This window comes from Gopherus evgoodei, chromosome 18 (genome assembly GCF_007399415.2).
Source record: "Gopherus evgoodei ecotype Sinaloan lineage chromosome 18, rGopEvg1_v1.p, whole genome shotgun sequence".
Taxonomy (NCBI): Eukaryota; Metazoa; Chordata; order Testudines; family Testudinidae; genus Gopherus; species Gopherus evgoodei.
Genome location: NC_044339.1, coordinates 2,783,497 through 3,053,457, shown reverse-complemented (window position 1 = coordinate 3,053,457; position 269,961 = coordinate 2,783,497). Strand labels below are relative to the sequence as shown.

The window sequence follows — 269,961 nt, the reverse complement described above, 5'->3', positions numbered from 1 at the left end:
GGAATGAAACGAAATAAGTCAGGGATGGAAAAGGATACATTGAGGGAGCGGGGTGGACGTCTCACACGCCAGGTGGTATTTGGTATTTAGCCAGAGCTGATAGTGGTTGCTTCCCCTGGGTTCCTCTCCATTGGCCTGGTCTGGTCAGGACATGGCTCAGAATTATGGCAATGAAGGTCCAGGACCCCAGAAAATGGCAGGAATGACAGTCACGACGGTGATACGCCTTCCTTCCCCATCTCTCATCTTTTAGTCAATTAGTGTTTGCGTCCGTCCACCCAGGTCTCGTCTTTTAAGAACAACAGAAGGGGTAGCTTGGCAGAGTAACCCAGCCCTTCATTATTTTGGCCACCAATTAGGTCTAATTTCTGACACATGAATTTTGCTTCACTAATTTCCACTGATTAGGATTAGGGAAGAAGCTTCCTTAACTGTCCACTTTTGGGGTTCTTCCACGTTCGCCTGAAGCAGCAGATGCAGGACACTGGACAGTTATTATAAAAACTGGTGTGCACAACGCCAGCTTCAGTAAGTCTGGCACACTAGGAACCACGTGAACTCTGAAGAAAATAAGACTTTAGCTTTGGCTATTGGTTGTTAATTGCGCTACCATAGTTGAAAGGGGAAAAGTGTTCTACCAGGAGTTAAAAAAGGGAAAATTGCTAACTGTAAGTCGCTCCTTAAGAATTAGGGGTTATAGTGCTTGATATTTATGAGTTCGGTTTTTTGTGTTGTATTTGGTTTTTATACATTTGTGAAAAATTCTTAAGAAGAAATAATCAACAGACATATTTAGAGAAATATAGGGAACGCTGTCTTTTGTACAAGAACCCACACCCTTTAAACAAATACTACAGATGGTGTGGGTGATGTGTGTAGTAAGTTCAGCTTTGGAGGCTAGGCTGGCGCGATATACAATCCTGTACAAGCCTACTCCCACTAAAAGGGATTCGGCAGGAATCTGGCTTTTGTAGGCTGCATGCAGGGATTTATACTACCGCTTTGCAACCTGCCAGGAGGAGACTACCTCCCTGCGTGAAAAGTTCACTCATATGGAAAAAGAGGCAGAAAGATGGAAAGTGATAGCTAGGGGGTGCAAAGCCAGATAGACCCTCTCAGGGAGGTAATCAGGGAGGGAAACCAAAATAAAAAGTTAGAGGAACAGGTTGGGGAAAGGAAAAAAATAGAAAAAGAAAATCAAGTATTGCACGGCATGGTAAAAAGTTTAACCATCGAAAAAAGCAAATCTCTCTCCCTGCTTATCCAGCACCGCAAACCGCCAGATAGCAGCAATGACGGCAGGAGAGAGGGATTTTGAGCCCCAAAATAATATCCCTGACTGGGAAGATGCCCTGTGGGAATCTAGTGACATGTGGGAAAGAGAGCTACGGAGCAGCAATCCTGAGCTCCATGGACCGGCTGAAGCCATTAACAGACACAACTGCAGGGACAACCACAGCTACTACAACCATCCCCGTATCAGCAGCAGCTCTCCAAGTGTTGGCAAAAATGCTTGGACTCGTTAACCAGGAAAATTTCACAAAATGGACTCTGTTTGTGCTACAAAACAAGACAAATCCACACAAAAGGGCAAGCAGAGAAGATTTAATAGTCTCTGAACTTAAACGCCTCATGACAGCCTGTGCGGCCTCAGAATTACAGTGAATCATTGCTCGAGTGATAAGAGAAAGCAGGGAGAACACTACTTTCCTACCCCTATTTGTAAGCCTAGGGAAACAAATTGGTAGCCAACATCTAATTATACAGGCAGCCATCCCGATGGAGACTAATGCAAGTCATGGCAGGCATCACCCGCCCTGAAAATGGCCAAGGAAGACCTGCAAATAACCTCGACACTGTGACGTACAACACAACGTGCCCTGAGGGACTGTGCTGCCACTCTTTCTTAGTATGCCAATAAGCTCAGCGTCTGGGAGCCTAACCAGCCAGCGAGCATGACTGAGGTCCGAGATCTGATGAAACAGGTCACCACTCATTCCGGCCCCGCTCTCCAAATTAAAAAGGAAAGAGCTCTCTTCGTGGCCTCACTTGATCAAATAACTTACTCAAATGAGAGCTGCAGTATGGGACTAGGGGCTCCCGAGGTCGCTACCGCGGATGGGGGAATCAAAAGCCGCAGGGACATTCTTCATGGTCATGCCTCCGCCCTGCTATAAAAAATTATGCCTTCCTATCACGTGGCGGTGAGAGACAGAATTCCTATGACTCCCAGATCCGTCAATTGGCTTGGCTGGCGATTATGCGACAAGGAGGGGATTGGGAGCCCTGGGATGGAGCCCCAAGCAGAGATTTAGTCCAAGAACCCCTACAAGCACAAGACAGAGAATCGGGGGCGTTTAACTAGCATAGTCGCAAGTGCCAGCCCCCGAGCAATCAGAACTGGTGGGGGCTGCTGGACATGAGCACGCCACATAATACAGGAGCGCAGCAATGGGGGCTCATTAATAAAATGTCTTGGGACTCTGAAGGGAGACGTACATTGATCCAACAGAAGAATCACGCTACTGCGCTAGCTTTAATTGATACTGGAGCCGCTGTCTTTGATTAAAACCACTGCACAGGCAGGGGAGAAAGTGAGACGAGTCACTTTGAAATATTTTCAAGAAAAGTCAAGTATAGGTTGGGAATGGGCACAGGTCCCATTTTCAATACAACCTTTTAAAACAAAAGGGAACTTAATTCTGACCCGTGACATGACTGACGAAATTATTTTAGGAGCAGATTGGCTGTAACAAAACAACATAGTAATCGACTTACCTGGGTGAATATTATGGCAATTAGAAATCCCCTCTGACTGCTCTGACCAGGGAAAGCGGGATATCATTGTAACCAAAGGGGGTGTACAGTTGTTGCTGCTCTCACTACAGAGCAAGCCGAGGAGTGGAGCTCAAAATTCCCCACAGGCTGGACACAAAGCAAAACAGACTTTGGAAAGATTAATGCCTGTGTTAAAATTGTAGGTGAATTGGTACCCCCGCCTCAAAAACACTATCCCTACCCAAAGGAAGCAGAAGCCCAATTGATACAGAGTACACAGAACTTGGAAGAGGGACTTATTAGAAAAACTAACTCGCCTGTTAACTCTCCTATGTGGCCAGTTTTAAAAGCAGACAGGAAGTCCTGGCGGTCAACTAGAGACTATAGAAGGATTAAGAAAGGATCTGTACCCATGGCCCCAATTGTATCAGACATGACACAGGTTATACAGAAAGTACAAGCCACCTCCAAATCCTTCTCAGTGATCGCTTTGCCTAACTGCTTTTTTGCCATACCCTCTACTCCCAGACTCTCAGGATAGGTTTGCATTCACCATAAAACACCAACTATTTATGTTTTGCTGACTACCAGAGGGTTTTCAAGATTCCCCCACTATATGTTGGATCGTCTAAGCCAGAAGAAAAGACTGTTTGTCTTCTCCTAGGGCAATGATAGTCTGCTTTTGGGGGAAACCAGGGAACAAGTTCAGAAACTTATTGAAAATGTTTTGGCATTCATCCAAGAAACAGGGTTTAAGGTAAATTTAGAGACAGCACAACTGGTGCAACCGCAGGTCACTTACTTAGGTATAGTGGTCGGGAAGGAGGGGAGGCAAGTCGAACAGCGCGAGCATTACTGGATATGTCCGCCCCTACGAGTGTGCACTCTTTAGGAGTTCTGCTGGGTGGGTTCAATTTCCTATGGTCACATATCTATAAATATACAGAGATCACACTTCCATTATGGAAGTTATTAAAGAAAAAGATGCAATGGGAACTGGGACCAGAGCAAGAGTCCGACTTAAACACCTTAAAGCAAAAGGCTGTCAGAGACCCGGCTTTTCGCTTTCCTGATATATCAAACCCCGTCGTTATCAGACTAGCTGCAAATGAGGTTGCATTAGCAGCTACTCTCTTGCAAAACAACGAGGAAGGCAAACTAGTGCCAGTAGCATCTTATTCTAAAAAAGTTCAAGGTGCTGAGTTGAATTTTGATTCTTGTGAGCGTGACTATTTAGCAGCCATTTGGCCAATCCAGTCCTTTGAACCTCACGCGCACAGCACCTATAAACAATTCAAAGTACTCATACTCCCCTCAAATATAGCTTATCTTGCAAACTGCTCGGGAGCAAGGGCTCCAATACACGCATGGCTCAATGCACGCTCATTCTGGTCAGTAGAGGGGTCGTTACCGAAACAGTATCTAAACCTGATTTATTGACTCATGCTTTAATTGAAAAAGGGACTGAGCATGACTGTCCCAAGGTTACTTTAGAACAAAGAATTGCACTGGTGGAGGCACCCCTCCTTAAGGGATTTAGACACAGGAGAGCAGGAGAAGCATATCTGGTTTACTGATGGCAGCTCGGTAGCAATGAAAGGGAAACTGTATTACATATGCTGCCATAAGCCTAGAGGAGGAAGTGCATTCAAGTGTCATTGGCTCATGGGTCAGCACAACATGCGGCGCTCCAGGCTATATATCAAGTTTTAAAGTTATATGCACCCTCTTCCAGACCAATCTATATCTATGCAGACAGTGATTTTTTGCCTGAAAGGCATACAGTATTGGCTGTTTGACTGGCAACGAAATAATTAGGAGCAAGCAGATGGGAAGGCGATAGCATACCTAGACGAATGGAGATAGATCCATGCTTGGCTGACAAGGAACCCAATAGTTAAAAATTCAGCATGGTAAAGCTCACAGCAGAGCGCTAAGTATTGAAGCCATGTGGAACAGCAGAGGGGATGCTATTGCCCAGCAGCATAACATAGCAGTTGTTACTGGGAGACAGAAACGCTCTAGCTAGCTCATTTCTGATACTCTGCTTCCATCTCACGATGAGAATAATAATTGCAGCCTAACTCCGTGGCACATCAGTTCATGTATCGGGGGACCTTATGAAGACTGAAGCAGGTAGCAGACTGGGTAGGTGTGGAGGATGATGTAAAAACATGAGTGCAAAATTGTGTGCGCTGTGCAAAGGACAAAGCTCGTCCCCCGCACTGGCAACCAACGATGCACTACATGAACAATCAGACCATATGAATGAAAAAATGCAAAAACAAAGAATCCATGAACCCACTTTATGGGAAGTTGGAGATTGGGTAATGAGAATCACACCTTAGCACCTAAATGGGTCCATAGTTGACCATCTCAGCCCTCTAGTATACAGCACTGAAAAAGATGGCAAACTTAAATTGGTACATATATCCCAGATAAAAGTGTTTTCTTAATAGCATGTGCTTCATCCCTATTAGGTATCACTGTCATTGAATCCCATATAAAGAATCTGGAGAGCTTCAGCTGATGCCTCCAACCGGAACACTGGTATCATAAACTAATCAACAATTTGATTTCCCTCTCACAACGTGCACAAGCATTTACAGAACACTGGTGGAAGCTGACTGAAGGACATAACAAAAATGTTACTATTTTGAGGATTCCTAGAACGATTATTCACCTTGGGACCATCCAGTGTGCATTGGGAGATCCAGTGGTTTTTTACCACTGGAAACCAGATCCAAATTGTACTAATATCTAACCATACATTATATGGACCCTTTGAACTACTTACACGACATGTCTGGGTAAATATCACGCCTTATCACCATGTTTGTATATTTGAGGTTAGCTCACCTACTCAGCCTATAATAGATTACAATCATCATTGTCACCCTGTCCTTACTGGATAGCATACATTCCCACCTTTTAAACCAGGACCCCTAGAGTCTTGGACAATAACAGTATGGGTGAATGAAACCAAATTAGTAGGAAGTACAACAGTACTATTTTTAAATGGTCCACAACCCATAAAAGTACCCTGTCCTCCTTTGCTTAAGATGTAACCTCCCGTAGAGGCAGAAGTGATGAGGGATAACAGATACTTTGTTAGGAGGTATAGGAACAGGGACCTGAATTCTAAATTCGGTAGATCTAGAAGCACTGAAAAATAAGGCCATTATGGCAGAAACATTGCATCATACTATTTTACAAGGGCAAGAGCTTGTTGGTACAAACTGGGGTAGCCACAATGAACTTGCAATGGCATACTTGGGAACATATTAATCAGGCATTCTGGGCTCAATATGCCACTTGAGGAACATAACGAACAAAACACCTTTAGCTTTGTGGTGTTCTGAACAACAAATATTAGCTATTATGCTGACAGAAAGGGAAATGGACTGGGTACGAGCTAAAGATATGACAGTCTTAACTTTGCTGATAAAATATGAAAATAACCTTTTCCTTCCTTATATTTCTGGATTGTACAAGGGCCTGGAATCAAATGTATACACCTCATCCTTCATGAGGCACATCACTATACAAGTAATACGGGACCAACCCCACAAATATAAAGTTACTCTGTGGCCCTTCATAGCCCTCCCAGTTCTCCAGGGCAGACATTCTTGGGCTCCTCCATTGGTGGGAACATATTTGAACAAACAAGGGGAAATCATAAGACCATTGCTTGTGTACCAGGTGGACTGCACAACAATGGGTATTTCCTACCTTACCAACATTACAAGAGCTCTGCTCCTTACAACATAAAAGTTTGGCAAGTTGTTACTGGGATGAACGAGATAGTACCACAAAAGTGTGTTTTGATAGAAAAAGTTGTGTATGTGCCATTGGATTAGAGAAGTTTGCATGGCAAAACAAATATAGCTCAGAAACACCAGTAGAACAATGTATGTGTAATATAACTATGTTAAAAACTCCCACTCTAACCTATTACTTACCAACTCATGAGGATAAAAGAACTAACACACTGGATACCAGTAATAGTCTAGACTTTAACTTCTCTTGGGCGGGGGTCAATTGGACAAGTCTGTACAAACTAATGCAGGAAAATAAACAAATCCAGCTGACTGAAACTACACGGACCCAGGTTCAGATACGCAGTTTGGCATCAGGGATCCGAAATATTAAGAGTATCTGCACAAGCAGAACAAATCATGACACACCATTGGTCTGATATTTTTAAGGGATGGTCCCCCTCTTGGTCTTCAACTTTAAAAATTATGTTACATCAAATTGTTGTTTTCTTTATTCTGATAAGGTTACTGTTACTTGTAATGTGTGGCATGTGCTGCTGGATGAAAAGGCGATATTTTAAGCTAAAACTACAAGCTCACATTGTTTCCCAATATATATCCTTAAAACAATTACATAAAGTGTGACCCATTCAATACCCCTGGATTGAAGGGACAAAAGGGGGACAATGTAGAACTAATGTGAATGAAATTGTTTTAATTGTTCACTTAATCATTGTAACTCCTGTTCACTATGTCATTAACTCCATTTTGCCTACATTGCAACTGCTATTCACTATTGTAATTCAACCCCATTTTAAAATGCCTACTCCATTTTGTGGAAGGCTTGTTGCTGTAGCCTTCATTTTTGCAAGCCCTGCTGTAATCTTATTAGTTTAGTTTAGATGTGTGAATGAAGTATGTATGGGAGATAGAATCAACCTCCAGTGTCAGCCTGGCCTGATGAAATAACGTTCAAATACCAACGGCAGAAGATGCAGACAACAGCCCTAAACAAATTAAGGGCTGTTCTACACTAGGGTGGGGTCTCAATCTAAGATACGCAACTTCAGCTACGTGAATAGTGTAGCTGAAGTTGAAGTATCTTAGATCGATTTACCTCAGGTCCTCACAGTGTGGGATCAATGTCCATGGCTCACCTTGTCAACTCTGCTACTGCCGCTCACTCTGGTGGAGTTCCGGAGTTGATGGGAGCACATTCGGGGATTGATATATTACATCTAGATGAGACGCAATATATCGAGCCCCGAAAAATCGATAGCTACCTGCCAATACAGCGGGTAGTCTGGACGTACCCTATGGAACATCCACCCTAAAAAGAAAAGGACACAAGAATAACAAAAGGCAGATCAAAGCCAGGTTCAAGGCTGAAAGTCACGTCTGCAATTGACACCCGTTCAATCACCAAACCCAGAGGCAGTGTGACAGAGAAAGACCTATAGACTTTGAATCCAAACTAAAAGCCTATAAAAAAGATGGGTGAGATGAGAGACTTTGGGTAACGTTCTGCTATCAACATCAAGGGGCATCAGTGCGCGCCTGACAGAGACCCAGCTACTCCTTGTGCCCAGCTTTCCTGGCCAGTTAGCTGCCATGAGCTATGATCCCAAGCTGGGAACTCAAGCCACAAACTAAACCTACAATCAGGACTGGTAACTATCCGGCAGCTGCAGAACATTGTGTGCGTGTATGTGTATAAGTATTAAGGTATTTGCTAGTAGTTATAGACCAAATTGTGTTACCATAATAAATGTGGCATCTTTGTCTTGCCCCCTAAAATTATCCTGTGTAGTTTTGGCTGTACTCCTTTCAAGTATGTTCTTCCGTCCCGGCCTAACCACTGAGCAGCTACACCATGAGGTGGAGAGCCTCTAGGTTGGGGTGGAGGAGGCAGGCTAGTCCTGGGAGAGCAGGTCCAGGTGGGACGGTAATGGCCACAGCGGGGCGACCACCAAGCTTGTGAGGATTCTGTACCAATGCTGCCTGGGCCATGCCCAGGCAATCAGGAGGATCCAGATCCTGTCTGTCTTTATCTTTTCCAGGACCTTGCCGATCAGCAGGAATGGGGGGAAGGCATACAGAAACTGGCCTGACCAGGATAGGATGAAGGCATTAGAGATAGCACCCAATCCCAGTCCCCCCCTGAGCAGAACCGGGGGCAGCAACGGTTCTGTTGAGTCGTGAACAGGTCCACTTGGGGAGTATCCCACTCTTGGAAAAGTCTGTGCATCACCTCTGGGTGAAGAGACCACTCGTGTTCAGGGGAAGTACCTGCTCAAGCGATCCGCCCTCGAGTTCCGGGCACCCAGTAGGCCTGTAGGCAAATGTCATGGGCTATACAGAAGTCCCACAGCTTGAGGGCTTCCAGGCAGATGGTAGAGGATCAGGCCCTGCCTTGCCTGTTGATGTAAAACATGGGGGCTGTGTTGTCTGTGAGAACGCTGACCACCCTGCCCTCCAGGTGCGAGTGGAAGGCCACGCACGCCAGCCAGACCACCCTCAGCCTCTTGATGTTTATGTGGAGGACCAGGTCCTGTGCCAACCACAGACCTTGGATCTGAATGTCTCCCACATGGGCTCCCTACCCCAGGTCCGATGTGTTGGACACCAGTTCCATCGACAGGGACCTGCCTCTGAATGGGACTCCGTGGAACAAGGTCCCTGGGGAGGACCACCATCACAGGGAGGTGCTCACCGGTTCGGGCACAGTGAGGACCTTGTCCATCCTGTCTCTGGCCTGGGAAAACACCGAGGCTAACCCAAGCTGGAGGGCCTCATCCTGAGTCTGGCGTGGTGAACCACATATGTGCATGCCGACATGCGAGTCAAGAGCTGGAGCCATGCTCTGGCTGTTGTCACCGAAAACTTTGTGACTGTGTCAATGAGCCCTTTCATGGTCTCAAACCTGTCCGGCAGGAGGGAGGGTCTGGTCGACAAGGTGTCCAGGACTGCCCCAATAAACTCTGTGCACTGCACCGGAACTAATATGGACTTGGTGTTTACCAACAGGCCCAGAATGGTGCATGTGCCCAGGAGGAACAATACATGATCCCACATCTGCGACTGGGAGCTGCCCTTGACCAGATAGGGGAAGATCTGGAGCCCACGGTGTCTGCAGTAGACCGCCACCACAGACATATGCTTTGTAAATACTCTGGGGGAAGTGGACAGGCCAAATGGAAGGACCGTAAATTGGTAGTGTTCCTGTCCAATCATGAAACGGAGGAAGCGCCTGTGCCCCTCAAATATATGGATATGAAAGTATGTGTCCTGCAGATCGAGGGCAGCGTACCAGTCCCTGGGATCCAGGGAGGGAATGATGGAGGCCAGGGAGACCATGCGGAACCTGAGCTTCACCCTGTACTGGTTCAGGCCTCGCAGGTCCAGGATGGGCCTAAGCCCTGCTTTGGCCTTCAGGATAAGGAAATAGCAGAAGTAGCACCCCTGGCCTTTGAACGCCGCTGGCACCACTTCCACTGCTCTTAGGCCAAGGAGCCGCCCCATTTCCTGCTTGAGCAGGGCCTCATGAGAGGGGTCCCCCAGGAGGGATGGGGGCGGAGGGTGGTTGGGCGGGATAGAGGTAAATTGGAGGGGATAGCCCTGGGAGATAGCCCTGAGGACCCATCGGGCCAAGGGCAGCTGCAACCGGTCTGGGAGAAAAGTACACAACCTACTGGAGAAGAGCAGCTTTATTGTGGGTGGATCCCTGATGTCAACTGGTAGGTTGCCCCGCTCCGCACCCGGCATCCTGTCAAAACTGCCATTTCCCTGCCTGCTTGCCCTTGGAGGACCCAGGCTGGGGGGCAGAATGAGACTGCCTCTGCAGCTGTTTCTTATAGTCCCTTGACTTTTTATAAGGGGGGGCGTCATATTTAGAGAGGGTGGCCTGGGTGGGAACCTGCTGCAGCTTAAACTTAGGTCTAGCCAGAGCTGGAATACAGAGGCCAAGAGTCTTAAGCGTAGTGCGGGAATCTTTCAGGCCATGCAGTTTGATGTCCATCTGTTCTGCAAACAGAGCCTTGCTGTCAAATGGGAGGTCCTGCAAGGAGGTCTGCACCTCACTTGACAGCCCAGATAGGAGGAGCCACGACGGCCTTCTCATGGACACCGTGGAGGCCATGAACCATGTGGCTGTGTCTACCGCATCCGATGCTTCCTGCAGGGTTGCCTTGGCAACTGCTGTGCCCTCCTCCACCAGGGCTTTGAGTGCCTTCCTGTTGTGCTCCTGGAGGGAGTCCTCGCACTTGGGCAGAGAGCCCCACAGATTGAACTCACACCAGCCCAGGAGAGCCTGATGGTTCACCACCTGTAACTGGAAGCTCGAGGATCTTTATTTTTCAGAGCAGGGGCTGGTTGGCCCTGCCGCTCCCTGTGGTTGACCAACCCACTACCAGGGAGTTAGGGACAGGGTGGGTGTATAAGTATTCATGTCCCTCAGCAGGCACAAAATATTTGCGTTCCACTCTCTTAGAGATGCGGGGGCAATGAGGCCAGGGTTTGCCACAAGGCATATGAAATTTTTGCCATCCCTTCGTGGAGTAGCCAGGCCACCCTGCCTGGTACTGAGGCAGACAGGACATTACACAGGGAGTCCAAGGGCTTCTCCACCTCCTCTGCCTGAAGGCTGAGGTTTGACACCATCCTTTTCAATAGTTCCTGGTGGGCTTTAGCATCCTCCTGCAGGACGGAGGGAAGAGGGGCTGTAATTGCCTCATCTGGGGAGGGTGAGGAGGCAGATGTGGTACTTTGCATGTCTACTGGCACCGGAAGATCCACCACCTGGCTGCTCTCCCAGGCACGGTGCTGAAGGAATCTCACCGATTCCTTCCTTGGAGGCCGGGAGAGGGAGGCTGATGGCCGTTCCAAGGCTCCAGCCACTGAGTGAGCCCCCACCGGGAGCTGCACCGGGGGCCACGGTGCCCACTGGTAGCACTGTGCCAGCCACGGGACCTGTTGCCACTGCACCTGCTGTGGCACCGGCGATGCAGGCTGTTCAGCCTGGCCGGCCTGACTCTTCGACGGAAGGGAGGTCGGGCTGATGTGTGACCTGCTGCTGTCCCTGGATTGGGAGGATGGTGGTGGCGGGAGCAGTGCAGACCATGAGAATGTAATCCCGATGTGGAGGAATGATGCTATCAGCTCCGGCGGGTGGATCTGCACCAGTGATTGACACCTGGGGATGTGGTAGCGGTGCCGTGGCAGGGTCCTGGAGCGGGATGACGAATGGGAACAGCGTCAACGTTCGCGTAGAGACAGGCTACGATAGCCCTCTGAGATGAGGACCTTCAGCGATGTCTGCCTTGGTCCCGTTGGTGTCCGCTCCTTGAGGAGCCTGGAGTCTCTGTCGGTCGGAACCCAGCCAGATAACCTAGTGGGAGTCGATGGCGACCTGCATGAACTACGCATGCAACAGTCGCTGAGAGGCAAATGGCCTCAGATACATTCCCTTGACCATGACTGGTACTGAGATGGGGGTGACTGCGGAGATCCCAGCAGTAGCTTGCCTCTGGACTACAGGGCCAACATTGGTGGTGCTCCTGGTACCAGCATGGACATAACATCCCAGGCTGCTTGCAAGGCCTCTGGCATGGAGGGCATCCGGACATCCAGGGAAGCCTGCTCCAAATGGGCCAGGCTATTTGGCTTGACCTGAGTTGGAGGCCTAGAGGCTGATGGGGACCGAGGACTGCCCAACATGGGTCTAGCCTCTCCCCCAGTCTTGCTCCAGTGCCATGGCAGAGAAGGCCTCTTCTTAGCCTTCTTGGTGTGCCCTGTGGACAGGGAGTGGCGCCGACTGGTAGAAGGCACCAGGAGATCACCACACACCAACACCGCAGTACCTGGTGCCAACTCGGAGCAGTGCGCTGGAGTCAGGTTCAACGCTGACTCCATCAGGATGGCACGGAGCCTAATGTCTGTCTCTCTCTTGGTCTGAAGCTTGAACGACTTGTAAATCTTGCAGCGATTGCTGAGATGGGTTTCACCCAAACAGCATAAACAGTCCGCGTGCGGATCACTCACTTGCATCTGTCGCCTACAAGTGTCGCACAACTTAAAAACCGGGGCACAGCACATGCCCCGGCTCAGACACACTAAACTAAAACTAATCAAACTACTAACTACAGGTACCATACGCTGAACGAACTAGAGTTCTGGGGAAGAGCTGCAGCAAAACTGGAGCAGAGCAGTTCCGAAGCATCTTCACTGGCGGCAAGAAGAAACTGCGTGTGGGGGGGCATGCAGAGCCCGTTATACTGCGCCATGAAGGCGCCACTCCAGGGGTCGCTAGGGGTGCTCCCCTAGGGATACTGCTAGGGGAAAAACTTCCGACACTGGGTGCACATGGCGAGCACCCACACCTATTGTGGGATACACATGAGCAAAGACTTGAAGAAGAACTTCAGTTTTTCATAAATTTGTTGAGGTTCCGCAGGTCCAAAATTGGCCTTAGCTCACCTTTGGATTTCAGGATTAGGAAATATCGGGAATGAAACCCCTTGCCCTAGAAATCGAGGGACGTCCTCTACCCATTCCAGGTTTTAGGAGCATTTGCACATTCTATATGAGAAGTTGCTCATGAGAAGGATCCCTGAAGAGGGATGTAGAAGGGGACGGGAGGGAGGGAGGAAGGCAACAGAATTGGAGAGAGTATCTCAATTCTACCATGTATAAGACCCATTGTTCCAAAGTGATCCAGGCCCAGCCATGGTAGAAATGGGATAAGATGATTCACAGAATGGGGGAAAGGATCTGGAATTTTGCCTGATGCATTGCCTCCGGGCACACCTTCAAAAGTTTAGCTTGTGCCTTGTCGAGCCCTGGCCTTAGCTGCAAGTGGGTTGTGAAGACTTTTGTCTATTACTTCTGCCCTGCATCCTGTTGTAATGCTGTCTGGGATGAGCAGGCTAGAAGTGTGGTGGAGGCTGAGGTTTAAAATGATTCCTCTGGGGGGCTGGTTTTTGGAGCCCCCGAGATTTCAGTGCTGCTCATGAGTCCTTGAGACTAGGGAGCGTAGAGTTTGTTTGTTCCGAGAACAAACCGGAGCCGTCAAATAGCAAGTCTTGAATTGTTGTTGGAGCTCATGCAGGAGGCCCAAAACCTGCAGCCATGAGCTCCTTCACATGGCTATAGCAGTTGACACTGTGCAGTTCAAAGTCCACCGAGTCCAGTGCAGCTTGCAAGGAGGTCCTTGCGATAACCCCTCTCTTCAAGGATGGCTCCAAAGTAGGACCAAAAATTAGCTGGGAACAACTCCTTGAACTTGGACAAAGTGTGCTAAGAGTTAAAATTATAGCGGCTGAGGACCACTTGTTGGTTGGCAATCTGAAACTGGAGCCCTCCCGTGCTTCCTTAGATTTGGGTGTTGATCCCTGCTGCCTTTGCCTCTCTTTTTCATTTGCTGCCGCCACAAGTATGCTTCGTTGAGGGTGGGTAAATAGATATTCATACCCCTTTGGGGGTACAAAGTACTTCCTTTTCACTCCTTTGGCCATGGGGGGAAGAGAGGCCAGAGTTTTCCATAGTGTCTTGGTGGCATTTTGGATGGTCTTAATCACAGGTAAGGCCACCCTTGAAGGACCCTCGGGAATCGGACATCTCCTCTGCCTGGAGGCCCAAATTTTGTGCCACTTTTTTGAGCCTGGTGGGCTCTGTTGTCTATAGCCAGCAATGTGGCAGACAAGCCCACTACTGCCTCATCTCAGGCAGAGGATGATGCTCTTGGCAGCACCGGATCCTTATGACTCTCCAACTCGCAGGGATCCTCCCACACTGAAACTGTCATTGCTATGAGGTCCCTGGCCACCTCAAATGTGTTCGGGGTGGACAGAAGATCCAGCTCCTCCATCTGGCTCTCCTGTGAGGCTGGAATCAATCGTGCCATTTTTGCCAGAGCAGAGCTGAGTGTCCCGGCATGGGACGCATTCCGTGAGCACTTTCATGTGCCACTGCTCTAACTGTGGGCAAACACTCACTCTCGGCTCTCTTCTGCTTTTTATGCAGAGCCGGTGAGTGCGAGCAGTGCTAGGTAGCCGCAGAGCTTGTCTTTAGTGCCAGAGAGCAGTGGGTCTTTAGACCCTGAGTCCTTTATCGGTGTCACAACCTCCCTCAATGAGGCTGGTGCACTCTGCACTGAAGTGCTGGGCTTCAGGCCCAACATGGGCCGTGCTGGTTGAGGACGGAGAGTTGACTCCATGAGGAAAAGTTTTAACCTAAAGTCCCTCTCCTTCTTGGTTCTTGGGTAGAAGCCTCTACAGATTTTGCACTTGTCAGACTGGTGGGCTTCTCCCAAGCACTTTAAGCAGGAGTCGTGAGGGTCTCCCCTGGGCATGGGCTTCTGGCAGGACCCGCACACTTTGAAACCTTGCGACCGAGGTATCAAGGCGCAACTCCATGGGACTCCACAGACGACCCAACAGGTACTGCGAGGGGAAAAACTTTCTGACAACTGTGCGTGTGGCGTGCACACACCTACTTGGAATTGACATGAGTAAGCACTCGAAGAAGTAAAGTTCTTCCTCATCCTACTGGGTCTTATGGCTTCAAGACTAAGGATGAGACCTCACCAGCACTGGATGGCAAAAAAACCTCAGCTCTGCAGTAGACAACACGAACCTAATTTTTACCATTCTAGAGGCAATCCAAAGAACTCTCCAGTGGTGGCTAGACCGGGATCATGTACTGACAGGAGTCATGTTCAACCTTATCTTGCTTTCCACAATAATTACAGCAGATGCCTCAAAAACAGGCTGAGGTGCACAGCTCAGCAACTTTTCAACAAGAGGCTTCTGGAATCACCAGGAATGTCACCTTCATATCCATGTTCTAAAGTTAAGAGCAATTCATTTGGCACTCAGATCATTCCTCCCCCAGGTGCAAGGATCTGTGGTGCAAGGCAATATGACAGTGAAGTTCTATGTAAACAAACAGGGAAGAGCCTGGTCTTCACAACTATGCAAGGAGGCAATAAAGCTTTGGATTTGGTGTATACTTCACAAGATTTATCCAGTGGCTCTGTATGTCAGGGTCTCTCAACGAGTTAGCAGACCAACTGAGTAGAAGCAGCAAAGAATCCTGTGGCACCTTATAGACTAACAGACATTTTGGAGCATGAGCTTTCGTGGGTGAATACCCACTTCCTCAGATGCATGTAGTGGAAATTTCCAAGGGCAGGTATATATATGCTAGCAAGCAAGCTAGAGATAACGAGGTCAGTTCAATCAGGGAGGATGAGGCCCTGTTCTAGCAGTTGAGGTGTGAAAACCAAGAGAGGAGAAACTGGTTCTGTAGTTGGCAAACCATTCACAGTCTTTGTTCAATCCTGAGCTGATGGTGTCAAATTTGCAGATGAACTGAAGCTCAGCAGTTTCTCTTTGAAGTCTGGTCCTGAAGTTTTTTTGCTGCAGGATGGCCACCTTAAGGTCTGCTATAGTGTGGCCAGGGAGGTTGAAGTGCTCTCCTACAGGTTTTTGTATATTGCCATTCCTAATGTCTGATTTGTGTCCATTTATCCTTTTCCGTAGAGACTGTCCAGTTTGGCCGATGTACATAGCAGAGGGGCATTGCTGGCATATGATGGCGTATATTACATTGGTGGATGTGCAGGTGAATGAACCAGTGATGGTGTCGCTGGTGTAGATATGTGGGCAGAGTTGGCATCGAGGTTTGTTGCATGGATTGGTTCCTGAGCTAGAGTTATTATGGTGCGGTGTGCAGTTACTGGTAGAGTAGAGTAGAGACTTTTCCCAGATGCACAAAGGGTCCTTGAAAGATTGTGATTTGGGTAATTTTTGCACTTTGCCGTACTCCAAATATAGACCTATTTGCCACAAGATTTAACACCAAGTCCCATTATTTTTGTTGAAGAGCAGAAGAGATGCTTACTCTGTAACAGATCCATTCCTCCTTAGTTGGGGTACAGATCTAATGTATGATTTGAAGGCTGTGAAGATAATTAGACAGAACTCAGACGGTATGATACTTATCCCTGCATGGCTGAGACAGGAATGGTACAGAGAGGTGCTCCTTCTTTCCAAAGGAAACAACAGTAGATTACCTGTCAAAGCAGCAAGAGAAAGTATACATTCAGACCCACGTTTGTTGAATCTGACAGCATGGACAATCGAGTATGACAGAACTGGAAGAATCATTCTCCATTGATGTACAACAGGTACTTATAGAATCATAGAAGTGTAGGACTGGAAGAGACCTCGAGGTCTTCTAGTCCAGTCCCCTGCACTCAAGGCAGGACTACGTATTATCTAGACGGGTGGGCAAACTATGGCCTGCCAGCTGTTTTAATCCAACCCTCAAGCTCCTGCTGGGGAGCAGGGCTTGCTCTGCTCCAGTGTTGAAGATGGGAGCATGGTCGGGGGCCACTCTACACGGCTCCTGGAAGCAGCAGTATGGCCTCCCTATGGCTCCTATGCATAGAGACAGCCAAGGGACTCCGCTCTGCACGCTGACCCTGCCCTAAGCACCACACTCGCAGCTACTATTGGCTGGGAATCACAGCCTATGGGAGCTGCAGGGGCGGTGCCTGCGGATGGGGCAGCGTGCAGAGTTGCCTGGCCACACTTCCACATGGGAGCCGGACAAGGAACATGCCGCTGCTTCCAAGAGCTGCTTGAGGTAAGCACCGCCCAGATCCTACATCCCTGAGCCTCTCCCTGTGCCTCAATTTCCTGCCCCTTATCCTCCTTGAACCCAGCCCAGAGCAGCCTCCTGCACCTCAAACCTCATATCTTCACCCCAGAGCCTGCACCCCCAGCTGGATCCTCCCCACACCCTGACCCAGCCTGGAGCCCCCGCCCACACCCTGGACTTATTTCTGAGCTGACCCCACCCACACCCCCAACCAGACGCCTCACCCCCTCCCACATCCCAATCCCAATTTTGTGAGCATTCATGGCCCGCCATACAATTTCTATTCCCAGATGTGGCCATCGGGCCAAAAAGTTTGCACACCCCAATCTAGACCATCCCTGAGAGGTGGTCTAACCTGCCCTTAAAAATCTCCAGTGATGGGGATTCCATAACAACCCTAGGCAATTAATTCCAGTGTTTAATTACCCTGACAGTTAGGAAGTTTTTCCCTAATGTCCAACCTGAACTGCCCTTGCTGCAATTTAAGCCCATTGCTTCATTGCCTAGCCTCAGGTGTTCAAAAGAACAATTTTTCTCCCTCTTCCTTATAACAAGTTTTCAAGTACATAAAAGGTTATCATGCCCCCCTCTGTCTTCTTGTCTCCAGACTGAACAACCCCTCTCCCCCCACCCCCCAATCTTCCCTCATAGGTCACGGTTTCTAGACCTTTAATCATTTTTGTTGCTCTTCTCTGGACTGTCTCCAATTTGTCCACATCTTACCTGAAATATAGTGCCCAGAACTGGACACAGTACTCTAGTTGAGGCCCAATCAGTGTGGAGTAGAGCAGAAGAATAATTTCTTGGGTCTTGCTTACAACATTCCTGCTAATACATCCCAGAATGTTTGCTTTTTTATTTTTTTTGGCGTTACACTGTTGACTCTCATTTAGCTTGTGATCCACTGACCCCCCAGGACCCTCTCCACAGCACTCCTTCCTAGGCAATCATTTTCCATTTTGCATGTGTGCAACTATTTGTTTCTTCCTAAGTGGAGTTATTTTGCATTTGTCCTCACTGAATTTCATCCATTTACTTCATACCATTTTTAGTTTGAACAAATCATTTTGACTTTTAATCCTATCCTCCAAAGCAGTGGAAACTCCTCCCAGCTTAGTATCATCTAATCATTGATGAGGATATTGAACAGAACCAGATTCAGGACCAATCCCTCTGGCACCCCACTTGATATGCCCTTCCAGCTTGTGAACCACTGATAAAATGAAGTTAAGCTGACTCATCTGTAAATTATTCTTTTTTATAGATGACCAATGTGGCCATGTTCACACTAGCACTTACGTGGGCATAACTTTTGTCGCTCAGGAGTGTTAAAAAACAAACCAACCCCAGACCACCAAATTCTGGCAGCATAAGCACTTGGGTGCACAGAGCTATGTCAACAGTAGAGACTCTCCCACTGACAGTTACCATCGCTCATTGAGCTGGTTTTATTATGTCGACAGAAAATCTCTCTCCCGTTGGCATAATAATGCGGCTATATGAATGCTCTTACAGCAGGACACCTGTATTGGTACAGCTTTGCCGCTGTATGCTTGTAAATGTAGAAATATATTTGCCCTTTTCCAGACCTCTGCATGCTCTCCCATCTTCCAGGGCTTTTTGAAGATAATCACTGATGACTCATCTCTCTTCAATCAGCTCCTTAAGTATTCTAGGATGTATTTCATCAGGCATGGTGACTTGAAGACATCTAATTTGTCTAAGGCCTGGTTTACACTGCACAGTTTTGTTGACAAGGGTCAGATTTCAGCAACAAAAGAGTGGAGGTGTAAACACTGCAATGCTCTTTCTGCTGACAAAATGCTTCTGCTTTGCCAACAAAATAAAATGAACTCAAGAAGAGACAGATTTTAGCGGCCAAGTTATATAGACAATGCCAGTGTAGACACCACGTGTGTGTCACTAGAAATGCCCTCCAGGAGGTGTCCCACAATGCTAATCTGGACTGCTCTGGTCAGCAGTTCAAACTCCACTGCCCTGCACTCAGGTACTGTACACAAGCTTCTGCCCATCCCCTTTATAGGCCTAGAAATGTTTAAAATTCCACTTCCTGTTTGCTCGGGGTGGACAGCTCATCACCCATCTTCCCAGCTGACCATGGCAGCTCCACACAGCAAATGCTCTCCTGCTTCAAGCAGATGTTGGATGTGCTGGTACTGTGGGGGAGAGGCTGTGCAGCCCCAGCTCTGCTCTTGCAGTAGAAACTTCAATACCAATAGTCAGATTTCTCATGGCTTGCTGGAGAAGGGTTACGAACAGGATACGCAACAGTGCCATGCGAAGATGAAGCAGCTGAGGCAAACTGTCGCTTTTGTGCTGTGCTGGAGACCTGCTGCTTCTATAAGGAGCAAGACGCTATCCTTGGCGGTGACCTCACCTCCACCCCCAAGAGCCCTGTGGATACTTCAGTGGGGTTGGAGGCAGCGGACAGTAGACTCAACTCTGACAAAGTTGTGGATGATGTGGAGTTGGAGGACAATGTGGTGCACACGTCAGGGTCATCCAGAGACACGGTGAGTCAGGACCTCTCTTCTACTCCAGAGGGGACAAGCCAGTCCCAACAATCCATCTCTGGCACACGTGGTGCAGGAGAGGAGCGTCTTGGTAAGTGATCGTTTTGAGTTGATGCTGCTTGGTTATATTAGGTAGAGCTGGCCTTTGCTCTGTATATTCTAGAAGTGGGTGGAGGGATAGAAATGTACAAGACTAGCTGTGTTTGAGTGTGCTCCACATTCCCCTGTTCAGCTACGCAGTGTAATGCACACTGAGATTTAACGGGAATCCTCCAGACAGATTTCTAGGAAACTTTCCTGGAGGTACTCCCGAATCCTCTACCGAAGGTTCCTTGGCAGAACTGCTTTGTTCCTTACCCCATTGTAGGAAGCTTTCCTGCACGAATTTGGCAATTGCTTGTGCAGGGACAAAAGCAGTACACAGATGAGCAGCATAGGGCCTGGGTCTGAAGCTGCACATACGCGAATGCATTCTTGCATCCTTGCTTACCCTCAGCAGTGAGAAACTAGCTTTGATAACCCCTGCCTGTGAAAAATGGTGGCAGAATTTACAACATTGTCCCAATTTGCCTGCACTGATCCCCTTAAAAAGCCACATAGACCCTTTGCCTAACCCAAACCCACAAGCTGGGCCCAACTCACCATGTTTAGGGTGTTCGCTGAGATGTGTGCTTGCCAAGAGACAGTGAGAAAGTGATTCATACGTAAAGGTGTATTTTACTGTAATGATTCAGGGCAGTGCATGAATTAACAATCATGCGTCTGCGTATTGTTTCTTGTACTTCTACATGTGGCTTTCAGGGGAACCTCCTAAAAGACAGAGTGCCTCCACTAGGTAAGGAAGCAACACGCGGACCAAGGACATGTTCTGACAGGTGCTCCAACCTTCAGAAGCTGAAAAAAGAAAATGCAGGGAGTGAAGACACCCTGAAAGAATAATTTAAAAATAAAAAGGCAGGACAGAAAGGAGAGCAAGGAGCACATTGTAAAGGGCCAGGAGTGGATGATAAAACTGATGCAGGAGCAAACAGAGATGAAGTCTCTAATCATGCTCCAGGAAGAGCACATGCTTGCTCACCCCACCGTGCCGCCAATACAGAATTGATTCCAATGCCCTCCCCACACTCCTTCCACATCTTCCTTGCAATTTCTCAAAATCTTGGTACCCCATTCACTCCACCCATTCAGACCCCTTCCAAAATGATAGCTGTGTCCAGCTATGAGAGCCTACGCTGCCCTGCACTCTCATCTCCCTCCCCACCACGACTTGTTTGCGTTGTTAATTGGTATTTAGTTAAAAACTCCCTAAAAGACAACCAACCAATCTGTCTCCTACACATGGTGATTGCTGCTTGCAGCAATACATAGTGGCAGTTTGATCATTCGCTGACTACTAACCCAGGTCAGGAATCACTTCATTTTCATGTAAGGCAGAAAATTAACAAAGCATAGCAGAGTGCTGTATAGAAAGATATTATTGGTTCTTATCAAAATGTTGCCTCAAAACCTCCCTGATTTGAATAGGCCACTATTGTGCCCCTGTAATAGCCCTGGTACCTGGCTGCTCAAATTCAGCAGCCAGGCAATCGCCTCCGCACTCCACCATGGAGGAAACTTTTCACCCTTAGCCTCTCAAATATTATGGAACATTCAGCAGTCTGCTATGACCACGGGTATGTTTCCCTCATTTATGTCTAACCTGCCAAAAAGGCAGTGCCAAAACACTTTTAATCTGCCAAATGCACATTTCATAGTCATTCTGCACCTGCTCAGTCTATTGTTGAAGCACTTCTTGCTGCTGTCCAGGTTTCCTGTGTAGGGCTTATTGACCCATGGGAGTAAGGGATACGATGGGTCTCCCCAGATCATGACGGGCATTTTAACATCCCTCACTAGAATCTTCTGCTCTGAAAATAAAATCCCTGCTTGAAGCTTTCTGTACAGGTCAGTGTTCTTAAAGATGTGTGCTGCATGCATCTTCCCAGACCACTCGACGCTGATATGAGTGAAATGTCCACTGTGATCCACAAGCACCTGCAATACCAAAGTATCATCCTTTTCTATTGATGTGCTCTGTCACAAGATGGTCCAGGGCCAAAATTGGAACATGCCTGCCATCTATCACCCCTCCGCAGTTAGGGAAGCTCATTGCCACAAAGCCAACCACTATTTCACACACATTGCCAAGAGTCAGTCCTTTGTGGTATGATGAGATAAATGTCCCTGAACACTTGCATTAATGCAGCCCCAACAGTCGACTTCGACTCTAAACTGATTTGTGACTGATCGACAGCAGTCTGGAGTTGCCAGCTTTCACACAGTGGTGGTCACTTGCTTCTTCACCGAGAGGGCATCTCTCATTTTGATGTCCTTGCACCACAGTGCTGGGGCAAGCTCCGCACACAGTTCCTGGAAGGTGATTTTCCACATCCAAAAATTCTGCAGCCACTGCTCTTCATCCCAGATTTGCATAATGATACAATCCCATCACTCAGTGGTTGCTTCCCCGAGCCCAAAAGCGAGGGTCCACCATGTTCTGCTACTTTGTGAACACCAAAAGTAAACTGGTGTTTCTTTCCATGGCACGCAGCAGGTAAGGCAACTCATTCCTGTTCAGATTTGGAACTCAAGATATACTGCCTGACCATCCACGATGTGTTCATAAAAGTAACTACAACAGTAGAGAGCAGTACAGCATCCATCCTTTCAGACAGAGATGCTTGGCACACAGTAAACAGAGGCCACTGAAAAATGCTGTGAAATGCAGTTGAAAGCCCATAGAATGCTGAGACAGTAAGAACTGCATCCTGGGACACTGAACCCTCCCCCTCGATGCACTGCGATACACTCTGCCTTCCCACAACTCCTAGCTTCAGAAGGTGGCAAGTAGCACAGTGATATAGCTACCAACAGTACACTGCTTTCCTGTCCATGCTAGAGCACCTAGACACATACTGGCAACAGGAGCGTAGTGTGAACATGCACAATCCATGTAATTATACTATTTTTTTATTGTTGACTCAATTTGCATCAACAAAACTCTTCAGTGTAGAGGAAGCCCAAGTAATTTTTAATTTGTTCTTTCCCTATTTTAGCCTCTGATTCTACCATTTTCACTGGCATTAAATTAGATGTCCAAATTGCTACTAAACTTTTTGGTGAAAAACAAAATGGACACATTGTGCGTAGTAGGCTATAGGATACAATCATCAGGGCCCCATGTACTTCATGCTATAATGAACCCAAGTCCAGAAACTTAAATTCTGAAACAATGTAAATTGTTATATTCTGGAATACAATTCTGGTTTTGCCTAAAGCAGCTTCCCTCCTATCCCTTTTATGTTGCTGCTATCAACACTAGCTCTATTTCCTCCTCTCTATACACCACTCACTGAAACTGCTTACCAAGCCGTATCTTTTGGAATGAGGGCAGAGCCTGGGCCTCAACTGCAGCTCCACAAACTTAAAAGTGTTTTCTAGTTAACTCAGCTCAAGCCCCACACCCACCATTGTGCCTGCCAGAGAAGCAGGAAGCTTTAGCAGTTCCTTGCCCATCAGTATTTTGCTGCTGCAACTTTCTCAGTGCAGAAACATATGCTGGTAACCCAGTTAACTTCACTTATGGGAAAGCTGGAGAAAAGAGATGGGGTAGGGCAGATAGAAGGGAGAACAGTCACGTGTTTGGCTTCAGAATGCTTAAGTACATGGACTTTGGATATAAAGATGTGCTCATTGGGCAAGAGTTGAGGGAGCTTTTGAATAGACTGACTAGCACAAGCGCTCAAGATGAATTTTGATAAAGACCTTCAAGTAATCCAAAATGACAGTGGATGAATACAACACTAATACCAAGTAAGTCCAAAATCCTCTTATAAGTATTTTAAAAGAAGCAGTTATATTGCTTTATACTAACATTTAAAGTGCAGTCTGTAACCTTTCAGTAAAAGGAAAAGCAGAGCTGAAACAGAAACACACAAGGCAATTCTTTAAGACCTTTATTAACAGATGCTTGCAGTTTGACTTGAAAAAATCAGGTGTACATTTCATACAAATTAAAAATGAGGTTCTTAAAAATCTCAACTTGACCAGATATGAAACAATTTAAAAACCTTTAAAGGTGTGTTGAGAAAAAACAGGCCTTTAAAAAACATTTTTGTCGTTCCCAAAAGGAGACTTCTTTAGGTAAAAATAATAAAAATCCCATGCTGCATAGATAATGCAGATAGTCTAGTTATCTGGTCAACAGCAAAAAGCAAGCACTTAAGGTCTTCAGTTCCAATTCTTTTGTTCATTTCTTATTGCTGGAATTTCATATTCTTCTCTTTATTTCATATTCTTTTCTTCTTTGATGACTAAACTGGAAAGGGAAAAAGATTGTCAAAGATGTGCATTGCAGGCTTAAGTGTTCCTGGTGGTAAATCATTCGCAAAATTAATTCAAAACAGATTCCCAGAACACTTAAGGTGCACAAATTGTAGGACTAGAAGGGACCTCGAGAAGTCATCTAAGTCCAGTCCCCTGCACTCATGGCAGAACTGAGCATTATCTAGACCATCCCTGACAGGTGTCTAACCGGCTCTTAAAAATCTCCAATGATGGAGATTCCACAAGCTCCCTAGGCAATTTATTCCAGTGCTTAATCACCCTGACAGTAAGGAAGTTTTTCCTAATGTCCAACCTAAACCTCCCTTGCTGCAATTTAAGCCCATTACTTCTTGTCCTATCCTCAGTGGTTAAGAACAATTTTTCTCCCTCCTCCTTGTAATAACCTTTTATGTTCTTAAACTGTTATGTCCTTAAGTCTTCTCTTTTCCAGACTAAAACTCAATTTTTTTTTTCAATCTTCCCTCATAGGTCATGTTTTCTATACCTTTAATCATTTTTGTTGCTCTTCTCTAGACTTTCTCCAATTTGTCCGTATCTTTCCTGAAACATGGCGCCCAGAACTGGACACAATACTGCATTTGAGGCCTAATCAACGCGGAGTAGAGCGGAAGACTTACTTCTCATGTCTTGCTTACAAACACTCCTAATACTGTTCGCTTTTTTGCAACAGTGTTACACTGTTGACTCATTTAGCTTGTGGTCCACTATGACCCGAAGATCCCTTTTCACAGAACTCCTTCCTAGGCAGTCATTTCCCATTTTATGAGTGCAACTGATTGTTCCTTTTGAAATGGAGTACTTTGCATTTATCCTCATTGAATTTCATCCTATTTACTTCAGACCATTTCTCTCGTTTGTCCAGATAATTTTGAATAATAATCCTGTCCTCCAAAGCACTTGCAACCCCACACAGCTTGGTACCATCTGCAAACTTTATAAGTGTACTCTCTAAGTCATTATCTAAATCACCGATGAAGATATTGAACAGAACCGGACCCAGAACTGATCCCTGCAGAACCCCACTCATTATACCCTTCCAGCATGACTGTGAACCACTGATACTCTGTGAACGGTTTTCCAACCCGTTATGCACCCACTTTATAGTAGCTCCACCTAGGTTGCATTTCCCTAGTTTGTTTATGAGAAGATCATGCGAGACGGTATTAAAATCTTGACCAAAGTCAAGTCATACCATGTCTACCACTTCCCCCCCATCCACAAAACTTATTACCCTGTCAAACAAAGCTATCAGGTTGGTTTGACACAATTTGTTCTTGACAAATCCATGCTGTTACTTATCACCTTATTATCTTCTAGATGTTTAGAAATTGATAGCTTAATTATTTGCTCCATTATCTTTCCAGGCATAGCAGCTAAGCTGACTGGTCTGTAATTTCCTGGGTTGTCCTTATTTCCCTTTTTATAGATAGGCACTATATTTGTCCTTTTCCAGTCTTCTGGAATCTCTCCTGTCTTCCATGACTTTTCAAAGATAATTGCTAATGGCTCAGCTATTGCTTCAGTCAGCTCCTTGAGTATTCTACGATGCATTTCATCAGGCCTGGTGACTTTAAAAATTACTTAGACAAGTTAAATATTTTCAACTTGTTTTTTCCCTATTTTTGCCTCTGATCCTACCTCATTTTCACTGGCATTCGCTATGTTAGACATCCAATCACCACCAACCTTCTTGGTGAAAACCAAGTCAAAGAAGTCATTAAGCACCTCTATCATTTCCACATTGTGTTCTTCAATGGGTTTTAGGAGGCGGGGCCTGACAATAACAGGCCTACCCTGGCCTTTTCTCTTGCTTCTAATGTATTTGCAGAATGTTTTCTTGTTATCCTTTATGTCTCTAGCTAGTTTGATCTTGTTTTGTGCCTTGGCCTCTCTTATTTTGTCCCTACATACTTCTGGTATTAGTTTATATCCATACTTTGTAATTTGACCTAGTTTCCCCTTTTTGTAGGACTCTTATTTTTAGATCATAGAAGAGCTTTAGTTAAACCCTGGTGGTCTTTTGCCATATTTCCCATCTTTCCTACGCAGTGTTAGCTCAGAAATTTTCCCCATTATTGTGACTCAAACCTGGAGTTCAGTTGACTATGTGCCACCATTTTACTTGCTGCGTACCTATTACAGTTATCAAAACAGCTTATTTTTTTTGTGAGGAAGCCACTTATCTATTGGGTCGTATGCTGCATTTGACCTCAAGCTATGTGTCAGTGCACTTTTCCTACCCATCCTCTGTTTCCAGAGACTTTCAGTACAATGTTATTTGAGAAGGATTGTATCAACATTGATTTTACTGCAGTGTTCTGTTTTAAATTCATCGCTTGCTGCAGCTCTCACATAGATTAGATGAAAGACTAAAGTTTTGTCTGTTGTGCGAGTCTGAGGCTTCTGGCCCCTGGTGGTTTTGGCTTTTGCTGTCCAGAAAACATTTAAATACTGCATCTTCTTTCCCCTTTAAGGCAGGAGCGAGGAATTTTTCTGGCAGAGAAGCATGAAATAAAGAACCTGATTCCACTACCTCTTCAAGTGTCGTCTAAGCACCCAAAGATCTCCCAGTATACAAGAAATAGATGAGCACTACTGTCCATGTTAAGGAGAAACTAAAGTTTTCATCTGACTTAAGCGATGTGTTAAGATTAACACCTTCCGAGATGAATGACAGGCATTCACATCTATCAGCTACTAGCAAGCTCTTTGCTAGGTGTCCAATCAAATAAACTGGACCTGTATGACATGCAAATTCAACAGAATCTAAACTTTCATTTAAAGAGTCTCTAGCCCTCATGGTTAGGAGTACAACCTTGAAAGCATGAACTGAACAACAAACTTCCAGTCTTGCCTTTCTGAATCACAGCGCTTTAAACAGTAACTCAGGTGCAAACTCCTGCATTCCCTAATAATCCCTTTGGTGTGTTAATATTAAAGACTAATGACAACACTAGTGTCTACATCAGTGGTCCCCACACTGTGGGGCCTGTCTCCCTAGGGGGACACGGGAACATTCGGGGGGGGTGCAGTGAGGCCCAGGCCACCCTCTGGGAGGAAGGGAGCACCACCCAGCCCTGCTCCACCCCCAGCTCCGCCCCAGCCCCCAGCCCCAGCTCCTGAGGGAGCACGGGCAAATTATATTAGGGGATAATGCAGGGGTGTCTACCTTAACTATTTCACAGAATGGTGAGTGGTAGTCCACAGGGTGGAAACTAAAGGTTGGTGCAGTGGAGGAAGCAGATGAAAAAGAACAGAGGACATACAAAGACAAGGAACAAAGACACAAACACAGAAAAGCAGGTTTGGGGAGTGAGGAAAACAAAGAAAGGGCAGGAATAGTGATGGTCCTAGAAATGAGCCTATTCCCATCATAGCTAAAAGATAAGTTACTAAATAAAGGCCATATTCCAATCTTCATTTTTACAAAAACTTTGCCATGGTCAATAAAACATTCCTCTGATAAAACAAAGGCCAAAACTGAATGCAATATTACAAGGGCAGCCACACCAAGTACTACTTGTTGCCTCCCAGCTTTCTGATGTGGTGTCTGCACATGCAGTCAAACACGACACTGGCTTTTTATTGGCATACCATATTGCAGACTCATGCCTAATTGGCTGCTCATCATTGCTAGCATCCTGGGTTATTCCTCAGTCCTAGCTGATTTCAGCAACTCCTCAATCTAGTATTATCTAGAAGTTTTAATGTACTGCTATTCTCCCCTCCAGATGACTGATTCTAACACATCTGCAATAACTCCACTAGAACATCTCCCTCAAGTCACTACATTGTGTTTATTGTGACCTTGTGGGAAACGTTTCAACCTGTCTTCAGACCATCTTGAAAGTGACCCAAGCCAGTTTGAGTTAATTTTTCAGCTAACGAAAATACAATATCAGCCCACTGTTCCGTTCATCTACTACTTACATAATTCTACCAAAAGTCAAACAAGAATAGGGTTCATCTTTTAAAGAATTAGCAAACAATGCTGCTTTTACTTGTAGATGTTTGGTTATTTCAATATTTGTTCCATATAGCTGTAAGGTGTGACTAAGATCTCATTCACAGTACAATTATCACCACTCCACATGATTGCTATTTACAGCACATATGAGAGCTAAATATCTGCCACCAGGCTAATGCACAGAACATATCCAAGACTAGCCTTGTACAGGACATGGCTAACGTCCCATCTAGAAATCAGAACCCTGCTGCAGCTAAGTCCCCCAACTAGTTTATAGCTGTACTGGTGAAAGAACTTGAACCTGCAAGCTGTTACAAGTCATGTTACCTAACATGTGCATTCACACCAAATCCAAATTGTAAGAAATGGATACTATAACAGTTAAAAACCTGAAGTAGGTTAGAAGTCAAAGAAAGCTTTTGAAGGAACTAACTCTATTATAGTATAATATCCTCAAAAGAGAAGGAGAATACCAACCCGGATGATGGTAGAGATGGTAAGCCGGCATTTACTCAGCCCCGCCCTGCTCAGCCTCGGGAGCAGACGTGTTCTCAGCTGGTGGTTCGGCTGCCTTCGTCTCTTTGCCATCTTGTGGTTTAGGGTTCTCTGGGCGTCTGCGTCGGTAGTTGAAGTTACGACGGTACCGACGTTGAGGTGGCTGCTGACCTTGGGTCTCATCCCCTTGGTTCTCTTTATCTTCTTCATTTCCTTCCTCCCTAGGCTGTCTTTGACGAGGAGGACCCCTGAAAATCAAGCTATGCTTTAAGGATGCAGCATCTGACCACTGTGTTCCAGCACATTCACAAAATTTCATAACATAACAAGTGGAGCTGCAGCATACCTGCGAAATCGTGGTCTGTATCCCCGATACATATTCTGTCTGACTTGTCTGCCTTGTTCTCCTGCACCCTGGTTGTCAGCACCCTGAAATAATGTACATCAAGAAGACTCAGCCAGCTACAAGAGCAAACCAAATCAGTGCTTCTCAACCAGGGGTCATGGGCCCCATGGGGGGGGGTGGGTTATGAGCAGGTTTCGGGGGGGTCCTCCAAGTATGGGCAGACATTAGACTCATTGGGCCCCAATGCAGAAAGCCAAAGCCCCACTGCACGGGGCTGAAGCCTTGGGCCCTGAGCCTTGCCATGTGGGGCTGAAGCCAAAGCCCGAGCAACTTAGCTTTGTGGGGGGCCCAGGCAATTGCCCTGCTTGCTACCCCCTAATGCCAGCCCTGGCTTTCGTATGCAGAAACCAAGCTGTTGTGGCACAGATGGGCCATGGAGTTTTTACAACAGGTTGGGGAGGGCCTCAGAAAAAACAAAAAGAGGTTGAGAACTCCTGAACTAAATGACTTAAACCAATTAGCCATAGTGGCAGTCTGGAACACTGAATCTTTGTTGGGCAAGAGCAAAGTATCTGGCAAGCACCAAAGAGGTCCCGGGGCACAAACTGATGCATTTTATGTGGAGTCTAGTTTAGGTGATTACCTTTAAATAATTAAAAAACTATGTGAAAAAATTACTGACTCACATTCATACTTCAATTATAGCATTTTTGAATTGACAGTCTGCTGGTAAACAAGATTTCTGCTCTTTAACTCACTTGTATTGCTAAACCTTACACACAGGAAACAAACCCAACATCCTACACACAGGCAGCTGAAACTCCACACCCCCTTCCATTATAAGTAAGATAGTACAGTATCAAACGTTATACAAAAATTACCTCCACTATCTCTCCCTGCACAGGAGGGTTGGAATATTGTGGTCGACGCCCATAAGGTCTACGCATATAGTAAGGTGGGTACCGCCGCCTGCGGTAGGGACGCCGCTGTTGGGCTTGTCCTTCTGGTATGCTATCTGATCCCTCGTTCTTTTCCCCACTCTCACTGTTCTGGTAATTTTGCTGGTAATTGCGTGGAGGACCCCTACGTCGTGGATACCGTCTGTAATGGTTACGGTCTGCTGCGTATTTACTGCCTTGTACTGGAACTCCACCAGGACCTGTAACATTAGCTGCCTCTGCACCCTAAAAACAGTGTGACAGTGATCATAAGTAGTGATCATAAGAGAAAAAAAGTTGTTAGTCAGTTATGGCGTGAGAATGTAAGTAAATCAGGATTAACTGAGCACAGATGTATTGTAAAGTGTGAAAAAAAAGTAACCTCCTTGGACGTGTCCCATTACCCATCTACTCAGAGCCACCAAACATCAGCCCAAATTGCAAATCAATTTTTCTGTGAGTTTTAACATTAGAGAATATGCTCACCTTTTCACCTTCCACCACATCAAACTCCACAGTCTCTCCATCACCTACACTGCGAAGGTACTTCCTGGGGTTATTCTTCTTTATGGCAGTCTAGTAACACAACATTCCAGAATTAGCTTTAGAGGCACAGCATGCAGAGATTGCAAAGATGTGTGAAGAGATTTCCTAGATTTTGAATGTACACGATCATTCAGTTTTCCTTGGGAGAATGTGCTTCCTTGAACTAGAAATTCAGCAACATCAGCTTGTAAACTAACTTAGTTTCAACAGAAATATGCTAGATTTCATAGGGGAAAACGTTTAACAAAAAGTGCTAGCCCAAGACTGCTTACAGTAACATGTAATTTCAACTTCAGTGGCAACATTCGAATACATCTTAAAATAATGCTACAAGTATTTAAATTACTTGGAGGCAGACCTACCAGATAAGTGTCAAAAGCCACCGATACTAGCCTATGACAGTTCCCATAAGTCTGACAATATAACAGAGCATGCAGCATTAGTATAGCAAATAGCCTGCTCATGTCCAGTACTGTCAAAACAAGGAGCATGCTTGTCAGCAAGCTTTAGTCCACTTAACTGCCATGCCTTGAAGAATTTAAAAAAATGAGATAAGGCAATCAAACTGATAAATCAAATCACTGTCAGGAATATTTTAAAAAAGACTCAATGATCTATACAAAAGAAAAAACTTTACCCCAGAATTTTTGTATTCAGGATTCCATCACACTATTATTCCCCACAAAACTAAGACTACTTAAAAAAGCACATCCAGACCAGCGGCCTTTTTTCCAAGAAGTACTAAACACATGAAACTCCCATTGAAGTCACTGAAACTATGACAACTCATCACTTTTAAAGTCAGGTCACTTATCTGGGTATCTGTGTAGCAATTTAAGTGCCCTTCAGTTTGAAAATAGTTATTGGATTATAAATTCTAAAACCTTTAGAAACCTCTAAAACAGCTGAGAATTTGCAAGAGACACTGACATTTCCACAGCAGTATTTATACTACTACATAGTCTAGATACTGATGTCTAAAACTAAACAGCATAAGCTAATGTAAAATCACATGGCAAGTTCTACACGCAATGGTACAATTACAGTTGAGGAAATCTTAATTGCCTGATCTCATTTCAGTTCAATCTTGAACACAGCCTGAAGCTGAGGCACTGCTTCCCTCAAGTCAGTTGTAGCCCCAACATTGCAAGGCTGTTTAAAAAGCTTAGTTTACACCCTGATCAAAAAAGTGTTCAATCCTGTATTTCTGAGTATATTTTAAAATTAAGATTAGGCTGTCTAAACTAGAGAAACAATCCTACAGCTTTTAACAGACTATGCAACTACATACTGAAAAGTCCCATGTTTTCTGGAGTCAACAGAAGAGATTTTTTAATAAATCCTGTAAATACTCAGTACACACTAATCCCTCACAAAACTACATTTTGTTTACCAAACACTTTTTGAGCTCAGAAGCACCACACAAGCATGAGAACTTCACAAAAGTGAAATAGTGCTGACAGCTTCCCAGCATTTTCATGCCTCAGAGGGAATGAAATCCACTCTAACAAAACGTTTGCAAATTTTCTGTCTACAGATCTAGTGTTCTGTTTTAAGATGGCACCAGGAAAACCTGCTCCCCTAGTTGCTCTGCATAACTGATGTCTGAAAAGAACCCAAATTGGTAACAGGACGGGAGAGAGTTTGTATCTTCCTCAAATGCCTATCAAATTAGAGATTTGCTTTATAAAGTCACAGATTTTATATTTATTTCAGATTGGATCTAAATTGATTACTATTTACCATGTACTCACTGCCTATATTAAAAGAACGCCATCAAATTACATATTTTTAAAAAACACCTAATAACTAGCTCTCATATAGTGTTTCATCAGTATCTCACTTCACAATCTTAGAAGTAATTATAGAGACTGAAACTTAGTTAAAATTTATTTTCCAATTAATTTACTCATTTTCTAGCCAAGCTTTACTATTTTCTTGATGATCAGTCACATTTCACACTTTTTGGAAGATTTCAGGACACTCAGACTCATAGGTCAGAAGGGACCAATCTGATCATCTAGTCTGACCTCCTGCACAAGGCAGGCCACAGAACCCCACCATTACTGACCAAAACTTACTAGTTAACCTAAAAAAATATAAATGTCCTTTTATGTAACAATATATTTTCTGAAATTACTTAAAAACAGAAAGGGTATTCTGCTCCCTTTAAATATTTACAAGAGTCAGTATAGTTAGTTTATTCCTGGGTAACTGGCCACACAAAATAGTAAATTAGTTTTGTAAGTTGCACAAAGTTAACTGAAATGTTGTAACTTTTCAGTTGTAGTACTTATAGTTGTTTTAACTTCCCTAAGTTCAAGATTTTTAGCCAGAAGTATGATTTTCAGATTGCCATGGGTCCTTTAATACAATTTGAATTTTAAATAACGTATGCGTTTAAATCAGGAAATATAAAATAGTACAGCTGAATCTTCACGATTCTGTCCTCTTGCGCATGTAGAACATGGGAGTTACCATAATGCATCAGACCACCTGCCCTTTTTTTTTTTTTACAGGTTGTACTGACTGCCCAGTACCATATTCAGAGGAAGGTGTAAAACTCCCATACTTGTTCATTAGGGAACGGCCTGCTCTTTGGGTCATTAGTTAATACTTAAACAGGTGTGAATTGCTTTATGCTTTGAGGGATTAAAGTTCATCTCAAAGATTTTAGTCAAATATAAGTGCAGGCACTCATTCAAGCAATCTTTAAACTCCACTAAGCTTTCACGAACACCTTAAATAAGATAGCTGAATTTCATGGGGTGTTTTATTCCTATTGCACCCATTATTTACTTCTTCCCATGCTGTGAATTTTCCATGTATTCTTATAGTTTCTAACCAATGACAGAATTTTACTTCTCCCCCCATGAAGGACAGTCAAACATTTACACCTCTACCCTGATATAATGCTGTCCTCGGCAGCCAAAAAATCTTACTGCATTATAGGTGAAGCCATGTTATATTGAACTTGCTTTGATCCGCCTAAGTGCACAGCCCCCACCCCGAGCACTGCTTTATCATGTTATAGCCGAATTTAGGTTATATCAGGTCGCATTATATCAGAGAAGAGGTGTATTTGGATTTCTAATTTTTTTTTTTTTGGGCTAGTTCTCCTTTATCCTTTTGCAATGGAGATTATTTGGCAACCTTAACTACATCTCTACCTTGATATAAGGCAGTCACGGGGAGCCAAAAATCCCTACTGCGTTATAGGTGAAACGCAGTTATATTGAGGTAGCATTGGCAGGGCTGCAGAGGTAATTTAAAGAGCCCGGGACTCCGGCTGCAGGGAGCCCCAGGCCCTTTAAATCACCGGCCGAGCCCTGCTGCAGCAGCGGCAGGGCTCCAACAGTGATTTAAAGGGCCCTGGGCTCCCCGCAGCAGCCAGAGCCCCGGATCCTTTAAAGCGCTGCCGGAGCCCCGCTGCTACCGCACTACTTGCAAACCTGTGTTATACTGGGTTGCATTATAGCAGGGTAGAGGTGTATATGAATGTACTACTTGGTACCCACATAATGAAATTCCATGGTGTTAAGGCAGATGACCATGGAGAATTAAGATTTCTTCAGTGAACACAGCATCTAATATGCTCCCTCTCCCTTTGGTTAAGGTTCAACTAGTACTGTTCACCAAGTCAGCATAACAAGCTTTAGTTCTAAAAAGAGGTATCGGCTCTCCCACCTGCAGAAAAGTAACTCACCTGGTGAACAAATACATCTTCCTTGGTGTCATTCCTGCAACACACAATAAAATTCAGATTCAGAAAGGGTGTGTAAACAAAACCAGTACATTTTCTAGACTCACTAAAGTTTGGCTAGAGGCCAAATGCTAACTTTGAGGTACTGACAAGGACAACAATGGCTATCAGCATAGTAACTCCTCACTGAACATTGTACCAATTAATGTTATGTCGCTGATCTATTAGAGAACATGTTCGTTTAGAGTTGCACCATGCTCCCTTATAACGCTGTTTGGCAGCCACCAGCTTTGTCCACTGACTGCAGGAAGAGCAGCCCACTGGAGCTAGCTGGTGGGGGCTGCGAACCAGGGTGAGTCGGCAGCCCCTCCCTCATCAGCTATCAATTGCCAGGCAATTCAGGTGTGCCTCCTCCCAATGCGGTGTGCTGCTCCTGCCCTCTGCCTTGCAGCTGCTCCCAGGAGCCTCCTGCTTGCTGTGCAGGGGAGAAGAGTGGAGCTGATGTCCCCTCTCCCTCTCCTGTACTCCATCTCCACAGATCAGTGGGGAATGCAACAGGGCTCAGGATGCAGGGAGCTTGCTGGCAGCAACTGCTGTCTCAACTTGGTGATCTACTTAAAAAGGCAGCGTACTAAGAGTGGAGCCAGCGTACTTAAAGGTATGTGTGTGTCTCTCTGACACACAGTCTCTCTCTCTCACAGTGTGACTCCATGCATATGAAGAAGTGGGTTTTTTTACCCATGAAAGCTTATGCTCAAATAAATCTGTTAGTCTTTAAGGTGCCACTGGACTCCTCGTTGTTTTGGTGGATACTGACTAACAGAGTTACCCCTCTGATACATGGTGTGCGTGTGTGTCTCACACACATGCACCCCTGGCATTTTGGAAAGTGGAGAGACTGGTGCGCTCCAGTAGGATAGTGTGGGTTCATCATCACATTCAGTTCCCGCAGGGAACTGTTTGCAGCCACTGCCATGTGTCTATTGTGTCTCCTCCCTCCATTTCTGCTGCCTTGTAGAATGTGAGGCTACACTAACGTGTTAAACCAAGGCATTCCCACTCCACTTCCCCCCGCTCAGTGAGTGCAGGGTCAGGCTTGAGCCCTGCTGTAGTCCCCAGGATGGAGCTACATGGAGTGGGGATGGGGCTAGGGTGAAGCAGAGGTGGAGGCTTTGGGGAAGAGGTGGGGCAGGAGCAGTTTTCCTGGCCAGCTCAGCCTGCCGGGGGATCGGGCTGGCCACTGGAGCAGCACACAGCTGTGTAGGGCACCACGAAATTTGGGGCAATTTGGTGTCCTAAATTTCTTAACAGATACTATTTCTCTCCCCACTCCCACTCAGGTCCAAAGGAGATATGGGGAGGAGAACTGGAGGGAATTTTAGCATGGTAATGGTTAAAATCAATTTCTGGTAGAGCCCCAGTGTCTAGATACTTTCCAAGCAAAAATCACAGTGCTTTCCCTAGCAAGCTCACAATCCTCAGAAAAAGAGTAGTTACTGTTTTTTAAATAAAATAGAATGTATCTGCTATTCCCAATTACTCACAATTTTCACTGCCAGCTAGTTCTCTCACAAGTTATGTCAATGGTGGGTCTTTCAGGGGAACCTGAATGTAGAGGCTAGTGGCCTTGTGGATAAAATCAGTGAAAACATTCAGTACACAAGGGTTGCACGAAGACAGCATAATCCATTTGTATGGCAGCAAATGGATAGACAAGGTAGCATCAATGTAGGAAAGGCACACTACCTATTCAATTTTATTTAGTTTTGCATTTGCCACCCCGCTCCCCCTTTATTTCATGAGTCTCTATGGACAGTGAATGATAGCACTAATCAAAGCTCTTCCCTAGACATAAGTGTGCTTCCCGTCAGATGAAGCATGTCAAATTTGCAGTTAAGTGGGAAGGAGTTCCAAACACTACTCAAAGGAATCTAAAGAGGTCAGAAATATGGGAAGATACTAAAAGATTTGATCTGGACAACCAAGTGAATATACCTGCAAAAACCCAAACCAATATTGAGTAGGAAGGAGTCACTTCAGATGCTGTAATGAAAGTTAGAGCTGAACATACACAGCAATACAGCAGCAAATAAAGTCAGTTCAATGTCCATTCTGCAATCAAGATAGACAGTCACTACAAGGAGGGAGTAGTTTTAATACAACTCACATGACTTCATCTAGAACTGAAAACTGAAATGTGATGGAAGGAATGATAGCCAGGTGTACATCATCACTAATGTATCACCATTATTGTGCAATTGCATTGTCTAATACATAGTATGCCATGTCAGATATCAACAGGAAAAAATTATGATTTGGTCATTTTGATAATTCTGTTTATATGCATGTATCATCTTTGAAGCTGAAGTTATGAATACTGGCTATGTGTTTCTATCAAACGTATCATAGAATATTAGGGTTGGAAGGGACCTCAGGAGATCACCTAGTCCAACCCCAAAATGGCACCCTCAAGGATTGAACTCACAACCCTGGGTTTAGCAGGCCAATGCTCAAACCACTGAGCTATCCTTCCCACCCGTTCCTAGGTTACACCCCCATCCCAGCCAATAAATTTACATCAGGGCTAGTCCATTATGTGTTGCTAGCCCTTTCATTTCCAATGACTGTCCACTGAAATTAAGCAAACCATGTAAGGACATGTGACTTAAGACTCCATCTTTTACCAGTAACTTTTCATGCTCATGTGACTCTGGACTTTATATTGGGCTAGCAACTTTCCATACACCTGGGCTAGGCTATAAACTGCAAGCTGTAACATCACTGCTGTCTCTTCATTTCCTGCTTCACATATCTGGACTGGATTTCTAACAAGGAAGCTTAAAACAGGGAACTGAATGATCCCTAATCTGTTGGGGTGAAGCCATTCTTTTTATAAGCTAGCAGGTCTACCTCACTGCTATCACAGGCACCAGCTTCTAGGGTGACCAGATATCCCGATTTTATAGGGCCAGTCCCGATTTTTGGGTCTTTTTTATTTAGGCTTCTATTACCCCCATCCCGATTTTTCACATTTACTGTCTGGTCACCCTACTGGCAGCCCCAGGGGGTGTTCAACCCCTGTTCTTCCCCAGGCCCACCACCACCTCATCTCTTCCCACCCTGAGCACACCCCATTCCCGCTTCTCCCCCTCCCTCCCAGTGCCTCCAGCACACTACTGAACAGCTGATTGCAATGGGCAGGAGGCATGGGGGTAGCTGGCTGCTGGTGCACGCTCAGCCCCCACTAATTTTTTTCTGTAGGTGCTCCAGCCCTGGAGTCTGCGCCTATGACTGCAACGATCCTGACCTGAGGTGAGCAATCTCAGCTGTGACCCCTTAAGCACTGTAATATGAAATAATCAGTATTTTTAGAGCATCTAATAAAGTTTAGTGACCACTCCTGTTCATAATTTACATCACACTGATCTCCAATATCATACTGACATGTGTGGGCACAGAACCACTTTCATTATATGGCAACTGTGAGAAAAACACACTCTGTGGACAAATATGAGAGTTTCATGCTGCTATTCCTTGGGAGTGCTGTGATCTTCAGGGGTTAGTGGAGCAGGAAAACAGAAACTGAGAACATCTAAGAAGAGCACTGCATTGTAAACCTCTTTACTGTCTCGGTAGGCAGAGAAACTGAAAGTAACAACACACCACAGCCTTCAGGAACCATTAGACAGGAGAAGAGCACAAGCATTTTCACCTTACCAACAGTTAGTGATGCTTCAAGTTAATAAGATACCTATTGGCCAAAAGATATGAAAGATGAAACCTTCGAGCAAGGTCCCAGGACAAGATCCTTCCAGATATCCCAGAACCTCATCTCTTCCCAGTTGCTGGGATGACAGGCTTCTCAAAGCATTGCTCCAGGATCAGGGTGCTGAATCATCATATTTACCTGCCAAAATCATTCATGCCTACTTCTGGCAAGATTAACACCCTCAGCTGGCTTTGAAATATCTAACAGCTGCCTATTTGGCTTGAGATGATCTAGAACTCCCCCAGTCACCTTAAAGGAAAGCTGCAGTGAACTGAAAGTTAACTGACTTAGGGTCAAATAGGACCACAATCATCATTTAAAACAAATTCTTAAAATTCAAAGTGCAGTATGCTACTCTAGATTGGCACTCCTCAGACCATCTAATACAATATCTTGTCAGTGGCTAGTACCAAATGCTTCACAGGAAGCCACAAGAAATTAGGTAGCTGAGAGTTACGAATATGATATCCCCTTTGGGAAAATGTCTTCCTACCTCACTGCTTTGAGGTTGCTCACCCTGAAGGATAAGATTTATATCCTTTATAAAAGTTCCTTTTGCAAATCCTAATGTAATTCAAAATGTGCTCATTATCCACGTAAACATTAATACTTTAACTCCTAAAATAATTGCCTCACGTGGTATTATCTGGCAATGAGATCATAGAATCTCAGGGTTGGAAGGGACCTCAGGAGGTCATCTAGTCCAACCCCCTGCCCAGAGCAAGACCAATCCCCAGAAAGATTTTTGCCCCAGATCCCTAAAAGGCCCCCTCAAGGATTGAACTCACAACCCTGGGTTTAGCAAGCCAAAGCTCAAGCCACTGAGCTATCCCTCCCCCCAAAATGAGTAAATGAGTATTTTCTTTTACAAATTTTAAACTTATTTTTTGGTATAATCTGAAGTCACTTTGTGTTTTAAGTGAAATTCTCTTTAATGAATGTAGTTGTAAATGCTTTTTCCTACAAGTAGAATGTATAACCCACTGTTTCCATGCACATGCAAGAGTTGCTAGCATTTACAATTTAAAAAGCTAATCACTGGTCTGGTGTTTAAGATTCAGCCATAGAATTAAAAGGCTGTACGTAAGAAGTGTGTTTTACTTAAACTACAGGAATGTCCAGACATTTAAATGATACACGTGCAAAACCAATTAAAGATAATCTAGTAGACCTTTTACATAATCCAGCCAATTTTATGAACGAACACATCAAAGCCTACACTTGCACCCTCCTGGATAAACAAGGAATTCAAAGTAGTTTGCTTTGTCAACACTAGTTCCTACATAAGTGCAAGAACAATTGGGAGTGTTGGGAGGAAAAGTGAAACAATAACCTGTTGGGATGTCAAGAAGTGGATTGGTGCAGAAGTGTGCGCTCTGGTTCACTAAGAAGAGTAAACAAACATCTTATTTATACAATAAAACTAACTTGTCTATTATAGTTGCTTATTGCATTATTTCACATTACCCTATTTGGGTGTGGTGGTGGTGCTGGGGTGTGTGTGTGTGTGTGGGGGGGGGGTCAGGTATTCTGAGACTCCCAGATAATGTAGGTAATATGGAGGCAAGGAGAATAACTCTAAGGGCTTTTTGCAAGCTCTCTTTGCAAAACACCCACTGACTTCAATGAGAGTCCTACATGCAGAAGGCTTCCAGAATTGAGCTGTAAAGGAACTCTGCATCTTATTAAAATGCAACTAGCATTTAAGTACCTCTGCTGAGTCACATCGAGAGATTCCATCTCACGTATTAACAAACATAGCTCTTATTAAAATATTCCAAGATGCAAGAAATACTTGAAATTAGTCTATTTTAAAAAACATGGAAGTAGCTCATTTTCTGAGAACACTTTAGAAAACATAATTGATCTTTTTAAAATTCATTCAGAAAACTCCTTATGCAAATTTTTAATCTAATGAGGTATTTTTACAAGGGACTTCTTAGTTAGTCTCCCTTGCTAGCTGACAACACAGAGCAAACAGTGAAAATGGAGTTTACATGAAGTGCTGTCAAATGCACAAAGTTAAGAAATTCCAAGATAGAGAAAAAAATTCCAGCTTCTTGCAATGTTAGCTATCTTAGATGTTCCCTGCAACAGGTTTTAAACAGATATTTAATTTAAAAATTATCTAACTTTGCACAGAACGGCAAACTGAATGAGTTTAAAAAATAAAATTGACCAGACCATTTTACTCAGTGTGCTCTTTGTAGTCCAGTTAGCACTGATAAAAATGAAACTAAGCTCAGTATAAATTACTATGCTTACAGTCAAATAACTTTTGAAAATACCAATGCAAATATCAATATCTAATGCCAGATTGTTACTAAAGTTTATCACTTTTGTACACTTAAACATAGCTTAGAATCAAAGTAGTATTAACACATGACACGAACCAGCACTGTTTCACATTTAAACCTCATCTCAAAGGATCAAAGACAAGAATCACTACATTATGAAAATCAACTACCTCCAACACTGAATAAATATCCTTATTAAATAAAACCAGTTTATTGAAAACACTGCAATAGAATAAAAGTGGAATACAGAATACAGGGGACATCTGGATTAACAATCTACCACTTCTGTGAAAAGCTCCATGGAACAGTGAACAGGTCATACTTCAACCATACATGTTATTCCCTACAGCAACTGTTGAAAATGTTATTGAAACTACCACATTTGGGTCCACTGTTTGCCTGGAAATATCCAGAATGTCAGCCAAGACAACACTTGCAGACAAGTGTCTGGCAAAATGCCAAAAGATGAAGCTATGATGACAGCCCATAGTTTTAGTCCTGCTGTTCTGGGGGAAGCAGGAAGGGACACAGGGAGTTATTACGATTGGATTTCTTATGTGGTTCGGGGTAAAACAAAAGACAATGATTTGAAAGAATAAACCTCATGTGAATAGTGTTGGGTGGAAAAATGCCATGACTACAATGTACTTCAATAGTCAAATGTCTCCCCTGAGGAAATTCTGCAGCAGCCACCAAACCCACCAACCCAATCTTCAGTCCATTCCCCAGGCTAGTCATCTCAGCACTAAGCCACTTGAGACACTTCTTAAAGACTCATCTGAGAGCCAGGGAGAGATGTGTCAGATGAGGACTGGTCAGCAAGCTGAATGACAGATGCAGGGAGTCTGTCTAAAGTATTCCCCCAATCCCCACCCAGCTCTCGGAACACCATCCCGCCCTGCACCCCCGGGCAGCACGCGCATGGCACCTCCCGCCTCACCTGTTGATGAAACCGTAGCCGTTTCTTACGTTGAACCATTTTACTGTTCCCAAAACCTTCGTTGCTGGAAGAAAAAAAAAACCAACGTGAGTGACATGACGCATCACCCCCACCTCCGTGCAGCCGAGCCAGGCTCCCCCCGCGCCCGGGATGGGCTCAGCGCCCCCGCCACGCCAGTGGGTCAAGCGGTCAGACCTTTCGCCCAGCGCCCCCCAGCCTCACGGAGCGCTGCGCGCCGGGGTCCCGCGAGGGCACGTGGCTACGCGGGTCTCACACAAAGGCCCCGCGCGGCGGACATTTTGAGTCTCTCCGCGCCAGCCCCGCCCCCATCCACCGCCGCACGCGGGGCCCAACGGCCATTGCGCGCGCGCCAGAAAGGGGTCTCGCACCACCCTGCGGGGGAGGAGGGATGACGCCCACAGCCCCCTCCCCATCCCCCCTCACCGATGACCTTCTTGTCCCCGCCGGCGGGGGGCGCCGCCGAGGCCAGGCCGCTGCCGCCGTTGCCGGTGCCGCCGTTAGGTTTGGACTCGGCGGGGGCGGTGGGGGCCGCCGCGGGGAGAGGGGCGGCGGGCGGCTGGGTCTCGGCCTCGCTGCTCATGGCGGCGGCTGTTCGGTGCGGACGGTGGTGGTGACTGGCTGTTGCGCCGCCTCCCGCGGTGTGATGGTGACTGGGGCCGGCCGGGGGGGGGGGCTGCTCCCTGCTCCGGGCTCGCTAGGCTCCGCTCTCCGCTCCCGATACCGATCGAACTGACCACAATGGCGGCCCGCACCGGCTAGCCACCCCGTACGCACCGCCCACTACCGTATTCACTGGCTGCGGAGCTTGCCCGTCACGCAACGTGCAAACCCATTGGCTTCTAAAAATCCGCCCACCCGGTCCCTGATACATCCGTTGGTGACGGCGCCTGCCCCTCATAGTACGCGCTCAATTATTGGGTGCTTCTCTCCCTCACACAGAGCTCGCTAACATCTATTGGGCGCACAGACGGCCTCTCATGTAACGCGCACAGCCATTGGCTGTACTAATCCCCGCGGCCGGGCCTTTCTTCGGCCAGTTTCATTGCTCCTTCCTTTCGGAGCGTGATTGGTGCAGCCTCCCTGCTGATCCCGCCTCCTGGGGAACGCGCGGGGCCGCTCCTCTGCTTAACGTAGCTGGGTTGGTGCGCGCGGCGGGGAGCCTGGGTGCTGGGGCACGTGGCCCGGGTTGAACCCGCGCGGTTACCCCAGGGCTGTGCGGGGAGGGGCAGGCCCGGCTTGCTGCTAGCTGGGAAAACACTGGGTCCGCGTGAGGGCGGCGGGGGAGGCCCGAGCCCCCACCCAGACCCCCGCTGCAGGCAGGACTGGCTTGAAGGCGAATCCCCGGCATCGGGCCCGGGGTCTAAGAGCTCCCCGCGCCTTAGGAGTCTTCCATTTTATTTTATATTTTACCCGCCCGGCGGCGGGGGGAGGCTCTGGGGCTGCGGCGGCAGGGGGCCTTCGGTGTCGCAGAAGCAGTTCTGGGTCAGGGCGTGTCTACACTGTCACCTTACAGCGCTGCCACTTTCTTCCTTGGGTGTGACCCCCGCCCCCAGTGCTGGAAAGTGGCAGTGTAGACAGTGCACCAGCACTGGGAGCTACTCCCCTCAGGGCGGGTTTTTTACAGCCCACTGCCGCCACAGTGTTTTAACCTTGGAAGTGAAGACTTGCCCTCAGGCTGAGAGGACTCCCCAGGGGCCTGAGCGCTTCCTCCAGGCCTGGATGGGAGGTGGTTTCTGTAGCTAGGTCTAATGTGGCTTAGAAGGGTTGTCAGGCCATGGTAGAGAGGCTGGCTGATATCAGTGGAATCAGACCTTGGGCTTGGCTACACTGGCACTTTACAGCACTGCAACTTTCTCACTCGGGGTATGAAAACGCCCCCCCCCCCCCCGCCGGAGCGCAGCAAGGTATAGCGCTGCAAAGCGCCAGTGTAAACAGTGCCCCAGGGCTGGGAGCCTGGCTCCCACCGCTATAAGCTAATCCCCACGGGGAGACGGAGTACGTGCAGCGCTGGGAGAGTTCGACCACACTCACACTTCAGAGCGCTCCCGCGGCAGTGCTGTGCAGCTCTAAGTGTAGCCATACCCCTAGACTGTGAGCATCAGGACTAGGTTGACTTCAGTGCTTTTGTAGCATGTGTCCAACTGCTGTGTGCTTAGGAGATGGAAGTTGTTTTGGACCTCGCTTTTCCATTTGGCAAATAAATCATCCAGTCATTCTTGTGTGACCTGCTCCCTGGTACTCCAATACATGATGTTAGCCTGTGAGCCCTTGCCCTCTACCTGAGTGGTCTGAAGGTTTCTGCTTCTGAAATATTACACACAGGGAGCAGCTTTGATCTGTACCGTTAATTTCCCCACTGTTGTGTATTTATTACCAAGGGGCAGGATCTGCTGCCTCCAACTCCTTGGTGGAGGAACCTTTATTCTAGCTTGGTTCTTAGACAATCAGTTGGCAGTTGCTTCGTAGAACTGAGAACCAGTGTGTTTCTGACAGTTCACAGAGACACCTAATGCTGACCCTTTTTTCCTGTGAGAGGGAAATGCTGTCACAGGACCATCTTCTCCGTTATGAGTTCTGGCCTTTGTTTACACCATCAAGAGCCGTCTTATGTTGTGACTACACTTTCACCCACACCTGGGGTGCTGGGTTTTTTCGGTTACCTCATTTGAGACCCCACTAAGTCCAGGGGTTGTCTTGTGAACTAACTCCTTGCATTAGCCAGAGAAAGCTTTTTCAAAGGAAAGCCGTCCGTGAAGCAGTTCCCTTGTCCTTATTCAAGCATGCATTCGGGCAGAATTCCTCATAGTATCAGAGCCTGATTCCCTGGGCACATTTTAAAGCAGTGGATATTGATTGGGGTTCACTGCTTGGTGCCCTGCCGCTGGCATGCTTCAGTTGTGCCTGTGTTCTAATCTCTGTGTCCCATCATTGGAATTAGTTGACCCTGGAGTGTTTTATTTATTTATTTTATTTTGTCCCCTTCCCTCTTTCTACGGGGTAGCCATTGTCATTCCTGTGGGAGAACCCATCAAAGGTCAGATAAACCAACTCCTTTAACCACCATTAAACACAGACACACCCTGCTGCACCCTGAAATCCAATAGCCCAGTGGTCAGAGCACTCCCCTAGGATGAGACACTCTGCCTGATTTGGAACAGGGACTTGAACCCATCTCCCACTGCAAGGGGGGTCCCAAACCACCAGGCTATGAGGAATTCTGGGGTGGGGCTCTCTCAATCTCTCTAGTTGGAACTATTCCACCGGTCTATGCAGCACCAGATCCTGGGCTCAGACAGGCCTATCAGGTTAGACCCCTGCTAGGGAGATAGGTGGGGGAAGACCTAGTGTTAGGATATAGATATTCAGGCCTATACTTCAAGAATTTAGGTGTATTCTTATCACTTAGCTGGTTATAGAGGTCTAAAAGAATCAAAATCACTGTCTCTGTAATGGCCTTCTCTTACTGTGACAGGCTAAGGCCTTCAGCTAAGATGTAGTTAGGTAGCCATAAGCTGGGAAGTGTATGGTCACATCCTCACATTCCAAACTAGTCACATTGAAATAAGGTGCTATTGGGCTATTAGGAATACAATCCTGTCCTGATATTCCTATCACCTCCAGAGAAAGAGAAGAGCCTAGAAAATGTAAAAGGAAACTTAGTTTGATCGCATCCTGTCTGGCCAGAACCCACTTATCAATAGATACAGCTGGAAAACCCTTATGTCTGTATAGATGGAGTTGTGAAATCCTCACTTCTATATTGTTTTGTTTGTTTATTTGCATGGTCTCTGTTGGGTTCTGTAATTGTTTCTGTCTGCTGTATAATTAATTTTGTTGGGTGTAAACCAATAAAGGTGGTGGAATATAATTAGTTAAATAACCATTTTACAATATGTTAGGATTGGTTAGTTAAATTTCAGTAAAATAATTGGTTAAGGAATAGCTAAGCAAAACTCAGGTTTTACTATGTAGTCTACAGTCAATCAGGAAGTAAGGGGGGGAATTGGGATCATGTTTTGCTAAAGGGGGAATGGGAACAGGGGATGGGAACAGGAACAGGGACACAGGCGAGGCTCTGTGGTGTCAGAGCTGGGAAGGGGGACACTAAGGAAGGAAACTGAAATCATGCTTGCTGGAAGTTCCCCCCAATAAACATTGAATTGTTTGTGCCTTTGGATTTCGGGTATTGTTGCTCTCTGTTCATGCGAGAAGGACCAGGGAAGTGGGAGGGTGAAGGAATAAGCCCCCTAACACCTAGTTTGAGAATCCCACTGGGGCTAAGGCAAGAGCTGCAGAGCAGCTTATTAGGCATTTGGCAGCGTAAAGGCTTAGGCAGTTCTGTGCATGCCCGTCAGTGGAACCCCAGGGACTTTTAGGGTTGTCATAAACAGATAGCTAAGGGTTAATGTCTCTTTCACCTGAAGCACCTGACCAGAGGACCAATCAGGAAACCGGATTTTTTCAACTTTGGGTGGAGGGAAGTTTGTATCTGAGTCTTTGTTTTCTGGCTGCCTGCTTTCTCTGAGCTTTGGAGAAGTAGTTCTGTTTTCTAATCTTCTGTTTCTAAGTGTAAGGACAAAGAGATCAGATAGTAAGTTATATGGTTTCTTTTCTTTGGTATTTGCATGAATATAAGTGCTGGAGTGCTTTGATTTGTATTCTTTTTGAATAAGGCTGTTTATTCAATATTCTTTTAAGCAATCGACCCTGTGTTGTGTCACCTTAATACAGAGAGACCATTTGTATGTATTTTTTCTTTCTTTTTATATAAAGCTTTCTTTTAAGACCTGTTGGAGTTTTTCTTTACTTCAGGGAAATTGAGTCTGTACTCACCAGGGAATTGGTGGGAGGAAGAAATCAGGGGAAATCTGTGTGCGTTGGATTTGCTAGCCTGATTTTGCATTCCCTCTGGGTGAATAGGAAAGTACTTTTTGTTTCCAGGACTGGGAACAGAGAGGGGGAGTCACTCTGTTTGGATTCACAGAGCTTGTGTCTGTGTATCTCTCCAGGAGCACCTGGAGGGGGGAAGGGAAAAAGGATTATTTCCCTTTGTTGTGAGACTCAAGGGATTTGGGTCTTGGGGTCCCCAGGGAAGGTTTTTCAGGGGGACCAGAGTGCCCCAAAACACTCTAATTTTTTGGGTGGTGGCAGCAAGTACCAGGTCCAAGCTGGTAACTAAGCTTGGAGGTTTTTATGCTAACCCCCATAATTTGGACGCTAAGGTCCAAATCTGGGACTAAGGTTATGATAAGGGTCCTACAGGTTTAGCCAACAGCTGAACAGTGCTCTTGAGAAGGTCATTGGGTTAGATGGTCATTGGCAACTAGATGTTGGATTTAGGTGCCTAAAGAGGTAGTTGGGTGTCTACATCCTTTGTGGATCTAGCCCTAACTACCTGATTCATTTTTGAAAATTGAATTTAGACTTCTAAATAACTTAAGCATTTTTGAAAGTTTTACCCTACGTGACATGGATTTTCAATAGTGCTTTTGAAAATCCCATTATTCTGGTTATACTTGGGAGAGATTCTCAAACCACACCAACTATGAGGGATTTTCAGCATACTTATGGCACTGGCCTGTACAATTACAGCAAGTCTCTGTCTCTGAGATATCAATAGACACGTCTGTGATCATGTGCAAGTCAGGAGTCATTTGACAAGTGCAGAAAAAGGTCATTGTGGCACTCTGTACCTCAAATCAGCACTCTGGAACCCCCATATTCACCACTGTCATTTATTTATGATTTGTTTTGTACAAAGTATGCCTTGTGAGGTATAATTTTAAAAGTCTTGATCTGTTCACCATCAATATCCTATTGGATTTTATGTGATATTGTTGTGTGTGGAGTTACAAAGTTTTGCTATATGTGTGCTACTGAAATATGTTCTGAGGTTGAGAACACCCACAACCAGCCTTTCAGGTACAACAGTGGAGTAGCCAGATATGCTGATGGCCCATTAAAGAGAAGCCACTATCCCAGGAATTGTATACAATGAAGACGTCTCAGAAAGAGCACGGAGACAATGGAGAATGCTTAACCAAGGGGGGAAACTACACTTACTACTTATAATCATAAAAATCTATCTCTGTAGTTAATAAATCTGTTTTATATTTGACCTAAAACAGTGTGTTTTGGTGGAAGTGCTTGGGAAATCTCTGCTCAGTTACAAAGGCTAGTGTGTGTCCTGTCCATATCGAGGGGGGACAGACTTGGTAATGAACTTACACTGGTCAGGCTTCTGACTAGGGCAAGATGGTACAGTTCTGGGGTACAAGGCTGAGAAACTGGGGGGAATTGGCTAGGGCATCTCTATTGTTGGTTCATGAGTTCAGGGCTGGAGCACCCATGGGGAAAAAATGGTGGGTGCTGACCCCCTGCCAGCGCCGCCTCCTCCTCCCACCCACCACAAACAGCTGGTTCATGGTGTGCTGGGAGAGGAGCCAGGATGCAGCACTCTTAAGAGAGGGAGTGGAACTGGGTGTGAAGAGGCGGGGTGGGGTAGAGCAGGGGCAGGAAGAACCAGGGTGTGGTTGGGGGAAAGGGTTGAGCACCCCAGCACTTTGAAAAGTTGGCACCTCTGCTTTGGTCTCACCCACTAAGGTTGTTCTTATGTGGGACAGAGGGCTCAGCGATCCCACAGTTCAGGTTGCACCCCAGGAACCCCATAACAGTCATCTTGGGACAGTTGATCCAGGAGAATGTTGTGTAACCAGTTCAGTCTAAGATGTGAGAATTCCCTTCTTCTTCAAGAGAAATTGTCTTGGGTCCAAGATGATAGTGTGTTACTGGCTCTGCCTGACTAGCACAGACTTGGCCCTTTCAATTTGTTGCGGTACAGGGAATATTTAATTGAACACTAATTTCCCATCAGTTGATACTCCCTCCTTGCATAGAGGATTTTAAAACCCAGGATTGTACTTGGTTATCTTCCTTGAGATCTGATGGGGGAGCATTTTTTACCAACGAGCTATGACCAAAAGCACCTCTGTATTCACACCCTACATGGCTATTGTAATAATCTTTGTGCAAAATATGCCTTGTGAGGTATCATTTGAAAACTAATAACTCACTGGTCAATAGTTTCATAGTGAAATGTGTGTAGCAACATTATATGTAATACTATGAAATCCCCCAGTGTGGTGATGTTAGCATACGTCCAAAACTCTGCCTATGCAAAAGTTGTTAAAACAGGCCTATCCTAAAACAAAGGAGTGTGTGTTTACCTCAGTTTACATGTAAGTAAGTAATAAACCAGGTCCTCAGACAGCAGGGGGAGGAGATGGCAGGAGAGACAGCAAATTTGCATTTCAGTAAACACAGGTGGGGAAGAAAAGACACAGGGAGCCTTCCCTTCACCACCAGACTCCATGTCAACTTCTTTACTGCTTGAGTAAACCTAACTTTGAATGGTAACCCCCCCAAGGTTCACTGGACTATAAAAGAAGGGGCAGAACCCTGAGTTTTCTCTTTCACTTAAGAAGACGACAACAGCAGCCCCTTGCGGTCTCTGGGAGAGATCCTGACCAAGGAAAGGGTCAGTCACCATCTTCCAGGAACACTGGGGGTGAGAAAGGTCATCTGAAACAGAGCCTTGAACCAGAACTTGCTCGATAAAGTTTTAGACTTTTAGACGCATTTTCACTTTTTTCTGCTTGTAACCATTTTTAACTTTCTCGGCTATGTGATTTCACTTAAAATCCAATCTTCTTTTGTCAATAAACTTGTTTTATTTTTAATCTAAACCAATCCAGAGCCATGTTTGAACTGGACTGTTTGCTAACTCTAGTTAAACTAGCCAACTTGAATAGTGACTCCTTACAGGGGCAACAGATCTTAATATCTGAACTGTCCAGGAGAGAGCTGGGCTGTGCAGAACACACATTTTTGGGAAAACTTGGTACTGGGAGTGTGTTGGGGTCTCCCTACCACTAGTACCCAAGGCTGCTTGGCTAGTGTTGCTGACAGGCTGCTGGGGTCAGAGATACCGGACCAAGGCTGCAGCTATAGAAAGACACTCAGGGTCTGACCTGCATGCGTTTTGGCTGGTTGTGAGTGGCCAGGTTGGGAGCGGCCAGGTTGGGAGCTACAACAGCAAAGCTTCGTGAGGCACCCAAGTTTGTGAGGTGGATGGTGACAGACCCCGTCGCTGGTCTGGATTGCACCCCAGAATCTGACACCAGCATCCAGTTTTGCCTTCTGTTCTGTACTGGTCATCAACTGTTTTATCCTGTGGTGGCACAGAGAGATTTCAGGCAACACCATTTTCACTGCAGAGACTCAAGTGCAATATGTATCGTATTGAGAAAAATAGGTCAGTGAATTCAAGCCTTCTCTTCCACTGGCAGCTGTTCTTCCTGTGAACTTTCCAATCCTTATTACTGCTGAATTTTGTGGGATGTTCCACATTTTTGCTGATTCAGGCTTCTTGTCACCCTGGACCACAGAGGTAGGCAATGTTCTACAGATGAGAGAGAGAGAGCACTACCAAATAAATGGATAAAGAGGATGACCTGGATAATTACAGGTTTGGCAGCTGACAGTGATGTCAGGCAAAATAATAGAATGACTGATATAAACTCCATTAATTAAAGGAGGGCAATATAATTAATGCTAATCAACATGGGTTTATGGAAAAGAGATTCTGGCACATGAACTTGATAGCTTTTTATGACAGATGACAGGTTTGGTTGATAAAAGTCATACTATTGATGTAATATATATAGTCTTCTCTAAGGCATTTGACTTGGTATGGCACAACATTTTGATTAAGAAACTGGAAAGATACAGAATCAACGTAGTACATGTTTAAAACAACTGGTTAATTGAAAAATACCTGCTAGCCATTTACAGTCTATGTTCTCAGCTTACATAAATCAGGCTCAAACTGGATTCATTAAGGATAGACAAATGGCAGACAATATTCAGACAGTACTTAAAATCATCCCCAGCCCTACATTTCTAGGGCTCTATAATGCCAGATTTAAAAAAAAAATTTAAAAAATCAGTTTTTCGTTATCGCTAGATGCAGTGAAAGCCTTTGAGGGGAACTTTCTGTTTCATGTCCTGTCCCATACAGACTCTGGCCTCCAGTTCATTAAATAGATCTCTGCTCTTTACATTAGTCCAAAAGCTGCTGTGCCAGTTAATGAGGTGAACTCTCCCCTTTTGAATTACACAGAGGGAGCAGACAGGGATATCCATTGTTTCCTTTACTTTTTCACTGACCATGGAGCCTTTTGCACAGAGGATAAGGAACAATGGATTTGTAACAGGAACAGAACTTTCAGGAACAAAATCAGAAAATGGCATTGTATGTACATGATGCAATATTTTCTTATCTAAACCAAATATTTCCCTAAAATTAGTTTCCAAAATAATCTAGGATTTTGGGAAAGCATCTGGGTTTAAAGTAAATTATGTCAACTCTGAAATGCTAATTATAAAATTTCCAGACACTGAAAAGTCACTCCCCCAAGAAACATTTGGGTACAAATGGGCAACAAATTCTATAAGATACTTGGGAATTCAAATTTCAACCTAGAGGAGCACTATGATTTAAATGTCAAACCTCTACTTCAGCTAATGAAAAAAGATCTGAGGGGCTGGGGGAAGTATGCCATTTTTTGGTTGGAAAGAGTAGCCACAGTCAAACTGAATATTCTGCCAAGATATCTTTCTAGTTTCAAAATCTTTGATTGTTCCAGATAAAACACTAGCAGGAATACAGAGGATGTAATTAGACTTTATATAGAATAAGAAGAGAGTGAGAATAGATCATTTATACAGACCCATTACACAGGGTGGAATGGCTGTTCCAAATAATTTATGATACTATTAAGACAGTTCAAAGCAGTAGTGGATTGGGGGTGCTCTAACCCTACCAACACTGTTTTTTTATTGAATAAAAAAATTGCAGTAGTGTAAACATCGCTAGTTACCATGGATTAATTAAAAAAAAATCATCCCCTCCAGAAATTTACACACAGAGAATCTCAGGGTTGGAAGGGACCTCAGGAGGTATCTAGTCCAATTCCCTGCTCAAAGCAGGACTAATCCCCAACTATTATTTTTTTTGCCCCAGATCCCTAAATGTCCCCCCACAGGATTGGGCTCACAACCCTGGGGTTAGCAGGCCAATGCTCAAACCACTGAGCTATGCCTCCCCCGACTCTTTAGTGAAGGCTACTCTATGGGCTTGGGATAGCACTAGAGATAAGCTAAACTCTTCTTCCTCCCCAATGACACCTATTGCAAATAATGCAGAACTTTATCCAAATTGCAAACTGGAGAGCTTCAAAGACTGGGAGAACCAAGGAATACACACAGTTGACCAGCTATTCAGTAAAGAAACTTATTTAAGGATCAAAATTAATGTTAACTGGACCACTTTCCCCTGGTACCAGTATTTTCAAGTCGGGCATTGTGTTTCTCAACTTTCTAGACAACCTGTTTTATACAGAAAGCTAATTTTAATAGAAGCAATAGCATCCAGTCAATTAGGAAGCAAAAAAATTATAACAGCAATTGTTGCAGACAGCTTTCCTAACAAATAAGTGTCCCTGTATGACACATCGGGAAAAGGATACGGATAGCCAATTTACCACGAGGTATGTGATTTGATGTGGAAAGAGGACCAGCAACCTCAGTGTCAGGCACAATAAAATACAATTTCCTTAAGATGCTGTTTCAATGATACCTCATGCCAGCCAGATTGGGGGAAGGGGGGGGAAGGAGATGGAATGGGGATAAATGTTGAAGAAATTGTGGTGAAAGACGAGTTATGCTTATATGGTGGCCATGTCTGGTCATTTGAGGGTATTGGGATGCAAGCTGTAACCAAATATCACAAATTGCTGAATATTTATTACCAACTGATCCCTTGGTAATCCTCCTGGGGCTTCCTCATGGAAAGGGTCACACAAAGGGAAATTTATTACTCTCTCTTCTGCTAATAGCTCTCGGCTGTTAGCTTCTCACTGGAAAAAGAATAGCCCAACCATAGAGAACTTATTTAAAAAAAAAGGAAATTGTGGTTATGGAAAAATTAACACACAAATTGCCTAGCAAAATAAACAGAGATAATTAGATATTTGGTTACCTTTTATTCAGTACTCAAAGTACATTCACCTGTCAAAAAAAAAAAAAAAAGCACATCTATCCAAGAATCCAGCCTGAAATAGTTTAACTGAACAACACTGCACAGACATTTAACAAAATGCTTTATTTACACTGGAACATTTTTTTTAAAGTTGTACATCCTGAATATCAGAAACTTCTGTAGACATGCCAGCAGCACAGATATGGCCTGCAGGAAAAGACTGGGGCAGCCACAGTGATGGGTAACGAGGGACCAGTGACTACCTGGAAGTGGGAGGAGAAAGATCAGTAATAGTAACAGCCATGTCAGAGTTCACATAATCCTCTGACTAACTGATCCCCAAGAAGAACAGCTGAAGGGATGGAAAAGAAACAGCTAAGAAATTTGGCACTCGTGCTCCGGGTTACATTGCTGTGCAGTGGGACTCAGCTGAGCCACAGTGCCTGTAGCTGTATCTCAGCTAGTCCCTATCAGGGACATGGGAATGCCACAATCCTGGGGCCATGGAATCTGCAGCAGAATCTCAGCTTTCATTTACAAATTTTGCTCCCAGCCACCACAGCTGCAAAAGCAGCTTTGAAAACTGTGAGCAGAGTGTAAACGCCTGCCCAAGTCTGTAAGCAACTTAACGCCCACCTCTGAGTGAAGCGTGCTCCACACATCAGCCCAGTGGATGAGCTGAAACCTCAAGATGGCAATTTCAACATCAACATTATTAATGATTTCACGGTTCATCATCTTAGCACAACTACTCAGCTAACAGAAACTGCGAACTGGGCAGAGGAAGCAGCACAGAATTATATTACTTACCTACCACAGAGGCTTCATTTATTGAGGGCCTGCCCCTGTAAAGCACTGAATGCCTTCTCTAAGGGGCTGAGGGCACTCAGCACCTTCCAGGATTGGGTCCTAAATGTCTGCAAAGCACTGTGGATCTAAACCCTTCCTTGTGTTGTCTCTATGCAGGTATTTTGGGAATGATTTGGGCTTAGCTTGTTTTCAGAAAGCAGTTCCATTCATCTTGTAGATGATATGAGTGGAGAGGAATAGTATGCAGTGCCTCCATGCCACTAGCTGCTTGTTAAAATCTGAAAGTCGGTGGCTAAAAGACTAACAAAAAAAAAAGATGTTTGGCGAATTAATTTTCAAGTCAAGTTGCAGATTGACATGCTGCAATCTGCACACACATGTTGAAACGCTTTTTGTCTGGGATGAAGTAGCTGGATGAGTGAGGAAGACAGCACTATACTTTAATACAAGGTCTCTAGTGCTATGACCTTAAGTACCAACGACTATGTGAGCAAGCCAAGGTGGCCAGGAGCATAGTAAGTGCTAGAAACACCTGACCATGGATCAGGAGAATGGTACCTTCTGTAGTCAGAAGAGAGGATGTACCGTGTGTCAGCAACCTGACTTTCAGGAGCTGACAAGACCCCTCCCCATCCTGACAGCAAGTGCTTCAACTTCACAACACATAAGGCCCCAGGAGGGACAATGCCAAAGCTGCCTTGAATTAGGAAATACAGAATCCTCTATTCTTCCAGCAGTTACTTTCTTGGGCTTTTAGGTTTACTTGCATCTCGCACAGAATATGAAACTCTTCTCTCTTTGCAAGCTGGCAGAACCGCAAATTGTGAATGTCAAGGCAGTGACAGATGGGTTTCAATCACAATCACCTCTTATCAGATAGTTTCTCAGCCAAACTGATGAAGGCTGACAGACCTACCGAGATTTCTGCGTTCATTGCTCTACATTTCACCACACTGTGAGATGACCACTGGCAGTTTGGGTTTGTTATTTGGACCAGTAGGTACATTCTAGGGGGACAAAAAATCCACACGGTTACAAGGTATAAATACACAGCAAGTTAGTGGGAGTCACAAGCTATTTTGAGGCTGGAAAAGAGACTCGTGCTAACTGAGCCTCACGAATATGGAGGAACTGCACTTGGACTATGTCTGACTCATGACTGCTGCTCTTTCATTTGCTCTTCTCTCCTGCAGCAATGTCCTTGGACCGTTTCCTAGAGCCAGCTAACTGCCTCTTTACTGCAGAGATGTGAGACATGGGAGACTCCGACCTCACAAATGGGGAACAAAGTGAGGCAGCAAAGATACATGTAGCTTCCAGTGAGATGCAATATGGATCATGTCACTTGAGATTTCTTTGGCTTTAGGTCTTTGATACTGTAATTAGTGTCATTTTAAAGAGAAAAGCAACCCCACATTTGTACAGAAGGGGGAGCTATTCAGTAAGGGTTCCAAAGGTGCATCCTCAGAAATCACACATCATTCTGGACGTGGGCTAATGCTCTTTGTGTGTGTCACTTAATTCCTTTCTACTATGCCCATCATGGGCATCCTACAAAAGAGGCACACAGTTATCCTCCTTTTGTTTATTACAGTACTTCTGGTGGTGGATTAGCATTCACACACTATTCTTGGCTCAGCTCTGGGATCCACTCTTTGCACTCAAGCACCCAGTCAGAAAGCAGAATGCCAGGGGTGTCCTGTCTGTTCAGCCATCCACCACAGATGTACACTGACACTTTACAAGAGTATATTAACAGGCCCTGTGTGTTTATTAGCCACACACCATTTAAATATGGAATTCACTGATCAACAGATGTGTGTATCTGCAGCACATGGAAACCATTTGGAAACCTTGTTTAATATTGATTATTAGAAGGCGTTGATTAGATTTCAGCTGAAGAACTTTGGGAATTTATCATCCCCTTCACATTACCATGCAGTATCACAGAACCAATCTCCCTTACACTCCTGTTCTCAACTTGTAAATCAAACAGGTTTCCAGAAACGACTATGCGCCACAACCAAACCCATCTGGACAAGCTTCCCCAGTCACTGACTGGCTACTCCAACTGCACAGCACAGAACTCCCTGTGTCTTGCTAAGTAAATCTACAGGACGGACTCCCTCACTGCAGAGGGCACAACCCCTGCAAGAAGCTCCCTGGCACTACTGTTACATCACTATCCTGCACATGGACAGGGAGGTAACATGAAGCCCGGATTACTGCCACATGTGATTATCTAGCATGCACATTCCTGAACAGGACGGGGAACTAAACTTACCTCAATTTTTCTCATGACAAGGAGCCCATCAACGATTTTACCTGTAAGGGAAAAGAATATTTACTAGTAGCAGTTCTATACTGAACTTATTCACCTTTTCTGTAGTCCCAGATTGTGAAGTACAGATGATACTTTAATTTCTCATACCCCTGAGATTTCTTTGCTTTGGACTTGGCTACCTCTCCATGCACCATTCTTTGCCCCAGTGACGTGTCTCACCCATTTATAACTATTGGACACCAGTGGCAGCAGGAAGCAGAGTGACCCAGCCTCAGCCTGCTCCGCTCCCCCAGCTCCCTGCCCTGTTGCTTGGGGGAGGGGGCTTGAAGGGAGGGGTCAGGCCCACCCCCACACTCACAGCAGTGGCGGCTGGGAGCTGGCAGAACGGGCTGGGGCCAGGTCGCTCTACTTCTCGTCGCTGCTGCTGGTGAGTGTGGGCCCGACCCTTTCTGCCGGCTCCAGTACCCCCGCTAATCCCGTGGGCCGCGTCGCTCAGGGGAGGGGTGGAATGGACGTGGGGTGAGGGCAGAGCAGGAGTGGGAAGAGGTGGGGCTTGGAGGAAGGGGTTGAATGGGGGCAAGGCGGAGGCAGAGCAGGGGGTTTCGAGGCAGATTTCCATAGAAGCTCTGACTCCACTTGCATAAGGTTAATGGGAAACGACAACAAAAACCATGTGGTTGCACCAGAAGGGGTAAATGAGCAGGATATCACACTGTGCTGCAGCTACTCACCAAACACAACGTGCTTCCCATCCAGCCAGTCACATTTGGAACACGTGATGAAGAACTGACACCCGTTTGTACTTGGACCACTGTTTGCCTGATTGAAAATGCAAAAACAAAACACACACAAAAATTAGGGAATAGAACATCTCAAGCCAGAGATGCCTGAAATGAGAGTGAGCTGTCACTCCTGGACTAGATTCTAAAGTTTATATTAGCGCCACAATATGTGGAGCAAAGAAAAAAGCAAGAAATACCAAGTGCTATGATGGGGACTGACTGTGGCCTCACAGCCCTTGCTGAGCAATAACAGATCATCTGAATCTGACCTGCGGATAGTTCTCTGAAAACATCCACACAATGTGCAGTGGCAGTCAAAAAAGCCAACAGAACGTTGGGCATCACTAAGAAAGGAATAGATAATAACAGGCCTGCCCAGACACGTTGCTGCCATGCTCCCCCACGGAGCCCACAGCCCTCCTCCCCCAGCACCTGCCTTCCAGATTTGAACACCTCAAAATTCAGGAGTGCTCAAGCTCAGTTTGGGCAGCTGTTACTTCATTTCTCCCAAATCAAATATACTGATCCACTGTAACTTGCTGTAGAAAAAGTAGGATAAAATTGAGCAAGAAATGCTTATTAGGACTGGAATTGCTATTTTCAACAGACATTGCCTTGTTTGTTTAAAAGGAAGACAGTGATATTGCATTGGCAAATTCCCCAAAGAAACAAAGAGTGGAACAAAAGAATAATAAAAGCACCTCAACTTTTCCTCATTTATGGAGGACAGTCTTATAATATGCATCCAGATATCCTCCAATCACACAAGCTGAAAATTGTTCCACTTTACTGCAGCTCTGTAACCATACGGGAATCAATCCTGTCTGTGTTTTGTGCACGTCCAAAATTCCTGCTGAATGACCCGCTCTGGGAGCGAGTTACCAGTGACCCAGGGCTGGGGTGGCAGGAGGTGTGTGTGGGGGAGCCCAGGGCTGGGGCAAAGCAGGGTGGGTGGAGGGCACTGGTGGGGAGGAAAGGGGGAAGCCCAGCGCTGAAGCGGCGGGGGGGGGGGTGGGGGAGAGCCCAGGACTGGGGCAGCAGGGGGGTACAGCGGGGAGCCCAGGGCTGGGACTAGGGGCAGCCAAATTTCTTTTTGCTTGGGGCAGCAAAAAACCTAGAGCCGGCCCAGCCGCTGGAGCCCCGGGCACTTTAATTTGACCATGAGGGCTCCCAGCCATCTCTTCAGCTGGGAGCCCCTGGTTGATTTAAAATAAAGTAACACCTCCCCACCCCCAACCTTCCTTTTTGGCCCACAACTGTTTTGGTGGGGTGGCGCTGGAGAAGGAGAGTTTGTTTCCGCAGGGCTGGGCGGCCCTGGGGTGGGGTGTTTCTGCGGGGCCGGGGGGTTTCGGCCCTCAGCTGTTTTCTTTGGAGTAATGTGACCCTCGCCGCTTATGAGTTGTGCAGGCCTGATAATAAGATAGAAAATATATTGCCTCTGTATAAATCCAGAATACACCCACAGCTTGAATACTGCATGCAGATGTGGTCGCCCCATCTTAAAAAAAGATATATTAGACTTGGAAAAGGTTCAGAAAAGGGCAACAAAAATGATTAGGGGTATGGAACGGCTGCTGTATGAGGAGAGATTAACAAGACTGGGACTTTTCAGCTTGGAAAAGAGACGACTAAGGGGGGATATGATAAAGGTCTATAAAATCATGACTGGTGTGGAGAAAGTAAATAAGGAAGTGTTATTTGAAATTACACAGGCAGCAGGTTTAAAACAAACAAAAGAAAGTATTTTTTCACATAACACACAGTCAACCTGTGGCATTCCTTGCCAGAGGATGTAGTGAAGGCCAAGCTATAACAGGGTTTAAAAAAGAACTAGATAAATTCATGGAGGATAGGTTCATCAATGGCTATTAGCCAGGATGGACAGGAATGGTGTCCTGAGCCTGTTTGACAGAAGCTAGGAATGGGTGACAGGGAATGGATCACTTGATTATTCCCTGTTCTGTTCATTCCTTCTGGGGCACCTGGCATTTGCCACTGTCAGAAGACAGGCGACTGGGCTAGATGGACCTTTGGTCTGACCCAGTATGGCCATTCTTTTGTTATTAGTGAGTGTGTGCAGCCAGCTGAATCACAGAGATTCTTCTGTGGCTCTATAAGAGCTTTGGAGCCAGCATAATACTGAGTTGAGATCCATAACATCACACTGTGTTCTTGGGGGAAGGTTATGTTCTTTGTATTGATGACACTTACTGCATCATAGAAATTGTGTCAGGTGAAGCTGAAAATTTAGGGATCTGTGTAAGGGACAGTTATGGCTTTCTGCAGTTGGGAAGGGCATTTAGGATTATCAGATAAACAGGTTAGCTGGATGCCTCTGCTAAAATAATCAGCAGTGAAACAGTTAATGATGAAATTTATGTAGCCCTCTACAGGTTTGGAGTTAACAGGGCTCTGCAAGGTGTGGTGCAGTTCACACTTCTCAAAGCTGTCATTTCAGGCTGTCTCAGGAAGATATCACTGCATCAATTATACTTCGTTCATGTTCTCGAGGTTCTCTTTGCAGCCAGGCAGTGGCCCAGAAACAGGTTACTTAAATTAACACTGAGAAAGGAGAATTCTGCAACAAATTCTCCAGCTTCAGAATCACAGACTATCTGGGGTTCTGCCCAGTCATGTTCCAGCACAACTGTCCATTATAGCTAGTTGGTGACAACATACTTCACTAGATAGAAATAGCTAGTTGGTGACAACATACTTCACTAGATAGATCATTTGTCTGGACCAGCATGGCATTTTGTATGTTCCAACCTACATACCTCATGATGGTGGCTGTTTATATGAAATGAAGCCTGGAGCATATATTATACAAGATTCAAACACTATTTCTATAGCTATTCAATTCCCTGACTCAAGATTAGTTGGGGTGATGTTTAATAACGATTAGTGGGTAGAGAAGAAAGACTTACTGGAGTATGTGTAAGACCAAATAATTCTACAAGCAGAGGAAATTAAACCTACCTCAACAATTCTAATAGATAAGGGAAAATTATTGACTGGACTGCTACCTTGAGTCATGTTCATTAGCACCTTATACCATTAATGGTTCCACTGAAGTCAATGGGAGCTACTTACAGAGTAAAATACTGCTCAACATGACTAAGAGTAGCAGAATCTGGCCCTAAATGAGCATTTTTCAGACATTCTGTGCAAGGTAGGAGACTTCTGTGAGCCAGGAAATAAGCTAAGAATGTCTCCACAAAGGAGCATAGAGCCATTTTAGTCCTACTATTTTGTCTTCTTATACTTACCATAGACAACAGCCCAGGAGCAGAATGTCTGAGTTTGAAGTTTTCATCTGCAAAGGGGCCCCGGTATATACTAGCTACTCCAGTACCATCTCCCTGTATAAAGAGGAAGGCAGGTGTTCAATCCCACCTCAATAAAAGTGAATTCTGTAGCATATATTTAAAATTCCCAAACAAATCACTTTGTTAAATCACAGTTTCAGTTCAGAACATATTTCCATGTGAAAACCAGTGTTAACAAGAATGTTAGAATAGAAAACATCTGAACATTTTAGAGTAAGGAAACCAGGAGCCAATGTTCTAAAAGTAACTATGATTCAGCCCCTGCTACCTCGCCCGCCTTCCTCATACTAGCCAGATACTTGCTCCCACTGCCACATGAAACTACGGGAGAGCAACGACAGACGGTATCAAGCGGGAGGTGGAGTCCAGGTTTGAGAGCCAGGAGACAAGAGGTTATGGATGATAGTGAGTGGATCATTTTAGGGCTTGTCTACACTTACATTTTATAGCGCTCTAATTTGCTGGCTCAGGGGTGTGAAAAAATCACTCCTCTGGGCACAGCAAGTCAGAGCGCTTTAAAGCGCTAGTGTAAATAGGCTCCCAGAGCTCAGAGCTAATTCCCTCATGGAGGTGGATTACCAGGAGTGCTGGGAGAACTCTATCCCAGAGCTCATGCGCGACCACACTTGCACTTCAAAGTGCTGCCACAGGAGAATTCCCCCGAAAGCAATTTTAAGTTTCCAGTGTAGCCATGCCCTTAGACGCAGCAGACATTCTGGAGGAAACAGAAGGGAGGAGAGATGGGAAGGTGTGTGGGAAGTTTAAAAGGGTCACAGGTGACAAATGAGGCAGAGGTGGAGATGATGAAGGGTAAGCATGGTGGAAAGCAGGGGTTGGAGGAAGGCTCAGGGTTGAGGGCTAGCCTCAGCTGTTTTAAGAACAAAGAAGTGATCCCCTCTGCTAGCTTTTCCAATGGATGTCTGTCCGTGAGGCCTCAGATGAGGTGCTTATAGGAAGCAGAGATTATAATTTTGCTGAAGTTCCAGCCATACTGAGGTAGCTTTTATTCGCCCTAACTGCAAGCATTCAGGCCTCAAAACAATTTATAAATTATACCAGAACAGTATGTTCCTTCTGCAGAAAAGAGGATGGAAAACATTGGTGTTATGTGGAAAGAACTCTCCCAGGGTCAGAGGCACCTCCAGCAGGACACGGAAACCCCTCTTTGCAGAGGACGGTCATTGCGGCAGAAGAGCCTGGCACCTCTCACCCAAGGAAAGGGAATTTTTGCATGTCAGAAATACATGATGATTTAGCTAATGCTGTTCCAGTTGCTGCAGAGAAAACATTTTGCCCAGTTCCCAGACACGTTTCCTAGCACATTCCAATTTATTCCAGTGCAGAGAGTAGGAAAACACCAGTGAAGCTTCTCAAGTAATATCTTCTCATAAGAGAAATAGTGAATAGAAAGCAGATGAATATATACCCAGAAAAGAGAGCAACACACCACATCCTTTAAGAAAGGAAAAGAACACAAAGTACCTACGTTTACAAAGTCACCTCCCTGTATCATGAAATCCTTAATGACCCTAAAGTAATAAAAAAAAAAAAGTTACTTTTTTCTGAAAAACAGAGATATTCCCCACAACAGTGAAAATGCATCAGGATTTGCAAACACATACATTCTGTAATCAACCAATATAGAATTCCCACTGTTCAAGCTAAAACAAATTGCGGCCTTTGGCTATTAGATCTGGTGATGTACTCAAAGGGAACTGAACCCTGATCAAGAGAGGCAGAGAAAGGAGTAGGTACTGCCTGTATATTGGGTCAAAGGCACCTAGAAGGCTGTGGTTTCTCTCTGTGAGTACAACAGAAGGGCCAGCAAGAACTACAGCAGACAGTCACCCAAATGATACGTGCAAGACAGAGGTTACAGAAGGAAAACAAAATGCAGAGCTACTATTTTTTGATATGTACAGCATGCCTCTTCATTTCAAGAAGTCCTTTAAAAGAGGGCTCCAGAATGCCTGTAGTTCACCAAGCTGTTTTAAGCATTAGAAGGAAAAGTATTTACCTGTGGAAAGTGCTGCCTTTGTAACCTATTGGAACACCATCTTTCCTACAAGAAGAAGAAAGGGCATTGGCAGTTCCTGCATGTCACAACACGAAAACCCCCAGAAGTCTTTAGTCCCAAGAGCTCCAAGCTGAGGAGATCAACCCCTATGTGCTGCCCTGACATGCTTCTGTCATAAACAGATAGCTAAGGGTTAATGTCTCTTCCACCTGAAGCACCTGACCAGAGGACCAATCAGGAAACCGGATTTTTTCAACTCTGGGTGGAGGGAAGTTTGTGTCTGAGTCTTTGTTTTCTGGCTGCCTGCTTTCTCTGAGCTTTGGAGAAGTAGTTTCTACTTTCTAGTCTTCTGTTTCTAAATGTAAGGACAAAGAGATCAGATAGTAAGTTATATGGTTTCTTTTCTTTGGTATTTGCATGAATATAAGTGCTGGAGTGCTCTGATTTGTATTCTTTTTGAATAAGGCTGTTTATTCAATATTCTTTTAAGCAATCGACCTTGTGTTGTGTCACCTTAATACAGAGAGACCATTTGTATGTATTTTTTCTTTCTTTTTATATAAAGCTTTCTTTTAAGACCTGTTGGAGTTTTTCTTTACTTCAGGGAAATTGAGTCTGTACTCACCAGGGAATTGGTGGGAGGAAGAAATCAGGGGAAATCTGTGTGCGTTGGATTTGCTAGCCTGATTTTGCATTCCCTCTGGGGAATAGGAAAGTGCTTTTGTTTCCAGGACTGGAAACGGAGAGGGGGAGTCACTCTGTTTGGATTCACAGAGCTTGTGTCTGTGTATCTCTCCAGGAGCACCTGGAGGGGGGAAGGGAAAAAGGATTATTTCCCTTTGTTGTGAGACTCAAGGGATTTGGGTCTTGGGGTCCCCAGGGAAGGTTTTTCAGGGGGACCAGAGTGCCCCAAAACACTCTAATTTTTTGGGTGGTGGCAGCAAGTACCAGGTCCAAGCTGGTAGCTAAGCTTGGAGGTTTTCATGCTAACCCCCATATTTTGGATGCTAAGGTCCAAATCTGGGACTAAGGTTATGACAGCTTCCCTCTTACACTGCTTGGGAGGGCAGCTTGTTTGGCAATATTGCAGTTTATAGCCAACTGAGTCTGACAAACAGCAAAAATATTTTTGATGTCAACAGAGTTTTTTCCAAGAGTCTTCATTTTGCGTTCATGTAGGTAACAAGACCATCATTGGCAGGAGGTTAAGAACAAGTACATCTATTTCCTACTGTCTGTCCATAACTCCCCCTGCTTGTGTAAACTTACTGCTTAGGAGGAAGCAGAAACTGATCCTACATACCTGAATTCACCTGTACAAAATTGCCTGAGAAGAAAAAACAACAAACACAGCAGTGAGTGAGTCACATTGAAAAGTTATTTGAAAATCAAAGACACAAATTATTACCCACTGAATATTTCACAGAAGAGGAATAGCAGAAATGTCCATTGTCAGAAGGAATAAATGACACTGTCTCTAGAAGCAGGTGCCATCAAGAGCTGTTAGTAACTTTCAGCTCCCCAGGTTTGTTTCTGCAGCTGGGAGAGGGATAGGATCAGATGGATACTGGGGTTTGTAAGAGGCAGAAATGGAACAGGGCAGCACTTTGTGGAGGTCTGTGATGGATGAGGATACACTTGCTCATCTTGAGGGACTGGGCTGTCTGGTTTGCAGGACACCCTTCAGCCAGAGGTAAGCAAGCAGGGGGCCAAGTCAGTAAGTCGCCATCTCTCTCGTGTGCTGAGGTGCTATGGGAGGAAGGGGCACACATGAACAGAGTGGGCTGCTGGGTTTCTGAGACATGCACACAGCTCCTAAGCAGGAATGGTTGACTCACTGCTCTTTTCTGAGCATGTGGGAGTAGCTGCTTGCGTCAGGCACTCCTTCCTTAGGAACTAGTAAAAGTCTAGCCAGTCTGAATGTACAGCTGAGTTTTGTTCACTTTGCGGACTGAATCTCAAGGAGATTAGCATAAAATCTGGTGGTGACGGGCAGATACAACAGTAAGGCCAGCACATCTGCTAGGCTATTTCCAATATGGAGACTTGATGTGGGGGATAAGAATCTTAAGCCTACCCATTACCTCTAGGGGACCAGCTAAAAGTAAAAGTTCAGAGGAAATTATGAATGTCTGAGGAGAAGAATTTAGACAAACTTATGACTATTCCCACCCTCCCCAGAATGTTACTCAATGAAAGCAGGTGGTGGACAGGAGAAAACAGATGCTCAGAGTAGGATTTCCTAGAGGTGAAAAAAAAATGGCCAGGGGTAACATTGGTCTGGCTTCTAGCAGCCCAGCAAACAGGTACTTTTAGTCCAGACTGTGCACCCTGCGCTCCAGATTCTAAGACTTAGTTTAATTTAAACCTCTAGTCTTGAATAATATAATAATAATATAAAGACATCTTAAAACATAACTGGACTGTAACTGATGCAGCGATGTCTGGCTGGGTCTACAGAGAGCCTGAAACTAAGCTTTGAGAAATGTGAACTACCCCTCTCATCTGAATGGGATATTGGCTCTGAAATCTAATGAGGACAGTTTAATTATCAACCCCGTTAACAATTTCCTTGCTGATGAAAGCATATGTTAAAGACGGCTGATCGTGTGCAAGTGTGCAATCTGCTGCATGTGCCATGGCAGAAGCTCAGTGCACAACCACCCCTAAAATCTCTTCCCAGTCAGACACCCTGGGCACCATGTAGTGCAGGGCTGCCCCACTACAGGGAGGGATGGTCAGGTATGGGGCTGTCCTCCCATGAGCCGCTGCGTGACCACCCCCAGGCATTGGGTTGCCTCAGTGGGAATAAAGTGCCACAGGCTACCTGAAATTCTCCGCCGTTTTGGGCACAACGTCAGCGAACAGCTCCACCTTCATGCGGCCGATCTCCTGGGGGACAGAGAGCATCAGCGCCAGGCCCGGCACGCCTAAGGGCTACAAACCCCGCCCCTTCCCCGCCCGAGCCCCCGCACCCGGCCCCTCCCCCTCTACTCCGCCCCGAGCCCCCGCACCCGGCCCCTCCCCCTCTACTCCGGGCCCGAGCCCCCGCACCCGGCCCCTCCCCCTCTACTCCGCCCCGAGCCCCCGCACCCGGCCCCTCCCCCTCTACTCCGGGCCCGAGCCCCCGCACCCGGCCCCTCCCCCTCTACTCCGCCCCGAGCCCCCGCACCCGGCCCCTCCCCCTCTACTCCGGGCCAAGCCCCCGCACCCGGCCCCTCCCCCTCTACTCCCGGCCCGAGCCCCCGCACCCGGCCCCTCCCCCTCTACTCCGGCCCGAGCCCCCGCTCCTTCCCCCGGCCCCTCCCCCTCTACTCCGACCCGAGCCCCCGCCCGGCCCCGGCCCCTCCCCCTCTACTCCGGACCGAGCCCCCGCCCGGCCCCTCCCCCTCTACTCCGACCCGAGCCCCCGCCCCTTCCCCCGGCCCGAGCCCCCGCACCCGGCCCCTCCCCCTCTACTCCGGCCCAAGCCCCCGCACCCGGCCCCTCCCCCTCTACTCCGCCCCGAGCCCCCGCCCGGCCCCTCCCCCTCTACTCCGCCCCGAGCCCCCGCCCCTTCCCCCGGCCCCTCCCCCTCTACTCCGCCCCGAGCCCCCGCCCGGCCCCTCCCCCTCTCCTCCGACCCGAGCCCCCGCCCCTTCCCCCGGCCCCTCCCCCTCTACTCCGCCCCGAGCCCCCGCCCGGCCCCTCCCCCTCTACTCCGACCCGAGCCCCCGCACCCGGCCCCTCCCCCTCTACTCCGGCCCAAGCCCCCGCCCCTTCCCCCGGCCCGAGCCCCCGCACCCGGCCCCTCCCCCTCTACTCCGGCCCGAGCCCCCGCTCCTTCCCCCGGCCCCGGCCCCTCCCCCTCTACTCCGGCCCGAGCCCCCGCACCCGGCCCCTCCCTCTCTACTCCGACCCGAGCCCCCGCCCCTTCCCCCTCTACTCGCGGCCCGGGCGCCGCAGTGGCCCAGCCCCCACCTGGCCGCCGATGCTGACATCGAAGAAGACCACGGGGTTGTTGGGGTTGGCTGCCAGCACGGCCATGGCGACCCAACCGGAACCGGAACCAGAACGCGGCCACCGGCCTCCCTCGGCAACATGGCGAGCCTGCCGCAGACACGCGCGTGCGCAGCAACACGTGCTCCGCCTGGCGGGGGGGGGTCGCTGCGGAGGGACCCGCGTGGTGCGAATAGCTGCAGGCATGTGCTAGGCGGGAAGCACTGCGCATGCGCAGTAACATCTGCTGAAGCTGCTGCCTCTTGGCCGGAGTGCAAAGGCAGGGAGGGGGCAGGGTCTGAGAATTGGGCGGGAATAGCCCCGCGGGGGGTGTCAACAGCTGGAGGCAGTTACCCCGCTGGCTGAGACAGCAGTACTGGCAAAAAATGGGGGTGGGCAGAGGGGCTTTTTATTTCCCCTCCCACAGACAGCAGCTCCCAGCATGGACTTCCCTGCCTGGCTGCTCAGAGGCCCAGGCACCCCAGTGCCTCGGCTCCGCTGCTCCTCTTTAATGTCACCGACTGAGGTGCTGCCCCAGACCTCATTCAGTGAAATATTTTACTCAAAACAAACAATGTCTTATCAGTGTCTCTGACTCAGCACCAGCCACAACACTTTGGCACCTCAGGTGGGAAGCTCAAATGATACCCCCATGCCCCCTCGCTTGGGCCAAAACTTTGAAAGGTCTCAATTCGGCCTTCTTCCCCTTCTACTCCTCTCATGGCACTCCTCTGCTACCTACCCCAGTGAAGGAGAACTAACAACTTAAAATGCCTTGTTCAAAAATTTTAAGTAACATGTAACTTTCAAGTCCCTGAACAGCAAATGTAACTTTTGTTGTCTGCATAGTAAACCCTGGCATTCAGATCTGTTTGAATAGTCAAAGTGGTGCTTTCCCTCCCTTGGTTGCAAAGATTTGAACTGCTTCCCGAAGGTCCACAGTCTGGGCCAGCTCATGCTCTATTTAAATGGTTGCAAGGCCGTCCAGCCTCTCCTGTGTCATTGTGGAGCGTAGATGTGTTTGTATTAACTTCAGCTTGGAGAAGCAGCGTTCTCCACTGGCAACTGTCACAGGAAGTGTTAGAAGTATGCGCAGAGCAACGGAAGCATTTGAAAAGAGGGTGATCATCTTATTCGTGCACATATATTCCAGAACAGCCTTTGGAGTTGATCCTGCTGAAATGTATCTTGAAAGGGTTTTCAGTTCTTCACCTAGGTCACTTGCATCAATATCGCGCATGTCAGCACTGTCTCTAGTTCCTTGCATTGCTGGTGTAGGTCTTCTTCAGGTATAGTGAGGAGTTTTGGAATATTGTACAACATCCCAAATATACTGCTGTGTTCCTTGAGCTGCATGAAACCTTCTTCAACTGACTGTATTGTACAATCTAGCACCTGGTTAGAGAATTCAACTTCGAATTGTTGTTTGGGGTTTCTTATGGGATTATCCCATGCCTCGTCATCAAAATGTCGTCTTCTTTGGTGACTCTTGTATTCTTGAATGGGCGGGAAAATAGCTTCAGTGTGAAGATCCTCTGCCAACTTCTGTGCACTCTTCAGGACATTTTGAAATCCCTCATCTGACCTGTAAAACTGTAGGTATGACTGTTCCATTGCTCCAGATATATCAAGGTCAACACCTTGGAGTCTCTTGCTTACAACATTTATTTTAAACAGTAGGTCGTGCCACAACACTAAGCCACACAGAAATTTGAAGTTCTGTATGTTTCTGGTGATTCCATTTCTCTCTGCCACTGTTCTCCCACGAACCATTCCTGTCATAGCATTATCCTCCATAATGGCAACTATGGCATCATCTGTCTTCCCAATTTGGTGTTCGATAGGCTTTATCGCCTCCATTCGACTTTCCCATCATGTGGCACTCAGTGGTTTCAGTGTCAGAGAGGATGTTCCCAGATGTTGCTTCAAAATTTTCCATCAATGAGTTGATGCAGAGAAAAATACATAGATGCTTTGAATTACATTAAAAAATTCAGCAGCCTCCGTAGATGCTGATGTTGCATCACTGACCACCAAGTTCAATGAATGAGAACTGCATGGAACAGAAAAACCTTGAGGGTTTAACTCTCGGATCCGTGTCTGCACTCCTCTGCTCTTCCCTCTCATGTTGGCACCATTATCGTAGCCCTGCCCTCTCATGTCAGCTATTGCAATTCCCATATCTTCCAGCTTTTTAAAAAGCACATTTGTCATATCAGTTCCTGTAGTATCAATGTCAATAAATTATAGAAAATGCTCTCGAACAGTCACCACTGCAGGAACATTTTCATTAGGTTCTGTTGTTACAAAACACACCATTAAAGTCATTTGTTCTGTATGACTGATGTTAGGTGTACAGTCCAGAAAAACAGAGTAATATCTTGATAACTTCTGATCTGCCACAATGTTCTGTTTGACTTTTGTTGCCAGTAACTGTATGATCTCATTTTGAATTGTTTTTCCAAGGTAGTGGTGTGTGTACATTTCTTGGGTGGTGACTCTTCTTAGATACTCCTGGAGTACAGCATCAACTCAGCCATCAGCTCCATAATTTTAAGGGCATTTCCATTGTTTGTCACATACAGCTGATCTGAACTGCCACGCAGTGCTAGGTTTTGGGTAGCAAGCATTCTCACAATGGCAATGAGCCTTTTCAGAACATTTTGCCAGTAAAGAGACTCTGATGCAATCTTCTCTTGATGCTGATCATCTATGGTGGCCTTTAACCTTAGTCTCATCTCAAGCTCTTGCCACCTATGGAAAGCTCTCTGGTGATTTGCTGCCTTCTCACGGCTTGCCAGATTTTTCCAGTCCTTTGTTCCTGTAGAACCTAATGTGGCTGGAACATTAGACTGGAAGAGTTTGCAACAAAGACAATATGCAGCATTCTGGGTTTTTGAGTACATAAGCCATGGCCTCTCCACTTCGTCACCATTGAGTATTTCATGCTAGTAATGTGTTGGATGGAAACTTCTATTTTCATTGTCTTTGGGGAACATGATGTTTTTCACTTGCTGTGGCCCATGCAGTACAAGGAAGTCCGTCAGGCTACTGCTCAAGTGGGTCCACAGTCCTGGGTCATCTAGACTTAAGGAACTAAACTCAGCAGCAGCTGTTTCTTGTGCCTCCACGGCATTCTTCTCTGATCTACACTTTTCTTCAGGAATGTGCATGGTTACATCCATTTGAGATGGAGATATGGATGCTGCAGTAACTGCCAGGTTACCTGCACTCTGACTAACTGGAAGATCAGGCATCTCCTCACCACTCCCATCCTCACTGGGGCCGGAAGGCTCAGCGTGAACATTTGTGTCTATGTATCTCAGGAGAGCTCCTTCCTGCTTAGATAGAAAAGCTTCCTTTGCTTGCTTTCTTTTTCTGTATGCTGCCCCAGAGGGGCGTTTTCTTCTTTCACTCATGATTGCTCTTTTGTGCCTGCTATAGTGGCTCTCAACACTTAATTGAAGGGGACAAATAAGCAGGCTGGTAGCAGGGCCTGAGTGAGGGAAGATATCAGCATCTTAAGGGCCTAGCTGACTCCTACTGCTTCAGCTGACTGCCTGTTCTCCTCAAGTGGGTTCAGGGAAGCAACAGGAAACAGGAAGCTCCCTGAGAAGCTGCTGTGAATCAGTCCAGACTCCTGGGGTGCTCGAGAGGTACATAAGAGGGTCCTCCTCCTCCTCTCTCTCCCTGTAGCTTCTGATGCTTTCTGTTATTCCTCTCACCTTTTCTTCTGCCTGCTTGTTATGCCTCCTGTGCCCTCCTGCCTCCAGCACATTACTCCACCATCTCTGTGCATCTCGAGCAGAGAGAATACATATGCACCAGCAGCAGACACAATTTTCTACACTCTGGGGCCTATTGGCGTCCCCCCCACAGTCTGGCACCTGAGGCGGCAGCTTCAGTTCGCCTCATGGTAAGGCCAGCCCTGATCTGACTGCATAAAGTCTCATAGCAGTTCACAAATTTGTGTTTGCTGCTGCTGGGATTCCCTGAATTACTCTTAGCACTTCATCATTTAGCTTTGATATTGTGCAGAGGCATATCATCATGCTAGTTAATTTATATTTTAACAACAAATACTCTTTGAAAATATGTATAAGTACGTGTTCACTAGTAGTTTTAGCAATGACATATGTGTTTCTGGTATTGTTTTTTACTGCGATTTCCAATTTGGAATTTTTAATTTAACTTTTTCTTATTATGTTTAGAGCAGAAGTTTATTCTGTTGGATCATCTGACTTCCAGTCTGACTGAATTTCTGACCAGGTCTCGGAACTTTGTTTTCATTCAATCCACAAATGGTGATTGCCTTTTGCGACTGTTATTTTGCTTCTAAATCCAGCCCTTAGTGTTTTTCCGCATGCCATTGCTTGTGTGTAGAACTTGATTCTCAATTAGTCAATGAAGGCAGTATCCTATCTCATGTGACATCCTTCTCAAAGGCAAAAATTGACTGTAATTTTTGCTAAACATTAGAACTGCTGTAGTGGGTCAGACCAATAGTTCATCTAGCCCAGTACCCGGTCTTCTGACAGTGGCCAGTGCCAGGTGCTTCAGAGGGAATAAACAGAACAGGCAATCACTGAGTGATCCATCCCTTCATCCAATCCCAGCCAGGACTGGCTCTAGGCACCAGCAAACCAAGCATGTGCTTGGGGCAGTGCAATTCCAGGGGCGGCACTTGTGCTCTCAGAGGGTTTGGTTTTTTTTTGCTTCAGCAGTTGCCCTCTCAGGGTTTTTCTTCTTTTTTTTGCTTGGGGCGGCAAAAAACCTAGAGCTGGCCCTGCTCCCAGCATCTGGCAGTCTGAGGTTTAGGGACACCCTCAGCATGGGGATGCGTCCCTGATTATCTTGGCTAATAGCTGATGCACCTATCCTGAAGAACTGATCCTCTCCACCAGGAGCACTGGGGATTAAGGGTTGCCCACACCTGTACAGCATATACACCACACAGTGTGTGGCTCCTCTGGGGTCTCAATACAGCCGGCAGTGCCTCCTGCCCCTACCTGTTTGCCATCAGGGTATTTAGGCAGCAGCAACATTATGGGTTCCACATGAATGGGAGTGTTTGGAGGAGGGAAAGGACTTCTTGGCCCTCTTCTCACCTCCACCACCACTAATACCTCTGTGTGACGGCAGCCATATTTTGACCCTGTGTGACAAACGGAATGTTCTTAATATTTTCTCTGAATATTGTGTTGGTGCCTCAGTGTCCCCTATGCAGTTCCTAAGTATCCAGGTGCTGTTATAAGGGTGTGTGATTGCTGCAGAGCAAAGGGCCAGTGCACATAAATGCCTGACACTCTGTCTCCTAGCAACTGATGGCCTGGGCCCCTCCTCTGCAAAGGTGCCAGCTGAAGGTGTTGGAGACAAAGAGATCAGGTGACCTTCTGGCCGGGGAAAGAGACAAAGGCCAGAAAGAAGGGGCTGGAGGGGTTGTCAGTCTGGAGCTGGCTAGGGATGAGGAGTGAAGAACAGAAGTGGGTGTCTGGCTCACTGCCCCCCAAAATGGACCCGGCCGAGGGGTACCGTTCACTGTACCTACAAGTTCTGTTTTAGACTGTGTTCCTGTCATCAAATAAACCTCTATTTTACTGGCTGGCTGAGAGTCACGTCTGACTGCGAAGTGGGGGTGCAAGATCTTCTGGCTTCCCCAGGACCCCACCTGGGCGGACTCACTGTGGGAAGCGCACGGAGGGGTAGAGGATGCTGAATGCTCCAAAGAGAGACCCAGGAGGTGAAGCCGTGTGAGCTTCTTGCCTTGGAGACAGTCTGCTCCAAGGGAGACAAGGCTCCCCAAAGTCCTGACTGGCTTGGTGGGGAGCAGTTCCAGAGCATCGCCTGGGGACTCAGTGACACCCTGTAATAGATAGGAACTGCTTCTTCCAGGAAATACTTCAGGTGAGCATAGATAGCCCTCAGTAAAGGAAATAGGAAATCCAAAATACTTCTCTCTCCTTTCTACTCAGCCCCCAGAGGATAACATATCCTGCATGGAGACAAACCCATCTGGCTCATCTTTACCCTACAGACTTCAAAATCTCTTTCTGAACAAGCCCTTTCATCTCCAATGAGATATTACCCCAGGAGCTTGCTGGAATCTACCCTCCCTTTCATCCAAAACCTTTCTCAGTCAAGGCAATAGAAGTTCATTGCTGCCTGTGCCTGCCTGCTGAGTTGATGAACTGTAATGGTCAGAGATCGCACCAACATAGAAGTATATCAAAGGCAAAGCCTAGGAAAATTAAGAGTTTAAATTATCCTCCACATGTCCTGCGTCCCACTAAAATGAATCCAACCCACAGGTCACTTGGGCAGAAATGTCCATGTCAGGATGGCACAGTAAATGAACCTGCAAAATAAATGATGTTTAAATGAACTCACTCTATTTTTTACAATCCTCTATTAAGAGGTAATTTATACATATGTACTCCAGGCAGGGTCATTTGGAAGCCAAACACTTTATGTTTCCATCCCACACCACTGTCAAGTTTTAGCAAATTAGGACAAGTCAGCAAATAAAAACAACAGGTATCAGTAATTGCTACTAACAATTCCCTGTTACTGGTAGCATATAACATCAGACAGCAGTTTTCTACAATCCCTTGCATATGAGTAACTGCTACAGGTAGCAAATTCCAGTGCAGAAACAGGCTCGCCCAAGTGGGTGGGAAAAGTGTCTACCCGGTGTTGTCTCCCCCCTAGTGCAGGCCAGGCAGGCTTGTCTGGAGGGCAGGATCGGCGCCCAGGTCCCGCTGTGACCACAAGACACAGTACTGGGTTTACAGTGACGCCAGGTCCACACTTGGAAGGGGCCATGTGACTACTTGGGGGCCCACAAAGGGTTAATCCAGCCCTGGCCACAGCCTGACAATGTGAAGTCAGCATCTTCTCCACACTGGGTGAAACAGTGCGCAGGTGCAGCAGGGACTGGGTGTTACAAGGTATGCTGGGAGTTATAGTTTGCATGCTGCTGCGTTTTGGAGCCTTGGGACCTGCGCTGCCACCTGTGCTACTAGTCCCAGCATGCCCCGCGCCAAGCTGTCAGCCGCCTCAGTTGAAGCTGGTAGACCAAAACCCAACCCCCCCCCCCAGCAAGGAAATGACGCAGGGAGAGGGTTCCCGGCGCTGATCCTGCTTGGCCCCACACCCCCGAGTCTGTTCTGCTCTCCTCGGGTGGTGGGGAGCCGGGTGCTCTGACTCCCGCCACGGGCTCCTGGCAACGTCTGGACCCTGCAGCTTTGCACCAGGAGGTGGTTGTCTGTGGCCCCCGGAGGGTGGGGCAGTGCAATGCCCAGCAACTGTCCCGCACTCTGGGGATGGGGGAGCATGGCTTGGGGGGATGGGGCAGTTGTGGAGTGAGTCTGGGTTCGACGGGGGAGCTGGCGCTGAGTCCGTGGGGCAGGGGGATAGGAGAAGCGGGGTGTGAAGGTGCAGGGGGCAGAGGGAGGTATAGTTCTGGTTGAACTTGGGGGTTGGTTCAGGTGGGCGCAGTAGAAGGGAGGAAGCTGACAGCCCTAGGGTGAAAGTGGCAGGAGTGTTAGCAGGGACATTTGAGAAGAGCCCTTGTGTGAAGGTCGGCGTTAGCTGGGAGGGGTTGGGGGAGAGCCCAAGTGTGAAGGCTGGTATAGAGGCTTGAGTCGGGATTGTGGTAGCCTTTGTGATAAAGTGTGAGTGTCTCTCTCAGTGGCCTTTTCTCCCAGCAAAAGATGGGGACCAGCAGTTTTCCTCCCCGCATTCCACCCCAGTAACTTAAGATTTGTAAACATTATTGTACCAAAGTAGAAAAATCCAGCTTGTGAAATTGTATTTATAAAACATAACGGTGGGTGGAGGGGAGCTGCAGGTGCAACTCCACTGAGTGGTACAGCGGGGCTTAATATGGCTCATAAATGTGCTAGTTAAGCACTTGTGTTCAGGGCCAGAAGCAGGCCCTGAGTGTTTTAACAAAAAAGACAAAACTAACAAAGAACCCACTCCCACACAAGTAAACCAAACTCAAGTGTATTCTGGGTATACTGATTTTAGTCCAGTTTGTTCTCTGTGGGCTGAGTGGAGGTCTCAATCAAGTATGGCTTCAAATATCTTATTTTGTTTTTGAATAAATGTTTTCATCCCCATCCCAGCAGTACCAGGTTTACTATGGCGCCGTCGCGCTGGGCCCACACTTGGAAGGGGTCCATAATGACTACATGAGGGCTCACAAATATGTTTGGCGTAAGGCCCACAAAAGTTTAATCTGGCCCTGGCAGAAGGCAGGATCGGGACCCCGGCCCATGAATGTATATAGATCACTCAAGGAGTTGAGACCAAATGACAAACACCCCTTTTAAAAAACCTTTTTAATGAATTAAATCTGTGAATGTAAAAATTCCTGGGATGAGATGCTAGAGCTGGGCAAGTGATTGACACAACAGCTGTCAAATAACAGCTGAGAAGAATCACAAAATTCATTGAACGAGTTATTGGACACATACTGATCCGGCTGGATGTGTGGCCTACTGCAGCAGGAAGCCCACAGCCACAGTCCAATCAGAGAGCAGCTCCTTGGAGTCCCTCTTAGACACTATCGCAGCTGAAGCTGGGACTCTGGGGCTGCGTTGGGAAGTTTGTGCGGTCTCCAGGTGAAGCCACATTTAAATAACCAATCTCAGAAGGCTGAGAAGGTGATAAGGAAAACTGGGACTTTGGGGTCTTGGTTCCTTCTTCAGGCTTGACATCTTGGATGGCTCTCAGAATGCCAAGGGAGTTTGGCAGCCCTGTCGCTGAGAAGCTGAAAAAGAATTTCCATCACTAATTCACTCTGCCAACATCTATCTGCCTACGACCGTCACCTGGCCTCCAGTACTGTAGTGTCTAAGTGCCTCACAATCTTTAACATATTTGTCCTCACACACCCTGTGGGCATGGCAGTGCTAGTATCTCCCAATTACAGCTGAGAGAGGCTGAGTGACATTACGTAGGAAGTCTGTGGCACAGCAGGGATTTGAACCCAAATCCTAGGCTACGGCCCTACTGACCGAACTATCCTTCCTTTCTCTACACCTCCTCTCCTTCCCAATAGGTGCTCTGGCCATGCTTTAAAGGAACAGGGCAATTTGTGTCACAAACGTGGTTTTTAATTTAAAAATAAAAGTTTTGGAGCGGTCTTTGGAAAACTTAATTTGGGAGAAAAATCAGTAAAATGTGGTTAAACTTGTGTTCAGAAATGTCCATTGCTGTTGCATATTTACAGTGCAGTGCTGATAAGATTTGGCAAGTTGATTTACTCTTACACTGTCTTGCATAGAACATGCTTGCTAATGTTTATGGCAAAACCCCTCCGTAACCTAAGTCAATGTGCAGCTGCCCTGCAGCCCCAGCCCTGATAAATAGCAGAAGCAAAACTTTCTCTTCCCACTCAGTCCCATGGCACCTTGATCAACCTGGGCTGGGCACCAAGTTCTGGGTCCTGCCACACCTCACTCAATCCTCATGCCTCCCCAAATCACCTACTTTCCCCCATAACCCACTGTCCCCCAACTCAACTGGAGGCAAGCCCCAAGCCGCCCAGCCCTCTAGATGGCTGCTCCCCCATAACTGTGATAGACTCCTATTTTCCTCACTCCCTTGGCTCCTCCTAACCCACAGTGCCTCCAAGGCTCCCTGCAAAAGTACACCCCTACAAACTCCTGTGACCCAATGGCTCCTACCATGGTTATTCCAACCTCTCTATCCCCTAACTGCTCCCAACCTAAACCTTAGAGACTCCATTTTCTTCCGAGGAGCCCCCAGACTCCACAGTACATGCAAAAACTGCCAAACTTCTGGCTCTCCCATGGTACCTCAGCACTCTGTGCCCCTTCCCCATAAACCAATAGCTCTTTATTATTATTAATTACATGTACTGCGGTAGCACCCTGAGGCCCCAACCAGGGAGCAAGGTCCATTGTGATAGGTCCTTTACACACATAATGGAAAGCCCCAAAAGGCTTACAATCAAAGTAAAGGAGGCAGCAGCTAGCAGAGGATGGTTTAGCCACTCCTCCACAATTCTAACGCCCCTAAAATTCAATTCCTCCTTAAACATCCTTCTTCACAGGGCCCCTGCTCCCCGTTAGCCCTGGGAGTCTTTGAGGGAGGGCTGTAGCCAGAGCCCAATTTCAAATTTTGGGCAGGCCAATGGCCCGTGATCCTCCAGGTTAGGTACCAGGATCTTCAGGAGAAGGTCACTGCTCTTCCTGTACCCACAGGGGCATGGCCTGTTATGCAAACTGAGCTCGCAAAGCACTGGCCCTATCTTTTATGATAAGGTCTGGGGGAAGCCCTCCCCCAATGGGCAGGGTTTCTGTGTGTGAGTAGGCCCACAAACGGGAAGAGTGGGGCTTCCCTTTAGCCTTGGAGAAATCGTGCCCATTGTAAGAGGGGCTTCCAAAGACCCAGAGACCATAAGACATGTCTTAGAGACTGGGATGCTGGGGGACAAGCATGGGAATCCCTTTGCAAGGGTTTCTTAGTCCCTCTGTCTCCTAGGGCATGGGCAGAGGGCTTTTTTTTGAAGTTTCATTGCAAACAGTTTTGCAAATTACAAAGTTCCTTGAAGAAGAGTTGTGAGAATGGGACTAATGGTTATTAGGATCTACTGACAGGACAGAGAGGCTTATAGAATTGTGGGGAAAGGCCTAAAATCTTCTAATGAAGAAGAACCCAAGCATGCGAGGAGTTTGTTGAAATCTGTTCTGAAAACTCTATTTTGTGGCTGTCTTTCAGACAGTTTAGGAAATGACGCTTAGCACTACAGGAGAAGGTTCACTCCCATGTATGGTTATGGAGACATTAAGCCCGAGATCATGAAAAAGAACTCTAGTTTTTAGCACCACCTGTGGGACACAACAGTACCAGTGAAATAACTGTACTGCAACAGAATCCAGTGACGTAAATTTGCACCATGGACTCCTGAGCTTGGCAAAGAAAACTAGAACAACTGAGGAATATTATCAATCAGTATTATACTTAGTGATTTCAATGTGAGTTTAGGTGGCACAGACCAGCTGTCTTCTGGTTTCATTCCATTTATTTTACTATTTATTATAGTATCTCTTCAAAAGAATGGTGCATGCATGGACCAAGGGATACAAATTTTGAAACTCCATTGTGTACATAGCTGGCAATGCATCTTTTGTCTTCTATGATTATGTTATTACTTAAACTACCACCCATAAATCATGAGGAGCTGGAAAAGATATTTCTGGAATTTTTCCTTCTCTGTACCATTTGCTTTTCTATAATTGTTTTCCCCACAGCATGACTAAAACACATCCACGAATAAAAGAAAGGGTGGAATGTGTTTGGAAAACAAGAATTCACAGCTTCCCTCTCCCAGAGACTGACAAGTCTCACTGTTAGTAAGTAGACACACTGCCTGTATGTTTTTACTTATAATACCTGGTGTTTGGACGTGGCAACATCTTACTTAGCAGCTGGCATTCAGAGAAGCCAATGCTCCCGAAGTCCTAGAAAGAGAACTAGAAAAATAAACAACAGCTCCAAGGTAGGAAGGATGCTCTAGGCAATCAATGCTTGCAAGTGCATCATTCACAAACTAGAGAGGAAAAAAAGGGTTTTAATATAACATTTATAGAGAGAACACAGAGCATCACAGACGCAGAGAATTCCAAAGAGATGAAACACCTCAAGTGAACATATGTTTTGCGTGTGTCGGTGGCGTGTGAGGGATGTTATTTATATGATGGGTTTTTTTCTATTAACAGTTCAATGCAAGGGCATGAGCATAACTCCCAGAGGATGAAAAAAACCATGTGCAAATGATTCAGGAAAAGTTATTTCCATTGAATGGACCTGCTCCAGTAAAGGTAGTTTGTAGTTGAAAATCCTAACAAATTATATTATATATTCTTCTTTCATAAGCACATGGGGCCTGGAGGAGCAGAGTTACTATTATAAACACAGCTGTTATTCTCCCTTTCAGCCACTGTCCCACACACTGTGGCCAGCATTTTGAAATTTGGTTGCCTAGACTCAGGTCTGCTCCACACTCCAAAGCTATGGTGGCAGAGCTATGTCTGCTAGGAATGTGAAAAACAATCACATTCCACCCTGACATAGCTATGGTGGCAAAATCTCCAATGGAGGCACTGCTATACCAACGGCTGTCAACCTGGCTAACCGTCTGGGAAGGTGGTGTAGCTATGTTGGCAGAAGAACTCATGTGTCAGCCTGTGCTGCAGCTACACTAGGAGGCTATGCTGGTACAGGCTCTATAGCGTAGACATGGCTTCAGATATATTTAGGCCCTTAGGCTGTGATTTTCAAAGGTCTCTAAGGGAGTTAGACACTCAATTCCTATTTAATTTAAACTTTGAAAATCTCAGTCAAATAAATGGCTTGATTCTCAGAGGTCCTGAGTCCATGCAATGGGAAACAGGAGTGCTCAGCACTTTTGCAAATCAGGATACCTCTTCAGGTGCCGAAGTAGGGATTTAGGCTCCCATGTTTGACATTTTGGGGTCATTTGTGTAAAATATCTAAAATTACCCACTTTTAAAAAAGTTTTCCTGGTTCCCGACCTTACACGTCATTGGGATATTTTTAATGACTGAAAAACAAAAAAGAACAAAGGTAAGAAAAAGTGATGCCTTTTCATGATGACAAGTGGCCTAATAACACAACAGATGAGGGCACTGGCTACCTCAGCAGACTGGAAATGAGCCACAAAGCCTTGCACATCTAGGCCACTGGCTCCAATTCAGCTAATCAAGAGTGACATTACCAGCCAATCCATGGGGGGTGTCATTTATGAAATGACTTGGTTGGGCTCAGTCCAATGCCTAGGGGACTGGGGCACTAATAATACACCTCCCCTTCTGGCAGTTCCAACTGTGGGTACAACTCACTTTTGAAAGTCTGGTCCTGTACGGACATATATACCAAAAATTCCTGTGGAATCTAGAAGAGGTCCTTCCAGGTTAAAGCTGAGGTACATTGGTAGGGACTAGGGTGAAATTCCTCAGATTTGCCCATATTACAGAGAAAGGCAGCACATCTCACCTCTAAGCTGTGGGTCTGGATGTTCCTCAGAGTACGTTCCAGAATGCCAACCTGACTGGAAAGCTGCAGGGTGCTTTCCTGGAGTCGCTTGTTTTCTTCATCCAGGAACTGCACTCTGAGAAGGTCACAGAGAAAGGGCACAGTTTATTTTCTGCACATGAATCTTCACCCTAACCATTTTCTGTTTTCAAAGGGGCATTTCCTCTCAACCTCTCTGCTGAGAAACTCAAACAACCCTTTAAACACTTCAAACATATTGCCCCTGCAGTTCTACACCGAGTCATGTTCCATGCAACGCCAGAGTCAGGGCCATTTCAAGGCAGCTATTCCCGTGAAGTGGCCTGCGTACATCCTTTAGGCATGAGGAGCAGCTGCCTGACTCATCACTGCACTACCCTAGTTTCACTCCTGTCATGGTATAACCCCCACTCTGAACCTTAGCTTCCAAAAGATGGGGTACCAGCATGAATCCCCCTAAGCTTAATTACCAACTTAGATCTTGTAATGCTGCCACCAACCAGGACTTGCAGTGCCTGGTACACTCTGGTCCCCCCAAAACCTTCCCAGAGGACCCCAAGACCCAGACCCCCTGGATCTTACACAAGTAAAGTAAACCCTTTCCCCCACTGTTGCCTCTCCCTGGCTTTCCCTCCCTGGGTTACCCTGGAAGATCACTGTGATTCAAATGCCTTGAATCTTAAAACAAAGGGAAATGCACCTTCCCCCCTCCTCTTTTCCCCTCCCCAAGAGGTAATACAGATTCAAGCTCCGTGAATCTAAAACAGAGAAATTCCATATTCCCCCCTCCCTTCTCTCTCCCTGTCTCCCACCAATTCCCTGGTGAGTACAGACTCAATTCCCTTGAGCCTCAACAAGGGGAAAAAATCAACCAGGTCTTAAAAAAGAAAAGTTTTTAATAAAAGAAAGAAAAAAGTAAAAGTTGTCTCTGTAATTAAGATAGTAAAGGTTACAGGGTTCTTCAGCTTATAGACACTAGAGAGAAGCCTTCCCCCCAGCACAGATACAAATTCAACTCCTTCCAGCAAAAATACACATTTGCAAATAAAGAAAACAATCAAAAAGACTAAACCGCCTTCTACTGGTACTTACTATTTGAACAGAAAATTAGAGAGCCTGTAGGTATGTCTGGTTACTCTCAGAACCCAGAGAGAACAACAGACAAAACAAACAACACAAAACAAAGACTTCCCTCCACCAAGATTTGAAAGTATTTTGTTTTCTGATTGGTCCTCTGGTCAGGTGGTCCAGGTTCACTGCTTGTAACCCTTTACAGGTAAAAGAGACTCATAGACTCATAGACTCTAGGACTGGAAGGGACCTCGAGAGGTCATCGAGTCCAGTCCCCTGCCCTCTATGAGTCTCTTTTACCTGTAAAGGGTTACAAGCAGTGAATCTGGACCACCTGACCAGAGGACCAATCAGAAAACAAAATACTTTCAAATCTCGGTGGAGGGAAGTCTTTGTTTTGTGTTGTTTGTTTTGTCTGTTGTTCTCTCTGGGTTCTGAGAGTAACCAGACGTACCTACAGGCTCTCTAATTTTCTGTTCAAATAGTAAGTACCAGTAGAAGGCGGTTTAGTGGTACTTACTATTAACCCTTAACTATCTGTTTATGACAACTCCATGCACAGGAGGAGGACTTCATTGGAGTGATGCTGGCACAGAATTGGAGAATGCAGTTTGGCGGAAAGGGCTAACTTTGAACTCTGGCCCAGGAACACTCTCTGTAACATCATTAATGGCTACCTGTTCTGGATTGTGGAAATGATCCATTTGTTGTTCTGTCCAACTTCTTCCTGTTCATTAAGCTGCTGTAAGAGTTCTCTTTTCTCTTGGAGCAAATTCTCATTCTCCGTGGTGATCTGTTTGATCAATGCATGTTCCTGTGGTTAAGAAAACAGGATGAAACAATAAGCTTAGATATAGCACATTTCATCCACAGATCTAGACTGTTCTCAGTGGTACCTGATGACAGAACAAGGAGTAATGGTCTCAAATTGCAGTGGGGGAGGTTTACCTTGGATATTAGGAAAAACTTTTTCACTTAGAGAGCAGTGAAGTACTGGAATGGGTTCCCTAGGGAGGTGGTAAAATCTCCTTCCTTAGAGGTTTTTAAGGTCAGGCTTGACAAAGCCCTGGCTGGGATGATTTAGTTGGGAATTGGTCCTGCTTTGAGCAGGGGGTTGGACTAGATGACCTCCTGAGGTCACTTCCAACTCTGATATTCTATGATTCTATGATCTCAAAGTGCTGTATAAAGGAGGTCACAATCTGGGGTCTGATTATAAAATACGTATTGTCTTTGATGTTATGTGGCCTGGAAAGGGTCTTGTAGTCATACCCTTCCAATGGCATTTCAGATGGATGGTGGAAAGAATGTTTGACACCATCAGAAGCAGACGTGAGACAATCCCACTCATTTCCCAGTCACAGAGTTCTCCCTAAGGCATCCGTGGTTTTTGCAGAAATGAGCAAACAAGACATGAGAAGTCATTCTTCCGCTCTACTCTGCGCTGGTTAGGCCTCAACTGGAGTATTGTGTCCAGTTCTGGGCATCGCATTTCAAGAAAGATGTGGAGAAATTGGAGAGGGTCCAGAGAAGAGCAACAGGAATGATTAAAGGTCTTGAGAACATGACCTATGAAGGAAGGCTGAAAGAATTGGGTTTATTTCGTTTGGAAAAGAGAAGACTGAGAGGGGACATGATAGCAGTTTTCAGGTATCTAAAAGGGTGTCATCAGGAGGAGGGAGAAAACTTGTTCACCTTAGCCTCTAATGATAGAGCAAGAAGCAATGGGCTTAAACTGCAGCAAGGGAGATTTAGGTTGGACATTAGGAAAAAGTTCCTAACTGTCAGGGTAGTTAAACACTGGAATAAATTGCCTAGGGAGGTTGTGGAATCTCCATCTCTGGAGATATTTAAGAGTCGGTTAGATAAATGTCTATCAGGGATGGTCTAGACAGTATTTGGTCCTGCCATGAGGGCAGGGGACTGGACTCAATGACCTCTCGAGGTCCCTTCCAGTCCTAGAGTCTATGAATCTATGAATTCAGAAAATCTCAGTCTCAATAAGTAACATTGGGTATTCCAGGAACTTCTACTGTGGCCAGACAACAATGAGCTAGTAAAATCATCACTGCCCTCCTCTGGCAGGCCCACCACAAGGGAAGGTTCTCTGCACTTGGGCAGTCTGGGTTTGTTAAATATCGGGGAATTGCATTCCCTTAAAACAAAGGATTTATAATACACAAAATACATCAATTAATGCGACAGGCCAAATCCGTTCCTGGTGCAACTGCAGCGTGCCCAGTGGAGGCAGGTACACGAGAAACTAGGATGACCCTGTATGTTAGAGAATTTGTAAATGGAATCTCATCTGAGGTACGTTTCCTACGGTGGGAGCCTCAGGCTAACTGAAGGCACAAGAGGCACCCCAGAGGAGCAGGTAGGAGCAGGAAGAGAAAGCTGCTCAACCTACATCTGTCCCACCTCACTAAAACAATCCTTAGAAATTACTCACCCCTACTCCTGCAGCAGTCCCTCATGTGCTCAGCTGTGCATGGGGCAGCAAGTTTTGGCTGCTGCTCTGCTCTTGAGACACTATGCTCAGCTAAAAGAGCGCATGCAGCCCTGCCCAACCGAGCCCTCTCAAGTGGCACTTGGCCTGCTGGGGAAATGGGCAACAGGGAAGGATTCTAAAGCACAAAAAAAGACTAAAGGGAGAATAGAGACAGAAAAGATGGAGAAAAACAGTGGAAAGAAAGCGAGATGATGGCGACTGTATTAAGGTATGGCATGACACGGAGGGGGTTACCAACCCGCCAAGCCACTGACTGGGGGCTCCTCCAAAACCAGACAGGGAACAACTGAGCAGTGGTACCCAGGAAGTCTCTGTCTCCTTGGAACCTAACCACCGAGAGATGCTTGTCTCTCTCTTGCACAAACATGGCTCGATTAGCCTGATTTTCACCTCCCCGACTTTACCCACACTGAACTGATCTGTCTGACATTTCGTGTTGGATTGGATGGCAGTGTAGGGCTTTTCTGGAAAGTCTGAGGCAGTGCAGCAGCAAAGGGCTTGGGAGGTAGGAGCAGGGCTTAATTTGTGCCAGAGCGGAGCCCCGGCGCCTCCGGGCCTGGTGGGTCAGTTATGGATGTAAAGAAATTGTTTGAACCCCAGCACCTTTTTCATTACATATTAAGCCCTGAGCAGAGTGGTTCAAACATGAGGTGACTTCTCTTCCTGAACACTGTCCTTTCTTTGGCTCATCGTAACGCCGAATAAGCTTGGTCTGGACAATCCCTTTGCGTGAACCTGTTTCTCTCGGTGAGGACTGGAGCCTTTGTCTGGTTCAGGGGAGGCTAGTTACTCACAGTGGTTTATACAGTACGGGCTCTGCTGAGCTCTGAGCAACCCATGCTGGCTCCCAGATTCCTGAATCACACACACAACGCCTGCCTTCGGGGCTCTGTGGGACATGAGCTAAGCCTCTGAACAGCTGGGCCATGCCAAGTTCCTAAGGCGTGAATGCCAGTGCCCCTGCTAGGGCAGCTTCTGCTTTGGGACCCTCCTGGGCAGCAGCCCCCTAGTGGAAAGCTCTGTCACCTTCTTCCTCACCTTTCCCGCCTGGTTCCTGGACAGCGCAATTTCACTTTCAAGTTGTTTAATCCTCACATCTCTTTGCTTCACTTCATGAACAAACGTCTCCTTGGCTCTGCGGAGCTTGGCTTTATGGCGGACTTGTCGCTCATTGTGTTTCCTGAGAAGATAGATATATAAATAGCAGCCTATTAAAATGCTTGACTGGTTGTGCACACGAAGAACAATACACTAGACGCCTAGCACTTGCTCAGATTGCCACGTGGCATCTGTACAATCCCGATAGGGGTGAGAGGAAGGAGAATATTACCCAGGTGGAACAATACAGCCAGTGGATCTGCTGTGGGGTCAATGTAGCAGTCCAAATGCTGAGTGACCAGCCTAACTGACTGATACTGTCATTTTTCTAAATGGTTCCAACTTCCCCCATTCTGGTAAAATAGCCAGCCTTTGAATATGCCAACCTCTTGGCCCAGTTCAGAGCCCCCTGAGCTCTGTTAGCTCAGACAGAAGCCTGCCGGCCTCAGGAACCGCACCCTAAGGTGGGGAGCATGATTGTTGAGAGATGAGTCTACAAACGTTTCATCTTCCTATTGGCCACAAATCCAAAATCCAAACCACAGTAACAAGGCTCTTGTCTCTGTATCTCACGTCTGGGTCTGCCCACCTTGGTTTTCATTTGTTTTTAAATAAGCTACAACTTCAGCCAATCAGAAACCAGTCTCTGAAGCAGGGCCCATGCTTTCCAAAAGTTGGCTCTCAGAAGGGTCCTATCCAATCCTTCCCCAGAAGACCAGGACAAACAGCAATCCCAGCCTGTCTAGTTTTAATAAACCTGGGATGAGGCTTCAACCACTTCTATCTTCCCTTTCTCAGCTTTGGTTCTGCAGATGCCAGGCTCAGTTCCTCCCTACGTGACCTTGGTCTTACTGCACTGCAATCCCCAAAACCTGTGGAGTGACACTGGCAGAACACTGAGGTAATGCGGCAGTGAACTCCGCGCTCTGCATTCACCCCTCCATTCCCAGGATAATCAGTCAGAGCTTCTCCTTCCTTGCTGCTTAAAATCTTCGTCAATTTATTCACTTATTGGTGCAGACTGAACTCCAGAAACATGCCCACATACAGACTATAAGTGCCCTGACAAGCAGCTGCTGGAAAATAACCACCCAACATCACAATACAATACAATAAATCAGCTTCCAGCCAAGAAATCAAATCAGCAGAACATCCCCCATCCCACACCATCCACTTCCCCAAATGCCCTGTCAAGTAGATGGGCTTTTGCAGGGGCTTTTAAGGTCAACACATTAGGCCACTTTGGATGTAATGAGGGCGCTAGTGCCAAAGCAAAGATTGCTTCCTGGAGAATGGCATCCTGGCCACGCTTTCTCTTTAATGCTAGCGGTGTGTCTGCTGATCACAGCTGTGGCAGGCTGGCCCAGAGAGGTGTCTCTCAGGAAGACAGGACACAAGCCATTGTAGGCTGTATAGGTCACAACTAGTACGTTCAACTCCACCTGGAAACCAACAGGCAGACAATTACAGTCGCTCAGAAAGAAACAGGGGAAGGCGTAAAAACATGAGAAAATTTGTTCCCATCAAAACAAAATGATATTCTGGAAACAATTCAAAGTTTTTCAAAAAATCAAAACATTTCAATCAAAATCAAATACCTTGAATATTGTGAACTAGTTTGAAACTGGAATGTTTTGTGAGTCTGATCATAATGGCCTTTTCTGTCAAAAAATGTTTAGATGAAAAATGTCTGATGAGCTCTACAGCCAGTGCAGGCCTGCAGCACCAGTGCTGTGTGCTCCTGCTGAGACCTGTAATAATCGTTCAAATCTTTTGGGCACTTATATTGCCCCATCATATCACAGTCTAATGTATCATAGATTCACAGAGTTGGAAGGGACCTTAAGAGATCATCTACTCCAACCCCCTGCCTAAAAGCAGGACCAATCTCCAACTAGCCCCCTCAAAGATTGAACTCACAACCCTTGGTTTAGCAGGCCAATGCTCAAACCACTGAGCTATCCCAGGTTACCCTACTCCTGCCCTGAAGGGGTGAAAACAGCCTTGGGGGAAGGTTGTGGCTGGGAGCTGCTAAGCTGGGCTGATTGGGAAGTGGCTGCAGCTGGGACACACCCCAACCAGGCCACAGCTGGCCTGTATAAAGAGGCTGTGAGCCAAACGCTCAGACAGTCTCCCTCTGGCTGTAGAGGGAGAAGGGCCTGGCTGCAGGGAGCTAGAGACAGGGTACCTGAGTGGAGCAGGGCTGGGGAACGGCAGAGGCGCTGGGGAGCTCCAGCCTGGAAAGCCCCAGGCTGTGGCCTAGCATAAGGCCCAGGGGTGCTGGGGGTTGCAGAGGGCAGCCCAGGGGTAGGTCAAGGCAGCAGGTCCAAACCCTCCTTGCCGGTGACGAGTAGGCTGATAGTGCAGTCTGCCCCAGGGCGTGGGGCTAGATGATGGCTGGCAGTAGCCATATACTGAGGGGGGGATAGTGGGTGGGGGTTTCCCTGGGACGGGGAAAGAGAAAGGGGTTACTGCTCAGAAGCAGCACCCCAGGTACAAGGGCACTGGGTCCGGGAGGGACACGGGGGTCAGAGGACAGGCAGATCACCAGCTTGTAGAGGGCGCTCCGGAGCTAGAATGAGCTAATTCCTGGAAGTCACCAGCAGGAGGGGCCGCAGGGGTGAATCCAGGGCCGGCGCTACCATTTAGGCAGCCTAGGCAATCGCCTAGGGCACCAGAATAAATGGTGGGCGCCGTTTTGCCGGAGGGGGCCGCAGTGGTGCCTGCGAAGGGTCCGGTGCTCTGTGCCTCCGGTGGACCTCCCACAGGCACGACTGCGGCAGCTCCACCGGAGCCATGGAGCACCAGACCCTCCGCAGGCACCACCGCGGGACCAGCGCGTGGGGCGGTGAAATTGCCGTCCACCTAGGGTGCTCAAACCCCTAGCGCCGATCCTGGGTGAATCCGCACGTCTACGGACCCCACCTGCTTACATGGTGCCTGTGCCCTACACCACCCTCAGCTCCTGAATGGAAGAACACAGAATGAAGTAGCTACAGAAGTGGGACATTTACTGTGCCTGATTCTCTTTGAAGATGTCAACTGAAAGCAGATCTCTCAGTGCTGACTGTATTACATGGGAGACCAAAGTTCACACTATAAGCCACTCCACTGTCACAACAGGGACACAAAGAGCAGATGCAGTGCAAACTCAATCCCCCGTGGCCCCTGCTGCTTTGGTCATTACCTGATGTAGATATCGAGCTGCTTCAGGAGACAATCATATTCCTTGTGGAGGGTTTCCTTCTCCTGCTGCAACAGCGACAGCTGCTCTGAAAGGTTCTGATTGGCTTTTTGACAATGGAGATGCTGAAAAACAGATGCATGTTTTAGAATTTCTCTTTAAAAAAATGTAGGGACAGAAAACGTCCTTTCAGTCCTTGCGCTTCCGGCTCTGGGCTCAACAGCTTCTCTGTTATAAAGCCTCTTTTTTGCCCAGTAACCAGACAAAGGAACAATCATATCTAGGCTATCCTGCTCTTGCCACTCCAATGAAACTGCCTTTGCTATGGCCACAGGAGGAGTCTGCCTCTTCCTAGCTAAGTTGGAAGAATGTGGATCTCCCTGGCAGGGACACAGAGTGAAGGGACACCACTCCCAGGTGTATTGTCTCCTACCCGGATTGCTGTGCAAAAGGCCCCATGCTCTGAAAGGAAAGGGGCTGCCTTCTCCTGTTCCATCCTCCTGCCCCCACCCAACCCTCCCACGGAGCTCTATTCACAGTAAGCTTTAGGCCTTGTTTTGAATACAGTGGCACAGCTGCAGCATTGCAGTGTAGATGCTTCCTATACCAACGGAAGGGGGTTTTCTGTGGATGCTATTGCAGGAGGCAGTAGCTAGGTTAATGGAAGCACTCTTTCATTTGCCTACCTGCGTCTACACCAGGGGTTAGGTCAGTCTCACTACAGTGCTCAGGGCATGACATTTTTACAGCCCTGAGCGACGCAGCCAGGTGGAGCTAATTTTTAAGTGTAGACCAGGCCTTAAAGAGGTGGGTGGGATGATGTTGTGGAGGGGAGCACGGAGAGCTCCGTTTTCACATCACTCATATTTTAATCCAGGCCCCTAAGAGATGCTGAACACCTGGAATCCCTGTTGAAATCAGTGGGAGCTGCAGGAGCTCGGAACCTCTCAGGATTTGACCCTGTGTTATCAATTTCTGGGCATGGGCCCTGCAACTCCACTGCTCCAAGACTGAGCCCTCTGGCCCCAGTGCCTCTGTTCTCACTGTGGCTCTTTAGTGGGTCCAAATGAGTGTTGACACCTGGTAGAGACTTCACTGGGGAGCAAGACAACCAGTGGGGATTCATAACAAAGCAGGACAAACTACTCAGAACAAACCAACATTTACCACTAGAGCATGGCATTAAAGGGTCCTTAGGTTAGTGTGGAAAAGGAAAACTTCACTGAGAGCCCATGCTGGCAGAATTACCTGCCCCTGCTGCCCAAAGCCTCCTGGATTTCATCTCTCTCTGTTTCTTTCCCCTCTATCCTGGGCTGCTGCAATCTTCTATCACAGTCCGCTCGTACCAAGCCTCTTGTCCCCAGTTGCAGCCGTGCCGTGTTCACACACCCTGCTTCCTACAGCTCCCAGCCGTTGAAAGTTAATGTCCAGTCTTTGGTTCTCCATTGTATCTCCCAAGGCAAATTCATCCGTATGGGGACAGTTCTTGATAGTTCATTCATACCAACCCAGGCAAGCCCATGTGGCACCAACATCCCCATCCCTTATCTGCCTGTCCCAGAGGAGAAACTAACTCCTTCACACCCAGTGGGTAGCAATACAAAGTGAGTGAGGACATGGAGTCACAAGTATCTTTCAGAATGCCACAAACACTTCTACATTCTCCACAGCAGCATTATCAGCTGACAGGGGAGTACTGACTCTGAGCTTGATGGTCTGTATTGAAGTTAGTCATTAGAACAGCAGCATCATTTATGCCACCAACCTGTCCCCTTCCCAAACAGCCAACCCCAGAGCAGCCATGTGTAACTTACCTCATCTAATGCTGTTTTTTTTTCATCCTCTAATATATGCAGTTGTGCCTCCTGCTGCTGAAACCTGACCTGCAGCTCAGCATGAGTCTTGGCCAGCAAAGTCTCAGTCCCGTGTGAGTGTCTGAGCTGTTGCTGCAACTCCTCTGCATGCTGATCCAGGAGCTTCCTAAAAGCATGTCATGGCAATGAGGCAACAATGGACAACCACTGATAAGAAATTGACAGGGTTTCAAGTTACTCTGGGCCTGGTCCCCACAGAGATTTTGTGTCAGTATAAATAGTTATATCAATACAACCTCTAGTATGAACCCAGTTATACTGGTATAAAGGTGCCTTATACCAGCATAGTTTATTCTCCTTTCTACATGGGAATAAGCTTTACTGGTATAAGCACCTTTATTCTGGTATAACTGCATCCACACTGAGGGAATTGTACCCTTTTAACTACATTGGTATAGTTACAGAGGTACAACTTTTGGGTGTAGACAAGGCCAGTTACTAATGCAAAGCCCCCTCTGAAGATCATTAGTCATTAGACTTGTGAATCAGAAAGACAATAAATTAAATGAGCTACGAATATTGTGAGCTAGGGACCCATTGATGCCAACTGGTAGAGGGCAGCACAAGGGGTCATAAGGTTTTACAGGGATCCCCTGGGTCAGATATGCATAACAGTTCATTGAAGGCTGGCATGTGAGATCTCTACTGGGAGCCAGTAGCCCACTGGTCATCATAACCAGTATGAAATGTATGTATGGATAATATTTAAGGATTTATGTACCTATCCTGAAAATGATGCTCTTAAGTAGGGCTATCAATTAATTGCAGTTAACTCACACAATTGATTTTAAAAAATTAATGGTGATTAAACATAGTAACTGTGATTAATGGCAGCTTTAATCGCACTGTTAATAATAGAATGGCAATGGAAATTTATTAAATATTTTTGGATGTTTTTCTATATTTTCAAATATATTGATTTCAATTACAACATAGAATACAAAGTGTACATGCTCACTTTTTATTATTATTTTTATTACAAATGTTTGCACTATAAAAATGATAAAAGAAATAATATTTTTCAATTCCCCTCACACAAGTACTGTAGTGCAATCTCTTTACTGTGAAAGTGCAACTTGCAAATGTAGATTTTTTTATTAAATAACTGCACTCAAAAACAAAACAATGTAAAACTTTGGAGCCTACAAGTCCACTCAGTCCTACCTCTTGTTCAGTCAATTGCTAAGACATAGAATATCAGGGTGGGAAGGGACCTCAGGAGGCATCTAGTCCAACCTCCTGCTCAAAGCAGGACCAACCCCAACTAAATCATCCAAGTTTGTTTGCATTTATGGGGGATAATGCTGCCCGCTTCTTATTTACAATGTCACCTGAAAGTGAGAAAAAGGCATTCACATGGCACTTTTGTAGCCAGCATTGCAAGGTATTTACATGCCAGATGTGCTAAACATTCATATGCCCCTTCATGCTTCACCATTCCAGAGGACATGTTTCTGTGCTGATGACGCTTGTTAAAAAAAATAATGCGTTAATTAAATGTGTGACTGAACTCCTTGGAGAAGAACTGTATGTCTTCTGCTGTTTTACCCGCATTCTGCCATATATATCATGGTTATAGCAGTCTTGGATGATGACTCAGCACGTTATTCTTTTTAAGAACACTTTCACTGCAGATTTGACAAAAAGCAAAGAAGGTATCAATCTGATATTTCTAAAGATAGCTATAGCACTGGACCCAAGGTTTAAGAATCTGAAGTGCCTCTCAAAATTTGAGAGGGGCGGGGTGTGGAGCATGCTTTCAGAAATCTTAAAAGAGCAAGACTCTGATGCAGAAACTACAGAAACTGAACCACCAAAAAAGAAAATCAACCTTCTACTGGTGGCATTTGACTCAGGTGACGAAAATGAACATGCGTCGGTCTGCACTGCTTTGGATGGTTATTGAGCAGAACCTGTCATCAGCATGGACACATGTTCTCTGGAATGATAGTTGAATCATGAAGGGACATATGAATCTTTAGTCCATCTGGCACATAAATATCTTGTGATGCTGGGCACAACAGTGCCATACGAATGCCTTTTCTGACCTTCAGGTGTCATTGTAAACAGGAAGCTGGCAGCATTATCTCCCATAAGTTCAACTTTCATGATAAAAAGATTGCACTACAGTACTTGTAATAGGGGAATTGAAAAATACAATTTATTTTGTTTTTTAAAGTGCAAATATTTGTAATAAAAAATAAATATAAAGTGAGTACTGTACACTTTGTATTCTATGTTGTAAATGAAATCAATATATTAGAAAATGTAGAAAAACATCCAAAAATATTTAAATAAATGGTATTCTAATATTGTTTAACAGTGCGATTAATCGTGTGATTAATCATGATTTATTTTTTAATCACTAGACACCCTACTCTTAAGGTCTTGGAGTTAAGGCAAATCACCAGGAGGTGATATACCTTGGAAATGTTCCTTTCAGGCAGGAGATAACAGAGACCTCTCTCCCTATGCGATGATTGGTGTGTTCTGTTTTATGCCTCACTGTGTGCCTATCTGCATACTGAGCCATGGGCAAAAGAAGAGATTGAGAAATCTACAAGAGAGCAAGTCTACAAAATTAAACCAACAGCAGGGGGTGAGCTGTTAATGAATAAAGATGAAGGATGGGATTGGTATATCTTGGGGGCCAAAGACACACACGGAATCCGTCACCTCAGAGGCAAGGGGACAGTGTGTCTGTCTCATGAAAGGAGGGTCACAGGCCACCTGGCTGTAAAGTGCTGCTGAGAAATACTTGGTTAGACAGAAGAGTATCTAGTAAATTAAGTCTAGGCTGTAGCATGTGTACTAGGATTTTATTTTATACGTAACCATTTGTTTTCATTCTTCTACTTGCAACTACTTGAATATCTCTGTTAAATAATCATAGATCTTAGTTCACTCTGTACATGTGCAAGTGCCGTGTGTTAAGCAGAGTGGTGATCGGAGGTGCCTGGTAAGCTAGAGTATATTGTTTCTTTGAAAGCAGCCAATCTGCAAATATTGTGAGGGTCCAGTGGACCAGCACTGGACACATCAGGGAGATGCTTGGAGGACTCGGGTTGGAGTGTGCCTGTCGCTAACCTGGAGAGAGACAGCAGGACCTGCAAGGCCCAAAGGGAATGGTGTGTGTTGCCCATGGCTGATGGAGTTGCGGAGCTGAACCTGACAGACAAAGACAGGCCTTCCCCATGGCAAGGACAAAGGGGAGTGAGGTGCTTCCCAACCTTGGGTAACCCCAGGAAGCGTCACCAATGCTACATGCATATCTTTGTGCTGTGCCCACTACATATTTTGCCATTCCTGGAGTCTGAGACCTTGTGATGAGGAAAAGAAAGACTTATTTTAGGACTTGTCTACATGGGAAAGTTAGTTGTGAAATAAGCCAGGGAATGTAAAGTCCAATAGCTTCTCCACACTAGCTCCCTGTGGAGTTGCTCTTATTCTGCTTCCAAAATGGATTAACCAATGTGGAGTAGCTATTCCCCAGGGTAGACAAGCGCAGAGTCCATCCTCACCCAAGAGGAGGTGAAGGTCATACCCGGCCGCTGCAGGAGGTGCCCTTCCGAAGTTCATTCCGGTTCTAGCCGTATGCACCATTATCGGTACAGGGAGTCCACCTGAAACCACCAGTATCTCCAGGACCAGAATGACTTTGTTAACCTTACCCATTGTTCTGTACCCCAAAGCAAACATGCCATAGAACCCCTCCCCCGCTTCAGAACAGTGCAGCATAACCTAGGTGGTTACGTCTGTACGGGAAGCTTCCAGCAGTAACTGATGCAGCAATGTCTGCCTGAGTTTGCACAGGGACAGGGACTGTAGTGGGATGTGCCCCATTCAGTCTCAGGGGGAGTTAATGCTGAGGCCAACTGACCACCATTTAGAAGTTGACATTGTTAACTCTTTCATTGCCGATCACCCAGCCAATGTGTCTCCCCGTTGGTACTGAATGCCCAGATGGATGAATGCTGGGGTGGGGGGCAGTGGGGAAGGCAGGTACTGTTGAAGGTTGCTGGGGTGGGGAATTTTGGGCCTAATTCAGTCTGAGGTTACAGGACCCTAGTGGCAGAAAGTCCACCAAGAGCAGTGGCTGGGATCAGCACGACTGCCAGGTAGCCTCTGCAGTGGAGTTCACACAGAGTACTTCCCAGCGCGCAAAGCTATGGAGGTACTGCAGCAGCCCCTCTGCATGCTGATCCAGGAACTTCCTGAAAACATGGCATGGTAGTGAGGCAGAATCCCCACGATGGTCCTGGCTTCCCTCCAGGGTAAATGATTCTCCTGATCCAGCTGCCTCTATGGGTTGCATCCTCTTAGGATCATAGATTATTAGGGTTGGAAGGGACCTCAAGAGATCATCTAGTCCAACTCCCAGCAGGACCAATCCCCAAATGGCCCCCTCAAGGATTGAGCTCACAACCCTGGGTTTAACAGGCCAATGCTCAAACCACTGAGCTATCCCTCCCTCTTGTCCTTGAAGGAATGACTCAGGCTCTAGGAGTTCACCAAAAACTCTCTACATATTTCCACAGCCCTAATCATCTCTGTTGATGTGAAATGCACTGTATTATCTATAAAAGCAGCAAAGAATCCTGTGGCACCTTATAGACTAACAGACGTTTTGGAGCATGAGCTTTCGTGGGTGAATACCCACTTCCTCAGATGCATCTATGCAGCCTGGCACACTATGGCTGTCCCTCCTGTGGCCATTCCAATCAGCACCAAGTCCTTTCCTCCCTTCGTCCCATCTAACTTGCTAAATATTCACACGTGTTTTCCAAGACTAGAGCCCCGGCCCCACCTCCTTAACTTATCCACACGTCTCTATAATCTCAGCACACTACGCCCTTGGCCAGTGACCCCTGCTATGTTCGTACTGGTTATAAATGCAGACCTTACATCTGATGCTATTTCTCATTTAACTTAACAATATGTTCAGACAGACATACAGATAACATTAGCTACCATCTCTCTTGGTCCTAATACTGTGCCCATCACCATGGTATCTGAGTGCTTGCTCTGCTGCTCAGCCTTGTGGGTAGGGGCCTACCAAATTCACAGTCCATTTTGGTCAATTTCATGGTCAAAGATATAAAAAAACAATCAATTTAATGATTTCAGCTATTTAAATCTCAAATTTTATGGCATTATAATTATAGGGGTCCTGATCCAAAAAGGAGTCGTGGGGGGGGGGTGTCACAAGGCTATTGTACAGGGGGTTGCGGTACTGCTACCCTTACTTCTGCACTGCTGCTGGCAGTGGCGCTGCCTTCAGAGCTGGGCAGCTGGAGAGCAACGGTTGCTGGCCAGGATCGCAGCTCTGAAGGCAGCAGCGCAGAAAGAAGGGTGACATTGTATGGTATTGCTCTCCTGCTGGCAGGCTGCTGACTTCAGAGCTAGGCCCTCAGTCAGCAGCTCTCCAGCTATCCGGCTCTCCAGCTATCCAGCTTGAAGGTGGAGCAGAAGTAACAGTGCAATACTGCAATCCCCCTAACAGAATCTTGCAACCCCCTTGCAACTCCCTTTTGGGTCAGGACCCCCAATCTAAGAAACGCTGGTCTCCCCTGTGAAATTTGTATAGCATATAGTAAAAGTGCACAAAAGACCAGATTTCATGGGGGGAGACCAGATTTCACAGTCCGTGACATGTTTTTCATGGCAGTGAATTTGGTAGGACCCTACTTATGGGACTCAAATTTGTCTCTCCTTCCAGTGAAGATTTAATGCTATTGACTATACTTGTCTGGACCCTTCCTGCCCCTTTCCCAATTTGAGAAATGAAATACACTGTTACGTTTCTATTCAGGGCCAGACTGGGGGTTCAAACAGCCTCTTGTACTCTTGGCCCTGATGCCTACATATTTTATCCTGTCTATCATCTGCCAGTGTGGTAGCTATAATGGATTCCTGGTAACCTCCATCCACTGTCTGCCCTTCTTCAATAGTCTTTGTTACTCCTTTCAGTAATGCAGTTCATGAATCACATCAGAACACATGTTGTGTTGAGGGGTGAGGGAGAACCCTGGAATTCAGTAATGCTGAAAGTGACTGACTCTTAGTGTCCAATGACACACAAAGCTGGGAGCACTTTCTAAAGGCTTAGCCCAGAGAAAAGTTGAAGGTGTTATTCACAGCAAGTCTGTGGACCATGGCTTTGCCAGGATGGGACAAATAAAATCCACAGGATGATTAAGGTGGAACTCTGTGGCCTTTGCTTTGCTGTATAGTTAATACTGGCAAAGCCCCCTAGTGTAGACACAGCTTATACCAGGGGTCGGCAACCTTTCAGAAGCGCTGCGCCGAGTCTTCATTTATTCACTCTAATTTAAGGTTTTGCGTGCCAGTAATACATTTTAACATTTTTAGAAGGTCTCTTTCTATACATCTATAATATATAATTAAACTATTGTTGTATGTAAAGTAAATATGATTTTTAAAAAGTTGAAGAAGCTTCATTTAAAATTAAATTAAAATGCAGAGCCCCCCGGATTGGTGGCCTGGACCTGGACAGTGTGAGTGCCACTGAAAAGCAGCTCGCGTGCCGCCTTTGGCACCTGTGCCATAGGTTGTCTACTCCTGGCTTATACCAAACAAAAGAGTTTTTCTGCTGGCATAGCTCAACCTCTTGCCCGAATGCCATCAGCTATGTCGACAGAAGCACTTTTGTCTCGGCATAGCTGTGTCTGCACTGGGGGGTTGCTGGCATTGTGATGTTGGCTGAGCAGGGATTTCTTCACACTCTGACTAACTTAGCTAGACTGACAAAAATTGACCTGTCAGTCACCACTTTGGAAGTAACTTAGCATGTGTCCATAACACCAGTTTATCTTTAAAGGCTGTAGTCAACTGTATCACTTGCTAGGGCCTGCTGCTCACTCGCTCTAGGAGCTGAAGTCCAGATACCAAGATGATGGGCACGCTATAACCAAGGCCCTGCGTAGTCTGCAGCAAGATGGACCTAACTTTTGCGGTGAGGTCTCTGGGTTCTACAGCCTCTGGTGGAAATCTGGAACATCCCTGGCAGCTTTGGGTGAATTTAAAACATTGAGATTTTTGTTGAGTTATCGACCTGACAGACCATCTCTGCCAGATCCACGTACTTCTCCAGTCAGGAGCAGAGTGGTTTTGTGGCCAGTGCACTGGACTGGGAGTCAGGAGAGCTGGGTTTTATTCTCTGGATTCTGGAATAGCTCTCCCACTGACTTGCTGCATGACCTTGGGCAAGTCACTTCCTCTCTCTGTTCCCCCTCCCAACCTTTGTCTGTCATGTTTATTTAGACTATATGTTCTCTGGGGCAGGGATCATCTTGTGCTCTGTATTTGTAAAGCACCCAGCCCAGCGGGGCTCTGATCTTGCTTGGGGCCTGAAGGTGCTGCCATATTACATATAGAAATAATAATGCTAAAACCCCATTGTGGGGCAGGAGGGCTTTTTGCTGAGCTGAGGTTCCCTCTGACTGGAATGCCTTCCAGGCAGAACACTGGCAGGCTGGATATTTGCTCCACATCCGGAGGTTTTTGCTGCTTGTGATTAGGCCTTTGCAGCCTCCGGTGGAGTTTGCTTGCAGCACTCACCATGCTACAAGTCGCACAGCCCCAAGAGCACTGCTCAGAGCTCCCTTTCCAGGGTTTTGATTTCTGCAGGGGAGACCATGACAATAGCATTCCCCTGTACCTCCCTCCCCCTCCCTAGGGTTGTCTACAGTGCCTATCACCTCAGCCTGGTGACAGTGAGACGCCCTTAGTTCTGGTTGGGAAGGGATTCCCATTTCCTGTTCAGGCTAAAGCAGTAATGCAGCCTTATTCCACTGCCAGGCAGAGCCCCATGTAAACAGCAGGAAAGCATGTTCCCAGAGCAGCCAGCATCCTGGGACTAGCACCCCCTCACCTCAGCAACATGACAACCCCAGTTCCTTTCACCTTTTCCGCTGCTCTTCCTGGAGCTGCCACCACAGCTGAGTTTCCCTTTCTTGGGCCTCCTTTAACTCCTCCTCCATTTGCTTCCTGCCCAAAATGTGAGTCTCAGTTAGGCGGAGCTGGTGATGGGACTCCTTCATTTTTTGCTGTAGCTCCAAAACCTTGGGGGAAATTGGTTGCAAATTAGATAAAGAGTAAATGACAGGTTTTGGTTGGACGCTATCAATAACAGCTGACTACTGCAAGTCAGCCTGGGCTGCTGGAGAATGGAACCTGCCTCTGGTACAGTTTGCAGGGCCAGCCTCTCCCACCCCTGCCGCAGGCTAATTTGTGGTACCGCAGTGCCACCTGTGCTTCCTGAAGGAACAGCTTCTGTGAACCTCTGCAGGCACAGGGAATGCACAGACAGCGACTACATTAGAAGCAAGAGGCAGACCAAGGACAGGGTAGGCCCATTACTCAGTGAGGAGGAAAAAACAATGACAGAAAATGTGGAAATGGTAGAGGTGCTTAATGATTTCTTTGCCTCGGTTTTCACCAAGAAGGTTGGTGGCGTCTAACATAGTTAATGTCGGTGAAAATGAGGTAGGATCAGTGGCTAAAATAGGGAAAGAACAAGTTAAAAATTACTTAGACAAGTTAGATGTTTTCAAGTCACCAGGGCCTGATGAAATGCAGCCTAGAATACTCAAGGAGCTGACTAAGGCGATATCTGAGCCATTAGCGATTATCTTTGAAAAGTCCTGGAAGATGGGAGAGATTCCGGAAGACTGGAAACGGACAAATACAGTGACAATCTAAAAAAAAGGGAATAAGGACAACCTGGGAAATTACAGAGCAGCCACCTTAACTTCAGTACCCGCAAAGATAATGGAGCAACTAATAAAGCAATCTATCTGCAAACATCTAGAAGATAGTAAGGCGATAAGTAACAGTCAGCATCGATTTGTCAAGAACAAATCATGTCAAACAAACCTGAGAGCTTTCTCTGACAGGGTAACATATACCATTAGACGTAGTATATCTTGACTTTAGTAAAGCTTTTGATACTGTCTCACATGACCTTCTCATAAACAAACTAGGGAAATACAGCCTAGATGGAGGTGGGTGCACAACTGGTTGGAAACCGCTCCCAGAGATTGGTTATCAGTGGTTCACAGTCATGCTGGAAGGGTATAACGAGTGGGGTCCTGCAGGGATTGGTTCTGGGTCCAGTTCTGTTCACTATCTTCATCAAGGATTTACAAAATGGCATAGAGAGCACACTTATAAAGTTTGTGGACAATACCAAGTTGGGAGGGGTTGAAAGTGCTTTGGAGGACAGGAATCTAATTCAAAATGATCTGGACAAACTGGAGAAATGGTCTGAAGTAAATAGGATGGAATTCAATAAGGACAAATGCAAAGTACTGTACTTCCTTGGGTCTCTGGGCCCTGCTCCCCACACCATTCTATGTCATGGTACATGGGTAACTGTGGGTGAGGGTGGCTCAGAGTCACTATCGGTGGGCTGGATGACTGGGGGGGGGGGCTGAGCTGGGTGAGAGGAGAGAGAGATTAGAAATGAGCAGCGATAGGGCTAGAGGGGCTTGGGAATGAGAGGAGAAGAGAACAGAGAGTGGGGTGAGATTGAAAACATGGAAAAAGGAAGAGATCACAGTAAAGAGAAAAGAAATGAAGAAAGTGGAAGGAAATGAGTGAGAAGTAAAGAGAGAGTAACACACCCACAAGAGGTGAAAATAATAGATCTCACGAAGGTGAGAAGGAAAGCCAGGGCCACACAGCTAGGGTCCATCCCAGAAAATTAGTAAAGCAGGACGTCCAAAGATTACAACAGGGCTCCTGTGACATCTGAGTATGTCTCTCTCATGCCATAGGGTGGAACAGGGTCTCAAATTCAAATGACCACGAGGGCCATATGAGGGCTAGTTCATTGGCCAGAGGGCCGCATCACTGACACCCCCCCCTCGCTGCCCCCAGCCCTGTCCCCACTCCACCCCTTCCATGAGGCCCCGCCTCCTCCCACTCCTTCCCTGCCCCCATTCCAACCCCTTCCCTGAAGTCCCCACCCCAACTCCGCCCGCTCACTGCCCCCAGAGGGTGCATGAGGGGTGTGGAGGGGACTCGGCAGGGAGTTGAGGTGCAGCAGGGGGTTGGGGTGCAGGTAGGGGGCTCAGGGTGCAAAAGGGGTGTGGGATGCAGAAGGGGGCTCAGGGCAGGGAGCTGGGGTATAGCAGGGGGTTGGAGTGCAGGCAGGGGGCTCAGGGCAGGGGGTTGGGGTGCAGAAGGGGTGTGGGATGCAGCAGGGGGCTCAGGGCATGGGGCTGGGGTGTGGGATGCAAAAGGGGGCTCAGGGCAGGGAGTTGGGGTACAGCAGGGGGTTGGAGTGCAGGCAGGGGGCTCAGGGCAGGGGGTTGGGGTGCAGAAGGGGTGTGGGATGCAGCAGGGGGCTCAGGGCATGGGGTTGGGGTGTGGGGTGCAGTAGGGGGCTCAGGGCAGGGAATTGGGGTGCAGGAGGGCTTCAGGGTCTAGGGTGGCAGCAGTGCACGTGGGGCCAGGGCAGGTTGCTGACTCTGGCCCCGGCTCCGGCTCCGGCTCTGTGAAGTAGTTGGAACCATGTCCCTGCAGGAGGGGGGACGGAGGGCTCTGTGCGCTGCTTGCCACGCCTCCAGGTACCTCCCCCGAAGCTCCCATTGGCCGCAGTTCCCCATTCCCGGCCAATGGGAGCTAAAGGGGGGTGGTGCCTGGAAGCCAGGGCAACACATGGAGGGAGCCGTCTGCTTTCCCCACTCCCACCCCCGGCTGCAGGATGCCAGCTGCTTCAGGGAGCGGGGCAGGGCTCAAGGGGGGCAATCCTGCGGCTGTAGTTTGCTCACCCCGGCCTGGTGGTAGGCCTGGGGGACACTTGGCAGGCCGCAGGAAATAGCCCCGCAGGCCACATGTTTGAGACCCTTGGGGTGGATGGTGCTGTGCAATGGAGACTGTAAACCTTACCAGACCCAGACCAGTGTCCCTGTCAGGAATGCTAACCCTGAAAGGCAGCCGTGCAGAAGAGCTAGCAATGACCAGAGAGACAAGGGTCAGCAGCATTTTCTTCTTAAACCCCTATTTTCAGATAGTCAAAGCTTTCTGAATTTTTAATTTTTCAGGCTGTGATTTTCCAGGTGGGGTCTCTTCCAATATATCGGGGGGAGAGGGAACATTTTTATTTTTGGAAAGTGAGGAAGGAGAATTTTCAGCAAAACCAGTTTATTTTTGTGTATATGGAAAGTGAAAAAATCCACCTTCTCCATTATAAAAAACAATCTGATTTTTTTTTCAAAACGTGCTCCAGCTGCAATTTGGCAGCTCCTCACCCTCACTAAGTAGAAGCGACTGTAAGTGATAACTGATTTTTAGGTGACTGAGTCATCAGAAGCCTATGAAACTCTCACCCAGAGCCTGTGTAGTACATTTGGAAAGAGATTTTCTAACTAAATTTGTACAGCTTAAAGCAAAGTGAAGCTGCACAGTGCATGCCTAATTTAGGTGCACTGGGAAAAATTCACTGAATGGAAGCAGTGAATGAGGCAAGGCTCCCCAGGTTGGAAACAAAATACTGGATGAGATTCATAAATATGCTTCGCACTCTTCCAGCAACCCAAAGCAGATAGAACACCGGATTCACTGACTGTTCCAGTGAATCAGTGCGAGATACTAGACTGCATTTTTGAGGGTAGCCCTGATTTTCCTCTCATTTACATTGGTGTAAAGCATAAAATTGACATAACTACACAGTGAGGAATCAGGCTTGGTATCATAATCCATATGCACTTCGGGGCAGAGTTAAGGCTATCTGTGCAACCTAACTTTATTATTATTTGCCACTACTGAGTACTTACAGACTAGATCCTGCAAATAGACCAGTGGTTCCCAAACTTTAACAACCTGTGAACCCCTTTCACTAAAATGTCAAGTCTCGCGAACCCCCTCCTAAAAATGTATATTTCCAGGGATTTTCTCCTTTACTTGAGTATAAATTATAAGAGCAGCGCCTTAGAAATATAAAATTTGTTTTTATGACATGATTATTACACACTATTTATTATTAATTATTATTTATCATTACAGTATTTTTATTGTATTATGAAAATGGCAACACTCTTCCAAGATCTCACTTTCATAGCTTGTATCACTTTGAATAAGTCTGTTATAAGACAAGGCTCCTATGTTTCATCGAGAACAGCATGAAGGTATTTAAGAAGCCAACTCAAAGAGTTCCTCCTACACAAGCATTCAGATCTTGAGCAGTCCAAGCAAACAATGCACGTTACAACAAAGCTTACACTTGTTCTTCATAATAATTTAAAAAACAATACTAGCTGCCTATTTAATTTTAAAACCAGCAAAAAATATCCACCATCCTTTCTATTTCTTATAGGGAGTCTTGAAGTTTAAATCTCCTCAGTGTTATAGATATGTTTGCTTTGATATGCTTAGCTCTTGGAAGTCCAGGGGCTCCGGGCTGCTGGCCCCATGCTGCCGGGGTCCCTAGGTACAACTCTATCTGCCATTAGGGAATTTTTTCCTGAGAAACCCCTGTAACATTTTGCGAACCCCAATTTGGGAACCACTGAAATAGATCCATGTGGACATAGCTCATCAACCACATACAGTCCCACTTACTTCTATAGGATTCTAGATGGACACGTGGCTGCACCTGAATGAGATGAACTGCAGGATTGGGCCTTAGTCTGCAACATCTGCATAGTTTTTTGGATGAAAGCCAAGTGGAGCCTTTCCACTGATTTCAATGGGCTTTGGATTAGACCCTGTATTTCTAATCCAACTCAGAGATCACTTTATTAGTTGTTGTTAATATTGCTGGAGCACCTAGGAACCCCAGTCATGGACCAGCACCCCACTGTGCTAGGCACTGTACAAACACAGAACAAGAAGACAGTCTCTGCCCCAAAGGGCCCACAACCTAAGTAGCGGACAAGAGTTACCAAGTGGGTGCAGACAGAACGGCAGGTGCAGGAGTACAAGGAAACAATGGGAAAATATTCTGAATTTCAGAAATAAGATTTCAAAGATGATGTTCAGATTTGCATATTAACATATTCATTGTGTTCCTCATAATAATTGAAATGCACTTCAGATACTTCCAAAAACCTCACAAGTGATCAAAAACTAGCAAACTGTGTATCTGAGTACTAAGACATTAGCTATCAGTGCATGCTTTTTAGTCTAAGCTTCTGCAGACAACAATTGATGAATGCAGATTTGATACTAATGCAAGGTAGGTTGTATATTTACCTTTTTCTCTGCATCAGTAGCCCTAGATTTCTCCAGTGCAAGTTTCTCCTGCAGACTGCTCTGCAGTTTACTACTCTGAGAGGTCTTCAGCAGCTCTAGTTCAAGTTCTTTGACCTTCTGCTGACTGTGCTCCCATTGCATTGTGAGAGAGGAGCACATTTTGGTTGAGTCGGTTAACTTCAGCTGGACTTGTCTCAGTTCAGCTTTGACCTGAGTTTGACAAGGAAAGAAAAGTACAAAATTGAGCACTGACTTCCATGTGCTTCAAGCAAAATGGACTGATGGGAAAAAGGGAGGCAGGGTTACTAGAAAATCCAATCTAGTAAAAGATAAACGCAGAATGTTTTGTGCTGAGTCAGCACCAATGCCAGCTGCTCCCAGGATCATCAGGAGAGTTGGGTTTTTGTATGCTTGAAAAAAATCAATGAAGAAATACTGGACTCAGGAAGATATTTCAATTAATGCAACAGTCGTTAGAGCCGACATCCAGGTGGAGGAATGCAAATGTGCAAGTCTAGGGCGAGATTTTCAAAAGCACCTCCCAATACTCACAAGTTTCAGCTCTATAGCTCTATTGGGACAGTCACTGATTTTCACGTTTCCAGGACTCCTGCACTGGGTGGGGTCCCATGAATGTGGCTGTAAGATGGCAATTCTCAAAGAAGAAATCCCAACTTCTAGTTCCAGGGCTGACCTTTACTCCTCCGTGGCCTGAGACTTAACCTCTCTGCCTCAAGTTGCCCATCTGACAAGCGGAGATAATAGCTACGTAACTTCCTCCCAGGGGAGTTGCGAGGATGAATCAGTGAGCATTTGAATAGCACATGGAAGAGGTAAAGCTACATCTATTACAGAGCTGGATCTGGTGCAGGCCACCAACTCCTCTATCACTCTCCAGCTCAGAAGTAATTACTGAGCACCGACCAGTCCTCCTCGTTTGGGACTTCCTCAGATGATACAGGCTGGACGCTAATTGGGATGCTACAGACTTTGGACAAAATTCTGTCTCCTTTTTGTTAAGGCAACTTGATGCCACTCTGGCAGTGGAAAAGAGGCCCTAATAATTTACTACCATTTTAAGTTACTGCCAATGCAGTGTAAAAGGCCTTTGCATTCATGAGAATCTGAACCACGAGAAACTGAGCAAAACTTGAATCTCATCTTTTGTCTCTGAAAGAGCTGGGAATGAAATTCTCACATGTCCCCAAACTGGTAAAAACGCCCCTGGGACTCATGGGTACTATAGCACACATGGTGTATGTACCCTGGTGTCTCTTTTAATGCTGTGGCACACACCGTGCACATACCTTGGTGCTTTCTTGCTGGAGCAAGATATTATGCTTCTTTAAGTCCAAGTTTTTCTCCCTTTCATATCTCAGCTCTTTCTCAGCCGAGCTGCACAAATTCTGAACTCTGTGGAAATCCTGTCGCAATTGTTGCATTTCCTCCTGATGCTGCTGCAGGAGTCTCTCTCCAGACAAATACTGCATTAATAAGGAAACAGAGGCATGTGAGGAGGGGAAAAATTAGCATGAAAGAAGGATTCTTGGTTGAAAAAAATGTCTTGATTAAAAGGGTAGGTGAAGGCAGCAATAAAAATTTAAAAACTAATACATAGCAAATGTAAAAACAGGGAAGCTGCTATCAATGAGTACTAATCAACAGTTAAGAAATGCAGACAACTGATAAGGGAAGCAAAAGGTATAAATGAAAATTCTGTGGCCAGTCAAATTCAGAAAAATAAGAAGGGATTCTTAACTATTTCAAGCATAATCAAAATTCTTGCAAAGGTATAGGTCTGATACCAGACAAGGATGGTAAAATTATCAACCAATAAATATTTCTGCTCATAGATTCCAAGGCCAGAAGGGACAACTGTGATAATCTAGTCTGACTTCCTGTTCTGTATTCAGAAAGGAGGAGGAGGATGTATTCACATCTTATAGTGATAATGAAATACTTGCTATTCCATCAGTAACAAGGAAGGATGTTAAACAGAAACTATTAAATATTTTTAAATCTGCAAGACTGGATATTAAAGGAATTCAGCAAGGAGAATTCTGAACTATTAATGTTGATTTTTAACAAATCTTGTCACGGGGCGGGGGGGGGGGAGAGTTCCAGAGACTGAAAAAAAGCTAACATTATGTCAATATTTGAAAAGGATAAATAGGATGACCTGGGTAACTAAAGGCCAGTTAGCCTGGCACCAATCCTTGTCAAAATCATGGAAAGACTGATATGAGATGCAATCAGAAAATAATTAAAAGATGGTAGCATAATTAATGCCAGTCAACAGATCCTTTATATTGACAGACCTGGACTGCTTGGTAAGGTGGACTCATTTAAACAACATGCATTTGAATACAAACAACTGCACAGTCATACATTAAAGAACAAAGAATGTAGGTCACACTTATAACACTGTACCCTGGAAAGTCATGACTCTGAAAATGACTTTGAGGTTGTAGCAAAATCCAACTGAACATGAGCTCCCACTGTGATGCTGCAGCTAAAACGGTGAACACAATCCTCAGATTCAAAAGCAGGGGGATATCAAGTAGGAGAAGAGTATTACTTCTGTGTACTGCATTACTGAGACTGTGACGTTACACCTCATATTCTTTATGGAAATATGTTTATGATATGGATATGGCATAACAGATATATTTTATGCAAGATGGGTCTTGTAAGGTATTGTTGGAAAGGTTATAATTTACTGAATGTGAATATCCAATTTGTATGCCTGTATCATTTCTGTATCTAAAGTTAGGAATATTACATATAGGAATATATGTCTAAGCAGAGTCAAGATGAGCTCTACCCTGACATCTGGTGGTGAATTATGGGGAGTGTGGAAAGGAATTTTAGGTATTTGCATTGGCACACCCACCCCACCTAGCATAGCCCATGGCAGCCTGGGATGCTTATTTTGACAGCTCTGGGATCCCCGATTTCTTTGTTATTGGGGCAGGAGGAATAAAGTGTAGTCACCCTGATTATGTGAATGAGGAACTATGATACTGCTTTATGACAGAGATGTCTCAATATCAATTAAGTAGCACTTGCTACACAAGGGATATGGGTGCCAAAACCCATTGAAATGAGAGAGGTTGGGGACCGGTGTGTGTACCTGATGGTATGGGCCCCCTTTCAGGGCCTGGAACACCAATTGCACATTCTCCTCTCTCCACTGTTGAAGAGTAGAGCTAATTTTGATTCCATTAGGAGTCCATCTAGAGGCTACTGAGTTGAATTCACGTTGGGCCAATGGTGCACCAGCACCAGGGCTCCCCTACTACAAGCTGAAATCACTAAGAGCTGAAATCACTAAAAGAGCTAAGCTTACTGAGCTGAGATCACTGAGTGCTGTGTTAACTAGAGGGGGAGCCTGAAGATCTATCGCTAAGCAGCTGGCAGAGCGGAGCAGTTTGCAGCATGTTGGAGCAGCCCATGGAACAATGAGCGGAGTGGAGCGGTTTGCGGGGACGGCTGGAGTGGCTCACTGGTCAGCTGGAGGAGCGGCACAGCTGGTGTAGTGGAGCTGGTCGTGGTGAAGTCTGCAGCAGAACTCCACAGAGAGGCAGAGCAGTTGGCCCTGGCCCACGTAAGGTGTCCCTTAACACCCTGGGTGTGCCCCTCCCCCATTTTCACCCAGGCTGGGGGGGGAAAACTCTGCAGATAAACTTTTGAACTCTGGGGTGGCACTGACCAGAGACTTTCAGGTTGTTGGACTTTGGGGTGATTGGACTTAAGACCCTAAGGGGGAAAGGACATTGCCAAACATACTTGGAGGTGGGTTTTTGCTTATGGTTTGAGTTATAATCCTGTTTGTAATGGTTCTCCAACGTAATGCTGCACTGTTTTCCTCCTTTATTAAAAGGATTTTGCTACACCCAGACTCCGTGCTTGTGAGTGGGGAAGTATTGCCTCCTAGAGGTGCCCGAGGGGTGGTATATAATTGTCCCAGGTGACTGGGTGGGGGCTCGAGCCGGTTTTGCATTGTGTTATTGAAACAGAACCCCTGGATACTGAACCCGGACCTTGTTGCTGCCAACTCAGAGGGGCAGAAGGGTTACATATGTATTAATTACAGCTGTGTGTCTACTTGGGAAACACCCACTAGATAACAGGCCATCAGCCCTGATGGTCATTAGGAAGAAACAATAAGACTTTGAAGATACTCATCTCTCTCCTTCCTGAGAGGTGTCCTGGGATGTTGCTGTGACATTACTAGTCTCTTTAAGATCTTAAGCTTGGTATGTGTGTGTTTTGTTTCATTTGCTCAGTAATCTGCTTTGTTCTGCTTGCTGTCCCTTATAATCACTTAGCATTTACCTTTTATAGTTGTTAAACTTATTTCTTGTTTACAGCATGACCCAGTTTGTGCAATTCATATCTGGGGTGGGGGGCAAGAAGCTGGGCATCTCTCTTTCCACTATGAGGCAGAGGATGAATTTTCATGAGCTTGAGCTGTGCAGACTTTTCTATACAGCACAAGACAATATTGTTTTGGGTTTACTCCCCAGAGGGGGTGCGCACTTGAGTGCTGGGCAATTTCCTAGCCGAGTCTTCTCATAGAGAGCAGACTCTGTGTGATTCTACAGCTGGTGCTTCCCTACCTGTGCGCGTGCTGCCAGAGGCTGGAGAGCCTGATTCAGCAAAGCAGGGAGAGGGAGCCCAGGCTAGTAGAGCAGGCAGCCTTAGTGAAACCCCAGCACACCAGATGGCATCCTGGATGCGGGAGGCAGAGGGGTCCAACCCATCACAGAGACTAATACTGGATGCTGTGTCCCATTCTGTGTCCCCACCTCAAAAAGGCTTTTGTAAATTTGAAAAGGGTTCAGAGAAGAGATACAGGAATAATTTGAGATCTGAAAAATGTGCCTTAATAGTGAGAAACTAAAGAAGCTTGTTCTAGTGAATTTATCCAAGAGAAGGTTAAGCGATGACTTGATCACTACCTATAAACACCTATATGAGGAAAAGATTTTTGATAGCAGATGGCTCTTTAATCTACCAGAAGAATGCATAATCCAATGTTTGAAAGCTGAAGCTAGACAAATTTAGACAAGAGAAAAGACACAAACTTTTAACAGTCAGGGTTACTAACCACTGGAACAACTTACTTAGGGATGAAGTGGATTCTCCATCACTTGAAGTGTTTAAAGCATAAATGATATGCTCTAGCTCAAACAAGAGTTATGGCTTAATGTAGAAATTATTGTCTATGTCTTGGGGTAAGTGGGGCCAGACCAGATGATCATAATGGTTCCTTCTAGCTTTAAATTTATTAATCTATGAAGCTTCATTTGGGAAGATGGCAAAGTAAAATTGATTAATCACTTGATTTTTTATACACACCTCTACCTCGATATAATGCTGTCCTCAGGAACCAAAAAATCTTACAGAGTTATAGATGAAACTGCGTTATATTGAACTTGCTTTGATCCACCAGAGTGTGCAGCCCCGCCTCCCCGGAGCGCTGCTTTACCGTGTTATATCTGAATTTGTGTTATATCAGGTTGCGTTATGTCGGGGTAGAGGTGTATATATTTTACCCAGGTAAATTAATCAGTTCTCCACAGCATGCAATGACGTTGCAATGGCTTGTTGGCTGATAAATACTATTTCACTGTTCAAGTCCACTTTTTATCCAGCTTATGCCCTTACACTGGTTACGCCACTCAAAATGGAGGAGTGGCACCTACTGTAAGAGGCTCTCATACCTGTTTAATGCTCATGTTTAATGCTGTGTTACATTCAGAGCTCTGGGGTTTGAGAGGCTGGTTCTTTTGGCTCGTCTCAGATTTAATGCTTACAGCCTCTTCTATCTTGCTGTGAAATTCTTCCCTTGTAGCCAGTATGTCTTGTCTTAGCTGGGCATTTTCTTCCAGTAACAGTTGTTTTTCTTCATTGCTCCCCTTCACCTCCTTTTCTAACTCCTCGGTTTTCTTGTTGCTCTCTAATAGCTTGGTACTTGAGGTAAAAATAGTAAAAAAAACTTCAGTCAAATTACTCACGATGGGTGAAAATCACCATTGTAAAAGATCAGCAATACGCCTAGGCACCACTGAAGCTCTTAAGTGGCTCACAGGCCTTGTGCTAATAGTTCTACATAGGGTGACTTTCACCCAGAGACTTGCACTGGAAAAACTAAATCTGACACAATTCACTCCTTTAGTTATGTTGGTGCAAGTCTGTGTATGGAGACTCTTATTTTCGTTTCAGAGGGTCCACATGCAGAACTTGTACGTCCTACAAAAAGGTGTGAATTACAACCAATTTCAAAGCAAGTTTGCATAAGCTGAGAAGAGAACCGAAATAAAAGTGTTCCAAAAGGGCCAGAGCAATCTCTCATTTACCCAGGTGTGAATCTGGAGTAACTACACTAAAATCACTCAGTTACTCCAGATTTACACTAGTGTGACAGAGAAGACTCGGGCTCAGCAAAAGCCTGCAGTACAAGCCAGTTGAATATTTGAGCTGGCACAGGAGAAAAAAAGGCATCTGCCCATCTCTCATTCGTGCACTTTACAAGAACAAGTGCTAAGATTTTCAAAAAACTGAACATTTCTAGGTTAGTCACTGAAGACAAAATGCAGAAAACACAGAAGGTGCTATTAAGATTTACCATAATTGCTCTCTCTCCCCTCCCAGGATTTGGATCTGTTCTTCCAATATTCTTGCTTTAGTCATAAGCTCTTTATATGTTGTTTCACTTGTTGTAAAGTTTTCATCTATTTTCTGTTTCACTACAAGCTGGTTTAACTGTTCACATTCCTGTGAGAGCTTCAAGACCTGCAAAGTCAGAATTGTAAATGTCAGAAGACTGATTTTCTATGGTCTCATGGAAATCTTTCACGGGGTATAAGAAAATCTAGTGCAGGGCTCTCAAACACGTGGCCTCAGTGGCGTAGCCAGGTTCTAACAGCAGGGGGAGCAAGCAAACATAAAAAGGCGCCCCCCCTTGGCTTCTCCTCCAGCCACGCTGTGCCCCCTTGCCTGGCTCCTCCGACTACAATGCGGCCATGCTGCGCCCCCCCCCTCCCCCGCGGTACAGGGAGGCTGGCAGAGGACGGAGGTATGAGGGGAGGTGAAGGGGAGGGAAAGGCAGGGGCATGGGGTACATGGGAGGGGTACATGGGGTATGGAGTTTGGGGAGGGGTTATCGGGGATGGGAATGGGCTGGGGTCCCCGGGGCTCTCTGGGCAGAGGGGGCTGGAGCTGCTCCTGGGACCAGGAGAGCCTGGGAGGGGCTCGCCGCGTGCAGCACCAGCCCAGGCTTAGCACTGGCCCTACCCCTTGAGCGGTGGGGGAAGAAGGCAGCGAGCCCCGCCAGGCGCGGTCCGAGCGAGCTGTAGCCCGGCTCGCCCGCTCAGCCCGGGGGGTGCTGCCCTGCCCAGGGCTGCTGGCGGAGCCTGGCTGTGGGCAGGTTGCACTGACAGGCCACGGCGGGAGGGGGAAGCGCTCTCCCCTCCTCAGGGGAGCTTTATTCTGGTGAGCCACGGGCGGCCCCGAGGCTCCTGCTGGGCGTGACTAGCCACGGGTCTGTCCGGTGTGGCTGCCATGAGCAGCGCAGAGCTGCGGCGTCCGCTCCTCCAGCATGCACGGGCTCTGCCGCTGCCTCTGCTTTGCGGCCGCGGTGGCGGGGCTCTCCAGGAACAGCAGGAACGGCTGGCAGCACCGGCCGGCAGGCGCCGCTTCCGCGCTGGGCTGCTGCTGCAGCCCCACGGCTCCTCCGGCTGTGCTGCCAGCAGCTCCGGGCCGCCCTGAGGGGAAGTGGCTGCTTCCACCGAACCCCGCTAGCTACGCTACTGCATGGCCTCGGGCCGCCATAGGCACCAACTCCACCGGCAGTCAAGCTCCTCTCCTCCCCCCACCCCAGCGCGCCGCATCCCCGCTCTTCTACCTACCTCCCAGCGCTTCCCACTGCCAACCAGCTGTTTGGCAGAGTTTAGAACTTTCCAGGGGGCGGGGGAACAGCGGAGAAGAGGCGGAGATTTGTCGAAGGGGTTGGAATAGGGGCAGAATTGGGGCAGGGACTTTGGGGAAGGGGTTGGAATGGGGGTGAGGAAGGTGTTGGGCCACGTGTTTGAGACCCCTGTGATAGATTGTTAGTTAGGGGCACTGGGCACCATCCCCCATTGCCCAGGAGTCTCTCTGTTAGGGATGCTGGGCACCCAGGGGTCCCCCCCCATCACCCAGGGGTCTCTCTATTGGAATACTGGACAGTGTCTGTGCAGAATTGGAAATTTTTTGTAACCTTTTTATAATTTCTAGGCAAGCCTCAGTTTCCCTCTTGACTTTGGGCTGTGACTGGGGGTGTGTGGAAAGGGTTATGCAGTACAGAGGGAAATGGCCCACAGGCCACATGTTTGAGACCCCTGGTGTAGATCATCATCAGTGTTACTGACCACATAAGGAATAGTTACAGATGTTTATATTTTATTAAAACCCTTCTTTGCATTATAGTTTTTAAAAAGTTAATACATTGACTTTTACTAACATACTATATTACTCTTCATTTTTTAAATTTTTGACTATACTTTTGTATTCTTGTATGAAAAAGTTTCAGTGATGCAGCCCTTGGGCCAATGTACCAGTCCTTATGTGGCCCTCGTGGTGATCTGAGTTTGAGATCCCTGGTCTAGTGACTCCAGCTAAAGAAAACCTGTAAATCTGCAATATAAAGTCTAAATTACCCTAATGCCCAATAGTTCTTCAATATTTTGCAATACCGTGCACGGGAAATCAGTGAGCAAGGGAAGCTCTCCCATAAAATCACATTTGGATTTGTACCCTTATTGCTTATCTACAGCTCCAGGTATATTACAAACTTTAAAATACAAAGTAAAGTAATAAAACATCTGCTGATCCACACACTATCTAACAGACTGCAACACACCACAGAATAATATCTGTCTCCCGGCCAATCCCGTGAGCATGATTGCCACCTCCTTCCTAACTACCAGTCATCCCAAATGCACAAAGAAAACAGATGGACATCCCAGCATTCCCAGAGCATTAACCAATCCAGGCTCTGGATACGTTAGTGCATCACAGGAGTCTTATTACAATGGTGCATCATAAGAGATGTAGTCCAGCCAGGGAACCCCATCCACAGAAGAGAATAAGGGATTGAGGCATGCAATCTACAACTCCCATGAGGTACTGCAGCAGTGCAGATGGACACAGATTAGTCCTGAACTGACCTGAAACAAAACATTCTGATTCAGTTTGACAAATTGAAATGTTTCAAATTTGGGTCAACTGGGCTTGCAGCAAAATATTTTGTTTCAATTTCCCCAAGGGAAAATCAGCAAATGATGGTAAAATTGAAATTTAGTTCACTAGGAAGGTCTCTCACAGAGACAGAAGCTTTACAGTTTCACTGTGAGCTAATGAAATTACACTGGGCAATAACAGAGCGAGCACTTGAGACCATGCAAGAAGATGCAAAGCTAGTAGTGGGAGAAGGAGTTGGAGATGAAGGACTCAGAGAACATAAAGGTGCTTAGGAACACAGGAACTGCCGTACTGGATCAGACCCATCGTCCAGCTAACCCAGTCTCCTCTCTTTCACAGGGGCCAAAATCAGATGCTTCAGAGGAAGGTGTAAAGCACCTGCTAATCCCCAGGAGTTAGAGATTGGTTTAAATCCTGAAGCATAACATTTAATCTCTCTTCCCAAATTTGTTGGCATTAACTACAGTAACTGAATATTCTTGTTATCCATGTAATGTCCTGTCCCTTTTTGAAGTGCAAATTGTCAGATTTTGTCAGTCAATGGAACACTGAAAGACTACTGATCTCACTAAATCCTCACCTTTGTTTCCAATAAAGCATTTTCTTCCTGTAATTTCTCATGGGTTACATTAAGGAAATCTCTTTCTTCTGCCATACCTCGGAGATTCTGGAGCTCATTATAAAGACTCACAAGCTCTGATTTTGAATTATGTAATTCCTGGTTAAAAAGAAAAAGGAGTTAGTCAAAGAAGCGTATCACTAATTCTAGGCACAGATTAAATGAGAGTCATTTCTCTGTTTAGATATTTAAAAATCTCTTGTATTTAAGGAAAAAGAAAGTTCCAAAGATTGTGAATAGGGCTTTGCATGTTGGTGATTAACAACCAGGGGTGGCTCTATGTTTTTTGCCACCCCAAGCATGGCAGTCAGGCAGCCTTTGGTGGCGTTTCTGCTGGAGGTCTGCCCCGGTCACGCAGATTCGGCAGCGGTTCTGCGGGAGGTCCACCGGTCCCACGTCTTCAGCATACGCACCGCTGAATTACTGCCAAAACTGTGGGACCGGCGGACCTCACAGGCTGCCCCCCCGCGGCTTGCTGCCCCAGGCATGCGCTTGCTGCGCTGGTGCCTGGAGCCGCCTCTGTTAACAACACATCATTTACTTTGTTTTCTTTTGATTTACAGGATAAAAGATATTGCTCCAACCATCAGGTGCCAATCCTGTGCTCTGACAAAGATTTAAATGAACAGTCTCAAATCATTACCCCAGATATAGGTTATACCCATAATAGACTGTTCATTCCATCCAAAGCTAAAGCCTCATGCTCTGACAGTAAATAATATGCTAGGGTTCTGCAGTCAGAGGGTTGTTCTTTTTTCGTTTTGAAGCAGGTTCTCCCGGGTATTTGGGTGGCCTGTTCCACAATGCCATCTACTTCTCTGGTCGAGTGTCCACTTTTCACCACGCTCCCCCCCTCCTCTTCTCCCTGAAGCCCCATACCCTGGACAGGCCAGAAGCGTAGCCCAGCCAGGGAGTACGAGCAGCTGTGGGAAGCGGCAGACCCTCCACCTGCCCGTGGTGGGGGGCCCAAGAGCAGTCCCCAGCCATGTTCCTGCCCCTTAGGTTCCCAGCCTTGGGCAGATAGAGGGTCTGTAGCTCCCCTCAACTGCTGGAAGGCTCTTATCATGGCTGGACTGCAGCTTCGAGGCCCTGTCCCCCAGTTGAAACTGGATCAGGATAAGAGCTGCACGAACAGCTGTGAGGAGTCCTCCCCCACAGGCAGCTAGAGGGGCCTGGGCTCCCCGGCCCCACTCTGGACTCTGGCTTGGTCAGGGGCAGGGTCTTGGGGGGAAGTGGAGGGGCAGGGGTGGGGGTGCCCTGGTCTCCCCCACTTTTGGGGAGATTCCACCACCCCTGGTTTGGGAGGGTTACTGAATCTGTGAAGGTAAGTGTGGTGATCCATGGATATCTTGTATATAGTGGTCTGTAGGGTTTCATTGTTGAAACTGACTGTAGTGTCCCGGATGTTGATGCTGGTTTGAGAATGTTCTAGAGAGAATTTGATGGACAGGTGGTGATTGTTGAAGTTGTGGTGGAAATCTTTGAGGGAGTTTAGATTGTTTATCCAGAGGATGAAAATATCACCGATCTACTTCAGGTGTATCATTGGTTTTGTGGTGCATTTGTACAGAAAATTGTTCTTCACGATGGCGCAAGAAGAGGGCCCATGTTAGTGAGATGGACAAGCTTACACAGAGCTCTTCTTTAGGTCACTGTGGAAGCTCAAAAGCTTGTATCTCTCACCAACAGAAGTTAATCCAATAAAAGATATTACCTCACCCTCCTTGTCTCTCTAATATTGTGGGACTGACATGGCTACATCAACTCTGCATACAACCATGAAGAGGCTAGTATTTTGGGGAACCATCCTAGTACCCTTGGCTGTTCCCATGGTTTGAACAAAGTGTTTATTGTTGAATGTAAAATTGTTATGGGTGTATGCAGAAAAAAATCCCAAACCCTCCAACCACATACCTCTAGTTATCACCTACCACTCCATGCTAGGACTCATATGAGGTATCATTAAACAGCTACAACCCATGTTCGATGTGCTCCACATCCTGAAAGAAATCTTTCCCAAACCCCCTCTTCTGGCCTTCAAACAACCCCCAAACCTCACCAAGATCAGCAGAAGCAAGCTCCCTACAGACCAGTGCCCACCAACTCAAAGCAGCACCAGACCCTGCCAGAACAACAGATGTAAAACTAGAAGACATATCTCCCCTGCTGTGATGATCAATACCCCTCACAAAACACTGCTCAAGATCCAGGGGTCTGACACATGCCTGTCACAACATATGGTGAACCTCATCCAGTGCATTAAATGCTCAAACAACAATGTGGGTGAAACCAGACAATCACTACATTCTCAAATGAACTCACACAGGAAAATGATAAAAGACCAAAATGCCATATCGCACGTGGGCAAACACTTTTCACAAACCGATCACTCCATATCTGACCTCTCAGTTGTCATCCTCAACAAAAACCTGCACAACACCTTCAAAAGATGAGCTTGGGAGCTCAAATTCATAAACTTTGCTAGACACTACAAATCATGGTCTTAATAAAGACACTGGATTTATGGCTTATTACAACAATCTGTAATCTACTACCCACACCCCTCCACACACCTTTTTTTTGTCCTTTGACTGCAAAGGTGTTAAGTGGCCACTTCAGCTTGAATAGTCTCTGATTTACAGTGCGTGTTAACTACTTATGTTAAACAATCTGTTCCACCTTGTGTTTAGCTGTGAGGCTGGGAGCACCTTTCCCAGACCTGAAGAAGGGCTCTGTGTAGCTCCGAAGCTTGTCTCTCTCACCAATAAAGCTGGTCCAATAAAAGATGTTTCCCCCCTCCATCTCTAATATCCTGGGACCAACACGGCTACCACAACACTGCAAACTACTAAGGCCAGGTCTACACTACAGATTTATATCAGTGTTACTACGTCGCTCAGGTCAGGGCTGTGAATAATCCACAACCCCCGAGTAACATAGTTATACTGACCTAACCCCTGGTGTAGACAACACTGTGTCAGCGGGACAGCTTCTCCCGTTGATGTTGCTACCACAACATTAACAGAAGCTCTCCCATTGGTGTAGGAGCGTGTTCACTGAAGCGCTGCAGCTTTGCCGACACTGCGTTTTAAGTGTAGACCTGCCTTAAGTAAGTTACCCTGGAGGTTGAACTAAGGCAGATCTTTTAGTGAGACATGCAATCTCAATGTAAAGTCTCCTAAGAGATGAGTTTACACAGCCCTTGGGAAGCTGTTCAAATAGTTAGTTACCCTCCTTGTTAAAAAGTTGTCTTACCTCCAGTTTGAATCTTTCTGACTTCAACGTCCAACTGCTAGATCTTGCTCTGTCTTTATCTGCTAAATTGAAGAGTCCCCTACTATCTCTTCTCCCCATGTAGGTACCTACTGACCACGACCAAGGTTATGTCTACACTACAGCCCATGTTAGCATAACTTATGTCACTCAGGGGTGTGAATAAACCACCCCGCTGAGAAAGGGAAGTTAAACCGACATAAGTTCTCGTGCACACAGTGCTATATTGGCGGGAGAGCTTCTCCCACTGATATAGCTTCTGCCACTTGTGGAGCTGGGTTGTTTATGCCAAAGGGAGAGCTCTCTCCCATTGGCACAGAGCGTCTTCACCATATGTGCTACAGCGGCGCAGCTGTATCTGTACAGCTGCAGTGCTGTATGTACAGACGTGGCCCAAGACACCTCTTAACTTCCTCTTCAATAAGATAAATAGACCGAACTGTCTCTTATCATTCTTATAACTCTTCACTAAACCCTCTTCCAATCTGTCAACATACTGCTTAGAGTGTGGACACAGAACTGGATTTAGTATTCTAGTAATGGTCTCCCCAATGCCATATATAGAGGTAAAACCAACTCCTTTTGGATATTTGACAGCGCTGTTCAATGTATTCATAAATGATCTGGAGAAGGAGGTAAATAGTGAAGTACCAAAGTTTGCAGATGATACAAAATTACTCAAGATAGTTAAGTCTGAGCTGACTGCAAAGAGTTACAAAGGGATCTCACAAAACTGGGTGACTGGGCAACAAAATGGCAGAAGAAATTCAATGTTGATAAATGCAAAGTAATGCATTTGGAAAACATCATCCCAACTATATGTACAAAATGATGGGGTCTAAATTAGCTGTTACCACTTAACAGGGGTGTGTGCAATGGCGGGAAAACAGGGGCAAGCGCCCCCCCCCAAAAATCTGCGGGGGATGCAGAACTCCTCTGGCCCGGGGTCCCCGGCAAGAGGTGCAGAACTCCTCCTGCTCCTGGGCTGCGGCGGGGAGAGAAAACTTCTCCATTGAGTGCTCTCCCCGCTGCAGCTCAGGAACAGGAGGAGTTCTGCACTCCTTACCGGGGTCCCTGCGCTGGAGGAATTTGCTCTTCTCCCTACTAGGGGAGTTCTGCGCCCCTCACTGGTGCCCCCTCAAAAGCAGTGAAATTTAAATTCCTGCACACGCTGTGATGCTCTGTACCTTGGGGGACACCCAACAGACCCAGGTTCATCTTTCCAATATGATTATGTGGTGTCCAATGCAAAGTTTGTCATGTCCGGTGTCTTCAGAAGGCTCATGATGCACTCAGCATGGTTGTTATAGTGACGTTGTAGGTTATAATTTCATATATATAGTTATGAGGCTAAAAATATGTCCTTGTGGCTTGAACCAAGCCCAAGAAAAAACTCCCCAAGAGCAGAGAGATAGTTCACACCTCATCAGGACAGGTATGGTACAAACCCAACCCAGCCTCACAGGAACAAAAGACGCTGGCCTAGGCAGCAACAAAAGAATCTGTTAGACTCTCGAGGGAGTCACCCCCTTTCCCTTGGTCAGTTTGGGACTGCGATGAGGTAATGCTCACCTGACTCTGAAAGGGAGGGAGGCAAAGCCAAGAAGGAAGAAAGAACATGATAAAAGGGAGAGACGTTTGCCATGCTCTTCCTCTTTCTTCCACCTCCATCTACAGACACCATGACCACCCAGCGACTGAAGCGCTGATCAATGGGGAGAGCCTGGCTGAAGGGCAACCAGCCAGTCTGTGGTGAGAAGCATCTAAGTTTGTAAGAGCACTGAAAGTGTTAAAATCAGCTTAGACTGCGTTTTGCTTTTATTTCATTTGACCAAATCTGACGTTATGCTTTGACATACAATCACTTAGAATCTATCTTTATAGTTAATAAATCTGTTTGTTCTACCTGAAGCAGTGTGTTTGGTTTGAAGCATGTCAGAGGCTCCCCTTGGGATAACAAGCCTGGCACATATCAATTTCTTTGTTAAGCTGACAAATTCATATAAGCTTGCCGCGTCCACCGGGCATAACTGGACACTGCAAGACAGAGGTTCCTAGGCCTGTGTCTGGGACTGGACATATTGGCTAGTATCATTTGCTTGCAAGTAATTGGGAGCAGCTTACATGCCAGAGGCTGTGCATGAACAGCCCATGAGTGGGGGTTCCCACAGCAGAGCAGGGTCAGGCTGGCTCCCAGAGTCAAGGATTGGGGTGACCTAGCAGATCACTGGTCTGGATAACACCAGAGGGGAACGTCACACACACCCAATGTGCAGTGGCAGCTAAAAAAGCTAAAAGAATGTTAGGAGCCATTAGGAATGGGATAGATAAGAAGACAGAAAATATCATAATGCTGCTATATAAATCCATGGTACACCCACACCTGGAATACTGCGTGCAGTTCTTGTCTCCCCATCTCAGAAACAATATATTAGAATTGGAAAAAGTACTGAGAATGGCAACAAAAATGATTAGGGTCTGGAACAGCTTTCATATGAGGAGAGATTAAAAAGACTGGGACTGTTCAGCTTAGAAAAGAGACGACGAAGGGGGAACATGAAGAAGGTCTATAAAATAATGGAGTGGAGAAAGTGAATAGGGAGGTGTTATTTATCCCTTCACATAACACAAGAGCCAGTGGTTACTCAATGAAATTAATAGGTATGAACTTTAAAACAAACATAAGGTAAGTACTTCTTCGCACAATGCACTGTCAATCCATGCAGCTTGTTGCCAGGGGATGTTGTGAAGGCCAAAACTATAACAAGGTTCAAAAAAGAATTAGATAAATTCATGGAGGATAGGTCTATCAATAGCTATTAGCCAGGATGCAATTCCATGCCTGGGTGTCCCTAAACCTCTGACTGCCAGAAGCTGGGACTGGATGACAGGGGATGGATCACTCAATAATTGCCTTGTTCTGTTCATTCCCTCTGAAGCACCTGACCACTGATAGAAGGCAGGATATTGGGCTCAATGGACCATTGGTCTGACCCAGTTTGTCCCTTCTTATGTTTTAATACAGCCAAATGTAAGGTCATACATCTAGAAACAAAGAATGTAGTGCACACGGACACCAGCATAGTGTGACAAAAAGAGCCACAGTTCCTGGATGTATAAATAGGAGACATTCTGGCAATACTGTCTCAATAAGTGCTCATCAGTCTGAGTATGGGGTCCTCAAGCTAGTCCTCTGCAGTTACCGGGTTCCAGGCTTTCAGGATGCTCTACCTGACTTCAGTTTGTTTTTCTTTGTCCAGCCGAATTTGATTTGGCAGCAGTTTTTTTGCTGCAGTTTTATACAATTGATTGAAAGGAAAAATAAGATGTGCTGTATAACAGGGATAAATGATGGAGGAAAAAGTCAGAGGAGTGGCCTGGGAAAAGCCATGGTAAACAATTGTATTCAAAGCAACCCAATGAGACCTTCGGAAATGTCTATTTGATAGAGACGGGTATTTAACTAAAGGCCAAGCAAAATTATATGTGGAACATTGTGGGGTCTTTTAGAAAGACGGAGGTGGCCATCTATTTCAAGAATACAGTAGAATTAGTAAGCATTCTCCAAGAGAACAGCTTCACACCACAATACATGTCTGGCCATTCAATACCTTTTTTTCAGCCTTCAAAGCTTTCTGTGTCTTTTCAAGGTCAGATGCAAGTTGCTTTCTCCAGTCTCTCTCCTCTGATAATTTACTTTCAAGTACTTCAACCTTCTCCTGGTGACTTTTCAGCATCTGCAATTGTTCAACAACAGCACCTGTTATGAGTCACATCCACAGCCTTTCATACACTAGAAAGATGAGGGCTGGGATTCTCCAAGCTGCTGCCAAGATTTGGATTCCCAATTCCCATGGCAACCCAAGCAACCAAATCCCCTAGGCAGAATTGAAAATCCCAGCCAAGAACCCTAAATTACCTTGTCCAGTACTAGTTCTCAGAGATCATCAACATATCAGAATCACAGACAATATATAGACCAGGGGTCGGCAACCTTTCAGAAGTGGTGTGTCGAGTCTTCATTTATTCACTCTAATTTAAGGTTTCCTGATTGCTGCCTTAAATCATGATTAAAATCAGTGAGTTAAATCAATCTACCCTGCTCCATACTCCTCCATACAGAGGTGTGTGAGTGTTATTTTGGCAGACTACCATAGCTGTAGTCTTACCACTAGGAATGCTCTGCCTACCAAGCCTGGTAGTCTAAACCAGTGGTTTCCAAACTGTGGGGTGCACCCCTATGGGGCATGGCAGAATGTTCAGGGGGGCATGGCAGGGCCTGGGTCGGCCCCCATGGGGGAGTAGGGGAGGGAGCACCACCCAGTCCCAGCCCCTGGCTGCAGCTCCACTCCTGGAGCACAGATAAGGGTAAGGGGGAGCATGATGTGAAAAGTTTGGGGACCCCAGTTTCAATGGACAATCCTCTTACTGAACAGCTCCTGTGTGGTACAGTCATCTTGAAAAGTCACAGAGAGGGTTGCTGAGGCAGCCAGAATACAGTCTGTTAAGGAGTTTGTAGGTCTAGCTCAGGACTTTAAATTACAATTTTAATTCATAGACTATAGGGCCAGAAGAAACAATTATGCTTACGTAGTCTGATCTCTTGTTTGAAGTGAGCTTATCTTTTAGAAAAACATCCAATTTTGATTTAAACCAAGGATCGGCAACCTTTCAGAAGTGTTGTGCTGAGTCTTCATTTATTCACTCTAATTTAAGGTTTTGTGTGCCAGTAATACATTTTAACGTTTTTAGAAGGTCTTTTTCTAGAAGTCTATAATATAACTAAACTATTGTATGTAAAGTAAATAAAGTTTTTTAAATGTTTAAGAAGCTTCATTTAAAATTAAATTAAAATGCAGAGCCCCCGCCCTCCCCCCCGGACTGGTGGCCAGGACCTGGGCAGTGTGAATGTCATAGGTTGCCTATCACTGATATAGACCATGCTAAAAATACTAGAGTGCAAGGGCTGGGGTTTTAACTCAGTAATGATGGAAGGAACTTCATGAGAGAAGTCAGGGGGGACAGATTATCCCTTTCCCCATGCCATTAATTAATATACTGCTGCAATAATTACACCCTTCCAGTCCCTGGGGTAGCTTGAAGAAAGGGCCAGAGGAGACGCAGGAGACCAAGAGATTATGGGAAAGGAGAAGTGTCAACAGTGGAGCTGTGCAAGTATTGATTTTTTCAGTTCCTGGCTAAACTGAGAAAAAAAAATTAGCTTTGGGCTGACCTGCAATGAAAATTATTTGAATTTTTTGGCAAACCAAAGAAGTTGGAAAATGTTTGTTTCAGGTCAAATAACTCATTTTGATTTTGGAGTTTCTTTTATTTCTTTTTCAATCAAATTGAAGTAGTTTAGAATTGAAAAAGGGTTGTTTTTTTTTACATAATAATTTGGTGAACTTGTGAAATGTTTTGGTCAACCCAAATCTGCATTTTTGGGTGGAAAAAAATTTTGGGCAAAAATTGTTGCCTTGCTGGGCCTGGCAGGGCATTGATCAGGAGGCAGCTGGGGCTGGCAGGGCATTGATCAGGAGACGGGAAGGAGGTAGAAGTTAAGGGTGACATACTGGATGGGGGCAGAGTTGTGTAGTGCCTCAGAAGGAAGGACAGGGAGTTTAAGCTTCAGGGAGCCCGAGAAGGGATTCATGGGGGTGGGGGACAGGGTCAGAGTGGAAGGGATGCCAGATTACTATTGCTGCAGCATGCTGGACAAACTGCAGAAGGAAGAGATACCAAAGATGCTGATTTCCTTGGCATGAACTGAAGAAGGGCTGATCGTTCCGGAACTGTAGTATGAGAATAGCAAGTACCCACCTAGTAGAATTTTTAACCAGAACAGTTGGTTCCTCAGCGAAGTTCTCTTACCTCTTGGAAATCTTGCACCTTTTTAGTTGTTTCTTGATCTTTCATGCTGGCTTCAGTTTTATTCATCTGTGCTTTGAGTAACTCCGTCTCTAAACTTGTGATCTTGATGCAAATAAATCCCAAGTTTAAAAACATACACTTGCCATTTGAATCATGAAAACACGTATTATAGAAACAGCAACTCTAGAAACAGAGAGGCTGGGAGAAAATGCTGAGAGCTGCCTATGCCATGCAAGCTCCAGCACAGTCTATGGATGTTGGTCAAAAGGGTGGATTGGCTGCTTAGGACCAAACTGTAAAAGGGAGAACCCAGCTGCACAACAAGGGTCTCTGGAAGAACATGGGAAAGAGATCCAGACACCTTTTTAACATTACGTCCCCACATCGACTGCTCATAGACTCCTTCATCCTGCCGGTCCCCGAAGAGGAGCAGCCAAGGAGCCCAACAGACCCCATCATTGTGGTACAGAGAAACTTCCCTAACCTGTAAATGAGTAAAGCTTCTTCTTCCCCTACCCAACCGACATGTGCCTTTGGCCCCGTCCTCCCCCAGCAGAGCTCAGGAGCACAGCTCATCCAGGTGGATACTGGGTCAGATTCATAGCTCCTTCCAGCCTCTAGCACCAGGGAGCCGTAATGCTGGCTTAGAGATCAGTCCTGCAAGGCATCAGGCACTCTGGACCTGAGCTAGCAAAGCATTTAAGCATGAGCGTACCTTTAAGTATGTGAGTAGTTCCATTGATCTCACCAGGGCTACTCACATGCTGAATGATAAGTACTGGATTAGGGCCTTAAACATCCTCCAGGGATCCTGCTAGCATAGGGCAATCTCATGGGGATAAAAATGAGCCCTATAGGCTGGGATTGTCAAGGGTCTTAGGGAATTAGAATCCCCTTCTCCTTGTGACTTGTGGAAGTCAAGCTCATGCTTTGAGTGCTGAAGGATGCAGGTTCAAAGTCCGCATTAGTTGAAGCAGGGAGTCATTGTATTCACTTCGGCTGTCAAATTTTGCTGTTTGTATAAACATTTCTAGTGACTATAACATCTCCATATAGCTGAGCTGACCTCCCAGAACCAGCATGCAGCAAAAGTGAAAATGCAAAGTAAATGGTTATATGCAAAAAGATATAAGGACACATTCTATGGAATGACACTAAGGATTAATATTCCATTTACATATGCACTTTCCATGTACAAATATACTTTAAAATGGGTGCCCCGCCTATGGCCCTCGGGCTGTACACGGCCCACCACAGCATTTCATAAGGCCCGTGGCCTGCTTCAACACAGTAGACTAACGGCCAATTCGCTAGTGTTTTGTCATCATGCTTACATCACTTTAGTTTACACAAAGAAGTATCAGGAGTAGCTTTACTCCTTTTAACCTGTTTTCTATAATTCATGTTTTATGCACTGATTTCTTTGTTTTTAAATAAACAATACCGGACATGGGTTCTTTCTATCTAAACACATACGAGACAAGCTGAACGTAAAATATAAATCAATACAAGTGCCTGGAAATCTTATTAAAATACGTAGAACCTGCTTGGCCCATGTAAAGCTGTGCTTAGGTATATGTCAGCACCACTGCTTTAAGAGAATGACAAATTCACACAACTGAGGACTCAAGGGTCTTAAAACATTCTGTTTTCTTCTTGCATTCTTCGCACATACGCAGTTGTCATCAACATTCAGTACAGTAAAAAGAACAGGAGTACTTCTGGCACCTTAGAGACTAGCACATTTATTTGAGCATACAGCCCACGAAAGCTTATGCTCAAATAAATGTATTAGTCTCTAAGGTGCCAGAAGTACTCCTGTTCTTTTTACAGATACAGACTAACATGGCTGCTACTCTGAAACCATTCAGTACAGTAATTCTTCACTTAACGTTGTAGTTATGTTCCTGAAAAATGTGACTTTAAGCGAAACGATGTAAAGCAAATCCAATTTACCCATCAGAATTAATGTAAATGAGGGGGTTAGTTTCCAAGGAAATTTTTTTTCATCAGACAAGATTGTATATATTTATTTATTACACACACACACACACACACACACACACACACACACACACACACACACACACACACACACACACACACACACACACAGTATAAGTTTTAAACAAACAATTCATACTGGTACACAGCGATGATGATTGTGAAGCTTGGTTGAGGTCAAGGACTCAGAGGGTGGGATATTTCCCTTACTGCTAAATGATGAACTAGCAATCGGTTGAGCCCTCAAGGGTTAACTCTCACACTCTACCGTACAAGGCAGCAGGAAAGGAGGGAGGGTAGACAGAGACAGAGACACACACCCTGTGTGTGTGTGAGAGAGAGAGATGCGCATTTCCCCTTTAACTATGAAGAGTGGGGGTCAGAAATACACTGCCTTGTTAATTAGATCAGCAAGCCTTGAGACCAGACCGCAGCTACTTCTGCCTGGAAGCTCCCTCTGTCGTGTGTCCCCCCCGCTCTGTGGAGATGGAGTAAGTGGGGTGGAGGAGCAGGGGGAAGGGAGACACCCTGACATTAGCTTCCTTCTTCCCTCCCCCCCCCTTCTCACCAAACAGGAGTTTCAGGGAGCAGCTCCAAGGCAGAGAGCAGGAGCAGCACATGGCAGCGGGGGGAGGGACAGCTGCAATTGCTAACCTGCTGGGCAGCTGCAGCACAGGGAACTTAGGGGAGCGGGGAGATGATAGGGAGAGCTGATGCGGGGATGCCAGTCCTCCCTGGTTCCCAGCCCCCACCAGCTAGCTCCAACGGTCTGCTCTTCCGGCAAGCAGTGGACAAAGCAGGCGGCTGCCAAACAACGTTAGAAGGGAGCACTGCTCAACTTTAAACAAGTATGTTCCCTAATTGATCAGCAACATAACAATGAAACAACATTAACCGGGACGACTTTAATGCCTGGTCTACACTACGCGTTTATACTGAATATAGCAGCGTTAAACCGATTTAACCCTGCACGCGTCCACACAACGAAGCCGTTTATATCACTATTATAAAGGGCTCTTAAAACCGATTAATGTACTCCTCCCTGACAAGGGGAGTAGCGCTCAAATCGGTATTGCCATGTTGGATTAGGGTTAATGTGGCCGCAATTCGATGGTATTGGCCTCTGGGAGCTATCCCGCAGTGCACCATTGTGACTGCTCTGGAAAGCCATCATCTGAACTCGGATGCACTGGCCAGGTAGACAGGAAAAACCCCACGAACTTTTGAATTTCATTTCCTGTTTGGCCAGCGTGGAGAGCTCACCATCCACGCATAGCTCACCATCACAAGTGACAATGCAGTCTCCGGAGAATTGAAAAAGAACTCCAGCATGGACTGCATGAGAGGTACTGGATCTGATTGCTGTATGGGGAGAGAATTCCGTGCTAACAGAACTCCATTCCAAAAGACGAAATGAAAAAAACATTTGAAAATATTTCCAAGGCCATGATGCAGAGAGGCCACAGCAGGGACTCAGTACAGTGCTGTGTGAAAGTTAAGGAGCTCAGATAAGCCCACCAGAAAACCAAAGAAGCAAACGGAAGGTCCGGGGCAGGGCTGAAAACATGCCGCTTCTACACTGAGCTGCATGCAATTCTAGGGGGGTCCGCCACCACTACCCCACCTCTGTCCATGGATTCCGAGGTGGGGGTAATCTTAGCCATGCCTGAAGATTCTGCGGATGGGGAAGATGAGGAGGAGGAAGAGGAGGACGAGCTTGTAGAGAGCACACAGCACTCCATTCTCCCCAACAGCCAGGAGCTTTTTCTCACCCAGACGGAATTACCCTTCCAGCCCTCCCAAGCCACTATCCCAGACAATGAAGCCATGGAAGGGACCTCTGGTGAGTGTACCTTTGTAAATATAAAACATGGTTTAAAAGCAAGCGTTTTTTAATGATTAATTTGCCCTGAGGACTTGGGATGCATTCATGGCCAGTACAGTTACTGGAAAAGTCTGTTAACATGTCTGGGGATGGAGCAGAAATCCTCCAGGGACATCTCCATGAAGCTCTCCTGGAGGTACTCCAAAAGCCTTTGCAGAAGGTTTCTGGGCAGGGCAGCCTTATTCCATCCTCCATGGTAGGACACTTGACCACGCCATACATGTAGCAAGTAATATGGTATCACTGCATGACAAAGCCTAGCTGTGTATGGTCCCGGTGTTTGCTGGCATTCAAGCAACATCCGTTCTTTATCTCTCTGTGTTATCCTCAGGAGGGTCATATCGTCCATGGTAACCTGGTTGAAATTCAGGAATTTAATTAAGGGGACAGAATGGCCATTCCTACTGGGCTGTTTGCCATTGGCTTAAAATAAATCCTTCCCTGCAGATAGCCAAGCAGGGGGAAGGGGGGGTGTGTGATTGGCGCTGAGCTTTTTCGCGTTTGGCTAGCAGGGATCTTCCCTGCTACCACACGTGGTGGGAGGGAGGAGGGGGATGTTTAGTTGTGATCTTCCATGATACCAGCCATGTGGTGGGGGAGGGGTAAAGCGATCATCCCAGAGAATTGGATGGGGGGGGGTGGTTTCTGCTGCTGCATGTTAACAGGAAAGAAGCAGCACTCAATGGGCTTTGCTTGCTATTTGGGAACCGAGGGCGCTGGATACATAAAGGCTGCAGAAGACGAAAGACAATGGCTTACCATGGCCGCATGCAAGCTGAATTCTGCTGCCCGGACCTGCATCTGTGAGATCTCTAACACCAGAGCTGCAGGCACTCAATATTAAGATGCAAAATGTGACCTTGTAGTGAAATCACATGTGCTATGTAAGGTGAATAGTGTTGTTCACCGAGAAAGAGTATAAGCATTGTTCTGTAAAATGTATCTTTTAAAATACTTCTCTCCCTTTTTTCCCTCCCTCATGCAGCTGCAAATTTTTCAAGCCTCCCTCCTCCATCCCAAAGGCTATCTCAGATAAGCCGTCGGAAAAAAAAGACGTGAGACAAAATGTTCTCGGAAATCATGGAAGTGACCCGCAATGAAAAGACGGTTACTCACCTTTGTAACTGTTGTTCTTCGAGATGTGTTGCTCATATCCATTCCAGTTAGGTGTGCGCGCCGCGCGTGCACGTCTGCCGGAAACTTTTTACCCTAGCAACTCCAGTGGGCCGGCAGGTCGCCCCCTAGAGTGGCGCCACTATGGCACTAGATATATACCCCTGCCGGCCCGCCCGCTCCTCAGTTCCTTCTTGCCGGCGACTCCGACAGTGGGGAAGGAGGGCGGGTGTGGAATGGATATGAGCAACACATCTCAAAGAACAACAGTTACAAAGGTGAGTAACCGTCTTTTCTTCTTCGAGTGCTTGCTCATATCCATTTCAGTTAGGTGATTCCCAAGCCTTACCTAGGCGGTGGGGTCGGAGTGAGAGGTCGCGGCCTGGAGTACTGCAGATCCAAAAGCAGCATCATCTCTGGACTGCTGGACCAGGGCATAATGTGAAGCAAATGTATGAACAGATGACCAGGTCGCTGCCCTACAGATTTCGTGAATGGGCACTCGGGCGAGGAAGGCCAGCGAGGATGCCTGTGCTCTGGTAGAGTGAGCAGTCACTCGGCCCGACGGGAGTTGGGCCAAGTCGTAGCAGGTCCTGATGCAGGACGTAACCCATGATGATAACCTCTGAGAGGAGATCGGTAGCCCTTTGACCCTGTCCGCCACTGCCACGAATAACTGAGGGGACCTACGGAAGGGTTTTGTCCTGTCCATGTAAAAGGCTAGCGCCCGTCGGACATCTAGCGAGTGAAGCTGCTGCTCCCTGCGGGACGAATGGGGCTTAGGGAAGAAAACTGGGAGGAAAATCTCTTGGTTGACATGGAAAGCTGAGACCACCTTAGGAAGGAAAGCAGGGTGCGGCCTCAGCTGTACCTTATCCTTGTGGAAGACCGTATACGGCGGGTCCACCATGAGGGCCCGCAGCTCTGACACCCTTCTAGCTGAGGTAATGGCCACAAGGAAGGCGGTTTTCCATGAGAGGTAAAGCAGGGAGCAGGTAGCTAAGGGCTCGAAAGGAGGGATCATGAGCCAGGACAGGACCAGGTTGAGGTCCCATGAGGGGGCCGGAGGGCGAATTTGGGGATAGAGCCTCTCCAGCCCCTTCAGGAATCTCGCCACCATGGGGTGAGAGAAAACAGAACAGCCGTCCACGCCAGGATGAAAAGCGGAGATGGCAGCGAGGTGAACTCGTAGGGACGACAATGACAACCCCTGGGTCTTAAGGGACCAGACGTAGTCCAGAAGAGTGGTGACGGGAACCTCCATAGGACGAAGAGCTTTCTCTACACACCAGCAGGAGAAGCGCTTCCACTTGGCTGTGTAAGTCGCTCTGGTGGAAGGCTTTCTGCTGCCTAAGAGAACCTCGCGGACCGGGGTGGAGCACCGCAGCTCAGAGTCAGTCAACCATGGAGGAGCCACGCCGTGAGGTGGAGCAACGGAAGGTCCGGGTGACGGAGCCTGCCGTGGTCCTGCGTGATGAGATCCCGATGAAGAGGTAGGGTAACGGGGTTGGTCACTAAGAGGTCCAACAGCATGGGGTACCAGTGCTGCCTGGCCCAAGCCGGGGCTATTAGAATCAATTGGGCTTTGTCCCTGCGCACATTGATTAGAACTCTGTGAATCAGGGGAATCGGTGGGAAAGCGTAATGGAGGTGTGTTGTCCAAGGGATCAGGAATGCATCCGCGAGAGACCCGGGCTCCCGACCCTGGAAGGAGCAGAATGTTCGACACTTCCTGTTCATCCGGGATGCGAAGAGGTCTATCCGGGGACGACCCCACCTCTGGAAGAGTGAAAGGGCGACGTCCGGACGGAGGGACCACTCGTGTGAGAGGAAGGATGTGCTCAGCCGATCCGCGAGGGTATTCCGCGCTCCGGGAAGGTAGGAGGCGGACAGGTGAATAGAATGGGCTATGCAGAACTCCCAGAAACGTATCGCCTCCAGGCAGAGGGGAGAGGACCTGGTGCCGCCCTGCTTGTTGATGTAGAACATGGTCGTCGTGTTGTCGGTGAATACCGCAACACGACGACCGTGGAGGAGATGGACAAATGCTTGACAAGCAAGGCAGACCGCTCTCAACTCCCTTACGTTGATGTGGAGGTTGATCTCTTGCGGGGTCCACAAGCCCTGAGTCCTCTGGGTGCCGCAGTGAGCTCCCCAGCCCAGGTCGGAAGCGTCTGTGGTTAGGGATGCGGAAGGCTGGGGCAGATGGAACGGGAGCCCCGCACAGACTACGGATCGGTCCAGCCACCAGTGTAGAGAGTCCAGCACCGCCTGAGGGATGGTGACGACTGAATCCAAGGACCGTTTGGTCTGTCGATACTGAGCAATCAGCCATGTTTGAAGAGGCCGCATGCGGAGACGGGCGTACGCCGTTACAAACGTACAGGCCGCCATGTGGCCTAATAGGGCCAGACACGTTCGGATTGAGGTCAGCGGGGCCGCTTGCAACCTGAGAATAATGTCTGACAATGACCGGAACCTGGGCAGGAGTAGCAAGGCCCTGGCGAGGGTAGAGTCTAGAACAGCTCCGATAAACTCTATCCGCTGCGTGGGTAGTAGAGTGGACTTGTCGGCATTGATTATGAGGCCCAAAGCTGCAAAAAGGGAGCTGATCCTGGTGACATGATCCCTGATCTGTTGCTCTGACGTACCCCTGATCAGCCAGTCGTCCAGGTAGGGGAAGACGTGGACATGGCATCGTCTGAGGTGAGCGACGACTACTGCCATACATTTTGTAAATACTCGTGGGGCCGTAGAGAGGCCAAATGGGAGGACCGCAAATTGATAGTGCTGGCGGTCGGCCACAAAGTGGAGGAAACGCCTGTGATGGGGGGCGATAGCAATGTGGAAATAGGCGTCTTGCATATCGAGGGCGGCGTACCAGTCTCCGGGATCCAGGGATGGGATGATAGTTCCGAGGGACACCATGCGGAACTTCAACTTCACGATGTACTTGTTGAGTTCCCGCAGGTCGAGGATGGGCCTGAGACCGCCCTTGGATTTGGGGATCAGGAAATAGCGGGAGTAAAACCCTTTGCCCTTCTCGTTCTCCGGAACCACCTCTATGGCTCCTTTGGTCAGGAGCGTGTGCACCTCCTGACGGAGGAATTGCTCGTGAGAGGGGTCCCTGAAGAGGGACGGGGAAGGAGGGTGGGAGGGTGGGGGTGAGGAAAACTGCAGGCGATAACCGTCCTGTATCGTGCGTAGGACCCAGCGGTCCGATGTTATTTGGGACCACGCCGGGAGGAAAGAGGAAAGGCGGTTGGAAAATGGCAGGAAAGGATCCGTAGGGGAGGCTGGTACTGCGCCCTCGGGCGCACCTTCAAAATGAAGGCTTAGGCCCTGGGGGGGCCTTAGCGGGACCCTGACTTTGTCCCGCCTGACCTCCCGACTGCCTGCGGCGATTGTTCCTGCCCCGGCGTTGCGAGGGGTCCTGTCTCGGGCGGAACGGGGGGTATGGACGCCGCTGCTGCTGCTGGTTCTGTTGTCTGAAGGACCTGCGTTGGGTCGCCGGAGTATGCATTCCGAGCGACTTTATGATGACCCTATTATCTTTTAAGTCCTTCAGCCTAGGGTCAGTCTTGTCGGAGAACAGACACTGGTCTTCGAAGGGGAGGTCCTGGATCGTGTGCTGGAGTTCCGGCGGAAGGCCGGAGACCTGCAGCCACGAGAGGCACCGCATGGTGAGCCCGGAAGCCAGGGTTCGCGCGGCCGAGTCAGCAGCATCAAGGGAGGCCTGGAGTGATGTTCTCGCCACCTTCTTGCCCTCGTCCAGGATGGTGGAAAACTCCTGGCGTGCGTCCTGTGGCAAGAGCTCCGCAAACTTCTCCGTCGCTACCCAGGTGTTAAAGGAGTAGCGGCTGAGGAGAGCCTGCTGGTTGGATACGCGGAGCTGTAGAGCCCCTGCCAAATAGACCTTGCGGCCCAAAAGGTCCATGCGCCTGGCCTCCCTTGACTTAGGCGCCGGGGCCTCCTGTCCGTGGCGCTCCCTGTCGTTCACCGACTGGACCACTAGAGAGCAGGGAGTCGGGTGAACGTACAAATATTCATACCCTTTAGATGGAGCCATGTATTTCCGCTCCACTCCCCGAGAGGTCGGGGGAATGGAGGCCGGTGACTGCCAGATGGTATTGGCATTATTTTGTATGGTCTTTATGAAGGGCAAGGCAACCCTGGTTGGTGCATCGGCTGCCAGGATGCTCACCACTGGGTCCTCCACTTCCTCTACCTCCTCCGCCTGGAGGTTTAGATTTTGAGCCACTCGGCGGAGGAGATCCTGATGTGCCCTTAAATCCAATGGCGGGGGGCTGGAGGAAGATGAGGAGACTCCGGGCAACAGAGTATCGACGGGGGGTTGCACAAGGGGCTGCACCTCGGTATCCTGAGGGAGCTCCGGGTCCCGGGAAGTGTCCTCCGTTTGTGGAGAGAGGGGTGGCCTGGACACCGTAGCCTCCGGTGGTCTACGCTCCGCCAATGGACGGGGGGTGATCTGATGAGGACCTTGCGCCTGGGCGTATGCCCACGGGGTCCAGAATCCCCACTGCGGATGTCCTCTATCTTGCTCCGGGAAGCGGTTTTCGTGCCTGTCGAGAGCACCATCATCAAGGGAGGAGATGGAGGGCTCCGTAGCAGGCCAGGGAGGCGCTAGGCTGGAATGGTACAGCGCCGCCGGTGCCGCGACTGACGTTGCCCTCGGTGCCGGGGGTCGGTGCCGTGACTCATACCGGGGCCGGGACCGGGACCGAGACCGAGAGCGGCGTGATGACCTGCGCCGAGATCTCGACCTGGAGCGGGAGCGAGGATGATGTCTGGAGCGAGATCGCGACCTTCTGGAGGCCCGGTGCCGAGACGGCAATGGAGACCGGGACCTACTACCAGCGCGGTGCTGGGAGGTCGACCGGGTGCGGGACCTGCCACCGGTTCGGTGCCGGGAGGTCGACCGCGGTGCCGAACGCCGAGGCGAACGACTCCTGGAGGCTCGGTGCCGATGGTGAGATGAAGCCGATCGGGACCGGCCAGATGGTGATCGGTGCCGCGAGTACGACCGGTACAGTCTAGGCGATCGGTGCCGGGACTCCGAGCGGTGCCCCAAGCGTGAGCGGTCATGCCATCGGGGTGATCGGCGTCGGGACGCGGGAGAGGATGGACAAAGCATCGGCTTGCCCATGGATACTATGCGTCCTGTGGGTGGTTGAGTTGGCTCCGTGAGAGCAATCAAGTCCCGAGCCGAGGCGAAAGTCTCCGGCGTTGATGGGACCCTTAGCTCGACCCCTGATCGTATTGGGGAGCTAGGAGGAGCTGGACTCGACGGACCCTCCGGGCCCGGAGTCGACAGTCCTGCAGGCGGTGCCATGGCTAAGGTAGGAGCCGGGCGGTCCACTCGGGTCTGCCTGGGTGTGGAGACAGACGTCAAGGGACGTAGGTCTGTTCCCGGTGCCGGAGATGGTCGGTGCCGGGGAGTCTTGCCGGTGCCAGCGCGGTCCGGTGCCGGAGCCGAAGCGGTGGACTGCGCTGCTGGTGCCGGAGAGAGAGCCGCTTTCATGAGAAGGGCGCGGAGACGTTGGTCTCTTTCCTTTTTTGTGCGCGGCTTAAAGGCCTTACAAATGCGGCACTTGTCACTAATGTGTGACTCCCCCAGGCACTTCAGGCACGCGTCGTGGGGGTCGCTTGTAGGCATTGGCTTCTTGCAAATCGAGCACTGTTTAAACCCCGGCGAGCCAGGCATGGGCCCGGTGCCGGGTGCCGGGGAGGGCAACAGCCCACCCACAGGCAATGTTCAATAACTATTTACAAAAACTTAACTAACTACAACTATACTGAAAAGGTAACTATACTAACTGAGAAAAAAGGTTTTATAAGCTAAACGACGAGGAGAGCTAGGGACGTGGAGGTCAGCGAACCGCACTCCACAGTTCCAGCAACCGACACAGCAGTAAGAAGGAACTGAGGAGCGGGCAGGCCGGCAGGGGTATATATCTAGTGCCATAGTGGCGCCACTCTAGGGGGCGACCTGCCGGCCCACTGGAGTTGCTAGGGTAAAAAGTTTCCGGCAGACGTGCACGCACGGCGCGCACACCTAACTGGAATGGATATGAGCAAGCACTCGAAGAAGAAAGAGCTCATCTGAATGAGTGGAAGGACTTGGTATCAAAGTACAGGAAAGATGCCAGTGACCATGAGAACAGGAGGGATGCTCAAGATGAGAGGTGGCGGCAGGAAGATCAGCGGTGATGGGATGCAACGCTGGGGCTGCTGCATGATCAAACTGACATGGTCCGGCATATGGTGGAGCTTCAGGAATGGCAGCAGGATCTTAGAGTGCCGCTGCAGCCCCTGTATAACCACCCTCCCCCTTCACCATGTTCCTTAGCCTCCTCACCCACCAGATGAGTGAGAACGCGTGGGGGGAGGCTCCGTGCACCCGCCCACTCCATCCCAGTGGACAGCCCAACCAAAAGGCTGTCATTATGATGAAATTTTTTTAGTGGCCTTTTCCTTCCTTCCTATCCTCCTCCCAAACCCGACCCGGACTACCTTGTCAGTTCTCTCCCTCTTTTTGTAATTAATTAATAAAGAATACATGATTTTTAAATGAGAGTGACTTTATTTCCTTAGAAAGCAAGCTGTGTTCGAAGTAGGGTGTGTGTGGCTTACAGGGAATGAGTCAATCAAGGGGTGGTGGGTTTCATCAAGGAGAAACAAATACAACAGTCACACTGTAACCTGGCCAGTGATGAAACTGGTTTTCAAAGCTTCTCTAAGGCGCACCGCTTCCTGGTGTGCTCTTCTAATCGTCCTGGTGTCTGGCTGCCCGTAATCAGCGGCCAGGTGATTTGCCTCACCCTCCCACGCCGCCACAAAGGTCTCCCCCTAACTCTCACAGAGACTGTGGAGCACACAGCAAGCAGCAATAACAATGGGGACATTGGTTTGGTTGAGGTCTGGGCGAGTCAGTAATGTGCACCAGCGCGCCTTTAAATGGCCAAATGCACATTCTACCACCATTCTGCACTTGCTCAGCCTGTAGTTGAACAGCTCCTGACTACTGTCCAGGCTGCCTGTGTATGGCTTCATGAGCCATGGCATCAAGGGGTAGGCTGGGTCCCCCAGGATAACAACAGGCATTTCAACATCCCCAACTGTTATTTTCTGGTCTGGGAAGTAATTCCCTTGCTGCAGCCGTTTAAACAGAGTAGTGTTCCTGAAGACGCGAGCGTTCCTGAAGATCCTTCCCAGCCATCCCACATGGATGTTAGTGAAACGTCCCTTGTGATCCACCAGTGCTTGCAACACCATTGAAAAGTACCCCTTGTGGTTTATGTACTGGGTGCCCTGGAGCTCCGGTGCCAAGATAGGGATATGGGTTCCATCTGTCGCCCCCCCACAGTTAGGGAATCCCATTTCAGCAAAGTCATCCACTATGACCTGCACATTTCCCAAAGTCACAACCTTTTGTAGGAGCAGCTTAATGATTGCTTTGGCTACTTGCATCACAGCAGCCTCCACGTAGATTTGCCCACTCCAAATTGATTCCTGACTGACTGGTAGCTGTCTGACATTGCAAGCTTCCACAGGGCTATTGCCACTCGCTTCTCAACTGTGAGGGCTGCTCTCATCTTGGTATTCTGGCATTTCAGGGCAGGGGAAAGCAAGTCACAAAGTTCCATGAAAAAGTGCCCTTACGCATGCGAAAATTTCACAGCCACTGGGAATTGTCCCACACCTGCAACACTATGTGGTCCCATCAGTCTGTGCTTGTTTCCAGGGCCCAAAATCGGCGTTCAATGACTAGAAACCTGCCCCATTACCAGCAGGATCTCCAATGTGCCAGGGCCGGCAGTTTGAGAGAATTCTGTGTCCATGTCCTCATCACTCTCGTCGCCGCTCTGCCGTAGCCACCGCCTCCTCGCCTGGCTTTGCAGGTCCCGGTTCAGCACAGACTTCACGAGAATGCGCGAAGTCTTTAAAACGTCCATGATTGCTGTCTTGAGCTCAGCAGGGTCCACTCTTGCCGTGGTATGGCATCTGCACAGTTCACCCAGGAAAAAAGGTGTGAAACAGTTGTCTGCCGCTGCTTTCACGGAGGGAGGGGTGAGGCTGTACCCAGAACCACCAGCGACAATGTTTTTTGCCCCATCAGGCACCGGGATCTCAACCCAGAATTCCAATGGGTGGAGGACACTGTGGGAACTATGGAATAGCTATAGGAGAGCTACCCACAGTGCAACGCTCCAGAAATTGACGCTAGGCTCGTTACATGGATGCACACCGCCGAATTACTGTGCTTAGTGTGGCTCCGTGCACTTGACTTTATGCAATCTGTTTTAAAAAAACAGCTTCTGTAAAATCGGAATAATCCCGTAGTGCAGACATACCTTAAGTGAGGAGTTACTGTATTCACCTAACAGCTGCTGAGCCTCTGCAAATCCCATGGACTGTTAAGTAATTACAATGTAATAAATCGAAACAGGGAGATTGACTTGCAGTTGTACTAGTCAGCCACTAGATGTCTGTGTGGTATGTTGAAAGTCCCAGGCAGGGAGGGGTGTCTGAAGCTGCTGAGGGAGCCGTGTTCTCTGATAAAGGCAGTGCTGCCAGCCCATCACAAGTTATGAGACTGCCTTAAAATCATGAGATTTAAAAAAAAAAAAAGTGTAGGTTCCTTTTCTTTCCCTTCTGGGTTTTGAGCTTTTTGGGGTCACACCTTCAAGCTTTCCTCTGCAACCAGAACTAAAAAAAGTCTTTTTTTTTTTTAAATGAAAGCTGAGATCCACAGAATCACAGGACTCTCAGATCTTGGGATTTAAGAAGAACACCAGATATTATGAGACTCAGGATGAAAATCGCAAGAGCTGGCTGCATGGTAACAGGCGGTTCAAGGAGGTCTATGACTCTACAGCCTATGACACAGACCACGCTACCTTCCTTCTGCTAGTATAGGACAAGGGTTAGGGGGAGGGGAAGGGAACTGGCAAAGCTACCAACTGCTTTAGATGGAAACCCAACTACTTAGATACTGCCCTTTGGTACGACTTTACCGTCCAAACAAAAGTGACAGCAAACTCTCCCTTCAGTGACTGAACACATAGTAGGCTACTCCCCGAAGGGAGCTTACCAAAAACCATGGGCTCAAGGTCCAAACATAAGTGCTACAAGTAGGCACTGTGACAAAGTTCCTCCTCTGCCTTGGTGGGTCCTGCACTTATTGGCAGATTTGCACACCTCAGTGATCTCCCCCACAGTCTGGATCAACTCCTCCTGTGTCTGATCAGGAGTTGGGAGGTTTGGGGGGAACCTGGGCCCGCCCTCTACTCCGGGTTCCAGCCCAGGGCCCTGTGGATTGCAGCTGTCTATAGTGCCTCTTGTAACAGCTGCATGACAGCTACAACTCCCTGGGCTACTTCCCCATGGCCTCCTCCAAACACCTTCTTTATCCTCACCACAGGACCTTCCTCCTGGTGTCTGATAACGCTTGTACTCCTTAGTCCTCCAGCAGCACACCCTCTCAGTCTCAGCTACTTGTGTCTCTTGCTCCCAGCTCCTCACATGCACTTCCTCTCCTCTGGCTCCTTCTCATCTGACTGGAGAGAGCTCCTTTTAAAACCCAGGTGCCCTGATTAGCCTGCCTTGATTGGCTGCAGGTGTTCTAATCAGCCTGTCTGCCTTAATTGGTTCTAGCAAGTTCCTGACTACTCTAGTGCAGCCCCTGCTCTGGTCACTCAGGGAACAGAAAACTACTCACCCAGTGACCAGCATATTTGCCCTCTACCAGACTCCTGCACCCCACTGGCCTGGGTCTGTCACATATCCCTACCCCCGTGCTCAACACCAAGGGGTTGGGCAGCTTGGGAAGCCAGACAGTGCACACGTGACAAGCCATCAGCATTGCCATGACGGCTCCCTGCTCTGTGTTGCACACGGAACTGGAAAGGTTGGAGGGATAAGAACCACCTGGTCACCCTCGTGTTCTTCTCCTTGTTCCGCTGCATCCATTGGAGAGGGGTAAGGTCGGTCACAAGGACAAATCTGCGCCCGAGCAAGTAGTAGCGCAATGCTTCCATGGCCCATTTTACGGCCAGACACTCCCTCTCCACCACTGCATATTTTTATTCCCTCAGAAGGAGTTTCCTACTGAGGTAGAGAATTGGGTGTTCCTCCTCCCCGACCATCTGTGATAGAACGGCCCCCAACCCTACTTCCGATGCATCCGTCTGCAGGATAAATTCCTTGGTGAAGTCAGGGGCTATGAGGACAGGGTTACTGCAGAGGGCAGTCCTTAAGTCTGTGAATGCTTCCTCTTCTGCGTCAGACCACCTCACCAGATCAGGTCCACGGGCTTTTACGAGGTCAGTCAGGGGGCTTGCCCTTGTGGCAAAGTGGGGGATAAATCGTCGGTAATACCCCACTACACCTAGGAATGCCCGGACTTGTTTCTTGCAACGTGGTCGCAGCCAATTTTGGATGGCTTCCAACTTGTTCACTTGGGGTTTTACCAGACCTTTTCCCACAATGTAGCCAAGATATTTGGCCTCCGTAAACCCTATGGCGCACTTGGCAGGGTTTGCTGTAAGGCCAGCTCACCTGAAGGTATCAAGGACTGCCTCCACTTTCTCTAGGTGAGTTTCCCAGTCTGGGGTATGAATGACCACATCGTCCAAGTAGGCAACAGCATAACTGTTATGCGGGCATAATAGCTTGTCCATGAGGCGCTGGAAAGTAGCTGGGGCCCCATGTAGTCCAAAAGGGAGGACAGTATATTGAAAAAGACCCTCTGGTGTAGAGAACTCAGTATTTTCCTTTGCGTCTTCCGCAAGGGGAATCTGCCAGTACCCCTTTGTCAAGTCTAGAGTAGTCAAGTACCGGGCATTACCCAAGAGGGTCCACTAGCTCATCTATGCGAGGTATAGGGTATGCGTCAAACTGGGATACTTCATTTAGTCGCCGGAAGTAGTTGCAAAACCGTGTGGTGCCAGCAGGTTTGGGCACCAGCACGATCGGGCTGGACCACTGACTGTGGGATTCTTCGATGATCCCCAACTCCAGCATTTTTTTTTACTTCTGCTTTTATTTCCTCCCTTTTGGCTGCTGGCACCCGATAGGGCCTCATTGTTATTCTGTCCCCAGGGTTCGTGACGATGTGGTGATATGCCTCGGTTGTTCGACCCAGTTTTGTCAAGAACACATCTTGGTTCCAGAAGATCATCTCAGACACCTCATTCTTCTGGTCTGGTGTTAAATCAGGAGACACTCTCACCTGTTTGGAAGGCTTGTTTTCCTGGGTTAGGTCTTTTTGGACACTTATGCATGCCTCTTGTGCATGCCAGGGTTTCAGAAGGTTGATGTGATAAATCTGTTCTTGTTTTCGGTGTCCTGGCTGCCCGCACCTTGTAGGTTACTTCTCCCACGGGTTCAACCACCTTATAGGGCCCCTGCCATTGGGCCAGAAGCTTGCTTTCTGCCATGGGTACCAACACCATCACCCGATCCCCTGGTTGGAACTGTTGGACTTTTGCCTGGCAATTATAATGGGTTCTCTGGGCCTCTTGTGCCTTTTCCAAATGTTCCCGTACAATAGGGGTGTCATAAACAGATAGCTAAGGGTTAATGTCTCTTTCACCTGTAAAGGGTTAACAAACAGTGACCTGCAACACCTGACTAGAGGACCAATCAGGAGACAAGATACTTTCAAATCTCATGTGGAGGGAAGCCTTTGTGTGTGTTTTTGGGTTTGTTGTTGTTCTCTCTGGGTCCTGGACGGGACTAGAGGTGCAACCAGGTTTCTGCCAATCTCCCTACTACAGTCTCTTATCTATTCAGAATAGTAAGTAAGTACCAAAAGCGTTTATAGTCTTTTAACTTGTTTTTTTTCATTTGCAGATGTGTACTTGCTGGAAGTAGCTTAAATTGTGTTTCTGCTGGAGAAAGCTTCTTTCTAGTGTCTATAAGCTAAAAACCCTGTATAATTACCATCTTGATTACAGAGACAGTTTTTATGTTTTTTCCTTCTTTATTAAAGTTTTCCTCTTTTTTTTAGAATCTAATTGATTTTTTGGTTATCTTTTGTAAGACTCCAGGGAAGGGAGTCTGCACTCACCAGGGAATTGGTGAGAGAAAGGAAAGGGAGGAGGGAAGAAAAACCTGCTCTCTGCGTTTATCTCTGTGTCTCTCTCCGGGACAGAGGGAAGGGAGGGGAGAAGGGCGGAATCCCTTTGTTTAGATTCACGAAGCTGGAATCTGTCTCTCTCTCCTAGAGTACCCAGGGCGGGGAGAATCTGGGAGGAGGAAAGGAGGGAGAAGGGATATGTTTTTTTCCCCTCTGTTGTGAGACTGAAGGAATCTGGGTTTTGGGGGTCCCCAGGGAAGTTTTTTGGGGGACCAGAGAGTATCAGGCCCTGGAATTCCTGATTGGTGGCAGCGCTACGCTGGTAATTACGCTTAGAGGACTTTATGCTAGTACCCATATCCTGGACGCTAAGGTCTAGATTTGGGAATTATACTATGACAAGGGGCTACCCTGGCTATCCGGTCTTGCATCTGTATTACATGTTCTATTATGTTTCTCCCCTCATTGGGTTCCTCTTCCCAGATCTCTTTGGCGATATCTAGTATGCCACGGGGGTGACGCCCGTATAATAACTCGAAGGGGGAAAACCCAGTTGAGGCCTGAGGTACCTCCCAGAAAGCGAACATAAGGTAGGGTAGTAGGGCGTCCCAATCCTTCCCGTCCCGACTTACCACCTTCCTTATCATTGCCTTCAGGGTTCGGTTAAACCTTTCTACCAATCCATCAGTATGCGGATGGTAGACTGAAGTTCTCAGGGTATGTATATGGAGCAGTGTACGGAGGTCCTTCATTAGCTTTGACATAAATGGGGTTCCTTGGTCTGTTAATATCTCCTTTGGTAGCCCCACTCGGGCAAAGATCCCCACCAGTTCTTTGGCTATCGTTTTAGAGGCTGTGTTCCGCAGGGGGACGGCTTCTGGCTAGCGAGTAGCTTAGTCTAAAACAACAAGTATATATTGGTGGCCCCAAGCCGTCTTCTCCAGGGGTCCCACTAGGTCCATGGCTATTCGCTCAATGGGGACCTCTATGATGGGAAGGGGTACTAAAGGTGCCCTCAGGTGGGGACGGGGACTGTGCAGCTGACACTCTGGGCAGGACGCACAGTACCTCCGTATTTCTTCGTGTACTCTGGGCCAGAAGAACTATCGTAGGATTCGTGCCAGGGTCTTCTCTACCCCCAAATGCCCCCCAAAAAGGTGACTATGAGCAAGACTTAATATAGCATTCTGGTGTTTGTGAGGTACTAGGACCGGCTGTATCTTCTGCCCCTGTCCTGGTGCAACCCAGTATAAGAGATTCTTCTTCATTATGAAGTAGGGTCCTGGTCCCTGGGTTTTCCCTTCCACAGGGACCCCATCTATTTCAGTCACCTCCTTCCTAATGTTGTCATACCTTGGGTCTTCGGCCTGGTCTCATCCAAAATTTCCTCTTCCGGGACTAATCTGCCCGAGATCTGAGGCCCAGTCTCTGTTGCCTCTACTGGTTCAGAAACACTAGGGTGGGGGTCAGATTTGGGTGCTTCTCCCTCCGGGGTGGCCTCCTTTTCAGCTGCTCGGGTCCGCCTGCCTACGAGAGCGACCCTCTGGCTTTGAGTCAGTATTCGGGTTCCCAAGGCCTTAGCTGCCCTCCTTTCCCTTTTCGACTTTCTACCATGTCTGGGAATGGAAAATAAATCTGGGGATATTTCAGAGAAAACTGGGGGTTGACAGTCTACTATGGAGGCCTCACTAACTTCAGGGTTCCCCTTTTCCTCCAATCCTCCTACTGGGAGTAAGTTTCCAAACCCTAGGAAGTCCCTCCCTATGAGCACCGGGTATGGGAGTTTAGGGACTACACCTGCTGCTACCTCAGTAGTGTTCCCCTGAATTTCGAGTTTTACTGGGATGGTGGGGTAATAAACAACTGTCCCATGGATGCATGTTATCCCGTACGCTTAGCCCGCAGCAGCTGACTACACTTCACAAGCTTCCCCAAGACAAGCGTGATAGCACTCCCCGAATCAACCAGTGCTGTGGTCTCTACCCCATTTAGCTTTACTGGTCTGGTATACGTATGTGCAGTTAGTGAGACCCCCCCAAGGTGGATTGGGGAGCATGGGTCTGCCCAGTTCCCCAGGTTACACTGCATCGGCTCCTCAGCATTGGGACATTGTGCAGCTATATGTCCCCATTCCCCGCAGGCATAACATCTATATGGAGCCCGAGGCATTCCCTGGTCTTTGGATTGGGCAGTCCAACCTCATGATCCTCTTCTCTCTCAGTTCTCTGACTCATTGTGGCTTCTGGTGAGCCTTCAGCCCCTCTCTTTTTCCACCTGGGCTCCCCTGGTGGCTCCCGTCACTCGAGCTCTAGGGCTTAGTGCTTCTAGTTTAACCTGGGGTGCTTCTTCCTTAACTGGTCGGACCAGCTCCCTCGCTGTCCTTCGCCTCTCTACCAGTGCAACAACCTCATCATAGGTGGAGGGTTCATTCTGGCTTACCCAGGTACGAAGGTCTGGCGGTAGCCCCCTCATGTATCGGTCAATAACCTCTAGTATCTCTTCCGGACTCCACTTTCGTGCGAGATGGATGAGGTCATACAATTGGGACCGCGGGGTTTTATTTTCCTGGTACCTCCACTCATGACACCACTGGGCCCGCACTGCAGTCGTTACCCCAGATCTGGCCAGGATCTCTGCTTTCAGCTGGGGGTAGTCTGCTGTAGCCTCTTCAGGCAGATCATAGTAAGCCTTCTGGGCCTCTCCACACAGGAATAGGGCAAGGATGCCAGACCACTGATCTTGAGGCCAGGCCTCCCGTAGGGCTGTCCTCTCAAAGGCCAGAAGGTAAGCCTCTACATCATCCTCCTGCGTCATTTTCTGCAGCCAATGGCTGGCCCGTATGAACTGTGTCCTATCATGGCCGTGGTTCAGCTCTGTAAGGGTCTTTACCTGGTTTACCAGTTCTCACAACACAGCTCGGTCTTGAGAAGCCTGGTCCATCAGCAGGCGATTAGTCTCTTGCTGCAGCCGCACTGCCTCCTGTTGGGCAGCTGCCTGGACATGGGTAGCCTACTGCGGGGCCGCCGTAGCTTGTAGCAATGCCCACACTAAGTCTTCCATTGTGGTGGAAAAAAAAATAAACTCTCTATCTTTTTTTTTTTTAAATCACCCTCCTTCTTCTGCCGCGCTGTGCACACCAATATCCCACTCCAGACACCAGTTGTGACAAAGTTCCTCCTCTATCTTGGTGGCTGCTGCGCTTATTGGCAGATTTGCTCACCTCAGTGATCTCCCCCACAGTCTGGATCAACTCCTCCTGTGTCTGATCAGGAGTTGGGAGGTTTGGGGGGAACCTGGGCCCGCCCTCTACTCCGGGTTCCAGCCCAGGGCCCTATGGATTTGCAGCTGTCTAAAGTGCCTCCTGTAACAGCTGTGTGACAGCTACACCTCCCTGGGCTACTTCCCCAAGGCCTCCTCCAAACACCTCCTTTATCCTCACCACAGGACCTTCCTCCTGGTGTCTGATAACACTTGTACTCCTTAGTCCTCCAGCAGCACACCCTCTCAGTCTCAGTGTCATAAAATATTTCCCAATTCTGAACCTTAGTGTCCAAAATATGGGTACTAGCAAGAATTCCCCTAAGCTTAATTACCAGCTTAGATCTGATAAGCTGCCACCAATCAGGAATTCCAGTGCCTGATACACTCTGGTCCCCCCAAAAACCTTCCCAAGGGACCCCCAGGACCCAGACCCCATGGATCTTAACACAAGGAAAGTAAACCCCTTTCCTCACCGTTGCCTTTCCTAGGATTTCCCTCCTTGGGTTACCCTGGAAGATTACCGTGATTCAAACTCCTTGAATCTTAAAACAGGGAGGAATGTCCCTTCTCCCCCTCCCCTTTCTCCCTCACCCAGAGGCAAAACAGATTCAAGCTCCGTGAATCTAAAACAAAGAGATTCCCCCTCCTCCCCTCCCTCCCTGTTAAGTACAGACTCAATTCCCTTGAACCTCAACAAGGGGGAAAAATCAGACAGGTCTTAAAAGCAAAACATTTAATAAAAAGAAAGAAAAAAAGGTAAAAGTTTATCTCTGCAATTTAGATGGTAAAAAGTTACTGGGTCTGTCAGCTTACAGAAACTAGAAAGAAGCCTTCCCCCCCAGCAAGATACAATTTAAAATACTTCCAAAAACTACACATTTTCAAATACAGAAACAATCAAAAGACTATAACCGCCTTTCTTACTAAATTACTCACTATTCTGAATACATAAGAGACTGTAGCAGGGAGATTGGCAAGAAACCTGGTTGCACGTCCAGTCCCTTCCAGGACCCAGAGAGAACAAAGCAAAACCCAAAAAACACAAACAAAGGCTTCCCTCCACGGAGATTTGAAAGTATCTTGTCTCCTGATTGGTCCACTGGTCATGTGTTTGGTTCCCTGTTTGTTATCCCTTTACAGATCAAAGAGACATTAACCCTTAACTATCTATGACACTCAGCTCCTTGTGTCTCTTGCTCCCAGCTCCTCACACGCACTTCCTCTCCTCTGGCTCCTCCCCATCTGACTGGAGAGAGCTCCTTTTAAAACCCAGGTGCCCTGATTAGCCTGCCTTGATTGGCTGCAGTTGTTCTAATAAGCCTGTCTGCCTTAATTGGTTCTAGCAAGTTCCTGACTACTCTCGTGCAGACCCTGCTCTGGTCATTCAGGGAACAGAAAACTACTCACCCAGTGACCAGTATATTTGCCCTCTACCAGACTCCTGCACCCCACTGGCCTGGGTCTGTCACAGCACCTAAATCTATAGTTAGGCACCCACATAAATGGCCTGATTTTCAGAGGTGCTCCTTTCAGAAGCTGGAGATACCACCCAGTTCTGTTTCCTTGCTACAAAAGGGAAACAGGAAAAGACATTCAAGCAGAAAGCTTACAAACCAACCTAAACTCATCAGCGCAGAACTGCAAATCATCAGGAATTAAGGACCCAAGATCCAAGCTGGCAGGTGAAGGGATTCTGGATCTGAGGATGGGGATTTGGAATATTGGAAAAATAAATCTAGACGGAGCCCACAGGTCCTAGCATAACTGCTCCTGATGGACCTGGGATGGAGTTATCATGATGATCCTGTGCTTTGTCTTATTCTAAAGCTCAGAAGATTGATAGGAACAGGACAAGGTATGAAACAGCTGCATGCTCCCATAGAAGAGAGAAGCATCCACCAATAACTCTTGATTTCTGTGTACCCTGGAGCAGAACACAGGGTATTTTGAGCTGCAGTGTGATGTAATGAGATCTCTGGATGACTCCACCTGAGACACAATGGCATTCGCACTGTATTCTTGAGAAATCTCTCATGCTGGTCCCGGGGCTGGCCACTGAAAGGTCTTCTTGGCTTCTAGATGAAGAGCCAAGGACATCGCTTGGTTTTTGAACAGCCCTACAGCTGGAAGGCCTGGGTGTTAATTGAAATTCAGCACCTCAGTAGCGCTCACTGAGAACAGCACCTAGCTTTGTTACAGAGGAGGTAGGTTTGGATTTGACAGTTATCCATGCTTGACAAATCAGGTTCTGAGCAGTCAACAGATTGAGGAGGTTTGCAGCAGAGCTGGAATCACAGGCCAGATCTCTGATGCGATGGAGCCATGTCTTTATCCACTGTGCCTTACTGAAAACAGGTTTCCAAATCCATGCACAGGTTCCACCACCAGTAAAATGGGGCTGCTTTGAAAGCTACCAATGAGTAAGTGCTGCAAAAGGGCAAAGTATTATTTTTAGGCCATTTTACAGATAGGAAAACTCAAAGGCTCAATGACTTGCCGACCCAGCACCATGGTGGGTCAGACAAAGTCTTACAAGCCCAAGTACCTTGTTTCTGATTTGAGGTCTCCCACTTATCAGCTCTATGACGACAGTCACCTACCCTTCATGTTCTTCATTGATTTTTCCCTGCAGATGCCCACTTATGGAGTCACATGTCTGGTCTTGCGAGTACCTAGAATGTTCCATGACAGTTTGGTCGCTAAGGAGCGCATGCCCTTTAAGTCTGGGCCCAGGATTCTATATCAAATGCCTAATGGGACACCCCTAATATTCCACTTTTTCTTCTAGTGCCAGTGGTCCTGGAATGTGCTTCTCTTCCCTTCCTGACATAGTCTCCTACTTAGTTGGGGGAGTTGCCATTGTACTGAGATTAGTAAGTCAGCAGTTGGAGCATCATCCCCAGTTCCTTAATCAGAACCCATGAGAAAAGACTGAGAAGAACAGAGTGGACACAAGGATCTATACCAACATGAACTACAGTTAACAGCAAGAAACTCCTCTTCTTGGGGTATTACCTTTCTGCACCAATCTGCATTACTGGAAAACTAGCAAGCGGTAAAATGCCTCAGATTTGTGACGTGACATGAGTTTAAACTGGATGTTATAGGTTGAGCTGGAGTTTCATAAGGTTATCTAATTAATGTGTCTTATTAGCATTTTTGTACCAGATGTGGTTATCTTACATTTTGTGAAGCACCAAGAGTTCCCAGAGGATAGTATTGGGCAGTTGTTCTTCTCCTGAATGGTGTCATGCGGTTCTGGTCTGATGCTCTTCTTGTTCAACATGTGTACAGGGCAATTGGGGTGTGAGCGAGAAAACATGGCTCATGATGATGATAACCGGCTACATATTTCGATCTCTGCCTCTGGCTGCTGTGGTGGGTTGATTTACCCAGTGTCTAAATGGAGACTGGGGCCTGGATGAGGGCTTGGCTGGCTGACACACAGCCCATTTCAAATTGAGATAATGCCTAGAGATTGGGAGAAAGAAAGACTCAGATGGAGATACTGGAATCATTTTTATTCTTTCAAGGGACTGGGTACTCCCAACATTTGTTTCTAAGTTTTGCAAGCTGGGGGTCTTGTGGAAACCTATTTGCAGCAGTTCCCAAGAATATTTCTTACCCTCTGCTCTTGGCAAGGAGACTGTGTCTGTTTCTTTCAGATGTGGGACCTCACCTTGGACCACCCATTCCTCTAGGCAAGATGACTATAATGTACTCTACCTGGGACTACACCTTCAGACCATGTAGAAATTGCATCTAGAGCACAGTGGGGCAATTTGTGTACTAAATGGCATTTCACCCAGAGCACAAATTTCTGAGTGCAGCTTCATGTTGTTTTTGGCTTAGAAATCCTTCAATGATTCAAGTCTTCTCAGGTTGAGCAACTGCCTCCCTCCTGATGCAACACCATGGCAGTTGTGAGCTCATGCTGTCAGCCTCCGGGAGAACCTGGGAAGGGCTTGTGCCAAGGTGTTCTTGGTGAGGAGTCCTGATCTCTGAAACTCATGTCCCTAAATGGTTTGAGCCAAACTACAATCTGGTGACCTACAGGACATGCTATAAAAAACTCGCTTGTTCTCCAAGGTTTTTCTTGGGATGGTGAGAAGAATGGGAGGAGACACTGATGGATTCAATTCATTGCTATGGTTACAATCGCACCTACGTTAAGGCCAGAGCCATGTGATGGGGCCTTGGTGTAACTGAGAATATGGCCCCAAGAGTTCAAGATAGGTGGATGCAGAATCAAAATAAAATCAAACATTCCTAGAAACAGAAGTGTTGGGGTCTTAGGATCCAAGGACATTCTGAGTGATATCGCATGGCAGTGAGAGTGAATCTAAATGTCCTTGGATTCAAGATACAGGAATCAAGAGTAGTTTTTTCAGATGCCTCAGGAGGCCATAGGCTCCCTGTTCAAACAGTGGAAGAGGAAAAAGGAAGAAGGGAAAACCTAGGCAGACCTGGAGAAAACACTACCTGCACCTGCAATGCTCGACTGCAAGGACCTAACAGTGCCAAGCGAGCTCCAGAGCCAGCCCTCATTCAAGCCTTCTTGACACGAGTGAACTATTACTGCTGCTTCTTGATCCCATGAGGCTGAGGTTTCTTCTGACTTCTCTAGGCTTCAAGGCAGATCTCAGACTTGAGGAACTCTCCTTAGATCTGAACTGAGGTTCCCTCACTGACTGTGGCCAAGGTAGCTGGAAAGTCTTTAGAGGATAAGTTAGCCAGACCCTCGGTATTAGATTCGACCAATGGAGCCTCAAGAACTTATTCTAAAAGGAAGAGCTGGAGACTGCTTCCTCTGGCTTTGCAGGCCTGAAGAATGAAGGCTGTACAAACCAAACACAATCTCAGGGAATGCCCCTGACAGACAAGTAAGGGATGGAACATGCTGATCTGATAGACATCCTGGGTCCATATGAAGGACAGCACTTAAAGCCAATCCTCTTACTGGTTCTAGTCATTGGAGAATATCAACATCACAGTGATGAGTCCGAACGCACACGGAAATGGAGGCAAAACCCTGCAATAAACAGCAATAACTGACTCTAACTGCTATCCAGACTTGCACGCTGCAGTAGGGTGGATCTATACAGGGAGAACAAGATGATGACATTTGGAGGAACCAGGTGCGCTATACCTAGACTATAGGTGCAGCAGGTTACCTCTCTTGGAGCTAATGGCTCAGGACTTTGAGCTCTGGAGCTCCTCCACATGCCTTGCACTAGGAGCATGGGCTTGCTAGTACCTGCTAGTGAGGATTTGCTGCAGCAATTGGGGTACCTTTTTAAAAAAAAAAAGTCACAAAATTCAAAAACAGCTGAGCAAGTTTTCTTGCAAATTTACTGAAAGAACTGTCTTTGGGCTGAGACGAAGTATTACAAATTTCAGAGCCAAAGAAAAACGGCTGAGGAAGTAATAAATGTCTAAAGTCAGCTTCCAAGTGGGACAGCAACCTCAGCCTCACTATCACTTTCCTTTGGCATTATATTTAGCCCCCCCAAAATATCTGTTCACAGCAGACGCATAACTTCTGGTCATGAGTATCTGCTGGTTAACAGTGTGGATTCTACTATCTGGATATCTCTAACTCCATTAGAACTGGAGGAACCAGGGCTGGATCTACTCAGCGAGCGTCCAGTTGCTCTAAAACATAGGCACCGCCCTTTGATATTCATTACCCTTTACTTCTGAAGCACCTCTACAGTGGGGCCATCTCAGAGGTCAGAGTTGCAGCACTCCCATTCCACTGCAGCCTTTGCTTTCCTCACATACTGGCTCTCCTGCACTAATTCTGCAGCATCACTTTTAGTCCACCTCCTGCTCTCACACCCATGCCTGCTTCTCCACTTCCCCCAACCCTGCCAACCCACATGCTATTCCTCTGTCCACCGGCACAACACAGCTGCAGCTCCTCCCTGAGGCAGGTCAGCACTGCCGCTATTGCTGAGCACATGCCAGATGTCCAGTTATACACCCCACTATTACTGAGACTACGTGACTCTCCTCATTGGCTTTCCAAAAAGACAATCCCTAAACCTGATGCACCCTTGGCTCAGGCCATCTGAGCAGTTACACAGCCCCAGAAGGAAACAGTTACCAATGGAAGCCCTGCCCAATTCCCAATGATTCAGAAGCTAATTTCTTTGTCAGTGATTCTGTCGTTTTTCAGTACTACTGGAAGCCATTTTAAATAGCAGTGTCATCTTCCTCACAGATAGAGGCCGTGTGCATAGGAATCCTTACTTCCAAAACACGAGCGTCATTAATTAACTGTTTGATTTTTCCATCTCTTCTCCCAGATTTCTGGGTTTGGTGGATGTTGCTAGTTGTATAAGTACTGAATCAAACAGCACAGCAACATGCAGTGTTGTATAAAATATTATTTTATTTTATTTGTCATGCATAGCCCCAAAAGGAGATAAAAGTTAAAAAGAAATATCTGGTGCTCTTTAATTCTGACTTACTTTCCTGTGAAGTCCTTCGATCTCACCCTCAAGATGTTCTCTCTCTTCTCTGGTTTGGTTCTGAGTCTCTCCCAGAATCGATTCTAACTCTTCATTACGTTCAACCAAATCCTCGTGTTCCCGCTGCAGCTTCTGTAGCTTGTGCAGGAGCTGAAAATTCCTGCCCTTGATGTCATCTATTACCTTTCGGCACCTAGACACCAATGACAAAGGATCACTGGTGCTATAATTGCTAAATTAACATATATTCACACAACCAAAGCCATTACAATTCTTCATCCACCTAGCAGAGGCCAGCCACTGGGTAGGGGTTTGGGGAGAGGACACAGGCTCTCCAGAAGTATTTTATAAACTCCAGAGATGAGCCATTTCTGTCCTTGGTGATTTCAGGTCTGGACTCAGGTAACCTGGGACTCTGATGACCCCATTGCAGTCTCATTCCCAACATGACCCACCTTAGCCATCCCCTGCTGCATCTCAGCCCCATCCCCTGCTTGGCTACTCACACAGAGCCCTCTGCACTGGTGGGGGTGGCGAGGACCAGGGGGTTAGGGTCAGGTGGGAGCAGCAGTGGCAGCGGCAGGCCATTCCGCTGCCCAAAGAGTGATGGAGACAAGCCAGGACCCTCCTTTGCCTGATGCATCCAAAGAGGAGCAGATGAGATGGGACAGGCAGGAGGCCCCCCCCGCCCCCCTTAGCAGCTGCAGTGGCAAGGTCAGGAGAAATCAAGCTTTGACCCTCTAGAAGACCTCAGTCTGGGGGTTTAGATTAAAAAGAAAAGGCCTTGCTAGGAGTTTGCAACACAATATGGTAGCAAAAAACAAGCAACAACAAAGCAGCAGGACTTTGGGATGCAGAAGGAAAATGTAGACTGGATATTAGGGAAAACCTTCCTGACAGCGAAATGTATCAGACTATCGAATCATTTTCCAAAGGATGTACTGCAAGCCCCATTGCTTAAGAAATGTAACATGAGGCTGGAGAAAGCCATGGAGAACATGTTAGAGGGAAATCTTCTGAAACTCTGGGGGCTAGGCGCCAGCTGATAGGTTTATTACCTCCAGTGTTCATGATTTATGAACAAATGAACAAAGCTAATATTAAAAGTCTTTTAAAGCACTCAGTAAATGCTCCCACATCAGTGACATTAACATTGCAAGAAGGGAAATCTGCCCCTGGGAGAACTAGTGGGTTCTTGGACTGGGCTATATGGAAGCAGCTGAGGAAGGACATAGGAGGTGACAACTGAAAGGACAATTCTCATTGTCAAGATTGAGATTTTGAAGCAAACATGAATCAGATTCACTTGTGTTTTCAATTTGAATTTGGTTATAACTGCAATGACTGAGCCATTCCCCCTGGGCTTTCTGCATCATTCACCTTTTATGAACAGCCTCCTTATTCTGATCTCTTCTTTCCTGACCTGAGTCAGTTTTGTCTATAGCACACTCTTCTTCAAACCTCGCTGGATCCTTTTTATCTTGCATCTAAAGAATATATTTAAAGTCAGCAGAGATTTAAGAAAAACATAAAGAAGAAATCTTGGAAATGACTGAACCCAAGAGCATCCTAATGTATATAAGTTACAGTGTAAATAGAGAGGAAGCAGAATCTTCTACTCTCAGTCCCACTAGGAGTGTAATGGAGCCAATCAGGCTACATCAATTTCCACTAGCTGAGATTTGTTCTTAACTTTAAATGCAAAATCCTAAGCCCCATATGTCCTGAAGTCATATGTCTCCATATCACTGAGAGACATTCAAATTCTAGAACGGAAATACACAAAATTTGCCTAATTAGAATGAGAGCACAGTTGTGCTATATTCTTATTCGTGTTTTATGACTTAAGAGAAGAATAAATTTTAAACAATTTCTCAAACAGCAACCTGAAAATCAGCTGTTGAAAATACCTGCAGTGAGCAACATGCGTTTTCTTCTGTTTCATCCATTCCAGGCAATACAGGTCCTGGTTTCTCATTCTTTTGATACTCACAAATCTCTTCTTTGAGCTTTTCAACCTTTAAAGGCAAAAACAGTCCCTTGTATTTTCATTGTATCTTTGTCTGGCCATCTGAAGCCACTTTACAATTCACAGCAAATCAGGAAAAGAAGAACAGCCCAAATAATTACCTATAACAAGGGTTTGAAAAATACACTATGCAAAATTAAGAACACTGTTTTAATCAAAAATATTCTAAGATAATACCACACCAATTGAAACAAACAGTCCAAAATCTTCAACATATAAGTAAAAATGTTTTATCAAATTCCTAGGAAACCAACAATTAAAATCTTGCTAAATTTACTTGAAAATAAACTGCTAGATTAAATGATAGAAGGCTAAAATAATTCAACAGTTAATGTTCAGAATTCAAATTCACAATATTCTGGAAAATCAAAAGCTGGTTCTCATATCAACATTCACATGTTGCATAGGACAATACGCAATTCCTAACTGGACTGTACACGAATATGATTGTGTCTCCTGTATTCACATTCACTGATAAAGCTCCAAGGTGAGATAAATATATGATCTAAAGTGCGACTTGTTTATCATTTAAAACATGTACAAAATCCCAGCCGAAGTATTTGAAGAGGAGGGATTTCAGGTGGTTCTCTCATCCACTGCAAGGGAAAAACTGAGGGGGGGTTACGTTCTTACTATGTCTTTTGCATCCTATTCTGTGACTCATGGCAGCAATTCTCACTGCAGCAGATTGAAGATTAAATCAAAATAGTGGATAAAAGGTGGAGCAACAAGGCATACTGGGGACCAGGCAGACTGATGGGGTGTATGGCAGTAGCAGTTATCTGGTTCTAGGGAGCACAACTCAGATTCTTTAGCAATGGGATGGTTGATCCTGGTATGTTGAGATAAAATGGAAATCATTTATTAGGCAAAGACCAGATGGCCAACTTTTATTATCTGTCCCACTGGTGTCCTCAGAGGCCTTTTTTCAGGGGCCTAATGGAGCAACTGGAAGAAGTGACCCAAACCTTCAGCTCATACTGCTAAATGAACAGCTGGAAAGCCATCATCTGTGATTTAGGCATGGATTTGGTTCCAAGCCTTGCATTAATTCATAGAATTTTCAGACCAGAAGAGATCTCACAGGCCACAGAATTTCACCCAGTCATTCCTGCATCATGCCCATATCTTGTGACTGAGCCAGAGCATATTTTGTAGAATGTGTTACCAAGATCTGCTTGAACAGCTAGATATTTGCTTCAACATGATCTAAGGGAGAGGGAAATAACTGTGCTCTTTGCAGGTTACCTCAAAGAGTAGGACAGGCCACACCAATGATAGATTCATTTGAATGTGTCCATCTGGCATGTGAGTTCCAGCATAAAATTGATCTAGGAACTCTGGTAGTACACAAATCATCATGCTATTCTGCAAAATTCCTATCTGAGCCTAAGGAGCTATTTTCCTGTTAATACATAATAATAATAATAATAATAATAATAGTGTGGTATTGTATTCTCCAAGACTTCTTGGGTGAAGTTCTGGTCTTATTAGCATCAGGGGGAGAAATGTTGGAGGAAACTGTCCACTATACGAGTGGTGGTGGGGAGAGAACCCTGGAGGGGCTTAGTAGATAGGGGCTTAGCCTGCTTGCTTATCCAGGGGGGCTAATAAAGCCACACTGGCTCATTCCCAGAGCCAGGATGGACCTTGAGTGTCTCCACGGGGATAAAAGACAGTGCCCTATGGCCCAGGTGCCCCTTGAGGTCCGAGGCAAGTTTCAGTGGAAATGGGTCAGGGCAGTCAAGGGGCTGCCTTACCCAATAGTGGTAGGCACAGACTGGGAGCCCTTTCCAGGAGGGACAGGAGGCGGTGGGAGTAATCCCACGGTGGAGAAAAGGAGAGATCCTCTGAAGAAGGGGGTGTAACTACCCAAGCTAGACAACAGAGCCCAAGGGGAGAAGGAAATAAGAAAGGTGAGGTAGGGTAGGCATCCAGCACACGGCTGTTACCAGAGGAGAAAGGCCCGATGGAGCCCCCTTCAAGGCGATCCCCAGGAGAAGGGACACAGATCCCATGTGCCAGGCCTGCGGAACTGGAGGCCCTGGGTGTCCAGGGGAAGATAGAGATCAACCCTGAATTCCTGCCAGAAGAGAAAGGGGAAAAAGAAGGGGACACCCACGGGGGTGTGAATGGTGTTAAGGGCCTGTGGGTAGCAGTAAACTTATGTGGGCATCTACCCCCTACACAATGCAACTTCTGTGGGCAGGGGATACAGGAACCCCACCAGGAAGACCCCAAGGGTCACTGGAAGGCAGAAGGAGAACTCCTCTGCACTGCCCCTTCTGATAGAGAGAAGAGAAGATGAGCAAGGACAAACCTGGTCGTTTGGTAAGGTGGGGGAGGTGTGTGACGAGGCCTGACCAGGAACTACTGAGCCAGCCCTCTGTCATTCCAACTCCAATCAAGGGAGGTGAACTGGAGCTGACTAGAGAAACCTGAGCCTGATTAGCAGAGGGGGAACAGCAGCCAGCCTGAATAGCCTGCAGCTATATACAGGCTCAGAGGAAGGAAAGGTGGGGGGAGAAGCCAGAGAATCATAGAAGATTAGGGCTGGAAGAGACCTCAGGAGGTCATCTAGTCCAATCCCCTGCTCAGAGCAGAACCAATCCCCAACTAAATCATCCCAGTCAGGGCTTTGTCAAGCTGGGCCTTAAAAACCTCTAAGGATGGAGATTCCACCACCTCTCTAGGTAACCCATTCCAGCGCTTCATCACCCTCCTAGTGAAATAGTGTTTCCTAATATCCAACCTAGACCTCCTCTACTGCAACTTGAGACCATTGCTCCTTGTTGTGTTCAGAGAGCAGAAGGAGTAGGGCAGCTCTCCCTCCTGGGTAGAAGAAGAGAAGTCCTTAAGGCTGGAACCCCCAGTGATATGTGGTGAGAGGTGGTGAATTTGCACTGTATAAATAAACTGCCCCGGTGATTGCTGAGCCAGAAGGTCTCTGCGTGATTTTTGGAACAGAGCAGAGGCAGAACCAAGGGGGGCCCTGCTATGCCCTGTTACACTCCCCCACGACAAAACGGCAGGTAGATTGCTCCTCGGCCTCGTGGGGTGCTCCTTGCCCTCCAGCTTTGCTACTGTTGTGATGCCCATGACGGACCCGGTAAAGAACACCATCCCATGGAAGGTCCTGTGGTCAGTGGCTCATGAGGGCCTTGCGGGAGCTAAAGGATCAACTGAGCCAAGAATCTGCTCATCCACTCTGACTTCATCGAGAAGTTTACACTCCAAACAGAGGCCTCCAAAGTGGGTCTGGGCACAGTGCTATCTGACGACACTGAAGGGGAAGAATATCCCCACAGTGTACCTCAGGAGGAAGTTGTTCCCAGGAGAAACCACCTACTTGATCATTTAGAAGGAGGCCCTAGCAGTGAAATGGGCTGTGGAGGCTTTAAGAATTACTAGTTGGGGAATGCCCGTCAGCTAGTGACTGACCATGTGCCGCTATGGTGGCTGGACACCATGACAAATAGCAGCTGCAGCCGTACAGTGTAGAAATCTTTCACTGGACAGGGAAAAATCACAAAAACACCAATTTTTTCTTGAGAGATTGGGGGGTGGGTTCCAAGAACCACAGAACCATGTATAAACCCCTCACTGGACAGGAGGGGTTAAGGAGCAAGTCTAGTCTCAGAAGGTTCTGCCTTTTCATCTGTGCCAAAGCATGCTCAGATTGGAGGCAGGGTTTAAAAGGCAGCCAAACAGCTCAGTCAGGACTGGCAGGCCAGGGAACAAGATGTGCTCTGCGAGCTCCAGGGGAGACATGGCTGGATCTGACATCAAGCCAAGGAACGGGGAGCTGCAGCACCGGACACTGGGACCAGATCAGGAAGCCCAGAAGGCAGTGCTCCCCAGGGATGTCTGGTGGCCAGCTGGGATTTAAAAAGAGGTAGGAAGTGACCCAGGGAAGCTGTCTGGAGACACATGCAAGAAACCATGGGGTGAGCGAAGCTAAACCAGCCTCCCAGGTTGGAACCCTGCAGAGTGGAAGGGCCCAGGTTCCCCTACCCTACTGAGAACTGAACCCACTAGGTGGGGCTGCCACCCATAAACTGAACCACTAAGCCAAGCTGGCACCCATGAACTGTACCCACTAGGCAGGGTTGCTGCCTTCAAGAGCGACACCCACTAGGCAAGATTTCCGCCAGGGGGTATACCATTGGGTTATAACATTGGGTATAACTGCTGCCTTGAAATCTAACTGCTAGGTGGAAGACACTGCCTCCTGCTGACAGGGTCTCACAGGATCAGTCCCAACACCATTCAATATCTTTATCAGTGTCCCCAAAGAAAATATAAAATCACTGCTGATAACATTTGCTCGTTATTCGGGTGGTAAATGATGCTAAGGACAGGCTACTAATAGAGAACAACCTGGATCACATGGCAAGCGGGCCACAATAACACGACATGCATGTAAGGTCCCACTTCAATAAAGCACTGAAGCAGATGCTTAAACTTAAGCACATGAGCAATGCCATCCCCACTCAGCAAAGCATGTAAGCATGGGCTTAAAGGTAACCCCCATTGCAGTCAATAGGAGAGGGATGGGATTTTAGTGTTTCGTTTTTGGGTGCTCAATCTGAGCCACTTCAGCACTCTCGGCTCCTACTAATTTTGTTTGGAGCTCTGGGTGCTCAATGTTTCCAGCAAACATGAGGTTCATGGTCACAGGCCATAGAAATTTGTTTACAGAAACACCCAGAGTCCGAACGTTTCTGGTTGTTCAGATTTCTTCAGTGGACACTAACCAGGAAACGGGAGAACTTTGACTCTAGGCGAGGTTAACGAGGCCGGGGCACAGCACCACGAAAGGCTAGATGTGATGGTGTGACTGAATAAACAGCCGAGGCCTGGCCCTGGACAGCTCGGTGCTGCAGCAGACTGAGAATGAATTACATGCCAAATAAGATGGCGACAGAGACTTACCAGTTCTAGGAACACTTTTCTTTCCGAGTCAAGCGATCGGACCCGACTGCGCAATGCCAGAATTTCCTTGTCCAGTCTGTTGTTGTGTTCCATGGCCTTCTGCAGCTCAGTCCTATCTAAACTCCCGCAAGTGACAGGAAAACAATTAGACAACACATGGACAGGTGGCAATGGATTCAATGTGCTCTATCCCAGGCCCTTGCTATGCATCTGAGCTCAGGGTTTGGCACAGGAGTGCATCACATGAGTATGGACCCCTGGAATATACTAACTTTGGGTGTGTGATGCTGCCCTGTAGTGGCTGGTTCACAAAGCATAAGGGAGCCATTAATCAGCTCAAATGGCAGAGGCTTGTGATTTTGGAGCTTTAGGACCAGGGTTCTAGTCCAAGATCTGCTATTATGTGGTTTATTATGGAAGCATGTTCACCTTTCCTTAGTCAGGGCTGAGCTTCATCTCACTTGTAGCACAACAAAAACATCTAAATTTTTTCAACTGTTTAAGGACAGGTCTCAGTGACAACCAGAACATATTCTGAAAATACTGTGTCAACTGAGCAACTACTTTTTTAGATTTAAAAATGACTCCTTTTAGAAATTTCTGCCAAGTGTCTAATACTTATCTGTGCACTTCTATCCACCCAGCAAAATCACAATACACCTACCAATTTGAAACTCAGGTAGATTTTGAGATTCGTGTATGCAAGAGGCCATTTTTCTTAAAAGCAAGAACAGTAAAATGTCTAGGAAATTGCCATAATTTGAAAATTAGACGTGGTTATCCCCCAGTGAAGCTGTCATACATGGCAAGTGAGAATATTCCATTTTCAAACTCTGGAACTAGCTGGGCTACTTTTTAAACTCGGAAAGAAATGCCAAGGTATATGAATGAAGGTCCCCCGTGGTTGCATAAGTCAGGGTAGGGGGGAAGCCTGGTGTGTTTGCAGGGAGTAGTCTTGGGTAGAGGGTGCTGGAGAGTTGGCAACACTCTGGAGTTGTGGATATTTAGCCTATACTCCTGACAGAATTCTGCACCCTTGCGGAGGTACAGAATTCATATGGCCCACATATTTCTGTGCCCCCCACACAGAAAAATGCAAAAGAAATCAGCAGAGGAATACTCGCCTCTTCCCCAGCAGCCCAGGCAGCACATCTGTTCCAGCGTGCCTGGAGTAGCTTCAGAGACACAAATCACTGTGGGAGGGAGGGGGCCTGGGCATATGTGCCAGCAGGGGAGATGTTTATCACCATCGGGGGCGAGGCTGGGCGTGAGTGCCTGCCAACAAGAGAAACTCTGTCTCTCTTGCTTGCTACTGCAGCCTGCCGGGGGCCATGGAGGGTAGGTCTTTTTATTATGCACGAGGAAGGCTCTGCCTCGGAGGCAGAAATGTAGCAGCCTGCTTGCTAGTTAACTGATCTCATTCTCTGAGGCAGAAATGTTGCAGCCTGCCTGCGTAGTAGCATTCTTAACGTTCCTATTGTTAGTTAACTGTTCCCATTCTCAGTCAGTTCCCCCAGGGGCATAAAACCTGTAAAAGTTTTAAGGCCTTTACATTGCCAGAGTGATGTAAAGCCTTATAAATAACAGTAAGGGAATAAGCTAAGAAGATCTATGTGCTTTCTCACTTTTTTCCTGTGCCAACGTGACACAATGGGGTACAGCTCAGGATTTATTTTACTTACTCATTATAAAAAAAAATAATTTGAGGGAAAATAAAACATTTACCAAACAGTCAATAAAATGTCAGGACAATCAGAAGCAAATACTTCCCAAAGTACCCAGCCAGGTCCAGGACAATGATTAGCAGAACTGTACAACTTTCATGTGTGAAAGTCACAGCAATTAAAAATGACATTCTACTACTTCTCTTTTTTTTCCTCTTTTTTTTTTTTTTGGCTGTTTGATGTTCTGTAATTTAATTTAAATGAAAATCCAGGATTATAACTGGAATGCAGGGTATTAGTTACCAAGTGTTTATAACTTAACTTTCATGTGTTTAGGAAATGCTGAATAGTTATTGTGAGTTTTTTCTGTATTGTAATTTAAATAAATTACCAAAACAATTAAAACTGCTGTAATTATATTGCATTATTTTGACAAATAAAATATGCAAATTTTGCAGAATTTTTAATTTTTTGGTGCAGAATCCCCCCAGACGTAAGCCTAGTCCGACTACCGCTGTAGGAATCAGACCACAACAGCAGGGAGGACTTCTCTCTGGAAAAGGAGAGATGTCCCTTGCAAACATCAAAATGACCGACTTAGATAAAAATAAGCACTTGGTAAAAGCGGTGGAGTATGTGAGCCTCAGCCCTGGTGCAGGTTAGAGCAACAATGGGGTGGGGGGTGCTCTAACTTAACCTGGCAGTGGTCCCTAAGGACCATTCTCCAGCCGAGCAGAGATGGTGAACAGCACAATTTGGCTGTGCCCCTGACAAATTCTTTATGCTGAGTGAGGCTGAATGGGGAGTGCCACTGCAGCTGGTTCTGCCTATTATTAGCTCCTGCACACCAGGGTAATTCTCACTTGCCTGTTCTGCCTGATTTCTGGCCCCTTTGCACTGCCTAAGTCACATAAAGAAGCCCAGAACATAAGGGAGGATTTGGACTCATTTCTAAGGTCCCTTAATCAGCCTGATCTTCGCTTCTCCAGAAGGTTGTTTACTGAGCTTTATTTTTAGTAAAAACAAGCACAATTCATTCTGCAGCAGAATACATTTGTAATTAGCAACTGAGAGGTCCAGGGCAGCGTATGGAAAGGGGTTAGTTCAGTGCAAGCAGAAGGGACACAGGTAGCTTTCTTGCTCTTGAGAAACATACAGAAAACTAACATCTCTGGGAAATGTGTTTACTTCATGAACAGCTTCTAAAGATGCCAAAAACCACGCCACTAAATTTTACTCTGAACCGAGACAATCTGAGCTTATCTGCATAGGCATAACACTAACACTTACGGAATACACTGGTGCAATAAAACCATGTTAGTACAGTACTTCTATCCTTTACAGTGTGTCAAAAGTCATAGCTAGTGAACATAATATAGCTCATTCTACAGCCATTCTGGTGAATACGGATAGCAAAGAATTTAGACTGTAACATCAAGCAAAGTGTCAATAGTTCATGTTAGCAGCACAACACTAGAAATCTTTCTGGATTTGTATTTATATTCCAACCATATTCCTTAGTAGAGCTGGTCAGAAAAAAAAATTCTCAGAAACTTTGGATAAAAACTACTTTTTCATTTTCATCTAACTTTTCAGTGGGAAATCTCAACTTCTTGTCAAAAACTGAAGATATTTTATCCCAAAACCTGAAAACCAACAAAATTTCTGGTTTTAGCTGAAAATTTTGGCATTTGTATTTTCAGTTTTCCAATGAAATATAACATTTTTTTTAACGAAAAAACACACTTTCTGCAAAAAAATTCATTCAGCTGAAAACTCAATTTTCTGTTAAAAAAGTCTGGACAAAAAATTTTCAACCACTTGGGCCTGGAAGTATCATCAGCAGTGCCTTAGCTAATGTATGCCTTACCACGGTCTTTCAGCTTATTCATCTCTTCTTTCCAGCTCTCAGATGTTTGTGAGGCCAGCTGCAAAGCAGGATCTAAGAGAACAACGGAGAAACAATCTCACCTAATGATAATTTTGCCAATCCTTTTTTATGAGCACAGAATTCTAGAATCCTCTTCTATAGTTTTTCATTCAAAAAATTCAAACAACATAACATTGAGCTCAAAGGAGTAGAAAGAGCACAAAACTTAACTATAGCACATGATTTTAAACACTTAGCAACCACCAACAATAGAAAATAATGTATTGGACTGAAAATTGCCTAACAGGGGTCTGACACTTTTTATTAAACTTGAACAGGCTGGAAGAGCAAACATTGGTTCTAGATGGACTTTCCCTCAAATAAATCAGGGATTCCACTTGATTTTCTGTGACTGAATCTAGTTACAGTGCATTTAGCTCCTAAAATCCACAGGGAGGATTAAAACTCCAGAAACACAATTATTACTACTTTTAATAGCTTCCCTTGATAAGTTTTAATATGATTCTGAGCACTAACATTCTAAGCATAACAAAGCATAGAAACACGTCAGACGTTAAAACCTTAATCACAGCACAGAAAGCCAAACAGTAATTCATACTTTTATGCAGATTACAAAACTGAGCATGCTCATCATAAACAGGTTTCTCACTGGTTCAATGCACACAAGGTTCCGCTGGGAAAGGAAATCAAACACAGCAGCTCTGCCCATAATCTGGAGAAGTATTGTTTTGAGGCTGTGATACATTGCCAAGCTTGTGCCCTTTGACGCATGTATATCAATCGATCAAAATAGGAGGTCTGACAAACTCTGTATACAGAGCTTGCTTCCAAGGACTTTGAATAAAACACAGCCTGTGACTGACTGCTCAGGCTGCTGATTGAAACTGTTTAATGACTTGGAGAGAGTGCCTTTTGGGTGATGTGATCAGTCACACGACGAGTCTGTGCAAGTGCATTCCATGTGGAGTCCCAGTGAAGTAAAGGGGGCTCAGCCTGGGCACAGAGTCAACCCCTCACAGGTCACATTGTAGGACAGGGACCTTCAGCTGCTGTTAAAAACTTCAGCTGATCATTTTCTGATGCTTCCTGTATACATTCTTACCTGGGAGGAAGAATTTAATCAGAAAAATGTGTATGATAAATAGGAATCATTTAAGATTATCTTACTAGATGCCACAATCCCAGAGTTGAGGAAGAACGCTGTGCTGGTTAAAAAAACTGATCTGATTTAGAAGGGAAGTGAAGGCAGCTATATATAAAAAAATAATATATAACAAATGGAAGAAGGGGGAAACTAATAGTAGTGGATGTAAACTGGAGGTTTGGAATTATAGAAAATTGATAAGGGAAGCCAAGGGACACTAGGAGAACTCTATGGCCAAGAGTTAAGAACAATAAGGATTTTTTAAAAATACACTAGGAAGAAAAAGAATCCTGACAATGGTACTGGTCCATTACTAGATAGAAACTGTAGAATTATCAATAATACACAGAAAAGGCAAAAATGTTCAATCAATATTTCTGTTTTGTATTTGGTGAAAAAAACAGATAATATATTCTGATATGGGGATGATAATACTCTTTCCATTCCACTAATATTTCTGGAGGATGTTACACAGAAGCTACTAAACTGAGACATTTTTGAATCAGCAGGTCCAGATAACTTGCATCCAAGAGTTTTAAAAGAGCTGGCTAGGGAGCTCGCTGGAATGTTAATACTGATTTTCAATAAGTCTTGGAGCACTGGGAAAGTGGAAAACTGGAAGAAAGCTAATGTTGTGCCAATTTTTTTAAAAGGGTAAATTGGATGACCAAGGAATTATAGGCCTGTCAGTCAGACATTGATCCCAAGCAAGATAATGGAACAGCTGATATGAGATTTGATTAATAAAGAATTAAAGGAGAGTAAAGTAATTAATGCAAATCAACATAGTTTATGGAAAATAGATCCTGTCAAACTAACTTGGTATCTTTTTTTGATGAGATGAGAAGTTTGATTGATATAGCTAACAGTGATGACATAAACTTCTGTAAGGCATTTGACTTGATACCACACAGCATTTTGATAAAAAAAAATTAGAATGCTATAAAATTATTATGGCACACATTAAATTAATTAAAAACTGGCTAACTGATAGGTCTCAAAATGTAACTGTAAATGGGGAATCATCACTGATCGGGTCTGTTTCAGCATGGTCCCACAGAGATTGGTTCTTGACCCTATGCTATTTTTCATTTTTATTAATGTCCTGGAAGAAATAAAAGCAGCAAAGAATCCTGTGCCACCTTATAGACTAACAGACGTTTTGGAGCATGAGCTTTCGTGGGTGAATACCCACTTCCTCAGACGCATGTAATGGAAATATCCATTTCCATTGTAATGTAATATTCCATTAAATGCATCTGAGGAAGTGGGTATTCACCCACAAAAGCTCATGCTCCAAAACGTCTGTTAGTCTATAAGGTGCCACAGGATTCTTTGCTGCTTTTACAGATCCAGACTAACACAGCTACCCTCTGATACTGGAAGAAATATAAAGTCATCACTGATAAAGTTTTCAGATGACACAAAAACTGAGGGAGTGGTAAATAATGATGAGGACAGGTCACTGAATCAGAATGATCTAGATCATTTGGTAAATTGTGCGCAAACATATCCATTTTAATATGGCTAAATGTCAATGGATACTGTGATGGGTTGGATCACACAAACCCCCTTGGGAGCTGCCAACTGATGTGCCAAGAATACTTCTGCCCCTGCTTTCCTGCCCTGGCAGCTCAGGACTCCAGCACCCTGTCTTGCTGAGCCAGACACACCAGTCTGCTCCAACACAGACCGAGGATCTGAATTACTTGCCCCACAGCTGCAGGCTTAACCTGAAAGCAGCTAACAGAAGTGTTCTTGTCTTTAACACTCAGATGCCCAACTCCCAGTGCGGTCTCAACCCAAATAAATCCATTTTGCCCTGTATAAATCTTATACAGGGTAAACTCATAAATTGTTTGCCCTCTATAACACTGATAGATATGCAGTTGTTTGCCCCCCCCCCCAGGTATTAATACATACTCTGGGTTAATTAATAAGTAAAAAGTGATTTTATTAAATACAGAAAGTAGGATTTAAGTGGTTCCAAGTAGTAACAGACTGAACAAAGTGAATTACCAAGCAAAATAAAATAAAATATGCAAATCTAAGCCTAATACAGTAATACAATTGAGCACAGACAAAATCTCACCCTGATATGTTTCAGTAAGTTTCTTCCACAGACTGGATGTCTTCCTAGTCTGGGCACAGTCCTTTCCCCTGGTACAGCCCTTGTTCCAGCTCAGGTGGTAGCTAGGGGATTCCTCATAATGGCTGCCTGTCTTTGTTCTGTTCCACCCATTTATATATCTTTTGCATAAGACCAGGGGTGAAAGTAACTTAAAGGACCTGCTGATACTCCAGAGTCCTGTGGAGGGAGAGGGGCCTCAACTGGAAGAGGTGGGGCCTTTAAATCCCCGGCCTTTTAAATCAGGATTTAAAGGGCTCGGGGATTCAGCTGAAGGTAGGAGCCGGGCCCTTTAAATCACCCCTGGAGCTACCAGCTGCAAAGGCAGCTGGGAGCCCTGGGGTTTGGGCAGGGGTGAAAGTAATTTACATTTTTTACCCATATGATCCAATCGCAAGCAACCCACCTCTCCTACGTACTTCATGGATCCCTCCCACTGCATGACATAGAGAAAATAAAGCTACTATTACTACTACCAGGACTGTCTGTAATAAAACTTTATTATTGGAATAAGCCTGAAAAAGTGAAAATACACTGTCACATTTTTCTCCGTGTCTTCCCTCCTCCTTGAGCCAGGCTGTGGACACTAGGCTTCATGCTTTCTCCTTGCCTGGCACTGAGCAGCAGGTGCAGGGGCTACCCTCTAGCTTGCAGCAGGAAGACTGGCTGAGGGAGGGAGAAGCCTGCCTCCTGCATAAGAACAGTTTAAACTCAGCTGTTCCTTGCACGGTTCAGTAACATTTCAATGAGGATCTGCGAGCAGTTTGGACATCACAACCACGATCCTCTGCTGGGGAGGGAATGGGATAGATTTGAACTTGGAAATGGTTCCTGATTTTGATTGTGTTTTTTGTGTACAGGAGATCTCCTCATCCCAGGGGCAGAAAAGAACTGCCCCTGCCATGGTCACCCCCCGCCCAACAACAACTGGGAGTGAAATTAACAAGGATACCAGAAATGGCTTCTAAACCTGGGGACTGAACTGTGCAGGGAACTGCTGAGTTTACACTGTTCTAACACAGGCAGCAGCAGCAAGCATCTCAGCCAGTGTCCCTACTGCAAACTAGAGCCTAGAGAACTCCTGCTGGGAGTGGGGGTGGGGGGAGGAATGCAGAGCCTTGGCTGCAGCCTGGCTGGAGGAGGGGGAGGGCGGAGACGAGAAACCAATGTGACTGAGTTTTCCCCTTCCACCTGCTTTTATTAGCTCTAGATTTAAGCTGTGCAGCCAAATGCTTGTATTTGTTGTATATATTAATATTGGAGAGATCCCCTCATCCCAGGGGCAGACAAGGACTGCCCCTGCCATGGTCAAACACACACTCCCCACAGCTACTGTGAGTGAAATTAACAAGGATGCCAGAAACCACTTCTAACCCTGAGGGCTGAACCACTCAGGGAACAGCTGAGTTTAAATGCAGGGAGCAGGCTTCTCCCTCAGGCAATCTCCTTTTCTTACAGGTCCTCCGTACCAGCCTGTACCTGCTTACTTTCACCTCTGCATAAGACCGGAATCCTTTGTCCCTCTCTGAGTTCCCACCCCTACTTCTCAATGGAAAGACCCCAGGTTAAAGATGGATTCCAGTTCAGGTGACATGATCACATGTTACTCACTTGCCAGCACACATGTATACAGAAAAACTTACAGGTAAAACAGAGCCATCTGCAGTCAATTGTCTTGGTTAATGGGAGTCATCAAGATTCCAAACTACCATTAATGGCCCACACTTTGCATAATTACAATAGGCCCTCAGAGTTATATTTCATATTTCTAGTTTCAGATACAAGAGTGGTACATTTATACAAATACACTCGATAGATTATAAGCTTTGTTATGATAACTTACAAGAGACCTTTTGTATGAAGCATACTCGAATTATATTAGCATATTTTTATAAAATCATATAGAGTGAAACATCACAGATACAACTGGGAACAAGAGCCACAGGCAATACTTACAGGATGGGGACTCTATCCTTGGAAGCAGTGACACTGAAAAAGATCTGGAGGTTATGGTGGATAATCAACCCAACATAAGCTCCCAGTGTGATGCTGTGGCCAAAAAAGTAAATGCCATCCTAGGATGCATAAACAGAGGGACTCTTGAGTAGGGAGTCATTTCACCCCTGTATCAGGCACTGGTGTGGCTGCTGCTGAAATACTTTGTCCTGTTCTGGTGTGCACAATTCAAGGAGGATGCTGATAAATGGATGCAGGATCAAAGAGCCACAAGAATGATTAAAAGATTAGAAAACCTGCCTTAGAGTGATAGACTCAAACAGCTCAACCTATTTAGCTTCACAGGTTAAGAGGTGACCTGATTAGTCTATACAAATATCTACACGGGGAACAAATGTTTAATAATGGGCTTTTCAATATGGCAGCAAACGGTCTAACACAATCCAATGACTGGAAGCTAAAGCTGGACAAATTCAAACTGGAAATAAGGTACACATTTTTAATAGTGAGAGTAAATTAACCCAGGGTTGTGGTGGATTCTCCATGACTGACCATTTTTAAATAAAGATGGGTGTAAAAGCTCTGCTCTAGGGGTTGTGTGGCAGGTCTCTGGCTAGACTAGATGATTGCAATGGTCCCTTCTGGCCTAGGAATCTCTGAGGTAAGAGGAAAAACCCAGCCCAGTGTTGGCCGACTGGGAGAAGGAGTAGATCTCTAGAGCCAGTCCTGTGAAGAAAGGCCTGCAAAGGGCCAGAGCTTAATCAGAGATTGCCTTGAAGCTGCCTGGAGGGAATAATAAGCTGGGGCTAAAGCCCAACTAAAGACTCCTAAGTGTCAGAGACTCCTAGGGACAGGTTGGCCTGGTGCAGGACCTTTTTAATTCTTCTGTTCCTCAAATAATTTGTTCCCTTTGTTTTGGGACCTGCAGAGGAGTCAGCTAGGGAAGAGGCTATGAGACAGACCTAGCTGCAGGCCACAGTAGAAAGCAAATAGCCTGAACAAACAGACCTCGTCTGTTCCATACAAGGTCCCTGGGCTGGAACTATAGTAGAGGGCAGGCTTGGGTTCCCCTATGGGCCCACCTAGGGCAGTGACATGAACACCCCAGAGCCCAGGGCTGGCTGGCCCAAAAGCCTGAAGTTGGGCCAAACCTCAGCTGTGATGCTGCCAGATCACTGGTGTGTTGGACTCGGGTTTCCCTAGAAGGAAGAGGCAGGACTAAAAGTGACCTGGCCATTGGGCCAAGTCACAGGAAGAGGACGATGACCGCAGAGCCAGAGTGGCGGTTGGCAGGGGGAGCCAAAGGAGGAGGAGAGCACCTCAACCAGGTACGAGGGAGCGTGCCAATGGTGAGCAAACTCTTCCATACAAGGCTCCACGTAGAAATGAGTTATAAGAGGTGCATAAACGATTAACAGATGTTTCAATAAAGAGACAATCAATTGTTACAACTGTTATCAATCCAATAGGTCAAGAGGTTGTTTATGGTTCATTACCATTTATAACAACTTCCAAGGATGTGCTTATTAGTTAAGAATCACCTGTAATGCATAATCCTCATGTCTGTGACATGTTTAGAACACCTATTAGCTGGTTAATTAACCCTCTGTTAACTAGTTATAAGTGGAATCTTTACATAAAGTGTGACTTTTTTCCTTCATAAAACAGATTTTCCAGATACATTTCTTGGGTTACTGGGCAGCCACAGACATTGTGGTGCTGCAACTCTACTCCCCAGCATAAGCAGCCACATAATAAAGTGCTCAGCTTCTCGCCTACTAACCTACAGCAATAAATAGTATTGCTACCAGGGCAGCCTGTGCAAGTGACAAATGCTTGCAACACTCACCTTTCCAACAGCTGTCCAAAGCCTCCCAACCCCCTCGTCCTGCTAGGTGGGCTCTTGGCAGGGAGGTACTGGGGCCTGGCTGCAGAGACCATCAGTTTGACAGCAAGGTGCAAGATCGGAGCTTGTCGATATGGTGGGAAAGCGGGGAGGATGTGACAGCCGGGGGACAAAGTGCACACGAGGGGAAGCAGGCTTGTTGTATAGAGGATTTAGCATCTAGGAGCGAGGGTTTGAATGGCATCCTCTGAGGTGTGCATGGGGAGCTGTTCAGTGATGCACTTTTCAGATGGCACATGAGGACAGGAAATCTGTCCTCAATGGTATCTTAGAGACAGGGAGCAGGAGGCCGGTCTGCTTCTGGACTGAATGGGGTAGCTGTTCCTCTCGGCCCCATCTCTAGCTTCTTCTTCCTCCACACAAGCCAAGGAGAGGAAACCAGGACTATGCTGCCATAGTATCATGTCAAATCAGCCAATGTCTTGATTTTCCCCATTCACACTTCATTGCCTATCAGCTACTGAATACATGTGAAAGACTTTATTCCGAATTCCAACACATCAGGCTAATGTTTGACACAGACTAAATTTTCCATGCTACGACAGAATGGGGCTAGGAGACTTTCTATGACTCTTCTCAAAGTGACAGGCAAGGTTTACCTAGAATAGGACCTGATTTTCAGAGGTGTTGAGTAAGCGATGGGAGTGATCAGCACCTCAGAAAACCAGGCCTAGTACACGCTAATAATTGAGTCGCATGCCGCTCAAATTTACCCAGTTTGCTTTGCTCCTTTTTCCGCATGTCCAGTTCATCGGTTAGCCTGCGGATCTCTTCGTGAGCCATCTGCAGCCTCCGTGCGGCCTCATCCAGGTCTCGCTCAACCCGCTTTCGTAACACTTTCTCTCTTTCCAGCTCTTCATTATGGGACTGAAACACAAGCAGTGCTCATGGGGCAAAGGAAACCAAATACCTTGTCTGCACCAATAAGCTGCAGCGTAGCAGCTTGCATTAGGGCAGGGGTGGGAAAACTTTTTGGCCTGAGGGCCACATCTGAGTATGGGAATTGTATGGCAGGCCATGAATGCTCACGAAATTAGGGTTTGGGGTGCAGGAGGGGGTGAGGGCTCTGGCTGGAGGTGCAGGCTCTGGGGTGGGGCCAGGAATGAGGGGTTTGGGGTGCACAAGAGGGCTACAGGCTTGAGCAGAGGGGTTTGGCGTATGGGAAGGGGCTCTGGGCTGAGGAAGGGGGTTGGGGTGTGGGAGGGAGTATGGGCTCTGGACTGAGGGTGCGGGTTCCAGGGTGGGGCCAGAAATGAGGGTTTCAGGGTGCAGGAGAGGGCTCTGGGCTGGGGCAGGGTGGGGAGGTGGGGGGGGCGAGGGCTGGGGGTGTGGGCTCTGGTGTGGGGCTGGGACTAAGGGGCTGGGGGTTCAAGAAGGTGCTCTAGGCTGGGACTGAGGGGTTCGGAGGGCAGGAGGAGGATCAGGGCTGTGGCAGGGGGTTGGGGCATGGGAGGAGGTCAGGGTTGCAGGCTCCAGGTGGCGCTCACCTCAAGCAACTCCCGGAAGCAGCGGAATGTCCCCCTCCAGCTCCTACGTGCGAAGGCGTGGCACCAGCCAGGTGGCTGTGTGTGCTGCCCCATCTGCAGATGCTGCCCTTGCAGCTCCCACTGGCTGCGGTTCCCAGCAAATGGGAGCTGCAGAGCTGGTGCTTGGGGAGGGGACAGCATGTGGAGCCCTACATGTAGGAGCTGGAGGGTGGACTTGCTGCTGTTTCTGGGAACCAGGTGGAGACACAGCATGCGTGGAGCAGGGCAAGCCCACAACCCCGCTCCTCAGCAGGAGCTCGAGGGCCAGATTAAAAGGTCTGATGGGCCAAACGTTGCCCAGGGCCCGTAGTTTGCCCACCCCTGCACTAGTGCATGGGAAGTGGGGACACACTAAATATGCTGGAAGCAGGTGTGTGGGCGCTGCTGCTGAGGCAGTATATGGAGTTGCTGGCAACCCCCAGTTACATAAGGATGCTGACATGTTATGTGTGTATGTCATGGCTGTGGGCTGGCAGCTGATTTTAGGCATCAGTGTTTTCCAGGTGAATCCCTGTGGGATAAAAAGAACAGAAACATTTTCTCCCTTGAGAAACACTGTTAGTCAAGTTGTATTTTCAGTCCTAGACTCATAGATTTTAAGTCTAGGAGGGACCACTAGATCTAGCATGGTTTCCAGCAGGGCATCCAGTTTTGATCTGAAGACTTCAAAAGATAGACAATCCACCACTTCCCTTGGCAGTTTGTTCCAATGGTTAATCAATTTTGCATTCTCTTTAGTGTCTTTGGGTTGTTTGGGGTGGGAGAATGGGCAGAGCTCAGAGCAGCCAAGCCCTGAATGAGAGCTGCAGGGCTCTTTAATAAAAGACTTACTTTTTCATGTTTACAGTGGAGGAACATGCTTTTTGCTCAAACTTTCCAAAACAATTCCCACTGGAGCACTTCCTTTTCCCATTTGCATTCCCTTTCACTTTCATTCTCTGCTTCTATCACCACATGATTTTCAACTTCCACATCTAATGTTTCCACTTCTTGGCCCTGGTCTACACTACGAGTTTAGGTCGAATTTAGCAGCGTTAGATTGATTTAACTCTGCATCCGTCCACATGACGAAGCCATTTTTGTTGACTTAAAGGATTCTTAAAATCGATTTCTGTACCCCTCCCCTAACGAGGGGATTAGTGCTGAAATCGACCCTGCTGGGTCGAATTTGAGGTAGTGTGGATGCAATTCAACGATATTGGCTTCCGGGAGCTATCCCAGAGTGCTCCATTGTGACCGCTCTGGACAGCACTCTCAACTCAGATGCACTGGCCAGGTACACAGCAAAAGCCCTGTGAACTTTTATATTTTATTTCTTGTTTGGCCAGTGTGGCGAGCTGATCAGCACAGGTGACCATGCAGAGCTCATCAGCAGAGGTGACCATGCAGTCCCAGAATCGCAAAAGAGCTCCAGAATGGACCGAATGGGAGGTACTGGATCTGATCGCTGTTTGGGGAGCCGAATCTGTGCTATCAGAACTCTGTTCCAAAATTATGAAATGCCAAAATATCTGAAAAAATCTCCAAGGGCATGAAGGACAGAGGCTCTAACAGGGACCCGCAGCACTGCCGCGTGAATCTTGAGGAGCAGAGGCAAGCCTACCAGGGAACCAGAGAGGCAAACAGCCGCTCTGGATCAGACATGCTGCTTCTATGATGAGCTGCATGCCGTTCTAGAGGGTGCCCCTACAACTACCCAACCCCTGTGCGTGGACTCCAACAACGGAGTCTCATGCAGCAGGGACGTGGATTTTGGGGACGAAGAAGATAGCGCATAGCAAGCAAGTGGAAAAACCGTTTTCCCCAACAACCAGGAACTGTTTTTCACCCTGGATCTAGTACCCTCCCAACCCACCCAAGGTGGGCTCCCACACCTAGAGGGTGGAGAAGGGACCTCTGGTGAGTGTACCTTTGTAAATATTGTACATGGTTTAAAAGCAAGCGTGTTTAATGACTAATTTTCCCTGAAGACTTGGGATGCATTGGCTGCCAGTACAGCTACTGGAAAAGTCTGTTAATGTGTATGGGGATGGAGCAGAAATCCTCCAGGGACATCTAGGTGAAGTACTCCCAGGGTAACCCAGTTGAAATAGGGGAATTTTATTAAGGGGACATTCAGAGGTGACCGTTCCTGCTGGGTTGTTTGCCTGTGTCTTAAAAGAAATCATCCCCACTGTTAGCCACGCGGTGGGGGGAGGGGTGAAGTGATCATCCCAGAGAATTGGGGGGGGGGGTTAGTTGGGTTTGTGCTGCATGTTAACTCGAAAACCACAGCCCCTCCTTTTAAATGGCCAACCCAACGGGTTCTTGGTATGGGACATGAAGGCGCTGCTGTTTGAAACCATCCCCACATGTTATGAAGATTAAAGAAGCCAAAAGATTGTGGCTTACCATGTCTGCCTGCAAGCCAAATTCTGTTGCCCGCCAGCCCTGCATGTGTGATCTCTCACACCAAACTGGCAGGCTCTCAATATAAGAGGCAAAATGCGACCTTGTAAAGAAAGCACACGTGCTGTGTAATGTTGACAGCTTGGTTCACCATGAAAGAGTCTACCCACTGTTTTCTAAAATCTGTCTCTTTAATACTACTCTCCCTTTTATTCCTCCCGCAGCTGCAAATGTTTCAACACTCCCCGTATCATCTCCATCCCAGAGGCTAGCAAAGATTAGAAGGCAAAAAAAACCGCACTTGCAGTGAAATGTTCTCTGAGCTCATGCAGTCCTCCCGCACTGGAAGAGCCAAGCAGAAGGCCTGGAGGCAGACACTGTCAGAGTGCAGGAAAGCACAAAATGAACGTGAGGACAGGTGGCGGGAGCAAGAAGAGAGATGGTGGGGTCAAGATGATCGGTGGCATCAGCGTGATGAGAGGAAACAGGAAGCAATGCTTAGGCTACTGGAAGATCAAACTGATATTCTCCAGCATATTGCTGAGATGCAGAAAAGGCAGCAGGAGCACAGACCACCGCTGCGGACCCTGTGTAACCACCACCCTCCCCCCCAAGTGCCATAGCCTCCTCACCCAGACACCCAAGAACGCGGTGGGGGGGCCTCCGGCCACCCAACCACTCCACCCTAGAGGACTGCCCAAGCAACAGAAAGCTGGCATTCAATAAGTTTTGAAGTGCAGAGTGGCCTTGCCCTTCCCTCCTCCCCTCCTCCACCACCCACCCAGTGCTTCCCTCCTCCCCCACCCCTCCTGGGCTACCTTGGCAGTTATCCCCCCCAACTGTGTGACGAATAAATAAAGAATCCATGAATGTGAAACAACAATGACTTTATTGCCTCTGCAAGCGGAGATCAAAGGCGGGGAGGGCAGTTGGCTTACAGGAAAGTAGAGAGAACCAAGGGGGCGGATTTTAATCAAGGAGAAAAAACCAGAACTTTCACACCGTAGCCTGGCCAGTCATGAAACTGGTTTTCAAAGCTTCTCTGATACGCAATGCGCCCTGTTGTGCTCTTCTAACCGCCCTGGTGTCTGGCTGTGTGTAATCAGCAGCCAGACGATTTGCCTCAACCTCCCACCCTCCCATAAACGTCTCCCCCTTACTCTCACAGATATTGTGGAGCACACAGAAAGCAGTAATAACGATGGGAATATTGGTTTCGCCAAGGTCTAACTGAGTCAGTAAACTGCACCAGCGCGCTTTTAAATGTCCAAATGCACATTCTACCACCATTCTGCACTTGCTCAGCCTATAATTGAACAGCTCCTGACGACTGTCCAGGGTGCCTGTGTATGGCTTCATGAGCCATGGCATTAAAAGGTAGGCTGGGTCCCCAAGGATAACTATAGGCATTTCAACATCCCCAATGGTTATTTTCTGGTCTGGAAAGTAAGTCCCTTGGTGCAGCCGTTCACACAGACCAGAGTTCCTAAAGATGCAAGCGTTATGTACCTTTCCCGGCCATCCCACGTTGATGTTGGTGAAATGTCCCTTGTGATCCACCAGTGCTTGCAGCACCACTGAAAAGTACCCCTTGCAGTTTATGTACTGGCTATCTTGGTGGTCCAGTCCCAAGATAGGGATATGGGTTCCATCTATCGCCCATAACAGTTAGGGAATCCCATTGCAGCAAAGCCATCCACAATGACCTGCACATTTCCCAGAGTCACTACCCTTGATAGCAGCAGCTCAGTGATCGCATTGGCTACTTGGATCACAGCAGCCCCCACAGTAGATTTGCCCACTCCAAATTGATTCCCGACTGACCAGTAGCTGTCTGGTGTTGCAAGCTTCCAGAGGGCTATCGCCACTCGCTTCTCCACTGTGAGGGCTGCTCTCTGTTATAACCATACAGCTAAGGATAGCCTAGAATTCCTCCTTACCTGTAACGGGTTAAGAAGTTCAAATAACCTGGTTGGCACCTAACCAAGAGGACCAATGGGGAAAGAAGATACTTTCATTTGGGGGTGGGGAGGAGGCTTTGTTTGTGTGTTGTCTGGGAAGGCAGAGAAGCATCAGGTTAGGAAAACTCCTTCTCCTATAAACCATCCTGTACAAGTCTCTGATATTACAAAAAAAGTGAGTAAAAGCCAGGCAAGGTGTGTTACATTATCTTTTGGTTTTTTTGCTTGTGAATTTCTCTTTGCTGGAGGGAGGTTTATTCCTATCTTTGTAACTTTGAAACAGCCTAGAGGAAGTTCTGGTGTGTTTTTTGAATCTTTTGTTACCCTGTAGAGTTGTTTTCCATCCTGATTTAACAGAGGTGATTTTTATCCTTTTGTTTTTAAATCAAATCCTTCTTTTAAGAACCTGACTGATTTTTCCATTGTCCTAAGACCCAGGAGTTTGGGTCTGTAATCACTTTGTAACCAATTGGTTAGGATATATTTCTCAAGCCTCCCCAGGAAAGGGGGTGTAAAGGCTTGGGGAGATATTTTGGGGGAACAGGAACTCCAAGTGGTCGTTCCCTGATTCTTTGTTAATCACTTGGTGGTGACAGTGTACCGTTCCAAGGACAAAAAGAATTGTGCCTTGGGGAAATTTTTACCTAAACTGGTAGAAATAAGCTTAGGTGACTTTCATGTAGGTCCCCACATCTGTACCCCAGAGTTCAGAGTGGGAAAGGAACCCTAACACTCTTATCTTGGTATTCTTGTGCTCCAGGGCCGGTGAAAGCAAGTCACAAAGTTCCATGAAAGTGCCCTTACGCATGCGAAAGTTTCGCAGCCACTGGGAATCATCCCAGACCTGCAACACTCTGCGGTCCCACCAGTCTGTGCTTGTTTGCCAGGCCCAGAATCAGCATTGCACAGCATGAACCTGCCCCATTAGCACCATAATGTCCAAATTGCCAGAGCCCGTGCTTTGAGAACTCTGTGTCCATGTCCTCATCACTCTCGTCACCATGCTGCCATTGCCTCCTCCCCTGTTTTTGAAGTTTCTGGTGCTGCATATACTGCAAGATAATGTGCATGGTGTTTACAATGCTCATAACTGCCGCGGTGATCTGAGCAGGCTCCCTGATTGTGGTGGTATGTCTTCTGCACAAAAAAGGTGCAAAATGATTCTCTGCCATTGCTTTCACGGAGGGAGGGGCGACTCACGACATGGCTTACAGGGTTGGCTTACAGGGAATTAAAATCAACAAAGGGGGCGGGTTTGCATCAAGGAGGAACACACACAACTGTCACACTGAAGCCTGCACAGTCATGAAATTGGTTTTCAAAGCCTCTGTGATGCGCAGCACGCCTTGTTGTGCTCTTCTAATCTAATCACAAACAGCCTATATCAGCAAACAGCACCAGCAAGATTTTAAATGTCCAAAGGCACATTCTACCACCATTCTGCACTTGTTCAGCCTATAGTTGAACTGCTCCTTACTACTGTCCAGGCTTCATGAACCATGGGAGCAAAGGGAGGCTGGAGTAGGTGGGGCCTGCTGGGAGAACAACTTGAGGCAGAAGCCTCCAGTTGGCATGATATTCCAGGCAGGACTGAATCTCCATTAGACGAAACTTAAAGAAAAGAATGACCAGGAATCATTTCATTTTTGTCTAGGCGTCCCCGACCGACCTCACCGAGGTTGGCCAGGAGCACCCATGTCTGCCCAGACGCCCCCGACTGACCTCACCGAGGTTGGCCAGGAGCACCCATGTCTGCCCAGGCGCCCCTGACTGACCTCACCAAGGTTGGCCAGGAGCACCCATGTCTGCCCAGGCGCCCCTGACCATCACCGAGGTCGGCCAGGAGCAACCAGGAGATGGCGGCAGACAGTGCAGTACCACTGCTAACAATCTTTACTAACTTGCAAAGACAAGAAGCTGCTGCTGCTGCTGTGTTGCAATGCAGTACCGCGTCTGTCAGCAACACCCAGGAGACGTACGGTGACGGTGAGCTGAGCGGGCTCCATGCTTGCTGTGGTATGTTGTCTGCCCGGATAACCCAGGAAAAAAGGCAAGAAACCATTTTTTGCCATTGCTTTCATGGAGGAAGGGAGGCCTGACGACATGTACCCAGAACCACCTGCGACAATGTTTTTGCCCCAACAGGCACTGGGAGCTCAACCCAGAATTCCAATGGGTGGCAGAGACTGCAGGAACTGTTGGATAGCTACCCACAGTGCAACGCTCTGGAAGTCGACGCTAGCCACAGTACTGTGGATGCACTCTGCTGACTTAATGCGCTTAGTGGGGACATATGTAATCGACTGCATAAAATCGATTTCTAAAAAATCGACTTCTATAAAATCGACATAATTTCGTAGTGTAGACATACCCTGAGTTTCTTTCCCTTCCTGCTTTCTGCCCATCTCTCTTCCCCTGCCTTGTCTCATCTTTCCTCCCACTGCTCCTCCATGTCTTTTCCCTCTCTCCTCCCAGATCTCCCTTCCCCCAACATGTTTCTTCACTTTTCCCTTGTCTTTTCCACGTGTCTTTAGCTGGAACCTGCCTCTTCCTTCTAAGGCAGTTGCCTAGCTAGGCTAGCTCCAGGAGCACTGAGTCTGCCAGCTAATCCTGACCTCCTCCTGTTATAGTCTGCACCAGCTCCTGGACTGTGGATGTTTTTTATTCAGGAGCCAAGTACCTTTTCCACTAGTCAGATTTCTGCAGAAAGTGATTTTAATTCATAACTAGGGCTCTACCAAATTCATGACCCATTCTGATCAATTTCACAGTCACAGGATTTTAAAAATCATAAATTTCATGATTTCAGCTATTTAAATCTGAAATTTCACAGTATTGTAACTGTAGAGGGTCCTGACCCAAAAAGGAGTTGGTGGGGTCACAAGGTAGGGTGGGTTGTGGTACTGCTACCCTTACTTCTGCACTGCTGCTGGCAGAGCTTGGCCCTCAGTCAGCAACCACCACTCTCCAGCCACCCAGCTCTGAAGTCAGTGCAGAAGTAAGGGTGGCAATACCGCAACCCCACTAAAATAACCTTGTGACTCCCCTGCAACTCCCTTTTGAGTCAGGACCCCCAATTTGAGAAACAAATGGTTTCCCCAGTGAAATCTGTGTAGTATAAGATAAAAGCACACAAAAGACCAGATTTCACAGTGGGAGACCAGATTTCACTGTCTGTGATGCATTTTTCATGGCTGTGAATTTGGTAGGTCCCTACTTATAAATGCTCTCAACCCAGTTGACCTGCATCTGCTTTACTTCCCAAAGTACTTCTGTGTGGAAAAGACGGTTACTCACCTTTGTAACTGTTGTTCTTCGAGATGTGTTGCTCACATCCATTCCAGTTAGGTGTGCGCGCCGCGCGTGCACGTTCGTCGGAAACTTTTTTACCCTAGCAACTCCAGTGGGCCGGCAGGTCGCCCCCTAGAGTGGCGCCGCCATGGCGCTCTATATATACCCCTGCCGGCCCGCCCGCTCCTCAGTTCCTTCTTGCCGGCTACTCCGACAGTGGGGAAGGAGGGCGGGTGTGGAATGGATGTGAGCAACACATCTCGAAGAACAACAGTTACAAAGGTGAGTAACCGTCTTTTCTTCTTCGAGTGATTGCTCACATCCATTCCAGTTAGGTGACTCCCAAGCCATACCTAGGCGGTGGGGTCGGAGTGAGAAGTCGCGGCCCGGAGCACCGCAGTTCCGAAGGCCGCATCCTCCCTCGACTGCTGGACCAGGGCGTAGTGGGAAGCAAAAGTGTGGACCGATGACCAGGTTGCTGCCCGACAGATTTCCTGGATGGGCACACGGGCTAGGAAAGCCAGCGATGACGCCTGCGCCCTGGTAGAATGCGCAGTCACACGGCCCGCAGGGACATGGGCCAAGTCATAACAAGTCCTGATACAGGACGTAACCCAAGAGGATATCCTCTGGGAGGAGATAGGAAGACCTTTCATACGATCTGCTACCGCCACGAAAAGCTGGGGGGATTTTCGGAAGGGCTTAGTCCTGTCTATGTAGAACGCGAGAGCCCTACGGACATCCAGCGAGTGGAGCTGCTGCTCCCTGCCTGAGGAGTGAGGTTTTGGGAAAAAAACCGGAAGGAAAATCTCTTGGTTGACATGGAAGGCTGAGACCACCTTGGGCAGAAAAGCAGGGTGTGGTCTCAGCTGCACCTTGTCCTTGTGGAAGACCGTATATGGGGGGTCTACCACAAGAGCTCGGAGCTCCGACACCCGTCTAGCTGAGGTGACAGCCACTAGAAAGGCAGTTTTCCAAGAGAGGTAGAGCAGGGAGCAAGTAGCTAACGGCTCAAAGGGGGGCCCCATGAGTCGGGACAACACCAGGTTAAGATCCCAGGTGGGAGCAGGGGGACGGACGTTAGGGAATAAACGTTCCAGCCCTTTAAGGAATCTCGACACCGTCGGGTGAGAAAAAACGGAGCGACCGTCCGCACCCGGGTGAAAGGTGGAGATAGCAGCTAGGTGGACTCGCAACGACGATAAGGCCAGACCTTGCCCTTTGAGGGACAAAACGTAGTCTAATATTTCGGAAACCGAAACTGCCATAGGGCGGAGATTTCTCTCTACGCACCAACAGGAGAAGCGCTTCCATTTCGCCGAATACGTGGCTCTTGTGGACGGTTTCCTGCTACTCAAGAGCACCTCTCTCACAGGCGTGGAGCATCGCAGCTCTGGGCCAGTCAGCCACGCAGGAGCCACGCCGCTAGGTGCAGCGACTGCAGGTCTGGGTGACAAAGGGTCCCGTGGTCCTGGGTAATCAGGTCCGGATGAAGGGGCAGGGGAACTGGGTCGGCTATGGCCAAGTCCAGCAGCATGGTGTACCAGTGCTGCCTGGGCCACGCCGGGGCTACCATGATCACGAGCGCCTTGTCCCTGCGCACCTTCAGGAGGACCTTGTGGACCAGAGGGAACGGGGGAAATGCATAGTACAGGTGGGTCGACCACCGGATGAGGAAGGCGTCCCCTATCGACCCCGGTTCCCTGCCCTGAAAGGAGCAGAATGCTGGGCACTTCCTGTTCCCCCTGGACGCAAAGAGGTCCACCCGGGGATAACCCCACCTCCGGAAAATGGAGAGAGCGACATCCGGGCGAAGGGACCACTCGTGCGACAGGAAGGATCTGCTCAGTCGATCTGCCAGAGTGTTCCGTACTCCAGGGAGGAAGGAAGCCCTGAGGTGAACGGAGTGGGCTACGCAAAAGTCCCAGAGACGTATCGCCTCGAGGCACAGGGAGGAGGACCTGGTGCCGCCCTGCTTGTTGATATAGTACATCGTCGTCGTGTTGTCCGTAAACACGGCGACACAACGACCCTGAAGCTGATGACAAAACGCTTGACAAGCAAGGCGGACCGCTCTCAACTCCCGTATGTTGATGTGGAGCCCCACCTCCTCCTGGGACCACAGGCCCTGTGTCCGCAGGGTCCCCAGGTGGGCCCCCCAGCCCAGATCTGAGGCATCCGTTGTCAGGGATACCGATGGCTGAGAGGGGTGAAAGGGAAGACCCGCACATAACACGGACTGGTCCAACCACCAGCCGAGAGAGTCCAAGACCTTCTGGGGGATTGTGACTAACATGTCTAAAGGTTGCCTTTGCGGCCTGTAACGGCTGATAAGCCACAGCTGGAGAGGCCTCATGTGGAGCCGAGCGTAGCCGGTCACAAAAGTGCACGCTGCCATGTGGCCTAACAGGGTTAGACATGTCCTTACTGACGTCAACGGGGCTGACCGCAAACGCTGAACGATCGCCGCCATGGTCTGGAACCGTTGCAGAGGCAGCGAGGCCCTGCCCATCGTGGCGTCCAAGACCACCCCGATAAATTCCACCTTTTGCGTGGGCCTCAGAGTGGATTTGTCTGTGTTTATCAGGAGGCCCAGACTTGCAAATACGGCGGTGATCAGGCGGACATGGCTGCTGACCTGCTGCTCCGACGTGCCCCGAATCAACCAGTCGTCCAGATAAGGGAACACGTGGACCCGGTTGCGTCGAAGATGCGCCACGACAACTGCCATGCATTTTGTAAACACCCTTGGGGCCGTGGACAGGCCGAAAGGGAGGACTGCAAACTGATAATGAAGAGCCCCCACAACGAAGCGGAGAAAGCGTCTGTGGCGCGGCCAAATGGCAATATGAAAATACGCGTCCTGCATGTCGAGGGCGGCGTACCAGTCTCCCGGATCCAGGGATGGAATAATGGTCCCCAGGGATACCATGCGGAACTTCAACTTCACGAGGTATTTGTTGAGTTCTCGCAGGTCGAGGATAGGCCTGAGGCCCCCCTTGGCCTTGGGGATCAGAAAGTAGCGGGAATAAAACCCCTTGCCTTTCTCGTTTTCCGGAACCGCCTCTATGGCTCCTTTGCTGAGGAGCGTCTGCACCTCCTGTCGAAGGAATTGCTCGTGAGAGGGGTCCCTGAAGAGGGACGAGGAAGGAGGGCGGGAAGGAGGAAACGAAACAAACTGCAGGCGGTATCCCGTCCGCACCAGGTTTAAGACCCAGCGGTCCGATGTTATTTGGGACCACGCCGGGAGGAAAAACGAAAGGCGGTTTGAAAACGGGGGGAAAGGATCCATAGGGGAAACTGCTACAGCGCCCTCGGGCGCACCTTCAAAATGAAGGCTTAGGACCAGGCGGGGGTTTCGAGGAGCCTTGGTTCTGCCCCCCTTGGTTCCCAGACTGCCTGCGCCTGCCGTTCCTGCCGCGGCGCCTGTAAGGGTCCTGCCGCTGGCGGAACTGGGAAAACGGCCTACGGTACGGCTGCTGCTGTGGCCTAAAGGGTCTACGCTGCGTCACGGGGGTGTGCATCCCGAGGGACCGCGCAATGACCCGGTTGTCCTTCAGACTCTTGAGTCTGGGGTCTGTCTTTTCCGAAAACAGGCCCTGGCCTTCGAAAGGAAGGTCCTGTATCGTGTGCTGGAGCTCTGGCGGAAGGCCGGAAACCTGCAGCCAGGAGATGCGACGCATCGTAACTCCCGACGCGAGGGTACGGGCAGCCGAGTCCGCAGCGTCCAAGGATGCTTGTAAGGCCGTGCGCGCGACCTTTTTGCCCTCGTCCAGGATGGCCGTAAACTCCTGGCGAGCATCCTGTGGCAGCAGCTCTTTAAATTTGTCCACTGCCACCCAGGAGTATACCTTACGGCCAAGGAGGTCCATCCGCCTGGCCTCTCTGGATTTGGGGGCCGGAGCCTCCTGGCCGTGACGCTCCCTATCGTTCACCGACTGCACCACCAGTGAACCGGGAGTCGGGTGAACGTGCAAGTATTCATACCCCTTGGAAGGGGCCATGTACTTTCTCTCGACTCCTTTCGCTGTCGGAGGGATGGAGGCCGGGGACTGCCAGATAGTATTGGCATTGGCCTGAATGGTCCGTACAAAGGGCAGGGCGACCCTGGTGGGGGCATCCGAAGAGAGGATGGTAACAATCGGGTCCTCTATCTCCGAGACCTCCTCTGCCTGCAGACTCAGGTTTTGGGCCACCCGCCTGAGGAGGTCCTGGTGCGCCCTGAGATCCAGCGGGGGGGGACTGTTGGAGGAGGTACCCGCCACCGCCTCATCCGGGGAGGAGGATGAGGAGACCCCAGGCACGATAGTGTCCAACTGAGGGCCTTCCTCAGCCCTCGCCTCTTCCTCCGGAGCCACAGCGGAGTCCTGCTGTTTGGACCCTTCCTCCGCCTCCGGGGAGGGAGGGGGGCGAGACAAGGAGGCTTCAGGGGCCCTACGCTCCGCATTCGCCGGTGTGGGAGGGAGCTGCTGGGGGCCCTGGGCCTGATGGTATGCCCAGGGTGTCCAGAATCCCCACTGTGGTGGGCCTTGGTCTTCCAGCGGCAGATCCCCGAAGAGCGCCGCCTGCCGGTCGGTGCCGAGCGCATACGCACTGTCCGCCTGCGAAGATACGGACGGCTGTCTCGAGGGCCACGGCGGGGCCGACCCCGGATGGTACGGGCCGGCGCGGGTCGGCACGGAGGATCGTCTCGGTGCCGGGGACCGGTGCCGGGAGTCGTATCGGTGCCGGGATCGGGACCGGGACCTGGATCTGTCACGGTGCCGGGATCCTGATCGGTACCGGGTGTCGCTTCGGTAGCGGGACCTGCCACCGGCTCGGCGCCGGGAGGTCGACCGAGACCGGGACCTGCCACCATCTCGGTGCCGGGAGGTCGACCGGGACCTACCACCGGCTCGGCGCCGGGAGGTCGACCGAGACCGGGACCTGCCACCAGCTCGGTGCCGGGAGGTCGACCGGTGCGGCGAGTAGCGATGGGACCTGCTCCTGGAGTCGCGGTGCCGGTGACGCCGACTGGAGCTTGACCGCGACCGTCCGGAGGTCGACCGTTGCCGCGAGTGCGACCGGTGCCGCTGAGGGGAGCGGTGCCGGGACTGCGAGCGGCGTCGGGATCTGGAGCGCCCAAGACGTCGGGACCTAGATGGCGAAGGACTGTCTCTGGGCGGCGCCGACATCATGGGCTTGCCCCTGGACATGACCCGCACCGGAGGTACCGGGGGTGGCAGCCGAGTGGGCTCCGTCAGGGCAATAAGGTCCCGAGCCGAGGCGAAGGTCTCCGGTGTTGACGGGACCACTATCTCAACCCCAGATCTCATGGGGGAGCTCGGCGGCACCGGACTCAACGGACCCGCCAGGCCCGGAGTCAACGGTGCTGACGGTGCCGGCGGTGCCGCGGCCGATGTCGAGGCCGGGCGCTCAAGCCGGGTCTGCCTGGCCGGAGTAGCAGACTTCGACGGCCTAGGCTCTGATTCCGGTGCCGGAGAAGGTCGGTGCCGAGGAGTCTTCTCGGTGCCGGAGCGATCCGGTGCCGGTGCCGAGACCACGGTCCGCGAAGTCGACGGGTCAAGTGCCGCCTCCATTAGGAGAGTTCGGAGCCTCTGATCTCTCTCCTTTTTTGTCCTCGGCTTGAAAGCCTTACAGATGCGGCACTTGTCAGACCTGTGCGATTCCCCGAGGCACTTCAGGCACGCTTCGTGGGGATCGCTGGTGGGCATGGGCTTCTTGCAGGCCGCACACTGCTTGAAGCCCGGCGAAACAGGCATGAGCCTGGCGCCGGGTGCCGGGAAGGGCTAAGCCCCCGGCCAAGAACTATTTAACAACTATTGACTAAACTATTTACTTAACAACACTAATTAACACTATATAGAACTAGAGATAAGCGATTGAAAACTAGGAGAGCTAGGGACGTGGAGGACAGCTAAGCCGCGCTCCACAGTTCCAACGACCGACACGGCGGTAAGAAGGAACTGAGGAGCGGGCGGGCCGGCAGGGGTATATAGAGCGCCATGGCGGCGCCACTCTAGGGGGCGACCTGCCGGCCCACTGGAGTTGCTAGGGTAAAAAAGTTTCCGACGAACGTGCACGCACGGCGCGCACACCTAACTGGAATGGATGTGAGCAATCACTCGAAGAAGAATCAGAGTTACATACTGCGTCAGGGCCGCCCAGAGGATTCAGGAGGCCCTGGGTCTTTGGCGGCGGGGGGGCCCCCAGCTTCGGCGGTAATTCGGTGGCAGGGGATCCTCCTGCTCCAGGACCTGCCACCGAAGTGCCCCGAAGACCTGGGACTTCGGCGGCGGTTCCCGCTTCAGCGGTAATTCAGCAATGGGGGGGTCCTTCTGCCCTGGAGCAGAAGGACCCCCCCCCCGCCGCTGAAGACTTGGAGTGGAAGATGCTCCAGGGGCCTGGGCCTCGCAACAGTTTTCCGGGGCCCCCAGAGTGAGTGAAGGACCCCGCTCCAGGGCCCCCGAAAAACTCTCGTGGAGGCCTCTGTGGGGCCTGGGGCAAATTGCCCCACTTGCCCCCACCTCTGGGCAGCCCTGTACTCAGGGCTGGCGCTACCATTCAGGCAACCTAGGCAATGGCCTAAGGTGCCAGAATTTTTGGAGGGGCGCTATTTTGCCGGGGGGGGCGGCACGCGGGTCCGGTGGACCTACCACAGTCATGCCGGCGGATGGTCCGCTGCTGGAAAGGCTCCGGGTGGAGGTGCTAAAGTCATTTCGGTGGACGGTGTGCTGGTTTAAAGGCTCCGGCGGACCTACCGCAGTCATGCCTGTGGCAGGTCCACCGGAGCCTTTAGACCAGCAGACTGCCCGCCAGCATCACTGTGGCAGCTCCATCGGAGCCTTTCTAGCAGCGGACTGTCCGCCGGCATGACTGCGGTAGGTCCGCCGGAGCCTTTAGACCAGTGCACTGTCCGCCGAAATGACTGCGGCACCTCCACCGGAGCCTTTCCAGCAGCGGGGGGCAGCGAAATGGCCATCCGCCTAGGGCATCAGAAACCCTGGCACCACTCCTGCCTGTACTGTATTAGAAGCAAAAGGTTACATAAATGTTTTACCTTATTCATTGTCTCTTTAGTAGGTTGCATGGATTCGCCTTGTTGCTGAAGTTCATCTTCTAACGTCTGGCGGATATGATCAAACTTATCCTTGCATGAAAAGACATATTAATAAGCCAACACTATAAAAAGGCTGGTTGCTAATCTTCACTGGATATTGATACGCCACCATTTAAATGTTAACATATCTTAATTAACCATGGGTTGTAATCATGTCTTATATTTCAAAAGTGCCTTTAATCCAGATAGATTCCAAATTGCTTTGAAGAGCCCCCACTTGCCTGTTGCACTCTGCTGCTTATTGGGAACTCTGCAGGTTCTTTGCCTTTTTTAACCTTGTGATGTCATGGGCCTCTTCCTTTTACATCCTATAGGCTCAGCTCTGCACAAAGAAATATACTGATATTGAATATACTTGACTGACTCTACTTGAATAAAACTGGATAACTTCCCATGTTCCAGCCAGTCTGCACCACTCAGAATCTTAATTACAACCTCATACTTGCTCCACAAACACAAACCACGCAGCACACTCAACCTGTGCACATATATCAACACTGCAAAGGTTGTAATTAAGATTTTGCATTTTATTGTGAGGGAGGTGAATGTGCTTGCGTGTAGTGTGTTTCCTTATCACCTGGAGCCTGAAAAGGATGTTCCTGGTGAGACTTCAGAGTCTGTCCATGGAAACATGCTGTGTGGTCAGGGTACCATTAAAAGGTGTCCCAAACTTGACATTTCTTTGCTTTTAAAAGTTTGCATTGTGAGGGAGGATGTTTCACTTACCCAGCCTTAATCCCTTTTAAACACAAATTTTTCTGGACTATATTTCCATGATTTTATTATACTGATGATATATTTTTAACATGGAAATCAGATCTTGACAACTTTGAATATCCTGCAGCCAAAATGAACAGTCTTCATCCTACTGTCATGACCTTTGAAATGAATAGTTGTATTCATACTGTTAATTTTTTTGGCTGCAAAAAATTTACAACAAAATTACCACCTCTCCCCATGGGAGAAGTATAGATTAAAATATTTATATATTAATAGTTTTCAACCCCAAACATTAATAATCAGAAGTTTGTCATACTCAGTTGTCCAGAGTTAAGAGATTCCTATCAGGCCTCATATATAACTATAATGGATGGGAAGTGTGAAAGTCTGTACTAGAGTTAGACAGGGAGAGTTCATTAATGTATCAGACTAAACTCAAGTATGGTCCTTCACTAACCAGAGTCAGTGAGGACTGTATATGTTGTATATCCTTGGTGGGAGTATTAGCCATTAGCTACTTCAGATCTTTTTCACAAGAGATTGTTTTATTTGGCCAAATAATTGATTAGTGACTATCTTCTGTGATCTAGGATCCCTTGTCCTTTGCTCACCTGGGGCACACCAACAATGCTGTTGCCTGAGTGATGCATGGGAAACTTTGCATAGATATGTGTAAAAAATCCTTTTCTAACATTCTTTTCTCTCCATTCTTCCTCCCTTTGATTAACTCGCTTGTTCGGTGCTGACTCCTCAGTTAGTGCTGCCCTCTTTGCAGAAATTATCTGATTATACCTGGTAATTGACCAAGAACAAGTTGTAAATAAACTCAGTATTTTATTAGAAGGTTATTACAGCTCTGTTGGCTCTTTTTTAAATACCTTGGGGCTTCAAACTGAATTTTTAATTGGGAATAATTGATTTGTTTGTAGTGATTATTTGTATCAGATAAGTGACTAGCGTCAGCTGGCAGAGCCCTGATAGTGCAGTGGTTCATGACCCAGAACTTTTGTATAAATGAAGCTTCCCCCGCAATGCAAACGGAAGAGACTTATGTGTCTAAACATCAGCCATAATCTGGATGTGTTAAGTGTGAACTCAAATTGGTATTTATCTGAAAATATGAATGACTATTTATTTATAATATATAGGAGGTGGGTGTTGGATGTTTTTACTTGGGGTACCAGAGCCTTTTGTGACTTGAAGATTTAGGCTCTAACCATGAAAAGACTTAGGGATGGGGTTTTCTCAGGCCTAATGCTGAGTTCTTTTGAATATTCCACGACATGCATGTGCGTAAGTCTTTTCAGGATTGACGTCGTATTTACGAAATTGTTTAATGACTATTTTGGATTGCATATGCATTAGGTTTATTTTTGTCGCTTTTACATTTTACTATTTATAGACTGAAAATATGACAGGATTATGGTAAAATTTAATAATAGCATATTTATTGAAAACACAGCCTGCGACAGAACACTCAGGACTCAGAAGGGGGCTCTCATAGTTATGGTTATTTCATGTCACAAGTTCCCTAACAGCAGCAGGCAACATCTTCCTTGACAGTGGGAAGCTGGGACCAAGACAAGTTCCCTCCAGAGCTCAAAGGCAAAGGACCGGACTGGGGCACCCGGTTTCCAGAAGCACATATGAGGCCAGCCTTGTAAGGAGCTGCTCAGAGGGAACCTTTTGCAGCATACAATAAGAAGTTTTATTGGTCCTACAAAACCCAGGAACCATGCTACGTATTCTTAAGCACTATGTACTGGCATCTTTTCTGCTCACTAACTATTTACCTGTAGATAGAGACAGAGCACTCTTGTAGCAAGTCTCCTAGAAATGGCTATTATGGCTGAAATGGTACATCAAACTAACAATACTCTTTGTTTTGCTGGTTTTATTATGAACCATGCTTTGGAATAAGCAGCCTAAAAATGAGGGCCTGTGGGGCTAAAATACATAGCCAGGCAACTTTTCCAGAGAGAGTTTTTTCTTCTAAACCATCTCCTGTTTCTTTGAAGGACTTCTGAAATGAGCTCTGTCACAGAGCCTTAGCCTTGCCATTCCAAGACCTTTATGGATCCAGTCCAGAAGTCCTTACTCAGTCCTCATTTATGCACAGGTGTATCAGATCTCCTAGTTTATATTAGAAGCCTCATGATACACAGTGTTTTACTTAAAGCCCCAGGTCCTACAGTCATGTGATTGGGAGACTCTTAGCTTTTGTGGTGGGTGTTTTTTTTAATTAAATTTCTATCCTTCATGGTTGTGAAGAATTCCTCAAAAGCTAGAAAGAACACACTATATTCTTTTTAAAGTCTCATGATTTTTAAGTTAATCTCACAATTCTGAGGGAGGCATGACTCATGAAATCCTGCACATGGAGTCATCAGAAATACCTAGGTCAGTGGGAAGCCAATACTACATGAGCAAGACTTCCCAACTGGGCCTTATAGGTTTTCTTTTTCATAACAAAGCCTTCAGCATTCGCTCCTTTTATAGAAAAAATAATGCTGTTAATAAGTCAATTCCAGACCTCTAGAGCAAATCAAGTGCAAACATGGATAGGTAAAAATTAGTATGGATACAGACTTCAGCTTTAAGAATCCAGAGGGTTCTTATAAATGATAAAAATGTTTTTAATTAAAAAAAAAACAAAAACCACCACCCTGAGAATAGCCTTAATTGTTCCTTTGGAGGGGCTAATCAGATAATCACCACTGAGGAGTCTGATACCTGAAGTTGTGCTGCACACAGTCCGTCTATGCAGCTATGCGAATCCAACTTTTGATCTGCAATCTCTAGTTTCTCTAGCAGGGTAGTTCTTTCTACCAGTAAATAAGCAATTTGTTCGCTGGGACTGCTGTGAGCTATCTCAGACAAGCCTTCCTGTTCCAGCATTTCCTCCACCTCCTTCAGCTGGGCTTCTGAAAAAAACAGAGAGAGCAATGAGCAATCATTAGTGTATGGCTAGGGGCTGGATTTTCAAAACCGCCTGACACCCACTGCCTATGACTGCCAATGAGTGCCAGCGAGCGATTAACCTCCTTTAAAACCTCCACCCTGCTGACACGCAGAGTTGAGAATATTCAGCATCGACAAGTGTGGTTAGCTTTTCAAAAGTACTTTGCTGCCATTGTTTTCAAGTGCACTGAATGAGGCAGGAGTCCTACGGAAAAAATAGTATGCGATCATGTAATCAATAAGAAAAATTAAGGTTGCAAGGAAAACTTTAATTCTGGTTTATCCTAACTCTTGAGAGCTTGATTTTGCAACCTTAATAGCGCTCTTTGAATGTAGAGAGACAAGGTGGGTGAGGAAATAACTTTCATTGGACCAACTTCTGCTGGGAGCAAGACAAACTTAAAAAAACCCAAAACCAAAATCAAAATTCCATCATATGGAACCATATTGACTCCCATCTTGGGTCCTGATCAGGGTTCGGCAGCATGTTAGATCCACAGCATAGACCTTTACTACTCCAACTAATAAACAGTCGAAGAAGTCAGGCTATTGTCCTCTATGTGGACCAGTCACTAGAGAGGGATGAGTTACACTCAGCGGGTTTCACAGCTATTCGTTGACCACAGAGGAATGTAGTGATGAGGGTTCCTGGGCCCAATTCCAGGTTCTCTAATGGTTATGGACCCTTCTGGCCTTGGACTCCTAGCCCATCCCTGTCTTCCTTCTGTCTCCCTCCCGCTCTGCCCTATCCACCAGCTCCAAGCCCTGTCCCCTTCTCCCTCTGCTCTTATCCACCATCCCCACCACAGATTGGTAAGCACAGCTGTCAAGGTTTCTTCCTCCACTTTGAACTTTAGGGTACAAAAAGTGGGGACCTGCCTGAACACTTTCAAGCTTAATTACTAGCTTAAATCTGGTACGCTGCCACCAGCCAGAAGTCTGTGTCTGGCACACTTCTGTTCCCCCAAAACCTTCCCTGGGGAACCCAAGACCCAAACCCCTTGGGTCTTAAAACAAGGAGAAATTAACCATCCCCCATTCCTTTCCCCCCATCAATCCCTGGTGAGTTTAGACTCAATCCCTTGGATTCTAAAACAAGGAAAAATCAATCAGGTTCTTAAAAAGAAAGCTTTTAATTAAAGAAAGAAAAGGTAAAAATTATCTCTGTAAAATCAGGATGGAAAATGCTTTACAGGGTACTCAGATTCATATAGACTAGAGGTAATCCTCCCCTCCAGCCTGAGATTCACAGTTACAGCAAACAGAGGTAAAAATCCTTCCAGCAAAAAGACACACTTACAAGTTAAGAAAACAAACATAAGACTAATCCACTTTGCCTGGCTATTACTTACTATTTTGAAACATGAAATACTGATTTAGAAAGACTGGGAAGCCTGGGTGTACGTCTTGTTCGCTCTCGGGACTGAGAGGGACAACGAACAACACAAAAAGCACAAACAAAGACTTCCCTCCACCAAGATTTGAAAGTATCTTGTCCCCCTATTGGTCCTCTGGTCAGGTGTCAGCCAGGTTTACTGAGCTTCTTAACCCATTACAGGTAAAAGAGACATTAACCCTTAACTATCTGTTTATGACAACAGCCTAGCAGTTATCATGGGATAAGCCTGCACATCCCAACTCCCCCATTATGCCCTGGGAAAACCAGCTAAGTCAGGAGCTGACTCCATCCTAAAGCTCATGAGGGTGCGTGTCTGCTGCCTTCCTCTCGGCTCTCAAGTGCTGGGTTTGGAATATTTAATGGGATCACCATGGCGGAGCCCTGGCACAGCCACATGTAAGAAGAGTGCACAAGGTGAATGGGGGTTCCATGTGAGCCTCTGCTCCCTTCTCTGCATCACTGCACAGCTCTGGCCCTGTATGCTCCACACTCCACACTGTCCCCTCCGTCCAGCGTAGAGCCTGGCAGCCACCCAAAGCATGTGTGGGTGGGTGGTCCTTCATTTCCCAAATCTCTCCCTTAAAATGCTCTCCAGTGGTTGCACCTGCTGCCCAGCCAGCCAATGGGAGAGTGGAGGTGTCTGAAATGCCAATAATGCACCTTCCTCCAGGGGGTCCCTGCAAGAGGTCCTGGCAGAGGCAAACAGCACAGTCACATTCATCCTTATGCTGCTCCTCCAGGGGCCAACCAATAGGATGGAAATCTCCCTACAGAGTTCCCTCTCGATGACCATCAAGAACTGTTCTCCAAGTACCCTCTGCCTACCCCAATCCCAGACTGTGCCAAGTGCCATTGGTGGTGGTGGCAGACGGTAAGCACCACAGACTTCTCTGTGGGAATACAGCCATAACATCCACTGATCCGATCGGGGAGACAGCATCCAAGTTTCATAGCTGCTGTGCAAGGAGCAAAAGGGAGATTCCCATGAGCAACTGAGAAAATTTTAAAAGCATATGGAGAATGTTTTCAAAAGTGACATATGCCTCTAAGGAAACCTGTGACTGGAAGCAGACACCAGAGTGGAACCTGTGTGCATACCACAAAGGAAAATTCCAGGGGCACTACATTATCCAGTATGCAAGGAGCTCAAAAGTCTGCAGAGCAGGTTATCAATCGTAGCACCTGAACAAGCCAGTACAGCCTGGGTAAGCAGTATGGTAATGGTAAAGAAGCCATCAGGCAAATTGCGCATCTGCATAGACCAAAACCAGGCTGTGACGGGGCGCAATAGCCCCGCACTGGGACTGCAAGGGTTAACTCTACTCTCTTGGCTGAGGAGGCTACGCCTCCATGACCCTCTGGGCATGCGCCCGCTGGAGACTAGATATAAAAGGGAGCAGCTCGGTTCATTCAGGGTGGACTGCTGAAGAGGGAGGATGCAAGCTCCAGCCTGGGAACTGTGGAAGCCCCACACAGCAGAGGCCAGGGACACTGAGGGTCCCTCTGGAGGACGTCCAAGAAGTGTCAGACTGCTGGGAGCTGCACTGACCGAGCAGTCCAGAGACCCTGGGGACGCTGCACCAGGAACAGGGTGTAGGAAGTAGCTCAGGGGGGCTAGTTATTGTGCCATGTGGGATCAGTGTTTTTCAGGCAGATTCCCCGCTGACCCAGTGGTGGGCATATTTGCCACTGACAGGGCCCTGAACTGGGACCTGGTGGAGCTGGGAGGGCCCGGGGCCTCCTACTCAGCTGCCACTACTGCCCCCGCTTCCCCAAGTGGCGTCCCACTCCCCCGGCTGGCTGCCAGGCCACACAGCCCTGCTGAACAGGGCAGCCCTATTGGCTCTGACTTCTAGGCCAAGCTATACCAAGACAAGGGATGGTTGTATAAACTCAGCCATGGGGCCATCATTACCCACTCCCATCCCAAGAAGGCGCTCTTGCCCTGCAACATGGGCTCTGGAAAGATGCCACTCTCCCCTGGTGACAATTGATGACAACCTGACAGAACTTGCCAATGCCAGAACTGTTAGTCTGTGATGTGAGGAACGGGTTTTGGCATCCTGACAACCTATGCAATGCTAACTGGTCACTCCAAGATAGCTGCACATGCCAATGAACTAGAGGTGTTCCAGGAAGAAAGTGTGCAGATGACACAAAAATTGGGAAAGGGGTAAATAATAAAGAACAATCTGTGCTGTTTGGTAAACTGGACACAAGCAAATGATACGTGTTTTAATATGGCTAAATGTAAACCTATACATCTCTGAACAAAGAATGTAGGCCATACTTACACTATGGGGGACTCTATTCTGGAAGCAGTGACTGAAAAAGTTTTGGGAGTCGTGGTGGACAATCAGCTGAACATGAGTTCCCAATGTGACACTGTGACCAAAAGAGCTAATGCCCTCCTAGGATGCTGTGATGGGAATTGTATCCCACACAGACCCTGAAGGAGCTAATGTGGGCCCGAGGGGCCAGTTAGGGTACCTGGCTGCACCTGGAGGGAGAGTTGGGCATAACTGAACAAGAGCTTTGCTGGGCCAGAGTAGGCTGGATTAAAAAGTCAGGAAGTTTGCTGCAGAAGGAGGCTTCAGAGAAAGAGTGCATTGAGGAGAGGAGGAGAAATCCCAGGGGGAGAATAAGCCCTGGGGTTCAACCCCACAGGAGTTGTGAGCAAAGGACACCTGAGTAGGTAGGAAGAAGTCCAGGGAAACAGCAACAAATGGTAGGACTGTGCAGACCTTGGCTGCTTGTTCTAGGGTCCCTGGGATGGGAAACCAGTGTAGAGGCTGGGCCTGGGTTCCCCTACTAGCCACTGGGAAGTGGCAGAGGAGCACTAGAGATGCCAGCCAGACAGCTGGTCCAGAGAGACTTTGTTACCCTGGAAGAGGATGACAACAGTGACCTGGCCAGAGGGCTGAGTCATGACGAGCACCCCAAGTCCAGGAGAGAGAGGGGTCATAGAATATCAGGGTTGGAAGGGACCTAAGGAGGTCTTCTAGTCCCACCCCCTGCTCAAAGCAGGACCAAGCCCCAGAGAGATTTTTACCCCAGTTCCCTAAATTGAACTCACAACCCTGGGTTTAGCAGGCCTATGCTCAAACCACTGAGCTATCCTTCCCCCCCATGGCGCAGGGAAGAGGGCATCAGACCTGAGCAGAGCTAATCCCCAGAAGGAGGCATTCCTAATGGTAAGTGAACCCTCTCACAGATACTTAAACAGGGGATCTCAAGTACAAGTAGAGGGGTTATTTTATCTCTGTACTAGGCACTGGTGCGACCACCGCTGCAATATTGTGTCCAGTTCTGGTGCCCACAATTCAACAAGGATTTTGATACACTGGAGAGGGTGCAGAGAAGAGCCATGAGAATGACTGATGGATTAGAAAATGTGTTTTATAGTGATCGAGCTCTTTGGGTCTATCTATTTAGCTTAACAAAGAGAAGGTTAAGAGCTGACTTTACTAAAGTCTGTAAATATTTAATCATGGGCTCTTCGGTCTAGCAGGGAAAGGTATAACATAATCCAGTGGCTAGAAGTTGAAGATACACAAATTCAGATGGGAAATAAGGTGTACATTCTTAATGGTGAGAGTAATTAACCATTGGAACAATTTACCAATGATTGTGCTGGATTCTCCATCACTGACAATTTTAAAATCAAGATTGCATGTTGTTCTAAAAGCTGCCCTAGGAATAATTTTGGAGAAGTTTTATGGCCTGTGTTGTACAGGAGGTCAGACTAGATTATCTCACCCAAGCGCTAGAAGGGCTGCTTGGGATGAAAATAATTGCAGATGATATCCTCACTCTAGGTAAAGGGAATAATGATAAAGAAGCTGAAAAAGACCCTGACAGAAAGCTACAAGCTTCTCTACAGCAATGCAGGGACAAGACCATAAAACTCAAACAGCATGTGGTGACATACATTGGACTTTGCTCACAGCAGAGGTACTGAATGCAGATCCCAAAAAGATCAGGACAGAGACATGCCAGCTCCAGTGGATTGAAAGGGATACAGCTCTTCATAGGAATGATAAGTTTTCTGTCCACACCTGGCTGCAGTGACAGAACCCATACATGGACTCACAAAGCAGGATGTTGAGTGGGACTGGGCAGGTTCCCAACAGGAAACATTTAACATACTGAAACAAATTATAACAGACGCCCCTGTTGTGAAGTACTATCAACCAGGAGAGCCACTGACTCTCCAATGGGATGCATCAGAGAAAGCGTTGGTTTTATTTCTTTTGCAGGAGCAGCTGGTCGGTTATCTCAGCAGAGACCTTCAGAGATTGAACAGGAGAAATGCCCAAATGGAAAAGGAGCTTCTAATTGTGGTATTTGGAGTGAAGCAATTCCATCAGTGCCCGTATGACCACCCAGTCAGAGTGCAATCAGACCACAAGTTTCACTTGCTCAACTCCGCCTGCACTCAGCTTCACTTTTGAAATAGATTAGTCTCTCTAGAAACAGAAGCAAAGGTGTACTGTTTGTTTTGAGTTCTATTTTGCATTGTGCCTAGGTTTGGCATCAAAACCAAAATCCATTGAAAGAAATCCCCAAGAAGGGCAGTTTGCTTTGGAACTTCGCAGCAGAGGGGGAAAAAAATCATACCTGGCAAGACTGCTATGATCTAGTCTCACCGTCTGCTAGCACAGGCCAGAGAATTCCACCCAGGGATTCTTGCACTGAACCCAGTAATGTATGGGTGGGCTGGCACAGACCTTTAAAAACAAACACCAGCGTCCGAGTTTAAAGACTCCATATGATAGAGAATTGACCGTTTGTGTTCCAGTTGTTATTCATCTTCATTTCAAAATTTGCTTCCTATTTCCAGTTTGGGACAGAAAACAAGTGAGACACTCAGAGCATGGCAGTAGGACAGGAATTGAGGGTGGCTGTGGCTCTTACATACTGTCACACTAAGCCTTTAGATCTGCAATGGGTCATGTATGCAGTTCCACTGGTAACATCTCTTTAAATGGTCCTTGTCCCACCCCAGGGAGGTAGACAATTCTCGAAGGCGAGTCTTAGCAAGGGCCTCCTATAAAGGAACAGAAAAAGCTAAAGCACCCTCCTATTTTGTTTGGTTACTTTTCTGTTGGTAAGTGGCATTTGCCAAACAGCTCCATAAACTCAGGCTGGATACAATCCAGTATAACAATCTCAACCTAAGCCTGAAGGCCAAATCAATTGCATGTTTCCACTCAACATTCTGCTGCCTGCTCTATCTAGCCCATGGATGGAAAACACCCTGCGGTTGGTTTCCTGTTTGTCTCCTCCCTTGATTTTAAACTGCAGCTTGTACAATTAATATACTAAGGTCACAAGTGGCTGCCTTGCCGTTTTCCTGTACAAAGTGCAGCAAAATGCTTTTTTTATTTCGTTTTCCATTTAAAATACACCTGGCTGCATGTTCTAGATGCACAGCTAAGAAATATGACAATGCTAACGCTAAAGAGTCCCAAGAAATTATAAACTCTTCCTCACCCAGTAGCAGTTTCTGTAATCAGGATGATCACATGAACACTCACAGCACCCAGAGAGCACACACACCCAACTGCTAGATTGAGCTTCATCTTCAAAGAATTCATATTTGCCCTAGAATAGAAAATGATTATTCAGAGGGAATTAGTGGAAAATATGGGGGAGGGGTGTACCTTTAAATTTAGGACCAAAAAAGACAGTGACATTTCAGCCAGGAAAGGACGTATTAATCCCCTATGAGATCTTCACACTTCTGTCTCTCTGTGCTAATTCCAGATTGAGCAAAAGAAGAAGATCTATAGCTAAGCTTTAGTGGGAGCCAAGGCATGGAGCTGTGTCTATGTCAGGCTTTCAGCTGAAATATTTTGCACTGGCACTGACTCAGGTACAGGTCTGCTGTTCGGGACAATAATGGGGGTGCTCTGAGTGACCCCCAGTGTTTTTAGCACTGTATTATCTAACCCTGCTTGGGTAAGAATGCCAGCATCTTCGCCACACTAGGGCTCCCACTGTTGCTATCACTGCCAGAACTACTCTAGTTTTAATATGGGGGGGGGGAGAGTTTTCAGACCAAAAGCTAGTGTAGACAGAGCTCCCCAGTTCAAGGAAGCTCCTGAAACCAAGCTTGTTTGTCTAGGAAAAGGGGGATGAATCCACATTCCAAAAGGAACGACCCTGAGACTGCCACAGCTAGCACCTTGGAATGCTATGGGGTAGCTCACAGACACTGGAGATGGCCACTCAGCTGGGTAGACAAATAGAGCATGGCAAGTCTGCTTGAAAACAGAGAGGCCACTTGGTCTTATGGATGAGAAATGCTACTGGGAGAGGGGGAAGGTGCAGAAATAATGAGGTGTTGGGGTCTCTGTGCCCCTCACTTTCCTTTTCTCTTCTCTGGCTCTTCCATCCCCCAAGGCAGGGGCAGCTCCAGGCACCAGCACGCCAAGCGCATGCTTGGGGCGGCAAGCCGCAGGGGGTGCTCTGCCGGTTGCCGTGAGGGCGGCAGGCAGGCTGCCTTCAGCACCATGCCTGCGGAGGGTCCGCTGGTCCCGTGGCTTCGGCGAACCTCCCGCAAGCTGCTGCCGAATTCGCGGGACCGGGGATCTCCCACAGGCAAGCCGCCAAAGGCAGCCTGCCTGCCATGCTTGGGGCGGCAAAATGCCTAGAGCCGCCCCTGTCCCAAGGTCTCTACTTCCCTCCTCACCCTCTCATCCATCCCTCTGTCACTACTTCCCTTTCCTTAATCCTCGCACACAGCCTCCAGGCACCAACATGATCTCCCCTTTCATTGCAGTCCTACATAATCTCTCCTCACTCCTGCTGAACCCCATCCATTATGGGGGTTCTCTCACACCTTCCTCTGAAGCAGCTGGTGCTAGTTACCGTCTCAGACAAGATACTGAATTACAGGGAACAGTGGCCTGAACCAGTCCGGCTGTTCCTATGTTCCTACGGTATTTGTATAACAGACAGGCATTCCCCTAATAGCCCAGCTGCAGAATAGCCTCAGCAGTATGATCTGGAGTAGCCCAGATCCAACTACTTATAGATAGCAGCCTCAAAGCCTGGGATGGAAAAACAGTTGCTCCTCTTTTATAGGATCAATATACTTTTTAGGTCAAATACTGGTGCCTAGTTACTATTTTTAGATTTTAAATTCTTTGGGGCAGGCACTGTGTTTTCTTTACCTTTATACTGGACCTACTGCAACAATAATACACGTACTGTAACAGTAATCAGCAACGTGGTTGGCATTTTGCAGTTACTGTTCTGTGCATTTCTAAAGTAAAAATATAAAGCAACAGCTATTTTGTACGGGATTTGAGATAGTGAAACAAGGTGTAATCGCTTGAAATACTACATGCATACATTTGAAATGCATTACCCCTTCTCCTCCCAAGAGGAAGGGCAATTAGGCAAAGGAATGATCTGCCTAGGCAGGTGGCTGGGGCAGGCTTCCTAGAAGCCTGCAAGGGGAACCTTGACAAACAACTTGAGGGACAAAGGAAACTTCTGCTCCTGACGGGAGGCCTCTCCGAGCCCATCAACTGTTAGAGAAAGAACGACAAGTTAAATATTAGCAAGGTAGAGCAAAGCAGGAATTCAGAATCAATTTGCCCCTGGGGAAACCGGGAAATCTGACTCGTAACAAAATAACCCACCCAGACACACAGCTATTTTGGTTAGAAGCGTGAGTTTTTACTGATCTAGTTAAACAGGTATAAGCCCTAGTATGGATTAATTGTACTGGTACAAGGCCGCCATCTACAAGTGTAATCTATTTCCTTCCCCAAATGGCAACAAACTATGCCGGTATAAGCACTGTGGTTCCAGTATAACTGAGCCCAGACTAGGAGGGGTGCTACACAACTCGCATGGTTAAATTGTTGAACTGGTTATGCATAGGCAGAATCTTAGGCTAGATCCCGCTATATCTTCTCATGTTTCACTTTTTGGACAAACTGAGCTGTGCTCCTAGTGAGAGCAGTGGAAACACGATGCTATAGTTGTCTCTCATAAAAGCTGTTGGTACCTCAGCACATAAGCAATCAATCTACCCTACAAAAACACTGAGCCTATTAGAAGAGAGCTGTTAAAATGGATTGCAACCTGCCTCAAGGACAGGAATCTGTTCGCTGCAGAGAGAGGCACTAAATGAGGTGCCCCCTAGGACCAATAATTGAGCATAAAGTTAGCAGTAGCTGGATCCTGAGGATAACACAAGCAATACCACAGCTGTATTCCTGTGGTTATAAGGGCAGTTTAATAGACCACTAACTAAATCACTGCGTTTTACTCTATCACTAGAGAACTTTTGATTGATTTTTGTACCTGCCTCACTCTAGTCCAGCCATTTTTAATTTATTGGGATTTTCTTGCAAGAACTGTTTTCTTCTCTATATAGCTCTCTTCTTCACACGGGAGTCCAAGTTTCTGCTATAACACACAGACCCTACATTTTCACCAGTAAGTGACATCACCCGGTAAATATGTTGTTAGAGGACCATCATGCTTGCTCTGTACAATATTCTACTCATCCAAAACCTTAATAACCAAAGAAATCCAAAGTTAGGGCATAACTATCAAACATTCCATGCCACCTGCCCATTTTGTAGGATACTGTCACTGACACACTACTTTCCCTTACACGCCCACCAGGCACTTGCATTATACTGCAAAACCTTAATGCTCACCTTAATGCTCACAGCAGCAACAGGGTCAGTGATACAGTGAGCAAAGACCCAACTGTTTGTAACAAAAGTACAGGACCTCAGTGTCCCCCTCACTTGCACCCTGATTGCCATGTTCCCTCTGGGCATTGTGACAGCTAGAGAATAACCAGAGTGTAGGAATACAGGAATGACACAATACATCCCTAGAATACCCCCGGTACCAGGGGCTTCTGCAGAGTTGGGGTGCAGAGACACTGTGGCTAGCTCTGTGATTGCCAAAGAGGACCCCTATGCTAGGGATATGCCCGGGGCAGGGTGGGCAGGATCTTTATGGCTGTTTTGTGGCCACCAATGAAGTAGGACCATTGTCCTGGGTGATAGAACGTCTTATTCTGATTCTTGCAAGTTGACTCAGGATCTCAAGACTTATATACTTAGTGGTGCACTCTAGGTGATTATTGGCCCAATATACAAAGGAGGGTGTATGCTGGATCATATTTATTGGCTGGGATTGGACCTTGTCCTCTTTGTGCACAGATCTGGTCTTACCCAATTCCTCTCAAAGCAGAACTGACTGCCTTGCTCTGCTCTCAGACTGTCTAGGAGTATTCTGGTTTCAGAATTCTCTGCAGGAAAATACCGCAGCTGATGTACCAGGCCATTGTGGTCATCATTTTAATATTGGCCATCACAAGCCCCATGTTCACAGCATCTTTGGGGACAGCCGACAAACAGACAGACCTGCACCTCTCAGGAGAAGCATTGCTTAGTCTAGCTGGTTGTGGCAAAGACTTTCTGCAGTATAAGCCATGGCTAAGGTGAAGGCCAAGCTATCTTCTTAGGTGATGTCCACACTACAGCCAATGTTGGCAAAACTTGTATGCCACTCGGGTGTGAATATTCCAACCCCAGAGAGACATAAGTGTTTAATAGCACAGTGCTATGTTGACAGGAGAGCTTCTCCCACCAACATAACTTATGTTGCTTGCGGAGGTGGTTTTTCTATGCTGATGGGGGAGCTTTCTCCAGTCAGCACAGAGCATCTTCACCAGACATGCTTCAGCGGCACAGCTGGAGCAGTACAGCTGCTGCACAGCTCCACTGTACATACAGACATGGCCTTAGATGGAACATCTACACAGCACAGACAAGTGAAACAGTCTCTTCTCACTAACTATTGCCCTGTCTCAGGCCTTCCATTTTGGTGAAGAAGAGAGAAAGAGAAAGTTGTGCAGAAGTGGCTCTACTACTGTCTAGAAGGTTTTAATATCCTTGACCTATCTGTGGTCTGGTTAGAGTCTGTGGGAGCCAGGCATTCTGTGTGGAGGGTGCTGGAGCTTGTAGCTTGTGTTGGGGCTCCAGAGAATGGAGTCAGGATCATCCATTTGCTCCGGCTGTTGCTGGAGGAAACTAGGTGGTAGAGAAGTGTTTATAAGGACGAGGTGGGAATGGTGGTTATAACAAGAAGGCATTGTGTTGTGGACTGGTCTAGATTACTGGCAGTATGTGGACAACATTGATTTTAGTTATGTTTTACTGATGTAAATGCAGGCTTAGACAGTGAGTGCATGTTATCAATAAATATCCCAGGAACTGCTTTAGCTAAGATTGCATAATAGTTTTCATACATAAGAATTATTTGCATAACAGTGACATCCCAGCCCAAGTCGCTGATAACACTCTCCCCACCCCAAATATATATAGGGACTATGTGAAACTGAAGTTTAACTGGAACCCACACAGATCCCTTGGGAATTCTGCACATAAACCAGCAAGCCTGCCTGCCCCCAAATTAACATACTGATACAAGCTTGGCTCACTGTCGATTACACAAATGGCTTCCTACTCACAGTCTAATACTCACACCCTTAGAAATCAAGTCATCGGTTCAGATGATGGAAGCAAAGTCACAATGAGAAGAGAGAAAGATGTGTTATCATCTATGAGATTTATGTTGTCAAGTATCAGAGGGGTAGCCGTGTTAGTCTGGATCTGTAAAAGCAGCAAAGAGTCCTGTGGCACCTTATAGACTAACAGATGTTTTGTTGTTGTTTGCCTGCCATCTAGTGGAGAAAAGACAGGGGAGGGAATGATGACTCAGTGATAAAATTCTCAGCAAGACTGAGGCCATGGCTACACTCACACTTTACAGCGCTGCAACTTTCGCGCTCAGGGGTGTGAAAAAACACCCCCCTGAGCGCTGCAATATACAGTGCTGTAAAGCGTCAGTGTAATCAGGGTGGCAGCGCTGGGAGCGCGGCTCCCAGCGCTGCACGCTACACCCGTAAAGGATGTGGTTTACATGCAGTGCTGGGAGAGCTGTCTCCCAGCGCTGCCGCTCCGACTACACTCACACTTCAAAACACTGCCGGGGCAGCGCTTTGAAATTCCAAATGTAGCCATACCCTGAGTTGCAATCCCACAGCCATAGGTCACTAGTCATTTAAAACACTTGGTGGCCAAGATCTTTTAAAAAGAGACATTTTGGGTGCCCAGAGACACCTTAAAAAGGCCCAATTTTCAGAGAGGGCTGAGCACCCACTCTTTGAAAATCAGGCCCTTCAAGGTGTCAGGTTGGGCCTTCAAAACCACTAATCAATTTTGAAAGTCTTGGCCCTTGATTTTCAAGTACTACACAACTTACAGTGAATATCAAAAGGCACAGAAACAAATATATAGACAAGGTAAATTCCAAGCAAATAAATCTGCAGTTAATTTAGTACAAGATTCAGAAAACAAGTGCTCAAAAGTTACAAACTTCCAAATGTAAACACAGAACACAGATCCTTAGTTCTCTCTGCCCGCTAATGCAGAAATACTTCCAATCCTTGTTGCTGGTTATACTCAATGAGGGCAGGGTGAATCGATTTTATGTATCTTTTTAATTTAGAGAATATCACTAATAAAGCTTTAGAATAGTAAACAGTGAGAGAATTCTAGAAGTCCAATTTCCTTACTATTTATGCTGTTTATTCACTTTTTACATTTTGCTCAGATTGGATTATGGCAATCACAAAGTTTAAGGCCAGAAGGGACCATTAGATCATGTAGTCCAGTGGTGTTCGACCTGTGGTCCGTGGACCCCTTGGTTCACAAACTATGTCTAAGGCAGTGGTTCTCAAACTTTTGTACTGGTGACCTCTTTCACATACCAAGCCTCTGAGTGTGATCCCCTTATAAATTAAAAACACTTTTTTGTATATTTAATACTATTATAAATGCTGTAGGCAAAGCGGGGTTTAAAGTGGAGGCTGACAGCTCGCGACCCACCCCATGTAATAACCTTGTGACCCCCTGGTCCAAGGGGTCTGCAAAAAGTGACTAAAAAAATAAAAGAACAAGAAGTATTTGTGGCACCTTAGAAACTAACAAATTTATCTAAGCATAAGCTTTTGTGGGCTACAGTCCACTTCATCAGATGCATGCAGTGGAAGATACAGTAGAAAAATATATATACAGAGAACACAGGAAAAAATGGGTGTTGCCATACTAACTGTAACAAGGGTAATTAATTAAGGTGAGCTATTAGGTGAGCTATTATCAGCAGAAGAAAAAAAACCTGATTATCACTACAAAAGGATGGCCCATTTCCAACCGTTGACAAGAAGGTGTGAGTAACAGTAGGGGGGGAAATATAGCTAGGAATACTGGTAGCGTAGGGCCTGAGGAGAGAGTCTACATAGCCAGACAATCCTGCTGTCAGGGTGCCAATGCCTGAGATGATGGGGCGTCCAGGATTTCCAGGTTTATGGATCTTGGGTAGCAGACAGAATACCCCTGGTCTGGGCTCTAGGGGTGTGTGCAGATTTGTTCTTGTGCTTTTTCAGGGAGTTTCTTGAAGTGGGTTTTAGCCCTTTCTCACGTTGCATCAAATGCCATGCTGAGTACATGTAACATTTATAGCTGAATTCTGCTCAGTCTGTTTTCAGTCTAAGACTTCTATGGTTGGGGTCTGTGGACCACAGGATGAATTTCCAAAGGGGGCGACATTTTTTAAGGGTCCACAAATGAAAAAAGGTTGAAAACCACTGATCTAGTCTGACCTCCTGTATATCAGGTCCTTAGTACTGCAATGTTTGGGTTTCAAATCCTGCAGGGGAATATTTACTTGTTTAATAACAACTGTTTTCACTGGCATTTTTTGAATTATGGAAAATTTCCTATTGGTTTTATAAAAACTCATTTCTTGTTGCACACTGTGACCCTTAGCCAGCCTCTCCTAGATGGCCTGTAAATTACCTCCTCCCAGATCTGCTCAAACTGGCTGCAAAGGCCTCTCAAACAAACGAAACTTGGAGGGGCGGAGGATAACTCATCACAACAAAATGTTCTTATCTCACCAGGAGTCCCTGAGGGGGTGCCATTTTCCCAGTGCTCCTCCACAGCTTGAAAGCAAAGTCAAAGCAGCTTAGTCTTAAGGCTTGTCTACACTACCAGCCAGATCAATGGGCTGCGATTAATCCAGCGGGGGTTGATTTATCGTGTCTAGTATAGATGCGATAAATCAACCGCTGATCTCTGGTACTCCACCTCAATGAGAAGCGCAAGGGGAATCAACAAGAGAGTGTCTCCCGTCGACACACCACAGTGAAGACACCACAGTAAGTAGATCTAAGTACGTCAACTTCAGCTACATTATTCACGTAGCTGAAGTTGCATAACATAGATCAATCCTCCTCCTCCCCCACTCCCCGTAACGTAGACCAGCCCTCCTTCTCCCCCTCCCAAGCCTGAGAGAGGTTAGCAGATCCTCTTCCTACCAGTCTCTTTCTCCCTCCTTCCCAAAACTCATCCTGATCGGCTGAGAGAAGGGAGTTCTGCTCCCTCCCACAAACTACAAAGCTCCTGGCCCAGGTCCTAAACAAAATAGTAGCCTGGGGTTTTCCCAGATACCATCACCCCAAGACCACACCCTCTCTCTTAGCATCCGTCACTATCCTTCCCTGGGTCTCTCTGCCCCAGAACTCCTGGAATGGGATAGTCTGCCTGCCCTGTCTAGAACTTCCCCTTCTGACTTTAAAGGGCCAGTACACCATTGCACACCACCATCCTTTTACACTCTCCTCAGAGCAATCCCATGGTCCTGCTCTCCAGACTTTACCCAGGGGAAAAAAAAACTGATTTGGTTTCCCAGGTTAGTACCGGGCCAGAAGGACAAAGGGCTGTAGGGCCAGGTACCAGCAGGTGATTCCACTGTTTGTCTTTCATAGCTTCGAACCACCATAAAAGCACGTGACTAAAGTGACTACCCATGAGGTAGTAATATAGCATACCCACTGTCCGTTAAACTACTAGACATTCCTTGGTGGTGGAATACGGAGTTTTTCCAGGCAAAAAGCTTGTGACTTAGGTATAGGACAGAATGCTCCCCTTCAAACTCTTGTGAGAGAACAGCCCCCAAACCTAGTTGTCACACAAATGAGTGATCAGAATCGGGGAGTGTAATATTATAGGCTGGGAGCATAAAATGTCTTTCAAATGACTGAGGCCTCTTTCATGCAGATCAGTCCCATTCACTAGTTTTGGAAATAACTGCTTCATCAGTTCAGTTAATGGAGTGGCTAGGACAGCAAATTGGGCTACAAATAGTCTGTAATATCCTGCTAACCACCAGAAGTGCCCACAGTTGTTTCTTTGTGGTAGAAACTAACCAATTCTTCAGGGCCTCTACTGTGTCCTTCAAGGGCTGAATGCATCCGTTCCCAACCTAGTAGCTTAGGTATTTTATTCTTGGTTCCTGAATCGGCACTTTTGGGGTAGGTTGTGAGTCCAGCTGCTCCAACACATAATCCATGAATCACGGGAATGTGGTAGGTGCTTTGTGCAACACAAGAGACGCCAAGGTGAACTGAAGTAGACCAAAAGGGGTGGCAAAAACAGTCCCTCTCTAGAGATTCTGGTGTTAGGGGGAATCTGCTGGTCACCAGATCCAAGGGTGGTATATTCTTTTTAAGATGAGCATTTTAGAGAGAACATTTTTTCTATATAAATGTTACTTTGGTATCCTGTAACCAAGAAGCCTGCTTTAAAGCAACGTCATAGCCCCGGTGGGAACAGAACTGCAGGGTCTGAGCCTAAGCCAGAGCTGCTGAGGCGATCATGGTTGATACATGGGGGACTGTGCAACTCACCAAGTTGGAAAATGGGGTAGAATTACCCAAGACCTAGAGGGGATGCATTCAGAGACAACTGGAGGGGTCAGAGGAGCAGTTTGCCCCATAACTATGACAGGATCTAGACAGAGTCTCTAGTGCCAAGTGCCCCAGCATGATCAGTTGTTCCATCAAGCAAAGGATGCACTGCATTACAATAGTTCTGCAAGAGCGGGGACCCTTCCATCCTTAACTATGAGATCCAGCTCTCCTTGTGGTCACTGCCCATACAAAAACAAGGAGAAAGTCCTATGGACGTGTGGGATATCTCACAGATTGCAAAGATATGACAATAACCTATCCCCATCTTTTGCATCTGTTTCCACAAATTTCTGGAGCATTAATTTCAGGATACAGTGAAATCACTCCACCAGTTGTCTGTAGTACAAGTGGTTTTAACTTCAGTAGCTGCCATGCCTCTTAATATGTGGGACACAATGTTAATCTCCAGCCAGTAAGGTTCTCTGTGGGCAACTCTACCCAGGAGAATATATGCTCCTACAACTTCCTCAAGGTGCCACTCATTGGCATTACACATGATGCACACAGCCAGTGCATTTCCTTGTAAATCCTTGACCAGAAAGTGGGCTAACAGTGATTTTGTCCCATCCTAGGTCACATACACAGGACAGAACATGTTTCAGTTGTAGGATTTTCCCTTTGTGGTGGTCAGGGTGCTGGCATTTGGTATCTCCTCAGTCCTCAAGTATTGGTCTATTCAATAGAGCAGGTCATTCTCCAACGGGAAGTGGGGTAGTCTGCAGCCTTCTCATCCCTGCCAGCTAGAGATACGTCTCTCTCCAGAGGCGTCCACCTGTTACTCAGCCACTAAGTCAAAAATTGGCGAGAATGTGGTGTTTGGTCTAGTGGTCTCTCTTGTACCCCTGTGGTAGCCACATTCTCATTGCTCTGATCAGTGGGAGTACTTCCCCCCGTGTTCATCTGTGGTGACCATTTCATTTTCCCTTCCCTAGTGTGATTCAAATTCACCCTGGCTTCACCCTGCCTTCCATTTCCAGCTTCCGGACTTCCAGGGACAGAACCAAACTTTACAAAGAACTGAGTCCACCAGGGGAGTGCAAGCATAAATCCCTCGGGCGGGCTCTCTCCTTCTTGTCTGGGTCCTGACTGTAGGGCAATAGCTGAATCCAGTAGGTCCCAGAAATGCTTCCAGTCTCATCCAATCACCATCAGCCTGGGTAAGGATCTTGAGATTTTTACCAGAATCTCCTCTTCATGATTCCCCATTCACATGACAACAATAGGACTGGGATAAGGCTTAGCATCTCCAAGTACAAATGAAACAACAGATATGTGTTTAGCAAGTGGTCTGCTAGTATCAAATCCCCTCAGACGGTGTCTGGCTACATCCTGAGCCCACTAGACCAGATGTGGTTCTCCCTTCAATTTGGACAGGCAGCAGAAATCCTCTAGGTGCCTTATCTGATACACATACCGTAACGCTACAAGTCTGCTCCTGTCCTGAAAAATCTCACTCCATTAGTAGTCTGGATTTCTTTATCTATCTAAGCCAACTGCACCAAAAGCACTTCCTGAAACCCTCAGATTGCCAAGAGCAGGGCAAAGAATCAGGTTCCTGACACCTCTCCACTCTCTGCTGCACCCTTTGTAAATGCAGCACAGAAACTGCACTACTGTGTATGCATCACTCCTCTTTTATTCACCGATCCAACACACACCAGTTACAAAAAGAAAAGTTAAGGAAACCTGCAGCGGGCTATGAAAGGTATTTAAACACAATATTCAGCAGTATTACAAAGAAAAGCAGTCACTAAAAAAGCATAAAATTATCCCTGTTGGAAGTGATCACAGGGGTTTAGGAAACAGGAACATTACTCACAGAAACTGAAATATGAACACAATAATTATATTAAACATAATTAAGAAGCTAACAGACTGACACTGTGAAATTGTAACATCATCGACCAGGGCTGAGAATAAGTCACTATTAGAAAGACACCAGGTCTTTCAAAGTTATTTTAAAATCAACTCTGAGCCTGATCCCAGTCTCACTGAAATCAATGACAAAACTCATTGGCTTCAGTGGGAGCAGGATCGGACCCCTTTTGGTTAACTGAATAAATACATTACTTTATAACAACTCAATGTCTGTTCTCTTGCTCTTTCTAGTGATGCAGCTGATTCTGTTCTGTTCTGCAAACTGAGTGCCTCTTGGAAATCTAATTAAAATTGCAGCCACACTGAAAGAGGCAACAACCCCATTCACTGAATGGAGACAACAAAATAAAGACCAGTATTTCTGAACTGATTTAAAAATTTAATTTTAATGGTATACAATAATGTATACATACATTCTGTCTACCTAGATAATTGTATATTACAAAGACTTACCTATAACATTTTGTTCTCTAAAGTACAAGAAGAAATCACTCGTTTCCTACAAGGCAGCACTCAGCCAGCTTCCCTGAATAAACTGTAGTCCCTGACATTTGTTACAGCACAAACACTGAGGCGCTTTCAGAGAAAGGAAAGAGGGATTACCCTGCTGGAGTTGCAGTTGTGTAAACTCAATTCTGAGTTGTTCATTTTCTTTTTCAAACTCAGTGGTGAAAGCGTCTCGCTCTGCTGTGAGGGTACGGACATGGCCCACGTAATTCTCCACCTAAAAACAAAGAGAGTAACAAGATTTCAAACTTTGGATGTGTGGCTTTCATTTACAAACAAGTCATTAGCATCACTACCTCACATAGTACCCTCTGAAGTTACAGTATGACCCCCAATGCACTTCTGCCAGGAAGAAATGAAACACTCACAGAGTAGCAATTGGTTGTGTTCTTTAAACGTTTAAGGATTTTGTGACTACAAAGGCTCTATTCACTTCTCTCTCCTGAGGGGTCACTAAAACTGACTGAAAGGCCCAACATTAGGGAAAGGGAAATAGCCCAGGGAGGCGTACAATGGCACGGACACCAAAAAACCTGGCGTGTGCATATGCATGTGTGCATGTGCCTTTTTGTGTGTATCTGTGTGCGTGTTTTCAACACACAGTGTTTAAAGTCTAAGTTGCTAGCTAGCTAACTATGAAAAACAGGACCCAAAGAGGCAACCAAAGGACAGAATTGATGGGGTGGTGTGGGGGGGAGCACTGTCACTGAACTATACTCCAACCAAACTGCAGCTTTGGCAGCCAGAAGGAGTTGAAGAGGGTTTAGAGCCTCCCTCCAAACCCTACGTAAGAGGAGGAAATGGGGGTGAGTGGCCCCAATGGATAGTACATTCTAGAAAATTCTGAGCATGCAGGCCAGGCTATATATGTGCCAAGAACAGGGGTCCATATGGCCAATTCCCATTCACCCACATGTAGGGAGTAAAAATAAGCCTTATAATGGAACATTTATTGCAGCCTTAACTATGGAGTCATGACCAGCTTGCCTCTCTAATTAGGCTATGTGCGAGAGGGAAAGAACCATTGATTTTCAATGTGGGGCTGCTACAGCCATCTTGTACTTGTCACCTGCACAGACTTTTTATATGGAATTAAACGAGTCACAAGCTTGGAAACCCACAGTGCCATTTTCTGTAGCCACTTCCTCACTTTGAAACCGTGAGCTTAACATGTTTTTCGTTTTTAATTTCTATGTTAATTAAATTTTAAAACAAACAAACAAACACCTTTGTGAATGCAGGGTTAAGGGTTTCCAAGGACAGCTCCAGAACGTCAAGTTCAACAAAACTCAAACTTCAGAAAACTAGGAAATACAAAGTTAAAGTATATGCCCATGTACCCTTAACTCTGCCCCTACCCCCAAGCTGGCAATTGCCACTTGGAGTTACTGCATGCACTGCAACTGCATTCAGTATGAGAGCTATAATTGTAGTGGATGGTTTGAATGGTGGAGGTGTTGGTGGGGCAGGTTGGTAGAAGTGCGTTTTTGAGTTGAGGAAATGGGGATTCGTTTTAGGAGCATTATTACAGAGCTGTGACTGATTTGGGGCCCAGCCCATGTGTGCGAGTAAAGGAAAGGGAAGTATACATATGTTGAGAATGTAGCCTGCATCATCTTATTGCAAAATTGTGTAGGTTGTCTCAAGACACCTTCCCTGCTCCCCTCCTGTGCCTTCCCCCAGGAATTGTCAGTAAGGTGGGATATGAGAGCAGTCCATAGGTTTAATGATGGGTAAAGGAAAGTATAGATTTAGATGGTATCCTATGTGAATCAGTACCATAATTTAATTTTACAAGTGCAGTATTCTGTCAGGAGACTAGGCTACGTGTTTGAACGAAAGGCAGGTGCGGGCAGCTCTTTTCTTTTACAGTGAAAAGGCAGAGATGAGCATGTGTGATATGGGCAATGCTCAAAGAGGGAAAAGTTATGGTGATGCGGGTGTAAACCTTAACGCTGTATTTCCTAGTTTTCAGTTTTCCTTCAACTCTTGGTTATTCAGGAAAGTGGTGGACATCACAGAAATATTACACAATGTTATGTATACCAAAATGTCAGGTGACTCTGGACACCTAACTGGAGGTGACACAGAGAGTACGGCCTGGTCTACACTGCGGGAGGGATCGATCCAAGTTACACAACTTCAGCTACGTGAATAGTGGAGCTGAAGTTGATGTACTTAAATCTACTCACCGCGGTGTCTTCACTGTCGTAAGTCGACAGCTGACGTTCTCCCATTGACTCCGCCTGTGCCTCTCGCCCTGGTGGAGTACCAGAGTCAACGGGAGAGTGCTTGGCAGTCGATTTATTGCTTCTAGACTAGACGCAATAAATCGACCCCCGCTGCATCGATCGCTGCCCATCGATCCAGTGGGTACTGTAGTCAAGCCCTAAGATAGCTAAAGCTGCCCATCAACTAACTGAACTCTTGCTGCATAAACCTATGCTGGATTTTGTAATCTTTCTAAATACAATTTGGCATTATCCATTAAGTCAGTAAAAAAGCACTATTATCCCTAATTTAGAGTAACTTGTATGCAATCCGTTGCTAACTAGCACTGAGTGATCTGATAATTAAAAAGAATCCATTTTTAATTTTATCCTGATAACAAGCAGTGCTCATAGAGACAAAAAGTCATCCTTTAACAATTGGAAGTCAAATCCTACTGAGTAAAATAGAAAGGAGCATAAACTCTGGCAAGTCAAGTGTAAAAGTAAAATTAGGCAGGTCAAAAAAGAATTTGAAAAGCAACTAGCAAAAGACAAAAACTAACAGCAAAAAATTCTTTAAATACATTAGAAGTAGGAAGCCTGCCAAACACTCAGTGGGGCCACTGGACAATTGTGCTAATGGGTCACTCAAGGAAGACAAGGCCATTGTGGAGAAACCAAATGAATTCTTTGCATCAGTCTTTACTGCAGAGGATGTGAGGGAGATTTGCACACCTGAGCCATTCTTTCTGGGTGACAGATCTGAGGAACTGTCCCAGACTGAGGTGCTGATAGAGGAGATTTTGTAATGACCTGATAAATTAAATAGTAATGAGTCACCAAGACTAGATGGTATTCACCCAAGAATTCTGAAGGAACTCAAATATTAAATTGCAGAACTAGTAAGTACAGTATATAACCTATCATTTAAATCAGCTTCTGTAACAGAAGACTGGGTGATAGCTAATGTAAACACCAATTTTTTAAAAAGGCTCCAGAGGCAATCCTGGTAAATTACAGGCAAGTAAGCCTAACTTCAGTACCAGCCAAATTGGTTGAAACAATTATCAGACACATAGCTGAACATGATTTGTTGGGGAAGAGTCAGCATGGCTTTTGTAAAGGGAAATCATGCCTCACCGCTCTATTAGAATAATTTGAGGGTGTCAACAAACACGTGGACAAGGGTGATCCAGTGGATATAGCGTATGTGGCCTTTTAGAAAATCTTGACAAGGCCCGTCACCAAAAGCTCTTAAGCAAAGTAAGCAGTCATGGGATAAGAGGGGAGGTCCTCTCCTGGTTAAAAGTGAAATCCTAATGGAAAGCACAAATATTCATGGAGATTACTCAAATGTCAATTAGTTCTTACCTCTCTCATTTCTTCTGCTTGCTGTTGTCTGAGGTTCTCTAAATCCTGACTAGCAGACCGTAACTTGTCTTCATTACGCAGGAATAATTGCCATACATAACAAAGTTGCTCATCTGCAGAAGCTGAAGGGTTGATTCCTTCTTCCTTGAGCCTCTCAAGTATGTCTTCCACCTGTATTTTTTCCTGTCAGAATAAATCATCAAAACGTAACCTACTCAAACATCTAAAACAGGGGTGGCCAACCTGAGCCTGAGAAGGAGCCAGAATTTACCAACGAGCATTGGCAAAAAGCCACAGTAATACGTCAGCAGCCCCCCCATCAGCTCCCCCCTCCCACACTCCCAGTGCCTCTCACCCACCGGCAGCCCCACCGATCAGTGCCTTCCCCTTCCCGATCAGATGTTTTGTGGCATGCAGGAGGTTCTGGAGGGGAGGGGGGAGAAGTGAAGGCATGGCAGGCTCAGGGGAGCGGGAGGGACGTAGTGGGGTGGGAGCAGGGCCTGTGGCAGAGCCAGGGGTTGAGCAATGAGCCCTCCTCGGCATATTGGAAAGCTGGCACCCGTAGCTCCAGCCCCGGAGTCAGTGTCTATACAAAGAGCCGCATATTAACTTCTGAAGAGCCGCACGTGGCTCTGGAGCCACAGGTTGACCACCTCTGATCTAAAACATTTCCTTCTGGGAAAGATTTGTGTGGGCATAATATTTCTGAAACAGTAAAAGTTAAGTTGTAATTAATGTGCACTTAATGGCAGTGCAGAAAACAAATAAAACTAATGTGATGGAAGCATATGACTCCCAAAGGCATTTAATCATATCAAATTTGATTACTCTTGTTTGATGAGAGGGATCTGGGATATGAGGATCCTTGCCCTTATGTCCCGTTATGGGAAATGATACAAAAATATACCATAAAGATTACCAGACTTACATACCATACATTTGTTTGGATTCTATTCCAAAACAAAAGGATTTCTGCAATCACTTAATAATAGCTGATAGCAGTTCCTAGCTAACCAATTTTGGAAATTTTAAAGAAAGACTGGTTTTTCCTGATCTATTGATTGTATGTTAATTGGTATTCCCAAGTTAGCATTCGGTGGTTTGGAAAGGTCCTGCTTCAAGATCAGACCCAGAGTTACTATGAGGGCCCTGATGCTCATGTGAAAGACATTCACACTTAGGAAAGGCCTCTTGACTGTCATGTTTTTATTAAGACAATTAGCAAAATCACAAACACTCCAAAGCAAAATGGGTAGAGATAATACAGAACAGTCGAGATGTCCTGCAGCAGGGCATTTCTACACCATCCCTTGCAGATATCTATGATCAATAAGACGAGTGGTCCTATCTCAGGCATGCCAAGAAGATCCCAAGAGGGGAGGCTGAGATTATAGGGTTACATGGCAGTCATGAATATTCATAAACATGCCTGGCATCTTCTATCCATATCTAAACTTCCTCACCCTAATAATGTTGAGGGTGCCCTCCTCTGATATATTATTATGCCATTTACCTCAAGCTTATTAGCATATATATCAATTGGTTGCCAATGTATTCTTGTGGTTGAACATCTGCTGGTGATGTTCCTATCTTAAAATATCCAAAACCAGAATCAACTGGCATCCAGCAGTTATCTATCAGTTTAGCCATACTTGTTTATTACAATATTCAATCTTATGATATATTTTATGATCCAGGGTTACTCCTGGTTAGCTGCTTATGCTAAGACTTATGTTAAGGCTTTTGGGTTTACGGTTCAATCTGGCTAAGCTACTGTTTTAGCCCTGGTCTATGCTACGAGTTTAGGTCGAATTTAGCAGCATTAGATCGATTTAACCCTGCACCCATCCACACGACAAAGCCATTTTTGTCAACTTAAAGGGCTCTTAAAATTGATTTCTGTACTCCTCCCCGACGAGATTAGTGCTGAAATCAACCCTGCTGGGTTGAATTTGGGGTAGTGTGGATGCAATTCGACGGTATTGGCCTCCGGGAGCTATCCCAGAGTACTCCCATTGTGACCGCTCTGGACAGCACTCTCAACTCAGATGCACTGGCCAGGTACACAGCAAAAGCCTCGCAAACTTTTGAATTTCATTTCCTGTTTGGCCAGTGTGGCGAGCTGATCAGTACAGGTGACCATGCAGAGCTCATCAGCAGAGGTGACCATGCAGTCCCAGAATCGCAAAAGAGCTCCAGAATGGACCGAACGGGAGGTACTGGATCTGATCGCTGTTTGGGGAGCCGAATCTGTGCTATCAGAACTCTGTTCCAAAAGACGAAATGCCAAAATACTTGAAAAAAAATCTCCAAGGGCATGACGGACAGAGGCTACAACAGGGACCCACAGCAGTGCCGCATAAAAATTAAGAAGCTCAGGCAAGCCTACTAAAAAAATGAAGAGGCAAATGGTCACTCCGGATCAGAGCCCCAGACATGTTGCTTCTATGAGGAGCTGCATGTAATTCTAGGGGGCGCCCCTACCACTACCCCACCTCTGTCCATGGACCCCTGCAATGGGGGAGTCTCATGCAACAGGGATGAGGATTTGGGGGACAAGGAAGATGCGAAGATGGAGGAAGATGAGGATAGCACACAGCACGCAAGTGGAGAAACCATTCTCCCCAACAGGAACTGTTTATCACCCTGGAACCAATACCCTCCCCGCCCTCCCAAAGCCGGCTCAAGGACCGTGAAGCCAGAGAAGGCACCTCTGGTGAGCGTACCTTTGTAAATATAATGCATGGCTGAAAAGCAAGGGTGTTTAATGATTAATTTGCCCTGAAGACTTGGGATGCATTCACGGCCATTACAGCCCCTCCTTTAAAATGGCCAACCCTATGGGTGCTTGGTATGGAAACGGAGGCTGCTGCTGTTTGAAACCATTCCCACATGTTTTGAAGGTTGAAGAAGCTGAAAGACAGTGGTTTATCATGGCTGCCTGCGAGCCGAATTCTATTGCCTGGCCCTGCGTGTGTGATCTCTCACACCAAACCGGCAGCCTCTCAATATAAGAGGCAAAATGTGACCTTGTACCAAAAGCACATGTGCTATGTAATGTTAAAAGCTTGGTTCACTGTGAAAGAGTCTACCTATTGTTCTCTAAAATGGGTCTTTTTAAATACTACTCTCCCTTTTTTTCCTCCCGCAGCTGCAAATATTTCAACGCTACCCCTATCATCTCCATCCCAGAGGCTAATGCAGATAAGGCAGCAAAAAAAACGCACTCGTGATGAAATATTATCTGAGCTCATGCAGTCCTCCCGCACTGAAAGAGCTCAGCAGAATGCGTGGAGGCAAACAATGTCAGAGTCCAGGAAAGCAGAAAATGAACACGAGGACAAGAGGGACAAACGAGATGAGAGGTGGTGGGAGCAAGAAGACAGGTGGCGGGAGCAAGATGAGAGATGGTGGCAGCACAATGAGTGGAGGCAGGATACAATGCTCAGGCTACTGGGGGACCAAACTGATATGCTTCGGCATCTGGTAGAGCTGCAGGAAAGGCAGCAGGAGCACAGATTGCCACTGCTGCCCCTGTGTAACCGCCTGCCCGCCTCCACAAGTTCCATAGCCTCCTCACCCAGATGCCCAAGATCGAGGGGGGGGGCCCTCCGAGCACCCAACCATTCCACCCCAGAGGACTGCCCAAGCAACAGAAGGCTGGCATTCAATAAGTTTTGAAGTGCAGTGTGGCCTTGTCCTTCCCTCCTCCCCTCATCCTCCACCCCACACAGTGCTTCCCTCTCCCCCACTTATTTGTGTGATGAATTAATAAAGAATGCATAATTTTGAAACAATGACTTTATTGCCTCTGCAAGCGATGATTAAAGGGGAGAGGGTGGCTGACTTACAGGGAAGTAGCGTGAACCAAGGGGGCGGGTTTTCATCAAGGAGAAACAAACAGAATTGTCACACCAAAGCCTGTCCAGTCATGAAACTGGTTTTCAAAGCTTCTCTGATGTGCAGTGCACCCGGCTGTGCTCTTCTAATTGCTCTCGTGTCTGGCTGCACGTAATCAGTGGCCAGGCAGTTTGCTTCAACCTCCTGCCCCACCATAAACTTCTCCTCCTTACTCTCACAGATATTGTGGAGCAGGCAGCAAGCGGCAATAACAATTGGAATATTGGTTTAGCTGAGGTCTAACCGAGTCAGTAAACAGCGCCAGTGCGCTTTTAAACATCCAAATGTACATTCTACCACCATTATGCACTTCCTCAGCCTATAGTTGAACAGCTCCTGACTACTGTCCAGGGTGCCTGTGTATGGCTTCACGAGCCATGGCATTAAGGGGTAGGCTGGGTCCCCAAGAATAACTATAGGCATTTCAATGTCCCCAACAGTTATTTTCTGGTCTTGGAACTAAGTCTCTTCCTGCACCTGCACAAACAGACCAGAGTTCCTGAAGATGTGAGCGTCATGTACCTTTCCCAGTCATCCCACATTGATGTTGGTGAAACGTCCCTTGTGATTCACCAGTGCTTGCAGCACCATTGAAAAGTACCCTTTGAGGTTTATGTACTGGCTGCCAAGGTGGTCCAGTCCCAAGATAGGGATATGTGTTCCGTCTATCGCCCCACCAGTTAGAGAATCCTATTGCAGCAAAGCCATCCACTATGACCTGCACATTTCCCAGAGTCACTACCCTTGATAGCAGCAGCTCAGTGATTGCATTGGCTACTTGGATCACAGCAGCGTCCACAGTATATTTATCCACTCCAAATTGATTTCCAACTGACCAGTAGCTGTTTGGTGCAAGCTTCCAGAGGGCTATCACCACTTGCTTCTGAACTGTGAGGGCTGTTCTCATCTTGCATTTTAGGGCAGGGGAAAGCAAGTCACAAAGTTCCATGAAAGTGCCCTTATGCATGCAAAAGTTTCGCAGCCACTGGGAATCATCCCAGACCTGCAACACTATGTGGTCCCATCAGTCTGTTTGTTTCCCGGGCCCAGAATCGGTGTTCCATGGCATGAACCTTCCCCATTACCACTATGATGTCCAAATTGCCAGGGCCTGTGCTTGGAGAGAAGTCTGTGTCCATGACCTCATCACTATTGTGATCGCGCTATCGTTGCCTCTTTGCCTGCTTTTGAAGGTTCTGGTTCTGCACATACTGCAGGATAAAGCGTGAGGTGTTTACAATGCTCATAACAGCAGTGGCTGTTCGGGCTCCATGCTTGCCGTGGTGTGGCATCTGCAGAGCAGGAGAGCATGGAAAAAAGGTACGAAACGATTGTCTGCCATTGCTTTCACGGGGGGGGGGGGTGCAACTGACTGCATGTATCCAAAACCACCTGCAACAATGTTTTTGCCCCATCAGGCATTGGGAGCTCAACCCAGAACTCCAATGGGCAGCAGAGACTGCGGGAACTGTGGGATAGCTACCCACAGTGCAATGCTCTGAAAGTCGACGCTAGCCACAGTACTGTGGACACACTCCACTGACTTAATGCACTTAGTGGGGACACACACAATCGACTGTATAAAATTGCTTCCTAAAAAGCGACTTCTATAAATTCGACCTAATCTCGCAGTGTAGACATACCCTTAAGAGTCTTTGAAGACTGTAGGTTTCCTGCACTACTTATTAACTTATACCTATGCCTCACCTAGCAAATACCTATACCTATTTGCTAGAGACAGCTCTACATAAAAAATTGGGCAGTTGTTCAAAATGTACTCGAGCAATACACTGGGGTCACAGTCCCTTGTTAAATGGGGCTGATATAAATCACTTCCATGTGTTTCGCTCAGAGTACCTTCTCCAACTTGAGCTGCTGCAGCCAGCTTGCCCACTTCAGTGAAGGCCCACATGGGCTTTGTCTAGATGGAAAAACTCATCCTGCTAGAAAACATTTTAAATGAGACATTTCCTATCTAGCCCAACTTCAGACACGATTTTGCCCTTAGCAGGAACAAGGACAATCTAGTCCACATGTGACAGCAGCTGTCCCTGGTTAAATGCATGGTAATATATATGGTAATTTAGTAACCTTGAGAGGAGTGGTGAAACAAAACCTGGAGGGAACAGGGAGTGGAGAGCAGAAGAGCGGAGACACTCAGCACCATGGCTGGAGCAATGCCAAGGGGCAGCGCCAGCACAGGGCTGAATAAGCTATCTGCAAGACAAGGTGGGTGAGGTAATACCTTGTATTGGACCAATTTCTGCTGGTGAGAGAGCCACACTTTGGACCAACACAGAGCTTGGCAAGTTTGTAAGACTGATTGCCTGGGGGCCGGGCCCCCCTGCAACAGGGACTGGAAGAGCCCACACCTCTGGAAACCCTGGCGGCTGCAGGGAGCCCGGGGCGGGCTGCAGTGAGACGTGGGGGCGGGGTGTGTGTGTGTGTAGGGTGATGCCATGAGCGGGCAGGGCGCGGTGCGGCCGGGGCTGGGGCCAGAGGGTCCCAGGTGCAGCCGATGCCAGGGGCGGGGGGGGTCCGGGTGCAGCCGATGCCAGGGGCGCGCTGGCCGGGGGCGGCGCGATGCCGGGGCGGGAGGCTCCGGGGGTCCCGGGCCCGGCACGATGCCGGCGCAGGGGGGCCCGCGGACTTGGTCCGAGCGCGCCCCATTGGCTGGGCTCCCGCGGGGGAAAGGCCTGAGGGCCGCGCCGCGCAGGGGCCCCAGGCAGCGGCGCCCGGGGCCAGTCGTGGTCACTCACCCGCGCGGGCTCCTCCATGCGGCGTGGGCGGGAGGCAGCCCGGGCCGCTTGAGCCCCGGGAGCGGCGCTAGTGGCAGCGGGAGGGGCAGGGCTACGGGAGTCATAGCAACGGGACCTTCTATTCTGATGCAGACGGGACGCTTTGGGTCTGAGCGGCGGGAGTCATGGCAACGGAACGAGCCATTCTCATGCTGCGGGCTCGGCCCGCCTCTAGCCTGCCACAATCAGCCGGCCCCGCCCCCTGCTCTTGGCGCTCTTCACTGTGTTGCCTCAGTCAGGCGCCTTCCCTGCCGGGGCCCCAGCCCCCTGGGGTCAGACAGCCCCTCCCCGCTATAGCTCCACTGCCTGTGCGCTCCCCCAGCCCCTTTGGTCCCATTCCCCAACTCGCCTCATTCTCTCTGAGGGCCACGCGGCTCCCCAGGGACACCCAACACCCCTTCAGCCAGCACAGGATCAGGGTGGGTGTCCCTTGCAGGAATAACATCCCAGCCAGGATTGGGTCTCATTGTGCTATCTTCATAAGAAGACACTAATTTATTTTTTAAATCATATAATTTGAAACAATCAAGCTGTACACATAGCTAACAGCTGTAGCCCCCAGAGGTGCTGGAACAATTTATATAGTGGGGTGCTGAGAACCACTGGACCAAACTAAACCCTGGATATGATGGAAACCACTTCAAGCCAAGGGGTGCAATACTCCTAGTTCCAACTTCCAGCATCTATGACAGCCCCATGGTCCCAGTGTCACCCTCATCCTGCCTTCTAGCCTATTGTTTTTTACATTCTTTGTTACATCAGATTTCCAAGCAGATTGACATCTCTTTGTGGCAGTCCTTGCAGAATTATAGTATCTTTTAAAGTTTCCCAACTTACACCTATGCTCTTGGATTCAAACACTTCTGCACATTTTACCTTACTTACTAAGGTCCTAATTCTATGACCATTGAAGCCAATGGGAAATGTTTGGCCCTTTGCAGAATCAAGACACCTGTCAAAACCCACGGCTGGTTCTGAAGACTTAGCTTGTATGGATTTGTTTTGGACAAAGGTCTAAATGTTTCTGCCTTTGGTTTCAGGCCCAGGGTCCACTACATAGAGGGAAATAGCCTTCCTCAACCAGATCAAACAGGCATCCGATTTGGGGGGAATGGCTGGTCACAAAGAACTCTGCTTCATTCCATGGAGTCATCTCCCCAGTTGATGCGTGCCCAAGAAAGGATGATGACGTTTCTAGGCTGTCACATTGTGTACTGCTTGTATGGTCTACCTTTTTCTTCCACCCTTTGTCTGTTTTGTCTATTTAGATTAAGTTCTTCAGAGCAGGGGCTATTTACATAGTACCCAGCACAATGGGTCTCCATTCTTGGTTGGTCCCTTGGTTTTACTATAATAAATAGCAACTTCAATAATAGGCAGAGCAGTTAAAAATATTTAAAAAAATACCTGCATTAAGATATATCTGCCCTTGTGACTTGTCTCCTAATTGCTCTTTGTCATCCATATTCCTGTCACTCTTCTGCCTAACCTCCAGGCTCATAACATTCCTCATTTGCTGCTTCATCTCTGCCTCCCTTCCCCTTCTCATATTCTCATTTCTCACTTTCATCTCCTCCTTGCCCACCAGCTCTAATTTTCTCACTCTACTTCCCCACTCCTCTTATGCTCTATCTTCCCATAGGCCTATCCCCATCTCCTCATCCTTCTCGGTCACTTCTCCCTCCTTTGATATTTCCTCCATCCCAGGTTCTCCCTTTATCCCTTCCCTCCTCCCACTACCACGCACTTTTCACTGTTCTTTTTGCTCCCATTGCTGCCTGTATTTGCTCTACCATCATTGCCTGCACTGCTGCTCTATCCTGTGGTGGCCTCTCTTTCTCCCACACTTCCCCACACCCATCATCCTCAAAGCTTCTCTCCCAGTCCTGTTGCTTCCAACACCCCATCCCCACTCTCTGTCTTTACTTTCCTCAAAAGAAACTGCCTTCTTCTATCTCAGGGATTGGCAACCTTTCAGAAGTGGTGTGCCGAGTCTTCATTTATTCACTCTAATTTAAGGTTTTGCGTGCCAGTATTACATTTTAACGTTTTCAGAAGGTATCTTTCTGTAAGTCTATAATATAACTAAACTATTGTTGTAGGCAAAGTAAATAAGGTTTTTAAAATGTTTTAAGAAGCTTCATTTAAAATTAAATTAAAATGCAGAGCCCCTTGGACTGGTGGCCAGGACCTAGGCACCGTGCCACTGAAAATCATCTCACGTGCTGCCTTTGGCACCTGTGCCATAGGTTGCCTACCCCTGTTCTATCTCCTTCTCTATGTTATTTACTGCCCCCATTCTCCTCAAATCTTCCCGATCCTACTTCCTCTTTAATTCAAACTCCTCACTCTTCTCTTCTCATTACAATTTTTCATCTTTGGGAACCTGCTGTTTCTTCCAACCCCATAACCGCTAACAATGCTGAGCCATGGATCAACAGCCCTACTCATCAAAACAGCTGCTCACTCACTTTCCCTCTCTACTCTCTTCATCAAGTTCCCCCTCTCCAATCTCCATCTCATCTCCTTTAACAACGTTCATGTATCTCCTTCACCCCATCCCAGCATTTGCTCCTTCTGTGATTTCCAATTTATTGACATTCAAAGCTTCTCAACCCCAATTCTCAACTCTGCTGACTCAGCTGACAACTCCCTCTACTCAGCACTCTCCCACCATGTGGTTCATCCCTCCAACCCCAATCCTGGCCTACCCCAACAGCTGCTTCATCCACTCCCTCCCATGCTGCTGAGCATTTCTGGTGCAAGTCCCATGATCCTGTTAAGTTCCTCCTCTGCACATTTGTTGTCAACTCATTTGATTCTACTGACTTGCTTGCCAAACAGCACTTCTTCTCCACTCTGACTCCCAAACCCATACCAAAAAACTTTCATCCTTTGGACTTCCTCCTTAAATTCCTATGAATCAAACTTGACTTTTCTGAAAAAGATTAACAAGATGAGTCAGGGCCCCCCACCATATCACTGAAACTGAGGCACTCTCATCTGCTTTCTTCATCTACTCTCTCCACTAATCCCATACTACCCTTCATATTGATTGACCTTGTCCTGTTTTCACCACCTCCTCTGTCTCACTCTCTTTAGGTTCATTTCCCTCCCAGTATAAGCATTCTTTGACTGTTCATCTCCTGCCAGTCGAGTGTGATATGCAAAAGCCACTGTTTCCAGGAATTTTTGATGGTCTTGGAATGAGCAGAGGCTACGATGAGGAATTCTGAATTTCTCTATTAGTAGTTGAACTCTCAACCTCAGGGTCACATTCAATTTCCTTTTAAAAAAACCACCAGTGAGTCTGTTTCAACATAATCTAAATTAACTTCCTTGCCCAGAGAGGTCCAGCTAACTGCATTTACCACCTCTCCTCACAGTATGTTAGAACAGTAATTAAGGAATGTGTTTCAATGTGGACATAGCAATACAGTACATGAAAGCAGAATTGAAAGTAAGGAGTGAGTCCTCGCAGCAGGTATGATGCCTGTGGGCTGGCTCTGATTGGTGTCAATCTCTACATGCTCCACAGCATGCATTTCTTTGACTTTGTATTACATACTGGCACCATATGGCAGATGATTATACCATTTTGCAAGGGTGACGAACCCATTAGCCAGCTTTTATTCCACCTTGGTTTCTTTGCCCACCAGGGATATTAGTTGGCGGCTGTGAGCACAGGCGTGGTTCATGGACATCCCTGATGCCTGCCCCTTCTACAGAGAGGGAGACCTGGGCACACACTTACCTCCACTGTGCCAGGTAACAGATCCCTTTCACATCCTCCAGAACCTTCTGATGAGGTTCTATCTGTACTTTCCCTCAACATCTACTCCTCTAAGGACTTCCTATCTGTGGCTCCATAAAATCACAAGACCTCCTCATCAACCTCCTTCTGTTACTGGCCAAATGGTCATTTACCAAACCAGGAAGAAGTAGCTTGACAGGGAGGTTCACTGCAATTGCAGGGACTACTTCTATTCCGATACTGTCTCACACCCAGAAAGTTTCTCTGACTTCTTCACCTCCTTTGTGGCGCTATGGGTACTGTCCAGAGTTCTCTGCTCAATGTCCCCATATGGTTCCCATTTTACATCTTTGATTGAATCCCCCATCTTCCTATTTAATCATTTGTTGTCCCCTGCCTCTGTGACCCCTCTCCCATTTAAGGGGGTGGGGGAAGGAATTTTTTTCTGATGGCCTCTGCCCACCCTTCTGGGACTTCAAAATGGGCTGCTACATGGAGTTTTGAAGAAGCAGAAACTGTAACATGCACACATCTATCCCTTGCTTCCCCACCCCCAAACAAGGAAAGGATTAGGGAAACACATCCCTCTCCTCTCTACAAACTCGCACAATACCATCCTTAGGGGAATGTTTTCATTTCAGTGTTTTGGGGTTGTTTTTTTTACATAAGCAGCAAATAACTTATGAAGTCATGTATGAGTCAAACTATGTTGGATGTTCACACTTTTTACCTCATACACAATGCCTCAGATAGTGTTTTCCTCCATTTACTGCAATGAGATTTCCTCCAGTTCCACTCACAGCCTCACAAAGTTCAATTTGTTTCTGATCATTCAGAGCTAGAACAAGCTGGTCCTTTCCTTTCAGAGTGTTGTTTATCTATAAATGCAGTGTGTTGAGACTGAAGATGGCTCACTATCTTCTCCTCTATTTCCACACCTTGTGCTATTTCTTCATTAGAAAGTGATAACTTAGTTTCCGAGTCTTTCGTTACAAGAAGAACAGATGTTCTCCGTGAATCAAGGACATTTGCTATCACCACCTGATGACGATATGTCTCCAGAGCCTTCCGTGATTTATCAATTAAGATGGAGGGATCAGTTTCTAACTTAAAGGAAATAACAAATGCTTCAGGAGCCCATTCTTTGACTAGAGGAGACAGCATTTTTGGCACCATCTTCATTGTGATCTGCATTGGGGAAAAAAAATTCAGTGGATGCTAGAAGTTTCAGTACACGTTAGTATGACATTTAAATATGAGTGATAAAGACAGCAAATAAGGATGTGCCAGTTTCACATCACATTATGCTTAACAGTTCTGGGCTGTTTTACACTTAGGAATTATTTCCAAAATGCCATTCTGGAGGATCAAAGGTGTCATTAACGTACCTGCATAGTGAAACTCATTTTGGGTACCAGTTTGGATAACAAAAATGAGGATCTACTTAGCAGACAAATCAGCACAAATAGTATCAACATTCAAGCTCCTGCTATCCAGAAGCTAAATTCATCCCTAGTCTATTACTGGGATGAATACACAACGTTTATAACGACAACGTTTATAACAATAATTCTGTTTGCAACTGAATTTTCAAACCTATAAAATACACATACATAATCAGATGTACTTGAAAATTGGTATTGCAGTTCAGGAAGTGAGATCTATGGTACAAATTTGGGGTCATTTGGTGAAGGAGTTCCCAAGATACAGTGCTCCAAAAAAATGCAGACGCTTCAGAGGGGCTGAGCTGGACTACAGAAGCCAGACCACAGGCTTAACAAGGGAAATTAACAATCACAACTGTGTTAATATGGAGTTATGGTTCCAGATACTCCAGAAGGTCCAATGCTCCTCATGCCCAAAGGCTACATGAGATGCTGATTCTCACGGCAGCAAGTCTGAAAGACAGTTTGGAACTGAGAATGAGGCAGTACCAAGATGGCAGGAGACAAAGGGTTCGTGTCAAGGCAAGCCCAAGACAGGGTTCAGCATTGAGAGTTGAGTGGGACTAGAAATACTGGAGTTGGTATCTATTTGAGTGATCTACAATGAAGATTCCTGATGAGGAGTTGTGGGTCTTAGTAACTGCCAGGAAGACGGCCTTTGCATACTGCTTTGTGTGGACTTAGCACTGGAGTACCTTGGAAGGTATGGGAACAAATATGACCTGTCCAGAGATCCAAAATAAGCTGTGGACCACCACAGGACTGAGACAGCCATCACAAGCGGGTGTTATAGGAGGAAAGCTTGCTATGCCATGCCCATCCAACAGGGGGCACATTTGCAGTGAGTCCCTTCTACAGTGAATAGCCTTGTTCAATTAATATGGGATGAGATTAAATACTTGCAAAATGTATGTTAATGGATGAGATGGAAGTATCCAAGTATTTCAGATGAAGTAAATATCCTAGTATTGACTGAATAGAAGCTCAAGCTGTTGGTTGCCCACAAGAACCTTTTCCACTGATTATCATACCACCACCACATTGATTGTTTACTGGAGATTAATATAAGTGGTTGGTTGGTTGGTTGTTAACACGACAGTCTTTTGAAGCAGAGAGAGTCTGTGATCCAACTGGAAAATCTGACCATTCTGGGTCACTAGGTCTGGACTTGTGAAGACAAATTTCTTCTGATAGTTGCAGATCTGAGAACTACTGTTGCCTTGCCCAGGCCAGGCCAATCGTAACAACCCTGGTTTTGTCTTGATTTTCTTGAGAATTCTCTGTGTTAGAAGAAGGGGAGTGGGGGGATGCATAGAGCAGACCTATTCCCCAGTCTAGATGAAATGCATCCAAGATGGACTGATTGTCCGCTTCTGCCCTGGAACAAAACCTAAGGCATTTGGAGTTGTCTTGTTGCAAAGAGTTTTATGTCTGGATACCCGCACCAGGAGTAGATATTGTTTGCAATCAAGTCCTTGAGTGTCCACTCTTACTTATGGTGTAAGTCTCTACTCAGCTGATCTGCTAATACAGTAACTCCTCACTTAATGTAGTTATGTTCCTGAAAAATGCAACTTTAAGTGTAAAGATGTTAAGTGAATCCAATTTCCCCCTAAGAATTAATGTAAATGGGAGGGAGGTGTTAGGTTCCAGGGAAATAATTTTTTTGCCATACAGTACAGTACTATAGTTGGGAGGTGCCCCCAGCTTACCCCACACAGGCACAGCCCACTGGCACTGGAGACAATGAGGCAGGCAAGGAGGCTGAAGGTGCTGTAAACTAGGAGCACGTTGCGCAGCAGCTGCGGCAGCTTCCCCTACTCTGCAAGCACCCTCGGCCCACCCACTCCACCTCTTCCCCCAAACCCCCACCCTTAACTGGCCTCTTCTTCCCCCTCTCCCCCTTTACTCCGCATGCCGCATCCTCGCTCCTCCCCCTCCCTCCCACCTGCAGCAATCAGCTGGCTTCCAACATTCAGGAAGCAGGGCGGGGGGCAGGGGAGCCTGCGGGCCAAGTCCTTGCTCCTCCCCCCTCCCTTCTGAATGCCACAAGCCAGCTGATTGCCACGGGCAGGAGGCGGGGGGGAAGAGGAAAGGCACTTATCTGTGGGGTCTGCCAGTGGGTGGGAGGCGCTGCGGGGGAGGGGGATATAGGGGAGCTGAAACAGGGGCTACCAGCTGTGGACAAAGCAGGCAGCCAAATGACGTTATAGCAAAGCATTGCACAACTTTAAATGGAGCATGTTCCATAATTGAGCAGGGACATAAGATTGAAACAACGTTATGCGAGAGGACGTTGAGTGAGGAGTTACTGTGTGTTGTCCTTGCCTGTAAAAGTGAAGCGCTATGGGATACATTTGGTGTACCTTGCAACACTCCCACAAAGCCATGGCCTCTTTGCAGTTGGCTGGATTTGCTCCCTTGCGTGTTCACATAAAACATTGTCAGTAACTGCCTGAAACACTCTGTCCTGAAGGTGGGAAAGAAATTCAGGAATGCCGAAACATAGTTTTTCTCCTAGAAATTCAAGTGACCACATTCAGACTACTACACGAGGGACAGGAACACCTCCTTGGAGAGTGTTATATTCTCATAAACACATTGTCTGTATTTGGTATACAGCACGTTCTTAATCAGTGTTGTCTGGTTTTCATCTTAGGGGAGCAGAAGAAGTTATGTATGTTGCCAAAGCCACAAGGCCCATCAGCTTGAGAAAAAACATCACTGGAGTTGTCCTCCAATATACCTATTGCTGTAAGGATTCTAAAATATCTTTCTTCTCGGAAAAAAGCTCTGCCTTTTTGAGAATCCCGAATTGCCTCAATAAAAGATACTATCTGGACTGGAGTTCTGTGTGAGTCTTCCAGTTTATCTTGAGCCAAAGTGTTAGGAACTCATATTTGCAACATAGCTATTGCTAGATCTTCCTATGAGGAAACACTAATGAGCCAATCATCTAAGTAAGGGTAGATCTGGAAAACCTGATCTCTCTTGCAGTAGACCCTGCATCTTTTAGTTTCCCTAGAAACCTCAACTGTTCTAGAGTTAAAGAGCCCTTCCCCATCAAATAGAAAGTCTTTTACTTGGGTTACTGTCTCTGAAGGGAGTCTGGACAACTGCAGACTCCAATGGTTCCTCAAGGTGATCACAGATGCTAATGCTCTGGATGTCATATCTGAAGATTTGAAAGATGCTCTCAATCAAGTGAACTTTTATAATCAGTCTGTTGTCTAGTTTTGTCTGCTCTTCCAGTAGTAACTGTGCAAACTATACTCCTTGGGGAATACTGCGCTACTGTGCATGTGCAGAATTTATGTCCCCCACAGATTTCTTTGCTTTCCCACAGTAAAATGATTTTCTGACGGGGAAGCAAAGGGAAGCCACAAGAGTGGTCATGCGACCCACCCCAGCAGTATGTTTCAGGTGCCCTGGGCAGCTGGCAGAGAGATAAATCACTGTGGGGCAAGGGGCAGACTAGGGAAGACCCAGCTGGTGGCACCTACCCTGCGCCGGGCTCAGCTGCTAGTCCCGGCTGCGCTGAGGACGACGAAACTTCCTCTGCCCCTGCATGACATCCTGGGCCGTGTCAGACCCACCCCCAGATTTCTCCCCTGGCTGTAGGAAACTCTGCAAACATTATTCCCACATATACAACCGCACTTCCTGCTCCTAATCACTCTCTGCTGCAGTGGGAGGGATCACTGTACAGGGAGCTGCTCCCCCATCCTCCCAACCCGTGCATCCAGACCCCCTCATAGCCAGACCTCCTCACACAGCCTCACCCCCCGCATTCAGAACCCCCCCTCCCATGAGCCCCACTTCCCTTGCACCTGGACTACCCTGATGAGTCACCCGCACCTGGATCCCCACCCAACTGAGCCCCACTCCCTCAGCATCTGAACTCCCTCCCACTGAGCCCCTCACACCCAGAACCCCCTGCCAAGCTCTATCCCCTCCCCCACCCAGACCACCCACACTGAGCCCCAACCACCTTCACCTGGACCCCCCTGCAGAGTCCCATTAGCATTGCACCCAAAACTCCCCAACAAATCCCTGTGCATCCAGATCCCCCCTGCACCCGGATCACCCACTGAGCCGCCCACACCCAGACTGCCCCACATAGAACCCTATCAACCCACCACTACATCCCCCCACACTAAGCCCCTCCACACTTGGATCCTGCCTGCCCACATCTGGTGCACCTGGCATGGAGGGGCAGGGCCCGGAGTGTTTCTGGGGCAGGCCCTGTCCTTGTGCTGTGCCAGGTCTGGGTGCAGCCTCACTGCTGAGTCTGTGTCTCGGGTGGGGGGAACTGCACAGTGATCTCCCACCTCTGTGAAGCCAGTGGACTATGCTCCGCAATGCCATGCTGGAGCCTCCACATTTATTTGACAAATAAAATTTGCAGAAATTTAAAATATTGTGCGCAGAATTTAATTTTTGTGCACAGAATGCCCTCTGGAGTAAAACTATCTTCTCCCATAAGTGATATTGATAGCTTGGACTGGCTGATAACTGGCATGTGGCAGAGAATACCTTTCTACACTGCACCTGATTTCTTACTTTTTGTATTTGAAAGGGTACCGCAAACTTGACTGCCTTTAGGTCTTTGCAGGGCCACTACCACTACCAAAGAATCTGCATAGGGCTGGACTAACCAGAAGCTCTGAGGCAGTTGGTATAACTTTTCAGCTTTTTTTGACATTGCTGGTCCAGATGCTGGATTTAATCCAGTATTTTTTGCTAGTTGGAATAAACCATCTAGGACTGACTGGGGTAATTTTACTCCTAATGGGTGAATCCAGAATATCAAAAACTAGGTATGTGATTTCCACTAATACAACAGAAGGGATGTTCAGGGTTGTAGCCATCCTTTCTATAATGTTATGCTGTCTATAAATTTGTATTTTCTGGAAGAAGATGCTTCCGCATTGTCATCCAGTGATGTCTGAACCTCCACATCCATATCCGTGTGTTCATCAGGACCTTCTATTTCTTCTTCAGGGAGCATCTAGGATTAATGAAGGAGACCTTTCCTTTGGTAGTAGCAAGAGTGGTGGAACCTTTCCGCTGAATCTTGTGAGAGCAGGCTCCTTTAATAACTGCCTGGAGAAAGGCCAAACCAGCCCCATTGCCTGTGGAGATCATAATCCATGGGTGAAGGAAGGTGAATTTGAGGGCTGAAAGATCAGAACTGGAAGACTTGAGAACTTTTTCTAGATTCCCTGATTTGTTCCCTGGATAACAAATTGGTTTGGAGGAACGAGGAGAGTTGGGCACATGAGCACTTCAGCAGGCATTGCTATTAGAAGGTTCCATCGGTCCAAGCTTCACTGTTTGCACATCCTGACAGTGTACATGTACAGAGGCTACTCGAAGAATAAATATAGAAGACAGCTTCTGGAAGGTAAGAACACCTTGCTTCATTCTTCAATGATCCCTTCAGGCTACATACAGGAGACAGCTGCCTCTGCAGCCTGCTAGTATAAGTCTAGGTCTCAGAGGTTAGGGCACTGGACTAGGAATCAGAAGGACTGGGTTCTATTCCCAGCTCTATCACTGACCTACTGTGTGATCTTAAGCAAATCATTTCCCTTCTCTGCACCTCAGTTTTCCTTCTCACCTTTTATCTAATTTGTCCAGCTAGACTATAAGCTATTCAGAGCAGGGACTGTCTCCTCCCTCATGTTCACAAAGAGTCTGTCTCAATTGGGACCGAATCTCAACTGAGGCTTCCAAGCGCTACCAGAATACAAATAACTAATAATGGAGAGTGAGCTGTTTCCATGGAGGAATTACATGAGAAAGGATGATTTAAAAAGGAATCTGGAGATCCAATAAAATAGCTACCTGCTGTTTCTCTCCTCAAGCAAACACTAGCTGTGGACATTCCCTGCCTGCCTCTGCTCGAGCAAACAGTAGCTGTGTTTGTTTTTTAGATAAGCAGCTCCTGGAGCCCCAAGTTCACAACAAAACAAAGAGAGGCATCATAACAAAACAAAGAGAGTTCTTTAGTTAAAAGCATTATGGGAAAATTCCGGAGGTCAGTTACAGCGTAGTAAGATTAATCGCTGTTTACACTGGCACTCCAGCGCTGCAGCACCAGCGCTGTTCTCTTTATTCCTCTTGTCCATGTGGAGTACAACCAGTGCTGTAGCCAGGAAGATACAGCTATGTATGTGCCTTGCCAGTGTGGATGGGGAGTAAGTTGCAGCGCTGTAAAGCCACTACCAGAGCTGCAACTCTCCAGTGTAGCCAAGGCCTTAGTCCCTGTGAGATGAGTATTAATATTCCAGGTTTGTACATGAACTCTCAGACATACAGGAGTAAGTGACTTGCCCAAGGTAACTTAATAAATCAGTTTGAGATCAGGTAATATGGCCCAGGAGTCCTGGCTCCCCCCAGAGCGCTAGTAGCACATCAAATCAAGAAGCCAGATTTCGCTCCACATCACGCTTTTGGCAAGCGAGATCCAACAAGGGACACAGCGTAAGGCCCAGTGCCTAGGAGAAAATGCATCACCTGCAGGGGACCCTCAGAGGACTGGATCTTGTGCTCAGGCATCTCTGATGCTGGGATGTAGAAATCTGACACGGCTGCTGCCAGGTAGAACATCACACTGGAGCCTGTGGGCAAAGGAGCCAGAATCACCCAGGGCCCCAGGCAGGGCTGATCCCACCCCAGCAATGCCAGGACCTCCCCAAACAGGGATGACCCCTCCCCCCCACGGTCATCCTAGCGCAGCCCAAGAGTCCATCTACCCCAGCAGCATCCGGCCAGCGCGAGACACCGCAGCCAGGGCTAACCCCACCCCGAGGCCAGAACCCCACAAACAGGGCTGACCCCCTTCTCCCGGCCGCCCCGTACCGAAGGGCGCCAGGGCCCTGGCGGCGGCCCGCAGCAGCGCCAAGTACTCGGTGAGGCTGGTGAACTCGAGCGGCAAGAGCGCGCCTGCCTGCTTGGCGCGCTGGTACCCGAGCAGCGCGGGCACGAGCCCCGGCAGCGCGTCTGGGTCAGCGGCAACGCGAGGCCCCGGCTGCACGCGCAGCGCGTCCAGGAGAGCGGGACCCGGAGGCGGGAGCGCGCGCGCCCAGGGGAAGGCGGAGCGCGCGCGATGCAGGAAGCAGACGCCGTATCCGGCGCGCACGAGGCGCTCGGCCGAGGCCGCCCCGCGCCGCCCGCTGCTGAAGTTCTCCAGAAAGCGCACGGCGCGTGCCTCCAGCGGCACCTGGGTCCCGCCCGACGTCACCAGCGCCACGCGCCGCCCGCGCTCCCGCTGCGCCTCTGCCCAGGCCCGCACGCGCCGCTCCGCCTCCAGCGCGGCCGGCCCGGGGCTGTCTGTGCTAGCCGCCGCCGCCGCCATGCTGGCTGGCGTGTCCCTTCCGCACCGGAAGTTGCCACCCGGCCGCGCCCCGGAAACGCCCTGCGGGCTGCCCCCTCACGCCGGAAGCGCCTGGTTGCTCGGCAACGCGCCGCTTCCCGGCAGCGTCGGCCGGGGCGGGAGGATGAACGTGCAAGAGCTGGTGCCCCTGGCGCTGCCCCGGGGGCGGCCGCTGAGCTGCGAGCTGTGCGGCGGCCCGGCCCAGCTGCGCTGCGGAGCCTGCCACGTCACCTATTACTGGTGAGCGCCGGGCTCTGCGCCTCCCACCTTCCGGTGCCGCTTCTCCCCCTCAGGCCGCCCGGCGTCCTGCCCCGGGCTCCTCACCCGCCAGCTCCCTCCTCGTCCGCCCCTCCCAGATCAGCGGTTCCACGGCGCGCGGGGGGAGGGGGCGGGAAGAGGCGAGGTGGGGGTGCGGCCTTGGGTGAAGGGGCAGAGTAAGAGCGGGAAGAGGCGGGGGAACTTGGGGGGAGGGGTAAAGTGGGAGTGGGTCACCCCTCGGGTAGAGAGGAAGTCCGCGCCTAAGCCTATTTGCATAATGGAGACCTGCTAATAGCCAGTGGCTGGAAGCTGAAGTGAGATAAATTCGGACTATGCTCTAAATGTTTAGGCATGAGGGTAATTGATGATTGGAACAGTTTACCAAGGGCTGTGATGGATTCTCCATCACTGGGAATATTTAAATCAGGGGTAGGCAACCTGCAGCACGCAAGCTGATTTTCAGTGGCACTCACACTGTCCGGGTCCTGGCCACGTCCAACTCTGGCTATTTTGCCACCCCAAGCAACAAAAAAGGGGGGGGGCAGCTGGTGGGGGGGACATGGAGCGGCAAAGTAGGGGAGGGAACAATTACATGGCACAGCTGGAGTGGCAAGCAGGGGTGGAGGGAGACAAAACAAAAACAGCACAGCCGGCAAAGCAGGGGGAACAAACTAAACAAAAAACCCTACAGGGCAGCCAGAGGCAGGGTGCAGGGGGACTCCCTGTGCTGCAGAGTGCACGCCCAGTCTAGTGGAGGGGTGGGGAAGGGGGGGCAGAGAGAAGGGGGGCGGCCAGCATATCAACGGGGTGCTCACCACGTGGCCCTGACCACCGTGCCACCTGCCGGGAGGGCTCCATTCCCGTTGGCAGGGAGGGAAGGACACAGACTGCCCTGCTGAGTTTGCTGCAGGGCACTCCCCTCTGCGCCACCACCCCCTGCAGGGCGGCCGGAGCAGCAAACAAACCAAAAAAAAGCAGCCAGGTTTGGGCAGAATGCCGCCCCGTAGAATCTGCCGCCCCAAGCACAAGCTTGTTTGGCTGGAGCTGGTCCTGGTCCTGGTCCTGGCCACCGGCCCAGGGGGCTCTGCATTTTAATTTAATTTTAAATAAAGCTGCTTAAACATTTTGAAACCCTATTAACTTGCCATACAACAATAGTTTAGTTATATATTATAGACTTCTAGAAAGAGACCTTCTAAAAACATTAAAATGTATTACTGGCATGCAAAACCGTAAATTAGAGTGAATAAATGAAGACTCAGCACAACATTTCTGAAAGGTTGCCGATCCCTGGTTTAAATCAAAATTGGATGTTTTTCTAAAAGATAAGCTCACTTCAAACAAGAGATCAGACTACGTAAGCATAATTGTTTCTTCTGGCCTTATAGTCTATGAATTAAAATTGTAATTTAAAATCCTGAGCTAGACCTACAAACTCCTTAACAGACGGTATTCTGGCTGCCTCAGCAACCCTCTCTGTGACTTTTCAAGATGGCTGTACCACACAGGAGCAGTTCAGTAAGAGGATTGTCCATTGAAACTGGGGTCCCCAAACTTTTCACATCATGCTCCCCCTTACCCTTATCTGTGCTCCAGGAGTGGAGCTGCAGCTAGGGGCTGGGGCTGGGTGGTGCTCACTCCCCTACTCCCCCATGGGGGCTGACCCAGGCCCTGCTGTGCCCCCCTGAACATTCTGCCATGCCCCATAGGGGTGCACCCCACAGTTTGGGAACCACTGGTTTAGACTACCAGGCTTGGTAGGCAGAGCATTCTTAGTGGCAAGACTACAGCTATGGTACTCTGCCAAAATAACACTCTCACACCTCTGTATGGAGGACTATGGAGCAGGGTAGATTGATTTAACTCACTGATTTTAATCATGATTTAAGGCAGCAATCAGGAAAGTTTGATTTAAATAATTGATTATAATAGTGTATTGCATTTGTATTTTTTAATTATTTTTCTAAAGAAACATGGATTCTCATTGGTTGAAAATCATTGCAACATGCTGATTTGCAATTAAATATAGCCTATGCATTAAATTTGGTACTTTTTTTTTTTTTGGTGCTAATCAGGTACATCCATTGTATCTATATGCATTTACTTTATGTTTACTTAAAATACACAGATTGTTAATTTTTACATTTTTATTTTTAGAAAATGGTGACTAATCCATTTCTTATTTATTAGATGGTTAATGTTTACTCATGATTTATATAAAGCTCAGTTTGAATAGAAATTCAATTAAAAATGCACAACTTTTTATTAAATAAAACTACTTAAAAGTTTATCAAAAATGTATTGCATTTAAAACTAACTGATTTATCAAACAAAGGTACAGTTATGTGTAGATAATGAATTGACCTGATTCTTTCTGGTCACCATGTCCTACAAGATTTTAGAATTAGTAGATCCTCTTACACCTAGATTTTATTCATAGATTGAAAGAAAAGTTTTTCTGCTTTTTCAACTCTCAGTCACTGTCTCAACTTTTAATGAACTAGTCATTGAACTGAGCTAGTTGAATAGATTGAAATGAAGCAGATATTCTCTCTGCATCCACAGAAGAGGTCACTGCTGTCAGAAGCTGGTTTAGCACTTCAGCAAACTCTGGTTCCAGATCCTTAGTCAGTGACTTCCACCAGTTCAGTGATTTCACTTTCTTTAAAACTTAGTATTAAGCACTACATGTTTGCTACCATTGTTTTATTTAATTTAAATGATTTTCATGGAGTATAAGTGTAGGCCTATACTTTAATTTTTAAAAGAAACATTTAACTTAAATAAAAAAATCTGATTTGAATAAAAGCTGGTTTTCAATTTTTTTAAATTACTATTTTTTATCCACCCTGGTATGGTGAGAAAATACCATTTTTGTTGAACTCTGATACTTCAGGAAAAAAAAAAATCAGCACCAAGATCCTGATCCTACAAATACTTAAGTGCATTCTTGACGTCAAGCATCTGAACTTTCATTGACTTCAGTAGATATGAATAAGTATTTGCAGGCTTGGTGCCTTAATATAATAGAAATATACAAAAGAGGAGTCACTGTTGTTATGGCTGTTTCTTGGGTGGGGTAATGTGCTCCCAGAAAGTTGAAGCAATTTGCCTAAGGGCATTGTGACCAAATGGATAAGCCATGAGTTTGTAGAAAATGGACCAGTAGCATAATATGTTGATCTCTATATTAAAATAAAAGGTTAAAAGCTTATAGCCAAATGCAGACACCAAGCAATGTTCTTGGCCAATGAGGCTAACTGGGTGTTGTGACAAGTTCCTCTTCTACCTTGGTGAGTCCTGCACTTATTGGCAGATTTGCACACCTCAGTGATCTTCCCCACAGTCTGGGTCAACTTCTCCTCTGTTGGATCAGGAGTTGGGAAGAACCCAGGCCCACCCTCTACTCTGAGTTCCAGCCCAGGGCCCTGTGGATTGCAGCTGTCTATAGTGCCTCCTGTAACAGCTGCATGACAGCTACACCTCCCTGGGCTACTTCCCCATGGCCTCCTCCAAACACCTTCTTTATCCTCACCACAGGACCTTCCTCCTGGTGTCTGATAACACTTGTACTCCTTAGTCCTCCAGCAGCACAGCCTCTCACTCTCAGCTCCTTGCACCTCTTGCTCCCAGCTCCTCACACACTTCCTCTCTGACTCCCCCTCCCTGACTGGAGTGAGCTCCTTTTTAAACCCAGGTGCCATGATTAGCCTGCCTTGATTGGCTGCAGGTGTTCTAATCAGCCTGTCTGCCTTAACTGGTTCTAGCAGGTTCCTGATTACTCTAGTGCAGCCCCTGCTCTGGTCCCTCGGGGAACAGAAAACTACTCATCCAGTGACCAGTATATTTGCCCTCAACCAGACTCCTGTACCCTACTGATTTGGGTCTGTCACAGGGCCGCCCAGGGGGGCTAAGTGGGGCAATTTGCCCCAGGCTCCGCACGGGCCCCCAAAAGAACGGCTGAAGCTCCTTCCCCAGCCTGACCCAACCTTGTGTCTGCCCCTCTCCCTGTCCCTGAACAGCTACAGCCTGACTCCAGTGGGGCCTGAGTTCTGTCCCATTCAGAACTGCATGGTAAGGGGGCAGGGCTGTGAGCTCCGGGCTGAGTGGAGAAGCTCACAGCCCTGCTCCCTTTACCCTGGGGCTCTGAGTGGGGAGGAGCTTGCAGCCCTGCTGCTTTACCACACGGCTCTGAGCGGAGCTCAGGCCCCACTGGAACCATGCTGCACCACTCTTCAAGGACAGCCCTGGATGCGATGCGTTGAGGCTCCGGGTGAGGGGAGAGCCGGGGGTAAGAAGCTGAGGCCAGTGGGGGCGGGGGGTTGCTAAGGGGCAGGGAGTCTCGGAGACAGGAAGGGGGCAGAGGTTGGGGGGGCGGTCAGGGGATGGGGAATGGGGGGGTTGGATTGTGGGCATTCCGGCGATCTGTCAGGACTCAGCGGGGCGGTGGATAGGGGTTGCGGCAGTCAGGGGACAGGGAGGAGGGGTGGGGCCCAGGGGTGGTGGTTGGGGGTGGGGTCTCTGGGGGATGGTGAGGGGACAAAGAGCAGGATGGGTCAGAGATTCTGAGGAAGGGCAGTTGGGGGGCAGGAAGTGAGTGGGGTTTGGATAGGGGGCACGGCCAGGCTGTTTGAGAGGCACAGCCTTCCCTACACTAAAGCTCATTCAGCAGTTTGAGGTTTGCAGAAGAGCCAAGCTATTAGCTTTTCCATTAGGGCTACCATCCCTTTCACTTCTCAAATGCCAAATTATAGCCTATGTTTAATTTCAGTGCATAGGGAGATTCATGTCAGTGGAGGGTAGCTTCATTTAAAATTAGCCACTGGGGGAGGGATCACATGAGAAGAGCAATATCCTTCCCAACCCTACGAAGGGAGACCCCTCTCCCCTGCATTCCATGAGACTCCAGAGGGGTTAATTCAGTGGTTCTCAAACTTTCGTCCTGGTGACCCCCCCCCTTATATATTGAAAACACTTCTTTATATATTTAACACTATTGTAAATACGGGAGGCAAAGCAGGGTTTGAGGTGGAGACTGACAGCTCGCAACCCCCAGTAATAACCTCGTGACCCCTTGAGGGGTCCTGAGCCCCAGTTTGAGAACCCCTGGGTTAGTTTAATTTTAGCACCCTGTGTCCATTCACAGGCATGTGCTATTTTGAGCATTTCAGTTTTCATAACATAGGCTCATCCCAGATTCTGGACCAAGCTCAAATGCTCAGTTTGTGGAGTATGTACGTAAGCTGTACTAAAGACAAACCCACAGTAACTGTCTCCAGTTTGTAAAGGACCTCATGGAACCAGTCTCTAGGGCTTGGCTACACTGGCACTTTACAGCGCTGCAACTTTCGCGCTCAGGGGTGTGAAGAAACACCCCCCTGAGTGCTGCAAGATACAGCGCTGTAAAGCCTCAGTGTAATCAGTGCTGCAGCGCTGGGAGCGCGGCTCCCAGCACTGCAAGCGCCACCCGTAAGGGATGTAGTTTACGTGCAGCGCTGGGAGAGCTCTCTCCCAGCGCTGCGCTCTGACCACACCTCGGCAGCGCTTTGAAATTTCAAGTGTAGCCATACTAGGAAACAGATAAATGCACGGAGGTTAAGTCCATTAATTGCTATTAGCCAGGATGGGTAAGGAGTGGTGTCCCTAGCCTCTGTTTGTCAGAGAGTGGAAATGGATGGCAGGAGAGAGATCACTTGACCATTACCTGTTAGGCTCACTCTCTCTGGGGCACTTGGCATTGGCCATTGTCAGTAGACAGGACACTGGGCTGGATAGACCTTTGGTTTGACCCAGTATGGCTGTTCTTATGTTCTAAATGAACCCAAAGTTATGGAGACAGATATGAGTCAAGGAAGCCAACAGTGTATCAGAAACCTGGAAAAATCTCTGACTGGATGGGCTCAGGCGTTTGGTCACAAGCTGAGGTAGTTCAAAAAAGTTTTGGATTTTTTTAAACAGTTTTTTTTATTGTTTCTTTAAACAATCAAACACAGCAAGCAGCAAATATTTGGCCACATACTTCTGAAACCCTAACATAAACAGATAGCTAAGGGTTAATGTTCTTTTACCTGTAAAGGGTTAACAAAGGAAACCAAACATCTGACCAGAGGACCAATCAGGAAACAAGACTTTTTCAAATCTGGGTGGAGGGAAGTTTTGAGTGTGAGTTCTTTGTCTTGGTTCGGTGACCCTCTCGGCTCTGAGAGTGATCTTTCTATCTCCAGGCTTTCTAATCTTCTGTTTCCAAGTTGTAAGTACAAGGATAGTAAGACAATAGGTTTATATTGTTTTTTTTGTATTTACATGTGTGTAGTTGCTGGAATGTGTTAAATTGTATTCTTTTTGGATAAGGCTGTTTATTCATTTTTTCTTTTAAGCAATTAACCCTGTATATTGTCACCTTGATACAGAGACCATTTTTATGTCTTTTTCTTCCTTTTTATATAAAGCTTTCTGTTTAAGACCTGTGGATTTTTTTTTTAGTGGGGGCTCAAGGAGATTGAGTCTGCAGCTCACCAGGGAATTGGTGGGAGGAAGAAGACGGGGGGAAGAGAGAATCTCTTTGTGTTAGATTTACTAAGCCTGACTTTGCATACCCTCTGGGTGAGGGGAGAGAGAGATTTGATCTCTCGGTACTTGTGTTTCAAGGACTTGAAGCAGGGAGTATCCTAGGGTCCCCAGGGTGGGGAAATCTGGGAGGAGGTAAAGAGGGGGAAGGGAAATGGGTAATTTCCCTTTGTGGTGACACTCAGGGCATGTGAGTCTTGGGGTTCCCCAGGGAAGGTTTTGGGGAGACCAGAGTGAGCCAGACACTGGAATTTTTCTGGCTGGTGGCAGCGATATCAGATCCAAGCTGGTAATTAAGTTTGGAGGTTTCATGCTAGCTTCTCATGGTCTGAACTCTAAGGTTCAGATCTGAGTAGGAGAGTTATGACAGGCTCACTCTCTCTGGGGCACTTGGCATTGGCCATTGTCAGTAGACAGGACACTGGGCTGGATAGACCTTTGGTTTGACCCAGTATGGCTGTTCTTATGTTCTAACCTAAATGAACCCAAAGTTATGGAGACAGATATGAGTCAAGGAAGCCAGCAGAGTATCAGAAACCTGCAAAAATCTCTGACTGGATGGGCTCAGGCGTTTGGTCACAAGCTGAGGTAGTTCAAAAAAGTTTTGGATTTTTTTTAAACAGTTTTTTTTATTGTTTCTTTAAACAATCAAACACAGCAAGCAGCAAATATTTGGCCACACACTTCTGAAACCCTAAACCTTATTCAGGTTTTGGCAGACTAATTTCAACTTTTCAATTAAAAAAAAACAAACAAATTTTAAAGGAAAGCAGACATTTCCGTGATTTTTTTCCTGCTTTTTAAAAACCTCTAGTTTTCGAACCAAAAAAAGTTTTGATGGAAAATATTTGTCCAACCCTTTTAATGAGCTTTAATGCCTTTTAGCACTAGCTGATGCTGAGAACCAGTGATACCTTGTAAAGAAGTTTTCTCAAAACTAGGTTTGTGCTGAGATGCGGAAGGTTTATTTTTCCCATGGCCGCCCATGAGGGGGAGCAAGTGGGGCAATTTGCCCTGGGCCCTGCAGGGATCCCCACAAGAATATAGTATTGCAATTTTTTTTAGGGAAGGGGCCCCTGAAATTGCTTTGCCCCAGGCCCCCTGAATCCTCTGGGCGGCCCTGGTCTGTCACAGTGTCCAGAAACAAGTGGATTTGAACAGAATTCATAGTTTTTGAAGCTTCATTACAAATGGCAGGCAAACTATCTTATTCAGAGGATCTGAAGTAACCTCTGTCAATTCTTGTTACTTCCTCCAACCAATAAGCATCATCTTTGTCCAGTCCTCTCCCCTAGATGCTGAATAGGTCATTCCACTTCACCAGCTAATTTGGATGAGATGGAAGTTTGTGGGTGGGTGTCACTACATGCTGGAAACATCAGAGCCCCTATTTTCACACAATCCTCCTAATGGCTTCCTTCTTCTGCCCCATGTTATCAATATGCCATAATGAAGTGTGGGTATGAAAGTGGGGAAGGAGGCACAAATGTGTCAGTAAATCATAGTTATGAACAAGAAATGATAATATCTCACCCGGCCACCTAGACTGGTCAGTCTGCTGCACAGTATTCTTTCTCTATATTCTTCCATAGGTTCCAACTACTTCCAGAGGCAAACCAGTAACACATGTCTTTTTCTCTAATGAGAGAGGTGTTTCCTAACAATAAATCAAAGCCGGTAATGGGCAGTTCATGACAAGGCTCTTTATTTCTATTTCCAGCCCAAAGACTCAATATAGAATTCACTTATTCATTTTTTTGCTGAAGTGGAGTTAAGGTTGCTGCTGCATAATATGGTCTTCTGCTCCCAATACCTTTCTGAATATGGGATTTCAATGCCCCAAACTCAAACATTAGAAAACAGTTAAGCTTTCCCCACATACTCCCCAAAAGAGCATTATTGTTAAAAATCAGGACATGCACAGTTAAGAATCATAGAATCATAAAGTTAGAAGGAACTGCAAGTCATCTAATCTAACCTCCTGCCAATATGCAGGATTTGTTGTGTCTAAACCATCTTAAACAGATGGTTATCCAGCCTCCTTTTGAAAGCCTCCGGTGAAGGAGCTTCCACGGTCTCCAGAGGTGTCTGTTCCATTGTCCTGCTGTTCTTACAGTCAAGAAGATTTTTCTGGGATTTAATCTAAATCTGCTCTGCTGGAGTTTGAACCCATTGCCTCTTATCCTGCCTTCTGTGGCAAAAGAAAACAATTTTTCTATGTCTTTTTTTGTGGCAGCCTTTAAAGTTTCGGAAGTCCGCTATAATATCCCCCCCCCCCATCTCCTCTTTTCCAAACTAAACATACCCAATTCCTTCAGCCTTTGCTTGTATGGTTTGCATTCCATCCATATGATCATCTTTGTCACTTGCCTCTGGATCCTTTCCAGTTTCTCTACATCCTTTCTATGCATTGGTGACCAAAATTGGACACAGTACTCCAGCGAGGCGTAACCAGTGCTGATTGGAGCGGTGCTATTACCTCCCATGACTTGCATGCTATGCCTCTTAGTGCAACCTAAAATTGCATTTGCTTTTTTTTGCAACAGCATCACATTGCTGACTCATGCTGAGGTTGTGCTGCACCACAACTCCCAGATCTTTCTCACCAATGCTGCTGCCGTGCTAGTTTCCTCCCATTCTATATGTGTCCATTTGGTTTTTCTTCCCTACGTGTAGCACCTTACATTTGTCTTTGTTGAATTTCATTTTATGGTCTATTGCTCAGTTCTCCAATTTGTCAAGATTCCTCTGAATTTTAGCTGTATCTTCCAAAGTATTGGCAACCCCTTCTAGCTTTGTGTAATCTGCACACTTGGTCAGTGTGCTCTGTATATCTACAGCCAGGTCATTAATAAAAATGTTAAACAACACTGGACCAGAACAGATCCTTGTGGAACCCCACTTGAGACTTCCCTCCAATCCAACATCATTTCATTAATAGTTACTTCTTATTTGCAGTTGTTTAACCAATTATGTATCCACTTAGTGGTAGTTCTGTTGAACCTGCATTTCTCCAGGTGCTTCTTCATACACAACATAATCTTTCTCTGCCCCTGTAGGGATGATAAAAACAACGAGGAGTCCTTGTGGCATCTTAGAGACTAACAAATTTATTTGGGCATAAGCTTTCATGGGCTATAACCCACTTCATCAGATGCATGGAGTGGAAATACAGGAGCAGGTATAAATATACAGCACATGAAAAGATGGGAGTTGCCTTACCAAGTCAGGGGTCAGTGTTAACGAGGCCAATTCAATGAGGGTGGATGTGCCCCATTTCCAACAGTTAACAAGAAGTTGTGAGTATCAACAGAGGGAAAATTTCTTTTCACGTGCTGTATATTTATACCTGCCTACTCTATTTTCCACTCCATGCATCTGATGAAGTGGGTTATAGCCCACAGAAGTTTATGTCCAAATAAATTTGTTAGTCTCTAAGGTGCCACAAGGACTCCTCATTGTTTTTGCTAATACAGACTAACACAGCTACCACTCTGAAACCTGTAGGGATGATGATAGGCACTAGGAACATCACAGTACCTTACCTTTTCCTAACAAGAAATTACATTCTCTCTGCATCCACGAGAACTCCAGATAAGGACTCCTATTCATGCAGTGCAATAAGACCATCAGAGTGATCACTATAGGTAGTACTGTTATGGGAATAATCGCTAATGATTGACAGAGATCACACTAGAGGTGTTGAGCTGCTTTTCTTTGTTCTCAATTGTATAATCACAATTAAGGATGCTAACGATGCAGTGAGGGGATTGCTTACAGATTTGGTGGTGAATATTTTCCACTCACTTTACAAGGTGTTCATATGGAAAGCAGAGTAGAAACTGTGTGCCATGGGAATCAGCACCTTAGCTGTGTTTTTCCTACATTTCTTAATTTGAGGGGGGATGTTTGCTCACACTAATGTTTTCTTTGGTGATATGCTGGGAGACTTTAACTTAGCAGTTCCCAGTTTTCCAACATTTGAGATTGTGGTTTTGAAGTTCCACGTTACAAAAGTGTACACAGCTCGCAAGTCCCTGTTGCATAGCAGCAGCTTTAACTCCACCTTAACAAAGGTTTTGTAAGTGATTTCTCTGGAAGTTTCTAACCAGGGCCGGTGCAACCATTTAGGCAAACTAGGCAGCCGCCTAGGGCGCCTAGTGGTTGGAGGTGCCTAAAAACCCCCTCAGGCGAGGAGGTGGAGGTGAGCTGGGTGTGGGGGGGCGCACGGAGAGGGTTGCCCGCAATAACGGGGGCTGTGCGCACAGGGGAACAGCTCCCCACCCCAGCTCACCTCCGCTCTGCCCCCTCCACTAAGCACACAGCCCAGCTCTAAGTCTCCTCCAATCAGCGCTGCAAGCCTGGGTGGGGAGAAGAATTAAAGCAGTGCCAACGTGCTCAGTGGAGGAGGCGGAGCTGAGGTGAGCTGGGGCGGGCTACTCAGGCTGGCTTCCGCGGGGGGAGGTCTCCCCAGGCAGGGTTAGCTTCCGCAGGAGGTCTCCCCAGGCAGGGTTAGCTGCCATGGGGTGGACGAGGGGAGAGGGGTTAGCTGTCGCGGTGGGGGGGGTGGGGTAGGTGCTGCGGCGGAGGCTTCCCGGGTAGGGGGCTGAGTTAGCTGCTGTGGGGGGGGGGGTTAGCTGAGGGGGTGCAGGGTGGAAGTTTCGCCTAGGGCATGAAACTTCCTTGCACCAGCCCTGGTTCTAACATCTTATGTTAAGTTGACTTGGCAGAAGAGCACTACCTTCCTGTTTTGGAATCTTGTTGGGGAACTAGATCCTGCCACGGTTACAGACTGTTTGTTATGAGTAACTGTTAATTATTGGTGAAATCCAGTAGAGACTACAGCAGGAATTGACAGAATATACAACTAGAAATGCAATAAAGATGAACAATACTTTTTTAAAAAGTATTTTCCTCATATTTTACCAGTGACGTAGATCATCAAAAAGCTGACTGGGTTAGCATCCATGAGAAAATATGCCAATTGTTGATTCCAATACGTACATCATTTCCATTTTTTAATTCGGAAAAAGAAAGAAAACATGGCATGGAACAGCTTCTTCACAGGCAGGTATGTAAAAGAAAAAGCGAATATTGCTTGAGAGATCTGTGAAAATAATTAAAATTTTCTTCCTATCTGTATATGTGTTTAAGGTATGGAAAACATATGACTGACATTTAATTAGGTGGTAGGCTGGTTTTTTTATTTTTATTTTTAGCTGTTGTAACAGAGTCATTTGAGTGCTTTAACAAAACACATCCTAATCATGTCATACTAGTAGAGTGACTGATTAGATCAAAAGAAAAGAGCCCTTCACCTGCTTTTCCCTCAAATCATAAAATATTAAGATGATAGAATGACTCAAAAATAGGATATTATTCTGAACATTGCTAATGCGCCAATCACTAGTATCTGGTGGATAGTCTATTAGCATAGCCCTTGTTAATATGCAGAGAGGATTGTTTTAAACAATATGGGCCCTCAATAGAAAAATCACTGCCTTTTCAAAATTATGGCTGATATGTTCAAAGCCTCTTAAAAGAGGTAAGTGCCTAACTCCTACTGATTTTAATGGGACTTGAGCACCTGAAAATCCCCACCTGTATCTCAGAACAGTCAACAATTCCAGTTCTCCTGATCTGTGTTACTATAAAGAGACACAGAACAGTCAGGTACTCTGTCAGGTATTGTTAACTAGATTCACATGATGTAGTTTTTCTATGATTAAAGTAATAACTTGGCGTGCACTTACTGACATGGTATACAGAAGGTATGTTCACCTATAGCTACTATCTGCCTGTGGATTTGAAAGGTAATGTCAGATAAAGTGCATTACAATAGTACATCCTAGAAGTCATGAGGGTGGGTGAAGTAATATCAAGATTCTCTACACATTTCCTCTGCTCATCCAGCAATCCATGATTGTACCTGGAATGAACTGAACCAGATTTTTAATAAAATCTATAGTACAGCAAAGATATCATTCACATTATTGAGTGCAATGATCATATGAATTTGAATACTCATCATAACTTAGTCCTAGCCTTTTTTCTAAAGTGACTTCACATACCCATTATGCAACAACTTTGAAAGTATTTATTATTTATTGCTTTTTAGCAATCAAAATTGTAGTGGGTGCTTTATAAAAGGCACAGACAGACACATTATCTGACCCCTTACTTGTCTGACAGGCCTACAGTAAGGTTCAACTACTTCCTAGGAAGAGGAGGCAGACCAGATCTTTGACTCTGAGCCAGGGTTTGGTTTGCACAATAGGAAGAATTTACATAGGAGTTTTAAACTTTTTAAATTACATTTCTCTGATTTTCCTCATGGGCTTTGAGGCTTTTGTCAAAACTAACATAAAAATATTTCCTCAAGAGTGGTATCATTTCCTACCCTCTTTCCTCAGAAATGACAGGCGGTGAGGAGAAGCAGAAGGGCAAGTAAATGTTCCCCTTGCTCTTGACTTCCCCCCAGGGAAAAAGTTGAAACTGCTTGATGGCACATAGGTGAGGTCTGCACTTGTCTGATTTAGCAGTGCCGGAAAGCTCCACTGGCAGCTGATGCATAGACTAGGTCCATACTAAGTCAATTGAGCAGTCTGCAAGGAAGGTTCCATCACTGAAATAAATCTCATAAGAACAGACTGGAACCAGGGATAATTTGTGTGGTTTGTTTTTTTTTTAACGCCTGGCCTTCCTGAGCACAGGTCTTCCTACTCCCACAGCTTGCATAGCCAGCAAAAAGGCTTCAGAGGAGTCCCTTGAATCATAAGCGAAAGCAGCATGTCCCCTTGACAACCACAGAGAAGACATTTCTTCTCCCAACCAGTGTGTAGATGAGCTCTGCATCAAGTTGGGTGTGTCATAAACAGATAGCTAAGGGTTAATGTCTCTTTCACCTGAAACACCTGACCAGAGAACCAATCAGGAAACTGGATTTTTTCAACTTTGGGTGGAGGGAAGTGTGTCTCTGAGTCTTTTGTCTGTTTGCCTGCTTCTCTGAGCTTTGGAGAAGTACTTTTTATTTTCTAGTCTTCTGTTTCTAAGTGTAAGGACAAAGAGATCAGATAGTAAGTTCTATGGTTTCTTTTCTTTGGTATTTGCATGAATGTAAGTGCTGGAAATGCTTTGATTTGTATTCTTTTTGAATAAGGCTGTTTATTCAATATTCTTTTAAGCAATTGACCCTGTGTTGTATCATCTTAATACAGAGAGAACATTTGTATTTTTTCTTTCTTTTTTATATAAAGTTTTCTTTTAAGACCTGTTGGAGTTTTTCTTTACTTCAGGGAAATTAAGTCTGTACTCACCAGGGAATTGGTGGGAGGAAGAAATCAGGGGAAAGCTGTGTGTTGGATTGCTAGCCTGATTTTGCATTTCCTCTGGGTGAAGAGGAAAGTGCTTTTGTTCCAGGATTGGGAACGGAGAGGGGGACTCACTCTGCGTAGTTTCACAGAGCTTGTGTCTGTGTATCTCTCCAGGAGCACCTGGAGGGGGGAAGGGAATCAGGATTATTTCCCTTTGTTGTGAGACTCAAGGGATTTGGGTCTTGTGGTCCCCAGGGAAGGTTTTTCAGGGGGACCAGAGTGCCCCAAAACACTCTAATTTTTTGGGTGGTGGCAGCAGTACCAGGTCCAAGCTGGTAACTAAGCTTGGAGGTTTTCATGCTAACCCCCAAATTTTGGACGCTAAGGTCCAGAATCTGGGAATAAGGTTATGTCATGGTGTGCAGCGGCGGGATATAGACAGAATCCAGAAGCCAGTAGGAATATTATATTTTTCTTTGCTAAGGGCTTTTTAGCAGAGAGAAACAGTTTGGTTTTAAAAGGGAACCAGAGAGAATTTTTTTTTTCTGCTCTCTCTAGCAGTTTGTAGTTTGCATATTAAGCGAGAAGACTGTTAAGGGTCTTTTGTCATGCAATAGCCCTCCCATTAGGTGGCAAGTACCAGCACTTATATGCATGCAAATTAAGTGGTTTTTCTGGTTTCCCTTAATTGAACATTAGCTAGAGAGAGAAAGGGGAAAAAAGCACTGTTGCTAGGCAGACTTCAGGAGGCAACAGAGCCTGCAGTTCAACAGAGAAACACCGGAGGGCACCCCAACACAAGAAAACAGGAACCATGTCTACTAGGACAAAAATGGAGGGCGAAGACCATTTAAAAGAAGCTGAACACCGGCGACAACTGGAAATAAAACAAAAAGAGATGGAGATAAAAGAAAAGGAAGAAAGCATCAAACTGGCAGCCTTCCAAAGAGAACAGGCAGCCCAAGAGGCAGCACACAAAAGAAAACTAGAGGAAGAAGAGGTGGCCTACCGAAGGAAACAAGCAGAAGATGAGGTGGCCCACCGCCGAGAAATGGAAAAGCACCAAAAAGAAATGGAAAAGCACCAAAAAGAAATGGAAAAACAACAAAAAGAAATGGAAAAACAACAAAAAGAGAATGAAGAGAAGGAAAAACAGAGAAAACATGAACTGGAGATGGCAAAAGCTGGGCTGCATGTGCCAGCCAACCCTAACAACCCGGCGCCAATTATTGCTCCACAGCACAGGAAATTTCCCACCTACAAGGCAGGTGATGACACCGAGGCCTTCTTGGAAAATTTTGAAAGAGCCTGTCTTGGGTACAGCATCCCCGAAGACCAGTACATGGTAGAATTAAGGCCACACCTCAGTGGACCTTTAGCAGAGGTGGCAGCTGAAATGCCCAAGCCGCAAATGAATGACTATAAACTTTTTCAAACCAAGGCCAGATACCGGATGGGGATAACCCCAGATCATGCCCGTCGGCGCTTCAGAACCCCAAAAGTGGAAACCAGAGGTGTCATTTCCCAAACACGCCTACTACATTGCAAAAAACTATGAGGCCTGGTTAACAGGAAACAACATTCAAACCTTGGAAGAAGTGAACCTCCTCATACAAATGGAGCAGTTCTTGGATGGTGTTCCTGAAGACATCACACGGTACATACAAGATAGAAATCCCAAAACTATCGCTGAGGCGGGGGAGATTGGAGCCAAATGGATGGAACTGGCAGAAAGCAAAAAAGCTACTGTCAAGGGGAACGATTACCACAGGGGGCACACAGACCATAAACCCTACAACCGAGGACAGCCAAAGACCCTACATACCACCCAAGTAAAGCCACAGATACCCTACTCTTCAACCTCACCAGTCTCCAGTAACTCACCTCGGCCCAGTGACCCATCAGATGGAAGATGCTTTAAGTGTAATGAACTGGGACATATCAAGGCCAACTGTCCCAAGAACACCATGCGAGTGCAATTCATTACACCACCATCACCCCAAAGATTCCCAGGCCCAGATGCCTCTCAAATACCCTTGGAGCGAAGGGAAAATTTGAGAGTGGGCGGAAAGAAGGTTACTGCGTGGAGAGACACGGGGGCACAAGTGTCAGCTATCCACCAATCCTTCGTTGACCCCAAATTCATCAACCCAAAGGCCAAAGTTACAATTTACCCCTTCATGTCACAAGCTGTAGACTTGCCTACAGCTCAACTGCCTGTCCAGTACAAAGGCTGGTCAGGAAGGTGGACTTTTGCAGTCTATGACAATTATCCTATCCCCATGCTACTGGGGGAAGACTTGGCCAACCAGGTGAGGCGGGCCAAGAGAGTGGGAATGGTTACCCGTAGCCAAACCAGGCAAGCTTCCAGACCCATTCCTGTTCCTGAGCCGTCCACAGAAGCCCCGTCTGTGTTACCAGAGACCCAGACAGAGGCAGTGGACCCGGATTCCATGCCTACCACTGAAACAGCCACAGCATCTCCAGTCCCAGGCCCGGAACTGGAACAGCAACCAGCACCAGCAAGTGCAACCACATCTTCAAACTCAACGCCAGAGGGCGCCAGCAAGCCAGAACTGGCAGAAGCAAAAGACAGCCATACCCAAAAGGCTCAGCCAGAGCCTGAAATACCCTCAGGTGCACCAGCGGAGAGCGGTTCACCAGCAACGAAAACAACCCCACCACCTACATCGCTTCCAGAGGGACCAAGCCCAAGTCCACAGTCTGAGGAAGAACTGGTGACCCCAGCCTCAAGGGAACAGTTCCAGGCTGAGCAGGAAGCAGATGACAGCCTTCAGAAAGCGTGGGCGGCGGCACGGAGCACCCAACCGCCTCTCAGCTCTTCTAATCGATCCCGGTTTGTTATAGACCAAGGACTTTTATACAAGGAAATTCTTTCTGGTGGACACCGGGAAGAATGGCAGCCGCACAAACAGTTGGTGGTCCCAACTAAGTACCGGGAGAAGCTCTTAAGCTTAGCCCATGATCATCCCAGTGGCCATGCTGGGGTGAACAGAACCAAGGACCGGTTGGGGAAGTCCTTCCACTGGGAGGGGATGGGCAAGGATGTTGCCAAGTATGTCCGGTCTTGTGAGGTATGCCAAAGAGTAGGTAAGCCTCAAGACCAGGTCAAGGCCCCTCTCCAGCCACTCCCCATAATTGAGGTCCCATTTCAGCGAGTAGCTGTGGATATTCTGGGCCCTTTCCCAAAAAGACGCCCAGAGGAAAGCAGTATGTACTGACTTTAGTGGACTTTGCTACCCGGTGGCCAGAAGCAGTAGCTCTAGGCAACACCAGGGCTAACACTGTGTGCCTGGCCCTAACAGACATCTTTGCCAGGGTAGGTTGGCCCTCTGACATCCTTACAGATTCAGGGTCTAATTTCCTGGCAGGGACCATGGAAAAACTGTGGGAAACTCATGGGGTAAATCACTTGGTTGCCACCCCGTACCACCATCAAACCAATGGCCTGGTGGAAAGGTTCAATGGAACTTTGGGGGCCATGATAAGAAAATTCATCAACGAATTCTCCAATAATTGGGACCTAGTGTTGCAGCAGTTGCTGTTTGCCTACAGGGCTGTACCACATCCCAGTTTAGGGTTTTCACCATTTGAACTTGTGTATGGTCACGAGGTTAAGGGGCCATTACAGTTGGTGAAGCAGCAATGGGAGGGGTTTACGCCTTCTCCAGGAACTAACATTCTGGACTTTGTAAGCAACCTACAAAACACCCTCCGACACTCTTTAGCCCTTGCTAGAGAGAACCTAAAGGATGCTCAAGAAGAGCAAAAGGCCTGGTATGACAGACATGCCAGAGAACGTTCCTTCAAGGTAGGAGACCAGGTTATGGTCTTGAAGGCGCAACAGGCCCATAAGATGGAAGCATCATGGGAAGGGCCATTCACGGTCCAAGAGCGCCTGGGAGCTGTGAACTACCTCATAGCATTTCCCAATTCCTCACTAAAGCCTAAAGTGTACCACGTTAATTCTCTCAAGCCTTTCTATTCCAGAGACTTACAGGTTTGTCAGTTTACAGTCCAGGGAGATGATGCTGAGTGGCCTGACGGTGTCTACTACGACGGGAAAAAAAGACGGTGGCGTGGAAGAGGTGAACCTCTCAACCACCCTGGAACGTCTGCAGCGGCAACAAATCAAGGAGCTGTGCACTAGCTTCGCCCCATTGTTCTCAGCCACCCCAGGACGGACTGAACGGGCATACCACTCCATTGATACAGGTAATGCTCACCCAATCAGAACCCCACCCTACCGGGTGTCTCCTCATGCCCAAGCTGCTATAGAACGGGAGATCCAGAACATGCTACAGATGGGTATAATCCGCCCATCTACCAGTGCATGGGCATCTCCAGTGGTTCTGGTACCCAAACCAGATGGGGAAATACGCTTCTGCGTGGACTATCGTAAGCTAAATGCTGTAACTCGTCCGGACAACTATCCAATGCCACGTACCGATGAGCTATTGGAAAAGTTGGGACGTGCCCAGTTCATCTCTACAATAGACTTAACCAAGGGGTACTGGCAAGTACCACTAGATGAACCTGCCAAGGAGAGGTCAGCATTCGTCACCCATGCGGGGGTGTATGAATTCAATGTCCTTCCTTTCGGCCTTCGAAATGCACCCGCCACCTTCCAGAGGCTGGTAGACGGTCTACTAGCTGGACTGGGAGAATTTGCAGTTGCCTACCTCGATGATGTGGCCATTTTTTCAGACTCCTGGCCCGAACACCTACTACACCTGGAAAAGGTCTTTGAGCGCATCAGGCAGGCAGGACTAACTGTTAAGGCCAAAAAGTGTCAAATAGGCCAAAACAGAGTGACTTACCTGGGGCACCAGGTGGGTCGAGGAACCATAAACCCCCTACAGGCCAAGGTGGATGCTATCCAAAAGTGGCCTGTCCCAAGGTCAAAGAAACAGGTCCAATCCTTCTTAGGCTTGGCCGGATACTACAGGCGATTTGTACCACACTACAGCCAAATCGCTGCCCCATTGACCGACCTGACCAAAAAGACCCAGCCAAATGCCGTTAAGTGGACTGATGAGTGTCAAAAAGCCTTTACCCAGCTTAAGGCAACGCTCATGTCGGACCCTGTGCTCAGGGCCCCGGACTTTGACAAGCCATTCCTAGTAACAACGGATGCATCTGAGCGTGGTATAGGAGCAGTGCTCATGCAGGAAGCAACAGATCACAACTTCCATCCTGTCGTGTTTCTCAGCAAGAAACTGTCTGAGAGGGAAAGTCACTGGTCAGTCAGTGAAAAGGAATGCTATGCCATTGTGTACGCCCTGGAAAAGCTACGCCCATATGTTTGGGGACGGCAATTCCAACTACAAACTGACCATGCTGCACTAAAGTGGCTTCATACTGCCAAGGGGAACAACAAGAAACTTCTTCGTTGGAGTTTAGCTCTCCAAGATTTTGATTTTAAAATTCAACACATCACAGGAGCTTCTAACAAAGTTGCTGATGCACTCTCCCGTGAGAGTTTCCCAGAATCCAGTAGTTAAAAAGTGTTCTTAAAGTGTAAAAGTCTGTTAGTTATATACTTAGTAGTATATGTAAAGGTGCATGTGTTGTATTAATCTGTTTATTTTCAAGTTCTAGAAGGAAATTGCCGCCAGTGAGCTTCCCCACTGTCTGCAATTTGGGGGGCGTGTCATAAACAGATAGCTAAGGGTTAATGTCTCTTTCACCTGAAACACCTGACCAGAGAACCAATCAGGAAACTGGATTTTTTCAACTTTGGGTGGAGGGAAGTGTGTCTCTGAGTCTTTTGTCTGTTTGCCTGCTTCTCTGAGCTTTGGAGAAGTACTTTTTATTTTCTAGTCTTCTGTTTCTAAGTGTAAGGACAAAGAGATCAGATAGTAAGTTCTATGGTTTCTTTTCTTTGGTATTTGCATGAATGTAAGTGCTGGAAATGCTTTGATTTGTATTCTTTTTGAATAAGGCTGTTTATTCAATATTCTTTTAAGCAATTGACCCTGTGTTGTATCATCTTAATACAGAGAGAACATTTGTATTTTTTCTTTCTTTTTTATATAAAGTTTTCTTTTAAGACCTGTTGGAGTTTTTCTTTACTTCAGGGAAATTAAGTCTGTACTCACCAGGGAATTGGTGGGAGGAAGAAATCAGGGGAAAGCTGTGTGTTGGATTGCTAGCCTGATTTTGCATTTCCTCTGGGTGAAGAGGAAAGTGCTTTTGTTCCAGGATTGGGAACGGAGAGGGGGACTCACTCTGCGTAGTTTCACAGAGCTTGTGTCTGTGTATCTCTCCAGGAGCACCTGGAGGGGGGAAGGGAATCAGGATTATTTCCCTTTGTTGTGAGACTCAAGGGATTTGGGTCTTGTGGTCCCCAGGGAAGGTTTTTCAGGGGGACCAGAGTGCCCCAAAACACTCTAATTTTTTGGGTGGTGGCAGCAGTACCAGGTCCAAGCTGGTAACTAAGCTTGGAGGTTTTCATGCTAACCCCCAAATTTTGGACGCTAAGGTCCAGAATCTGGGAATAAGGTTATGTCAGGGTGTAAAAAGTCTCTAGACCACGCACTCCCCAAACTATTTTCCTACAACATCCCTTTTTGTTATTTTCTGAACATTCCAACTGTACTGCACATGCTCCTGTATTGTATTTCTATGATACATGCAGAACTAGAGCTCCAGCTGGAACACAGCAAAAACAGATTCTGATTCTGCATATCAAAATACCCATTGGTCTAAGGGTAGGTGCACTAGGCTGAGAGTTAGGAGATCATGAGTTCGTGTCATTTTTTCCATGGACTTGTGTTAATCTGTGTGCACTGCCTTTTATTATTCAGTAAGTCCTTATATCCCTTTCTTGCAGGCTGCAAGTATCATTCCCTTCATTTACAGATGGGGTAACAGAGGAGCTGGGATTATACAAGGTTACTTCTGGTAGAGCTAGGAATAGAACCCATGGCCTTTAATGTGACATACCCAAGTCTCATCCACTTATAGATAACAATTAAAATTACAATCACTTTTTGACATGAACAGGAATACTTGTGGCACCTTAGAGACTAACCAATTTATTTGAGCATAAGATCAGATAAGTACGTGGATCTCTTACCTTCAAATCAGCGGCACTGCTATGGGTACCCGCATGGCCCCACAGTATGCCAACATTTTTATGGCACACTTAGAACAATGCTTCCTCAGCTCTCATTCCCTAACGCCCCTGCTCTACTTACACTACATTGATGACGTCTTCGTCATCTGAACCCATGGAAAAGAAGCCCTTGAGGAATTTCACCATGATTTCAACAATTTCCACGCCACCATCAGCCTCAGCCTGGACCAGTCCACACAAGAGATCCACTTCCTGGACACTACAGTGCTAATAAGCGATGGTCACATACACATCACCCTATAGCGGAAACCTACTGACCACTAAACTTACCTACATGCCTCCAGCTTTCATCCCGACCACACCACATGATCCATTGTCTACAGCCAAGCTCTACGATACAATCACATTTGCCCCAATCCCTCAGACAGAGACAAACACCTACAAGATCTCTATCAAGCATTCTTCACTACAATACCTACCTGATGAAGTGAAGAAACAGATTGACAGAGCCAGAAGAGTACCCAGAAGTCACCTACTACAGGACTGACCCAACAAAGTAACAGAATGCCACTAGCCGTCACCTTCAGCCCCCCAACTAAAACCTCTCCAGTGCATCATCAAGAATCTACAACCTATCCTGAAGGATGATCCCTCACTGTCACAGATCTTGGGAGACAGGCCAGTCCTTGCTTACAGACAGCCCCTCAACCTGAAGCAAATACTCACTAGCAATCACAGACCACACAACAAAAACACTAATCCAGGAGCGTGTTGCCAACTCTGTCCACATATCTATTCAGGGGATACCATCATAGGACCTAATCACATCAGCCACACTATCAGAGGCTTGTTCACCTGCACATCTACCAATGTGATATATGCCATCATGTGCCAGCAATGCCTCTCTGCCATGTACATTGGCTGAACCAAACAATCTCTACGTAAAAGAATAAATGGACACAAATCAGATGTCAAGAACTGTAAAATTAAAAATCAGATGGAGAACACTTCAGTCTCCCTGGTCACTCGATTACAGGCCTAAAAGTCGCAATATTACAACAAAAAAATTTCAGAAACAGACTCCAACGAGAGACTGCTGAATTGGAATTAATTTGCAGATTGGACACCATTAAATTAGGCTTGAATAAAGACAGGGAGTGGACGGGTCGTTACGCAAAGTAAAACTATTTCCCCATGTTTATTTCCCCCCCTCCCACTGTTCCTTACAACTTCTTGTCAACTGCTGCAAATGGACCATTTTCATTACCACTACAAACAGTTATTTTTCTCTCCTGCTGGTAATAGCTCACCTTAACTGATCACTCTCGTTAGTGTGTGTATGGTAACACCCATTGTTTCATGTTCTCTGTGTGTGTGTATATATCTTCCTACTGTATTTTCCACTCCATGCATCCAATGAAGTGGGCTGTAGCCCATGAAAGCTTATGCTCAAATAAATGTGTTAGTCTCTAAGGTGCCACAAGTCCTCCTGGTTTTTTTTTGCAGATACAGACTAACATGGCTGCTACTCTGAAACCTGTCATTTTTGACCTGAGTGGCTAGTCAAAGGTTTGGGACCCTGGAGATGATCCGTTTGGAAGTAGAAATTGATGGAATCTGGTATTTTCTTTCATGCAGTCTTATTTATTTTCAAGGAATGTAAAGCAGAAGGAACAAAGAACAAAAGGAGAAGTTTCTTAGCGTACAGCCCCAAAACCTCTTTAACCAACACCAGTCCCAAAAATGTGCTCTCTTTCTTTTCCAAGGGCTCATGCTTGGGTTTTTTGCCTCTCTCTTTTTCTTTGTTCTTATCTATTCTCAGTTTCTGTGTGATCTCTCTTTTCACACACATGCACACACCAAAACAGTGCTCAGCCAGAAGCTCCTGAGCAGGTTCACACACACCTTTTGTCTTAGGTGGGGTGTTATGCTTAAAGTAATGTTAACGGAAGGGTGAGTTTACACCTGTCAATCTCAATGGGTTTTAACTCACTCAACTCATAACAGGGTTTCCCATTTGTAACAGTGTATGTAGCAATTGGTTGTAAAGGTAGATGGTGTATACATTGATACAATATTTTCATTTGCTCTCTCACATTCCATTGTTAATTTTTCCCCTATAGAAACACTTAGTTGACTTTACTCACAAAGTGGCCCAGAAGTTTGTGTTTGAAGGAAAACATGAAGAAGCAATTCCTGCAGCTTTACATTCACTGCGTTTCAGCATTGATACCTGTGGTCCAGATTCTGTGGAATTAGTTCCTGCTTATCTCATCTTAGCTGAGGCTAGCACTGGTAAGTTTTGCTGAAACAAATAATATCAATGGTAAATCTAAAACCATAATGCTGGTATGTCACGGATCCACAGGTTTGGCACTACACCCCCAGCTTTGGAACAGTCTCTTGGAGGAACCCCTTCAGTCTCACCCTTCCTTCAGGGTAGGCCATGTGGCCTCACTGTCTCCTAATACTGAACCTCCAAGACTTCCAGCATTCCTGCTTCACACTGTGAGCTCTGTTCAGCGAGTCCAACTGAGATAGGCTCCTGATAGAGACTTGTATACTCTTCAGGGATTAATGGACCCCAGCAAGCATTTACAGTGATATTCAAACCGTGTTGTCAAAACAGTTGGGTTTATTTATCAGCTGGAACACAGCATAGGAAGTCTCAAGGTTAGCACAGAGAAATGAAGGTTAAAATATGGTTCAAATGCATTCTAGTTCAGGGGCAGGCAAACATTTTGGCCTGAGGGCCACATCGAGTTTCCAAAATTGTATGGAGGGCCGGTCAGCAGAGGCTGTGCCTCCCCAAACAGTCAGGCATGGCCCGGCCTGGCCCCCATCTGACCCCTCCTGCTTCTCACCACTTGATGCCCTCCTCCCATCCCAAGACTCCTGCCCCATCCAACCCCCTGGTTCTCTGTCCCCTGGCAGCCCCCAGAACCCCCGCCCCTGACTGCCCCCTGCCACCCCATCCAACCCTTCCTCTCATTCCTGACTGTCCCCGGGGATCCCTGCCCCCATTCAACCCCCCTGTTCTCTGCCCTCTGACCACCCCGACCCCTATCCACACTGCCACCCCCTGACCACCACCCCAAACTCCCCTTCCCTCTATCCAACCCCTCCCGCTCCCTGCCCCCTTACCGCACTGCCTGGAGCATCAGTGGCTGGCACTACAGCTGCACTGCCCAGAGCACCAGGACAGGCAGCCGCGCCGCCCAGCTGAAGCCAGCCACACTACCGCGCAGCACGGAGCACCGGGTCAGGCCCTGGCTCTGCAGCTGTGCTGCCCCAGGAGCTCGCAGTCCCATTCCCAGAGAATTGCGCAGGTGGCGCAATGAGCTGAGGCTGTGGGGGAGGAGCTGGGGGCGAGCCTTCTGGGCCAGGAGCGCAGGAGCCGGGCAGGAGAGTCTCGCGGGCCATAGTTTGCCCACCTCTGTTCTAGTTAGCCCAGAGCCCAGCTAGGCTGTAGCAAACTCCATATCCAGGCTCTCTCACTCTCTCTGACCTCCTTGGTCAGTTCTCAGGTGAGAGCTTCCCAACTCCTTCCAGCAGCCAGCTCTTATCTCCCATCTCACACCTTTCCAGTCCTTTGTTCTTGAGCTGGGATCTTTGCTTTGCTTCCCTGCTGAGAGGTAGGGAAATCCATTTCTGTTTCAGTCATTGATTGGTAGATGTCAATGTCCTGGTGATTGTCTTCTCCATACTTCATTGATATGGGGTTGGCCTTGGCCAGTCTTTTTAATGACCCATTCAGACTCAGACAGCTAGGTGACATTCATGCCTATGGGCAGGTCTTCACTAGCAATGGTAAAGCGCTGCTGCGGCATTGCTTTAACATGGCTGTGTAGTCACGGCATCCTAGTCCAACTGTTTGAATGGCACAAAGAGCTATATTCTCTAAGCTTCTAAAAAATTGCTGACAACATTTGTCCTCTTTTCCCTTGAAATATAATTTCAGGTCTTGGCCGTCTTACCCAGGCAGAGGAATACCTCTCACAAGCTCAATGGATTGTCCTCAAAACTTCTGACTGCAGTAATGGCATTCAGTCTAAATTGCATCGTAACCTGGGTCTCCTCTATGCTGCTAAAGGAAATTTTGAAGAGTCTTTATACCACCTGGCTACTGATGTACGTAGAATAAAATACAGAAGTAGAAGAAAAATTTCTAATAATTGTATACAGTCAATGTAGAAATTGTTAGGAAACCCCAACAGACACTTAGATTCTAGTACAGATTTTAGATACCATGCTAAGAATCACCTCTGAAAAACCTGTGCTAGATAGATACAACAGACAACATGTCGGTACTTATCCAAAGTTGTGTTCTAGTAATTACTCTTATTTCTGTGAATTGTGTATTCCCTATGCTTTTTTTATAGTATTATTAAATAACACTTATCAGCCTTTCTATTCAGTTGAGATATACATTCCTGCTGCAACCTTTTGTAGTTGCCTATCATTAAACAAGTAGTCCATTTTATACCTGCAACGATCTTATTTCTTGATCATTTTTGTTAGCGCAGAGCAACGATCTTATTTCTTGATCATTTTTGTTAGACAAGTTACACTATTTATTGCACTATTTATAAAACTGCTTCCATAATATTTTCCCCATACATTTTTTGCCACATGATCCTTTGGGAGAGTAGTCCTGCAAACTTTAACTGTTCTCAGATGCCCCTCCTTAGGAGGAGATGTTGCTGCTCTTTAATCTCCCAAGTGTGGGCTTTGCTGTCAGTACTAAGAGAAAAGTTACTTTCTTAATAACTGTATTTCCTTGAGTGATTGTCAGTACAGATCTGCCCTCACCCACCTGCCTTATTCCTTCAGAGTATACTGAGGGGATTCTGATTAAATAGAAAGTAACTGGAACAAGGTCAGGGCTGCTGCTCTTATACAGGACCTGATCCAGTTCCTTCTAAAGACTCTCCATAGGCTTTACTGGAAGATGTATTAAGTCCATGGTCTCTGGTCCACACTTTCATTGTTGCAAGAGAGAATGCACACAGCTCTAATGGCCACTGCTTTGCCTGGGTTATCACTTAGCTGCTCCCTTGAGTGTGGATCAGTGGTGTCAGTCCAGTTGAGTGATTGTTAGGAGTGCTAGTGCCAATGTAGGATTCAGGTCTGTATTTTTGCCTGAGATAGTATTTCGGGTTTTGCCTGCCTGTTTTATTTTATGATAAACATACATACATATGTGTAAAGAAAGGACAAAGACACTGTGTACGTTGCTTTTGCCCAAGCCAGATGGGTTTGTTAGTATAATGGGAACAGATAATAGCAGTTGAAGTGTTACTGGGCATGGTGGGAGTATAATATATGAGCGCACACTTGAAGACTGCCTCAACTCCTATCTCAAGGCAAGGGAAGCAACCAGTTGGGAGGGGTAAGGGGAGATTGGGGGGAAGGTAAAACACTAAAAGATCAAAGAAATGCCTGCTCCTGACCATAGCAAACCTCACGCCTTACCCCTCCCATGGGGTACAAAAGGGGTGAGATGAAGACCCCAGACTCACGACCCCCCCCCCAAAATGGAACATGACCATAAGTTATAAGGGGTGGCACTGTGGGCATGCATTTCAGGTATAATTATGCCTACTGAGGAGTGGGGAGATGGGACACTAGGAAACAAGGCTCTGTGGTGTCAGAATTATGGTATACAGGCTTGCTGGAAACTAACCCCAATAAACATTGCATTGCCCGCACTTCAGACGTCTGGTCTTTTGCTTTCTGTCTGCGTGACAAGAACCAGGGGAGATGGTGAAGAGAGAGCCCTCTAACAACTATAGTTACTAAGTAACCTTTCTTTCTCTCCATCCAATAGTTTTGTTCTTATTAATTTCAGAGATACTGACTCAGATTTACCACTGTGTTGTACCTTGTGTGTATGCAGTGTTGTCATTTACACTGGTCCATTACTACCCTGATTTGACAACATTTCACACCCACTTTGCACAGTTGTAAATGAGGACATGAGGTGACTAAAATCAGGTCCTGGCAGTTATAAACTGCAGCCATGTATATTTAGTCTGTAAGCGTAATGGGGAAGAGTCTCTGCTGTATCCAGTTTCCATTGGGCCTCCCAAACCTGGGGGCCTGTCAGGGAGTTAGTAATGGCTCTCTATTCTCTGCCTGTTCCTGGTGCATGCTAAAGCTGCCTAGGGGCTGCTCTAATCCTTGCCATCTGGCTAGAGTTCCTTAAAAACCAAACAGCAGTTGAGAGGATAGCTAGAGTGCAGCATGCTGTGACGATGTTTCCGCTGAGCCCCTGTTCAGGGATTCTTAGGAGCCAACTTTGCCATCTCTATGCCTCTGGACCAGGAGTATTCCTAGCTAGGGACATGAGGGAGGTTTCAGTCCTTTGTGGAAAAAGGGAGAATGGTGCAACATTTTAAACTTGGAATTAAATATAATTAATTTTGCATCTAATATTGGGTGGAGATAGAAGAAATAAATAAAATATTGCTAATCTTCAAGTTAATAAACCTATCCCCAAACTTATTTTGATGTGAATATTAAGTTTATATGATTATATTTTAATACATATTTCAGATTTACTTTGCCAGTTGTGCATTTGGAACACATGACATTAGTACATCTGGAGGTTATTTCCACATGGCTAATGTGTTCTTTCGTCAAAACAAAATGGACATTGCAGACTCACTATATACTGAGGTTAGTAGCACCAGTAAATTTATCTGATATTTACAAGCTCTTTTGAGGTTATTCTCAATGTTTGTGTGTTATCGACTCCCCTTAATGTTATAATGACCCTGGGCCAAGTGTGAAAGTGCCACTTTATGCCCCAATCTTGCAAACACTTTTAATATGTGTTTAACTTTGTGTCCCATTGCAGCTAATGGGACTGCTCACGTGCTAAAGTTATGTATGTGCTTCAGTGCTCTGCTGAGCCAGGACTTAAAACAAGACATTATTATTAGCATGAAAGTAAGCTACTTCTTATTCAAATATTTCTCGGAGTTACAACCAGGATAAAGAAAGATCAATTAAAAAAATCAGATTTTAAAAAAGATGTAAACATAGACCTTTTAAAAATTTATATTTGAATTTGCAGTAATTTTTCTTAAGGAGTAAGGTGGTTATTCACTTTTCTAATTTAAATACATTTTAAAATGTACAGTTTAATATGTTGAGTCAGTATATCCCGCATTGAGAATGTATGCAGTTGTGATCCCAGAATCGTATCCCACATTTTATTCAGTACATTAACCTACCTTATTAAATAGTACAAATGAAACTCAGTGAAGACATTTTATAACCCAAGCTTTAGAGCAACATTGAGGGTTGTACTGGTAACTTGCTGGGTGATAGATGCTGCTATTCCCTACGACTGGATCCTGCAAGCCTACTTCCTTGCAGGAGTGCAGTTGTAGTGTTAACAAACTCCAGCTGATTATGAGATGGTGAAGGCTTCTTAGTGAATTTTTTCACAGCTTTACCATAGACATCAAGGACAAGAATCATTTAGATTGTTCCAGTCTTCACTGGCTTTAAAACTGTCTTTAAAAATGGCTTTAAACATGGTTCAAACAGTCAAAGCAAAGCAAATTGCTAACAATTTTACCTGTTTATGGGGCCAAATCATGTTAATCCTGTATTTAAAATATATTCTTGAGATCACCTAGCCTCAAACATTATTTTAAACATGGAGTTAACACTCTTTGTTCCCCACCTGTCTATATAGCTCAGCCAAACCCTGTTATAAAAACCAATTTTGCTATTAATATATTTGCATTATGGTTAAACAGTCCCACAGCTAAGGGAGATGAGTCTAATGAGCATCTTAGCCAGGGAAGATGGGCTTAGGAGAATAGAATGGAATTGAGCAAAGTTTAAGATGAACATTTGAATAAAAAATTCATAATGATGAGAGCTGGTAGAACATGGAATAATCGGTGGTGGCTCAGTCACTTGAATCATTTAAGACTGTACTGAGCAATGTACTGGAAAATGAGGAAAAGGAAAGGGTAAAGCGCATGCCTTTTTTAAATATTGTGTAATAATATAATTTTGTATGTTAATTCTCTTTCCTTCTCAATAGGTAACTGATATCTGGCATGCCCATTTCAGTAGACTGATTCAAGTCCAATCACAAACTCTCACGTCTCCAGCAGAAATTAATATATTGTCTGAAGAAGAGGAAATCAGTGAAGAATCTCTGAGTAAATCCAGTTTTCAGTATTATTATTATTAATTATTATTATTATTATTATTATTATTCATAGAACACAGAATAGTTTGAAGGGAAGGAGCCATAGAATGTTCTCTAGTCTTGTCCGCTGTTTATTTTTATACGAGTCTTGGAAGTCTGACATTTCTATAGGCTAAATCCAGTGGGGTCTCTTTGAGCCATTAGCTTTAAGAATTGAGATTTTGATGCCTCTATCTTTCAGAAATTAGTTTACATTGAAACATTTTCAGTTATTTACATTTTTCTTATTTAAGTTGAAACCCACTAAAGTGAAGTTTCAGCCTGTTGAGGTATGTATATGGCCCCTTATCTCCTTAACCAGTAGAACCCTATGAACAAATATGTTCTGGAAGTGGCATATATTAATCTGTATAATAGTCTGAGAACAGGGGTTGTGGGAGCCCCATCATATAAATTAAATGCTAGCAAATGTACTGCTTTATATGGAACAGTTCTGCACTGATGGGAGACAAGACAGAGTAGATGCCCTAGCTTGTCTTTTCCATCTCCAATGGCTATGATTCTGTGAGTATTATCAGAGAGGACAGGATGATGTTTCACTGTATGTTTGTGTGACATTACTTCCATTTATCATAAACTATTGCAAAAATCTTGCACTAAGAAGTTGCTGCATGTTACCAGCTTCAATAATCACAGTAATGCAAGACTTGTTGTTTCAGGACAGACAGTACAATGATGTGTAGCAGTATAAATTACTTCTATAGTGCAACTTCTTAGAAGCAGAAACGTATCTATTGACTTCTCATGGTATCCCCTGGGATAGCAAAAGTGAAAGGAAAGCAGAAAAAATGCAGAACACAGGTTTGCATTCTAAGTGACAATCAGCCCTAAAGAGCCATCCTCCAATGGGGCCCCTTTCAGGGCCAGCACCGCAAACCCTATTCCAGAGCCAGTTCTCAAGGTGCTGCATTTTACAGACCTTGAAGGCACATTTCATCTTGCTTCAGGAGACACACTCCACCACCAGTGTTTCACCACAACTATCTATTGTGGCAACTTCAGTTCTTGCCATGTCAATTGAGGATATCCTGATGACAACAACAGAGAGAGAGAGAGTCTAATGGAGTGGGCCACAGTCACAGACCTACTACTCCTCTAAAACCCAAACCAAACCTCCATATTTAACATAGCAGATGGGCAACAGTCTCTTTACTCCACATCATCTTTTCATCTTCCAGGCAAGTGTTGCCAGTGGTGGCAGAGTGGAAGATGCTTGAAGCTTTTCCAAAGTCTTAGCCTTGGCCATCCTTGATCACCCCAGGCCTGTGGAAATCAGAAACAAACAGCCTACAGAAGGCTGAGTGGCATTTTTGGAATGCCTGGTAGGAGGTCTTTCAAGCAGAGCTAGAGCCATCTATTAGTGAACTGGCTGAATTGGACTTGTAATGTCCAGCCAATATAAATGACTCCTACCAAATTTTCTGCAAATTAGTTCAAACAGCTGCTAAGAAAAAGATTCCTGGAGGCTATCATCAACAGTGGTCATCAGAGGCAGTTAGCTTTGTCAGGAAGTGTACTCTGCAGGTAATCATAGAATATCAGGGTTGGAAGGGACCTTAGGAGATTATCTAGTCCAACCCCCTGCTTAAAGCAGGGCCAATCCCCAGAGAGATTTTTACCCCAGTTTCCTAAATGGCCCCCTCAAGGATTGAATTCACAACCCTGGGTTTAGCAGGCCAATGCTCAAACCACTGAGCTATCCCTCCCCTCCCATTTTAATAATTGGAGCTATACCTATCTCCTAGAACTGGAAGGGATCTTGAAAGGTCGTTGAATCCAGCCTCCCTGCCTTCACTAGCAGGACTAAGTACTGATTTTTGCCCCAGATTCCTAAGTGGCCCCCTCAAGGATTGAACTCATAACCTGGGGTTTAGCAGGCCAATGCTCAAACCACTGAGCTATCCCTCCTGCCCAATGAACAGGAGGCCTTTAATAGAAGCAAGTAACTAATTCAGCTGCTGGATCAAACCAGGCACAATCGACGGAGAGAGACAGGCACAAAGATGAATTTAATTCATTTTAGCTGGAAAGCCTGGCAGACCATAAAAACACTTTTTGGAGTTTCCAGTCTCAGCAAAAAGGAGTTTTCAGTCATTGCAAATGCTGTTGCATTCCAGCTAGTAGCTAATGACCGTGCACAGAATCGGAGTAAATCTTTCAGCTGTGTGGTCAAAACTGAGGTTACAGAGAGATGACAGGCTCCTAGTGTGGATTCAAACCTGATGGCTGCTTTTTCAGACAAAGAACTGGACCAGGTCATTAAGCTTATGAAAATGGGAAAGGCTCCAGGCCTAGATTATAATTGATATCCATATCAAGTTCCTACTTCACCAAGGCCTGAAAGTCAAAAGCTGGCAGCTTTAGTTCCTCAACTGATGTTTTCCAAGACAACTACATCCCAAAAATCTGGCCCAAACCAAAGGTTGTAGCAATTCTGAAATGAGGAAAATTACTGGGAGATCCCTAGAGCTATTGACCCATCTGTCTCCTGTGTGTCAGATACATGCTTATAAAGAGACTGATTCTGATGCACATCAGTGAGGTTATTGAACTACAATTCCCCTTTGTTCAGGCTGGTTTCAGATCAGGATGATGTATGCAAAATTAAGTCATTCGCCTAACACCAGACATCGAAGATGCTTTTTAAAAAGTTGGTGCCGTTATGGTTGACCTGTCAGCTGTGTGTGACAATGTCTGGCATGTGGAGCTGTCAGGTTGTTGCAGACTATTCCCAGTAAGCCCATGGTGCGGTTCATCATGGAAATGATAATGAATCAGAGCGTCACCTTGCAAACTGGAAACAGTCAAGTTTGCTTAGGCATCTCTGTAACAGACTCCCACAAGGTTCCATTCTACCGTCTTTCTTTTTCAACATATATACTTATGACTTATCAACAGCTAAGATCAGTAAGTACGTATATGCAAATGATATCTGTCTTGCTGATGTGGGTAACCATCTATATGGTATGGAAAGATCACTCAGCTAAGACCTGAATGCGCTGGCCATTTACCATTGTTAGTGGAGACTTTAAGTGAGTCTAATATGGTGGCTGAAATGTTCGTTTTGAACAATTGTCTGGCCAATCAACCCCTTACAGTCTGTTCTTTTGATTTTCCACTCCCTTTTAGCCAGTTGTCACTTATTTAGGAGTCAAACTGGACCGTAGTCTAACATACAGGTTCCCATCTAGAACACTTAAAGAAAAAGATCATCTCCTGCACTACCTTGATCCAGAAGCTAGCAGGAGCCTCCTGGGGAGCAGAGGCAGATGTTTTATGAACCTCAGTCCTGGTGCTGGTACTTGCTCTAGCAGAATGTTGTGCTGCAGTTTGGGGCAGAAGTTGGCATGTACATCTCGTTGATTCAGAGATGAATACAGCCACCTGTTTTGTTAGCGGTTGCCTTAGCCACACATTAACATCTGATTATATGTGTTGGCTCATATAGCTCCCTCAAAACTTTGACCCAATGTCATTACCCTTAAAACTGCCTGGAGGGCTATGACAGATTGAAAACAGCCTGCACACAAGACTGACAATGATTCCAATAAGTATCAATAAGCAACACAGACTTCCTATAAAAAGATTGGCTCACTTACAGAAGAAAACCCCCTGCACCTGCAGTTCCTGCTGACTTGCCACAACTAACTTGGGCAAAATCCTTTTGCAATGGCCGTTCCTGCATTCATGTCCAGTTGTGCCAGCCCAGTGCCAATATTGGTACAACAGTACATCAGGGTGACAGTTACATTCTTATAGAGTGGCAGCAACTTTAGGATCTAGAGACAGACATGCAAACAAATTTCAGAAGCTTTAATTTACACCCACCCTTTGCAACCTGGGATATAGATCTTGAACTAGGATTAACAGGCTGCTGACTGGAATGGCCAGAGTGACTGCCACAGTGCAGAAATGTAATGTAGCCCAGTTTTCACAGCATGACTGCAGGCCAGCGATGCAGATGGTCAAACATGGAGGAGTGCACAATAAGAAGATTAGAGGGTAGATTGCAGCATTTTGCTATCCTTGATGATGCAGCAGTTAAATGACTGAATAATCTAGATATTGACTTGTGACGCACGTCAGAGAAGAGGCTGAAACAGCAAACTTGCCATTTGAGGGTGAAAAGATAGAGATTTTAAAATGTTTACTTTTAGAATTTGTATGGAAGTCAGATAGTGTGATGTGAAGCATAAATGCCTAAATAGAACAGATAGTTAGCTTGTTTTAGTAGTACGTTATCTTGTATGCTATTCATCCATCTTAAATGTTTCATTCTCAATATAGATGAAGCTCAGCAAGCCGAAGCAAGTCAAGTACTGAACGCAATATTAGATATCAGAGAACAGGCACCAAAGCAACAACCTGCGAAAACTGCCAATGTTGTACATGCTCTTGCAATGCTTCATTACTTGATATTTGATTTCCCAAAGGCAAGTTCGACTCAGTGATTGTTTGTTTTTGTTTTTAATTAAACCACTATATTTTTGATTCACACAATATCATTAAATGCAGGAGCCCTTGCCTCGGAGACTGCATAATTAATGGAAAACAGTATTCTACTGCTTTCTAGCAAATAAAGCCACTTTCCAGTATTTATTTATTAATTTTAAATACTTAGGAAATTAAATTTAAAAATACGATGTTAATGTTAAAGATACAAACAAAATACTCAAAAGTCAGGTAATGGCAAACTAAAGTTCCTTATACAGCTTAGATGCTGTGCCTTTGTGCATGTGCATTACAATGCAGTCTTAAATGCATGATTACCTACCACTTTTCGTCATTCAGCACGCAGGTTGGATATTGTGCAGTGAATGAGACAAGGGTTCTACAAATGAGTGCCTGATTTTGGGCCATTTTTTTTGCAGTTCTCATGGTGGAAATGTGGATTCATTCAGTCCGCTGAAGTCAATTTTGAATTTACAGTAGTGTATTTGAGAGCAAAGGGTTAATATTTTCAAATGTGTCAAATGTTTGCACATTGATATTTTAAAGGGGATTGATTTTTGGAAAGTGCTGAGCACTGCCCATCTGAAAATCAGACCCCTTTAATTTGTCTCAAGTTGGGCATCCAAAATCATCAATCACTTGTAAAAGTCTTGGCTTTTGTGCATGAGTGAGGCTGGGGTGTATTACTGATAAGGTTGGGGTGATTTGTGCATCAGGATGAGGTCATGTCACAGTAACAGTATGTGATCCTGTTATTCAAGACTGTATCAGAATATTTACAACCAAGGGGGCAGAGTTAAGGTTGCACAAGTTGAAACTAAGAGATGGGTAAGACTTCCTTGTGAACAGAGACAGAAACAACTGTGAATGTTTAGTTTGGAGAGGAAGCCAGATGGTAGAGTTGTGCAAAATAACAAATAGAAAATGTAAATACAAGAACAAAGACTTTTAAAGATGTTTGAATTAGCACTGCATGACATTTTGATTAAAAATTTGCATGATACAGTATAAATGAAGCAAATGTTAAATGGATTGAGAATTGACTAACTGATAGATCCAGAAAAGTATTTGTAATCGGGGGGAATCATAAAATGTGATTATGACACAGAGATTGATGGAGTGGTAAATGATGAGGACATGGCAGTCATAAAGAACAATCTTGGTGAGCTGTGCCCATTCAGACAAAATGTTTTAATACTGCCAACTGTGAGGTCATACAACTGGTTACAAAGAATGTAGGCTATACGTACAGAATAGGGGATTGTGTCTTAGAAAGCAGTGACTCTGAAAAGGACTTAGGGATCATAGTGGACAAGCAAATCAATATGAGCTCCCAGTGCAATGCTGTGGCAAAAAGGGTCAGTGCAATCTTTGGATATAGTAGTCATAGTAGGGTTCGCCTCTGCATACAGCATTCATGAGCCCAATACTGGAATACTGGGTACAGTTCTGATATCTCAGATCTTTAAAAGGCTGTTGAAAAAGTGGAGTGAGTGCAGAAAAGAGCCACAGAAGTTATTTGAGAGCTGGGGAAATGCCTTTAAAGAGCTCAGTCAGTATAGATTGACAAGTGACTTGATTACTGTACAAATACCTTCACAAGGAGAAAATACCAGGTACTGCTGGGCTCTTCGGTCTAGCAGAGAAAGGCAGAACAAAAAGCAATAGCTGGCAATTAAAGTCACACACATTCAAATTAGATATAAGGCACAATTTTTTTTAACAGTGAGGGAGATTAACCATTGGAACAAACTATCAGAGGAAATGGTGGATTCTCCATCAGATCAAAACGGGATGCCTTTCTGGAAACTACTTTAGCCAAACACAAGTTATTGGGCTCACTGCAGGGGTGAAATTCTCTGGGCTGTGTTATGCAGAAGGTCAGACTGGATGATCTGTTGGTGTTTTGGCCTTAACATTTATGAGTCTATGAAACAAAGGCATACTCAATGAAATTGAAAGGCCACACATTTAAAGCTTAGAAAAGGAAATGTTTTTTTACACAATGCAAAATTAGCCTATGGAACTCATTGCCCTATGATAGCATTGAGGCCAAGAGTTCTGCAGAAATCAAAGCTTGGACACTGATAAAGATAATGAGAACATCTACAGCTATATTGGATGGGATTAATAATGTTAATCCATAATAATATATAACCTACATTGTCCACTGATGAAAAGCAGCTCAGCTCCATTGAAGTTGATGTAGATGTCCCAGTTTACCTCAGTAGAAAGTTTGGCCCTCTGATTTTAGAAGGGATATAAACCCTCCTGCCTCATTGCATAAACCATCTATTAACCAATGGGATCGTGAAGAAATTTTCCAGTGGGCATGTTATTCAATACTTGTCCACTAGGAGGTTACTTACAACTTTCTCCGAAGCAGCTTGTGCTGGCTGCTCTCTGAAACAGGATAATGGCTCTTACCCAGTCTGACAGTTCCGAAGATCCCGTCTATAGTTTTCCTACCCTCGTGAGAAAAGGCTGTGTCACTATTTCATGGCAGTTATTCTGTATATTTTTTTAAATGTCATTTCAGGCTCATGAACTTGGGATGAAAGCTTTTCTAATAACCAAACAGCTGCCAAACCAAGATGCATCCGAAGCTATTCATCATCTATTAAAATATATTAAATCCAAACTTTTCTACACAAAATAGCGTCCAGTTTCTTCACCTCTTTATCTTTTCAACTAGATGGCATTATGAATGTCGTACTTTTGCCTGGTATCACCTGTCTAGAAACATTCTCTGTATATTTGTTTGCTTTTATTAAAATTACACTTTGCCAGTTTTAGTTTATTGTAGCTGATTTTATTTTATATGGATGGTGGTAATATATAACAATGTAGCAGAGTAGGAAATGAGAATATGATCAAAACAGGGTTAACAACTATAAAACAGATGTGTACCCAATACTATGAACAAGTAAAATATGCTACCATTTCTCCATGCTGTCCCTCTGAAAAGCTCTCTTAGTACAGTATATTTCAGTGGTGGAGATGAATGTTGTGTCCTTGTTCTTTTCTTCAAATGTCTCAGGCACCGCCCCTGCAGCTCCGACTGGAGTGCCAGAGGGAGGCCATTGGAACTCGTAGGAGCCGGAGCGGGGTCATGCCATGGCTTCTGGGAGCTGTGTGGTATGGCCCCCAACCCTGAGCCCTGGCTGTAGTGTTGGAGCGGAGCAAGCTCCATATCCTGCTCCCTAGTGGGAGCTCGCAGGCTGGCTTAAAACAGCTCGCAGGCTGGATCTGGCCCACAGGCAGTAGTTTGCCCATCCCTGCTCTAACAGAAGCATGGAGCCCCAGACACGCAATTGTCCTGTATTTGCAGACCCAGAGGAAGTGACAGTGAGGGACATGATAGTTTCTTTGAGGACAGTTTACTGTAGGATACAGTGAAAAAGAATTCTAGGTTGTTGGTGGCTTCACAGAGAAGCTGCAGACCAAGGAACAGCACTTCTGGGCCTGAGAAACAAGCACTGGGTAGTGGGGTCACATAGTAATGCAGGTTTGGATGCAAAAGGTTACGTTCCTGGATCTGTGTGCTGAGCTCGCCTCGGCCCATAAGCACAAGGACCCCAGAATGAGAGCTGCATTGACAGCAGAGAAGCAAGTGGCGACCGCACTCTGGAAGTTTGCAAGGCCTAAGTGTAAGGACCGTGCCCATGTGAAACAGTCGCTATCGGCATCACCTCCTGTTGTGGGCGACCAAAGCGATCCCTTTGCCTCCCTGGCGCTCCAGGTCTGTTTCTGGTGCCAAAGACAAGGCTGGTACCACCCTCAGCACCGACACCAGCAAAACAGCTGGCTCCAGTGTAGCCCTTGTCCCTGACAGCGTTGACTCCTACAAAGGCTATGGCTCCGAAAAGCGCCCTGGCGCCATCTGCTGACTCTCTTCCATATCACACCTCGGCACCATGCTCAGCACAGGCCCTGAGGAGTGATTGCCCACAGGAATTCACACAGACTCAGCGAAGGAAGCAGGTGCCTGGGGCGGCCAATAGAAAGGAGCGACAGTCTGTGCGTTGTTGGGGCAGCACGTCCGGGTCGTCATCGTCGTTGTCACTTCAGTGTTCAGCGGCAACTCGGCGGTGGGTCCTTCACTCCCTGTCTTCCTCTTCGGCGGCACTTCAGCGGCAGCTCAATTGGGTTTTTCTTTATTTTTTTTTTTTTCCGCCGCTTGGGGCAGCAAAAAAGCTGGAGCCGGCCCTGGTCAGACCTCACTATATCTGACACTGAATTCTCCACTCCTCAGACAGGAGGTGTCCCAAGTCTCACCCACTTCTCAATCAAGACACTTTTCACGCTCTCCCACAGGGACAGCACCTCCTTTCCTTAGTGATGTCCAGGAGGACAAGAGTGATTATCAAGACTCTCTTGCCTCATCAACATCAGGGCAATTGACATCAACTTACTAGCCTTATCCTGCCGCAGTTCAGGCACCCAGCTTTTCAGGGGCCTCCACGGATGCAATCATATATTCCCTTTCCCCTAATTAGACATATTGGGACCCCAGGGTCCTGCATAGGGCACGTTTCGATAATCCCCCACTGCTGCAAACGTGTTGGTGTCAATCAATCTCCTCCTCAACAATCTCTCGAGCTCCAGAACCACAGTCTGCGCAGATACCACCACTGGAGGAGGAACTGGAAGGAGAACAGGATGAGGAGGTACATCTGGTCCTCCCGTTTTCTTCATCTTCACCTGATGAAACCATCATGCCATCACCTTCCCCCACAGTGGCTGATGATTTTCATCACTTTCAGGAGTTGTTTCATAAAGTGGCTGATGCTAATTCCCTAAACATCCCACTTGAGGTGATCAAGGAACAATAACGTGAACTGATTGACATTCTCCATACCTCCTCAACAACAAAAATTGCCCCATCTATTAACGGTGTCCTGCTTGAACCTGCAAACCCTCTTTGGCAGACTCCAGCCTCTATCCCCCCTACATGCAAACGAGTGGATAGGAAATATTATGTACCTGCAAAAAATGCATAGTTTTTATTTTCACAACCTGCGCCAAATTCCCTTAGGGTTAATGAAGTGCAAGAGAAGGGACGTCAATGCCAATCCCGATCTGGCTATCCTGACCAAGACTGGAAATGTTTAGATCTCCTGGGCAGAAAATCCTATTCATCTGCTACCCTCCAATTTCGAATTTCCAACTATGAGGCCCTTATGGCCAAATACGATTATAAAAATTATTCTGAGCTGGAGGAACTTTGCTAGGATCTGCCAGAGGAGAAAAGGGAATAGTTCCTGCCCCTCATTTCGGAAGGCCACGTAATAGCCTGCAAGGCCCTGCAGGCCTCTCTGGACTGTGCTGACACATCTGCCCAATCCATTGCTGCTGTGGTAGTAATGTGACGTGCATCGTGGCTGCACCTTTCTGGATTCCCTAAGGAGGTGCAAAATACAGTTGAGGACCTCCTATTCGAGGGACAAAAACTCTTTTCTGAGTGAACGGACAACTCCTTACACTCACTGAAAGACTCCCAAACCACTCTAAAATCCCTTGGTATGTACACACCACAGCTAAAACAGAGACCAGGGAAATATCAGCTCCCTCCTCAATCTCATCCTCAGCCATACTACCCACAGCACCATCATCACGGACTTCTCAACAGGCACAGACAATCGCCTGCACGAGGGACACTTTCCCAAACACCCTTTAATAAGCAGCAAATTTAAAGGTGGTCAAGCTCCAGAGAACCTCCTGCCTGCTTCAGTTGCCCCTACCATCTGTAACGCCATCTACACACCAACAGTTTGGCAATCGCCTAGCTCCATTTTTTCCATCTTGTATGCTCATTACTTCGGACAGATGGGTCCTAGAAATAGTAAAGGAAGGTTACTCCATCCCCTTCCTAGCTATACCACCCCACCAACCCCCCTCCCCGTCCCTCTTCAGGGACCCTCTCATGAGCCCGTACTGGATGGAGAGGGCATGGAAACATCATTTTCAACTGGGAGCCATAGAACCAGTCCCTCCACAACACAGAGGACACAGTTTCTACTCTCACTACTTCCTGGCAAGAAAGAAGTCTGGCAGTTGGTGCCCCATCCTAGACCTTCACAATATCAACAAATTTGTCAAACTACAATTTTTTTTTGTTTGTTTTTTTAACAGCCAACAAACTTTATTGCCCAGAACTTTCTCCCCTAACTTTTTTTTGTTTTTATTTTTTATTACAAATTCTACATTTTGCTTTTAAATATAGCCATAGAATGAACACTGGTTACAAGGACCCACTCCCTCACCCCCCCTTGATCACCCTATTCACCATCATCCTAGCACTGGGAACAGGGGGGATTGGTTCTCGGCCCTCAACCTACAGGACTTTCATATTGCAGTTTGTGACAGGTTGAACCCTCCTATCCGGGGTGCCACCTGATGTGCTGGGGTCTCACTGAGCCCACCCATTCCACCAGTCTGGGCTTCCTCACCCTGTCCTTGCTGTGCCAGGCCCTCAAGCCTCCTCTAGCACACACACAGGTAAGGCCACACCCAGCTGCAGACACAGACTGAAATCAGCTGTGGAGGAAAATTCAGCTTGGGGATTTACTTAGCATTCATGTGCACATCTCCTTTGGAGTGTAAACCCAAAATAATATTGTCTTGCACTGTATAGAGAGATCTGCACAGCGCAAGCTCATAAAAATTTGCCCTCTCCCTCAATGTGGAGATATGCACAGCTTCCCCTCTCCCCCCCACCCCCGATATGAATGGCACAAATGGGTTTTGAAATAAACAGGAAATAAGGTTATTAACTACAAAAGGTAAATTTTAAGTGATTATAAGGCAGGGGTGGGCAAAGATTAAATCGGCCCACAGGCCACATCTGGCCCGCCAGCTGATTTAATTCAGCCCTTGAGCTCCTGCTGGGGATTGGGGTTGAGGGCCAATCTGCATGCATGTGCCTTGGCTCTGCACGGCTCCTGGAAGCAGCGGCATGTCCACCCTCCAGCTCCTATGCATTGGGGCAGCCAGGGGGCTCCGCACGCTGCCCCCACCCCAAGTTCCACTCCTGCAGCTCCCATCGGCCGGGAACTGTGGCCAATGGGAGCTGCAGAGCAGTGCCTGCAGACAGGGCAACATGCAGACCCACTTGACCGCTCTTACATGTAGGAGCTGGAGGGGGGACATGCCACTGCTTTTGGGAGCTGTTTGAGTTAAGCACTGCCCAGAGCCTGTACTGCTGAGCCCCCCTCTCCCAGCCCAGAGGCCCCTCCACTTCAGAACCTGCACCCCCAGCCAGAGCCCTCAACCCCTCCTGCACCCCAACCCCAATTTCATGAGCATTCATGGCTCACCATACAATTTCCACACCCAGATGTGCCCCTTGGGCCAAAAAGTTTGACCACCCCTGTTATAAGGGACGGCAAACAGAACAAAGCAGATTACTGAGCAAATAAAACAAAACACGCAAACTAAGCTTAATACACTCAAGAAACAGGTTACAAAATGTAATTTCTCACCCTAAATGTTATTTTAAGCTGGTTGCAGGTTTTTGTACCTTAGAGTTCAATTTATTTCTCTTTACAGACTTGACTCAGCCCTTGCCTTTCCCTTCAGGTGTTTTTAGCCATCTTTAGCAATCGGTTTCTGTACTCCTCCCCGACGAGAGGAGTAGCGCTAAAATCGGTATTACTATATCGGATTAGGGTTAGTGTGGCCGCAAATTGATGGTATTGACCTCCGGGTGGTATCCCACAGTGCACCACTGTGACCGCTCTGGACAGCAATCTCAGCTCGGATGCAGTGGCCAGGTAAACAGGAAAAGCCCCACAAAATTTTGATTTTCATTTCCTGTTTGCCCAGCGTGGAGCTCTGATCAGCACGGGTGGCAATGCAGTCCCAAATCCAAAAAGAGCTCCAGCATGGACCGTACGGGAGATACTGATTCTGATTGCTATATGGGGAGACAAATCTGTGCTATCAAAGCTCCATTACAGAAGACGAAATGCCAAAGCGTTTGAACAAAAATCTACAGGCTACACAGTGCTGCGTGACAAGCGTAACGGGAAGCCAGAGACTCAAATGGACGCTCATGGAGGGAGGGAGGGGGTACTGAGGACTCCAGCTATCCCACAGTCCCCAGCAGTCTCCGAAAAGTATTTGCATTCTTGGCTGAGCTCTCAATGCCTGTAGGTTCAAACACATTGTCCGGCGTGGTTCAGGGAATAGCTTGTCAATTTACTCCCCCCCCCACATGAAAGAAAAGGGAAAGAAATCGTTTCTTGACTTCTTTCAATGTCACTCTATGTCTAGTGAATGCTGCTGGTAGATGCGATGCTGCAGCAGTGAAGAGAAGTATCTGCTCCTCTCCCCTTCCCAGTGGCAGATGGTGCAGTAGGACTGGTAACCGTCCTACTTATCAACCCTTGAGTGCTCCTGGCTGGCTTCAAGTGAGGCTGGCTGGGGGCACCTGGGTGAAAATAGGAATGACTCCTGGTCATTCCCAGTAGATGGTACAGAATGGCTGGTAACCATCTTCATCATAGCAACTGGGGGCTGAGCTTCAATCAGCCCCCTCCCTTTCATATGTAAAGAAAAGATTCTGTACTTCCTGGACTATCATAGCAGTGGGATGCTGGGCTCCTCTCCCCCACACTGCTTAATGTCCTGCCTGCACTATCATAGCACCGGAAGGTTGCCTGCCCCTCATTTTATCTCACTAAAAACTCAGTGTTTCTTATTCCTGCATTCTTTATAACTTCATGACACAAATGGGGGGAACACTGCCACAGTAGCCCAGGAAGGTTGGGGGAGAAGGGAAGCAACAGGTGGGGTTGTTGCAGGGGCACCCCCCGTGAATGGCACGTAGCTCATCATTTCTGCAGGATCTGACACAGAGCAGCTGTACTCTCTCATACACTGCTTCTCTAGTACATTTGCCCCATATTCTAGGCAGGACTGACTCTATTTTTAGAAACCATAAAGGAGGAATTGACTCAGGGAGTCATTCCCAGTTTTGCTTTTGCGCCCCCCGCCGACCTCAGCCAGGGGCACCCATGATAGCAGCAGACAGATAACCATCATCTCATTGCCAAATTACACTGGCAGCAGACAGTACAGAACAACATAACCATCTCTGCTATCATGCAAAAGCAAATGAATGCTGCTGTGTAGCACTGGAGTATTGCCTCTGTCCACAGTATCCAGTACACATACGGTGACTGTAAAAAAAAAAGCTGAACAGGCTCCATGGTTGCCGTGCTATGGCATCTGCCAGGGCAATCCAGGGAAAAAGGGCACGAAATGATTGTCTGCCGTTGCTTTCCCGGAGGAAGGAATGACTGACGACATTTACCCAGAACCACCCGTGACAATGATTTTTGCCCCATCAGCCACTGGGCTCTCAACCCAGAATTCTAAGGGGCGGGGGAGACTGCGGGAACTATGGGATAGCTATGGAATAGCTACCCACAGTGCAACGCTCCGGAAATCGACGCTAGCCTCAGACCATGGACGCACACCGCAGAATTAATGTGCTTAGTGTGGCCGCGTGCACTCGACTTTATACAATCTGTTTTATAAAACCGGTTTATGTAAAATCGGAATAATCCCGTAGTGTA

At 46.8% G+C, this 269,961-nt stretch overlaps 5 protein-coding genes across 15 annotated transcripts; 1 reads left to right on the top strand and 4 right to left on the bottom strand.

Moving 5' to 3' along the window:
- Positions 1-23,712: 23,712 nt before the first annotated feature.
- YBX1 (Y-box binding protein 1) lies at positions 23,713-41,873 on the bottom strand. Of its 2 annotated transcripts, none has more exons than XM_030537497.1 (8): positions 41,564-41,873; positions 41,120-41,183; positions 34,117-34,150; positions 30,351-30,440; positions 29,808-30,110; positions 28,927-29,009; positions 28,563-28,840; positions 23,713-24,089 (listed from the first exon to the last, which is right to left on the bottom strand). In XM_030537497.1, the coding sequence occupies exons 1-7, from the start codon at positions 41,718-41,720 to the stop codon at positions 28,594-28,596; spliced, it is 978 nt and encodes a 325-aa protein (XP_030393357.1). In that variant the 5' UTR covers positions 41,721-41,873; the 3' UTR covers positions 23,713-24,089; positions 28,563-28,593. The 2 variants fall into 2 exon arrangements, with proteins under 2 accessions (XP_030393357.1, XP_030393358.1); XM_030537498.1 differs by having other exon boundaries at positions 28,563-28,828; positions 41,564-41,872.
- A 10,368-nt stretch (positions 41,874-52,241) lies between these two features.
- Positions 52,242-65,584, bottom strand: PPIH (peptidylprolyl isomerase H). 5 transcript variants are annotated; one of them, XR_003997093.1, is made up of 11 exons: positions 65,424-65,582; positions 64,291-64,355; positions 62,767-62,790; positions 61,464-61,508; positions 60,933-60,975; positions 59,387-59,479; positions 56,067-56,154; positions 55,336-55,376; positions 53,968-54,058; positions 53,052-53,351; positions 52,419-52,504 (listed from the first exon to the last, which is right to left on the bottom strand). XR_003997093.1 is itself a non-coding variant. In XM_030537489.1 (10 exons), the coding sequence occupies exons 1-9, from the start codon at positions 65,487-65,489 to the stop codon at positions 53,990-53,992; spliced, it is 534 nt and encodes a 177-aa protein (XP_030393349.1). In that variant the 5' UTR covers positions 65,490-65,582; the 3' UTR covers positions 52,410-53,351; positions 53,968-53,989. The 5 variants fall into 5 exon arrangements, 4 of the variants coding, with proteins under 4 accessions (XP_030393350.1, XP_030393346.1, XP_030393349.1 ...); XM_030537489.1 differs by having other exon boundaries at positions 52,410-53,351; XM_030537487.1 differs by lacking the exon at positions 53,052-53,351 and having other exon boundaries at positions 52,416-52,504; positions 65,424-65,580.
- An 8,261-nt stretch (positions 65,585-73,845) lies between these two features.
- On the bottom strand, positions 73,846-214,111 carry CCDC30 (coiled-coil domain containing 30). Of its 4 annotated transcripts, XR_003997092.1 has the most exons (27): positions 213,828-214,111; positions 207,169-207,351; positions 203,684-203,804; positions 184,716-184,906; positions 181,203-181,292; positions 165,690-165,843; positions 157,822-157,893; positions 154,288-154,403; positions 149,234-149,341; positions 148,704-148,810; positions 147,324-147,516; positions 120,482-120,583; positions 118,222-118,347; positions 111,299-111,436; positions 108,104-108,270; positions 107,199-107,448; positions 102,777-102,953; positions 101,470-101,679; positions 96,175-96,332; positions 88,189-88,354; positions 86,378-86,499; positions 83,131-83,272; positions 80,258-80,394; positions 78,492-78,606; positions 77,983-78,039; positions 76,869-76,936; positions 74,205-74,217 (listed from the first exon to the last, which is right to left on the bottom strand). XR_003997092.1 is itself a non-coding variant. In XM_030537478.1 (26 exons), the coding sequence occupies exons 1-26, from the start codon at positions 213,843-213,845 to the stop codon at positions 74,004-74,006; spliced, it is 3,645 nt and encodes a 1,214-aa protein (XP_030393338.1). In that variant the 5' UTR covers positions 213,846-214,111; the 3' UTR covers positions 73,846-74,003. The 4 variants fall into 4 exon arrangements, 3 of the variants coding, with proteins under 3 accessions (XP_030393338.1, XP_030393340.1, XP_030393341.1); XM_030537478.1 differs by lacking the exon at positions 77,983-78,039 and having other exon boundaries at positions 73,846-74,217; XM_030537480.1 differs by lacking the exons at positions 77,983-78,039; positions 203,684-203,804; positions 207,169-207,351; positions 213,828-214,111 and adding an exon at positions 182,594-182,774 and having other exon boundaries at positions 73,846-74,217; positions 181,203-181,584; positions 184,716-184,794.
- Positions 214,112-217,175: 3,064 nt separating this feature from the next.
- PPCS (phosphopantothenoylcysteine synthetase) lies at positions 217,176-226,365 on the bottom strand. 2 transcript variants are annotated; one of them, XM_030537482.1, is made up of 3 exons: positions 226,294-226,365; positions 225,588-225,691; positions 217,176-218,808 (listed from the first exon to the last, which is right to left on the bottom strand). In XM_030537482.1, the coding sequence occupies exons 2-3, from the start codon at positions 225,678-225,680 to the stop codon at positions 218,449-218,451; spliced, it is 453 nt and encodes a 150-aa protein (XP_030393342.1). In that variant the 5' UTR covers positions 225,681-225,691; positions 226,294-226,365; the 3' UTR covers positions 217,176-218,448. The 2 variants fall into 2 exon arrangements, with proteins under 2 accessions (XP_030393342.1, XP_030393343.1); XM_030537483.1 differs by having other exon boundaries at positions 226,282-226,303.
- A 110-nt stretch (positions 226,366-226,475) lies between these two features.
- Positions 226,476-263,172, top strand: ZMYND12 (zinc finger MYND-type containing 12). Of its 2 annotated transcripts, XM_030537796.1 has the most exons (8): positions 226,476-226,686; positions 238,201-238,342; positions 249,810-249,981; positions 251,648-251,817; positions 254,245-254,367; positions 255,755-255,875; positions 260,213-260,358; positions 262,917-263,172. In XM_030537796.1, exons 1-8 carry the CDS (start codon positions 226,571-226,573, stop codon positions 263,034-263,036), a joined length of 1,110 nt encoding a protein of 369 aa, XP_030393656.1. In that variant the 5' UTR covers positions 226,476-226,570; the 3' UTR covers positions 263,037-263,172. The 2 variants fall into 2 exon arrangements, with proteins under 2 accessions (XP_030393656.1, XP_030393657.1); XM_030537797.1 differs by lacking the exon at positions 254,245-254,367.
- The last annotated feature ends 6,789 nt before the right edge of the window (positions 263,173-269,961 follow it).

Coding starts and splice junctions, on each gene's coding strand:
- CCDC30 (XM_030537478.1), bottom strand. Junction 184,907..203,683: donor ACAACTGCAACTCCAGCAGG/GTAATCCCTCTT, acceptor TGTTTTTTTCAG/AAGCCCAGCTGAAGGAGGTG. Junction 120,584..147,323: donor TCGAAGGACTTCACAGGAAA/GTAAGTCAGAAT, acceptor ATTTGCATCAAG/ATCACAAGTTTAGAGACGGA.
- YBX1 (XM_030537497.1), bottom strand. CDS start 41,720: ATGAGCAGCGAGGCCGAGACCCAGCCGCCCGCCGCCCCTCTCCCCGCG. Junction 41,184..41,563: donor CGGGGACAAGAAGGTCATCG/GTGAGGGGGGAT, acceptor TTTTTCTTCCAG/CAACGAAGGTTTTGGGAACA. Junction 30,441..34,116: donor AAGATGTATTTGTTCACCAG/GTGAGTTACTTT, acceptor TTGTGTTACTAG/ACTGCCATAAAGAAGAATAA.
- PPIH (XM_030537486.1), bottom strand. CDS start 65,489: ATGGCCGTGCTGGCAGCCAACCCCAACAACCCCGTGGTCTTCTTCGAT. Junction 64,356..65,423: donor ATGTCAGCATCGGCGGCCAG/GTGGGGGCTGGG, acceptor TCTGTCCCCCAG/GAGATCGGCCGCATGAAGGT. Junction 60,976..61,463: donor AAAGGCAGCACTTTCCACAG/GTAAATACTTTT, acceptor TTATTACTTTAG/GGTCATTAAGGATTTCATGA.
- PPCS (XM_030537482.1), bottom strand. CDS start 225,680: ATGTTCTACCTGGCAGCAGCCGTGTCAGATTTCTACATCCCAGCATCA. Junction 218,809..225,587: donor CCTCTGAGGGTCCCCTGCAG/GTGATGCATTTT, acceptor TCCCCAATGCAG/ATCACAATGAAGATGGTGCC.
- ZMYND12 (XM_030537796.1), top strand. CDS start 226,571: ATGAACGTGCAAGAGCTGGTGCCCCTGGCGCTGCCCCGGGGGCGGCCG. Junction 251,818..254,244: donor TATACCACCTGGCTACTGAT/GTACGTAGAATA, acceptor TACATATTTCAG/ATTTACTTTGCCAGTTGTGC. Junction 254,368..255,754: donor CAGACTCACTATATACTGAG/GTTAGTAGCACC, acceptor CCTTCTCAATAG/GTAACTGATATCTGGCATGC.